A 215,347-nucleotide genomic window follows, 5' to 3' on the forward strand; every position below is an offset into this window, starting at 1 on the left:
AGTGTTAAAGACTGCGATGGAGCTCCTTATGCCACGACAAACTGGCTGACACTGACGGCGGCGGTGCACAAATGCTGCGCAGCTAGCGCCATTCGACGGCCAACACCGCGGTTCCTGGTGTGTCCGCTGTGCCGTGCGTGTGATCATTGCTTGTACAGCCCTCTCGCAGTGTCCGGAGCAAGTATGGTGGGTCTGACACACCGGTGTCAATGTGTTCTTTTTTCCATTTCCAGGAGTGTATATATGGGCACAATCTCTCCAGAGTGCATTAAAATTAATGAAAGTATGAGAGGCATCAACAAGAACCCAGTTAGTAATAAAAACAATGGGGAATTTGTGTGAAGTGGGGTCATTTTCAAATCTCTCCAGCTAGAGAGGCTATCTGGACTATGGATTTTAGCAATGGTGTTTGTACTGAACTTTCCCTTCAGCTATGTAGTTCTTCGATTGTTAGTTACAAAGGATTAGTGGCAAGATGTCTGTCTTAACAGGAACTTGTCTACCTTGAGCTTTCACTGGGATATCAGGATGAAAATAATTCAGATGATGAAGTGCCTGTAGCGTCAGATAACAGCTGAATAAATACGAGCAACGTTATCAGTTCTTCGACTCGTGTGTATGTGCGTGAGTGTGAGTGTGTGTGTGTGTGTGTGTGTGCGTGTGTGTGCGTGTGTGTGTGTTATGAGAAGTACTCCAATACTATTGTGAATATACGACGAGTTCATACGTGGAATGATACCTGGAGAGAGAAACTTTGCCCATTTAATTTAGTACATTGTTCTAAAGTTCTGAATTACTCTCTCGATAATGTCATGACCCACCACAAACTCGTGGCTGAAGGAAGATTAGGGTTTACTGTCCCTTCCACAGTGGGTAATGAGGTCATTAGAGAAGGAAACACAATTGGGTTAGGATGGTGGTCGGGATGGGAAGGGAATTGACAATGTGCGTGCGCAGAAGAGAAATGTTTCTTCCTTCTGCGCATTACGCGACAGCCGAAAAGTTCCGCTCAGTTCGCACGCGCTCTTAACGTGTTGTAACGTAGTGTTCCTAAACGAAACATGTGATTTAGTAGGTTGAACTCTGTTGACGCAGCGATGGCATCAACATTAGAAATGATACTGTCTGTAGCATAACTGTAAAACAGACGGATGTTTACGAGATCTCCAGGCCGAATTATTGGAACTTCCACGAATGAATAAAGTAGACTACAGAGCCTACATAGCACTTTATTAAAGCCACTTCTGCAATTGTTCCATCGTCTGGCCGACAGGTATGACAAAGAAATTATAGAAGAGAAGCTCTTGAAAATGGTAAACGTGTACTTAAAACTCTAGCATCACTGTCAATGATGAAGAAAAAATGGAGCAAAGCACAGAAACAGAACAAGGCCGTATCGAAGATGAAATTAAAAGACTTGAGAAAGAACGAACACTGCTGAAAGAAAAATATTGGTGTTCAATTGTATAAAAATTACACTGAGAACAAGAAACAAATGACTGACTCATGTCTTCGCGGACAGACGAAGGAATGCCATAGCCTTCAGTTTCGATTCCATGCTAAAGTAATTACTAAAGTAGATCTGTTCTTACCATAATTAAGTATTCTTCAAATGCAAGCAGCACCGAGCGAGGTGGCGCAGTTGCTAGCACACTGGACTCGCATTCGGGAGGACGACGGTCCAATCCCGCGTCCGGCCATCCTGATTTAGGTTTTCCGTGATTTCCCTAAATCGCTCCAGGCAAATGCCGGGATGGTTCCACTTCCTTCCCTAATCCGATGAGACCGATGACCTCGCTGTTTGGTCTCCTCCCCCAAAAACAACAACAACAAATGCAAGCAGGGAACTCATTAGAGTGGACATAAGCAAAGCCTTGGTTTCATGCTCTTTGTCCAGGAATACTTTTATTTATGTAAGTAGCATGACGGATATACCAACACCAGGATTTACAACTTTAAAATAACTAATATCTAATTTTTTTTCGTGTCACGCTGGCATTTTGATTAACTCGTGTAGTTTACCTCCAAGCTTCCGTATAACTGTACGTATGTCACGTAACTGGAATTACGGCGATTTTTTGTTACTTCATATCTGCCTGCAAAAGATGCTAAACGCTATTGCCGATTGTGAGCGCAAAAGCTTTGTGATTGTAGCGCAAGCAGTTCAATTCAAAATGAAGGGCAGCAAATTAGAAGTTGTCTAATGGAAAACATTGAGTTCTAGCATATATATGCCATGAGCAGTCGTAATCTTCATTTCACTCTCGTCATTGCATGGAATGCAACGCATAAACTTCGCGGCCGTAGGAAGTTAGCAACATTCGGTCCTTGTGTACGTACTTTTCTATCGTGCCATTAATTCATGACATAGTCCTTCAGTTTTTCGCAAATGAATGTTAGTTTAAGCGGAAGAGTTTTACAACAGAATGTGAGAAGATGTCTGGCGCTGCTACCCCTTCTTGACAGTAATGTCACGCGGAAACGCCTGATCGTTGCCGAACGAATTGGCCAAGCCTTTTATTTTGTAATCTTGGGAACAAAAGACGAATAAGGACAACGGAAATTGGCCGTGATCTTTCAAAGGATCAGTCGCGGCATTCGCCTTAAACCATTTAGGGAAACCGTGGAAAACCTAATTCAAGAAAGGCCAGACAGAGATTTGAAGTACCATCCTTATCAGTGCAGCAGCCTGCTAGAGTGTTGTGGTCATGTACGTTCGCTTAATGCGACAAACAAAACACACATTAAAGAGGAATATGCGAATGATATTTCGCTGAAAATGGAACATGTGTGGCTCCCACAGTACTAGAAATGTGCATTGAAACACAACTTGTACAAGAAAGGTGATAAGGTAGACCAGAACAGTTGCAAAAGCTTACCTCTTTTTCCTGTCACATTCTAAATTATTTCTAAAGTTCTCATAAAGCGTTTGGAAGAACACACTAAGCATGAATTGGCGAATACCAAGCGCGATTCACGATTTTGAGCAGAACACTCACCTTTGTTGACTTCAAGAATATGTATGACTGTCGACAGACAGTTTTTCGTCCCTTTACAAGAGCTCAGAGTGGATAGGAAGACGCGAGGACACATTTGCCAGACTCTTAGAAACACAACATTAAAAAAAAATTCTTGGCGAAATGTCTGAGACTTCTGAGATACGTACATAAGTGTCAAGGAGCTGAGCCATAGTTATGAGATCTCCAAAGGTATAGACTATGTCAAAAACAAAATACACGATACAAATTTGTAAGGAAAAAGACATTTTATAATGTAACTAACTTCCACATATTCCAATTGAAATGGTCCTCTCGGATGTAGAATAAGTCAAAAAACCTTAAACATATTTTTATTTTAAAAGTAATCACAAACTTGTCACAATGCATGTACGTAAACGTACAACACACAGGTTTATATGATAATTCTTAGCTTATTGTAGCCACGTATCATCAGAGACAAAAATCGGTCTGTAACACGTATTTACGTGATCACATTATTGCACTGATGGTGTACGAAATCAGATTTTACGTAATACACTGTTTGATATTATTAGTTACATATGCTGATCGATTGGTTCTACTTAGAAATTCTTCAGTGGTGTAGAAGTTGGTCACCAATAAATCGTTTAGACTCCTCACAAACTGAACTTCGTTAGTTAAACTTCCCTGGCTGCTGGCAAATTATTGAAAATGTGTACTCCTGAATAATGGACACCTTTCTGGATCAAAGTAAGTAGCTTTAAAACTTTGGGTATTTTTTTCTAGCTATATATGGTGTCTAAAACTGCATAAGAGCTTTTTAACCAATTCTGACAAAACATCTGGATCGCTAGGCAGAAACCTAATTCTGTAGACGTCTTAAGGATACATTAAAAAAAGTTCCTTTGATGGCAAATCTCAACTACTTGCCCCATAATAGAGAATTTTTGGCGTTCATAGAGGTAAACAGCGGCAGATACCTTCAGGGAATATCTGCTGACTGTTTCAAAACAACACCACCTGTTGCGTTTTCTGGAATGGCTACCCATCCTTTCTACATCCCCTCTGCCCCTAACAGAGACGCCAAAGATGAACCATTTCGAAAATCTACATAAATCACGAACAAACTGTGACCAGCAGAAGAACCGAATCCTGGATCCACACCTATATTTATTTATTTATCTAGTCTTTAATTGCTGTTTAGAGCGATACCGGGGATGTCAATGTATAGTAAATTACTATTTCAGCACTTACAATATTTTACATTACACATACTCATATATGTAGAAACAATAAATAAAAACATAGAGAAAACACCATTTTGTTATTAACTGAATTTGCTAGATACAGGCACCTAAATTAACTTTGTGCTGCAATGCTTGTTTATCAGTCATAAAAAATGCCATGTGCGCTTCTCACCGCCAGAGTACGTGTAGCACATTTCTCAGGATACTGCCATAAAACTGCAATCTTTCTTGAAAGTTTTTAGACTAGTTTCAAAATATTCCTTAGCTCTGTAAAAACATGCTGTGTTGAAGTACTGTATTAGATTTTTTTTATATAGTGCTTTTGCACTTATGGATGCCTCAGGTATTAATATTTAAGACAGTCTGCCTTACTTTTAACTGTTTACACCTCCTTCCACACTGTCGTTGAGCATGATGTGGTATTCTGAATACTTATACGTGTTTCTACTTAGAAGTAGACTTTTCAGTAAGATATATCAGTGATCATGTTCTTGCCATCCTAAGATGTGCGCAAATGAAACCAATTAAGACATTCTTTTTCTACTTTCTGGATTCTTCAAAGAACCGCAATGCGTAACTTGAAAACGGCGTTTTCCCGCGCTTATATTCAGTGACGGAGGAGATAAGAGGTATCTTGACGAGCAGACAACACACGTGAGTGAGAAATGGGTAATGGGCAAAGGCAGTGCTTCCCTCTGACGGGAAATCGACGACCTACTTGAAATATATCGCTCTCCTGCTTATCAGCGTTGTACGATGTCCCGTGATCTGTTTGCTCGTGGCCTACACGAGTCTGGGAGATTGCATAACTCCAAGGTGCGCTTGTGAAGGCACCAACAAACCATAGATCCGAAGCGCTTAACATTATAGAAACCTCAGAGCGTTGAAAATTCAGATGGTGATATTCAATATCAAGCTTTCTAATCGATATCTAAATCAATAGAGGCGGAGTGCTGGCTGAGAGGGAAAAGTATTAACAAAAGGACCAGGCCGTTTTTAAGTAATGGTCTTGCCATTCTGCTGATGTAGTTTGGAGAAACCACGAAAAACCCATTAGGAAGATTAACGGGGATTTGAATCTTCTTCTCTCACATGTGGAGGAACACTCGAAAAGAAAGTTGCTGCACATAAGGAATGCTTTCGTTTATCACACTTATCCCGTGAGATACAATTTATTTGCTATTAAGTTTCTTTCTAGCGATTAGAAACAGTTTGTCTGTGTATCTTTCAAGCATCCCGTGAGCTATTGTCTTCCAAGCCATGTAATACTAAACTTTTCAGTGTGGAACTATAAATTTGAACTGGGAGACGAATAAAGAGACGAAATCCGTCTCTAATGACCTCGTTGGCAACGGTACGTTAAACTCTACTCTTCCCCCCCTTTTTAAAAAAAGACAAAAGAAAGCACTGTGTACCCTCCGGTACCTGAGTTTTCGTTACTGTTGTTAACGTATTAACCTTTCACTGTGTATGATTTAGTGACGTCGTTAATAACAAAATTTCAATTAATGTAGTTGTACAAAATTTGTTCGTCAATGTACCAGTGTAGCAGCATGATCCTAAACATCCCCAAACCTCAAATTACTGCACTGCCTATTTCTAATCTATTTGTTCACTCTAAATTACACGCCATGTACTTCCACTCCATTCCTATATTTAAAAACACTCTACGCACTTGGGACCATGTACTATACGTATTTTAGTGTTATGTTTTGGTTCTGGAAAGAACTAAATTCTGCCTATGGAGTGGCTGATGTTTTGTACACTTCTCATTTATCTTGCGAACGATAAAAGAATGTGATTACAAGCGTTACTGTTTTCAGCCACACATTGGTCGTCTTCAAAATCCACAAATCATCGACAGCATATAAGGAGCAAAGCGTTAAGACATGGATTTGACATAACATATTTTGGACACTGTTTTCGCTATGGTCCGCACTTGACTTATGGACTCTGAAGATGGCCAATCATTGCTGAAACAAGTTTTGTTTTGTAACAGTTTCTATGCCATACAAAATACTAACGCAATTTAGTACCCTCCAACAACAGCTATAAACGTTCATAATGACCCAGTGTAGGGTCTACGACTTTACATAGCATTTTATGGTCAAAAATGCTAACAAATCAAAGAGACGTTATTTTATGAACCGCTATAAAGGTTCAGTAAAGCAAGTAAGCCAATTACTTGGCAAATGGTAGCCTATTCTTCTAGGGTCCACTAGTTAAATACTTCTGCTCTGACATGGAGATTGTATTCTATGATAACCATCCAGTCTGGATAAAAAGGGGATTCTGTGCAAATCAGACCATTGACGACACACATTTTCTTTTTATTTTCGTCAAAATACCACCTTCACATCCACTTTCATATGCAGGAAGACATGCAGAATATCGACGCTTGGTTAATGAATTGGCAGTTGACCCTTAATGTAAACAAATGTAAAGTACTGCGCATTAAGTAGGCGAAAATACCCGTTATTGCGTGATTACACAAACACTGGACGTATTTACTGCCATTAAATATCTGAGAGTAGTCGTACAATGCTATTTAAAGTGGAGTAACCACATAAAAATAATCGCAGGCAACACAGATGCCAATCTAAGATTCATTAAAAGAATCGTCAGTAATTGTTGTCCATGATCGAAGGAAGTACGTACACTACTTCTCAAACGCCGCTTTCGACCGATACTTAAATATTGCTTGTCATTCTGGGACTGTACCAGATAGAAATGATAGGGGAAATAGAGATGATCCAAAGAAGAGCAACGTTTCTCGTCACATGTTAGCCCAGGAAGCACAAAACCCTCACTAATATCCTATTCCGAATCCAGTGGGGTACACTGTAAGTGGAAGGTTCGAAAGCGCATGTTTCGAGAAGAGTGAACCGATTTATCACTTGCTCCTATGCGTATCTCGCGAAAGAACCACTAAAATTACTTTTCGAGGTTACTCAGAGCTTACCAACAAGCGTTCTTTCCGAGCACCAATCGCGACTGTAACAGGGAAGAGGGGAAGTGATATTAGAGAGAAATTACCCTCCGCCACACACCATAATATGACTTGCTGATTAAAGATATAAATACAGACACACTGACGCACTCTAGTGCTGTGGCACTGGATTCGGATGTATTTTTTGCAGATCCTTGTGATGGAAGCAATTTTTGGTCTTTAAGTGTTTAACCAGCGAAGGGAAGAGATACGGTGGCATATTAAGTCAACTGCCTCTTACGACCTTACCGACGTATTAGCTTTAAGTCGTGCACAACTAGTGAAGACTATTTCTGTATATAAGTGTAATGCGAGTATGTCACACTCCCCTGACTGCGACCTAAATCCGTTTAACCTGGTGCTTTAATGAAACGTTTTCATTGTTCTATTTCTTGTCTGGTGTCTTTCACCATATATCAGACACCCGCCTACGTGAGGACGGAGGTTCAAATCCCCGGCAAGCCACGCAGCTTTGGGTTTGCGTGTCTTTCCTGAACCGCTTAAGGCAAATACTTTGATGGCTTCTTTGAAGAAGGCATAATTTATTTTCGCTCCCGTTCCGTCCTTCTTTTGTGTGTCTAATGACTTCGTCTTCATCGAGATGTTATATCTAATCAACTTTTCTTCTTTACGTTTGTACACTAACGTTTCTTTCTATATTGTGTAATGGCAGATGACAAGTAAATGGTCTGAACGTCCTTATACTTCCCCCTCCCGAAGCAGTACTCAGAGTACTGCAACATCCTCAAGTTTCCAACAGAAGGAAATCACCTTCCTCTCCCCATATATCAAACATTATGCACAAAACTTCTATCCGGGCATGTCTTGGCATAGCGCTCATATTTCAGTTCAAGTACCAGCTATCAAGGTCATACGCAGCGAGCAACAGCACAACTGACCCCCACCTTCCTCCCCCTCCCCACCCCCCTTAATCCCATACCCAACGGCAAATCTTCGACAACAGACGTATCACTTCAGTACCACCTAGAAGAAATCCCGCACCTTATAACGGATACTGATGACGAGAAGGTGTACGCATTGTCATTTCTCGTGAACTCTGAAAACTATTTCGTAATTTGCAGTGAAGCTAACATGAGCTGCCTCCAGTTTAGACCACGCGTACGCTCTTAGCTTCTGGCATCCCTCTGGAGATGAAGTTAATGAATGACGGGACGATCATTTTTTAAGTTGTAAACGCAGCCGCGTAAGTCGAAGTCAGCGTACTTTAAAAAAAATTTCAGGTAGTTAACAAGTTTGTTGGTATGCCAAAATGCAAGAGAAATGCAGGAATGCTGCCCCCCCCTCCCCTTTCTCGTGGAAAGCATGAGCAGCCTGCTGGAATCTGTCCCACAACAGTGGGATGCCCTTGTCTTCGTGCAGGAGACGAGGTGAATACAGCCTTGGAAGGTGTAGAGATAGGTTCAGTGACCGAGTCTGCATCTTTTGCAGCGCTACGGTGTGCGTGTCGCCGGCTTTTCCCCACATCACGCCAGCATACTCCAACATTGATTTGACAAGGATTAGGTAGGGCGAAATACCGTGGCGCGGAGGGAACGACGACTGAGGATTTAGCAAAGTTTACAAGGTACAGATGCGCCACACTGATCTGCTTTTTGTCATCACGAATATATGCCGCGCAGGTGAGCCGCTAATCAAGGGTCACCCTGAGGTATTTTGCGGTCTTCGTCCGTGGCGGCAGCGTCCTTTGAGAGAAGAACTGCCTGGCTGTTGGCGACGTTGAATTTGAGGCGCCACTTCTTAGACCACGAAGCCAGTTAGTCGTTTCCGAACTGGAGGTGGCGTCTTATCGTCTGGACATTCCTGCTGAGGGTGAGACCATTGTATCGTCGGCGTAGAGTGTTAACTCTAGCGCGTCACACGTGACGCACAGGCAGTGTAAGCGGAGTACATACAGGGACCGAGCACCGATCCCTGCGGCGCCACTCCTGCACGTATCTGGCACCCTGTGGATGACCCATCGTCTGTTCTCACAGGGAAGATCCTAGCAGCAAGATAGGACAAAAAAGGGCATCGTGTGACGTTGGTATCCCGACACAAAGAGTTTGTGCGTGAGGTCGTCACGCCACATGGCGTCAGAGGCCCTGGGCACATTGAGAGGCATCGTCCCAAGACTTTCCCCAGTTCCTAGATCCCTCATCGGCTGCTCCACCAGCTACAACAGCTAGTGAAAGGTGAGGTGGCCTCTACAAAATTCAAACTGTGCGTTTGGTACGACACTCTCTTGTTGCATTAGCCTTTTCACTTATATCCTTCGAGAGGGATGGTAAGAAGCTGATGGGCTGGTCACTAGTTGCCTGATGTGGGTCCTTTTCGGTTTTCGGGATAGCCACAACTTCCACATGTTCCCAAGCTCCTCCAAACGAAGTAACTGGTTGAAGATATTGGGTAATAGCCGATGGACACCCGGTGGAAGGTTCCTCAGGTGGTTGTTGACTCCTTCGCCGCCTCCAGCCTTCCTAGTGTTCAGAGAAAGGAGTTGCGCTGCGACATCTTCCTTTTGAGTGGTGAAATGACTTCTTCTGTCCTGCCAGTAAGGAATGCGAACAGCCAACAGGTTGCGCTATTCTCGAGATACTCGTTTACGAGTGCCAGGTCACAACACTCTGTCCTTTGTCAAAGCCGCTTGTCAGTGCATTTCCGAATTTGTGGCCCGAATCGTCTCTACAAGGATTCCCCATTCGCCTCTGCTCTTACAGGGAGAGTCACAATTCATGTTACACACTTCTAGAGGTTGTAGGGGGGACTTAGTAGATCAAGCTTTACACTTTTTTTCTTAATCCATGTCCTGAAACGTCATCCAACGGCGCTACAGAGCGCCAAAGTTAAAGACATGTACCTACACTGCTCGCCATTAAAACTGCTACAGCAAGAAGAAAGCAGATGATAAACGGGTATTCATTGCACAAATATATTATACTAGAACTGACATGTGATTATATTTTCACTCAATTTGGGTGCATAGATCCTGAGATATCAGTACCCAGAACAACCACCTCTGGCCGAAATAACGGCCTTGATACGCTCGGGCATTGAGTCAAACAGAGCTTGGATGGCGTGTACAGGTACAGTTGCCCATGCAGCTTCAACACGATACCACAGTTCATCAAGAGTAGTGACTGACGTATTGTGACGAGCCAGTTGCTCTGCCACCATTGACCAGACGTTTTCAATTGGTCAGAGATCTGCGGAATGTGCTGGCCAGGGCAGCAGTCGAACATTTCCTGTATCCAGAAAGGCCCGTACAGGACCTGCAACATGCGGTTGTGCATTATTCTGCTGAAATGTAGGGTTTCGCAGGGATCGAATGAAGGGTAGAGCCACGGGTCCTAACACATCTGAAATGTAACGTCCACTGTTCAAAGTGCCGTTAATGCCAACAAGAGTGGACCGAGTGTGTAACCAATGGTACCCCATACCATCACGCCGGGTGACACGCTTCCAATGTGCGTTCACCGCGATGTCGCCAAACACGGAAGCGACCATCATGATGCTGTAAACAGAAGCTGGGTTCAGCCGAAAAAATGACGTTTCGCCATTCGTGCACCCAGGTTCGTCGTTGAGTACACCATCGCAGGCACTCCTGTCTGTGATGCTGCGTCAAGGGTAACCGCAGCCGTGGTCTCCGAGCTGATAGTCCATGCTGCTGCAAACGTCGTCGAACTGTTCGTGCAGATTGTTGTTGTCTTGCAAACGTCCCGATCTGTTGACTCAGGGATCGAGACGTGGCTGCACGATCCATTACAGCCATGCGGATAAGATGCCTGCCATCTCGACTGCTAGTGATACGAGGCCGTTGGGATCCAGCACAGCGTTCCGTATTACCCTCCTGAACCCAACGATTCCATATTCTGCTAACAGTCATTGGATCTCTACCAACGCGAGCAGCAATGTCGCGATACAATAATCCGCATTTCTCCTCCTTACACGAGGCATCACAACAACGTTCCACCAGGCAACGCCGGTCAACTGCTGTTTGTGTATGTGAAATCGGTTGGAAACTTTCCTCATGTCAGCACGTTGTAGGTGTCGCCACCGGCGCCAACCTTGTGTGAATGCTATGAAAAGCTAATCATTTGCATATCACAGCATCTTCTTCCTGTCGGTTAAATTTCGCGTCTGTAGCACGTCATCTTCGTGGTGTTGCAATTTTAATGGCCAGTAAGCGTGATGATGTTGCAAACTTGCTAGAATGATGGAGAAGGGTAAATGTATCAATTTGAAGTAAGGGTGCCTGTACCGGAAACGAACGAGTCGAAAGTTATAAGCGAAAATCCTTCTGATAACTCCGACAGTAGAATACATGCACCAGTGCTGTTGCTGCTAAGATTGTAGGGTAGACAACTTTCGGAGGTGGTAGTATGGACCAAAACAAGGAAAAAATGTCCAGTAGAGATGGGATCTAAAATGCACACCTGAAGAACTATGAGCACTTGTTCATCTTCACTACTGTGAAACACATCTCCTCTATTCAACAACAGCTCGTAGCTCTTAAGGTATGCACTTTAGAGTCCATGTTTACTGGATACTTTTTCTTGTTGTGGTCCATACTACCACCTCTGATAGTTGTCTGCCCTACATTCTTAGCAACAACAGTACTAACAGATGTACTCCACGGTCAGAGGTATCAGAACGGTTTTTGTTTATAATTTCCGACTCGTTCGTTTCTGGTACTGGAAACCTTACTCAAATTGATACATTTGTCCTTCTCCATCATCCTAAAAAGTTTGTAACATCATCACGGAATCATATTGTATATGAAGTTTCAAAAAGGACTTTACAACTTAAAAATTAATATAAATTTATTGAAAGAATATATATAGTTTGGTTTAGTGTTACTTTGTAGGGAAACACATAAAGTTTTCTTTACCTTAAACTAAAGATGCTGTACGTGGCTTCCGTTGGTTATACTGCATACATCCCATCGGAAGTCAATTTCTTCCCAAACTTGATGCGGTATTGCAGGTGTAACTTGCTCAGTGGCGGCATAAATTCTAGTTCTAAGTTCAGGTAGAAAAACCGCCACAGGAGGCACAAATACGATATCCTTGATGTATCCCCATTAAAAAAAATTGAGTGGTGTCAGTGTGCCAAATAGGAGGAACAAAGTTAGAACAGGTGGACGGTTTCAAGTACTTAGGATGCATATTCTCACAGGATGGCAACACAGTGAAAGAACTGGAAGCGAGGTGTAGCAAAGCTAATGCAGTGAGCGCTCAGCTACGATCTATTCTCTTCTGCAAGAAGTAACTCAGTTCCAAGACTAAGTTATCTGTGCACCGTTCAATCTTTCGACCAACTTTGTTGCATGGGAGCGAAAGCTGGGTGGATTCAGGTTACCTTATCAATAAGGTTGAGCTTACGGATATGAAAGTAGCTAGGATTATTGCAGGTGCTAGTAGATGGGAACAATGGCAGGAGGGTGTCCACAATGAGGAAATCAAAGAAAAACTGCGAATGAATTCCATAGATGTAGCGGTCAGGGCAAACAGGCTTAGATGGTGGTGGCATGTTACACGCATGGGAGAAGCAAGGTTACCCAAGACTCATGGGTAGGAGGAGTCGGGGTCGACCAAGGAGAAGGTACCTGGATTCGGTTAAGAATGATTTTGAAGTAATAGGCTTAACATCAGAAGAGGCAGCAATGTTAGCACTGAATAGGGGATCATGGAGGAATTTTATAAGGGGGACTATGCTCCAGACTGAACGCTGAAAGGCATAATCAGTCTTAAATCATGATGATGATGATGATCATGATGATGTCAGGTATGGGGAACTTGGGGCCCATGCAATTGGCGCATCATGGCTAACGGCCAATCCATTGACCTGCAAAGCGGTCACTGAGAAAATCCTGGACGTCAGCAAGGTAGTGGGCTGGTGCACTATTCTGCATGAAGTAAACATTTCGTTCTTGGTCATCCTCATCGATCTGGGGTATCAAAAATTGTTGTAACATATCCAGGTGCACTATCCCGCTGATGGTTCTCTCTCAGAAAAAAAAGGGGCCTGTTCTTGCTCAACGCACAAAAAGCGTTCAGTTTAGGGCCATCACGAACATGTTGCCGTGTTTGATGTGGATTTACACTGCCCCAAATCCTGCAGTTATGTGTGTTAACCTTGCTACTTAAGTGAAAAGTCGACTCGTCAGAAAAGATGATTTTGTCCAATAAATGTTCATCCTCATATAATCGATGTAACATATCCGCACAGAAGTTCCTGGGAGCAATTTAATGTGTATTTTATTGCATGTACGATCGTCAACCTGTACGCTTTCAAATGCAAACGATTTCCCAACACACGCCAAACAGTGTATGTGGGATTTTCAGTTCGCGAAATGCAAGCCGGGTCGATTTTATAGGGCCATTGACAAAACGTCGTCTCACTCGCTCAACGACGTCGTCAGATATGCTTGAACGACCTGATGATTTCCCATGTCTTAACGAGCACCCTGTTTCTACAAAACATTTATGCCACTTATAAATTGTAGACGTACTAGGACGATCTTTAGCGTAATTGGTGTCGCCGTCTTCGATTCTTCAAACCAAAACACACAGCTAACACTTTCGGGTTCAATGGAGGCATCCATCTTTAACGGAACTGCCGCTAGAACTCCTTACGGTGCGATTCGGTACTAGCGAACTACGCGAGACAAAACGTGATGTATTTCCGTACAAATTAACACTACAATCAGCTCTGTAGGTACTACGAATTAAATTATATGGGTTTTCAAACTTGCAAAGTCCTTTTTGAAACCTTTTTGTTTATATACAAACATTCAAAAGCGCTGGTGCCTACGACATTGTCGTTCTGTAGCGTCATTGGATGACGTTTTCGCACGTAGGTTCCTACCTACAACTTGATCTACTAAGTGCCCTCTACAACTCTAGAAGTGTGTAACATGCATTGTGAAACACCCTGTATACTTTCATTACCGTGTCACGCGTCCGCAACGCCACAAGGCGAGCGACTTTCTACCCCGCGGAGGACAGTGGTCGTATTGCTTTGTTTCATCAGCGTATGTCACACTTAGAAAACACGTCTTATCTCAGGTTTTCTCAACTCAAATTATATATAAGAGGATAACGTATAAAAATACCTTGAACATCCATGTGTAAACGGTGAGCACGATGGATAATATGGGTCGCAGAATATCCACACTGAGAAATACTTTGCTACAAGCCGTTCAGAATATAATTGTTGTTTCCAACGATTACCATGGAATATCGAAAGTCCGTTTGCTATTGTACGTTCTCGACCGAACAGTGTAGTTTTTGATCATTCGCCAAGCAGGACTAATGCAGTGCCTTGCCATTGTGTACGAGTTGAGTTCAATGAACTTGGCCTATACCGATGTAACACTGGCAACGAAGACTTTTGGACTTGCGACGTGCCTATAGAGGCAGAACTACTTCACCGTTTGCAAGGGAAATTGCAGCAAGTACGGAAGATGATGCAACCCCAGCAGCATCAGTATCAACAGCAATTACAAGAGAAGGAAAGGGAGCACCAGCAGATCCGACTGCTTCTTACACTTGCTACTCAACCTGCCGCATACCACCAGCATTCACAGACGATGACGAAAGTTTATCAGCATAGTCTTTAACACTATATTTCGGCCTTTCAGGTAACCTCACCTGAGCAGACACTCTAGTCATTTTTGTCCTGGTACTCTCCCAATATTTTGTGTTTTTTTACGTAAGCTGAAGTGGTCAGCTGATCACTGTGCATTGTCTTTTACTGAAATTTGTCATTTGTTGACCACCTATTTTGCTAGGAAAATACTTGTATTGTATGATCTATTAGAATTTCTTCAGTGTGGTTAGCTTCAGAATTTGTCGTAGAGGGTGTGAATAACAGATTTTGAGCCGTGCGCCCTTCCTTATCGATAGCGGTCACTAAGCAACCACCATCCTGACGTTTCGGGAGAGGGCGCATGTGCTACCGGCCGCAATGACTAAACACCGAGTTGCTTCAGCCCTTGGGTAGTTCCGCCTTGTCGCCAACTGGAGAAGCAAATTCCAGAGCAGCGACAAGTGCTCTTTTCAAAAATTTCATATTTCAAATTTGAGGTAAGTTCCAATGGGACCAAACTGTTGAGATCATCGGTCCCTAGGCTTACACACTACTTAATTTAACTTACATTAACTTATTGTGCGAGTTTGTGTTCAGTCACTAGGCGTCCCCGCTTCCAAAGGAGGTGTACCGGTAGCGGCGTAATTGGGTTTTTTTGCCAACGTGCAGCTACAGCACTTGCTTTTTGGCGTGTAACTGTTTAACAGGTGTTTGCCGCATGTGTAGTGCACAGGCAAATTCAAGTTTCCTAGTGCTTTTTTTAAAAAAAATTTCAAGCATATTGAACTGGTCTGCGTTGACGAATTTACGTGTACTGTGCGAGGCGAATTGGTTTCGTTAAGCACGAACCGGTTGAATTTTTCGATCCCTCAGTCATTGAGACCTTTCTAAAACTCTGTTGTCCATTTATTTAACTATTGTTCAAATTGAAAAATCACTTTTTGAGCGCAATTTAAATTTGTCCAATAATTGCTATTTATATATTTTGTTGGTGTAATGTGGGCATTTGCTTGAAGTTTATGACTATTGAAGTGATTTTCTTGAATGTGTAGTGGGGCTTTGTTTGAAGATCAGTATTTTGAGCACAGCCGTTCGTGCAGTAGCTGGGGTCCCCGTTTCTTAATCGTACTTTTAAACTGTACTGCACCAAGAATTCTTTGAACTGTAAGAACCATTCATTCTGCTGCCATAAGCAAGTAAAGTGGAATATCTGAATTTTATGGTACTTAATTTAGCTGATGCTTTTGAATAAATGCCTTTTCGGGTGCACGTGTTAAGTTTCAGTTTTCAGCATCATACTGCTATCAGCTCCTCGCTAGTGCCTCATTTCAGATTTTAAAGGCATATCACATAGGCTGAAATAGAACGACTTGTTTGAGTTTACTTTGTTGATCAGCTGCCCATTAGATATGAAAAGATTTTTTTGAGAGCCCACTGCCAATTTCGAATTTTGTTAACGTACTTAAATTATTTAATAAAGCAACATGTTTCGAGGTATAAACCTCATTTTCAGAAAAAAAATGGCAGTACAGAAACATTTAACAGAAGTACACACGGGTACTAACTGAAGAGCCAAAGAAACTGGTACACCTGCCTAATATCGTGTAGGGTCCTCGGGAGCACGCAGAAGTGCCACAACACAACGTGGCATGGATTCGACTAATGTCTTAAGTAGTGCTGGAGGGAACTGACACCATGAATTCTGCAGGGCTGCCCATAAATTCGTAATAGTACGACGGCTTGGAGACCTCTTCTGAACAGCACGTTGCAAGGCCTCCAAAATATGCTCAATAATGTTCATTTCTAGGGAGTCTGGTGGCCAGCGGAAGTGTTTAAACTCAGAAGAGTGTTCCTAGAGGTATTCTACAGCAATTCTGGATGTGTGGGGTGTCGCATTGTCCTCCTGGAATTGCCCAAGCCCGTTGGAATGCACAATGGACATGAATGTATGTAGGCGATCAGACAGGATGCTTACGTACGTGTCGCCTGTCAGAGTCGAATCTAGACGTACCGGGGGTCCCACATCACGCCAATTGCACACGCCCCACACCATTACAGAGCCCCCACCAGCTTGAACAGTCCCATGCTGACATGTTGGGTCCACGGATTGATGAGGTTGTCTGCATACCCGTACAGGTCCCTCTGCTCGACACAATTTGAAACGAGACTCTTCCGACCAGGCAACATGTTTCCAGTCATCAACAATCCAACGTCGGTATTGACAGTCCCAGGCGAGTCGTAAAGCTTTGTGTCGTGCAATTATGAACAGTGCACGAGTGGGCCTTCGGCTCCGAAAGCCCGCATCGATGATGCGTCGTTGAATGGTTCGCACACTGACACTTGTTGATGGCCCAGCACTGAAATCTGCAGAAATTTGCGGAATCGTTGCACTTGTGTAACGTTGAATGGTTCAAATGGCGCTGAGCACTATGGGACTTAACATCTGAGGTCATCAGTCCCCTAGAACTTAGAACTACTCAACCCTAACTAACCTAAGGACATCACACACATCCATGCCCGAGGCAGGATTCGAACCTGCGACCGTAGCGGTCACGCGGTTCCAGACTGAAGCGCCTAGAACCGCTCGGCCACACCGGCCGGCAACGTTGAATGAATCTCTTGAGTCGTCGTTGGTCCCGTTCTTGCAGTATCTTTTTCCGGCCACAGCGACGTCGGAGATATGATTTTTTACCGGATTCATGATATTGACGGTACGCCCGTGAAATCGTCGTATGGGAAAATACCCACTTCATCGCTACACCGGAGATGCTGTGTCCCATCGCTTATCCGCCGAGTACAGCACCACGTTCAAACTCACTTAAACCTTGATAACCTGCCACTGTAGCAGCAGTAACCGATCTAGCAACTGCGCCTGACACTTGCTGTTTTACATATTCGTTGCCGACCGTAGCGCCGTATTCTGCCTGTTTACATATCTCTGTGTTTGAAAATACATACCTATACCAGCTTCTTTGGCGCTTCAATGTATAATGTCTAGGGGACAATCATTAATCGCAATGACTTGAGTGTAATTATTGGCTCTCAATAAAAGTGTCACGTCTGTCTCATTGCGTACTCTGCTCTGTTCTGTACTGTAGCAGTTCTTTCTGGGTATGGTACAAGTTTCACTGAGCTTATTACTTGGCTGTGTCACATCGTGAGAAAGTTATTTTCATCCTTGAGCGTTGCACAGCAGTATATATAATCGGACCGAGCCCATGGTTTGGCAGCTGATATGATACTGTCCGCCACATGGAGCACTTCGGAGCAGTTGACGTGTGTAACAGCGGTCGATCAGATAAAATACCCCAACAAACGTGGACGCAGACTGGCACACACCGACTGTATCAATAGACCCCCATTGCATCATCCGTACTACACGCAGGATCATTAGCAGAAGCGGCTGATCTGGTCCACGAGCTCATTTTGGGAAGGGAGACTGACATTAACGTCCCGACAATGAATAGGTTATTCGAAAAGAAGTACAAGGTCTGAAGACCCACAGGAAATCGGCTGCATCCTTTTCCGATGGAAGCATCCCAGCTTTCACATTATGTGATTCAAAGAAACCGTGGAAAACTTAAATGTCGGTGAATGAACTCCGACCCTCTCTAATGCAAATGCAGTGCCTTACGAACCTAAGAAACATCATTCCTAATCTATTAAAATTTCTGTTGGGCTGATAATTTATTTATTTAACTGGCGGGTTTTTTGACATCGGCCAAAACTAATTTTCTGAACGCAAACAGATCATATTGTGTTCGTAGCCGTACACATTCGAATAAACATGTCAGACAACAAATTAGTCATACCTCTAGAGAAATCACCCTGCTACCATGAAACATCGCCTCTAGCGTTGAAAATGGCTTAACTCGACCATTCTGGCCCCTGAGGTGGCAAAAAATAACTTAACACAAGAAATAACCGGTTACTGAGAAGCAGCAGTTACTTTAATAACCGCTCATCTGCTACTAGCTCTTATTCTAATAACTGCCAGTAGTCCGTGGCACCATCTGTTAACCAAAATGTATAGTACGCTTTCGCACTGGCACCGTCAATATGTTATTGTTGTCGTGAGACTGGTTTGATGCAGCTCTCCATGCTACTCTATACTGTGCAAGCTTCTTCATTTCCCAGTACATACTGCAACCTACATCCTTCTGAAACTGCTTAGTGTGTTCATCTCTTGGTCCCCCTCTACGATTTTACCCTCCACGCTGCCGTCCAGTACTAAATTGGTGATCCCTTGATGCCTCAGAACATGTCCTACCAACCGATCCCTTCTTCTAGTCAAGTTGTGCCACAAACTCCTCTTCTCCCCAATTCTACTCAATACATGCTCATTAGTTATGTGATCTACCCATCTAATCTTCAGCATTCTTCTGTAGCACCACATTTCAAAAGCTTTTATTCTCTTTTAGTCCAAACTATTTATCGTCCACGTTTCACTTCCATACATGGCTACACTCCCTACAAATACTTTCAGAAACAACTTCCTGTCATTTAAATCTATAGTCGATGTTAACAAATTTCTCTTCTTCAGAAACGCTTTCCTTGCCATTGCCAGTCTACATTTTATATCCTCTCTACTTCGACCATCATCAGTTATTTTGCTCCCCAAATAGCAAAACTCCTTTACTACTTTACGTCTCTCATTTCCTAATCTAATTCCCTCAGCATCACCCGACTTAATTCGACTACATTCCATTATCCTCGTTTTGCTTTTCTTGATGTTCATTTCATACCCTCCTTTCAAGACACTGTCCATTCCGTTCAACTGCTCTTCCAAGTCCTTTGCTGTCTCTGACAGAATTACAATGTCATCGGCGAACCTCACAGTTTTTATTACTTCTCCATGGATTTTAATACCAACTCCGAATTTTTCTTTTGTTTCCTTCACTGCTTGCTCAATATACAGATTGAATAACATCGGGCAGAGGCTACAACCCTGTCTCACTCCCTTCCCAACCACTGCTTCCCTTTGATGTCCCTCGACTCTTATAACTGCCATCTGGTTTCTGTACAAATTGTAAATAGCTTTTCGCTCCCTGTATTTTACCCCTGCCACCTTCAGAATTTGAAAGAGAGTATTCCAGTCAACATTGTCAAAAGCTTTCTCTAAGTCTACAAATGCTAGAATCGTAGGTTTGCCTTTCCTTAATCTTTCTTCTAAGATAAGTCATAGGGTCAGTATTGCCTCACGTGTTCCAACATTTCTACGGAATCCAAACTGATCTTCCCCGAGCTCGGCTTCTATCAGTTTTTCCATTCGTCTGTAAAGAATCAGCGTTAGTATTTTGTAGCCGTGATTTATTAAACTGATAGTTCGGTAATTTTCACATTTGTCAACACCTGCTTTCTTTGGGGTTGGAATTATTATATTCTTCTTGAAGTCTGAGGGTATTTCGCCTGTTTCATACATCTTGCTCACCAGATGGTAGAATTTTGTCAGGACTGGCTCTCCCAAGGCTGTCAGTAGTTCTAATGGAATGCTGTCTACTCCCGGGACCTTGTTTCGACTCAGCTCCCGCAGCGCTCTGTCAAACTCTTTACGCAGTATCATATCTCCCATTTCATCTTCATCTACATCCTCTTCCATTTCCATAATATTGTCCTCAAGTACATCGCCCTTGTATAGACCCTCTATATACTCCTTCCACCTAACTGCTTTCCCTTCTTTGCTTAGAACTGGGTTTCCATCAAAGCTCTTGTTATTCATGCAAGTGGTTCTCCTTTCTCCAAAGGTCTCTTTAATTTTCCTGTAGGCAGTATCTATCTTACCCCTAGTGAGATAAGCCTCTACATCCTTACATTTGTCCTCTAGCCATCCCTGTTTAGCCATTTTGCACTTCCTGTCGATCTCATTTTTGAGACGTTTGTATTCCTTTTTGCCTGCTTCATTTACTGCTTTTTTATATTTTCTCCTTTCATCAATTAAATTCAGTATTTCTTCTGTTACCCAAGGGTTTCTGCTAACTTCCGTCTTTTTACCTATTTGATCCTCTGCTGCCTTCACTATTTCATCCCTTAAAGCTACCCATTCTTCTTCTACTGTATATCTTCCCCCAATTCCTGTCAACTTTTCCCTTATGCTCTCCCTGAAACTCTGTACAACCTCTGGTTCTTTCAGTTTATCCAGGTCCCATCTCCTTAAATTGCCACCTTTTTGCAGTTTCTTCTGTTTTAATCTACAGTTCATAACCAATAGATTGTGGTCAGGGTCCACATCTGCCCCTGGAAATGTCTTACAATTTAAAACCTGATTCCTAATCTCTGTCTTACCATTATGTAATCTATCTGATACCTTTTAGTATCTCCAGGATTCCTCCATGTATACAACCTTCTTTTATGATTCTTGAACCTTTTCCTACTCTATCATTCCAGTCACCCATGACTATTAAATTTTCGTCTCCCTTCACTACCTGAATAATTTCTTTTATCTCATCATACATTTCATCAGTTTCTTCGTCATCTGCAGAGCTAGTTGGCATATAAACTTGTACTACTGTAGTAGGCGTGGACTTCGTGTCTATCTTGGCCACAATAATGCGTTCACTATGCTGTTTGTAGTAGCTTACCCGTACTCCTATTTTTATTCATTATTAAACCTACTCCTGCATTACCCCTATTTGATTTTGTATTTATAGCCCTGTATTCCCCCCCCCCCCCCCCCCCCCCCCCCATGAACCATGGACCTTGCCGTTGGTGGGGATGCTTGCGTGCCTCAGCGATACAGATAGTCGTACCGTAGGTGCAACCGCAACAGAGGGGTATCTGTTGAGAGGTCAGACAAACGTGTGGTTCCTGAAGAGGGGCAGCAGCCTTTTCAGTAGTTGCAAGGGTATCAGTCTGGATGATTGACTGATCTGGCCTTGTAACACTAACCAAAACGGCCTTGCTGTGCTGGTACTGCGAACGGCTGAAAGCAAGGGGAAACTACGGCCGTAATTTTTTCCCGAGGGCATGCAGCTTTACTGTATAGTTAAATGATGATGGCGTCCTCTTGGGTAAAATATTCCGGAAATAAAATAGTCCCCCATTCCGATCTCCGGGCGGGGACTACTCAAGAGGATGTCGTTATCAGGAGAAAGAAAACTGGCGTTCCACGGATCGGAGCGTGGAATGTCAGATCCCTTAACCGGGCAGGTAGGTTAGAAAATTTAAAAAGGATAATGGATAGGTTAAAGTTAGATATAGTGGGAATTAGTGAAGTTCGGTGGAAGGAGGAACAAGGCTTCTGGTCAGGTGACTACAGGGTTATAAACACAAAATCAAATAGGGGTAATGCAGGAGTGGGTTTAGTAAAGAATAGGAAATTCGGAATGCGGGTAAGCTACTACGAAAGGCATAGTGAACGTATTATTGTGGCCAAGATAGATACGAAGCCCACGCCTACTACAGTAGTACATGTTTATATGCCAACTAGCTCTGTAGATGACGAAGTAATTGAAGTAATGTATGACGAAATAAAAGAAATTATTCAGATTGTGAAGGGAGATGAAAATTTAATAGTCATGAGTGACTGGAATTCGGCAGTAGGAACAGGGAGAGAAGTAAACGTAGTAGGTGAATATGGATTGGGAGTAAGAAATGAAAGAGGAAGCCGCCTGGTAGAATTTTGCACAGAGCACAACTTAATCATAGCTAACACTTGGTTCAAGAATCATGAAAGAAGGTTGTATACATGGAAGAAGCCTGGAGATACTGACAAGTTTCAGATAGATTACATAATGGTAAGACAGAGATTTAGGAACCAGGTTTTAAATTGTAAGACATTTCCAGGGGCAGATGTGGATTCTGACCACAATCTATTGGTTATGACCTGTAGATTAAAACTGAAGAAACCGCAAAAAGGTGGGAATTTAAGGAGATGGGACCTGGATAAACTGAAAGAACGAGAAGTTGTACAGAGTTTCAGGGAGAGCATAAGGGAAAAATTGACAGGAATGGGGGAAAGAAATACAGTAGAAGAAGAATGGGTAGCTTTGAGGGATGAAATAGTGAAGGCAGCAGAGGATCAAATAGGTAAAAAGACGAGGGCTAGTAGAAATCCTTGGGTGACAGAAGAAATACTAAATTTAATTGATGAAAGGAGAAAATCTAAAAATGCAGTAAATGAAGCAGGCAAAAAGGAATACAAACGTCTCAAAAATGAGATCGACAGGAAGTGCAAAATGGCTAAGCAGGCATGGCTAGAGGACAAAGGTAAGGATGTAGAGGCTTATCTCACTAGGGGTAAGATAGACACTGCCTACAGGAAAATTAAAGAGACCTTCAGGGAAAAGAGAACCACTTGTATGAATATCAAAAGCTCAGATGGAAACCCAGTTCTAAGCAAAGACGTGAAAGCAACAACAACAACAACCCTGTATTCACCTGACCAAAAGTCTTGTTCCTTCTGCCTCTGAACTTCGCTAATTCCCACTATATCTAACTTTAACCTATTCATTTCCCTTTTTAAATTTTCTAACCTACCTGCCCGATTAAGGGATCTGACATTCCACGCTCCGATCCGTAGAACGCCAGTTTTCTTTCTCCTGATAACGGCGTCCTCTTGAGTAGTCCCTGCCCGGAGATCGGAGTGGGGGACTATTTTACCCCGGAATATTTTACCCAAGAGGACGCCATCATCATTCAATCATACAGTAAAGCTGCATGCCCTTGGGAAAAATTACGGCTGTAGTTTCCCCTTGCTTTCAGCCGTTCGCTGTACCAGCACAGCAAGGCCGCTTTGGTTAATGTTGCAAGGCCAGGTCAGTCAATCATCCAGACCGTTGCCCCTGCAACTACTGAAAAGGCTGCTGCCCCTCTTCAGGAACCACACGTTTGTCTGGTCTCTCTACAGATACCCCTCTGTTGTGTTTGCACCTACGGTACGGCTATCTGTATCGTTGAGGCACGCAAGCCTCCCCACCAATGGCAAGGTCCATGGTTCATGGGGGGTCAATATGCCTGAAGTTATTTTTCTCTGGCAGTTACTCTTCGCTCACACTTCTTTTTCTATGGGAGCTAGGAGCTACCACAACAGATAACCTGGAAATTGATAACTGTGTCCCGGATTCTAGAAGGCCGTAACAGACCATGATATTTTCTGAGACGATACGTACTGGAGTGAAAGAAGTATTTTCGGATTTCTACGGAAATAACCGCTGGTCCTCAGGTACTTAAATGGTTCAAATGGCTCTGAGCACTATGGGACTTAACATCTGAGGTTATCAGTCCCCTAGAACTTAGAACTACTTAAACCTAACTAACCTAAGGACATCACACACACCCATGCCCGAGGCAGGATTCGAACCTGCGTTCGTAGCGGTCGCGCGGTTCCAGACTGAAGGGCCTAGAACGGCTCGGCCACACCGGCCGGCTCAGGTACTTACATTGACTTTATTAATAACTGGTTGATTGCTCTTAACGTAATGCACATGCTACCACACACGCAGTTACCTAACGTCAGTAGCTGTCAGCCCGTTAGTGCACGCTGCAATCAACTTGTATGACTACCAAACCAAATAAAAAAAGTTAAATACCTCAGCATACGTTCCGCAGATTTAACTATAAGGCCACAATAAAACAAAAAAATTGAGAAATGTTCATTAACAAAAAAAGTTTCAAAATGGGCTCTGATGTCAGACAACTGGGCCGGCCCGATGACGCACTGCCTGTTGGCAACCATAAGAGACCAAACAGCCTAAAGATTGAGCGACGAAAGTTAAAGTCCAGTCCATAATAAATATTAGGTTTAAATTTTTAGACAACATAGTTGTATGGAGATAAACAGCGATTAATTTTCTTATGATCAATTATTCGAAATGACAGTTACAATCGCATTATTTATTTTGCCGCCAACCGATTTCAACCGGCGATGGGGTCATCTTCAGGGCAATTTACACCATTTGGTCGCTCGCTGGAGTCGTCACCTTGCCTGTACCAACCGTACACGGGCAGGGTGACGACTCCAGCGAGCGACCAAATGGTGTAAATTGCCCTGTAGATTACCCCATCGCGGGTTGAAACCGGTTGGCGTCAAAATAAATAATGCGATTGTGACTGTCATTTTGAATAATTAAATATTAGGCTTGTTCATAAGGTCGTAGAATTTTTCTATACGTTTAATAAACACAATAGATACATATAACAGAGACTTTAGTCATCAATGACGTATTCTCCTTCAATATTTACAATAGTCTACCAACGATGAGGCAACTTTTTGATCCCGCGACTGGAGGAATCGCTTGGTTTTGAGGCGAAAAATTCCTCGAGCCATGTTCGGAGCGCACTTTCATCCGGAAAGAAAGCCGCTTGAAAGTTGTTCGATAGAGGGCGGAAAAGGTTCAAATCTGAGGGCACACCATCAGGTGAATAAGACGGTTGTGGAATGAGTTCCCAACCAAACTCCAATATAGTATTTTTTGTCGGTCTGGAAGAATGCGGGCGGGCGTTATCGCGAAGTAGCATCACTTCAGGCACTCTTCCTGGTCGTTGTTCATGGACTGCGTCTGTAAGACATCTGAGTTGTTGACAATAAACGTCAGCAGTGATGGTTACACTTCGGGGAAGCATTTCTTAATACACCACACCGCCTTTTGTGGATGTGGGCAGGTCTTTGAATGGGGAAATTCTGTTTTGTTTGGGCTCAATCATTCCTTTTTTTCCTTATGTTAGCATAAAGACAGCACTTCTGGTCACCAGTAACGGTACAAGACAGGAAAGGTAGGGGTTGTTCACGATCCAATTAACGACGAGCAGCCAGAGATGCACATATGTGATTTTGGCGTAGAGCATGCGGTTCCCACACACCCCACTGCCTGCAAATGTTGCGCGATTGTGAAATGACCAAAGTTCAAGACATTTGCCAGCTCTCAAGTATACTGACGTGGATCATTGTGGATTAATGCGTTAAAACGATTTTCATCAAACCCTGAAGGTCTGCCTCAAGGTGGAGAGTCATGAATGTCAAAACGATCCTCCTTAAAACGAGAAAACCATTTTCTTGCCATGCTGTGTTCAATGGCATTTTCCCCCTCGCACCACGCAAATGTTTCCGGTTGCCACCGCTACTGTCACCCGTCTTCTGAACTCAAACAGAAAAATACAGGGTGATTCAAAAAGAATACCACAACTTTAGGAATTTAAAACTCTGCAACGACAAAAGGCAGAGCTAAGCACTATCTGTCGACGAATTAAGGGAGCTATAAAGTTTCATTTAGTTGTACATTTGTTCGCTTGAGGCGATGTTGACTAGGCGTCAGCGTCAGTTGATGCTAAGATGGCGACCGCTCAACAGAAAGCTTTTTGTGTTATTGAGTACGGCAGAAGTGAATCGACGACAGTTGTTCAGCGTGCATTTCGAACGAAGTATGGTGTTAAACCTCCTGATAGGTGGTGTATTAAACGTTGGTATAAACAGTTTACAGAGAATGGGTGTTTGTGCAAAGGGAAAAGTTCTGGACGGCCGAGAACGAGTGATGAAAATGTAGCACGCATCCAGCAAGCATTTGTTCGCAGCCCAGGAAAATCGACTCGCATAGCTAGCAGAGAGCTGCAAATTCCACAATCAACTGTATGGAGAGTCCTACGATAAAGGTTAGTTATGAAACCTGAACGTCAACTACCCGAGGCGATGGATCGGCCGCCAGGCAGCCCGTGACAGAGCACTTCATCACTGGCCTCCAAGAAGCCGTGATCTTACCCCCTGCGATTTTTTCTTATGGGGGTATGTTAAGGATATGGTGTTTCGGCCACCTCTCCCAGCCACCATTGATGATTTGAAGCGAGAAATAACAGCAGCTATCCAAACTGTTACGCCTGATATGCTACAGAGAGTGTGGAACGAGTTGGAGTATCGGGTTGATATTGCTCGAGTGTCTGGAGGGGGCCATATTGAACATCTCTGAACTTGTTTTTGAGTGAAAAAAAACCTTTTTAAATACTCTTTGTAATGATGTATAACAGAAGGTTATATTATGTTTCTTTCATTAAATACACATTTGTAAAGTTGTGGTATTCTTTTTGAATCACCCTGTATGTTGGAAATATTCCGATTTCTCTACATGCCACTCCAATGTCTGGCTTCCCCAAATGACAAAATGACAATATGTAAACTCAAATAGCAACAGAAAATTACAAATAAAAAATAACAATCGAGAAATAAACTCATAGCAACCGGAATACCGACATGCAAAACAAAAACGCTACGAACTTATGGACCGTCCACAATTCATGGTCTAGTGGCTAGTGTTGCTGCCTCTGGTTTACGGGGTCCCGGTTTCGATTACCGGCCGGGTTAGTGATGTTCTCTGCCCGGGCCTGTTTGTGTCGTCCTCATCATTTCATCATCATCATCATCATCATCATTCGTGACATCATCATCATCATCATTATCATTCGTGACAGTAGCTAGATCGGATTGTGTATAAATTGGGACTTTGTACGGTCGCTGATGACCGCGCAGTTGAGCCCCCCACAAACCAAACATCAACTTGTGGACCAACCTAAGATATTGGAGGGAAATTATTCTTAGTAGGAGTTAGCGTGAACGTGTGCTGAGGGAAATATAGCTGTTAGTGTTTCGTGGGCGCTGCAGAATTTCGCAGTAAAAATAACAAACAGTTATAAATAGCTGTTAAAAGTAACTGGTACAAAAATAACCGTAACCGCGATAACTAATACTCCAAAGTAATCGTTTGGCCCGCATCTAGTTCCACAGGTCCCTTCAGGCATGCCACATCTACCTGAATCCATTCAGTGATGACTGTATCCCACAGAATTACCAAGTTGCTACGTTTCATCCGCCGTTCCAGATAGTCTCAGATATTTTCTGTGGGATTAAGACCGGGTGATCTAGCTGGCCAGACGAGGTGCGATAAGGTGCCTGAGCGTTCCGCATACCAGCAACATACGCAATTATTATAATTTACTCCAATTATTATAATTTCACTTATGAAGAAGAAGGGGACTTTGGCTCTCCAACCGATTCAAATATTTTCAAAAAATCTGCTTTTTCAAAATTACGGAAAGAAATGAATTAAATGTTCATGGACCCACACATCTTCCCAGTGATGAAAATTGAAGACCAACGCCATTTGTACTTATGGGGGATGAGGTCTTTGCGATCTCAGAAGATATATTAAGACCTTATCCTAAAAAAATCTGTCAGTAAAACAACGAATCTTTAACTACAGACTAACAAGAGCACGGAGAGGAGTAGAAAGCTCATTTGATATTTTAGCAAAAAATAGCGCATCTTTTGTAGGCCCCTTAACACAGTAATGTCGCTACTATTATCTATTCTATTTTAGTTAATTTATTATTGCTTGAATCTCTGGCTGTTATATGTGTGACACCCTGAATAATCTTCATTTTGTCGACATACTCTTGCACAACCGAGTTCAGGGCAATACATATGCGCAGTGGCGTTGAGCTATTACGATCATATTTGATAGCGGGAAAGATTTAAGTGTTGGTGGATAGCCACGTGAAACTTCATAATATAGCTTTTGTTTACAAACTATTTTAGGTGTGGCACACCAGTAACTCACTTCATTTCATGCTCGCGAATTGTGTTACTTAACAACACCTGGACAATGACTGCACCGACGAATATGTGCTAACATACGACAGTTTTACTGCTGTTACTACATAATACAGACAATTTACGCAGCAATAAATACGTTGACGAAGTCCGAACCGCGGCGGCGATATGGTGCCTCTTAATCCGTTACTGTCAGCATCGGGAAACAATAATAAGTCACGCCAATACGTCAAGATATTGAAAATCCCACTCCTAGCGGAGTGAAATTCTGCTTTGTGCAATGTCATTCAACGGACAAGTTAAAATCGTGATAATATTCATATCAATGTGTATTCTACATTAAGTGATCCAGGAGCATTGTAATTCTCTGGAGGACAATCTATTGGTGAAATGTTATGCGATCTGCAAGTAGCACAATGGATAAGAAGAGAAGAGCTTGCTTTTGCTCAAAGTTAAGGACTGTAGACAAACACTGACACATGTGAATCTCCCATTTAAAACGTCGCACACACTAGCTATACACTGCTCGCAATTTCCACAGTAATATAGCCTGCAGTCGATCGCTCGGTTTGAGTCCGCAACACTTAAGCTGTCTACCAAGCACCTTAAACGAATATTTCGAACGCCACTACGTTCTACTATGAAAAATGAACTGCGACGTTAAGCAGCCGTCGCAGTTTATATGCGTATGTCGAGTATTAATCGTAAGGGGGTAAAAATCTTGAAATTTATTAAATTTGTTTTAGGACGACTTTCTTGGAAATTGTAGGCTATTCACTAAGGAAGTGTTCCGACCTTACTTATCTGCTACTTACATTAAAAAATTATTAAAAGCGTCTGCATTTTAGAGCCTTATTGATCAGTTCGTTATTTACCATTAAAGAAATTTCCTGACTATCCCGATTTCATTTTCCTGTATCCTTTTAATAGCTTTCCAAGCATTACTGATCTTGTTGTGGAATGACTTACTTTTTCTTGAAAATGAATGCATTTTCATTTCCTGATGATTTAGCTTAGATTTTTTATATATTCGCTAACAACCTTCGTGATGTCACTGAAAGAAAACGAGGTACTAACCAGACAGTTATATCATGCAACAGAAGATATACAGGATTAACTTGAACTCCACATACAAAATTTCGGATGTTGTTCACGGATATTTTCTCAGTATTTTGACTGATGAGACCCGTGGTCATAGATGCTTTTTAGAGAGAAATAATGTACTTAAGATTAATTATGTTTGTTACCCTAATTATCTTCGTTTGCGTCAAAACAGCATTTAACAGTGAAAAGTCTGTAATGTACAAAGGGCGTTCAATAAGGTTTGCACAGTCGTCTCTAATGTTTTTATTTTTTGCAGGAGGAGAACGAAATTTTTTGTGAATATACTTGGAACATTTAGCTATGAGTTGGTGTAAAAAAGTATTTTCTTTTATTTACAGGTAAGCCATAATAGACCGTGAAGTAAATGTCAGGTTACGACAACGGTCGTTGATGGAGTTCCTCTTCAATACCGGCGACGCCTCTGCAACATCAATTCACAGTAAGTTGCTCCCCGTTTATAGGGAGGACACAGCGGATCAGCAGTGTCCAGCGGTGATTGCAGAGGTTTAAAGAAGGTGATTTCTCTGTACTTGACAATCCACGATGCGGTAGACCATCGGCGACAGTGAGTGATGTGAATAAGGAGACCAGTGATCAAATCATCCAAAATGACAGATGTGTGACGACACGACAGCTTGCTGAAATGACTCGTTTGTCATTGGGTAGTGTGGTATCACTGGTACAGTCACTAGGGTACAGAAAAGTCTGTGCACGTTGGGTGCCTAGATTATTGAAAAGAGAAGAAAAGAGGAAGAATGCGTGCGAGGGTCTCATGAAGACCTTTACTGAAGTGTGGAAACAAGTGTTTTGATGGCGTCATTACCCAGGATGAAACATGGCTGTTTTTGTCCGAACATGAGAGCAAAACCCAATCCATGGAGTGGTGTCATCCTGGTTCCCCTCGGAAGAAGAAACCAAGACTTTCACAAACAGCAGGTCGAAAGCTCTCCTTCTTCTGGGATCAGTGTGGTGTCATTTTCATTGACTTTTTGGAACCTGGCTCCACAATTAACCGGGACCGTTACTGTTTGTCATTAGGCAAGCTGCGACGTGCCATCAAGACCCACAGACCACAGCTTCAAGGTCAGCTCATCAGACTACACCGCTCATCAGACTAGACCGTGACAATACCAAACTGAATACAGCCGTTATGACGCAGGAGAAAATCAGGGAAAAGGGTTGGAAAATTGTTCATCCTCCCTACAGTCCAGACTTGACTCCGTCTGATTTTTACCTCTTAGGTCGTCTGAAGGCCCACCTGCGCGGTAAAACATTTGATAGTGAGAAAGGCCTTATTTCCTGTGTCAACCGATGGTGTAAAAGTCAATCTCCAGGATTTTACCAAAGTGCATTTACATCATGGAAAGAACGTTGGCCGAGTTGCGTCTCAGCTGATGGAGGCTACAATGAGTAGGCTCAATGTATAGCTAAATGTTCTAAGTATGTTCACAAAAGATTTCATTCTCCTCCTGCAAAAAATAAAAAAATTAGATTCGACTGTGCTAAACTTTTTGAACGCCCTTTGTACAGTTATCAAAAAGCACAACCCAAACGACAGATAATATAACAACCATTAAGTGTGAAAGTACTGTGCTATGATTGCCGTCACTGGGGGAACAGCCTTGCATAGCGTCGTAATGCCGTTCTTCCACGGCATTCAATGAACTCATGCACGAGGCGCACACTAAGGTGACAAAAGTGGTAGGATAACTCCTAATACCGCGCAGAAACTCGAAGTGGATGGGCTCAACAAATCGTTGGAAGTCCCCTGCAGAAATATTGAGCCAAGCTACATATAAAGCCATCCATAATTGCGAAAGTGTTGTCGGTGCAGGATTTTGTACTCGAACTGACCTCTTGATTATGTCCCGTAAATCTTCGATGGGGTTCATGTTGGGCTATCTGGGTGGCTAAATCGTTCGCTCGAATTATCTAGAATGTTTTTCAAAACAATCGCGAACAATGTTGTGGCCTGGTGACATGGTTCATTGCCAGACACAACAATTCCATCGTTGTATGGGAACATGAAGCCATGAATAACCATTTCCACTCAGTTATAGGTTATTTGGACCAAAGGACCCAGTCCATTCCATGTAAACACAGCCCACACCACTATGGAGCCACCACCAGATTGGAAAAAAATTGGAAATTTGTGTTAAGTTCCTACGGGACCAAACTGCTGAGGTCATCGGACCTTAAGCTTACACACTATTTAATCTAACTTAAACTAACTTACGCTAAGAACAACACACACGCCCATGCTGGAGGGAGGACTCAAACCTCGGAAGGAGGGAGCCGCACGAACCGTGTCAGGGCGCCTAAGACCGCACGGCTATCCCGCGTGGCCCATCAGTTTGCACAGTGCCTTGTTGACAACCTGTGTCCATGACGTAGAGAGGTCTGCCATTCTAATCCTACTATCAGTTCAGCATTCATCTGACCAGGTCACGATTTTCCAATCGTCTAGGGTCATGAGCGCTGCAGGCGATGTCGTGCGTCTGCTGCTATAGCCCTTTTGCTGCACTGTCCTAACAGATACGGTCGTCGTACGCCCACATTGGCCGCGCGGAGTGGCCGCCGCGCGGTTTGAAGCGCCATGACACGGATTGCGCGGCCCCTCCCGCCGGAGGTTCGAGTCCTCCCTCGGGCATGGGCATGGGTGTGTGTGCTTGTCCTTAGGATAATTTAGGTTAAGTAGTGTGTAAGCTTAGGGACTGATGACCTTAGCAGTTAAGTCCTGTAAGATTTCACACACATTTGAACATTTTTTTGTCCCATGCGTCTAGCTCCGTGAACCATTCCACGTTCAAAGTCTGTTAATTTCAGTGGTACGGCCATAATCACGTCGGAAATCTTTTCATATGAAACACCTGCGTACAGCTCAGCAGCTCATCTGACGATGACAGCTCCGCCAACGCACTGCCCTTTTTCTACCTTTATGCGGTAATACCGCCATCTGTACGTTTGTGCATAACGCTACCCCTTGGCTTTTGTCACCTAAGTGTTACAAGACACACAACGCATACTGTCGATATTTGTGTCGTGCAAATCTTTCCAGCACAATAGAGATACAAAGATAACCTGTAACAAGACACTGGAGACCACGGGTCCGCTAACCGCCGCAATACAAACGGGTATGGGTGAGGTGTTACGTGTTGCCTATCCTTTGAATATATTGTAGCCTAATCAGTTTTTCGTACGGTATTTTAAAATTTTTGAAAGAAAAATTATAGTTTGTAATGAATTCTTTTAGCAGATTTCAGAAATGGTTTAAATTTTTCAGTTTAACTTAACTCAAATATTTAAGTCATAGTAGCACATTTCACTTTTCCCAAAAATTTCTTATTCCGTAATTTCAGGTTCAGGACCTGTCGTACACATCAATATCTCTTTAAAATGTATGTTGTGAGTAAAAGTCATCAGTAGTTGGTGGTACACGTTACTGAAAACGCCTCGATATTGCAAGGAGTGTGCTATGTGATTTTTTTATGTTCTGGACCCTACTTACACATGCGTACCCCTTTAAAAAGTATGTTGTTAATAACAACAATGAAAAAATTTTGCTTTTTTTAGATTTTTTTAGGTTGGGCATAAAGTACACCCCCCACCCTTGGTAAAGAGCGTTATGGAAAATGAGTTGGTATTGCCAGGGGTAAACCAAAATGACTAAATATCTCTGATCAGACTCCACATTGTCGGTGGAGTTCAGATTCATCATGTATACAAATAATTAAATAAACAAAGTTTGCTAGATGGTATTGATATATTATCACTTAACACAGAGTGACCAGAATAAACTAAACCGTACTTAATGGTAAGTAGCCAAGCACAAATATAAACAGTTGTAACGCTGTGACACAAGAAAGTAACGCATCTTGAATCATAGTGAAATACACTGGAGAGTCAAGCATTAGTTTTCACCGAGTGAAGATATTACCGAAAAATATTGTTGATTGTGCTCGATCGATCACGTAAGACCCAATTCACACATTTCTCAAATGACATCCTGAAAGTCATGTAGACGTTTTATTATTTGACCTCTGAAAAGCATTGGACGCAGTACCACACCTACGCTTATTATTCAGAATACGATCGCATGGGGTATCAAGCGGAGCTTGTTATTGGCTTGAGGATTTCTTGGTGGGGAGGACGTAGCATATTACCTTGGATGGAGAGTCATAAATAAATACAGAAGTAACTTCAAGTCTGTGCTAGGGTAGTGTGATGGGATCCTTCCTGATCGTGTTGTATATTAAAGCCCTTACAGACAACGTTAATAATAACTTTAGATGATGCAGGTATCCATAATGAAGTACTGTCTGAAAGAAGGTGCATAAATATTCACTCAGATTTAGATACGATTTCAAAATGGTGCAAAGATTGTCAGCTTGCTGTGCGTGTTCGGAAATGTAAAATCTTAAACTTCAAGTTCATTGGTAGAATACTAGTGAAATGCAGTTAGTCTACAAACGAAATCAATACATCCACATAAATTGAAAAAAAGCATGTACTTATATATGTATGTATGTGTGTATATACGTATGTATATACTTATGTACGAGTATGTTCCACATCTCCTCCTAAATCACTAGACCGATTTCAACCAGACTTGGTACGCACGTCACTTACTGTCTGGAAATGTAAGAACCACCTACCTATCAAAAGGATGGGGTCGGGTTGAAAAAGCAGTCTAGCAGACGACACACAAATACTCATGCTTCAGCCATTCAGTATCTGAGAATGACAGCACTTAGCGATTTGCAACAAACTTTGCACATAATTTGAAAGCTTTAGGAATTTTTTTATCGCGGACGACCCCCACACAATGATGAAAGGAAGAAAGCTTAGAGTTTACTACATTATCGCATCCTCGGTCGCGGCATAGTGTCTTTAGTAATCAAAACGTCCTCGGTCCCGTGTTCGAGCCCCGCCACTGCTGCAATCTTGAATAAAAATCATTTGCAATGACGATCGGAGCTTCCGGCACAAGAAGTCACCCTCATTCCTCCAACGACCTTCTCAAAGAGGGTGGAGGAGAGGACAGAGGTTCGGGACATTCTCTTGCCCTTGGGGTGGGAAACTGCCCTAAAAGACGGAAGAATCAGCATCGATCAACTACATGAGGATTCAGAAGGCAACAGAAACCACTGCGTTAAAGACACATGCCCTGTATCCACAGGGCATTTGGCCTGTCCTTCAAAAAGTATCATAATGCTCTTTCCATTGGCGAAAGATTCAGGGCTAGTTTCTCTTTTGGATATCCGGGAGGGGACTACTAAAGGGGAGATGACCGTGGGGAAAAGACTGAATAACCAACAAAGGATAACCTTCTACGAGTCGAGCCGTTGAATATCGGAAGTCTGAACGTGGTAGAGAAGCTAGAAAATCCGAAAAGGGAAATGCAGAGATTCGGCGCCAGTGTAATGAAGTGGCGAGAAGATAAGGATTTCTGGTGAGAAGAGTATAAATAATATGAATAGCAGCAGGAAATGGTATAAAGGGATCAGAATTTGTTGTGAATAGGAAGGTACAACAGAGGATGAATTACTGCGAAGAGGTCATTGATAGCATTGTTGTCATCGGAATCGACAGCAAGCAAACACCGACAACAATGATTCAAGTATACATGCCGAGAGATACAGGATGATTTCAGGTAGATTATATCATGGTCAGGCAAAGATTCCGCCATCAGATATTGGATTGTAAGGCATATTCAGATTACAATTTGGTATTGATTAACTATAGTCTAAAGTTCAAGAGACTAGTCAGGAAGAATCAATACGCAAGGAAGTGGGAGGCGAAAGTACCAAGGAATGAAGAGATACGCTTGAAGTTCTCTGAGACTCTAGATATTGCGATAAAGAATATCTCAGCAGGCAATTCCGTTCAAGAGGAGTGGATTGCGCAAAAAGGTCAATCACAGAAGCTGGAGAGAAAAAGGTAGGTACAAGGAAGATAACTGAGAGGAAACATTGGGTAACAGAAGAAATACTTAAGTTGATTGGCGACAAAAGAAAGTAAAGAAATATTCAGAAAAACTCAAGAATACAGTAGTACAAGGCATTTAGGAAAGACATAAATAGGAAGTCAAGAAGAATTACAGGACCTGTAGGAACTGAAGAAGAATTATAGGATGGCTCTAAGCACTATGGGACTTAACAGCTGTGGTCATCAGTCCCCTAGAACTTAGAACTACTTAAACCTAACTAACCTAAGGACATCACACACATCCATGCCCGAGGCAGGATTCGAACCTGCGACCGTAGCAGTCGCGCGGTTCCGGACTGCGCGCCTAGAACCGCGAGACCACCGCGGCCGGCAATTATAGGATCTGTAGGAAGTGAAGAAGAATTATTATAGGACCTGTTGAATGGAATGATCCGTCTAATGAGTACAGAATATGGATTGAGAATAAATCGAAGAAAGACGAAAGTAATGAGAAGTAACAGAAATGAGAACAGCCTAAAACTTAACATCGTAATTGGTGATCATCATGTAAATAACCCATAACAGATGGAGCAAAGAGAACGTAAAAAGCAGACTACCAATGACAAAAAGCGCATTACTAGCCAAGAGAAGACTGCTAGTATCAAACATAGTTCTTAATTTGAGGAATAAATGTCTGAGAATGTACGTTTGGAGCACATCATTGTATGGCAATGAGACATGGGACTGCGGGAAACCCGGAACAGAAGAGAATCGAAGCATGTGTGTGGTGGAGCTACAGAAGAATGTTGGAAATTAGGTGGACTGATAAGGTAAAGAATGAGGAGGTTCTCCACCGAATCGGCGAGAAAAGGACTGTATGGAAAACACTGCCAAAACGAAGGGACAGGACGATAGGACATCCGTTAAGGTATCAGGGAATGACTTCCACGTTACGAGAGGAACCTGTAGAGGGTACAAACTGTAGAGGAAGACTGAGATTGGTGCACATCCAGCAGGTAACTGAGGACATAGGTTGCAGGTGCTAGTCTGAGATGAAAAGGTCGGCACAGGAGAGGAGTTCGTAGCGGACCGCATCAAAACCAGTCTGATGCCTAAAGAAGAACAAGAAAAAAAGACATTTTCGCTGTTCATGCAGTAAAACTGCCACATGAACACATGAGACCTTACGTTTTAATTTATTATTTCCTTGTTATTTCCTATAGTCATGGGACATTTTGGAGAAAAATTACACATCACTGTACGGCACTTAGTTCAGGAGATACACTATGTGATCAAAAGTATCCGGACACCTGGCTGAAAATGACTTACAAGTTCGTGGCGCCCTCCATCGGTAATGCTGGAATTCAGTATGGTGTTGGCCCACCCTCAGCCTTGATGACAGCTTCCACTCTCGCAGGCATTAAGTTGAATTGCACTGAGGAGTGGTGTCGATGTCGGTCGGTGAGGCCTGGCACGAAGTCGGCATTCCAAAACATCCCAAAGGTGTTCTGTAGGATTCAGATCAGGACTCTGTGGAGGCCAGTCCATTACAGGGATGTTGTTGTCGTGTAACCATTCCGCCAAAGGCCGTGCATTATGAACAGGTGCTCGATCGTGTTGAAAGGTGCAGTCGCCATCCCCGATTTGCTCTTCAACTGTGGGGAGCAAGACCTGTGCTGTGACAGTGCCACGCAAAACAACAAGCGGTGCAAGCCCCCTCCATGAAAAACACGACCGCACCATAACACCACCGCCTCCGAATTTTACTATTGGCACTACACACGCTGGCAGATGACGTTCACCGGGCATTCGCCATACCCACACCCTGGCATCGGATCGCCACATTGTGTACTGTGATTCGTCATTCCACACAACCTTTTTCCACTGTTGAAACGCTCCTTACACCAAGTGAGGCGTCGTTTGGCATTTATCGGCGTGATGTGTGACTTATGAGCAGCCGCTCGACCATTAAATCCAAGTTTTCTCACCTCCCGCCTAACTGTCGTAGTACTTGCAGTGGTTGCTGATGCAGTTTGGAATTCCTGTGTGATGGTCTGGATAGATGTCTGCGTATTACACATTACGACCCTCTTCAACTGGCGGCGGTCTCTGTCAGTCAGCAGACGAGGTCGTTCAAATGGTTCAAATGGCTCTGAGCACTATGGGACTTAACTTCTGAGGTCATCAGTCCCCTAGAACTTAGAACTACTTAAACCTAACTAACCTAAGGACATCATACACATCCATGACCGAGGCAGGATTCGAACCTGCGACCGTAGCGGTCGCGCGGTTCCAGACTGTAGCGCCTAGAACCGCTCGGCCACTCTGGCCGGCAGACGAGGTCGGCATGTACGCTTTTGTGCTGCACGTGTCCCTTCACATTTCCACTTTACTATCACATCGGAAACAGTGGACCTAGGAATGTTTAGCAGTGTGGAAAACTCGCGCACAGACGTATGACACGAGTGACATCCAATCACCTGACCACGTTCGAAGTCCATGAGTTCCGCAGAGCGCCCCATTCTGATCTCTAACGATGTCTAATGACTACTGAGATCGCTGATAGTGGTTACCTTGCAGTAGGTGGTAGCACAGTGCACCTAACATGAAAAACTTCCCGCCCATGCAAGGATGTTTCTTCAACGAGACCACCTGTGATTTCCCCTTCCATTCTTGGCCAACTGAGCTTAGTTCTGTCTTCATTGAATCCAAAGTCGAATGGCATTTAATCCAGTCTACATTCTTGCTGTTACACAGGGTGTGTCCGTAACAGCGTGCAAAAATTTAACATAGAGGATGCGCCACTGAACAATTTGAGGTAGGGATCCCGGAGTCGTAGAGGCTAGCTTAAGGAAATAATAGGAACAAAACCACATTAGTGTGTACCTTCTTCGGTACATTAGTTAACTGCAATTACCATCACTGATACAATGAACGTACCATCTGTACTATATCTTACAAAATCTGCTAATACTGACGGCCATCAACTTTAATGCAAGCATGACATCGGCGAACAAGATTCTGACGCATCCTGACAAACATCCCTGGTGTGTCTCGAATCACATCTCAGGCAGCTACAATTCTGGCAACTAATTCCATCTCCGTATCCATTGGGGTATCATACAGAGATGAATTTAGATATCGTCATAGGAAATAATCGAGGGGATCCATGTCAGGTGACCTCGCAGGCCATGGAATAGGAGCTTCCCTTCCAATGCAGCGACCAGGAAATACGGTACCGGTACTGCTCCATCGTACTGTGCTGTACGTCACTTAACTGCACTGAGTAATGAATGGGTCTGTCGTTGATTCATAGCACATTCTGCCATGGGACAATGTAAATAAGATACAACAGAGCCTCCTTATGTACAAGTAAAGTAAACAAAAGCTACATCATGGCTTCCTGGTAATCAGGCTCGCCCTCCTTGTTGCCTTGTAGGAAATAAAGAATGTACATGTAAATAAAGAGCACAGTACGTATAAACTTGTAAGCATGTTAGTTGTAAATAAGCTGTGAAAACAGTACTGCTACACAAATCGGTAGACAATGTCCTTCAGGTGGCTTCTCCGACCCAAGGTTCCCTGCCTCAAACTGTTCATTTTTCAGTGGAACTTCCTCTATGTCCTGTTACATTTTTGCACTCTCTTACGGAAACACCATGTATAATGCCACGATGGTTCCCTTGGAACGAATCGCTTCTCAGCTTTGTCCAGTCTGAGCTTTCATTCATAAATATAATTCTTTGGGAAGTAGATGGATGCTAGACAAGTCTATGAGCCAGCGCAACGGAGTTTGTCCGATTGTGCCACGTAACTCTTGTGACTTATTCAATTAGAACGCCGGCTTTATTGGTACATACAGGAAGACCTTGGCAATCATTCACGCTTGGTGATCTGTCAATGCCGAATCATCAAACAAGCTGGACAATCAGGGTCATTTCAAAAAACTTGGTTTTAAGAAAAGGGATATAAGCAAAACCTGTAGTTTTAATGTACAAAACAAACAAGTAACTGAAATTTATTAAACATAACAGGAGAGATTACACTACAAAAATATTAAAAATATGTATCACTTCTCTGTCAAAGTAAAACTGAATTAAAAGTCGAATACTGTACTGCTCTATTACATCAGCTTGTTTTTGAAAATATCAGCATACATAAATAATTTTTGAACGAAATAAAACAAGCACCGTTGATTTGAAAAAATCAAGCACAAGCTAATTAATAAAAATTGTTATCAAGAATATGGTGCAGTTTAATTGGAATCACTGTGTTTGGGAATACCACAGATATCTGACGTTGTCAAGGGCGTAGCATATGTCGGATTGGTATCTACCACTGACAGTTTAGTTGAAATTTTCTTCTGATCCCTCTAGAACATTGCAGAAATACTGACTTGTTTCTTCGATTGAGCTCTTTCATGACAAAAATTGTTTTGTATTATGTGCAGATTCATAACTTCAGAAGCGTTGTGTTGTTGGCTATTCTCAGCTAAATTTCACAAAAATATTTAAGGCTTTGTAGCCTCAGCCCAAGAGATGTGATATGTAGCTGTTTCTTCTTCGCCACACCTAGCTTCAGTGGTTCGTGTTGATCGAAAACCGCCGGCCGCGGTGGCCTCGCGGTTCTAGGCGCGCAGTCCGGAACCGTGCGACTGCTACGGTCGCAGGTTCGAATCCTGCCTCGGGCATGGATGTGTGTGATGTCCTTACGTTAGTTAGGTTTAAGTAGTTCTAAGTTCTAGGGGACTGATAACCACAGCAGTTGAGTCCCATAGTGCTCAGAGCCATTTGAACCATTTTTTGATTGAAAACCCTTCCTAGTATCAGGTCATTAGTCAACTTTTCTTCGACAGCTAAATTTCTGTCAATGTTGATCCATTCGTCAACGTCTTCAGCTGGAAATGCACACAGCTCGTTAGTGGATGCAGAATTTATCACTCGTACAATCTCAGAGCAATAAGTTGTTGACTCATCATCGTTTACGCCCTCTGCACAGGGAGCGACTCAAAAGCAATTCGTTGCCGACATGAGTTAGTAACAGGTAGGCAATGAGTCACTTCCTGTGTCTATAAATAGGGCTTCGCAGACTTTGCAGAGTGATACCCCAGTTAATCATATGCAAAGAGTTTCCGCTCGACCTGGGCCGCGTCGTGCCTTCGGCCACAGCTCAGTATTGGTTTAATATTAAGATCAATAAGTAACTTGTAAACATTAGTTTTGTAAGGGAATTCGAAGTCTCCAAGGTAATTCGAAGTCTCCTTTTTATTCAAGCTGTCAGGCTACTGCCGGAGAGATTTTGCAGAGAAAGGGGGCGTGGACCTGTGAAGTGGGAGAAGAATTTCGTATTACGTGTGTAGTGTGCTGTACATCTACTGTTTAAAATAAAATTACCGGTACGCCAATGGAAACAAACGTACAAAAATTGTAAATGACACCGGTAGTATTCTTTTGTGTGAATAGCAGCCCTTCTCATTCTGTAAAATTACATGGTCAAGTGGAAACGAACAGTCGAGGATCACAAACCTCCGGTACGTCTAAGTACAGTAGTCTTCACATACAAATGATTTAACGAACACAGACCACCATCACCACATTCCCCTGCATATAAATCTCAAGATATTTGAGTTTCCAAAATAGAAATGAACTGTACCAAATCAATAACACTGTTTGGTCATTCTATACAAAACCAATCAGAATGACAATGGCAGAATCAAGAGGAAAACTATAGGTCCGTCGCAGAACAAGTGAAAGCTCTGACTTTAATGAAGACGTGAAGCAAGATAATAGTCTCTACACTGTTCTATTCTACATAGCCCCGCATAGTGCAGTAAATAAAATTAACAAAAGAGGCCCTTGTTTATGAAAACCAGTCAGTCAGATGTGTGCATACGCAGACGACATTGCTATAGTAGGAAGAAATACCAATACACTCCAAGAAACATACCGGACAATGGAAACAGAAGCATTAAAAATTGGCCTCATAGTAAATGAGAAGAAAAAACATATGGTAATATCACAAACTGAGGCCAGAAGAACCCACAGAGAACTAAACATCAATGGGAAATGCTTCAAAGGAGTATCCTCATTTAACAACTTGGGAGCCGTAATAACAAATGATAACAGTATTGGAAAGGCTATAAGGGAAGGAACAGAAACAGGAAACAGAACTTACTTTACAAATATGCAACTTTTCGGAAATAGCCTTGTCACAAGTCTACTGATATATAACTCCCTAGCCCGTACAGATAACACATACAGATCACAGATATGGGCGTTGACAGATTTCAATTGTTCAAATGTGTGTGAAATCTTATGGGACTTAACTGCTAAGGTCATCAGTCCCTAAGCTTACACACTACTTAACCTAAATTATCCTAAGGACAAACACACACACACCCATGTCCAAGGGAGAACTCGAGCCTCCGCCGGGACCAGCCGCAGCGTCCATAACTGAAGCGCCTGAGACCGCTCGGCTAATCCCGCGCGGCCGGCGTAGACAGAACGTGACAAAAATGACTAAGAAACTTTGAGCGGAAAATACTGTGCAAAAGGAAGAAGGCTGGAGAACACGCTGCAACGCCGAATTACAAATATTAATGCAAGGTAGGGACATAGTAAAATTTGTGAAATCACCGCGAATGCGATAGCTAGGACACACGGAGAGAATGGTAGAGGATAGAATTCCAAAGACAATGGTGACAGGTGTGATCCATTCAGCTAGGCGTAATGGGAGACCTAATAGAAGATGGATTGACCATATAATACTGGATCTCACCAGTATGAGAGTGTGGGGGAGGAAAAGAGCAGCAAACAAACGGGAAATACACTCCTGGAAATGGAAAAAAGAACACATTGACATAGGTGTGTCAGACCCACCATACTTGCTCCGGACACTGCGAGAGGGCTGTACAAGCAATGATCACACGCACGGCACAGCGGACACACCAGGAACCGCGGTGTTGGCCGTCGAATGGCGCTAGCTGCGCAGCATTTGTGCACCGCCGCCGTCAGTGTCAGCCAGTTTGCCGTGGCATACGGAGCTCCATCGCAGTCTTTAACACTGGTAGCATGCCGCGACAGCGTGGACGTGAACCGTATGTGCAGTTGACGGACTTTGAGCGAGGGCGTATAGTGGGCATGCGGGAGGCCGGGTGGACGTACCGCCGAATTGCTCAACACGTGGGGCGTGAGGTCTCCACAGTACATCGATGTTGTCGCCAGTGGTCGGCGGAAGGTGCACGTGCCCGTCGACCTGGGACCGGACCGCAGCGATGCACGGATGCACGCCAAGACCGTAGGATCCTACGCAGTGCCGTAGGGGACCGCACCGCCACTTCCCAGCAAATTAGGGACACTGTTGCTCCTGGGGTATCGGGGAGGACCATTCGCAACCGTCTCCATCAAGCTGGGCTACGGTCCCGCATACCGTTAGGCCGTCTTCCGCTCACGCCCCAACATCGTGCAGCCCGCCTCCAGTGGTGTCGCGACAGGCGTGAATGGAGGGACGAATGGAGACGTGTCGTCTTCAGCGATGAGAGTCGCTTCTGCCTTGGTGCCAATGATGGTCGTATGCGTGTTTGGCGCCGTGCAGGTGAGCGCCACAATCAGGACTGCATACGACCGAGGCGCACAGGGCCAACACCCGGCATCATGGTGTGGGGAGCGATCTCCTACACTGGCCGTACACCACTGGTGATCGTCGAGGGGACACTGAATAGTGCATGGTACATCCAAACCGTCATCGAACCCATCGTTCTACCATTCCTAGACCGGCAAGGGAACTTGATGTTCCAACAGGACAATGCACGTCCGCATGTGTCCCGTGCCACCCAACGTGCCCTAGAAGGTGTAAGTCAACTACCCTGGCCAGCAAGATCTCCAGATCTGTCCCCCATTGAGCATGTTTGGGACTGGATGAAGCGTCGTCTCACGCGGTCTGCACGTCCAGCACGAACGCTGGTCCAACTGAGGCGCCAGGTGGAAATGGCATGGCAAGCCGTTCCACAGGACTACATCCAGCATCTCTACGATCGTCTCCATGGGAGAATAGCAGCCTGCATTGCTGCGAAAGGTGTATATACACTGTACTAGTGCCGACATTGTGCATGCTCTGTTGCCTGTGTCTATGTGCCTGTGGTTCTGTCAGTGTGATCATGTGATGTATCTGACCCCAGGAATGTGTCAATAAAGTTTCCCCTTCCTGGGACAATGAATTCACGGTGTTCTTATTTCAGTTTTCCAGGAGTGTATGAAGAAGCCAACTCTCACCATGGGCTGTAGTGCTACCAAAGGAGAAGAAGATACAAAGCTATGAATTTCGAGTCTCACTCTCACAGTTCCCTTGCTGCCCCGTACAGCCTGCAGTTTATATTTCTTTGTGTAGGATCTTGCCCACTTGTCTCTTTAGGGTCCTAGGAAGCTGTTTCCTCGGATAGCTAGACAACAGACAAGCAAATCATATCCATGCAAAGATTAAAACTGTGTGCTGGAACGAGACTCGAACTCGGGACCTTTGCCTTTCGCAGGCAAGTGCTCTACCAACTGAGCGACCCAAGCACGACTCACGCCCTGTCCTCACAGCTTTACTTCTGCCAGTACCTCGTCTCCTACCTTCCAAACTTTACGGAAACTCTCCTACGAACGTTGCAGGACTAACACTCCTGAAACAAAGGATATTGCAGAGACAAGGCTTAGCCACAGCCTGGGGGATGTTTCCAGAATGAGATCTTCACTCTGAAGCGGAGTGTGCGCTGATATGAAATTTCCTTTCTTTCAGGAGTGCTAGTCCTGCAAGGTTCGCAGGAGAGCTTCTGTGAAGTTTGGAAGGTAGGAGACGAGGTAGTGACAGAAGTAAAGCTGTGAGGACGGGGCGTGAATCCTGCTTGGGTAGCTCAGTTGGTAGAGCACTTGCCCGCGAAAGGCAAAGGTCCCGAGTTCGAGTCTCGTCCCGGCACACAGTTTTAATCTGCCAGGAAGTTTCATATCAGCGCACACTCCGCTGCAGAGTGAAAATCTCATTCTCGCATGTTTATGTAGTTTATTACAGTAAAGTAGACTGACACTACTTGGCGTCTTTACAAAGACTGGTCGCAAGCAATTGGTGACATGCAAATAATCAGTTTCCTTAAATGTACTCATCTTCCATGCAAGCTAATCACACAAGTCACTACTATCGTTAACACCACTGCAGCTCGTCTAGAGCGTCCGAGGCTAGGCGGCGCGTCGCTTATATTTTTTTCGTGTAGAGGCCGCTCGTGTCGTGGTGACGTCATAGTCAGCGTGATATTGGCTGACGTCGTCTCACAGCCCTCTCTGCTGTACCGTTCCTGACGTTCGTGCCGGCGCTTGTCGTTACTCTGGAACACTTTGGACATACGGATGAATCCAGAATTTTCCTCGTTTTCTTATTTGTGCGTGATGATAACTGAGAACTACATTTTCCTCTGAGCACGAATCTGTGCTCAACATGGCGAGAGTAACCAAAATATGCTCTGCTGCGACAAACAACATTCCCTCTCTTCGCACGCGGCAACTGCAATTTCTCATTTCTCAGTTAGTGCGTGTGCTGAGCTGCGTCGCGGCTAGTAGGCAATCAGTTGCCCGATGTTGTTGTTGTTGTTGTTCCTGTCTTCAGTCCAGAGACTGGTTTGATGCAGCCCTCCATGATATATCCTGTGCAAGGCTCTTCATCTCCCAGTACCTACTGCAACCTATATCCTTCTGAATCTGCTTGGTGTATTCATCTCTTGGTCTCTCTCTACGATTTTTACCCTCCACACTGCCCTCCAATACTAAATTGGTGATCCCTTGATGACTCAGAACATGTCCTACCAAGCGATCCCTTCTTCTAGTCAACGTGTGACATAAATTTCTCTTCTCCCTAATTCTGTTCAATACCTCCTCATTAGTTATGTGATCTACCCATCTAATCTTAAGCATTCTTCTGTAGCGCCACATTTAAAAAGCTTCTATTCTCTTCTTGTCCAAACTATTTATCGTCCACGTTTCACTTCCATACTTGGCCACATTCCATACAAATACTTTCAGAAACGACTTCCTGACACTTAAATCTATACTCGATGTTAACAAATTTCTCTTCTTCAGAAACGCTTTCCTTGCCATTGCCAGTCTACATTTTATATCCTCTCTACTTCGACCATCATCAATTGTTTTGCTCCCCAAATAGCAAAAATCATCAACTACTTTAAGCGTCTCATTTCCTAATCTAATAGCCTCAGCATCACCCGATTTAATTCGACTACATTCCATTATCCTCGTTTTGCTTTTGTTGATGTTCATCTTATATCCTCCTTTGAAGACATTGTCCATTCCGTTCAGCTGCTCTTCCAGGTCCTTTGCTGTCTCTGACAGAATTACAATTTCATCGGCGAACCTCAAAGTTTTTATTTCTTCTCCATGGATTTTAATTCCCACTCCGAATTTTTCTTTTTTTTCCTTTACTGCTTATGTGCAGGGTGACAATTATTGAACTATAACAGATAAGAGCGTCATAATTTCTGAACGTTTTGCATTAAGACGTTCAAACTGCAAGGTTGGCCGCAGGAAATAGTGTGCGCATGTGCACACACCTCGTTGTTGTGGGCTATTACACGTGAAAATGTCACTGTACAGTGTGCCTGAGCATAAAGCGCTAGTGAAGGCTTACTATGCGAGCAATAACAGCCCAACTGCTGCTCGAAGGATGTTTGCGGCCGAGTTCAAATGTGCTAAAAACCAAGAATTTGATTTGTAAGTTTGAGAGAACGAGCAGTTTTCATGATGAATGTCGGTCGTCCAAAAACGGTTAAAGCGTCTGAAAATATCGAGAACAAACGCGCTGTGTTTCATACCAGCGCCAGGACATCGATCAGACGAGCTGCACGACAGTTGGGAATCAACCGGGAGACACTGCGACAGGTTGTTGTTGAAGACTCTCTGCCCATATAAAGTTCAAACCCATCAGCCATTAAGCCCCAGGGCTATGGAACAGCGGTTGTGTTTCGCCAACGCTATTGTCCACAGAATTGACGAACAGGGCTTTGACGCGAATGTGGTTTGGTTTAGCGATGAAGCCCACTTTCATTTGGATGGATTCGTCAATAAGCAAAATTGGCGCATTTTGGGGATTGAGAAACCGCATTTTGCGATAGAGAAGTCTCTTCACGCTCTATGGGTCACTGTGTGATGTGCAATGTCCAGTCACGGAATAATCGGTGCGCCGGCCGCTGTGACCGAGCGGTTCTAGGCGCTTCAGTCCGGAACCGTGCTGTTGCTACGGTCGCAAGTTCGAATCCTGCCTTGGGCACGGATGTGTGTGATCTCCTTAGGTTAGTTAGGTTTAAGATTTCAAAGTCTAAGGCACTGATGACCTCAGATGTTAAGTCCGATAGGGATTAGAGCAATTTGTACCATTTTTTGAATATTCGGTGCGATATTCCTTTATGGCACGGTGGCTACTGAATGGTACTTGAAGATTTTGGAAGATGTTTTTATCCCCATTATCCAAAGCGACCCTGATTTCGACAAAATGTGGCTCAAGCAAGACGGAGCTCGACCCCCACCGAACCAGAGTGTTTGATGTCCTGGAGGAGCACTTCGGGGACTGCATTCCGGCTCTGGCCAGAGACCACTGCCATACACCTCGATTGGCCGCCATATTCTCAGGATCTGAACACATGTGGCTCCTTTTAGTGGGGCTATATTAAACACAAGGTGACCAGCAGTAACCCCAAAACCATTGCTGAGATGAAAACAGCCACTGAGGAGGCCATCGGCAGCATCGATGTTCCGACACTTCAGTGGGTCGTGAAGAATTTCACTATTCGTCTGCACCACATCATCGCCAATGATGGCAGGCATATCGAACATGCCTTAGCCTAAATCTGAATCTCTGTAACGACGTTTACATGGCAAATAAAATGTGCGCACGCCATAGTTTGTAACTAATTTGCGTTTTTTTCATATAGTTCAATAATTTTCACCCTGTAGATCGCCTGGCGGTTGCTTTCTCTTTTAGTCGCACCACGAGCAGGCGGCTTTGATCGTTATCCATCTTCGACGAGTTTAGGGTGTAGTTTTCTCCATGTTGTATTTTTCGCAGGTGTCCAATGTACTATAACTTCACTAAATAACTATTAAAAAACGCACAGCCATTTACGTACTGTAAATTTAGATCTAATCGGAGAATCGTCGATGTTGTCACAGAGCTAACAATGCAACTGGCTTACCTTGGCGAGGATTTAATCGCTCAGTGAAGCAGGCAATTGTTATTGACGAGGCGCCGCGCCGAACGGTTCCGAAATTTTTCGACAGCATCCATTTGTACTGCCAACCGCGCCGAGTTAAAAATACAGGAAAATTTCTGATGCGTAGCGGACTATCAGGTCTGCCAAATTATCGAATGGCAGATTATTGCGGTCTTTCTGTATCATAGTTGCGCCATGACTTGACCGCAATCAGGGGAGAGGAGAAAAGTAAGAGAAAACTTCCCTGTGCGCATGCACTATACGAGTGACGTAGTCCTAATGACAAACGCCAGTGTTTCTTTGTTAGGGTGGTATGTGGCCTAACGTTTTTATTTTAGGCTGTACCGTCGCCGCCAGCTGATGTGCCTACGAGGTGCTGTGGCTTTCGGTGGGAATACATACGTAACCCATAGTCGTCCGCAAGGGATGGCAAGAGAGGGCCTCCCCCCCTCCTCCCTCTCTCTCTTCCCGTCTCCATGAATCTGGAGCACAGAGAGTGTAGCATTTTTATGCAGATATTGAGTGGATAGGTACTAATTGTCTAGAGTGCAGTAAGTTTTTAGTGTCGCCTATAAAGTTTAGTTCTAATGGCATGACATGTCTCGAAAGAGACCAGCTCATTTATATCAAAAATGACAATTTTAGTGTCTTACTCCACCCCCTCCCGCCGAAAAATTTCTGCAGAACCCATGAATTATCGTCCCCTATCTACAATGGCCCAAAAAGCTGCGCTTTTCTAATGGAGTGCTGCTTACTGCTGTGTCTACGAAAATAAGGACTGTCACTGGAAATGCTTCGTCGCACATCGGGAGAAATATTAATTTTCGACACAACTCAACAAGCATTGCAATCAGGGGCTACTTTAAGCACAGGTACTAATTTTTTTCTCCGATCCTGAACCAGGGAGCCCTGCATGAGAATGTCATGAATAAATGCTAGTTCCCGCCGAACGAGGGGACTGAAGCGAAGACTAGAAATTATTACCCGTCTGGTGCCAAATTGGTCCTGCACAATAACAGCTTATAATTCTATATTCCTCATAAGTTGTTTAAACTTGATCCAAAATGAAACCTGAAATTGATAGCAGTGAGACTTTTGGGAAGAATTGAAGTGTATATGGAGAGGATAGGCAAATGGAAAATGGAGGTGGTGTATTTGTCGCAATAGGCCAGAAACTCAGATCCACCGAGAAAGAAATTGAAGCTGCATGTGAGATTGTTTGGGCAAGAGTCAGTATCAGGGGTGGGCATAAAATAATAGCTGGATCTTTCTATCGCCTAAGAGGCTGACCTCCTCATGTAACCAAAAACTTCAGAGACAACCCCAGTTCAGTTTTATGTGAGTTCCCCAGTCATACTGTAATCATTGGTACAGGCTTTAATCATCCAACAATTAATCGGGAAAATTACAGTTTAGTTACTGGTGGGCGTGATAAGACATCCTGTGAAACAGTACTAAATACCTTCACTGAAAACTATCTAGAACAGATAGTTAGAAACCCCACTCGTGATGGAAACATATTGGATCCAATAGCAACAAACAGACCAGATCTCTTTGAGGGAGTCCACATCGAATCTGGTGTTAGTGACTAAGACGCGGTTGTGGCACCAATGATTACCGAAGTACAAAGGGCAACTAAACGAAGCAGAAGGATATTTATGTTCAGTAAACTAGATAAAAAACCAACAGTAGAAGAATATTGTCAAATGATCTTTCACAGAACCCAAAGAAATTCTGGTCGTATAGACAGGCTGTTAGTGGCACCAAAACATTGTTCAAATGGCTCTAAGCACTACACACGTCCATTCCCGAGGCAGGATTCGAACATGCGACAGAAGGAGCAGCGCGGTTACGGATTGAAGCGCCTCGAACCGCTCGGCCACAGCGGCCGGCAATGGCACCAAAGTTAGTGTCCACTACCTAATGAATCAGACAGGAACTGAACTTGAGGGCAGCAAAGCAAAAGCTGAAAGATGAATGAAGTAAGTATTAGTGTCAGTGGTATTGAGAAACAGCTCAAATCTTTAAAACTCAACAAAGCTCCAGGGCTCGACGGAATCACTGGCAGATTCTATCACGTGAATTTCAAATCGTACTTTTCTCGCATGACATACTGAAAGCTCTGGATCAAGTCAGTGAGATAGATGCTGTATTTCTTGATTTCCGAGAAGCATTTGACTCAATATCACATCATCGCTTATTATCAAAAGTTCGATCATATGCGATGTCAAGTGAAATTTGTGTCTGGACTGAGGACCTTTTGACAGGGAGGACACAGTGTGTTATCTTGGATGGAGAATCATCGTCAGATGTAGAAGTAACTTCGGGTGTATCCCAGGGAAGTGTGTTGGGAACCTCGCTGTTCATGTTGTATATTAGTGACTTTGCAAACAATATTAATAGTAAGATTGGGCTTTTTGCTGATGGTGCAGCTATCTATAATAAAGTACTATCTGAAATACGCAGCATAACTACTGAGTCAGATATTGATAATATTTCGAAATGGTGCAAAGATTGGTAACTGGCTTTAAATATTCAGAAATATAAAATTGTGCACTTCACAAAACGAAAAAAACATAGTATCCTCTGACTGTAATATCAATGAGTCACTGCTGGAATCGGCCAACTCATACAAACACCTGTGTGTAACAGTTTGTACGGATATGAAAGGGAATGATCACATAGGTTCTGTCGTGGGTAAAGCAAGTGGTAGACTCCGGTTTGCTGGTAGAATACTGGGAAGTGCAGTCAGTCTACAAAGGAGATGGAGTACAAATCACTCGTGCGACCCATTGTAGAACATTGTTCAAGTGTGTGAGACCCGTACCAAAACGGACTAACAGGGGACATTGGACGTATACAGAGAAGGGCAGCACAGATGGTCACAGGCTTGTTTGATCAATGGAAGAGTGTCACAGAGATACTGAAGGAACTGAACTGAAAGAATCTTGAAGGTAGACGTAAACTATCCCGAGAAAGGAATGAGATTTTCACTCTACAGCGGAGTGTGCGCTGATACGAAACTTTCTGACAGATTAAAACTGTGTGTCGGACCGAGACTCTGTCAGATAGTTTTTTATCCCGAGAAAGTCTATTAACAAAGTTCCAAGAATCGCTTTAAATGTTGACTCTAGGAATATACTACAATCCCGTACGTATCACACACATAGTGATCGTGAGAATTAGATCAAAATAATTACAGCAACAACAGAGGCATTCAAACCATCATTCTTCCCCCTCTCCATACGTGAATGGAACAGGAAGAAACCCTAATAACTGGTACAATGGGACATATCCTCTGCCATGCACCTCACGGTGGTTTGCAGCGTATAGATGTAGATTTAGGTGTATATGTGGAATGAATCTTAGTTACAATTACATCTCACTGCAGTTTGAATTTCTGTGGATGCTAAGTCTTGACGTTTTTGGGCAGAGAGCGTTAGGCATGGTCCTTAATACGTAAAAGAGTAGTAGTTATTATTTGTGAGATGTGTTTTATATCGCTGCGTAAAAGTATTTATTATAGTTTACCACTGGAGTGTCATTTACATAATGACTATTACTCAGAACTCGGATGTCAGCATGCTAACGAACTGATTTGGAAGTTCGTAATGTTGAGCGCCCATAAGCCCCAACACACCACCACACCACGGTGCGACTGGTAACCGTTGATACGAACCTGCGGCTCTGTGGCTATGAACGGGGTTTCGTATGCTCGTGTTAAGAGATAAGGCAACCTCGCACGTGAGCTATAAACAACTAGTTCAATACGTTGCGACATGGGGTACGCATCTGACGCAGTGAAACCTACACTCCCGTCTGGGACGGTGCTACAGAGAGCTTGGGATTACTTTGAGAGCAGACACGAAGATTTCCAGCATGGAGGGGTCAGTAATTCTACATAGCAATTTCTTTACTTTATGTATCCCATGCGTTGTAAAATTTTTGTACTTTACCTCAAGGATAAATAATAGTAAACGTCAGTTCTCTTATTGCTTTAACTTGCCCGTTGCGAGACTTGCGTCTCTTGCTTCTTGAAGTGTGGAGACGATTGTCCTAATTTTATAACCTAAACTTAGAGAACCTCTACTACTTCTACACCTAGATGTTGACTGCTAAGTCCCCATTCAAATTAACAGAAGCAAATGTTTAAGAGTAACGTCTGATAAGCATTTTCGGTATGTCTCTCTCTTTCTCTTTCTCTCTCTCTCTCCCTCCCTCCCTCCCTCTCTCTCTCTCTCTCTCTCTCTCTCTCTCTCTCTCTCTCTCTCTCTTCTCCCTCTCTCTCACACACACACACACACACACACACACACACACACACACACACACACACACACACACAAGCAGCCCGATTCCAACTTTTGATTCCTCTCTAATGACCTGTTCTTCGACGGGAAGTTTAACCCTAATCTTCCTCTCCCCTTTTTTTAAAAATATATGCCCCGCTCATGAAAATGGAATGACACAAATACTGTCGCTCAAATCTAAGCTACACTAAATGCCTTATGCAAAAGCAAAATTTATGTTCTATCAAATCAGTACACTAAAGATTTAAATTATTGCATCAACTGTTATGTCAAGACCAATTGCAGATAAGTACTCTTACTGCTGAAACAAGGTGACTGTTAGTCTAATCGCGTCACTGAAATAGTTTTATGTACTTAGCTGAGAGCAGCAGCTTTTGTTAATGCTACCTATAGGGTGTTCGGAAATTTCCGTTACAAACTTCTAGGACTTGTAGATGGGAGTGAGTACATAATATTTTGAATAGGAACCCATGCGCGGAAACGTACCGTTTCCATTCTACGACAGTTTCATTTCAGATGTTTAACTCTTCCAATTTTGCTTGAGGAAATGAATTAGACCTGACGCAGTACAGTTGCTGGGTATCAATTCCAAAGGAAGCATAACGAAGCATCCATTTATCACAGTTTAATTTACGAGACTCCTGTAGAGACGAAGATTTACTAGCACGAGTTCTAGCCGCTGCACTTGGAATTGAAGATACACCACGTGGGATGGAGAGTGGGTACCAGAACATGTTTCGTAGGTACAATGCCTGTAAGAACACTGGTGGTCGCCACATAGTGCCCCTTTTGTAATGCATCAGTAGTGTACTGGGTTCTTTTTTGTTTAGGAATACTGAAAACACGTAATGTTTAAGAATTGATACTAACAGTGCTTAAGTGATAAATGGATGTTTAGTTATGTTTCCTTTCGAATTGTTGCGCCAGGGCTAATTTAGTTCCTCAAGCAGAAGTGGATGAGGTAAACATCAGAACTGAAACCGTCGTAGAACGGAAACGTTACGTTTGCGGATACGGGTTCCTATTCAAAATATTACGCATTCACTTCCTTCTAAAATTTCTACTAGTTTGTAACGGGAATTCTCGAACACCCTGTATAATGTAATAATATAATAATAATCTGCGACGCTAAATATTTCAAACGCATATATCTTTATTAAACTCAACACAATTGCAGGAAATCTTTTCACAGATTCTTTTTGTTGGGCTATATGTAACACAGATTATGGAATTTTGTCAAATATAGACTTGAATGAATGTCGTGGCTCCTATGTGATACAGACTGTTGGTGATGCACAGCAGCTACCAGCCACAAACTGATTTTACGTCATTTTATTCACAAAATTCCACTACCGGTTCCGAATTAATACAACTCAGCGTCCGACGGCTTTCATGCTTTCGTCAAAACACGTTATGTTGGTTTATTGGTGGGCTGCCGTGAAAGGACTGCTTAGAAGATTTGTTTTTGCTGTTTTTCGCCAACGAAATATATTCCTATAGTTTTTGGTATTTTCACACCCACACGCATTGCTTTTCATTATTAAGCACCTTTGTTGTGCCTTAGAACGAAAGACCAATCCACAACGCTTATTTTGATTCAGTAAGTGAGTGAAAGCCGTCTAATGATAAACTGTATTAATTCGAAGCGTGTATTGGTACTTTTTGAATAAATTAACCTAAAAAGAGTTTGTGGCTGGTTGATGCTGTATAACATCAACAATCTATAAAACGCAATATTCTGACGATTGGACGATTGCTGTTCCCACAAAGGTGATGTAATCTGATGTCTATAGCTAAGCCCCTCCTTACCTGGTACAAGGAAAATGTATGATTCGTCATGTTGTCTATACTAGCAGTGATTTTGCAACAACTCGACGCTGTCCTCAAGTGGTAACTGCCCTTAACTAAACCAAGGTGCCTAGAGCTGCGACTTATCTGTAACATCCACTATGTCAATGAGCATACACGTAAAGTTTTCGGAGCTACGGTTATGTTTCAGAGATCCTACCATCTATTAGGTCTTGATACACGTGCAGGTTTCGCCAGCTACTTGCCGGTATGTACAGCCTTGAATTTGGAACTCTGTAGCCAAGGATACAGTGGAAACGCGAGTGGAGGAGAGTCTGATTAATCAGAATGATGATCTCCATTCAGACAATTCATGAAGTTCTCTCGTTTCAAGTCGTTCTGCGTTTTAGCTTCCTAGCGTTCTGATACATGCCACCAATTCGAACGATGAATCACTAATTAAATGCCGGCCGCGGTGGTCTAGCGGTTCTAGGCGCTCAGTCAGGAACCGCGCGACTGCTACGGTCGCAGGTTCGAATCCTGCCTCGGGCATGAATGTGTGTGATGTCCTTGGGTTAGTAAGGTTTAAGTAGTTCTAAGTTCTAGGGGACTTATGACCACAGATGTTGAGTCCCATAGTGCTCAGAGCCATTTGAACCAACTAATTAAATATTGTAGACTTGCGCAATTCGAACGATGAATCACTAATCAAATATTGTAGACTTGCGGCTTCCCGAGGGGGTTTCAAAGAGACTAGCTCACTGCGCATCTCGTCAACTTCAAACTGGCATTGTTAAACTATTCTTAAAACTGGCATTGTTAAGCTGTTTCCTTAAAACGCTACTTGTTTACATTTTAGTTGTTTATTAGTAGCGACAGTGATAAATAATTTCTGGTGTTGCGGATATAAATAGAAATACGTCCAGAAGATACAGTCACTGTTCATAGGTTAAATAGGCCTACCATAAAAGTCTCATTATTGTTGTCGTACTGGTAACAAGTCTAATGTGTTGAAAAATGTCGAGACACAGTGTAAGAAAAAGTTAATACCGCAGGGCGAATTTATGTGACTGCATGACCAAACGTTTACGAGATAAGTGCTAGATAAAATCGGTAGTGTGAGAGCGTGTTACCACTCAATTCGTTGAATGTACTAGTGTACACTTGCCGATAAGATTTATGTACCGTCTAAGGAATTTGCTCCGGATTATACGGATATCCATCTCATTATTTTTATTTTAAAGAAGTCATCTACGACTTGGAAAATGATTATGTGCGTTTAATACACTCCTGGAAATTGAAATAAGAACACCGTGAGTTCATTGTCCCAGGAAGGGGAAACTTTATTGACACATTCCTGGGGTCAGATACATCACATGATCACACTGACAGAACCACAGGCACATAGACACAGCAACAGAGCATGCACAATGTCGGCACTAGTACAGTGTATATCCACCTTTCGCAGCAATGCAGGCTGCTATTCTCCCATGGAGACGATCGTAGAGATGCTGGATGTTGTCCTGTGGAACGGCTTGCCATGCCATTTCCACCTGGCGCCTCAGTTGGACCAGCGTTCGTGCAGGACGTGCAGACCGCGTGAGACGACGCTTCATCCAGTCCCAAACATGCTCAATGGGGGACAGATCCGGAGATCTTGCTGGCCAGGGTAGTTGACTTACACCTTCTAGAACACGTTGGGTGGCACGGGATACATGCGGACGTGCATTGTCGTGTTGGAACAGCAAGTTCCCTTGCCGGTCTAGGAATGGTAGAACGATGGGTTCGATGACGGTTTGGATGTACCGTACACTATTCAGTGTCCCCTCGACGATCACCAGTGGTGTACGGCCAGTGTAGGAGATCGCTCCCCACACCATGATGCCGGGTGTTGGCCCTGTGTGCCTCGGTCGTATGCAGTCCTGATTGTGGCGCTCACCTGCACGGCGCCAAACACGCATACGACCATCATTGGCACCAAGGCAGAAGCGACTCTCATCGCTGAAGACGACACGTCTCCATTCGTCCCTCCATTCACGCCTGTCGCGACACTACTGGAGGCGGGCTGCACGATGTTGGGGCGTGAGCGGAAGACGGCCTAACGGTGTGCGGGACCGTAGCCCAGCTTCATGGAGACGGTTGCGAATGGTCCTTGCCGATACCCCAGGAGCAACAGTGTCCCTAATTTGCTGGGAAGTGGCGGTGCGGTCCCCTACGGCACTGCGTAGGATCCTACGGTCTTGGCGTGCATCCGTGCGTCGCTGCGGTCCGGTCCCAGGTCGACGGGCACGTGCACCTTCCGCCGACCACTGGCGACAACATCGATGTACTGTGGAGACCTCACGCCCCACGTGTTGAGCAATTCGGCGGTACGTCCACCCGGCCTCCCGCATGCCCACTATACGCCCTCGCTCAAAGTCCGTCAACTGCACATACAGTTCACGTCCACGCTGTCGCGGCATGCTACCAGTGTTAAAGACTGCGATGGAGCTCCGTATGCCACGGCAAACTGGCTGACACTGACGGCGGCGGTGCACAAATGCTGCGCAGCTAGCGCCATTCGACGGCCAACATCGCGGTTCCTGGTGTGTCCGCTGTGCCGTGCGTGTGATCATTGCTTGTACAGCCCTCTCGCAGTGTCCGGAACAAGTATGGTGGGTCTGACACACCGGTGTCAATGTGTTCTTTTTTCCATTTCCAGGAGTGTATTTAAGGTTCCCTAGGGACGAACGAAATTAAAATAGTTGTACCAGAAAGTGAGAACGGAAGAATATTTATCTAAAAGTATTTACAAGTGTGATAATTCGCTATTTTTCTGCATGTCAGAGCTCTAACTTCGAAGTTTTTCGCGACATTTTCAGTTTGGTGAAGTAAGAGCGACATCTGAGTTTTGGCACTGGCACACAAGCGAAATGCCCTTGCGTTTGTCCCTTAAAAGCTATAAGCTAAGTTCATTCCAGATTCTGTGATGGATTGAACAGTGTAGCCTGAATAAAACCCGCAGGCGCTGTCTGTACGAACGATGTAACGGCATTCGAAATACTGTGTGCAAAGCCCTTGCGGGCAAACCTTACTCCGTAGCGTAGTCACGTGGCTTTAGAGCAATGTGTATTGGCGACAAAAGTTTGTTCTGCGAAGTCTGGATCCGCACTTCATAGATACTGCTACTCTATGACTATCACTGTTGTCCCAGCAGTGGAAGCTGTACGCATTTCAATGAACTCTGCAACATAGCTCTGCGCCACTGCGTTTTGACAGCTGATTGAATACATAAGCACGCTTTCGCACTCGGAAGTTAAGTCACCGACTCGCTTTGACAACGGGTATTGGCCGAAATATATCAAGAGAAAATAATGATATCCCGAAGGCATGCCATAAAAGTTATGGAATACGTATGACAATTGGAAATGTCAAACGTTCTAAGTACCAAATCTCACATTTGTGAGCAGAATCAAAAAACAGTGTATCTCTCTTTGTACATAATTTATTTGTATCAAGAAAGTTGAGAAGGTATTCCTGTAGCAGACAGTTATGCTGCTCAGAACGTCACTGCAAGGAATACTGAGACAAATTAGAAAATAAATGATTTATTACGAACGTTCCAAGTGCCATATCAGGGAAGTGACTCGTTCTAAACGCCAATAAGGAAGTTTTTGTTTCAAACGCCATTAATATCGGTTCACTACATTTTATTTGTGATACCACAAGTACAGAATTACAAACAGCATAATGTTGTAACTAGTAAAACTGTAGTCATTAAACCCACTTTTCATATCTTTTAACTCTTTTCCAAGAGAATAACAAAATTAGATTCGAGAAAAAATCTTTCAGTGTTAACTTCTATTCCTTACACACCTTTGTTCTCGGGATCATATGTTACAAAGCTTACTTCAGAACTCCCTGTGCTATCGAGAAAGAAATGACTTTTCATAATATTTTCCAGCCACACGTTTTGTATGTTCACTTCTCCAACCATTTTTTTTTTTTACTTATAAAGGCATTTTATGTATATCATACCAGGAAGGTGCTATTTCTGAAGCATTATTCAAGAGTTGTGTAGTTAGGCGGTAAGCTTATTTTGGCTGCAATGCCATTTTCAAGCGCTCTGCAGAGCGCTTGAAAATGGAAGTAAGTACTCTACAAATTGTTACAAAATCAGTCCGCTTATTTTGGCTGCATATGTCCTAGTAGCTCTACGTAATTGCAGAGCGCTTGAGAATGGCATTGCAGCCAAAATAAGCTGACTGATTTTATAACAGTTTGTAGAGTACTTACTTCCATATCTCATCGTTGACTTGTAGCTACCAAATATTTCTGCGTTTTGTATTTGTAGCACAGATTAATTTGTTTTTGTTTATATATATTTTTTCTCACCCTTAGATGTTGTTGAGTACGTTTTGTTGAAATTTTCATGTTCTATAAATCTGAGTGCTTTGCTTGACAGAAGTCGACGTTGTTGTATGGTTACATATTTGACATATTTATCTATGGAATTGTGTGGTGGTCATATATTCTTTATAGAGGTCTGTGGGAGTGGTCTTTGCTTTTCAAATTATCATTACCATTTTCTAAAATTTTCAATAAAATTGTTATACTTAAGTTCAGTCTGTTCGTATAGGATTCTGTCTTGGTATTTTCGTAAGTGTAAATATATTTCGATTTCTTCTAAAGGATCATTATTGGGCCATTAGGAATTAGATGTGGGCTTTTCATTGCGTAATCGAACTGGTTTACATTATGGTTTTCTGTCTTGAATTGGCAGAAAATGAGGATGGATATGTGTCGCTCTTTCTTGATCAAATATCGAGAGAGAGAGCGACATGCATTACTGAGAATACTTGACTTACTTGACTTAATTCCTTTGGCCCCTATGGGGGCATAGGGCATCCAGGAGAACTCGCCATCCGTCTCTGTCTTTGGCCATCTGCCTCAATTCTGCCCAGGTCTTGCCAACTATTTTTGCTTCCCCTTCCACTGTCCTCTTCCATGTGCCCCTTGGTCTTCCTCTCTTCCTTGTTCCCTGGGGATTCCATTCCAATGCGTTTTTCTCGATGGTTCCATCTGATTTTCTCAAGGTGTGCCCCAACCAGCCCCACTTTCTCTCTCGTATCTGGTCTTCTATAGGTATCTGGTTTGTTATTCGCCAGAGCTACTCATTACATACTTTTTCTGGCCACCAGATATTCATGATGTGTCGAAGACATCTATTTATGAAGCTTTGTAACTGGGATGTTATCTTTTTATCCATTTTCAGCTTTCATTGGCGTACAGAAGGAATGGCCTTCACATTTGTATTAAAAATACGGATTTTTGTTTTGTACGTGATATTTCTATTTTTCAATATTTGATGCAATTGTATGAAGGCAGCATTTGCCTTTTTAATGCGGTTTTTCACGTCATCTCCAGCTCCACCGTCTTCCGCCACTATACTACCCAGATACAGGAATGAGTTGACAGTCTCCACCCGCTGCTCACCTATTAGCAATGGCACCTCCATGTTCCCTGAATTTACTCTCATTTCCTTTGTTTTGCCTATATTTATCTTGAGGCCAGCAGTCTTTGCTTCTTCTTTCAGCAAGTTAAATTTAGCTTGCATATCACTCACCCCAACTTGACTAGAAGAAGGGATCGGTTGGTAGGACATCTTTTGAGGCATCAAGGGATCACAAATTTAGCATTGGAGGGCAGCGTGGAGGGTAAAAATCGTAGAGGGACATCAAGAGATGAATACACTAAGCAGATTCAGAAGGATGTAGGTTGCAGTAGGTACTGGGAGATGAAGAAGCTTGCACAGGATAGAGTAGCATGGAGAGCTGCATCAAACCAGTCTCAGGACTGAAGACCACAACAACAACATCAGTCATAGGCCTTGCCGTTGGTGGGGAGGCTTGCGTGCCTCAACGATACAGATAGCCGTACCGTAGGTGCAACCACAACGGAGGGGTATCTGTTGAGAGGCCATACAAACGTGTGGTTCCTGAAGAGGGGCAGCAGCCTTTTCAGTAGTTGCAGGGGCCACAGTCTGGATGATTGACTGATGTGGCCTTGTAACATTAAACAAAACGGCCTTGCTGTGCTGGTACTGCGAACGGCTGAAAGCAAGGGGAAACTACGGCCGTAATTTTTCCCGAGGGCATGCAGCTTTACTGTACGGTTAAATGATGATGGCGTCTTCTTGGGTAAAATATTCCGGAGGTAAAATAGTCCCCCATTCGGATCTCCGGGCAGGGACTACTCAAGAGGACGTCGTTATCAGGAGAAAGTAAACTGGTACTATACGGATCGGAGTGTGGAATGTCAGATCCCTTAATCGGGCAGGTAGGTTAGAAAATTTAAAAAGGGAAATGGATAGGTTAAAGTTAGATATAGTGGGAATTAGTGAAGTTCAGTGGCAGGAGGAGCAAGACTTCTGGTCAGGTGAATACAGGGTTATAAATACAAAATCAAATAGGGGTAATGCAGGAGTAGGTTTAATAATGAATAAAAAATAGGAGTGCAGGTAAGCTACTACAAACAGCATAGTGAACGTATTATAGTGGCCAAGATAGACACTAAGCCCACGCCTACCACACTAGTACAAGTTTATATGCCAACTAGCTCTGCAGATGTCGAAGAAATTGAAGAAATGTATGATGAAATAAAAGAAACTATTCAGGTAGTGAAGGGAGACGAAAATTTAATAGTCATGGGTGACTGGAATTCGACAGTAGGAATAGGCAGAGAAGGAAACATAGTAGGTGAATATGGATTGGGGCTAAGAAATGAAAGAGGAAGCCGTCTGTTAGAATTTTGCACAGAGCATAACTTAATCATAGCTAACACTTGGTTCAAGAATCATAAAAGAAGGTTGTATACATGGAAGAATCCTGGAGATACTAAAAGGTATCAGATAGATCATATAATGGTAAGACAGAGATTTAGGAACCAGGTTTTAAATTGTAGGACATTTCCATGGGCAGATGTGGACTCTGACCACAATCTATTGGTTATGAACTGTAGATTAAAACTGAAGAAACTGCAAAAAGGTGGGAATTTAAGGAGATGGGACCTGGATAAACTGAAAGAACCAGAGGTTGTACAGAGTTTCAGGGAGAGCATAAGGGAACAATTGACAGGAATGGGGGGAAGAAATACATTAGAAGAAGAATGGGTAGCTCTGAGGGATGTAGTAGTGAAGGCAGCAAAGGATCGAGTAGGTAAAAAGACGAGGGCTAGTAGAAATCCTTGGGTAACAGAAGAAATATTGAATTTAATTGATGAAAGGAGAAAACATAAAAATGCAGTAAATGAAGCAGGCAAAAAGGAATACAAACGTCTCAAAAATGAGATCGACTGGAAGTGCAAAATGGCTAAGCAGGGATGGCTAGAGGACAAATGTAAGGATGTAGAGGCTTATCTCACTAGGGGTAAGATAGATACTGCTTACAGGAAAATTAAAGAGACGTTTGGAGAAAAGAGAACCACTTGCATGAATATCAAGAGCTCAGATGGAAACCCAGTTCTAAGCAAAGAAGGGAAAGCAGAAAGGTGGAAGGAGTATATAGAGGGTCTATACAAGGGCAATGTACTTGAGGACAATATTTTGGAAATGGAAGAGGATGTAGATGAAGATGAAATGGGAGATATGATACTACGTGAAGAGTTTGACAGAGCACTGAAAGACCTAAGTTGAAGAAAGGCCCTGGGAGTAGACAACATTCCATTAGAACTACCGACAGCTTAGAGAGAGCCAGGCCTAACAAAACTCTACCATCTGGTGAGCAAGATGTATGAGACAGGTGAAATACCTTCAGACTTCAAGAAGAATATAATAATTCCAAGCCCAAAGAAAGCAGGTGTTGATAGATCTGAAAATTACCAAACTATCAGTTTAATAAACCATGGCTGCAAAATACTAACACGAATTCTTCACAGACGAATGGAAAAACTGATAGAAGCCAACCTCGGGGAAGATCAATTTGGATTCCGTAGAAATGTTGGAACATGCCAGTCAATACTGACCCTACGACGTATCTTAGAAAATAGATTAAGAAAAGGCAAACCTACATTTCTAGCATTTGTAAGAGAAAGCTGACTGGAATACTGTCTTTCAAATTCTGAAGGTGGTGGGAGTAAAATACAGGGAGCGAAAGGCTATTTACAACTTGTACAGAAACCAGATAGCAGTTATAAGAGTCGAGCGACATGAAAGGGCAGTGGTTGGGAAGGGAATGAGACAGGGTTGTAGCCTATCCCCAATGTTATTCAATCTGTATATTGAGCAAGCACTAAAGGAAACAAAAGAAAAATTCGGAGTAGGAATTAAAATGTATGGAGAAGAAATAAAAACTTTGAGGTTCGCTGATGACATTGTAATTCTGTCAGAGACATCAAAGGAGCTGGAAGAGCAGCAGAACGGAATGGACAGTGTCTTGAAAGGAGGGTATAAGATGAACATCAACAAAAGCAAAACAAGGATAATGGAATGTAGTCGAATTAAGTCGGGTGATGCTGAGGGAATTAGATTAGGAAATGAGACACTTAAAGTAGTAAAGAAGTTTTGCTATTTGGGGAGCAGAATAACTGATGATGGTCGAAGTAGAGAGGATATAAAATGTAGACTGGCAATGGCAAGGAAAGCGTTTCTGAAGAAGAGAAATTTGTTAACATCGAGTATAGATTTAAGTGTCAGGAAGTCGTTTCTGAAAGTATTTGTATGGAGTGTAGCTATGTATGGAAGTGAAACATGGACAATAAATAGTTTGGACATGAAGCGAATAGAAGCTTTCGAAATGTGGTGCAACAGAAGAATGTCGAAGATTAGGTGGGTAGATCACGTAAGTAATGAGGAGGTATTCAATAGGATTGGAGAGAAGAGAAGTTTGTGGCACAATTTGACTAAAAGATGGGATCGGTTGGCAGGACATGTCCTGAGGCATCAAGAGATCACAAATTTAGCATTGGAGGCCAGCGTGGAGGGTAAAAATCATAGAGGGAGACCAAGAGATGAATACACTAAGCAGATTCAGAAGGATGTAGGTTGCAGTAGGTACTGGGTGATGAAGGAGCTTGCACAGGATAGATTAGCATGGAGAGCTGCATCAAACCAGTCTCAGGACTGAAGACCACAACAATAACAACATCATTCAGCCTTGGAGCTAATAAAACTATGTCGTCTGCAAAATCCAAATCCTCCAGACGTTCGTGGATTCCCCAATGGATTCCTCGTCTCCTGCCTGCTGTGACTATTCTCATAACTCTAGAACGAGTAGAAAAAGTGTTGGTGACAAAATGCAACCCTGATGGACTCCAGTTGTTACTTTTATGGGCTCTGTCATATTTCCCTTGTGGCGTACGCAGCATTTGTAGCCATCATATAGATCTTTTATGATGTTTAAGATCTTCTGTGGAATGCCATACTTCCGCGACACCTGCCAGAGCACTTGATGCTTCACGGAATCGAAGGCCTTTTGAAAATCAATGAATGCCAGGTACATGGTTGCTTGGAATTCTTTGCTTTGCTCTAAAATGATCCTAAGAGTGTTAATATCAACACAACTGCGTTGTGCCCTAAAACTGGCCTGTTTTTTACGTAGTCGCTTTTCAAGGGATTCTTTAATTCTGTTTAAAATAATTCTGGTGAGGACCTTACTGAGCACTGACAACAATGTAATACCACACCAGTTTTTACAGTCTGACAAATTTCCCTATTTTGGGAGCTTTACCACCAAACCATTTTTCCACTCCATTGGAGATTTCTCTTCAAGCCAAATATGCTTCAGCAAAGTATGGAGCATTTTAACAGTACTTTCAATATCAGCTTTTAAGAGCTCCGGTGCTATGTTGTCTAGGCCTGGAGCCTTTGTATTTTTTAGTGTTTTCAAGGCAATCCTAATTTCGTCCATTGTGGGGTACTTGATCTTCTTCGACTTCCTCTGGAGCATCTCTTCCTTGTTCCTCTTGGTTGTCTTCACAATTTAACAGCTCCTTGAAATGCTCCTCCCATATCTGTAGCTGTGTCTGTTGAGTTGTAAGCATCACCCTATCCTTGTTCTTAACTGGTCCTTCATGTCTGAAGTTCTTCATTGACAACCGTTTGGTAATACTGTAGAGCTCTTTCATATTTCCTGAGAATACAATAGGGCTGAAAACGAGTTCTGTGGAAAAACGGCACTTGGAACGTTTGACAATTCCACTCTACAATTAATATCTATTTCTGATGTTACTGACGGAATAGAGCGGGTAACTAGACAGTACCGTAGGTGCAACCACAACTGAGGGGTATCTGTTGAGAGACCAGACAAACGTGTAGTTCCTGGAGAAGGGCAGCAGCCTTTTAAGTAGCTGCAGAGACACAGTCTGGATGATTGATTAAACTGGCACTGTAACATCAAACAAAACAGCATTGCCGTGCTGGTACTGTACTACAGCCATAATTTTTCCCGAGGGCATAAAGCTTTGCTGTATGGTTAAATGATGATGGCGTCCTCTTGGGTAAAATATTCCGAAGGTAAAATAATCTCCCATTCGAATCTCCTGTCGGGGACTACTCAGGAAGACGTCGTTATCAGGAGAAAAAAAACTGGCGTTCTGAGGATCGGGGCGTGGAATGTCAGATCCCTTAAACGGGCAGGAGATGAGAAAATTTAAAAAGGAAAATGGGTAGGTTTAATTTAGATATAGTGGGAATTAGTGAAGTTTGGTGACAGGTGGAACAGGACTTCTGGTCAGGGGAATACAAAGTTACAAATACAAAATCAAATAGGGGTAATGCAGGAGTAGGTATAATAATGAATAATAAAATAGGAACGCGAATAAGCTACTACGAACAGCATTATGAACGCGTTATTGTAGCCAAGATAGACACGAGGCCCACGCCTACCATAGCAATACAAGTTTATATGCCAGCTAGCTCCGCAGATGATGAAAAGATTGAAGAAATGTATGATGGTATAAAAGAAATTATTCACATAGTCAAGGGAGATGAAAATTTAATAGTCTTCGATATTAGGAAAGGGAAGTGATGGAATTTAGCACAGAGCTTACCTTCATCTTAGCTAACACTTGGTTTAAGCATCGTGAAAGAAGGTTGTATACGTGGAAGAGACCTGGAGACACCGGAAGGTTCAGATTGGTTATATAGTGGTAAAGCAGAGATTCAGGACACAGGTTTTAAATTGCAAGCCATTTCCAAAGGCAGATGTGGACTCCGATCACAATACATTGGTTATGAACTGTAAATTAAAATGAGGAAACTGCAAGAAGGTAGGAATTTAAGGAGATGGTAACTGGATAAACTGAAAGAACCAGAGATCGTAAAGAGTTTCAGAGGGAGTGTTAGGGAACATTTGAGAAGGAAAGGGGAAAGAAAAACAGTAGAAGAATGGGTATCTTTGAGAGATGAAATAGTGAAGGCAGCAGGTTAAAAAGACGAGGGCTAGTAGAAGAGATATTGAATTTAATTGATGAAAGGAGAAAATATAAAAATACAGTAAATAAAGCACGCGAATAGTAATACAAACGTGTCAAAAATAAGATCGCCAGGAAGTGCAAAATGGCTAAGCAATAATTGCTAGAGGACAAATTTAAGGACGTAGAAGCATATATCACTAGGGTAAGATAGATGTCGACCTTTGGAGAAAAGAGAATCACCTGTATGAATATCAAGAGCTTAGAAGGAAAACATAAGCAAAGAAAAAGCAGAAAGGTGGAAGGAGTATAAGCGCGATGTACTTGAGGGCAAGATTATGGAAATGGAAGAGGACGGAAATGCAGATAAGATGGGAGACATGACACTGCGTGAAGCATTTGACAGGCCACTGGAATACCTAAGTCGAAACAAGGACCCGGGAGTAGACAACATTCTGTTAGAACTACTGACAACCTTCGGAGAGTCAGCCATGACAAAACACTTCCACCTGGGGAGCAAGATGTATGAGACAGACGAAATAACCCCAGACTTCAATAATATGTAACATATAATAATTCCAATCCCAAAGAAAGCATATGCTGACAAATGTGAGAATTACCGAATCATCAGTTTAATAAATCGCGGCTGCAAAATACTATCACGAATTCGACAAAGACGATTGGAAAAGGCGATAGAAGCCGACCTCTGGGAAGATCAGTTTGGATTCCGGACAAATCTAGGAACACGCGAGGCAGTTCTGACCATACGACTTACCTTAGAAGAGAGATTAAGGAAAGACAAACCTACGTTTATAGCCTTTGGAGACCTAGAGAAAGCTTTTGACAATGTTGACTGGAATACTGTCTCTCAAAACTCTGAAGGTGGCAGGGGTCAAATACAGAGAGCGAAAGGCTATTTACCAACGGCCTTGTCGCAGTGGTAACACAAGTTCCCGTCAGATCACCGAAGTTAAGCGTTGTCGGGCTGGGCTAGCACTTGCATGGGTGACCATCCGGTCTGCCGAGCGCTGTTGGCAAGCGGGATGCACTGAGCCCTTGTGAGGCACACTGAGGAGCTGCTTGATTGAGAAGTAGTGGTGCGGTATCGGAAACTGACATACGGCCGGTAGAGCGGTGTGCTGACCACATGCCCCTCCATATCCGCATCCAGTGACGCTTGTGGGCTGAGGATGACACGGCGGCCGGTCGGTCCCATTGGACCTTCATGGCCTGTTCGGGAGGAGTTTAGTTTCTGTAAAGGCTATTTACAATTTTTACAGAAACCAGATGGGAGTTATAAGAATCGAGGAGCACAAAAGGGAACCAGTGGTTGAGACGGGAGTGAGAGGGGGTTGTAGCCATCCCCGATGTTAATGAATCTGTAAACTGAGCAAGCAATAAAGTAAACAAAAGAAAAATTTGGGGTATAATTAAAATTCAGGGAGAAGGAATAGAAACACTGAGGTTTGCCGATAACATTGTAAACCTGTCAGAGACAGCGAAGGACTTGGAAGAGCAGCAGAACTGAATGGACATTATCTTGAAAGGAGGATATAAGACGAACATCAACAAAAGCAAAACAAGGATAATGGAATGTAGTCGAATTAAGTCGGGTGATGCTGAGGGAATTAGATTAGGAAATGAGACACTTAACGTAGCAGATGAGTTTTGCTATCAGCAAAATAACTGATGATAGTCTAAGTAGAAAGGATATAAAATGCAGACTGGTGATGACATGGAAAGCGTTTCTGAAGAAGAGAAATTTGTTAACATCGAGTATAGATTTACGTGTCAGGAAGCATTTTCTGAAAGTGTTTGTCTGGAGTGTAGCCATGTATTGAAAGGAAACACGGACGATGAACAGTTTAGACAACAAGAGAATAGAAACTATTGAAATATGGTGCTATAGAAGAATGCTGAAAATTAGATGGGTAGATCACGTAACTAATGTGAAGGCACTGAGTAGAATTGGGAAGACAAAGAATTTGTGGCACGACTTGACTACAAGAAGGAATCGGTTGGTAAGACTCGTTCTGAAGCATCAAGGGATAACCAATTTAGTATCAGAGGAAAGCGTAGAAAGTAAAAATTATAGAGGAAGACCAAGAGATGAATACACTAAGCAAATTCAGGAGGATGTAGACTGCGGTAGTTACTCGGAGATGAAGATGCTTGGACAGGATAGAGTAGCAAGGAGAGCTGCATCAAACGAGTCTTTCGACTGAATACCACATTAGCAACAATTTGACAGGAGGGATCTTTATCAACTTCTTTACTCCACTGGAGACGCACTGAAGCTACTTTCCGCAGGAGTAGGTTTCAGATTCCCGTACATCCATCCAAAGCTAGATTTTCAGCTCTTACCTACATAAGTCAAGGAGGATGTAGGTAGACCTCATTTGAAAAGGACATGACCAGTTTTCATCCCTTATTCTTGCCCTCTCGGAAACAGCACTTTACCTCCAGCGAGCTCTTCGCGGACTGTACATTCATTAACTCCCAGTCTCCCTTCCTTTTACTTCATTCCGTGTAGAGCATGCAGAGAAGTTCAACAGAACCAAAATCAGTTAACAGATGCAGATGAAAATGTCTGCAAGTGATGAATCCCAGTCCGAATTCAGCACTGATGACCAGTATCTGGAGACGTTCCAGAGGGCGGTGGTATACCAACTTGTCTCGCTCCGTACTGCCCGACAACCAGCAGTGATGGTTGGGGGATGCCACTTCTGTTCACACCAGCACCCCATTGGTTGTCATCCACGGCACCCTTACAGCACAGCGGTACGTCGACGATATTCTATGCCCCGTTTTGTTGCCCTTCGTGGGAAGCCATCTTTGGCCTACATTTCAGCAAGATAATGCCCGTCTGCACAGGGAGAGTTCCTACTGCTTGTGGTCGTGTTTGCAAACCCAGTCTTGGCCTGCAAGATCGCCGGATCTCTCCCTGATTGAGAACTTTTGGAGCATAATGAGCGAGGCCCTTCAACACGCTCGAGATTTTGGCGACCTGACGCGCCACGTGGGCAGAATTTGGCACGACACCCGAGAGGAGGACATCCGACAACTCTATCAATCAAAGCCAAGCCGAACAACTGCTTGCATAGGAGCCAGAGGTGGACCAGCGCGTTACTGAATTGCTCAATTGTGAAGCTCTTTCTCTTGAATATATCAAGCAATTAAATTGTAATCATTTGCTTGCCTGCACATTTACATTTACAAATTTCTGTCCCATTTGGCTAATATCTTCGTGGTGCGTCGTCCTTTTTTTTCTTAGAGTGTAAATCACTGCAGGAAAAAAGCTCAAACTGTTCCTTAAAATAGGCCATTCCCTCTCCCCTCCCCTTCCCGGCCCCCTTATTCTCACCTCGGTCCCAAACTAACCTAATGTTCTCTCTCTATCGATCTCGACAACAATAAGACTTTCAACTCTAAGCTCTCATTCTCTCACCGAGCGGGGTAGTGCAGTGGTAAACACAGTGGACTCGCTTTTGGGAGGACGACAGTTCAAACCACCGTCCGGCCATCCTGATTTGGGTTTGTCTTGATTTTCCTAAATCGCTTCCTTCAAAAGGGCACGGTCGCTTGTTTTCTCCACCCTTCCGTAATCGGAACTTATGCTGAGCCTCTGATGACCTCGTTGTCGACGAGACGTTAAACGCTAATCTCGTAGTCGTCCTTTCTCTTTTTCCCATATATTCAATTTTTTTTTCACAGACGACGCAGCACAGTAGGCCTGAATTTAGAATCCTTGAAAAAAGAAGCGTTCTTTCTCTAAGCTTAGAAGTATATAATACTAGCGTCTGACCGTCCGTTGTGTCGTAAAACTTTTCCATGGGCAGTGAGTATCAAACGGCGATGACCTCAGAGGAACGACTAAGTTTGTTTGTACGCACAGGTGATCTTATCGCCGCTGGCGCTGTCACACAAACACATTGAAGGAAGGTTTTCCGTTACTCACTCAGATCCTCCAAACCGTCCTGAATTATCATAACGTAAAATAAAGCTGACCGTCGTGTTCCTGACATCTATCGTTCAAAAACGTTCTCTACTGTCGTGTTCGCTTTTGTTATCATGAACTTGAAGTATCTCGCAATAAACTGGAGCGATAGAAAACCGTGTCTCTTTTCGTGAAACGCATTCCGTTGCCCTTGCGCAAATCTTCGTCGACATCTCAGTTGTTGCAACGTTATGTGGAAACAGCGTGTTAATGAAAGTCTGCTATTGCGCACATTAGTCAAAACATTTTGTGTAATCTGTACATAAGCCTATACTACTATATAAAGACAAGTTTTCTTTTAAAGCTGTTACATCTCGAAAAATTCATGATATCGATTTATTTGAATTTTTTGCACTTTACTCTTGTGAACGGTCGGAGAGACACATGCTACATATCTTTTAATGGTTCAAATGGCTCTGAGCACTATGGGACTTAACATCTGAGGTCATCAGTCCCCTAGAACTTAGAACTACTTAAACCTAACTAACCTAAGGACATCACACACATCCATGCCCGAAGCAGGATTCGAACCTGCGACCGTAGCGGTCGCGCGGTTCCAGACTGTAGCGCCTAGAACCGCTCGCCCACACTGGCCGGCTATCTTTTAATATATATATATATATATATATATATATATATATATATATATATATATATATTATTCGCTATCGTCTGATAGATGCTGACACCCTTGTTCTACAGCGTTCAAAAGCGGCCAGTTTGCTGCTTTATAGAGCATGGGGTTACTATTTTGTCCAGTGAGCATATTTTTGTATTTGCGCACAGTACATAAACGGGAAACGTTTTTAGCAAAATTCTCGAAACGTCCTTGAGCGATTTAGTTTAAATTTTTACCCCATATTCTAATAAATATTTGGACGAATATAAGCTATATATGTCTAAAAATTTCGAAACGTTTTTGACTGACTTCCTTCCAATTCTTACACAATACTCTACAGATTCAGACGGACACAGGTTTTCCTGTTAAAACAAACTATGAGAAGTAAAATAAAGAAATAAAATGCTGTGCAGTGAAAATGTGCTTTTCTTTTTCTCAGTCAACATAATTTGTGTAATGGTTTAGATACCCTGCTATCGTAGTTAATTGACTGCACAGCATTTTATTTCTCGCAATTTGTTTTAACAGAAAACCTGCACAGTGTGCTTTAGAAAAAATTGCCTGTGTCCGTCTGAATCTTTATTAGAGTAGTGTGTGAAAATTTGAAGAAAGTCGGTCAAGAACATGTCGAAATTTTTAGAAATATATAGCTCATATTCGTCCAAAGAAAACAAAGCAGCACATAGTTATGTATGTATACAGTTTCATATATATAATAAACTATGTGATACATAACTATGTGCAGCTTTTTCTTCCACGCAGTCGATTTTAACGGAAAACAGGGAAGTTATATTAAAACTATACGCAATACTTGAACCTACTATCCTCATAGATCCAGGAGTGGACATAGAGAGGGAGAAGGTGGTTGTCTAACCAGAAAGAGGAGGGAGGAGGAGATGGAGAAAGGTATGGGGAGGAGGTGGTGAACAGAGAGAGGGAGGAACTGATGGACAGAGGGAGGGAGAAGAGGAGGAGGTGGCCAAAGGGAGGGGGAGGTAGAGATGGGCAGACAGAGGGGGTAGAAGGATATTTGGACGTATGTCCAATTCCAATACATATTTAGCAATTGCGATGCATTGCCAGGTTCGCTAGTCACTGTATGAAACAGAACGTTGTTAAGTGTTGTTACCAAACATCTCGAAAAGTTCTTGACCGATTTACTTCAAATTTTTACATGATACTCTAATAGACGGTGTTTTAATAAACATTCTGACTGTTTTCTGTTAAAACCAAGTGAGAGAAAGAAAATGCTGTGCTCCCTTGCAGTCATTTTCAACCATGGTAGCATGGCATTTAAGACATTCAGACAAATTGTTTCTCCAACAAACACTCATTTTCCTTATATATAGTTTTAAACAAAAATTGTATACACAACAACGTTCTGTTTTGTTTTCTTCTCCGCACTCGGCTTTATTAGAGAGTAAAGGAAAGTTGTATTTGTGGCTTATCGGCTTGTGATTTCAATACTACAATGGAATCAGAATCGTCCGAATGTAATCCTAGCCATTTGCAAATTACAACAATGGATCGAAGCTACTACTTCCACAGATGCAGCAGATGAAGACGCCTGTCTCATAGCCCATATCCCACTAATCCAAACCGACTCACCTATTCATTTTAAGTGACTTCCATTCCGAATCGGGGTTTCGATGGCAGTAACAGTAAACGAGGCTCAAGGTCAGAGGAGGGAGGAGGGGAGGGGGAAGAGATGAACAGTGGCAAAGGGGAGGAGGAGAAAAGGGGGAGGAGAAGGACAGAGACAGGGGAGTTGGAGGAGATGGGACAAAGAGGGGGGAGGAGGGAGAGGGGGGGAGGAAGAAGGACATTAGGAGGTATATCCAACTTCGATACATATTTAGTAATTGTGAAGCATTAACAGATGCGCTAGTGAATGCGCAAATACAAAAATATGCTCACTGGACAAAATAGTAACCCCATGCTCTATAAAGCAGCAAACTGGCCGCTTTTGAACGCTGTAGAACCCATGTTCCCCATGTGTGTGAAATCTTATGGGACTTAACTGCTAAGGTCATCAGTCCCTAAACTTACACACTACCTAACCGAAGTTATCCTAAGGACAAACACACACACCCATGCCCGAGTGAGGACTCGAACCTCCGCCGGGACTAGCCGCACAGTCCATGACTGTAGCGCCCTAGACCGCTCGGCTAATCCCTCGCGGCTGAACGCTGTAGAACTAGAGTGTCAGCATCTATCAGACGATAGCGAATAAAATCCATAAAATTTAGTTTATGTAAAGTGCTACACATGAACCCGCAGAGTGTCGTTTTTATAACCGGCCAATTCCGCCAGACACTTCAGTTTCAGCTGAGAAATTAGAGACTAGAGACGTATAAGGAAATTATGAATGGCAATACAAGAAAATTCTGTTTTATTTCTGATAATTGTAATGAAGAACCTTTTTCAACGCAATTCTAATCACTACATGTCGGCAGAAGTTACAGATCTGCGTGTAGATTGCAATTACTGCCAATGTTTGCTACCTAACGGTACCGTAACTCTGTAAGCACCGTAAATCAAATGTCACAATAATTCTATGATTTGTAATTACTTATATTTGAAATTATTAATTAAATCTCATACGTAAAATATCAAATTAATTCCATCTTGATTTTTAGAGTAAATAAACATAAATAAATAAATTCTAAATACTTAAATGTGTTAACTGTATATCTCCGACCATCGTTTATTTCCTTTTCTCAGCGGTTATTGTTAGTGTTAAGTATACTACGTGTGGCCCAAAAATACTCGTTATCTTCCAGAGTGGTCCAGGTGTAGAACGTAGGTGGTGAAGAACTGGTATCAGGTGGTAATGTGACCCTTCACTGACGACGTAGGTAACGGCAGTGACTTTGGTGTGTACACTGATGAGCCAAAACATTATAACTGCCTGCTTAATAGCTTGTTTTTCCGCCTTTGGACGAAATACATCACTGATTCTGCCCATCAGGGATCCGACAGTTTCTTGGTAGGTTTGTGGAGGTGTGTGGCATAAGATGTGTACGCATCGATCACGTAATTCGCATAAATAACGGACCGTTGATTTGCGTACATGTTGATAGCGACCGAGATGGGTTCCATAGGATTTAGGCGAATTTGGTTGACGAGCCATCAACGTGAGTTCAATATAAGGCTCCTCAAACCTCTGTAGCATGGCTCTAGCTCAGAGAAATGGACAACTATACTGCTGAAAAATGATAAGCTGTTCGGGAAGACATCAAACATGAAGGGATGCAGGCGGTTCGCAGTTCTCAGCGTGTCTTCGATTACTACCACAGGTCCCATGCAAGCGCAGGAGAAAGTCTCCCAAGCGTAATACTGCTCCACCAGCCTGCGTCCTTCGCACGCTGCACGTTTCGAGCCGACATCCACCTCGATGACGGCGTTTGTGGAGACCCCCAGCGACATAGTGTAACAAAAATGTAATTCGCACGAAGAGCCGACACGTTTCCATAGATCGACGGTCGGATCTCATTGGTCCCGTGCCCATTGGAATCACAATTGACGATGGCGTTGGGTCAACATGTGAAGACGTAGGGGTGGTCTGCTGCAAAACTCCATGTACGACGAACTGTGTGCTCCGAAACACTTGTGCGTGCACCAGCATTGTGCTCTTTCGGCAGAGATGCCGCACAGATCACCATCTATCCTACTTTACACAGCAGACAAGCCTCCGAATCCCATATTCTGTGAATAGTTGTGGACGTCCAAACATTTAGCGCCTAAGGGTAGTTGCACTGTCCTTCTACCTCTTTCCGTACATGCTCACGACAGTAGCACGTGAAAATTCGACTAGCTTCGCTGTTTTCGAGATATTCGTTCACAGGCTCAGAGTAATAATAATATGCCCTTTGTCAACGTCGCTTATCTGAATGGATTTTTCCGATTTGCAGTCGATATCTTCGCTAGGGTCACCCCCCGACTGCGTCTGCTCCGCTTACATACTTTTGTTACCGTGTCACGTGCTCGCAACGCCACCAGGTGGCGTCAAATGTTGCGGTGGGCTGTGGTAATAATGATTCGGCCTATCAGTGTGTGTGTGTGTGTGTGTGTGTGTGTGTGTGTGTGTGTTAGTAGGATGTATGGAATCAGCACAGTAAGCAGGATCGACGTGGGGACTTGAAAGAATGACAAAAAGAAACTGTCGTGTTTGTACGTGTTCAGCACCACACCTTGGATGTACGAGGTGCATTCAAGTTCTAAGGCCTCCGATTTTTTTTCTCTGGACTGGAAAGAGATAGAAACATGCGCATTGTTTTAAAATGAGTCTGCGTTCATTGTCAATACGTCCCAAAGATGGCAGCACCGTACGGCAGATGGAATTTTACAGCCAGCGGCGAGAATGAGAACTGTTTTAAATACTTAAAATGGCGCCGTTTTCCTTACTTGAACAGCGTGCAATCATTCGTTTTCTGAATTTGCGTGGTGTGAAACCAATTGAAATTCATCAACAGTTCAAGGAGACATGTGGTGATGGAGTTATGGATGTGTCGAAAGTGCGTTCGTAGGTGCGACAGTTTAATGAAGGCAGAACATCGTGTGACAACAAACCGAAACAACCTCGGGCTCGCACAAGCCGGTCTGACGACATGATCGAGAAAGTGGAGAGAATTGTTTTGGGGGATCGCCGAATGACTGTTGAACAGATCGCCTCCAGAGTTGGCATTTCTGTGGGTTCTGTGCACACAATCCTGCATGACGACCTGAAAATGCGAAAAGTGTCATCCAGGTGGGTGCTACGAATGCTGACGGACGACCACATGGCTGCCCGTGTGGCATGTTGCCAAGCAATGTTGACGCGCAACGACAGCATGACTAGGACTTTCTTTTCGTCGGTTGTGACAATGGATGAGACGTGGATGCCATTTTTCAATCCAGAAACAAAGCGCCAGTCAGCTCAATGGAAGCACACAGATTGACCGCCACCAAAAAAATTTCGGGTAACCGCCAGTGCTGAGAAAATGATGGTGTCCATGTTCTGGGACAGCGAGGTCGTAATCCTTACCCATTGCGTTCCAAAGGGCTCTACGGTAACAGGTGCATCCTACGAAAATGTTTTGAAGAACAAATTCCTTCCTGCACTGCAACAAAAACGTCCGGGAAGGGCTGCGCGTGTGCTGTTTCACCAAGACAACGCACCCGCACATCGAGCTAACGTTATGCAACAGTTTCTTCGTGATAACAACTTTGAAGTGATTCCTCATGCTCCCTACTCACCTGACCTGGCTCCTAGTGACTTTTGGCTTTTTCCAACAATGAAAGACACTCTCCGTGGCCGCACATTCACCAGCCATGCTGCTATTGCCTCAGCGATTTTCCAGTGGTCAAAACAGACTCCTAAAGAAGCCTTCGCCGCTGCCATGGAATCATGGCGTCAGCGTTGTGAAAAATGTGTACGTCTGCAGGGCGATTACGTCGAGAAGTAACGACAGTTTCATCGATTTCGGGTGAGTAGTTAATTAGAAAAAAAATCGGAGGCCTTAGAACTTGAATGCACCTCGTAGTTGCCTGATTCGTTAGTGTACAAACGGACTGCCCAGAGTGTCTAGAAGGAATGCACTCGCAGCCTTGTGACACTGGGTGATAACAGTCGACGTGAAAACGTCAAAATCGAGGGGGACCAGAGACGAATGTCACACCTTGTCAATGATAGTCGGTTTCCAAGCTGACCCGAATTGCTGTTGTCAGTGACATTTCAACCAGTTTCCGAACCAACGTTACAGTGGGAACTGCATGCAGTGGACATTTGGACTGAGGTAGCTCGCAAGAGGCTAATGCTAACACTGGTATAGGAAGCAGCACGCCCTCAGGGTCCATACAATACTGAAAGTGTATGGAAACTGATTAGACGTATGTAGCGTGGTCCGAGAAATTGCCATTTTGCCTCGTTTGAAATGACACAAGGAGCAGAGTGCATCAACAGTAGTGTGGCGTTTGTCCCATTGTGTGGTGCATGTATTCCACGAAGTACTATGACGTTTTTGGAGGGGGGGGGGGTTGTGTTGGGGGTCGTCAAATGACGTGGGCAGAATCCGCAACGGACATGATGGCTGATGCGCAGTTAACAATTTTCGTCCATAACCCGGGGCGAGTTCATTCGTTTCTTCGGGAGGGGAGGCTGACAAGTGTTTGCCACTTTTCAGTCGGTCGGGGTGACAGAATCGAGGCGCGCCCCCTGCAATATTTCTCAAACGATATTACACAAACTATTTGGTGAAAAGAATCATTTTTTCTTTACTTATGTTTTTATATGTCACATTCATGATGATGTGCCCATCGTTTCGTTAGTAGTCGTAGTTATTGTCATATTTACGTGGAAGTAAATTCGGAAAAGTTTGCAATGAAAAACAGAGGTTGCTACGATTTTGCTTTTGGTGCATATTACATAGTACACTCCTGGAAATTGAAATAAGAACACCGTGAATTCATTGTCCCAGGAAGGGGAAACTTTATTGACACATTCCTGGGGTCAGATACATCACATGATCACACTGACAGAACCACAGGCACATAGACACAGGCAACAGAGCATGCACAATGTCGGCACTAGTACAGTGTATATCCACCTTTCGCAGCAATGCAGGCTGGTATTCTCCCATGGAGACGATCGTAGAGATGCTGGATGTAGTCCTGTGGAACGGCTTGCCATGCCATTTCCACCTGGCGCCTCAGTTGGACCAGCGTTCGTGCTGGACGTGCAGACCGCGTGAGTCGACGCTTCATCCAGTCCCAAACATGCTCAATGGGGGACAGATCCGGAGATCTTGCTGGCCAGGGTAGTTGACTTACACCTTCTAGAGCACGTTGGGTGGCACGGGATACATGCGGACGTGCATTGTCCTGTTGGAACAGCAAGTTCCCTTGCCGGTCTAGGAATGGTAGAACGATGGGTTCGATGACGGTTTGGATGTACCGTACACTATTCAGTGTCCCCTCGACGATCACCAGTGGTGTACGGCCAGTGTAGGAGATCGCTCCCCACACCATGATGCCGGGTGTTGGCCCTGTGTGCCTCGGTCGTATGCAGTCCTGATTGTGGCGCTCACCTGCACGGCGCCAAACACGCATACGACCATCATTGGCACCAAGGCAGAAGCGACTCTCATCGCTGAAGACGACACGTCTCCATTCGTCCCTCCATTCACGCCTGTCGCGACACCACTGGAGGCGGGCTGCACGATGTTGGGGCGTGAGCGGAAGACGGCCTAACGGTGTGCGGGACCGTAGCCCAGCTTCATGGAGACGGTTGCGAATGGTCCTCGCCGATACCCCAGGAGCAACAGTGTCCCTAATTTGCTGGGAAGTGGCGGTGCGGTCCCCTACGGCACTGCGTAGGATCCTACGGTCTTGGCGTGCATCCGTGCGTCGCTGCGGTCCGGTCCCAGGTCGACGGGCACGTGCACCTTCCGCCGACCACTGGCGACAACATCGATGTACTGTGGAGACCTCACGCCCCACGTGTTGAGCAATTCGGCGGTACGTCCACCCGGCCTCCCGCATGCCCACTATACGCCCTCGCTCAAAGTCCGTCAACTGCACATACGGTTCACGTCCACGCTGTCGCGGCATGCTACCAGTGTTAAAGACTGCGATGGAGCTCCGTATGCCACGGCAAACTGGCTGACACTGACGGCGGCGGTGCACAAATGCTGCGCAGCTAGCGCCATTCGACGGCCAACACCGCGGTTCCTGGTGTGTCCGCTGTGCCGTGCGTGTGACCATTGCTTGTACAGCCCTCTCGCAGTGTCCGGAGCAAGTATGGTGGGTCTGACACACCGGTCTCAATGTGTTCTTTTTTCCATATCCAGGAGTGTCTATTGCTATGTATGAGATTTAGCTAACATATTGAATTTTTCTGTAGGCTTGGGTAGAGGTGTCTGTTTGTCACCAATCTCGAGAAAGTTGACCTGACAGCACACTCATTTGCCATCGCGCCACGCCAGTGATAAAGCCAGGGTGTAATATCCACAAAATTCCTCATATTTCATAAACGATTTCAGGTATAGAAATGAGATTCTGCCAAATGACAGCATGCAAAGAGGAGAGTATTTTGCCACACTGTTATTATGCAAAACTTATCTAATGCATTATTCCACTAACTAGAGACTTTTTTGATGAAATAATCTCATTTTTAAGGGCCATCGATAGCTGGTGAAGCGAGAAATGCTATGGTTTTTGGAACAACATAAGTGAAGACTTTACACATTTATTTTGTACGAAGAATATGCTTTTTCATAAGATACTGACTTTACTTTTCCTCAGTTCTTTACTGAACAAAATTAATAAACCACTGTTTCAGGATTCTCTCACAATTGTCTCTGCACATGATGTTAGTGAGGTGAGACTGTGTAAACTCCGCTGTGTTTTGACAAAAGAGGTAAATGTTAACATGCCAACCAGAGATATGTGTAAGTTTTACCCAAAATTCGCCACTTATGACACGTCTCTGAAAGTTACAAATGGTTAACAAGCCTGTCGAAAATAGATAGCTGTATTTTCAGCAGAAATATTTTTAGATACTACCCAAAACAGAGACGATAGGTCTTTTTGCATGGTCATCGTGCAAGTGTGGGTGTGGAGGGGCAAACTTAATATTTACAAAAAAAGTGAGCTTAGGTTTCAGGCTACAAAACATGTGAGCATAGGTTTCAGTTTAGAAACGCACTTCCCCTACAGTACTCAGCATTTCCCCTACAACACATGCCCATAACCCCCACCACTATTGCTCTTCCCATGGGTGCCCTGTTGTTTGGGCATCTATTGGCCACAGTATTCTGTGTGGACACTGAATATGAACCAAGATGTTTATTGCAAACATTTTTGGTGACACGTATTGACCTCTATTCAATATCTCCATGATGAGTATCCTGGGGACAGTCATATCTTTTTTTTATTTATTTGCTTTCGAAACATGCCCATACATAGACTTCACAAAGGACATATTCTGACATAAAACAAATTTTAGATCCACAGTACATTTCAACAAGTGAATAAGATGACACTGTAACACAAAGTACTCAGAGGTAGCATCCTACTGGTAACACAATATAAAATGACAGATCACCATTGGTACATATTTGGGATATTCCCAGTTCAATGCCCATTGATGAGTATGTATCTATATTAGCAATAAAACGTTCTTTGTGTGTCCTGGAAGAATTGTTTCAAATGCTGCAGGTAGAGAATTGACTATCTGTACACGTCTATAAGTACCATCTAGATACAACATGAAAAAAGTTGTAACCGCGACCGGAATGGTCGCGGGGTGGCCCAGAAAGTGTGGTGGGACCAAACGGAGAGTGGCCCGTGAACAAACAAACAAACAGAAAGGACAGACATGATACAACAAGATGATCGAGAGAGACCTTACGACAACAACACGCAAGAAGCAATGGGGTGACAAGAGACAACCAAACGAATCCAAGACGTCCACTAGTAATGAAAACAAGGAACGGTAAACACACTGTCTGTTGTCGAGGCGATATGTCAATACACACGCAATGATAAGACTCACTGGCTGAGCTTTTTTTTTCCTTTACTGTGATTTCATTCCCCTGCCCTATATGGGCAGGGGAAGGCTGTCAGCGGCACAATCTGCCGCTCTTCAGCTGAGTGACATGACAACTAATAAAAAAATAAAATGTTACATATAAGGCGATTAAAAAGGGTGACATAAAACAGAGTAAGGGGAGATAATGGAGGTAAAAACACACTGACCTGGTGACGTTCATGGGGGGGGGGGGGGACAAAAAAGTCGACATAAAGTTAAAAAACACAGTTGGCAATTCGTAGAACACAAGACAGACACTGAAGTCACACGCACAGGTTAAAAGTTGGCCACAGTATTAAAAACACTCCCGAACAACACTTTTAAACCCACTTGGAGCACACACGATGAATAATAAAACTGCCAGGTGGGACCTGCCGAGGGAGAGACCTGAGAGGATGGAAAAGGAGGAGAGAGCAAGGGGCAGCAGGGGAGGGGGCTGGCTGAGCGAGAGGTAGGCGCTTAAATACACTAATTACTTTTGAATACATTATGGGAGCAAACAGAGATCAATGTGTTACAAATATTTACTATCAAAAACAGTCTTGATCACAATTTATTTATTACAGTGACCGGTTTCGACCACTTTTGGCTACAAAACCTTATTTTTAACCCCAGAGGCAAACAGAAGGGCGTTATAAGTTTAACGAGTATCTGTCTTGGACATCGTAACCCCCAAAGAAAAGGCCCAATTTTAAAGCATTTTTTTAATTTGAAATCTGGTTTAATCTGAATTGTTCTTAGCTATGTTCCATGAAAGTCGGTTGAGCCATTTAAATTTCACCAGCTAAATTAAGTAAAAACGTTTTCCACCGGCACATTGTCATGATATACGCTACACAAAACATAAGAGGTACATCAAATTACCAAGTACCCTTATTGAAGAGCTCAAAAAGAAATAAAAGTCTGTGAGAATATATGTTCATCTTCTACAGTTGAAAAAGAATGATGATTTCTGTGATTGTTATCGCCCGTTTCAACACCTACGAAGCAGTAAAAGGGTTGGCCGGCCGCAGTGGTCTAGCGGTTCTAGACGCTCAGTCCGGAACCGCGCGACTGCTACGGTCGCAGGTTCGAATCCTGCCTCGGGCATGGATGTGTGTGATGTCCTTAGGTTAGTTAGGTTTAAGTAGTTCTAAGTTCTAGGGGACTGATGACCACAGATGTTAAGTCCCATAGTGCTCAGAGCCATTTGAACCAGTAAAAGGGTTGTTGTGATTCGACTGTAAAAGATAAACATATGCTCTCGCTAACTTGTTTGTAGTTCTTTATGTGGTCTACAATTCAGTACTACAAAAAATGACTTTGCCCTAATAGTTTAGGCAACCTACTGCAAGAGAGCGCAGTGACAGTCCACTTTCTTCCGACTTGATTTAGAATTACTATCGTTGCTTATTGCTTATTTTTCCTTAATAAGCTAAATACACGCAACAAAACATAGTCAATGAATATAAGTGTGAATCAAGAAAATAAACACATAAATCGTATAGTAGCTTCGAGTGATAATTGCGAAGTATTCTAAATGTAAAAACATTTTTAAGTAATAAAGTACATTTAGTACAAAATTAAAGTATCGAAGCACTGATCCTCACTATTCGGTATTTTGCTAGAGCCGATCTGTGGCGAGGATTATTAAACAGGTTTTTTTGACTGAGTTCACAAATGGCAACATTGTGCAGGCTTTTTTACCACGACTTAAAGGTACATAAGCTTGGCCTTTTGCAAAAGTACTTTCGCCTAAATAAATGACAGGTATTTCTACAGTGGTCCCTTGCAGCTTATGTGCAGCAACAGCCCAACTTAAAATTATAGGAAACATTGTTCTTTCGATGTTGCCATATGCTCTAAGACCTTTAACTGTCAGACTTTGTGGATGTGTTGGAATCCATCCGTTTTCGACTTTAGAACTCCCTGCAATCGATTTGTCGTCGAATTCTATAAATATCTTTTTCAGGAGTTCCCCTTATCCCAGTTGATCTCTGCAAAGTCCATTCCATTCCAGTAAAATATGAAGTTTAAAAAGCACGAAATAAAACTTAAATCAAAAATTTAAAGAAACACCTGACACGTAAAAAGTTGTAAAAATAATATGTATTGCCCCTTTAAGTTTAATGTAAGTCACGTATGGGGACCGCTGAGTAAATAAAATAAGAATTTTTAACATCGTGCAGCCCCGTCAGCAACTGTGATCATTAAATATATAACACGTCAGCGTCAGAAACCAATCTTTACCTAGGTTTCAGCCGAAATAATTTGGCCTTTTCCAGAAGCTAATGACACTAACCTATTGCATGCCAAAGTTTGGCCATCTCAAGTATAAAAGTATAGCACCGTAGTACCCAGTCATAAATATACATTACTTAGCTGAAGACAAGAGCAGGCCCCACTGCGCGGACGAGGTCGTTATGCCGCGAGAGCTGCGCCGTAACTAATTGCAGCGAACAGCTATGTACCGAGTAGCGCTGATGGACATGCGCATCCGCGCGTGGAAATATATTGCAACTGAGGCGGGCGTGCTATATGTTTAAATAAAATAAGAACATATTTGATGCAGCTCTCCATGCTACTCTATCCTGTGCAAGCTTATTCATCTCTCAGTACGTACTGCAGCCTATATCCTTCTGAATTTGCTTGGTGTATTCATCTCTTGGCCTCCCTCTACGATTTTTACCCTCCACGCTGCCCTTCAATACTAAATTGGTGATCCCTTGATGCCTCAGAACATGTCCTACAAACCGATCCCTTCTTCTAGTCAAGGTGTGCCACAAACTCCTCTTCTCCCCAATTCTCTTCAATACCTCCTCATTAGTTATGTGATCTACCCTTCTAATCTTCAGCATTCTTCTGTAGCACCACATTTCAAAAGCTTCTATTCTCTTCTTGTCCAAACTATTTATCGTCCATGTTTCACTTCCATACATGGCTGCACTCCATACAAATACTTTCACAAACGACTTCTATTCTCGATGTTAACAAATTTCTCTTCTTCAGAACCGCTTTCCTTACCATTGCCAGTCTACATTTTATATCCTCTCTACTTCGACCATCATCAGTTATTTTGCTCCCCAAATAGCAAAACTCCTTTACTACTTTAAGTATCTCATTTCCTAATCTAATTCCCTCAGCATCACCCGACTTAATTCGACCACATTCCATTATCCTCGTTTTGCTTTTGTTGATGTTCATCTTATATCCTCCTTTCCAGACACTATCCATTCGGTTCAACTGCTCTTCTAAGTCCGTTGCAGTCTCTGACAGAATTACAATGTCATCGGTAAACTTTAAAGTTTTTATTTCTTCTCCATGGATTTTAATACCCACTCCGAATTTTTCTTTGGTTCCCTTTAGTGCTTGCTCAATATACAGATTGAATAACATCGGGGAGAGACTACAACCCTGTCTCACTCCATTCCCAACCACTGCTTCTCTTTCATGTCCCTCGACTCTTATAACTGCCATCTGGTTTCTGTACAAATTGTAAATAGCATTTCGCTCCCTGTATTTTACACCTGCCACCTTCAGAATTTGAAAGAGAGTATTCATGTCAACATTATCAAAAGCTTTCTCTAAGTCTACAAGTGCTAGAAATGTAAGTTTGCCTTTTCTTAATATAGCTTCTAAGATAAGCCGTAGGGTCAGTATTGACTCACGTGTTCCAACATTTCTACGGAATCCAAACTGATCTTCCCCGAGGTCGGCTTCTACCAGTTTTTCCTTCATCTGTAAAGAATTCGCGTTAGTATTTTGCAACCGTGACTTATTAAACTGGTACTTCGGTAATTCTCTCATCTGTCAACACCTGCTTTCTTTGGGATTGGATTTATTATATTCTTCTTGAAGTCTGAGGGTATTTCGCCTGTCTCATATATTTTGCTCACCAGATGGTAGAGTTTTGTCAGGACGGGCTCTCCCAAGGCTGTCAGTAGTTCTAATGGAATGCTGTCTACTCCCGGGGCTTTGTTTCGACTTAGGTCTTTCAGTGATGTAGGGATATGCTAAACAATGTGTTTAAGTTCCTCCCTTAGCTCGTGACATTGACGAACTAAAAACGAGAATATCAGCTGCTGTAGCTTCAGTGACACAAAACATCTTACGCTCAGTTTGGTATGATTTCGGCTATCGGCTAGATGTCGTCCGTGCAGCCAATGGAGGACCTATTGAACATTTATGATGGATTTTTATAAACTTCTGTCTTTTCTGAGGAATTAAGTATGCAATTTGTTGGTGTTAAACCCTTCTTCCTAATAAATAATTCTGTTTAAAATCAGGTCATTCTTTTTGGGACACCAAAATGGAAAAACCGGTAGAAGCCGACCTCGGGGAAGATCAGTTTGGATTCCGTAGAAATTTTGGAACACGTGAAGCAATACTGACCTTATGACTTATATTAGAAGAAAGATTAAGGAAAGGCAAACCTACGTTTCTAGCATTTGTAGATTTAGAGAAAGCCTTTGACAATGTTGACTGGAATACTCTATTTCAAATTCTAAACGTGGCAGGGGTAAAATACAGGGAGCGAAAGGCTATTTACAATTTGTACGGAAACCAGATGGCAGTTATTAGAGTGGGGGGGGGGGGGGGGGGGCATGAAAGGGAACCAGTGGTTGGTTGGGAAGGGAGTGAGACAGGATTGTAGCCTCTACCCGATGTTATTCAATTTGTATACTGAGCAAGCAGTAAAGGAAACAAAAGAAAAATTCGGAGTAGGTATTAAAATCGATGGAGAAGAAATAAAAACTTTGAGATTCGCCGATGACATTGTAATTCTGTCAGAGACAGCAAAGGACCTGCAATAGCAGTTGAACGGAATGGACAATGTCTTGAAAGGAGGATATAAGATGAACATCAACAAAAGCAAAACGAGGATAATGGAATGTAGTCAAAGTAAATCGGGTGATGCTGTCGGAATTAGATTAGGAAATGAGACATTTAAAGTAGTAAATGACTTTTGCTACTTGGGGGGCAAAATAACTAATGATGGTCGAAGTAGAGAGGATATAATATGTAGACTGGCAATGGCAAGGAAATCGTTTCTGAAGAAGAGAAATATGTTAAAATCGAGTATAGGTTTAAGTGTCAGGAAGTCGTTTCTGAAAGTATTTGTATGGAGTGTAGCCATGTATGGAAGTGAAACATGGACGATAAATGATTTGGACAAGAAGAGAATAGAAGCTTTCGAAATGTGGTGCTGCAGAAGAATGCTGAAGATTAGATGGGTAGATCACATAACTAATGAGGAGGTACTGAATAGAATTAGGTAGAAGAGGTTCAAATGGCTCTGAGCACTATGGGACTTAACATCTGTGGTCATCAGTCCCCTAGAACTTAGAACTACTTAAACCTAACTAAGGACATCACACACATCCATGCCCGAGGCAGGATTCGAACCTACGACCATAGCAGTCTCGTGGTTCCGGATTGAGCGCGTAGAACCGCGAGACCACCGCGGCCGTCCGGGAGAAGAGGAGTTTGTAGCAAAACTTGACGAGAAGAAGGGACCAGTTGGTAGGACTTGTTCTGAGGCATCAAGGGATCACAAATTTAGTATTGGAGGGCAGCGTGGAGGGTAAAAATCGTAGAGGGAGACCAAGAGATGAATACACTAAGCAAATTCAGAAGGCTGTAGGTTGCAGTAGGTACTGGGAGATGAAGAAGCTTGCACAGGATAGAGTAGCATGGAGGGCTGCATCAAATCAGTCTCAGCACTGAAGACCGCAACAACAACAACAACATTATTACTACATACATTAAACTTAAAGGGGCTATACATACTTTTTTTTACTTTGTAGATGTTTTTTGTGCCGGGCGTTTCTTCAAAGTTTTGATTCAAGTTTTACTCGAGACAATCTCCGTTCAATCCGGCGGCCTTACGCCACCTTACTGGTAAGGCCTCAGTGCCCGCACGGTACCGCTCTCCTGGTCGATCTTGGACCCAACGTTTCCCTGCTTCAGTAGCTACACGATCATTCACGTACTGATTCCCGTGAGGTGGGCCAAACAGGTGGAAGTCGGAAGGTGGGAGATTCGGGGCTGTAGGGTGGATGAGGAAGAACAGTCCAGTGAAGCAGTTTGAGCTCCTCTCGGGTGCGCTGACTTGTGAGAGGCCTTGCATTGTCATAGATAGAAGAAGTTTGTTTGCATCTTTGTGGCGACGAACACGCTGAAGTCGAAGTCGTTTCTTCAGAGTTGATCGGTGAACCATGCGAGGGCAAATCGAACAGAATAACCCCTCCAGAGTGTCAGACGACCGTCGCCATGACTTTAGCGGCTGAGGGTGCAACTTTGAACTTCTTCTCCGGAGGAGAAGTGGGTGAGGCGCCACTTCATGGATTGCCGTTTTGTTTGCGGTTCGAAGTGGTGAACCAGTGTTTCATCGCCTGTGACGATGTTCGACAAAGAAAGTGTCACCATCAACCTTGTAACGCGCAAGCATTCGCGCAAAGGTGATCCTTCGCTGCTCTTCATAGTCTTCTGTTAGGCGATGAGGAACTCAGCAGGCACGCAGCTTTGAATATTCCAAGTAATGGACGGGTGTGTCAGCACAACCAACCGAGACATCCACCGTCGATCACCGCGAGTAAGAGTGTCCCTACGTTCCGCCATTGCAAGATTCACAGCTGAGTGCGACCGGCCGGTACACGGGGAATCGGACAGATTTGCGTGACCTTGTGTGCGATGACGACGACGCCTCGCCCAACGACTCACCGTGCTTTTATTCACTGCCAGGTATCCGTAGACATTCCGCAAGCGTCGCTGAATGTCTGCGATGCTCTGTTTTTCCGCCAAAAGAAATGTTGGTGACAGCCTTCGACCATAGATGCTAGTAGACTGGCCTTTCTGTGCAGAAGCTATAGGGCTGGTGTGGCTCCAACATAAACCACGTGACTGTTGGCAAAACGTGGCGGGATTTCAAATCAGCGGTCTGCCATCCTATGTTTGTATCGTATTTTAGCCACATTTCTCAGTTGACTGCCAAACGCTTCCAACCAAAATTACTTTTTTATTTGCGAAAAATTATGTCAGAACTACATTTGACCTGGATTTGTTCACAGTACCATTTATAAAATCTAACAAATACATCGAACGCCCCTCTGGTGGGCAGCGCGACGAAATTACTATATGGTTCAAATGGCTCTGAGCACTATGGGACTTAGCCGGCCGAAGTGGCCGTGCGGTTAAAGGCGCTGCAGTCTGGAACCGCAAGACCGCTACGGTCGCAGGTTCGAATCCTGCCTCGGGCATGGATGTTTGTGATGTCCTTAGGTTAGTTAGGTTTAACTAGTTCTAAGTTCTCGGGGACTAATGACCTCAGCAGTTGAGTCCCATAGTGCTCAGAGCCATTTGAACCACTATGGGACTTAACTTCCAAAGGTCATCAGTCCCCTAGAACTTAGAACTACTTAAACCTAACTAACCTAAGGACATCACACACATCCATGCCCGAGGCAGGATTCGAACCTGCGACCGTAGCGGTCACGCGGTTCCAGACTGTAGCGCCTTTAACCGCTTGGCCACCCCGGCCGGCGAAATTACTATAAACCATCAATTAAAGTAAAATGTCGTTAAAATTCTTTTAAACAGTAAGGGTGAGCTCGTGTCAAAACTTTAAACATTGGATTCGCCGCGTTTTGAGCTCTAGTCACTTATAAAAGAAAATGGGATATGGCAATTATGTCAACTATAGGTGCCAAAATTGTCGACTTCAGGAGCAGGTCCATTTTAGAGTATCAATTTTAGGTGCACTTCAAAGGTTCAGTTCCTACTATTTTTACAAAACTTTAAACTATCAGTTTAAAAAAAATGATATTTTAGACGAAAGGTGAGACTCTGGAAGTTTCAGAAAACAATTTTCGAGCCCACATTTATTTAATAGTATTAGAAGGTAGAAAAAAATTCTCTTCATGTGTCGACTATAGGTGCTCTTACCTTATTATAGTTTCACTTGTATATACAAAAAGGTGCGTATGTGCAGGTGGCTTAAAGTTTTTCCGTTTCAGGGCCTGTATCCAAAGCTGCCTTCGGTTTTCATCCTTAGGGAACCTATGAGTAGGGGCGAGAAACAGTTATACTTACTTCTGTAACCGAATTATCACAGATACTTTCCAAAATGTAATATGAGTCTGACTTTACAGGCATCACTTTCAACACTTTAATTTACGTGATACTCTATTTCAAGTGTAAAAAACATATAAAAGTCACGTCAGCAGATTTCAATAAACGCATCTGCACTATCATAGAAACACTTCCACGTGAAATGTAGTGCCATTTCCCCCTACAAAACGTTGAGTACAGCCATAAGTGCAACACGAAACAACCATGTTTTGCCAACATTCACGTGACTTTAGCCCAGAGATGTTGGAGCCACGAAAATGACGTCAGGGCCAGTCTATTACATTTATGGTCGAAGGTGACAGCACTCTGCTTGGAACACACTTCCTTTACAGACTCCATTTAAAGGCTAGGCGTAGCGCCGCCATCTATCGGAACTCCACGAAACTGTAGGGGCTGAAGCAGGAATATTACACCAAGTTATACAATAAATCCCCCATTTTTTCAACGGAAATCGGCAGAGAGAGCCGTATCATTACTTACTGAACGCCCCTCGTACAAGCAAGATACCATCGCTCTTCAGTGTCCTGCCCAAAATGGTCGTTCCAAGCTTGAGCAACTCATGGGTGTGTCTGTGAGAATCAAGATCCTCCCCGTTCACTCCCTCTGCTTCCACTCTGCCTCCGCTGCCACGCTGTGGGACAGATGGCGAAACAGTGCAAACGATTGTGTAAAATATGCTTGCCAGCATCCCAGGCCCACTTGGCAAGAAACGAAAGATGAGACTGTAAAATGCGCCAGCTGCAGCGGAACGCAATTGGCGTCAATTCAGTTCATTCGCAAGCCAGGCAGCCCCAACACCAAAATCAGGAGCTCCTCTTATTCGCAGTGACGTAATTGAGCTGTGTGGGGAATGGATTCCATTAACTAATCCTGCAGCTGCTCATCTTAATTTTATCACTTTTTAAAGAGGACCTTACGAAGCTATTGGTGTAGTAAAATCAAAAAGAAAAGTCAAAATAATTAGAGTCTGTCAATTATTTTTATTTCAAATATGTGTTAATACGTATTAATTAAATATAACTTTCGTCATACTTCGCCTATATAAAATCCAGTTTCCTCTAATCAAACGGAATCGACTGACTTACATCACAATAACATCTGGTTTTTGATTTTTCATTTTTCCAGTGACTTTTGTTTTTGTGTATTTTTTGCCCTTTCACACAACCCCTTTCAACCTGGTTCAACCAATATGTTATAAACACGTTTTTCATGTGGATTACAATCGGCAGTTTGTAGATTCCTCATGTCATGTGGATGCACTAAATTATCTGTAATTGGCCATCTGACCTAGAGTTTCTTTAATGGCATATTGACGAGCGTAGCTGGCAGACGCTTTGACAACTACAGATATGCATGTTTTCAAGGCAGTACTTTTTTTGCCTAGGGTGAAGTTAGCAACACTAAAACAACGAAATATTTCAGTTTTCTCGTATTATTGTTTTGCTAACCTTTCTCATATTATTGTTTTTGTACGTACAACAATAAACAAACATTAGATGAAGTATTTGTTATTTATAAACCCAAGATCACGTCAACAATACAGCGCGATTACCTCCATACTAACTAAAGCAATTTCACACTACTGTAATTACATGCAGGGCAAGCATCTTAATTCAGTAATGTTCATTTTTGCTGTCTAGTTAGTGCAGTACGAAAAGTTTTGCGTTACAATACTCAAGTTCGAGTGTTCGATACTGGGTCCAGTGTAATATGGCTTCTGATTTCTTAATTGTTATGCTGCAATTACACCAGGTCTTGCACAAAACACGTGCAGTTATTTAATACTAACATAGAAATGAGAGTACAATCGTTCTTCTTATTCCAGTTTTTTATTTTAAGTGCTTGTGCTCTTCCACAAACTACAGCTCTCCACGCCATCCGGTACATTAACAGTATTGCTTCCCTTTCTTTAGTTATGCCCCTTCCGCTAAGGGAAAGAACGGTACCACTCTTCTCCTTCATGGTCCATCCTTGCATCTTTGATCCTTACAGATTCCTTTGCAACTACGAAAATCACATAGCCACATCGGCTAAGTGTATTGTTTCACACTACTTGGTCAAAAACATTCAAACTCAGTTTACGGCATACCCTCGTGACATTGGCCCTGTCATTTAATACTAACATGCATATCACTTTCATGTCCATTACATTCATTCAGTACACAATGTCACCAGTAGGTCTAGCAACACGTTTCACCAGTAATGACGGAATTTTGTTACGTTTATTGCACTTGATCGATTTTGGCGACCTTTCATCGTTCACTCGTTCTGTATAAGATACTTGACGATGTAAGATTTTTTTCATTTGAGCTGTAAAAGCTAAATGTCTGCCCTAAGCCTTCATTTCTCATCCTTTCCACGCATCGAAGCGATCTTATTTTAGAATCTGGGACTCAGTATTGTTTTGTTCCTTACTTTGTTTCTTAGCATTCTACTTATTGCATCAGGACTTGCGATGGTCCACAAAATGCCTTGGAGTATGTTCCACGCAGTGAAATTTCAGAATTTCACCGCAGCATTATTTTATTCAGTTCAAACAGAGTCCTCTGCGACATATCTTCAGAATATGAAACTATTGCCCGATAGTAAGAGAAAAATAAAGTCAAGATAGAGCTATCCATATTTACGTCATTGTTTCCTTTTCCATTCAAAAATGGCGTCGTCAACTTATAAATTAAATAATATCAACTACAAAGAGCCGCTTTGTCGTACGCCCATACGAATGTATTCTCAGTCAGTTCTTCCGGTCTCTTGTTAAGATGTCTCTGAATCTCTTATTAAAGAGTATACACGTACTTTCTTTCTAGAATTGTTGCCTTGCGGTTTCCTTCATTTCTCGTAACTGGAATTACAGATAAACTAATATATCTTTCACTGAATAAGTGTAATACTGTTACGAACGATTTGTTGAGCGTTCGGTTGTTAGAAGATTCTTATCAGAATGAATCGACGCTGAATCATTTAAAGTACGTTTATTTTACTATGACCTACACACGTAACTGTGCTGTTGCAAAAGTAACTAGAAACTTGAACGCACCACACGCGGGAATTTACTGCCTGTATACAGGGTGAATAACCAAAAACTTGCACCGCTATTGAGTGCGGTTTTCGCGTAATGGGCTGGCAGTCAAGGGCTCCTATTGTTAACCAGTAAACAGATTCTAATAATACTTAGAAAGTATATTTTATGTGTAAACATACACTTTTTTAAATTCTAGTGCGAGTCGTTCACGAGATATCTTATTTTGAGAAGTTTCTACAACGACACTTGTTTGTGTCATTCAACCTGCATTGTTCGTAGGTACCATGTTGTTATGTTTGCTTACAGAGTGCTCGTGTTTCCCTTGATTGCTCGTCAGTTAGTGTATCACAGTCGTGAGTGGACGGTGGAAGTTACAAATGGTTACAAATGCAGAAAAAGCGGACATGCTCATGGTGTATGGAGAGTGTGGTAAGAATTCAGTTCATTCTTTTACGCTCTATGCGGCAAGATATCCCAATAGACGTCGACCATCTCGGCAATTATTTGTGAACCTCCTCAAGCAGTTCCGTGAAAGTAGTAGTGCAACGCCTAGATGACGTAATAGAAGGAAATAAGTGTCGACAGAAAAAGGGGGAATTAATGTTTTTGCCGCTGTTGCAGTTGATCCGCACGTTTGAACACACCCTGTGATGGTTAGTTGTCTCACTACTGGTCAGGATCCACATAACTTGTCTACATCTACATCTATTCTCTACAAACCATCATGAGGTGAATAGCAGACGGTATGTCCCATTGTACCAGTTATTAGAGTTTCTTCCTGTTCCATTCACGAACGGAGAGCGAAAAGAATGATTGATTGAATTCCTCTGTGCCTGCAGTAATGATTCTAATCTTGTCCTCACGATCCCTATGTGAGCGATACTTAGGGGGTTGTGTATCTTCCTAGAATAGTCGTTTAAAACCGGTTCTTGAAACTTTGTTAACAAACTTTCTCGAGATAGTCTACGTCTATCTTCAAGAGTCTTCTAATTCAATTCCCTCAGTATCTCTATGACACTCTCCCATCGATTAAACAAACCTGTGACCATTCGTGCTGTCCTCCTCTGTACAGGTTCAACATGCCCTGTTAGTCCTACCTGGTATGGGTTCCACACACTTGAGTGATATTATAGGATGGGCCGCGCATCTCCTTCGTAGACTGATTGCACTTCGGCACATCCTTCGTAGACTGATTGCACTTCGCCATATTCGCACCAGTGATTTGTAAGCAATTTCGTATGTAGGTTGATTGCACTTCCCAAATATTCCAGCAACAAGGCGAAGTCTATCATATCCTTTACCCACGACTGAGGCTATGTGATCATTCCATTTCATGACCCTGCAAAGTGTACACCTAGGCATTTGTATGAGATGGCCCATTCCAACAATGACTCATTGATATTATATTCATAGGATACTACGTTTTTTCGTTTGGTGAAGTGCAAAATTCTCCGTTTCTGAACGTTGCCAATCTCTGCACCACTTTGAAATCTTATCAAGATCTGAATGAATATTTATGAAGCTTCTTCCAGATAGTACTTCATTATAGATAACTGCATCATCTGCAAAAAAAACTGATTTTCTATTAATATTGTCTGTAATGACATATTTATACCAAATGAACAGCAAGATTTACAACACACTTGCCTGAGGCACAAACGAAGTTATTTTTACATCTGACGACGACTCTCGATGTAAGATATGTTGAGTGCTCCCTACCAAAAAATCCTCAATTCAGTCACTTGTTGCTCCATAGGATCGTACATTTGACAATAAGCGTAGGTGTAGTACTAAGGCAAATACTTTTCAGAAATCAAGAAATACAGCATCTACCTGATTGCCTTGTTCCAAGCTTTCAGTATGTCTTCTAAGAAAAGTGCAAAAAACGGTTCAAGTGGCTCTGAGCACTAAGGGACTTCTGTGGTCATCAGTCCCCTAGAACTTAGAACTACTTAAACCTAACTAACCTAAGGACAACACACACATCCATGCCCGAAGCAGGATTCGAACCTGCGACCGCAGCGGTCACGCGGTTCCAGACTGAAGCGCCTTTAACCGCACGGCCACACCGGCCGGCAAGAAAAGTGCAGATTGGATTTCAAATGACTGATGTTTCCGAATCCATGCTCGTTATGCCGCATTATGTTTCAGCACAAACTATGTTCTAATATTCTACAACAAATCGATGTCGAGGATATTGGAAGGTAGTTTTGTGGATCACTTCAACTACCCTTATTGTAGAGGAGCGTGACTTGTGCCTTTTTCCAAAAACCGGGCACAATTTTTTGTTCGAGGGTTCTACGACTGATTATACGAGTTAGTAGTTAGAAGAGGGGCTATATCAGCCGAAAATTCAGTTTAGAATCTGACAGGGATTCCATCGAGCCCTGGAGCTTTGTTCAATTTTAATGATTTTTGTTGTTTCTCAACACCTGTGACACTAATATTTATTTCGTTCGTCTTTTCAGTGGTACAAGGATTAAATTGGGGCAGTTCTCCTGAGGTTTCCTTTGTAAAGGAATATTTGAAAACGGAGTTAAGCATTTCAGCTTTTGCTTTGCTACCTCAGTTTGGTTCCTGTCTCATTCCATAGGAACTGAACACTAACTTTGGCCCCACCAACAGTCTTTATATACGACCAGAATTTCTTGGGTTACGGTAAAGATTTGACAGTATTCTGTTACGGTAGTTATTGAAGGCATCACGCATTGCTCTCTTTATAGCCAAACGCATTTCATTCAGCATCTTTCTATCTATACCCCTACACTTTGTTTTACACCTATTATGCAGTAATCTCTGTTTCTTTTGAAGTTTCGTTACAGTGACTGTATACCATGGTGGTTCCCTCCCATTACGAACTGTTCTACTCGTACGTATCTACACAGTACAAGGTCTATTATTGTATTAAACTTGAGCCAGAGTTGCTCTGCATGCTCCTGTCCTGTCCTGAAAGTTTCAGGCTCCTCATTGAGACATGACACTACCGACTTCTTATCTAGTTTAGGGAACATTACATCTTTCTGCTTGTTTTAGTTTCCTTTGTACTCTTGTAATCATCGTTGGCACAACTGTGTCATGATCTCTGGCACCAGTTTCGTTGAAGTTGCAGAGGATATCTTATGACACCCGCCACTAACAAAACTGTAATTTTTCCAATTAATTGCTGGATGATTAAAGTGTCCACCGATGGTTACAGTATGATTGGGGAACATACATAAGAGTGAACTGAGGTTTTCTCTGAAGTTACATCAGGGGATGAGTTGGTGGGCGATAGAAGGATTCAGTTATCATTTTATGCGCATCCCTGATACTGAGTCTTACCCAAACAATCTCACATGCAGCTTCAATTTTCCATTCTGTGAAAACTGCACATCAATAGTACTTTCCATTTCCGAAATATCTGCGGTGCAAGTTTTAGATAATTCACCCTGTACACTCAGGGCTATCAAGGTAATTCCAGTTAACTCTAATTGAAGAATCAAAGGTTTTATCAACCGGTAAGTGTTTCACTAGGCAAGAACCTATTACATACCCTTGCTTTTCTCTAGCCTTTAACAGACGTACCTAAAAAACTAAAAAGAGCCGAACAATTTAAGGTGAACTCCGAACGACAGTGTAACAAGCGGTGAAAGAAACTACAACAAAAGCTCCTAGCAACGACTGGACATTAAAATGCAGATCTTACGATTTGCTGAACGATCGAGCCGCGTGTCACTCGAATACACTGAATTTGACTGTTTTTTTGGTAACGTTGTTAATTGACATGTAATGTATTGCGAATACATAGAAAGAAGGATCCTCTATTGTATGATTATATGATAGCGGAACAAACACTGGTAGCAGTTACTTCTGTAAAATATCTGGGAGTATGCGTGCGGAACGATTTGAAGTGGAATGCTCATATAAAATTTAATTGTTGGTAAGGCGGGTGCACAGCTTGAGATTCATTGGGAGAGTCCTCAGAAAATGTAGTCCATCAACAAAGGAGGTGGCTTACAAAACACTCGTTCGACCTATACTTGAGTATTGCTCATCAGTGTGGGATCCCTGCCAGGTCGGGTTGACAGAGGAGATAGAGAAGATCCAAAGAAGAGCGGCGCGTTTCAACACAGTGTTATTTGGTAAGCGTGATAGCGTTACGGAGATGTTCAGCAAACTCAAGTGGCAGACTCTGCAAGAGAGGCGCTCTGCATCGCGGTGTAGCTTGCTGTCCAGGTTTCGAGAGGGTGCGTTTCTGGATGAGGTATCGAATATATTGCTTCCCCCTACTTATACCTCCCGAGGAGATCACGAATGTAAAATTAGAGAAATTCGAGCGCGCACGGAGGCTTTCCGGCAGTCGTCCTTCCCGCGAACCATACGCGACAGGAACAGGAAAGGGAGGTAATGACAGTGGCATGGAAAGTGCCCTCCGCCACACACCGTTGGGTGGCTTGCGGAGTATAAATGTAGATGTAGACGTAGACATTAGCCAAGGGTAAATGTGGCGAAAAACCTGAGAGTGTTCGTTCCCTGTAGCAAAGTACCTGTTTTTTTTTATATAAAAACGTTCATTTGTCACAACATAAGCAGGAATTAACGTCCGTTCTATGAAAAAGTTCTGTTTCGAGTATTGCAATATTTTTTTAGACTCGTGGTACGAACTCAGAAAAACTGCTGATCTGAATATATGAATACTTTCCTGCCTCTCGCCAGCCGCTTCATTAATAGTTTGAGAACTTGCGATGTAGATGGCAGCATGCGCTGCAGGCTCGACCCACTGTATCTGGAGGCTGACGTCGCAGCATTGCTCGCTCCAGTCGTGTCGTGACCGAAGGTCGTTCAGCGCTAGACTACAAATGGCCGTCGCGTCAAGGTCGAGGTTGAGCCTAATAGGACGTCGTCGTTACGTCACATTGCAGGGACAAGTACTGAGGTTACAAGGGATCGTGCGTCTAGTAGAATGTTTGAATGTAGTCTAAGCGTGGATGAGGTAGCGACGGTAGTATTTCTATTTGGAAGCATCAAACGATATACAGTAAAACTTGCTCAACACGGAATCGCTTGGGACCAAAATAATCTTCCAAATTGGACAAGTTTCCTGATTACATCATACCCTCTAGGCTACATAAAATTTATTGCGTACCACGCAAAAAGGTAAAATTTTGTAGTTATGCACCAGTTTGCGGACCTGTACAGTAGTTACCTTACTGTACACTACACAACTGAACACTGAACTATTACGGTAATTGATACATAATATGGCATGTCCGTAATTTTACCGCAATTTTAAATTCTTATATTGTACACACGTATTATTCCTGTGTTTATTTGCTTTACATGTCACTTTTTCGCCATAAATCAAGCAGGGAAATTCAAATTCAAAATTGTTTCACAACACCTTTGCATAATTTGAGTGCGCTGCAAATTCGTAGCTTTGTTTGTGCACGCAACAGCTTCTTCGGGTATATTAACTTTTCTATGGTTCATCAGTTTGCTCCTTTTCTTCTTCCTTTGTGTCTTCCTCATCATCTTCTGTCCTGTGGATTTCTTTTAGATTTGTTGCTGAAGTAAAAGTGATGTGAGGTGACAAGAAGTCATTACATCGAATGTAGTCATCTGGACTACATGAAATGTTTTGCATTTCAATTAATTCAGCAATTGCTGCTGCATTTTCTTCAGCTTCGATGAGTACAGAAGCGTCTTGTAAATCGCCTCCGAACTCCACTTAGCTGCAGCACTCAGTGATAGTTTACAGCTTTATTTCCCTTATTGCCACGAAAATACAGTTTGCCACATATTGGCCGAAACTGGCTGTGCAAGCGCAAATGCGCTTTCAGCTATGAATAAGAGGCCGCATCAATAATTGCCTAGATGGGACCTGAACGTGTAAAATAACCCTCTGATCCATGGGTTGTGTGAGGCTGGTTGAACCTGGCAGGAACCAAAGGCATTTCACGTTTGATATCTTGACTTTCGGATGGTAGGTTGCATTGTCTAGGAAAAGCAGAACTTGGCGAATTGCTTTTTTTATACTGACATTGACACTGACAGAGCCCAGACAATAATGTTGTCCATGTTTAGGACAGGTAATTGTAGGTACATGGTGTGCTGTATGTTTGACGTAATCAAAATGGAAATAAAACACATTCAGCTTCGGTTCCCAGCGTGATCTTCCGCCCTAGCATGAAAAAACCTGAGACAATACAGGCAGATAGAAGACACTCTGCAGAGATTGATAAACACACAAAACTATAAAACTGTAAAATTATATGAAAGAAGGATTGACTGTCCCGAGTACGACAGTTGCAACAGCCACTGAAGGACTGAATGTCGACTCGCGAACCCTGTCACCACCGAAACAACATGAAGGGACCACCAGGGGCAGGGAATCCAGAGCGAGGTGGAATTCCAAAACCACTCATCAGTCATGCAAATGCCCGTAACAGGAAAACGTGGTGAAGAAGCCATAACACGTGGACTATGGAGCAATGGAAAAATGTCAGTGGGGGGTATGAGTCTCGTTTACTTCCAACTTCTAGCTCAGCGAATGCTGAAAATTAAGTGGACTAATTAGGCGAGGAATGAGGAGGTTCTCCGCGGAATCAGAGAGAAAAGGAATATGTGGAAAACACTGACAAGGAGAAGGGACAGGATGATAGGACATCTGCTAAGACGTGAGGGAATGACTTCCATGGTACTAGAGGGAGCTGTAGAGGGCAAAAACTGTAGAGGAAGACAGAATTGGAATACATCCAGTAAACAATTGAGGACGTAGGTTGCAAGTGCTGCTCTGAGATAAAGAGGTTGGCACAGGAGAGCAATTTGTAGCAGGCCGCATCAAACCAGTCAGAAGACTGATGGCTCAAAAAACAAATGAGTTTACGCCCCAAGAATTTAACATGGCGGGGGGTTTCGTGATAATATTTTGAGACGCCTTATCGTGGTATTCTATGGACTCCATGGTTACACTGCAAAGTAGCAATACTGCCAAGAATTATGTAACCATTTTGGGTAATCATATCTATTCTATGGTACAGCGTCTGTTCCCCAAGGGCGATGCTGTGTTCCAGGACGGTAGGGCCCTTTTTCATACGGCTCAAATCGTCTAAGACTGGTTTTGTGAACACGACGATAAAATGTCGCATTTCCCCTGTCCACCACAGCAACCGGTGCTCGATATTATTAAGCCTCTATTGTCTGCTTTGGTGAGAAGGATGGATATCGCTATCATCCAGCATCGTTTCCTGAACTAATCGTTATTTTGCAGGAAAAATGGTACAAGATTCCCTTGGAAACCATACAGGCGTTTTAGGAATTGTAAAATGTTGTGTTTTTAGTGTTTCCATGTTTTTGTCCTCCACCCCCCTATATAGGGCATATGGTCAGTCAAAATGGCGAGAAAACTATCGTTTTTAATTGTTGATTATGTACGTTAAAATATGATTATTAATGTCAAAATACTTTGATGACTTACGCCAAAATGTGTTGAGGATTTTGTATTAATAGCTTAATGTTGGTACTTTACTTTTGAGAACAGACGTACCAGTGTACAAACTGAAAATTGTGACAGCAACTAAGACCGCGTATTTTGCAAGGAGTGGTGAGAAAGGCAGGAAAATATGATTGCTTAGCAAGAGTGACAGCATCCAAATTGCAGAGTATCTGAGGAGTCAGCATGAAGTACTCAGTGCTGAGGACGAAGATATGGAGCACAAAAGGGAAAAAAATCAAAAGCATCGTTCAATCGTTCAATACACCTTAGGCAAATATGTTCCGAGGAAGCTCTTAAGGGATGAGAAAGACCCACCGTGTCTAGTAGCTGTGTTAGAAAACTGCTACATTAATAAAGAGAGCTCCATCATAGATTCAACAGAAGTCAAAATCTACCTGACAATCGAAAGCTGAAGCGAAAATGAGCGTAAGAATTTCAAGGAGAGAAGCGTTCAACGACTTTGAAAGTAAAATTTTGTCAGTTGATCTGAGTAAAAACTCTTAAGAGATTTTGGTCATACGCAAAATCAAGAAGTTGTTCAAAAATATCTGTTCATTCACTCAATGACCATACTGGCATCGAAACTGCCGAAAATGCGGAAACTGTATTCGGTCTTCGGAAATTGTTTCACAGCGGAAGATCGTAACACGGTTCCTCCTTTCAGTCAGCGTGCGAAGGTCTAAATGGCAGATACTGAGATAACGGATCGCGGAACAGAAGAACAACTACAATCGCTTAGTAGTGGAAAGACATGAGATACCTATAAGATTCTAGAAAGATTATTCAACAGAACTTGCTCCCCTCAAGGCAGCAGTTTAACGTAGATCTCTGGAGCAACGGCGGGTGCCTAGCGACAGGAAAAAAGCGCAAGTCATTCCCTTTTTCAACGAGGAAACATGCACATAATTATAGGCCTATACTGTTGACGGCAATCTGTTGTAGAATCTCCTCTATAAAAATCAACATGGATTCCACAAACAGAGATCTTTAGAAACTCAGCTCGCTCTGTTCCTCCATAGGATTCACAGCGCTGTAGACAACGGCACTCAGGTTCATGCCGTATTCCTTGACTTTAGGAAGGCATTTGACACCTTCCCACACTGCCGTTTAGTGAAAAAAATAACGAGTTTACAGAATATCGGACCAGACTTGCGACTGAATTCAAGACCTCCTTACAGAGATAACACGTCGCTCTTAACGGAACAGAATCGACATGGTAAACACAATTTCCGGAATATCTCAGGAAGTGTGATAGGGCCGTAACTTTTTGCAATGTGTACACATTGAAGAGCCAAAGAAACAGGTACACCTGCCTAATATCATGCAGGGCCCCCGCGAGCACACAGAAGTTCCACAACATGATGAGGCGTGGACTCGACTAATGTCTGACTAGTGCTAGAGGGAATTGACAAAATTAATCCTGCAGGGCTGTCGATAATTCCGTAAGTGTACAAGGGGGTAGAGATCTCTTCCGAACAGCACGTTCCAAGGCATCCCAGATATGCTCAATAATGTTAATGTCTGGGGAGTTTCGTGGCCAGCGGAAGTGTTTAAACTCAGAAGACTCTTCCTGGAGCCACTCTTTGGCAATTCTGCACGTGTGAGGTGTCGCATTGTCCTGTTGGAATTGCCCAAGGCCGTCGGGATGCACAATGGGCATGAATAAATGCAGGTGATCAGATAGGACGCTTACGTACGTGTCACCTGTCAGAGTCGTGTCTAGACGTATCACGGGTCCCATGTCACTCCAATTGCACACGACGCATACCATGGCAGACCCTCCACCAGCTTGAACATTCACCTGCTGACAAGCAGGGTCCATGTAGTCATGAGGTTGTCTCCATATCCTTACACGTCCGTCTGCTGGATACAATTTGAAACGAGACTCGTCCAACCAGGCAAAATGTTCCCAGTAATCGACTGTAGAATGTCGGTGTTGACGAGCCCAGGCGAGGCGTAACGCTTCGAGTCGTGTAGTCATCAAGGGCACACGAGTGGACCTTCAGCACCGAAAACCCATATCGATGACGTTTCGTTGAATGCTTCGCACGCTAACACTTATTGATGGCCCAGCACTGAAATCTGTAGCAATATGCGGAAAGGTTGCACTTCTGTGACGTTGAACGATTCAGTCGCCATTGGTCCCGTTCTTGCAGGATTTTTTTCCCACTGTAGCGTTGTCGGAGATGTGTTGTTTTACCGCATTCTTGATATTCTCGGTACACTCGTGAAATGGTAGTACGGGAAAATCCCTTCATCATTACTTCGCAGCCGGCCGCTGTGGCCGAGCGGTTCTAGACGGTTCAGTTTGCAACCGTGCTGCTGCTACGGTTGCAGGTTCGAATCCTGCCTCGGGCATGGATGTATGTGCTGTCCTTAGGTTAGTTAGGTGTAAGTAGTTCTAAGTCTAGGGGACTGGTGACCTCAGATGTTAAGTCCCATAGTGCTTAGAGCCATTTGAACCATTTGAACTACTTGGGAGGTGCTGTGCACCATCGCTCGTGCGCCGACTATAACGCCACTTTTAAACTCACTTAAATATTGATAACGTACCATTGTAGCAGCAGTAACCGATCTAAAAACTGGGCTAGACACTTGTTGCCTTATGTAGGCGTTGCCGACCGGAGCGCCGTATTCTGCCTGTCTACATATCTCTGTATTGGAATACGCATACCAGTTTCTTTGGCGCTTCAATGTAAATGATCTAATAGAAAGTGTCGGAAACTCTTTAAGAGTGTTCGCCGATTTTGCGGTTGTCTAGGAAAGTAGCAACTTCAGAAGACACTATCTGGTTGGTTGGTTGCTTTGGGGAAGGAGACCAGACAGCGAGGTCATCGGTCTCATCGGATTAGGGAAGGACGGGGAAGGAAGTCGGCCGTGCCCTTTTAAAGGAACCATCCCGGCATTTGCCTGGAGCGATTTAGGGAAATCACGGAAAACCTAAATCAGGATGGCCGGACGCGGGATTGAACCGTCGTCCTTCCGAATGCGAATTCAGTGTCTAACCACTGCGCCACCTCGCTCGGTGAGAAGACAGTATCTATTTGCAAAATGACCTTTAGAAGACTGATGAATGATGGCAGTTGAGTCTGAACGTAAATGAATGCAATATATTGCGCATACATATGAAAAGATATCCACTCCTGTACAACTACACTATTGATGACAAATCGCTGAAAACAGTTTCTACCGTAAAACATCAAGTGGAATGACCACATAAAACAACTAGTAGTAGAAACAGATGCCACATTGAGATCCATAGGAAGAATCTTAAGGAAATGTAACTTATCGCCGGCCGCTGTGGCCGAGCGGCTCTAGGCGCTTCAGTCCGGAACTGCGCTGCTGCTATGGTCGCAGGTTCGAATCCGGTCTCGGGCATGGATGTGTGTGATGTCCTTAGGTTAGTTAGGTTTAAGCTAAGTCTACAGGGCTGATGGCCTCAGATGTTAGGTCCCATAGTGCTTAGAGCTATTTAAACCATTTTTTATAACTTATCCACGAATGAAGTGGATCACAAGGCGCTCGTTTAATCGAGTCTTGAGTACTGTTCGTCAGTCTGGGACTCTTGCCAGGTAGAACTGATAGAAGAGACAGAGAAGATCCAAGGAAGAGCGGCGAGTTCAGTCACTGGATTGTTTAGTTGGCGCGAGAGCGTCACAGAGGTGCTGAACAAACTCCCCTGCCAGACGCGCAAGAGAGGCGTTGTGCATCACAGAAGTTTACTTCAAAATTTCGAGAAAGCACTTTGCAGGAGAACCAGGTAACACATTATTTCCTCTTTATGTCTTGCGAAATGACCACGACGAGAAAATTCGAGAAATTAGAGCTCATACAGAGGCTTATCAACAATCATTTTTTCCACTCGACAGACTCTAGGTGGCTTGCGGAGTATGATATACCTGATGCAGATGTAGATGCAGAAAACAAAAGGAATTCTACGCAACTAAACGATCACTCGGTCACTTGGTTCCAGATGCAGATTACCTGTCGAACGCTTCCAGGGGTTACAAAAATTGGATTTTCAGTACTTCAAATTATTATTGACCGAATTTAAATACTTTAAATGCTTCCACAATCTACTCATTAACAGGCATCACCTCATGGTAAAGGTTTGGCCGAATAAGGCATGTGTTAAAAGTTAGCAACTGTGTGTTTGTCTTAAGGCAGCGAAACTCACTGCGCGCAAATTACCCAGACTATATTCCTCAATTGATTGAGAATGAGAGCACTTCCAATAAGAATTACATACAATTTCAACAAAACTTTTCCGTTCTTTTCGCTAACACCCTCCCCCCCCCCTCCCGTAAAAATCGCACTGTTCTTGCAGTAAAGCGGCAGCATCAGGCATTTTAATTTATTTCTTCTCTACTACTAACTCTGTTCGTAACCGATATAGCAGACAGTATCCACATGTACTATTGAATGTACCTGCAAAATTGTAACGCTGTACGACACATAGTTCGGGAGATATGACATCGTAAACATCGAGATGCGTGAAAAGCCAGCTTTTCTTAAAATGTAGTTCGATTCTAAAAATCGGGGGTGGAGAAGGGATTGCTGTCACTTATCTAATGATTAAAAATGTACGTCTTTTTTATGACCCGACTTTTAGGTCCTTGTATCGCCGATTCTTAAACCACCCAATTTTCCGTAAATTGCTTCTGGCAACACTGCTCGCAACGCTGACAGGCTACAAATTGAAAGGTGCGTCTCACTCCGGCAGCTGTTCAGTTGTCTCTTAACGTCGCCATTGGCAGTATATCGTCTGGTCACGCCCTTCGCGTACACGTATAGATTTGACCGAGTTACTTCAAGGTCGCTACTTGCGGAACCGCTCCTAGGCCAAATACGAGCGACGCGCTTGTACTCAACATTAGCTTCAGTGTGTTTCAGGTCTGCGGTAACCGGATTTTCGCTGGTGATGACTTAGTGGCAGCTGTCTTACTGTCTTCTTCCCTGGGTTACCTGAACTGCGTTTACAAGCAGGGACGGACTTACAGACGTCGCCCCCCTAACAAGGGGAGGCCGCCAATTGTGAAATTCAGATTCGATTCATACTGTGCATAATAAAAGCTCATGGCCAGAGATGTAATGTGGCAAAGCACCAAGACGCACTTCTCAGCCGTTGTCGAGAAAATCGACAGTTAAAAGAAACCGTTGCGGTGAAATACTCTCTGCGATTAGTAGTTTTCCACAGCGTCGTGGCGCAGCGGTAAGCGCTCGGGTTCGTAATCCGAAGATCGCCGGATCGAATCTCGCGCCATGTAACTTTTTTTTTACTATTTGTTTTTTTGTAATTCAAATGTATATATACACACACACACACACACACACATATATATATATATATATATATATATATATATATATATATATATATATATATATATCCAATCCATCGTCCACCACCAATTGTCTTCTCCGATTTTTGCCGATATGATACGATACGCGTGGTATGCATCAAACCTGACGAACGATAGAACAATTTTTCAGAATGTCAGTCGGGTGTGTTTCCCAACGGATAATTTAAAAAACAATTGTTCTTGTAAAAACGCATCGTTTATCAGATATGCTCGATGTCGTGCTGTATTCTGCTTCCCATGTTTCTATGATAACTATCACTCTGGTTCGTGCGATACTACAGCTACTTCTGGTCACTAATTGTTAATTATGTGCAAGTGTATACCGAACGTATCAATAAATTGTATCCACTTGAATATTATTGATATATATATATATATATATATATATATATATATATATATATATATATATTTGAATTACAAAAAAACAAATAATAAAAAAATGTTGCATGGCGCGAGATTCGATCCGGCGATCTTCGGATTAAGAACCCGAGCGCTTACCGCTGCGCCACGACGCTGTGGGAAATTACTAAGCGCAGAGAGTATTTCACCGCAACGGTTTCTTTTAACTGTCGATTTTCTCGACAACGGCTGAGAAGTGCATCTTGGTGCTTTGCCACATTACACCTCTGGCCATGAGCTTTTATTATGCGCAGTATGAATCGAATCTGAATTTCACAATTGGCGGCCTCCCCTTGTAAGACAGAGAGTTTTCGGCCCCCTACACCACCACCCCTCGCCCCCTCTCTACCTCCAAACCTTCCAAGATCGCTCTTTCGTTTTCGAATTGCGTCATTTTAATTTTTCATACATCTTTCTGTTGCCCAACAAAATTCAGGTAACATATTACAAAAATGTGATCAAATACGAAATTAATAATGCATACGATTAGGGACTCTGCACTTAACCCTGTATTCGTCATATCTTTCAGTTTGAAAGGGACGTTCATCTCTTCGTTAATAGTTGGTTTCCTATTTCGTGAACGACTTGGCTTTCTCACGCCGCTCGCCGTGCTGGATGCACTACTTATTAAAAAAGAATAATAACTAACAATCGCAGTGATTACAGGTGACGACCATGGACTTCCGCAGAAATTTTGCTAAGAGGGGACAAGATTTCATTTTTGATATAACTGATTCGGTATATCTCGAACGATTTATCATTTTTGACGTCGAATACTTTGACACCTAAGCAACACCCTTTTTTTTTTTTTTTTGAGTCGTAGTCTTCTGATTGGTTCGATGCGATCCTTCATATCCTTTGCCAACTCCTTCCTCCGAGAGTAGCCCTTGCAACCTACGTCCTGAATTCTTTGCTGGATGTATTCCTGGACTCAACAGCATATGCTCGTACAGAGTACATCGTTGTATGTTAATATGAATATGTATGCCACCTTTTTGGTTAAACCATCTGAAATTACATCTTCGTATGGTTAAAACCATTCCATCCATCTCACCGACGACCCCTTGTGTCCGCACTGTGCCGTCGCCGATTCGGATGCGCACCGCCTGACATGTGCCGTGACAGGCAGATGCTGGGATCTTGTACAACGTATGCTGGCGCTCCTGTTGCGGCGACAGCCGGAGTCTGTCACGCCAGACGAACTCCTACACCCAGATACCACTTACTTTCCCACTACAAGAACGAACGCCGTCAACTGGCTGAAGGGCATGGTGTTGTATTACATTTTGCAAGCCGCTCCAGAAAACGCTCTGGACTTGTGAGTCCACCTGACAATGACTCGTGAGGCGTTCCGCCACCATGCGTTGTACCGCACACGACTATCAAACTATTTAGACGCATTATTCGAGGATCCTCCTACCGATTGGGGAGCTCCGAGTACTAGAAGGCACACTTAAAAATGATTCGCGGCACACGATTGATCCTCAGAGCAAACGGTTTAGAGGGAGTAAATGCTAATGCGTTAATCAAGGCTGGTGAAGATGTAGGTCTAAGGATAAGTGAAGACAAAACTAAATACCTGGCTGCTACTAGAATGCCAACAGCAGTAGATCAGGAAATGTTAGGAGTTGGAGACATGCAGTTTGAAAAAGTTAACACATTTAAGTATCTTGGCGTGGACATCACTTCGAGAAATGAGATTGAAAAGGAACTGAAGAAGAGATTACGGGCGGGAAATGCGTGCTACTTCTCACTGAATAGATTACTTTCATCACGGATATTGTCCAGGAATTTAAAGACTAGAATATACAAAACTATTATTCTACCAGTTATGCTGTATGGGTGTGAGACTTGGTCTCTCACTGTGCAAAATGAAAAGCCGTTTCGTGTATTTGAAAACAAAATTTTGAGGAAAATATTCGGAGCAAACAGGGATGACATTAGCGGAGAGTGGCGAAGACTGCATAACGAAGAGGTTCACGAACTCTATTCAAGCCCTGACATAATCAGTGTTATTAAATCACGTAGGCTGCGATGGGCGGGTCACGTAGCTCGAATGGATGAGGGCAGGGCAGCGCGCAGAGTACTGGTAGGGCGCCTAGAAGGAAAACGTCCTGTGGGGAGACCGAGGCGTAGATGGGAGGACAATGTGAAGGTTGATTTGAGGAGCTTAGGTATTGAAGGTGAATGGAAGGAAATAGCCCAAGACAGGGACAGGTAGCGAAAATACGTTGCTGCGGTAATGGACTCTCGAGTCCGGTATGACCAGAGAGTCATATATATATATATATATATATATATATATATATATATATATATATATATATATATAGAAGTATACTTATAAATAAGTGAAATTGATCCAATAAAGTTCTCTAGATCCTATCGGAACCGTTTCATTTCCTTGGCGCTGGGAGGGTGGGAACGGGACATTGACGCCAGGCCTCGGAAGACGACCCCTGCCCTCTTTGCCCACAACCCTTGTCTCAGGCCCTTTTTCTTTAACAAACAAACAAACAAAACCGATATCCAACGAGTTATTAAATACAGCTACAAAATATGCACAAAAATATTTGTTCATGTTCCCACGACATAAGATTGAAACTGAACAATAAAAAATCAAAACGATTGAGAGAAATCCTGTTAGATATAAACAAAAATAAACAACGAAAGATACTTCTAGAAGTGCAAAAACATGGATTAAATTTTGAAAAAGACTGTTTTGACTAGTGCCATCCACCACACTTGGATTACTTACAAACTTTCGAATTCGATGACTATACTGGTTTTAGGGCATTACTTGTCCACCTCCTTACCTGAATTCGATTCCCGGCTGGGTCAGAAATTTTCTTCGGTCAGGGGCGTCAGTAAGCATTTGAAGGTGACAAGCTACTGTCTCGTTGAAATATTGTGCAGCTTCCACAACATTATCCGACGCGACGCCCGTGAACCAGTGAAACAAATGCAATGAAGCCACGTGTTCGATATATCGGATGTTGTCCGTATCATCGTTCTATCATCATAGACATGCAAGTGGCCCAATGTGGCGTCAACTAAAAAGACTCGCAACTTGGCGGCCTAACTTTCCCATGTGGGGAGTCCCGGCTATCAGTGTCATACGATCATTTCACTGCATTATTTTCATGCTTTCTTTTTTTTTTGCATGTTTATGTTGTACTGGGAATCCACGCATCAGACTGGATCGGTACCTTTTTTGTAGCTCGATAAGAGCGTATGAGGTAGTGCCAGAGAAAATATTCAGGGATCTGTCCTGTAAAGGTTCGCATCGATCTTGATTGCAGAACAGCGCCAAAACCGACGCTGGACTAAAGACACGATATAATTTCCTGTGAACAGGGTGACAATAAAATAATTCCAAGAGATACAGTGACTCCTGAAGTCACAGTATTTCACATCGCGGCTGGCAGTGTCAAACGTGCAGTTTAGTACAGCCGTATACAATCGTTGCTGAAATTAGCGAGAATTCTGTAATGAATAAAAATGGAGGGTTATCACTAGGTAAAAGACTTTTACAATTAATAAACGAATGGTGGACGAATTGCGAGATCCCAGACTCTTGGTATACATAAGAAGTAATCTCTCTTTTCAATAAAGGGAAACGTAATGACTGTTAAAACTATTGTGGCATCAGTCTTCTAAACATTGGCTGCAAACTATACTCAAAGATAATCAATAACTGCGTGAAGAAGAGCTCAGAACCTACTGTTTCTGAAGAATAAAATGGATTTAGATCAGGTAGTACATGCGCAGAAAAACATTATAGAAAAACACAGATAACGTAAAATGAAACCTACATGGGATTTATCGACGTTAAGAAGGCTTTTGATCGTGTGAGCCGTGGTAGCCTATCGAAGATTATGTCTGATTGTCGATATTCTTATCATCTAATGGAGATAGTAAAAGAAATCTTTACAAAAATACAGGTATTGTAATAAACACAAAAAAACGGTTCAAATGGCTCTGAGCACTATGGGACTTAACATCTGAGGTCATCAGTCCCCTAGAACTTAGAACTAACCTAAACACATCACATACCGTAGCAGTCACGCGGTTCCGGACTGACGCGCCTACAACCGCACGGCCACCACGGCCGGCTAATAAACACAGATAGCAATCGAATAGAAGAAATAATTATTAACCGTGGTGTAAGACAAGGATGTGGACTGTCACCTACCGTTTTTAGTATTTGCATTGACTTCATTCGTCTTAAAAGGAAATACAAAGTAAACAAAGGAATTAAAATAACGATGAGGAATACCTGAATGTACTTTTTTCATATGATATCGTTAGTATCGTTATTATTCAAAAGAATGAAGATGACCTCCAAAGATCAGTATACCACCTGAACGAAATATGCAAGAAATACAACTTTAAAATTTCTAGTAATAAAATGAAAACACTGGCATTACGAGAAAATAAGAAAATATCCAGTCAGATCAAGAATTGTTTTGGATAAATCAGTTTTAGAATAAGTCGCTCAAATCTCTGACTCAGTCTCTGCTATAGGACTTGATTTTGACTGATACTCAAAATAAAATATACGAATTCCAAGCTGTCTGTGGTTCCGTTACCTGAATATTGGGCCATGATGTACATAAAGAGACCATCACGAAATTCTATAAAGTGATGGCGCTTCCTGTGCTATCCTATGAAAGCGAAAGCTGTGTTAGAACAAAATAGAAAAATACAAAAATTCAAACAGCAGAGATAAGGTTCCTAATGGAGACGAAGGGCTGCACAAGGAGACACAAGATTAGAAATGAAAGTGTTGGAATATTTTCAAGATAATGAGAAAAGTTCAAAAAATCGTGAAGATTGGAGACAAGGCCTCATGAGAATACCACGTCAAAGAATTCTCTTGAAGATCCTGAGGTACGAGGCGAACGCAAAAAGAGATATTGGAAGATCTCGAAAAAGATGAGAATGATCTTGTTTGTGTGATCGGAACAGGCTACAGCCTAGTCTCTGAAAGGGAGGTGATGATGATGATGATGATGATGATGATGATACTAAAAATCATGCATCCAGATTCCAGGAGAGGCAAGTGCCCCATCTTGTCCCCCCCCCCCCCCCATGCGTACGCCTATGGTGACAATCAAAGCAACGTCATCTAAAGTAACCTATCGATGCACATTACTATACAGCAGATGCAATTCAGGCTGAGTTTGTGACAGAGCTACAGAATTTAAAATACCCTTCTAAAAAAGTCAAGAATTTTTTCCACGAGATAAACTACATCTTGTCTTGGAAGGAGAGACAGCATTGGTCGTATTTTTTTGTTTTATTAACCGCAAAATCGATTTTCGGTCACTTAGTGACCATCCTCAGTGCTGTAATATGTAATTTAAATTGGTAGGCACTGGTGTCAACAAGCTTAGAGAGATCACAAAGGGCTGCACAAGGAGACACAAGATTAGAAATGAAAGTGTTAGAATATTTTCAAGATGATGAGAAAGGTTCAAAAAATCGTGAAGATTGGAGACAAGGCCTCATGAGAATACCACGTCAAAGAATTCTCTTCAAGATCCTGAGGTACGAGGCGATGAGAATGTGATCGCTCTAAGCTTGTTGACACCAGTGCCTACCAATTTAAATTGTATATTACAGCACTGAGGATGGTCACTAAGTGACCGAAAATCGATTTTGCGGTTAATAAAACAAAAAAATACGACTAATGCTGTCTCTCCTTCCAAGTATATCCATTATCTGGTCGTGGTGCACAGGACACTCCATGGAGTCGCCAATCAATACATCTTGTCTGTTTATATTTGGCGATATCCCGATTCGCGCCTTTGTTCACGCTTAGTGTGACCAGTTATCTCGATTTTCGTGGGGCGTTCGAACCTTTAGGGGTACCACGAACCATTCCGCGTAAGCCTTATCCGGGATGCCAAATTTCCCCGTTTGGGTACCGCTAACAATTCGAATAATGTGTATTCACTCTAAAACTGGTGGAGTACCAAGTTCAGAATGAGTTTCCAAATGCGTCGACCGCGGAAGCCAAGAAAGTTAAAGAGTGCGATGTACCAAGAGGTCTCGATCAGCTGATGAACTAAAGGATCTCCTCAGCGCATATGCACACTTCGAAAACAATGAGTCACGTGGTCTCCATTGTTCTATTATTACAGCCACGTCGCTGTTTTCTGAACAGTGTTTCAACTTCTCCCCCCATGTCGCCCATAGACTGGCCTTGATTCTCTTGGCGCGACCATCAGTACTTGCATTCCATAACGTTGACCGCCCTCGCGTCCGCCCACGTAGCGAGGGACAAAACGTGGGAGGCGGCTGTGTGTACAATGCCCGTCGATTTCAGTCAATAAAAATACAACTGCTGAGTAATTTATGCAGTATGTTTCTATTTAGAAACATAGTAAATACAAACAAATTGAATGAAGGTGCAGTTAGATATGTAGAGTGTAACTTAATCCCTTTACAGTCTTTGACGACGGGTTCGTTACACCAAAACAAGAAAACAAAGTCTAACAAACATTGGGTCTAAAATGAACCATGATCCCTTGTTCATATTCAATATTGTGCAACACGTCTTTTCTACTGCAGGCTCTTTGCTTTCCATTTTTTGGGAGGAGGTGTGTGTGTGTGTGTGTGTGTGTGTGTGTGTGTGTGTGTGTGTGTGTGTGTGTGTGAATTCCTAAGGGAACAAACTGCTTAGTTCATCGGTCCCTAGACTAACACATTACTTAAACTAACTTATGCTATGGACAACACACAAACCTATGCCCGAGGGAGGACTAGAACCAGCGGCGGGAGGGGCCGCGCAATCCGTGACATTGCGCCTCAAACAGTGCGGCTGCACGACGCAAAGCCCAGCCGTCAACACCAACATGGACCAAAGCAACAAAAAAATAATCCAGTAAACGTAGGCTCTAAAATGCATACCGCAAGAGCAATGAGCATTAGTTCAATAGAAGAGATATTTCACAATATCGAAGGTGAACAAATACTTCCACACTGAAGCGCCAAAGAAACTGGTATAGACATACGTATTCAATATAGGCAGAATACGCCGCTGCGGTCGGCAACGCCTATATACACGACTGGGCATTAAAATTGCTACACCACGAAGATGACGTGCTACAGACGCGAAATTTAACCGACAGGAAGAAAATGCTGTGATATGCAAATGATTAGCTTTTCAGAGCATTCACACAAGGTTGGCGCCGGTGGCGACATCTACAACGTGCTGACATGAGGAAAGTTTCCAACCGATTTCTCATACACAAACAGCAGTTGACCGGCGTTGCCTGGTGAAACGTTGTTGTGATGCCTCGTGTAAGGAGGAGAAATGCGTACCATCACGTTTCCGACTTTGATAAAGGTCGGATTGTAGCCTATCGCGATTGCGGTTTATCGTGTCGCAACATTGCTGCTCGCGTTGCTCGAGATCCAATGACAGTTAGCAGAATATGAAATCGGTGGGTTCAGGAGGGTAATACGGAACGCCGTGCTGGATCCCAACGGCCTCGTATCACTAGCAGTCGCGACGACAGGCATCTTATCCGCATGGCTGTGCAGCCACGTCTCGATCCCTGAGTCAACAGATGGGGACATTTGCAAGACAACTATCTGCACAAACAGTTCGACGACGTATGCAGCAGCATGGACTATCAGCTCGGAGACCGTGGCTGCGGTTACCCTTGACCCTGCATCACAGACAGGAGCGCCTGCGATGGTGTACTCAACGACGAACCTGAGTGCACGAATGGCAAAACGTCATTTTTTCTGATGAATCCAGCTTCTGTTTACAGCATCATGAACGCACATGAGAAGCGTGTGTTCGTCATCGCCATACTGGCGTATCACCCGGCGTGATGGTATGGGGTGCCATTGGTTACACGTCTCGATTACCTCTTGTTCACATTGACGGCACTTTGAACAGTGGACGTTACATTTCGGATGTTCTACGACCTGTGGCTCTACCCTTCTTTCGATCCCTGCGAAACCCTACATTTCAGCAGAATAACGCACGACCGCCTGTTTTGGGTCCTGTACGGGCCTTTCTCGATGCAGAAAATGTTCGACTGCTGCCCTGGCCAGCACAGTCTCCAGATCTCCCACCAACTGACAACGTCTGGTCAATGGTGGCCGAGCAACTGGCTCGTCACAATACGCCAGTCACTACTCTTGATGAACTGTGGTATCGTGTTGAAGCATGGGCAGCTGTACCTGTACACGCCATCCAAGCTCTGTTTGACTCAATACCAAGGCGTATCAAGGCCGTTATTACGGCCAGAGGTGGTTGTTCTGGGTACTGATTTCTCAGGATCTATACACCCAAATTGCATGAAAATATAATCACATGTCAGTTCTAGTATAATATATTTGTCCAATGAATACCCGTTTATCATCTGCATTTCTTCTTGGAGTAGCAATTTTAATGGCCGTTAGTGTAAGACAATAAGTGGCTGGCGCAGTTGTTACATCGGTTACTGCTGCTACAGTGGCAGGTTATCAAGATTTAAGTGTGTTTGAACGTGGTGTCGGCGCACGAGCGACGGGACACAGCATCTCCGAGGTAGCAGTGAAGTGGAGATTTTCTCGTACGCCCATTTCTCGTACGCCCATTTCACGTGTGTACCATTAATATCAGGAATCCGGTAAAACATAAAATCTCCGACATCGCCGCGGCCGGAAAAAGATCCTGCTAGAACGGGACGAACGATGACTCAAGAGAATCGTTCAACGTGACAGGACCCTTCCGCAAATTGCTGCAGATTTCAATACTGGGCCATCAATAAGTGTCAGCGTGCGAGCCATTCAACGAAACATTGTCGATATGAGCTTCCGGAGACGAAGGCCTACTCATGTACCCTTGAAGACTGCACGACACAAAGCCCAGCCGTCAACACCGACATTGTACAGTTGACGACTGGAAACATATTGCCTGGTCGGACAAGTCTCGTTTCAGATTGTATCGAGCGGATAGACGTGTACGGGTATGGTGACAACCTCATGAATCCGTGGACCCTGCATGTCAGCAGGGGACTGTTCAAGCTGGTGATGAATCCGTGGACCCTGCATGTCAGCAGGGGACTGTTCAAGCTGGTGGAGGCTCTGTAGGGGTGTGTGCAGTTGGAGTGATATGGGACCCCTGATATATCTAAATACGACTCTGACAGGTGATACGTACGTAAGCATCCTGTCTGATCACCTGCATCCATTCAAGTCCATTGTGCATTCCGACGGACTTGGGCAATCCCAGAAGGACACTACGACAACCCCCACGTGCCGAATTGGTAGAGAATGGCTCTAGAAACACTTTTCTGAGTTTAAACACCTCCGCTGACCACCAAACTCCCAAGACATGAACATTATTGAGCATATCTAGGATGCCTTGCAACGTGCTGCTCAGAAGCGATCTCCACCCTTTGACGGATTTATGGAGAGCCCTGCAGGATTAATTTTGTCAATTCCCTCCAGCACTACTTCAGACATTAGTCGACTCCCTGCCACTTCGTGTTGCGGCACCTCTGCATGCTCCCGGGACCCTACACGATATTAGGCAAGTGTGCCAGTTTCTGAGGCTCGTCAGTGTAGCTCTTAAGGTATGCACTACAGACGTCATGTTTAATGGATATTTTTGTTGTTTCGTTGTAAAAAACGTGTCCCCAATGTCTCTAAAGGAAATTTAGTTAGCATAAACATAGGCAAATCTTACGTTTTGAAGTTTCATTTGTGTACTCAACAAACGCAAAACTTACAAAACTTTACTGTACGCGTGTTTCTTCATATTTAACTCTTCAAAGCGCGCTTTTTTTGTAAAATTATATTTTTTGCAAAATACTGTAGTCATTCTTTGTAGTGCACTGTAGTTTCATGAGATAAGTTTGAGTTATGATAATAACTTCTCACATTAGAAACTGTTAAGGAAAGCCTATATTTTGCTTGTACATGTAGTTGCATCAGTGCATCAACTTTGTTCATAAGGAAATAATAATCTAACTATTGAAAATTTACGCTACTTCTCTCTCTTCTTCTTCTTCTCTTTCTCATGTCCCAATTTTTAGGCCCTTCTCCCTCCGATTTTTTAAACCACCAGTCCTTATTTACTACAAAGTGGATTTTGCAACACTATCCACGCCCATAAATTTTCAATTGTCAGATGACCAAGCAGGTCTTTCTATTCAGGAAGTTTTACTTCTGATGAAGGTATATTTATATGTACCGAAACCTTGGTCAAGAATTTTAATAAAAAAATTCTATCCTGCAACTGTTTTTGGCTGCCATCCTTTATTGTGAAGTAATCTGATCTATTACGGCCATCACACCCTCTCTTACATCGGACCACGGTTTCACTTGCAAAGTACCATTTTTTACGCCATAATTAGGCAACCTAAGAAACAACAATTTTAATACGACCTATAGTATTAAAATGATTTGTATGTCTATAATGAAAATGTAAGTAAATAATACTGACTTTGAGCTTATAAAGTTAATACTGATAGTGCTTGTACTACGCTGCTGCCACTAATAGTGAGATTAGTAATAATAATATAATAATAATAACAATAATAATAATGAAATCAAAGAATGGAAAGTCCAGAATGGAAGAACGACAATATTATGAAAAGGATAGATTGCTACTCACCAAATAATGGGGATATTGAGTCGCAGACGGGCACAACAAAAAGACTGCTAAACATGTAAGCTTTCGGCCAAAATAACTTCATCGAAAGTAAACAAAACACACACATTTACGCAAGCACAACTCACACATACATGACTACTGTTTCTGGCCAACAAGGCCAGATTGCGATCTCGTAATCTGACCTCAGTGGCTAGAGACAGTAGTCATGTATGTGTTTATGGGGAGTAGCAATATATCCTTTTCTTAATAACAATGATTACAATAACAATGACAATAATAGCGATAGCGATAGTGGCAGACATAAAAAGAATTTATAGGTGTACAAAATAGATATTTTCCTATATAGCGAGTCCTGGGGAAAGAAAATTTGAGGAGACTGCAGCAGCTAAGAATACAGGAAAATGGGGAAGTTTTGGTTGGGAGGATGGACGTACAAGGGTAACGAGAGCGTACAGGGACAATGGTAATCATTATTGTTGCTTTAGAGGATACCGGTATGCCATTAACTGCCTTCTGAAGCTGAAGATGTCACTCAGTTCTCTGATATAAAGCGGGAGGTTATTCTACAGTCGGGTTCCTGCTAATGAGAATTTACATTAATTTTAAGCTAATTATAAACAAATCACTTTGAATAAAATATTATCAACGGTATTTCGGTTTGCTCTCAAGTAGAGCTATAATTTTAGATGATCATAATGAATATATATCGTTGCTTTTCAGAGAGAGGGGAGAGGTAAATTTTCAAGAATATGTGGTGCAACATGACAGCATAGTTTATATCAAGAAATTTCAAAATTGCATTATCTACAAACGGCTTATTCCCCTTGGTTGCTAATATAAAATTGGTAGCATGTTAATGTGAAATTTAATCTGAGATAATAAATTCATTTGTACTAATTTTTTAAAGGCACTTTATTACTGGAACTGGATATACACATAAGAGTATAAAATCCAGAAAGTCATCATCATCATTTAAGACTGAGTATGCCTTTCAGCTTTCAGTCTGGAGCATAGTCCCCCTTATAAAATTCCTCCATGATCCTCTATTCAGTGCTAACATTGGTGCCTCTTCTGATGTTAAACCTATTACTTCAAAATCATTCTTAACCGAATCCAGGTACCTTCTCCTTGGTCTGCTCCGACTCCTCCTACCCCCTACAGCTGAACCCATGAGTCTCTTGGGTAACCTTGCTTCTCTCATGCGTGTAACATGACCCCACCATCTAAGCCTGTTCGCCCTGACTGCTACATCTATAGAGTTCATTCCAAGCTTTTCTTTGATTTCCTCATTGTGGACACCCTCCTGCCATTGTTCCCATCTACTAGTACCTGCAATCATCTTAGCTACTTTCATATCCGTAACCTCAACCTTCGCTTCCATACAACAAAGTTGCTCGAAAGATTGAACGGTGCACAGATAACTTAGTCTTGGTACTGACTTCCTTCTTGCAGAAGAGCGTAGACCGTAGCTGAGTGCTCACTACATTAGCTTTGCTACACCTCGCTTCCAGTTCCTGTGAGAATATGCATCCTAAGTACTTGAAACCGTCCACCTGTTCTAACTTTGCGCCTCCTATTTGGCACTCAATCCGTTTATATCTCTTTCCCACTGACATTACTTTCGTTTTGGAGATGCTAATCTTCATACCATAGTCCTTACATTTCTGATCTAGCTCTGAAATATTACTTTGCAAACTTTCACTCGAATCTGTCATCACAGCTAAGTCATCCGCATATGTGAGACTGCTTATTTTGTGTTCACATATCTTAATCCAGAAAGTTAAAAAAAATTCGTGCTAAAATGACCTCTTCAGAGGATGTTGACATGAGGTTGGAATTTCAGATAGGGATGGGAAGGTAGTCCCATTTCATATTTGTCTAGTAGATTGTTTGTGGTTAGGCAATCCATTAGCTGGTCGTGGACTACATATTCGAAGGCCTTGCGCAGAGCAGGCAGAATTCAAATAGGTCAGTAATCAGAAGATGCTGTGGCAACATCATTTTTAGATAGTAACTCAACTAGTTCCTGTTTCCAGGACTCAGGGAAAACATTTGTGGTTAAGGAGTGGTTGAAGATATCTTTTATAGTGAGCAGTATAGGATCAATAATAAACTTATCATTTGGACGAGGATATCATCGTTTCCTGTAGATGCTGATCTGATGCGTATGACGGCTTTTTTTACAGTATTGCTAGTAACATGCTTTAGATACAATTTTTCGTGGCCATAGTCTTGGCTGCAGGCTTGGAAGGGAAAGCGCAACACGGTATCTGGGTGGAACGTCATGCTCAGAAGCAGAAGTAAATCCGGATGTGCTTAGGGAAGTGTGACGCTATAATTGCTCATTAGTAAACGGTATTAATTCCTGTCTCAGAGCCTGCTCGGTTGGTATGGTAAGTATTAACCCATAAAATTGCAACAATATCCAGCCAGATCTTAACGTAATGTCAGCCACACTGGCAGCTATCTCTTAATATAGAAAGCTGTAAAGTTATACATTGGATAAACGTGAATATATGGTACACGACACAATTATTGACTCGCATCTGAAGTTAGTCACATCATACGTCGTTAGTGTGTGGTGATATGAACTGGAATGGTATTAATGCTGAGCTATGTGATGATGCATTCCAGGATGGGCTGACATCCAGTGTATACAAAAATTGAAAAGGGCATTACACGTGATCATAGGCTTCTCTGACTAGCAGATAAGACTAACATAAATGCCGAAAAATGCCAAGTAGCCGACCCTAGAAGAAAGGTACCTAATGTTACTGTGTGGAATTTTCGAAAAACTAGTTTTCATGACGATATCTCCGAAAATTCTTCAGCCTCCTATTTATCGTTTCCGTATAGTCTGTAGACACAACATTAGACAAATAATAACTCGTGCAGATGTCTGTGTATAATTATTCTTCGGCGCTCCATTCGTTAATGAAACGGTATCCAACATTACAGAGTAATATATGGTACTTTAACAGTTTTCTCTTCCATGCACGATATATTGATTCAAGGAGTGTAGACGTAAATGTTCATAAAGAACATGGTGGTATATCTCCATGATAAAAAAGCAACAGGATACTTCATATACATAGACCATATATAACACAGACCGCTCATGTACCTCTCTCTGCCGTGTTAACGCTTGAAACCAACATCTAAGTCACGTGACTCGTGGCAGAAAGCCGAGTTCCTGTCATTGAGCGCAGTGTGAAGTGGAGCTGACAGTCACAGTTTCTCTCATTTATAGTTGAAATCGAGCCCTGAGTTTGATAATTCAACGAACTGTAATACTACTCTTACACATGCAGTATCGCTGTTAAACTACTTTCTACGAAATTCCTGATAATAAAGCAGTGGTTATCGTTTTTACATGTGGTCAAGTTGAAACGTATTGACAGTTCTAACAAGCGGTAGAATGGCTGTTCTTTAGTGAATACTTTTTTTTGCACTGTGAATTCTTGCAGTTCGCCGCTTCCACAGAAGTGGAAGACAAAATAACAGTTTCGAACGCAGCATTAGTTTCCTAACGATTCCACTAGAATTGTATGAAATGCTTTAATAAGGTTCTTTAGGAAAGGAAATTAGTTTATGTGCATAATGTCACGTATTTATATAAAATAAGACGTATGTTTTCTGACTTTTGCCTAATCCAGTACAGGTACCGAAGCGATATCAAGATAGGAAGCGTAATATATTACAAAACGTTGATTATGCTGGTGTAGTGAGCTAGATGTTAACTACATCTTGTCTCAAAATCTTAGTCATCCACGAAGTTTTACATCCAAGGACCAAGATCCAGATTAACTTTCAACTTATGGAAATATCTCTGCAAGTATTTTAAAGCAATTCACTTATACAACTGTGATTTTCGTCACTTTACCTCGTTTGTAGGATACAGAAGTACTGTCTAATCTGAGAATATGTGAAGGTCTTTAGTTCTGCATCTACTAAAAGCGCAAAATTTTGTTTGTAACAAAATGTCATAAATTGTGCGCTGTAAAAGCGTAATGATATGCCCCGAGTCATGTGACTTAGATGTTGGTTTCAGTAAAATTACATCATGCACAGTCTATGTTATCTATGGTCTATGTTAGTATGTATATCATCCTTTTTTCAGCTGTTCATGGAGTTTATTGCAATTTATCTTTGGACTGTCTTAGAAACAAGCGAAATATATGTTGCCAGACAAGTTGTTTATCGATACTTATAAACTGATGCGAGGATCAGTTTTACCAACGCCAAATCCTCAGAGTTAATTTTAAAGCAGTAGGTGAAAAGATCGCTACAGATGGACAAAGACAAGATGGGGAAAGACAAGAAGGAGAAAGACAAGCCACACCAGGAATCTCTTGTGAAGATATTAAGACGCAGGTCCACGAGAATACGCTGGAAAGATGAGCATTCGTCAAGCAGCGATGACTCGGATGATGAAATGGAAGAGAACTTTCCAAGAGATTCTCCAGAAAGGTGATGAGAAATACTGTTCTACATCACGTTGATCCCTATAGTCGCTGATATTTCGTGAAGAAGTCCTTTACGATAAATTATTAATCTTTACAGTCACAGTACTCTTACGATAGCAGTGTGCAATTGTTTCAGTCGCGCGCTTGATACACTATGTGATCAAAAGTTTCCGGAGGTGCATTGTGCTGCCAGGTACTCCACATCAGCGGCCTCAGTAGTCATTACATATCGTGAGAGAACAGAATGGGGCGCTCCGCGGAACTCACGGACTTCGAACGTAGTCAGGTGATTGGGTGTCACATGTGTCATACGTCTGTACGCAAGATTTCACACTCCTAAACATCCCTATGTCCACTGTTTCCGATGTGATAGTGAAGCGGAAAGGTGAAGGGACACGTACAGCATAAAAGCGTACAGGCCGACCTCGTCTGTTGACTGACAGAGACCGCCGACAGTTGAAGAGGATCGTAACGTGTAATAGGCAGACATCTATCCAGACCATCACACAGGAATTCTTGCATCAGGATCCTCTGCAAGTACTATGACAGTTAGGCGGGAGGCGACAAAACTTGGATTTCGTGGTTGAGCGGCTGCTCATAAGCCACACATCATGCGGGAATGCCAAACGACGCCTCGTTTGGTATAAGGAGCGTAAACATTGGACGATTGAACGGTGGAAGAACGTTGTGTGGAATGACGCATTACGGTACACAATGTGGCGATCCGATGGCAGGGCGTGGGTATGGAGAATGAACGTCATCTGCCAGCGTGTGTAGTGCCAACAGTAAAATTCGGAGGGGGTGGTGTTATGGTGTGTCCGTGTTTTTCACCCCTTGTTTTTTTACGTGGCACAACACGGCGCATGTTTTAAGTACCTTCTTGCTTCCCACTGTTGAAGAGCAATTCGGGGATGGCGATTGCATCTTTCAACACGATCGAGCACCTGTTCATAATGCACGGCCTGTGGCGCAGTGGTTGCACAATAGCATCCCTGTAATGGACTGGCCTGCACAGTCCTGACGTGAATCCTATAGCAAACCTTCGGGATGTTTTGGAACGCCGACTTCGTGCCAGGCCTCACCGACCGACAGCTGTATCCCTCCTCAGTGCAGCACTCCGTGAAGAATGGGCTGCCATTCTCCAAGAAACCTTCGAGCACCTGACTGAACGTACGCCTGCGAGAGTGGAAGCTGGGTATTTTCCAAGAATGATTGCCTATCAAAGTCGATGGGTCCAAACGATACATATCGAACGTGCGATCGTTAATCGATCATGCGACCTCGGTGGCGGGCGTTGTGATCAATTACTTGTGATAGTAATCTTCATCTGTTTTCCGTCGTTCCCTTATTTGCTCTAAATTACACACCTCCGCGAATTATTTGTGAGTTGCTAGGGAATCCCAGACGATTTATGTCGTTACTGAGTGGGATGTCTGGTGTTCTTGACGTTTCTTCGGCTGATTCTCTCACATGGAAGAATCTAATTCCATGTTTATGCAGCGTAGAAAATTGTTCGACTTTTTGTAGCGAATATGGAGTACTACCAGACGAGGAAAGAAGGGACTGTGTAGACTGTGGTGGTGCGAAATGTGTAATACTTCGTAAGAACAGTTTCTATGCTGAAATACCGTTACAATTTTACTGCGGACAGTGCGGAAAACGAAAGAGTATCAGGAAGAATACATGGTTCGACTCTTCCAAATTATCCTTCCTGACAACAGTAATGGACTTTCACATGACGACAACACCGACGTCAAGTAAGGTAAGTCGTCTCCTTTGCAATTAAAAATATTTTTGTAACGCTCTTCTTTTGTCGTTTCTGTAGTGGCCAACGTAAACATACTCATAACGCCCGCCAGAGTCGCATGATCGATTAACAATCGCACGTTCGATATGTATCGTTTAGACCCAGCGACTTCGATAGGCAATCATTCTTGGAAATTACCGGAAGCTGTCATCAAGGCTAAGGGTGGGCCAACACCACATTGAATTCCAGCATTACCGATGGAGGGCGCCACGAACTTGTAAGTCATTTTCAACCAGGTGTCCGGATACCTTTGATCACATAGTGTATATAGGGCGTTCGGAAAATCCCGTTAGAGACTTGTGGAGGGGAGTGAGTACTTAATATTTGGAGCCGGATAAATTCTAGTGTCCGATACCACCTATCGGCTTTGACCAATGACGTCATACGTAAGGCAATGATGCTGCAATGGACAATCTATGAATGGGAAGGATTATACTTGTGAACAAACGAATGTAGCATGCCATAAAATAACACATTTAACGCGACTATTATTTACGCGCGAATTTTTTTTAAACGATTTGAAGATGACTGAAATAAATAAGAACACGAGAGCAGTTACGAGTGGATATATTACATAATACAATAAAATGGTTCAAATGGCTCTGAGCACTATGGGACTCAACTGCTGAGGTCATTAGTCCCCTAGAACTTAGAACTAGTTAAACCTAACTAACCTAAGGACGTCACAAACATCCATGCCCGAGGCAGGATTCGACCGTAGCGGTCTTGCGGTTCCAGACTGCAGCGCCTTTAACCGCACGACCACTTCGGCCGGCCATAATACAATAGAACAGCGTTGTGTAGAACCCGTTGCCAAGGATGTGGAAGGCATAGTATACCGTTAACAGAGCATGTTCTATTATATGTTTCACGCGTACTGCAAAAACGATCTAAATAATGAACCGTCGAATAGTTGGAATCGGTAACTAGAAGCAACCTATGTAGGAGGTCATTTCTAGTTACCGATTCCAATATTAATGTTTGTTGCGCAAAAATCTTATATAAGAAACGTGCTTAATAAATGATCTTGTTAGTGAACTACGGAATACGACTAGACTTTGAAAAAATGAAAATCTTTACACACATTATTGCACACGCAAAGAAATAAAAGGCAAAAAAGACCAAACCTTTCAACCGATAACTATACTACACGAAAGGTACACCAGCTGCAGTAGCTCTAAATATCAGTAAAATCGATACACCACGAACGACAATAAAAACAAGACAAGTGTAGCAAAAACATAAAAGTGGCTACATAAAAAGAAACTTACCGCATATGAACTTCCAAAGGAGTCAAAGATCTGGGCTGATAAGAACGAAATACGGACATAACAAGAAATAATAATGTTAGAAGGTCAAACTGTAACGAAAGAAGCAAAATCCAGAATAACTAATGAAAAAATAATAAACACAAAATGCCAGGCACGAATGAGGTACCACTCCAAGTCAGTTCTTCCCTGCCACCCACCCTCAATCCGACGCAAAATTTTAAAATAATAAAAAAAATGAAACCACGAGTCAGTCACATAAACCCTCCGGCAAAGACACAGCAATACCCATCGGTCCACCATTGTAACCAGAAAATATTAAAACGACAGGAAAGCCTCTCTCCAGCGAAGCCAAAAAAGTAGTACTCGCACAGTACAGTAACATAAAAAAACGCAACGTAAAAAAAGAAAAAGGTATCAGGCCAACCAACACCTAACAAACAAAACGAGGTCTGTACATTTTGATGACTACTTTCATAAATGCAAGAAATAAACAATGACCTTTAGGAATATTCTTCCTCCAACAGTATTCATCTAAATGGCCTTATAACAATGAAATCCTTCTCTTTCCCCGCAATGGCGCCCAAAGATTGCAAAAATTTTATGGTTGATTTACGGTCACTAATTTCTGAAGCAGAATTTTCGCAGTAAAAACAACTAACTCATTCATAACGAACAGCGAGAGAAATCAACACCTTATAAATCACGACTACTTATAAATCACTACTACTTCCATTAACAAAAGATGCCGAAAACAAATTACGAGATGAAAACAAAACAATCTACATCGAATTTTTAATATACGCGCGTAAAGAGGAAATCCAGAGAAATCGTTTAACGTTCATCGACAGCAATCTGCGGCACAAACAAAATAACATCACACATTACGTCATTGGTCAAAGCCGACGGGTGGTATCGGTCACTAGAATTGACCCTTGGAGCCTATGCAGAGCGTCAAAGTTACAGGCGCCGGCACTCTAACGGATCTCTATACAGGGTGATTCCGTGATGACTTTCTAGTTTGATGGAAAAGGATAAATGTATCAATTTGAGATAAGGATTCCTGTACCGGAAACGAATGACTCGAAAGTTGTAAGCGAAAATCGTTCTGACACTTCTGACAGTGGAATACATGTACACGTACGGTTGTTGCTAAGATGATAGGGCAGGCAACTTTTGAAAAAATAGAGTTTGTAAATTTTATGTGTAGTTATCTATTTTATATGGTCCCTCATATTTAAGAAGTCTGCAGCCGAGCTTATTAAGCGGTTAGTTTCAGAAGCGCGGGGTCCTCGAACAGCCGTTTTTACTTGGCCACTGTGAAACACATCTCCTGTACTGAACAAGTGCTCATAGCTGTTGAGGTGTGCAGTTTAGAACTCAAGTTTACTGCACGTTTTTTTCTTGTTTTGGTCCATACTACCACTTCTGAAAGTTGCCTATCCTAATGTCTCAGCAACAACAGTACCAGTTCATGTATTCCACTATCAGAGGTATCAGAACGGTTTCCGCTTATAACTTTCGACTCGTTCGTTTCCTCTACAGGGACCTTGACCTAAAATGGATATATTTATCCTTCTGCATCATCCTAGAAAGTTTGTAACATCGTCACAAAAAAATGGTTCAAATGGCTCTGAGCACTATGCGACTTAACTTCTGAGGTCATCAGTCGCCTAGAACTTAGAACTAATTAAACCTAACTTACCTAAGGATAGCACACACATCCATGCCCGAGGCAGGATTCGAACCTGCGACCGTAGCGGTCGCTCGGCTCCAGACTGTAGCGCCTAGAACCGCACGGCCACTCCGGCCGGCTAACATCGTCACAGACTCACCCTGTATATGCATACATTTACAGGCGCTGGAGTCAATAACTTTGACGGTCTGTATTGTCGTTGGATGAGCACCCTGTATATAGCTTGCTAGCGATCTTGGAAACTTCGTTCTGCAGAAGTGTAGAAACGGGCAACGCAACTCTGACACTGCGACTTATCTTAGAGGGCAGACTGAATAGAGGCCAATTTACAATTATAGCATTTGTAAATTTAGAAAAATCTTTAGACAATGTTGACCAGAATAAACTCTTTCTAATTCAGAAGTTATCAGGGGAATTTGTACAGATATTGCACTGCACTTATGAGAGACGAATGACTTGAAAAGGAGGGAATAGCGAGAGGGCACAGGGACCGTTCTAGCCTATACCTCGTACCATTCAGTCGGTATACAGAGTTAGTGCTAAAAAAAAAAATAAAAAAAAATAAAAAAAATTAGGAAGGGAATTCAAGTACAGGGATAAGAAATAAATATTTTAAGGTTTCCCAGTAATTCTGTTAGGGGCGAGAAGTGCTTGGAAGATCAGCTAACTGAATGTGTAGCGTCCTGAAAAGAGGTTGAAAGATGAACATCAACAAAAATAAAACAAGGGTAATGGACTATAATCCAATTAAGTCACCTTGGGGATTAATAAGTGGCTTCAGGTGTGTTTAATCTTTTTACTATCGGCTCACAATCGGTTCGCGACACTGAAAAGCACGTCCTCTGCTGACATCAGCGTAACAACGAATCATGAAAAACTAACAGATCCCAAAATATCCACTAATATGGAAAAAATTTAAGGGACTTCTAAAAGCATGTAAAATAGAGAAAATTGTACTTTCGTAACTAATTCATAAGAGCTTAGTAAAAATGTTTTTTGCATATTAGTGGGTATTTTAGAATCTGTTACACCTTCATAATTCATTGTTATGCAGATGTCACCTGAGAGTGTGGTTTTCAGTGCCAGTGTTTTCTGTTAGTAAAAAGATTAAATACCCGTGAAGCGGCTTCTCCGTCGCCAAGACGATTAATCACCGATGAGGTTGCCCTGTCTAAACTGTTTTCTCCAATTAAGTCAGGTGATGCCGATGGTAATAGATTACGAAATGAGACGCTGAAACTACTAGGTGTTTTTTTGTTAGTCATGCAGAATAATAACTGACGACAATAGAAGTAAAGCAGATGTAAAACATAGACTATCAACAGCAAAAAAAACTTTCTTGGGAAAGAGATGTTGTTAACATATAAATAGTACATACAAGAATAGGATAGAATAATTTGCAATATGGTGCTACAGAAGAATGCTGATGATCAATAGGATAGAAGAGATAATTGATGATGAGGCACTGAATCGAACTGGGTGGGGGGGGGGGGGGGGGGGGAAATCGGTTGATAGGACACCTCCAGAGGCATGAAGGAATCGTTGATTAACGGAGGAAGTGTGGGGGATAAAAAGGAGGAAGCCGAGTCTTCCATATAGCGTGCAGGTTCAAGTGGATAAATACCGAGCGGGATAGCGCAGTGGTTAGCACACTGGACTCGCATTCGGGAAGACGATGGTTGAAACCCACGTCCGGCCATCCTGATTTAGGTTTTCTGTGAGTTCCCTAAATCGCTTAAGACAACTTCCGGTATGGTTCCTTCGAAAGGGCACGGGCGTTTGCCTCCTCTATCTTTCTCTAATCCGAGGTTTTGCTCCGTCTCTAATGACCTCGTTGTCGACGGGACGTTAAATACTAATCTCCTCCTCTTGCCTCAAATGGGTATGGTCGCAGGAGTTACACAGAGATGAAGAAGTTTTCGCAGCGTAGACTATTAATAGTGGGTAGAGCTGCAGCAGTCTTGGGGCTGAACACCACAGTAAAAGTTAACCAAACTTATAAAAAGTGTTCAAAATGGTTCAAATGGCTCTGAGCACTATGGGACTTAACATCTTAGGTCATCAGTGCCCTAGAACTTAGAACTACTTAAACCTAACTAACCTAAGGACATCACACACATCCATGCCCGAGGCAGGATTCGAACCTGCGACCGTAGCAGTCCCGCGGTTCCGGACTGAAGCGCCTAGAGCCGCACGGCTACCGCGGCCGGCTATAAAAAGTGTTGTTTTGATCGGTATATGTCAACTTGGTTTGCACATACTCTCTTAGTTTTTTCTTAGAACATGAAATGCCGTGACACTTAAGTTTCCACTTTCTGTTTGATGAATGTGAGAAACACCGTGTAGTACCGTTGTAAAAGTATAACCAAATCGACAGAGATTTGATAGTGTAGTGGAAATAAGAATTGACTTTTATATGCAAGATTATGGTTCGATTCCATTGTAAGTTAATCTTTTTAATATTTATCGAAATGTCATTTGAGAGGAAATGGAGTGTGTGGCAAAGCCCCTGCAATACACTCTTAAAATCACACATTGCTGTCACAAATAAATTGTATTGTATTTACGCAGGTATTTATTGATGCTCTTTTTCTAAGCTCGTCCTTTAAAAAGCCTATTACATGAGAATTACTGTATATTAATTTATCCTTTTTAAACTTTAAATGGCATTTCAAGTTCTTCGTCCGCTGTTTGGCGATTATATTAATTATATGCAGGTGTAATTTTGGACTAATCTGCTCCCTAATGTTTGATGTTAATACTTTCAACACGAATGTTATAGTGTTCCAGCATTTTCAAATACCTATCTAGGGGAAGTTTTAAAATGAAGTAACTGGAAACAGATTAAACGAAACATTATTAACATCCAGTTGTGGAATGTTGAACAGAAACAAATAAGCTTCCACACGATTAGCTGCAGTTGTTCACGTCACTGCGGGCTTGATAGACCGACTTCCATCTACATCTACATCTAAATTTATACTCCGCAAGCCACCCAACGGTGTGTGGCGGAGGGCACTTTACGTGCTACTGTCATTGCCTCCCTTTCCTGTTCCAGTCGCGTATGGTTCGCGGGAAGAACGACTGCCGGAAAGCCTCCGTGCGCGCTCGAATCTCTCTAATCTTACATTCGTGATCTCCTCGGGAGGTATAAGTAGGGGAAAGCAATATAGCCCATACCTCATCCAGAAACGCACCCTCTCGAAACCTGGACAGCAATGCAGAGCGCCTCTCTTGCAGAGTCTGCCATTTGAGTTTGCTAAACATCTCCGTAACGCTATCACGCTTACCAAATAACTCTGTGACGAAACGCGCCGCTCTTCTTTGGACCTTCTCTATCTCCTCTGTCAACCCGATCTGGTACGGATCCCACACTGATGAGCAATACTCAAGTATAGGTCGAACGAGTGTTTTGTAAGCCACCTCCTTTGTTGATGGACTACATTTTCTAAGGACTCTCCCAAAGAATCTCAACCTGGCACCCGCCTTACCAACAATTAATTTTATATGATCATTCCACTTCAAATCGTTCCGTACGCATACTCCTAGATATTTTACAGAAGTAACTGCTACCAGTGTTCGTTCCGCTATCATATAATCATACAATAAAGAATCCTTCTTTCTATGTATTCGCAATCCATGTTTAAATGCGCTTTTATAGTAAAGCATTGTGCACTGCGTTATCTTCCCTGAGTGGTGCTGGCGAGCTAAGCTGCCGCTTAAAGCGTAAGGTTATTATTGAACCCAAAGAGACAGAACTATCTCTCTGATTGTACCCGACTATATATATACAGCTGAAGCTCCACCAGAATAAAACCAATGAGCTACTGGCAAACGCAGAAGAATACGCAGCATAATGTATATATCAGTGTTGTTACGAAGAATAGATTGTGACTTGCGGGAGTTAACAAAAATATCGCTGAAAATCCGGAAAGCCTGTTTTTCAATCCATAGCGACGTTACAAAAAACTTAATAATGCTTCTCTATCAAAATGAAAACCATTAAAGACGATTATTTACAGATTACTTGATTAACGTACATCGCAACCATGGAGAAATGGCTTCAATAAGGTCAACGTGTTGATTGATTACACAGCATGGTGCAGTTTTACATCAGATATAAGCGTGACACATGAACAAATTCGTTAAGGTCGTGTCTATTCCCTCTTATTCCACATTTTCTAAAAATGCATGAAATCAGAGCAGTTATCTCTTAGGAGACTGCTCCAGTTTCGCAGAGATTGTACCGTACCGCTTTTGTGGGCACACTGTCATAGTTTCCCGTTATGTGAGGGTTGTCCAGAAAGTAAAGCACCGCATTTTTTTTTTCTCAGCCGAAAACGATGATAAGAATGCAAAACGTTACGTATGTATTATTGAAGTCTCCTGAGTGAGCGCGCCAAGTTTCCGTCACTTCCGACAGATAGTGTAGCTGCAGGATAGTTTCAAAATGGCTTCTGTAGGTGATGTACGTTACAAGCAACGTGCCGTCATTGAATTTCTCACTGCAGAAAAAGAAACTGTGAGGAATATTTATAAACGCTTATGCAAAGTCTGTGGAGCATCTCCTGTCGACGGAAATACAGTTAGTTGCTGGCCACGAAGGGTAAGGTCATCAGAAGGCGGTTCGGCGGAGCTCCACGATTTGCAGCTGTCAGCTGTCGCACCTGACCTAGCCCCATCGGACTTCCACTTGGCCGGTCGGGGTGGCCGAGAGGCTCTAGGCGCTACAGTCTGGAACCGCGCGACCGCTACGGTCGCAGGTTCGAATCCTGCCTCGAGCATGGATGTGTGTGATGTCTTTAGGTTAGTTAGGTTTAAGTAGTTCTAAGTTCTAGGGCACTGATGACCTTAGAAGTTAAGTCCCATAGTGCTCAGAGCCATTTTGAACTTCCACTTGTTTGGGCCTTTAAAGGATGCCATTCGTCGAAGTAATTTTGAGGACGATGAGGAGGTGATTCACGCAGTGAAGCACTGGCTCCGCCGCCAGGACAAGGATTGGTACCGACAGGGCACACACGCCTTTGTTTCGCACTGGAGGAAGGCAATAGAACAGGATGGAGATAACGTTGAAAAATAGGATGTGTAGACAAAAAACCATTCTTTCGTGTGCGTAATTCTCATTATGTTCAATAAAGAATTATAGAAGAAAAAAATGCGGTGCATTACTTTCTGCGCAATCCTCGTATATCCAGTGGGAGAGCTTTCTCATTAAAAAAAAAAAATAGACAGTTGACTGTCGACAACAGTCAAACAAGATTTTTCAAGATTTACGCGCTGCTTCTCTCGCATAAACTGTATTGTCTGCACAGATTTTTTTGTTGTTTCTTTTTTAATCTGACTGCTATATTGCACCCCCATAGCTGATATGCACTATGCAAACGGTGTATATCTTTTCTACGCAAACTAAGCTGCAGACAGGGTATTAAAATTTAATAAAGCAATTATTCCTATAACATTTCCACATATTTTAAAAAATAAATTGAATTTATATGTTCTTACGCGATTGTTTGTGCACAAATCAACAATCTAGAAAGAGTGTACCTGGTCTACACGAACAAGGCTGCAGAGAGGATCACTCCTTTGGAGTGGTGCCTATTAAATAGCTTTCTCTGATTTACTTTGACTGTTGCAACATCTTATAAACGTCTCACGCTAGCTAAGGCCATATAAGTATGGTCTATTCCGAATGTACTACTGACCACTTCGCTGATAACCTTGATGTTGAGTGGCTGTAAGCTTCTTCTCCTCCTGACCAAAAAGCGATTCTGGTAGATGGAGTCACAGGTTTTTGTTGATCCTGCTTTTTTGAGTTCTTACGGTGATGTTGTTGTTGTGATCTTCAGTCCTGAGACTGGTTTGATGCAGCTCTCCATGCTACTCTATCCTGTGCAAGCTTCTTCATCTCCCAGTACCTACTGTAACCTACATCCTTCTGTATCTGTTTAGTGTATTCATCTCTTGGTCTCCCTCTACGATTTTTACCCTCCACGCTGCCCTCCAATACTAAATTGGTGATCCCTTGATGCCTCAGAACATGTCCTACCAACCGATCCCTTCTTCTAGTCAAGTTGTGCCACAAACTTCTCTTCTCCCCAATTCTATTCAACACCTCCTCATTAGTTATGTGATCTACCCATCTAATCTTCAGCGTTCTTCTGTAGCACCACATTTCGAAAGCTTCTATTCTCTTCTCGTCTAAACTATTTATCGTCCATGTTTCACTTCCATACATGGCTACAGTCCATACAAATACTTTCAGAAACGACTTCCTGACACTTAAATATATACTCGATGTTAACAAATTTCTCTTCTTCAGAAATGCTTTCCTTCCCATTGCCAGTCTACATTTTATATCCTCTCTACTTCGACCATCATCAGTCCTTAGGTTAGTTAGGTTTAAGTAGTTCTAAGTTCTAGGGGACTCATGACCTCAGATGTTAAGTCCCATAGTGCTCAGAGCCATTTGAACCATTTTGAACATCTTGCCCTTTACAAAACAATGCATGCATATTTGCATGCTTGCATTCAACATTCTGCCAATTAAACTGGTTATTAATATACCAGCTTTTCACATTTGAAATGGCTTATCTCGCACTTGCGTTAAACTGTGATCTAGCAATGTTAATCACTTACGTATATTAGCTAGACAAATATATTCCCGGAATTTCCTTTTTGTACATTAATTACTTTTTGGTGTTGCAATTTTTTTCCGTCAGTGAATTTTCATATATAATTTTCATTCCCTATTTCACGTCCTTAAGTGTTGAATTTCCAAAAACATTGAAACTTCTTTTTATCTCCAACAGTCAAGTACCAGTTTTCATAGTATTTGGTTTTTCCGTCATAAATAAGAAAAATAAGTGTTTCAACGTTTTTGGAAATTCAGAGCCAAAGGGCGTGAAAGAAGCAGAGGATGAAAGTTTTTAAAAATAAATCATTGTTAACGAATTACTAATGCAGTTTTAAAGCTACATCTATGAAAATTTTAGTAATTCTAGCTTCAAAATTACCTTGATAGTGACATTTTTTTTTAAAAAAAAACTTTCATCCCTTGTTTCACCTTCATAGAGGTGGAATTTCGAAAAATCCCTTCTTAAACTATAAGTAAGGTTAACACCCTCTCGAAATTTAAAGTTCCTGTCGCTAGCTGGGCGATGATGAGTCAGTAAATCACTCAGGACAATTCCTGTTGTACGTACATAGATATATGACTAACACTGATGCTGAACATATACGAAGAAGAGCAACATGAATTGCCACAGCTTTTTTGACCCACAGAACATCATCAAGGAAACGCTGAAATACTTGAAGTAGCAGACACTTAAAGTGAGACTTAAACTATAGCCGGAAGGCCTACTTCCGTTTTCGAGAACCAGTAGTAAGCAAGGAATCTAGGAATAAAATACAGCCTCCCTTGTGCTTCTCCCACAGGGACTAGAAAGATAGGATTGGTGTAATTACAACACCCACAGGCGCATTTGAACAGTCATTTCTTCCTCGATATGTGCCTTGAACGGGAAGAAACCCTAATATGAATAACGATAGGAAGTATCGTCTATCAAGCACTTAACACAGATTTGTAGATTATATACACAGACAAAAGAAATTGTTGCAGCAAAAAAATAATTAGTTTAGAGTAATGAAATTTCACGAAAACATTTGTGATTAACACTGCAAAATCACAGGTTAATGAAAGTGCGAGGTAAGCCATTGCAAATGTGAAATGGTGGTGCTTTGATAACGAGTGTAACTGACAGAATGTTGAATGTTGCAAGCAAAAGTGCGTGCATTGTGTTGCACAGGTGCTGGATATCAGTTTGTTAGATGGATTGCACTTGGCTGATCAACACAGGGCGTCTAATCCTGTTTGTGGACGGCGCTGTTGTCCTCCGATGAAGTCCCATATTGCTCCATTGCAGACAGATCTGGTGATCGAGTAGGCATAGACAACGTCTCGGCAATCTGTAGAGCATGTTGGGTTACAACAGCGGTATGTGGACGAGCGTTATCCTCTTGGAAAACTTCCCCTGGAATGCTGTTCACGAATGGCAGCACAACTGGTTAAATCACCAAACTGACGTACAAATTTGGGGCCAGGGTGCGTGGGACAAGCATGAGAGTGCTCCTGCTGTCACAGAGTAGCACCCCAGGCCATAACTCTAGGTGCAGGTCCAGTGTGTCTAGCACACAGACAGATTGTCTGCAGGCCCTCAACTGGCCCCCTTCTAACCAAAACACGGCAATCACTGGGACTTGCGCAGAATCAGCTTTGTCAGAAAACGCAACAGACCTCCACCCTGCCCTGCAATGGGCTCTGGCATGCCGCCACGTAAGTCGCAAATGGCTGTGGTTTGAGGCCAGTAGAATGCAAACTACAGGGCGACTGGCTCGCAGCTGTCATTGAAGTAATCGATTTGTAACAGTTCGTTGCATCTGCGCCAGAGACATACACCGAACACGAAGCTCTTCTCTTCCAGTAGTGCCACGTGATCGTCCAGGGCCTGGTCTTCTTGCGACCGTACATTCTCATGACCACCGCTGTCAGCAATCATGTACAGTGGGTACATTCTTGCCAAATATTTCTGCACTATCGCAGAAGGAATATCCTCCTCTCGTAGTCCTTTTACACGGCCTCGTTCAAACTTAGTAGGGTGTTGATAAAGGCGTCTTTGTCGCCCTAAAGGCATTCTTGACTAACATGAACTCACCACGTCCGATTTCAGAAATAGCTCACGCCCACGAGTGTTGCAGCTTGTATTTCAAGCAAACCGATTTGCAGCCTCATAATGGCGCTACTGGCGTTACACTTATGCGACTGGCGCGAAATTTAAACAGACATCACCTTTCAGATGTAGAGGAACGCCTACAAGTTTTTGTGTACGTCGAACAACTCCTTCTTGGTGCTGGGATTTTTTTCCGTCTGTGTATGTAAACGTAGATGCAGCCTCTATTTACTTACTGGGTGCATCTCACTGTATACAATAAACTGTACGAATTAACTGGTATCCGCTACAAGAATTCGAAACGAAAATAAAATTGACTGATGTAACCAGAGACATCATGTGTTGGACACTAGAATGGAGGATAATAGTAATAGAGAATGTTGTACATAGAGATTCAGATGGTTGTTGTCGTTTGTGTGGTCTTCTCTCAGAAGATCTCCACACTAACCAATATTTGTGCAGGCCTCTTCTTATCTGCATAACTGTTGCAACCTACATCCATTTGAACCGACTTGCTATATTCAAGCCTTTGTCTCTGTCCACAGTTTTTGACTTCGAATTTCTCTCCATCGCCAAATTGAGGAATCCTTGATACCTCATTATCTGTCCTATCAACTGGTCCATTATTTTTGTCAGATTGTTCCTTAAATTTCTTCTTTCCCCTGTCTGATTCAGTAGCCTACCCATCTAATCTTCAACATAGTTCTGTAACACCACATTTCAAAAGCTTTTATTGTCTTCTTGCTTGAACCATTTTTCAATCGTGTTTTATTTCCATACAAGGTTACACTCCAGACAAATGCCTTCAGAAGAGACTTCCGAAGACTTAAATTTATATTGCACTAGTTGTTACCCACATCTGTGCTCACATATAAGTAGTTTCCTAATATAATTCCCTCAGCATTGCCTGATTTAATTCGACTACTTGTTTTACTTTTGTTGATATCCGTATTATAACCCGTTTTCAAGACATTGTCCATTCCATTCCACTGTTCTTCCAAGTCTTTTGCTATCTCTGACAGAATTATAATGCCTTTGGAAAACTTCAAAGCTTAATGTCTTCTCCCTGAATTTTAATTCTTTTTACAAATTTCACCCTCGTTTCTTTTACCATTTGTTCAATGCTCAGACTGAATATCACTAGGGATAGGCTACCACGCTGTTGCATTCCCTTGTCTACTACTGCTTCCCTTTCATTGCTGTAACTTTAATAACTGCACTCTAGTTTTTGTAGAGATTGTAAATAACTTGTTATTTATACCTGTTGCCATCAGAATTGCAAAGAGTGTATTCCAGTCAATATTGTCAACCATTTTTCTAAATCTGCATTAAGCTTTATGCATAAGTTCGCCATTCTGAAGAATCTTTCAGGACAACCCTCATGTGATAACCAAACTGGGCTCAGCTTTTGTCAGTTTTTCCATTCTTCTGTAAATAATTGTCAGTTCAATTGGACTGAATCCAAATACATGGAATGGCACAGCTCTTATGTATGGAGATTAATAATTATGTTGTCTGTATAGAAATTAGACACCATATTTTCTGGCATTTGTAAATGCTCCTCAGTGAAACTAATTTTACAGCAGATTGATACTTTTATAATAGTCCAGTACTTTTTCTCGTTTCCCAATATAAATAAGTTATTCAGATTATAGTTAACGGTATATTATTCACTGTTAAGCAATTCTGGTGGAAACCGTTAAATGTACAATACCATTTTGATGTTTAGGATGTCTTTCTGCAGCCCTAAGTAATCCCTAACCATAATTCAGTAGCAAAGACAAACTTGTAGAATTAATTATAAGATGGAACAAAAATCTGACAACATATCCAGTTGTAGAAGCAAAAGATTAAGTTATTGCAAGTGTTACAAGCCAATTGCTTCACCATTTATCATGGCAGGATAAGATCTTCAAAACGCAATGATGTGAAAAAATCTTCAATAGCGCAAATAATGAAGCACATTTATCCTCATGTGTACAGATTCTTATCTTCCCTTCCCAGCTATCATATAATCTTACATTGCATTTTAGTACACAAACCAGTAACCCTAATGGTCTACATTTAAAATCACAGTACTTCTCAAAAGCTACAAATCCACACTTCCTAAAAATAGCTGAGTATGTGCCTATTCCAGATCACATATGTGTTACTTTCTTCAGACAATCTCTGTATAAAATAAAGAAATGAAAATAAAGCCACAATAATAACAACTGCTATACAAAGCAACGTTTTGGCTTAATGTACACATAAACTAATGTAATTCAAAGTTCATTTTCTGCATTGTTCTTCATGAATTTTCCTTATTGATTTCACATGAACACTGTAAAATTCTCACACAATCATGGAACATGCCATAGCAGTGTGTGAATAATAATTAATTTAATACAATGCATGATAATAATATTTTTATTTTTCATTTCTAATAATGATCAGAGGTTTTTCGATGTCCTCCCATATGCATTTCAAAATTATGAATTGTTGCTGAATTTATTAGAATATAACTGCAAAATTTACGTTATTAAAGTTACCCATACCCATAAGTCTGTTTTCGAGATTACTCACATTTTTTTCCCCGATAATATCCATACAGAAGAAACTGGTTCAAATTATATTTACTTTTGTTGGCAGTGACAGAGAAGTACATACAGGTGGAAAACTATTTATTATTTCAAAAGTAATTGACATAACTGTTAATATAGTTATCCCACTGTGAGACAAGACAGTCAATTCCTTCATGAAAAAATTTTTGCAGTTGCCTGAGAAACAATGATTGTACCTAGGCATGCTCCTCTTCATCGGAAGCTAATCAACGACCACGAATGTCTCTCCAGGGCTCCAAACATATGAAAATCGCATGGGGAGAGATCTGGACTGTAGGAAGGATGTGTAAGGGCTTCCCAGTGAAACTTCTGCAGTGTAGTCAAAACAACGTTGGCAACATGTATGTGAACTGGTCAACGTTCCAGGGTATTTGGACATGACGGCGTGCTTCAATTTTGGCGGCGTGTCCTACTGTCCATGTTGGCACATGGCATCATTATATTGCAGGTTAATGCCCGCACACAAGTGGCCAGGGCTGTTTCAACTACGCTGCAGAAGTGTTGCTGGGAAGTCCTTACTCACCCTCCATACGGTCCAGATCTTTCCCCATGCGATTTCTATATTTGTGGAGCCCAGAAAAAAAAAATCGTCGCTGTCAATTTGCTTCAGACGAAGAGATGCACGCCTGGGTACAATCATGGTTCCGAAAGTAACTCAAAGATTTTCCCACGAGGTAGTGACCATCTTGTTTCACAGAGGAATAAATTTGTCAACAGTTACGACAATTACTTTTGAAATAGTAAACTTTTTACTTGCTTTTTTCTCTATACCTTGTTTTAATTTGACCGCCCCTTACATTTTCCCAACAGAACACTAATGTTTCACTGTATCATAAGATCGCTTAAGATTTTAGGTAACTAAACTTAGTTTGCATTGCTGTCAAGTGTCCAGCAGTAAACTCTTTTCTGGACAACGATTTTCAGCTCCGAGATATCATGGATAAAGTGGTTTATCATTAGAATGGCTTCATGGTTGAATCACACCATTCGTAATAGGCTCGTCTTCATGCCGCACGTGATTATGATACGTCATTGAATTCAACTTCAGTTTTGGTTTAGGAAAAGTTATAAATGCCTATGCGTAGATAATTTGAGTGAATTTGTAGAACAATATGGTATTGCCTAATAGAATCCTGTTGTACGGCTAATCCAGAAAAGTGAGGACGTAGATGGCCTTCATTAACAACAAAAGTACATACATCGAAGTTACAGAATAATTCCACAGTGTATTCATAGGCGGTAGAATTTCATAAAATGAGAACTCCAGGTGCAGTACTCTATTGCAATGAACAGCACGTACGTGTAAATAAAAGACAGAAAATGACATTAATCGATTAAGTTCGATGTCCCTTTTCTTTCTCTAACCTGTTCTCAAGAATCTAAAGTTGGCTGCACTGCTACATCAGATCACAAGATTCGTCTGCAAGTAAGTGGATGTGCTATATTGTTCTGAAAGAAGGCGTTGACCTAAAAAGTGTATTGTTTGTTGTAATCAGTAATACAACAATCTGTTACTTTCAGCGAGGACAGCGCCTTGTCATTAACCATGGCAGACTCTACAATAAAATCCATTATTTCGTTACCAGACGAAAAAATTGGTAAGTTTCAAGTCAGTTTGGTGAGTACAGTACCGCTGATTTTTCGTCAGTTTATTCAGCTTTTGGAATTACTGGCAGCAGCTCTTATTGTGATTGATGAATAGAGCGTGTATCTCTAATAATCAAAATACTGTTGATTTCTTTCAAAATCTTAAATGTAAACAGTTTCATGTTTGTCTTTAAATCTTTTGTAGGATAGATTTATTTGCTGTATATGACTGTATTTGCACTGCTAATCCAAAATCATCACTGTATTTTTTATGTGTTGTTTTTGCCTATAAAGTATAGCGAAAAATCCAATACTTCAGAGTTCTTGAGTTGAAGAGAAACTAATCTTTTTGTAGAGTAGTAATATATGTGTGATAAATGACAATTTGCTGGTACTATTTAAGATACCATATAAATAAATCTAAGAAAAAATATTTGAAGGAGGCACGCTACGTCTGAGTAAAGTGAAGTCTGCCTAGGGTATTTATTAATGTGTGCCAAGCTGCCCAAACTTCGGATTTGTTTCTTTTCTATGTGAACTAAATATTTTTCCAAAGTGTGAAATTCTATCAGTAGTGGAAGACAGCCTCTAAAATCATTATTGTAAAATTGGAATACATTAGCTAACATTAGTGAGGATTCATTGACTAACAAGGTAACCCATAAAATAAACAGTGTAAGTGCAACAGCCAGTTTGCGTAGCTGTAATTTCAGGAAGTTGAATTTTTGTTCTACTTTGTTAGATTGCAATGTATTCTACTTAAGCATAGTAATGCTATACGAGCAGCCATTTCCAATGCCTTAAAGTAATCTGTAATATTTGGATTGTGTCATCAGCATGTCAGGTTGACGATACTCAAGTCACTAAATTTGAATTCATCATCCAGAATCTTTCCCCCATACAAACTACACACCAACAAATACGTCTTTATGTGACAAAATTTATATCTATGTACTCATTCCAAGAGTGTTGTTGATCCTTGGTGTTTGTGCATGTTTCAAATGAATTGTGATCAGTGTCCAAGTATAGCATTGTTTCTCATTATCACTTAAATTTTGGCCTCAAGAGGAATGTGTGATGGGAGTTGTCATTTGGCCAGTGGTGTAATGTTAACAGTTGTTGTCACATCACCTTTTGGTGCATATATTCACAGTTTTGCTAGGTAGCGATAAACTAACATCAGTTGGCAAAGCCAACAGGTCTCAAATAAATAATAATATAAATAAATAGATAGAGTTGACCCATTGACTTGTAGCTTAGTCAGAGGCATAGTTTAGGTTGAAAGATAACAATTTGGTTTTGAATTGGTGAAGCTAGTAAATGTGGTATTAAAAAATACCTTACCCTATTTGAAAAAATCGCCAATAACTTCATTTTATAGTTGCCATATTGAAATTTTGAGTTTTTTATGCTCCAAAGTTAATAAATTACAATATCTGCTGTTCTCGGAAAATTGGTGCTCCAATAAGGAATCATCAGAAGTTAATTAAATGTAAGGCCTAGACAATGACCTTCAGTTGTACATAGAAATGGTGAAATGAAAAAGCCTAACAATAATATTATATTGTAAATATTCTGTACGTGGTAGAGTCATCACATTTTGCGTAAGAGCTTACATATGTTGTCGCTCAACTCAAACTGGTTTTGAACGTGTCATTAAGAGACATCATTTCAGTTAATTTATGTTGAAATATAGCACTGTAAGGGGTGTTGAATCAGTATCATGAACAAGGTTAACTGATTAAATTGCAAACATGGTCAGCGGACAATACAATAGCAGAAAAGACTATAAGATGAAGAGAAAATTAATATATACTGTGCAGAGAAATCCTGAAAAATGATGTCACATGTGAAATAGCATTTAATGGGTCCAGAAAAATCATTGTATAGAATCTTGATAAATAAGGAGCAATCGAAATGTTTCTATTTAAATGCCTTACACTCCAGAATCGATATGCCAGTAAAGTAAAAGTGTGCTAAGCATTAAGACAAATTATCCCACACCCATTTGGTGAAACACTTGCCCTGCTGTATGAGGTAGTCACTAATTGCCTACTGCACATTTTCATCCAACAGGAATTGTCAACCCTTGAAGGCCCCTGTAAGGAGCCAAAAGCATGGTATTCACTTGGGGAGAGATCAGGACTATAGGGTGGGTGCTCAAGTGTCCCCTACATGAGTTTAACTGTTGAGGCTGCCCTCCATGATCACTGGCATCTTCTGCCAAATTGTGACCAGTGTGGATCTTGGCACACGTTCTTCATGCCCTGATAAATATCTATCAGTGTTTGTTCTTTGGCAGCCAAAATAAAAATAACAGCACATTGGACCTTTTGGGATGCATTTGATAATAACTTTGCCATGGTTCACATTTTCCATTTGCCACACACACATCACAAAGACATGAATGCCACGCTTGCATGTCAGTGCTTATGTATCCGCTTCAGAGTAATGCTATGTTGCATATGTGCTGCAACAACTTCCTCAGTCATAATCTTTTTGATCACTCCTTATAGTTCATCTTGTATTTAGCCATGTCTATAGTGTAACTCAAAGTAAGGCTCATTTAAGAGACAATTTGTTTGCCAGTTGTCCCATACTGAAAAGCCCTAAGTTTCTTGAGTTCAATTTGGGTTTATGTCAGAACTATTCTGCTGAAAGGAATACTATTTGTGCACACAGTCTGGAACATAACACACTGGTGGGTGTCTGAAACAGACAGTGGAAAACAATTCCTGCCATAGTGCAACTGTCATCTTGTTTCATAGTCTGTCTCTGGGTTTACAAACTCTGTTTCTCATCAGTTCACCTCGAGAGAGAGAGAGAGAGAGAGAGTGTGTGTGTGTGTGTGTGTGTGTGTGTGTGTGTGTGTCGCTATACCCCCCTCTCTCACACACACACACACACACACACACACACACACACACACACACACACATATATATATATATATATATATATATTTTTTTTTGTTGTACAGTGCAATGGTGGGTACAATCATTTCTGTCCGATACGATTTTGACAGCCTACACTTCAGATATCTTATATATAACTTTTTGAGGGTTACTCGAAGCCTACAGTACCACTTCCCTAACCCGCAGCCAAACTGTGACCTTTCAGTTTGACTGAGACATCAGGCTAAGCAACATATCAGTATCTCACCACAACAAAGATTTTGTACTCACATTTACTAGCTTCCCCACAACTTCACAACCATACTGTCACTTTCAGCCTAACTTAGACCTTTGGCTGCGCCACCAGTCTGTCACCACAACCTACAATTAAAAACAAAACAAAATAGTAATGTGGGCACTAAAAAGATATTTTCAGTGTCTTATTCTCTTTCTGTTACTGTGCACATATGACATTACATGTGACATACCATTACATTGTATGTCAGAGCAGATGTCCAGTATTGATAGGCTCAGTTGGGCACTTCTTGGTGTATGTTCGCAATGAATGTTTGTTTAACCAAGTGTCATGTTTGTATTGTTTTTGTTGGTGGTGGCGATAGATATGGGAGCTAGTGAACCTGGTTCTGTCTACTACTCTGGAGGAGAAGCAGTGGTGTCAGTGTGCTTCGTGATCAAGAACTATATGCTGACCATCTCTTACTGTTGCTGGCCAAATAGTGGCAGTGTAAATTTCTTAAGTTATCAGGGTTCAGATTAGCAACTTCTACTACAGAGATGTTATGGCATTAGTTACACTTGCAATTGTTCAGACTTCTTAATTTGGTTGTGTGGTACCTGTTCTCATTGTAGAGGTATGAACCTCTCCTATAAAACATTTACCACTGGCAGTTATGATATACACAGCTCAGTGTTCCCTTTTGCCAGTTTTATGAACCTATTAAGTAAGCTTTTGTGATTTCTCTTCATGTATTGCAGTTTTCACAAACAGTATGATTCCTGAAACTTCCTGGTAGATTAAAACTGTGTGCCGGACTGAGACTCGAACTCTGGACGTTTGCCTAGTATCATAACTTTTGCTGAAACTGTACATTAATGCCATATTTGAAGCTATTGTCGACATTTTCTCTTTTACATTTTTTTTTCTGCCAATTGCAAACATGTCGTTTATACTGTAACAAATATTGTGTATTAACTAGCTATGCCCGATTTGGGTAAAATTTCTTTTTTCCATGAAATCCTCCATCTTCTTCATTAGGAACCACTGACTTTCATGGCTGCTGTTGTGGCAACCATTTATATCCAGTAGGCAGCATGTGATTAGCGGTTGACGAACATTGTCATTATATCATGCTACCAGTGATTTTGGTCATGTGTGTGCTGGTACCTCAACACTCTTGTAGGAATGTAAACAATAAAGCACAGTTGTCTGCCTCTTCTCAGCATATAGAACTTGCTTCCACACACAACAATAATAGCCTCTGACCCAGCTGAATTGTTCTCATGAATTCTGCTTCTACTTCTCCTCTAATAAGAGAATTCCAATAAACAGAAGGGTAATGCAAGACTTTCATGTCATCAAACATAATTCTGTGATCATTTGTGAGCCTATGCTCAACAACTACTGATTACTCAAGTTCTCAATTTTCAATGTGCTTTGGGTGTTGCCCACTGCATTTGAAACTAGTTAGGCTAGGCTGACCACTGTAGTTACATTTACACTCACAGGACTCTTAGGAAGTCCAGGATGCCTTGAGACCATAATTGTCGTTAAGAAGACTCAACATCTCCCAAATCTTCCCTTCATTCACCTCCCCCACCACCTGCTCGCCTCCCCCACCCAGTACCTGCTCATCTCCCCCACCCACCACCTGCTTCCTCCCCCCACCACTCCTGCCTGCCCCCCCTCCCATCTGCCTGCTCTCCCTATTTCCCTCCTCCGTCACATCTGCCCCCCCCCCCCCCCGCCCCGGTCTGCCCACTCCAACCTCTCACGCCTAACTACTCGCTCCCACCACACCTACCCCTCCCACCCCTCCTGTCCACTTGCTTTCAAAACCTCCATCCCCCTCTATTTGCTTTCTAAATGTCCCTCCACTTGCTCCCACCTCAATCTCCTCCACTCGATCCCACTTCATCCCCCAACCCTCGCTCCCACCCCACAGCACCTTCCATTCTCTCCCACCCCATAACCTCGCTCTCACCCCACAAACTGTCTCCATTCATGCCTCCACTCATTCACACCACACCTGTCACTTCCCCACAAACCCCCCCCCCCCCCCCACTCACTCCCACCTCGCCACTCATTTCTCCCCCTCCATTTGCATCACTCTCCCTTCAATAACTTCCCCCATCCACTCACTTTCCAGCTTCTCCCACTCGACTTACCTTCCCTTCCGACTCAGTACTTTCCATATAGCTAAATTACTGACCCTATATTTTGCCAAATTATTGACTTCAAATAGTTCTTACCCAGACTTTACACAACATCAGATTTTATAAGATTAGAGTCTTTTTGTCGTTTAATACCCAACATGTGGAGATGCGCCTTTCACTGACAGGAAATCCAACAGTGCACTAACACAGTGCAAAGGTGCTTCGCCATTTTAGTGGCTATAACAAACAAAGTTTTCTGGTTATATTTAGCAAGATTCGATAGGAAGGAGTTTTTCCCTCTCAATTAACAGAAAGTACAATTTTACCAGTATTCAAACTTGACAGGAAGAGTCTGTATTTTCAGATACAGGCCAGTCACTTTGACAACTGTCTGCAAACTCGTGGACTGCATAGTTAATCACAGGTTCTGCTGGTAACTGGAATCGTGAAATTTGCTTTCTCCATTTCAGTGCTCCTCACCTTTTACAAGGTCTATTCAAAAAATTCCATAACTTTGTCCACAAACAAGGTTTTCAACTTTGTTTAGCATCAATTACTATTTTTCGCACGATGTAAATTTCTTTTGTAACTCATTTTGCAATTTCTTATTTTTATCTTTGATTACTTTTCTAGGAGGAAAATTACAGCATTGTCTGCAAACAATGTAAGAGGGCTGCTCAGGTTTTGTCCTGAGCCATTTATATACATGAAGGACACCAGATGACCTATAACACTTCCATGGGTAACCCCATACATTACTTTGGTTTCACTATATGATGAACTGTGACCTTTGACAGGAAATCATGAATGCAGTCACTCAACAGACATGAAATTCCATAGACACGCAATCAATTTAGAAGCTGCTTGGTGAGGAACGGTGTCAGAAGCCTTCTGGAAATCTAGAAATAGGGAATCAGCTTGGGCTCCCCTGTTTGACAGCATTCATTACTTCTTGTGAATAAAGAGTGGTACGGAAATGGATGACCAATGTCACAGGCAACAGAATGTGAATGATAAAAACCTTCACCAAAAGTGGAAGGGGTCACTTCAGATGTCTTGAAGAGAGGCTGTATTCTTGTGTTGCACCCATATTGGTCACATTTACCTTGCACAGAGCAGGATGGTGTGGCAAGAGAATCCTTTCCACTGCACCTACGAAATGAACCTAACACAGCGTAAGGGAACGTCGAGACTCACTTGACACACAAATTTCAAACTGCCCTTGGCACAGATCCTGATTGAGAGTGCAGTGAAAGCAAACTGTACTTTAACCTTCCTATGGAAAAGTGGATATTGCCACAATTTAAAACCACTTATCAGCTTATGTAATAGGTGCAGGGAGGGAATACCCTCTGCCAAGATTTTGCCCTTGGGGCTCTTTACCCAGCTCCATCCCTGCATCTCTCCATAATGATATCCACTTTTATTGGTCCTTATCGTGTTCCAGAACAACTTTGAGTACACGTTGCCTGCCCACTGCTCTTGTTTTCACCTGCCAGTGCATTGCAGCTTTTTTTGCGCCATTGTCAGTTCACTGTATTCGGCATGTCATTTCATGTGACTGGTCAAGTACATAAATAAAGGGAAAGGCAGCCACTCATCTATAAAGGATGAAAGTGTGGGGGCACAGGGACATGTAACAGGAAACATCATTCACACTATCTTTCAAGCTCTTGCTCTTTTTCTGGTGAAAATACACACACTCGTGCACGCAGCCACACACACTCAAATCTACACTCCCGTGGTCATGGCAAGACTTCATTAGCTATTAAGAGGGTACGGATACTAACTACCACACTGTTGAGTAGCTTAAAAACCCCAGTAGTCACAGCATCAAATTGCTGGGAAGAATTGGAACTTTACCAGCTTATGTTAGGAACACTGTCACTAATGAAGTATTCTCTCTTGGGTAACAAGGAACCTTATTTGCTCTATAACTTATCATTCCATTTACTGCTGTTAGAGCGAGGTGTCAGTTATTGCACATGACAGTCCTGTCTTTTGAAAACTCATAATTCCACTGTGAGTCCATCTTGTTTCATTCTGTAGTATCTCTAGATGCTACAGTGACTCTTGAAGTTGACAATAAAAAGGTATATTTTGTAATAGGTATGAGGTTTGTTCAAAAAATTCCAGAACATTCGTAATATTGCGCCAATGGTGTGTTGGAGCAGAATGCAGTTGGCATTCCTGCACATGCCTTTGTTTAATGTGTAACTGCCGGAAGTTTCATTGGTGTATGTCTGTAGAGTACAATGTGTTGTGTCACACAGTTAGCGAAATTTGAGATGGCAGAGTAAGAGGAGCAATGTGTCTGCATTAAATTTTGTGCAAAACTCAAGGAAACCTCTACATAGACACACCAAATGATGCAGGAGTCCTACAGTGATGAGTGCTTAAGCTGTGCTTGGTGTTATAAATGGTTCACACAGTTCAAAAATTGTGGAACGGAAGTTAAAGATGACCCTTGTTCAGGATGCCCTTCAACGTCTACTGACGACACTCGTGTCTGGAACATCAATGAAATTGTGCATGCTAATCGATGTAGACTGACTATCCAAAAGTTTGCAGAAGAATGTAGAATTTCAGTTGAATGATGTTATGAAATCGTGACAGCATCTTGGAAGAATCTGTTGCCGACAAGTCTGTCCCATGGCTGATGAATCAAGACCAGAAATACCTTTGCCTTGCAATCTGTGAAGAGCTTTTGGGTTACGCAGATGAGTAAGAGAATAACTGGTGATGGCAGGTGTCGCTACGAATATAATATTGAGACCAAGGCTCAATCTTCACAATGGTTCGGGAAAGGTTATCCAAAACCAAAAAAGCTCGTCAGGTCAGGTCGAATGTCAAAGCCTTGCTGTCTGTTTTCTTTGTCTTTGAAAGATTAGTTTATCATGAATTCATACCACAAGGACAAACTATTAGTCAGTGGTACTATCCGGACGTGTTGCAATGCCTGCGAGAAAATGTGAGAAGGAAACAGCCTGAAATGTGGTGACTCAATTCGTGGCTCTTGCATCACGATAACGTACCTGCACATTCATCCCATTTGGTGCATGACTTTTGCACAAAAAGCGAAATAACTCTGCTGCCTCATCCTCCGTACTCTCTAGCCCTGGCCACTGCAGACTTTTTTTTCCCCCAAAAGCTATAAACCCCATTGAAAGGACGAAGATTTGTAAAAATAGAAGAGATATCCAGCAGGAGGCATACCAAGACTGCTTCTGAAAGTGAAAACAGCATTGGCAGCGGTGTATCAATTGTGGAGGAGAGTATTTCGAAGGAGACCATGCACAATAAGTGAAAGGAAAACGTAGAAAAATTTTGTGGAGAAAGTTCTGGGATTTTTTTAGAACAAACCTTGTATTTGCAAGAAAGGGGGAAGGGCTGATGTGAATGCAACTTGAGTAGTATATAATTAGCAACACAGACACTTCTTGAAGAATCACCACTAGTCAGAAAGATATTCTGTAGAAATATTGTACATTCAAGAACATTTTACTTCATTAGTTGCCTGAAAGATGTAATTGCTGAATTAATTGTGTCATTGGTTGTGCTATATGTTTTCTTTCTGTTGGTGATGTCAAAACTGGAACAACGTTTGCTTTGTTTTTAGTCTACCACTTATTAACTTGAAAATGTGTTTTGCATTACTTTGTGCATCATACTTACCATACTATGAAACGGTTAGTTGTTACTCACCATGTAGTGGAGATGTTGACTTGCAGATAGGCACAATAAAAAGACTGTCAGAAAGTGAGCTTTTGGCCAACAAGACCTTTATCGGAAATAGACAAAAAAAAACACACATACGCGCGCGCGCAAATGCAACTCGGACACACGTGACCACGGTCTCTGGCTGCTGAGATCAGACTGCGAACAGCACTGCATGATGAGAGAAGTAACTTGGTTGTGTGGGTACTTGCCATACTGTCAATATTCATATTTTCAAGCTTTCTTTAATGGTGTATTCAGATTAAACCAAACTATTATCCAGAAAGCATTGATAGCACTGTACCAGTTTTACTTTCTGTCCCTGTTATTTCCATCAATCATGTTCTACTATCTTCCCCCAGATCCTTTTTGATTTACTATGAATTGTTTTTGACAATCTTCAAATGTGATAACAGTGAGTGTAAATGACAGTAAGCGGTATATGCGCTGCCCTAAGTTGGCAGTGCATCACCCAGAAGCTAATATTAAGTGTGTTATTAACTAGTTGTTGAATAATACAATCTGTCAGCATATTTATGTTACTTTAATTACAGATATGCTTGCTGCCACAAGTGTACTCCAGCAACAGGCTACAGAAATTAGAAATCAGCGTGTGAATTGGCAGTCATACCTACAGTGAGTTCAAGTAACATAAAATATTGTCAATGCTAGTAATTTAATGGGTATCATGATGATGATGCATTTTTTTAGGATAACTAAGAATTCACAGTTAATATTATTGATATTAGTGAGAATGCCTGTTTCCTACTCTAAAGTACAAATTAATAAATATTCATAATGAAGTTTATTTTGAAAGGCATTGGATGGAAAACTTGAGTTGATCTGGCAAAAATGTAGAAACGTGTACGGATTTTCAAATTTGTTATTCATTTTGAACTATATACACTGTGTTCATTGGTAGTAACTGGCACTCATCTCAGATGGTTATAATTAAAGTGCTGCTATTCACTGTTCGTATTATGATATGACACCCACGCTGTCATATGACAAGCCATATTGTGAGTGAACGGTTTGGTTATCGAGAAGAGAGAGCATGTGCTGTTAGTGAAACTGTTTTATATGAATGGCAGCAATTACAGTGCTGCATTAAGATAGTGTCGCTAACTGAAAGGTCTGACAGGAGAAGCTCAAACTCATTAAATGGCTTGAAGATAATGAAATCCGAAAATATGGTGTGGCACCAGGAAGAGGCGGGCGACCAATCCCAGAGCAAGTTATTGACAAGGTTGCTGTTGCTGTGACTGACTATGTAATATGTGCCCTGGGTGCTCATGCAGTGTCGCAAGAATCGTCCGTCCCATGGTCAACATTATGGGAAGTTTCCCAGTTACATGCTACCAGTACAAGATGCAGACACTGTAGTAACTGAAACTTCAAGGTCTACAGCAATGCCCTGAATTTGCTCTTGAGTTTTTGGGATGGATCAGTGTTGATGACTTGTGACTGGACAATATTGTGTGGTGTGATAGGCACATTTTACACTACAAGGTGCAATGAATACATGGAAATGTTGAATTTGGGGTATTGTTAAACTGTATGTTATGCACGAAGTACCAGTGCACTCAATGTATGTGACTGTGTATGTGGATTCTCAAGTATCTTTATTCTCTGTCTGTTGTTCTTTGAAGAGAATACACCCAGATGGCCTGTCAGGTGTACAGAGGCATCTGCTTGTTCCTGAGACCACATCATACAGCATGTAATTCGTGCTTTGGAAGAGTGCAACTGTGTGGATACCACTGTTTCCATGCGCGTTAGGGCAACATCTCATGTCGCTCGCACAGTGAAAGATATGCTTAATACCACTTTATGTGAATGTGTTATCTCCAAAGGTTTTCCATATGCATGGCCTGCAAGATCACCCGATATTAATCCATGTGACTTTTGGCTCTGGATATATCTAAAACAATGCACTTACCAGGGATACATTAGATCTCTACTAATTCTGAAGGCCAGTATATAGGAATATGTTGCTCAGTTTCCACTGGAACTGCTGTGAACAACTGTAGATCATTGTTTTACAGATGCAGCAACTTGTCGAGGTCTCCTGTGCTCATATTGAACAAATTGTGTGTGCGGTGGTTAATAATAAAATCAACATTATACATTTCTCACTTGTTTGAGGGACCGATGACCTAGCAGTCTGCCCCCCCCCCCCCCCTCCCCCCCCCTTTTCCGTTTTAAACCAACCAATCACTTGGACATTTCCTGTCCATGTCACATTCCTTATCCATTTCCATTACACATGGAAACATTTCTATATGTATTCCTTGGGTTCACTGTTCAATATTTGCAAGTTGTGCCCAAAACTGGAATTAAATAATTTCCAGTGTAAATTGGTTCTGCGTTAATGCATTGAAATATACAGAATGAGTCACTAACTATTGCCACTGAAAATAACTCCGAAAGTATGATACGAGTTGAAAAGTTTGTGGGGCAAAAGTTGCGTGGGGCAACGGGGGCCATAATATGACATTGGTTTTTTGTTGCTAGGTGGGGTCGCTTCAGAGATATGAAGGTCAACTTTGTTTTTTTAAAATGGGATGCTATAGTTCGGTACTTATTTTCTGATAGTGGCTATCAAGACAAATCCAATGATGTGTAACAGTAGGGTCTTTGAAGATCACAAAGGTGGATGAACGTCCGTTTACAGAAGGTGTTTGAAGTGACAACCATTGGTATCAATGCAGTGCTGCAATCTTCTTATCATGGATTGAGTGGTATTCCTTATCACATCGGCACTTATCGAAGCACTTGGTCTGACAATTCCCTCTCGCATATCTTCAGGTGTAGTTGGAACATCTTTATAAACAATGTCTTTTTACGAAGCCCCACAAGAAAAAATCCAGAGGCGTCAATTCTGGTGAACGAACTGTCCACGACACCTCTCCTCAACGTCCAACCCAATGATTTGGGAATTGTCGGACACCCATCGTGTTGATACCACATTCTGTTCCTTGTTTGTAAAGGAATTTCTTCCAATAACAGACCTAATAGTTCTTGCAGGGTGGTGGTGTACTTTCTGCCATTAAGATTTCCTTCGATGAAATGGGGCCCTATAATTCTGTCTCCCAGAATCCCACACCATACATTCACCAACCACGGTTTTTAGTGTGCAACTTGCTGCAGTCAACATGGATTTTCAGTTACCCAATAATGCATGTTATGCAAATCATGAATGTAGTCTCGTAAGTAAATAAAATCAAATTAAGAAATGTGTCATCCCACTGAATCTGAAGTTGAGCCCATCGGCAGAATTCAATGCGACGCGTACAATCCATACCAGTTAATTCTTGGAGGAGGCTGATATGGTGAGAACGATATTTATGGCAATGCAGAGCATGAACAACATTACTCTGGCTCATGCCAGATTCCCTTGCGACTTGACGCGAACTAACACAAGGATCTCGAACCACAGTGGCAAGAGTACCAATTTCCGTTTCCTCGTTAGTAAGTTTCCTTTGCCGGATATGTTTCCGATGCGTTAAAGGTCCAGTTGTTCTCAATTTGTCATACATGTATTTAAATGTAAGACGTGTAGGGTGGAGTACGTTGAGGATATCTTTCAGCATATAAGTCTCTAGCTCTCACTGAATTTCGTTAGGATTCTCTGTAAATGAGAAGCATATCAACTTGTTCTTCGCAGGAATACATCATTCACATTCACTTGATTCAATGATACTAATCTTAGCATACCTATTATTGTTGTATTGCAAAACCGTCGAGTGGTGTTTACATGTCAGTGGCATTTTAGATGGATACTCTGTATTTGGTAAATATATACGATATACGAGAAAGAATTGTCAGAGCATGTGCTTCGATAAGTGCCGAAGTGATAAAGAGTACCACTCAATCCATGATAAGGATATTGCAGCACTGCATTGATACCAATGGTCATCACTTTGAACACCTTCTGCAAATGAATGTTCATGCCGCCTGTTCGGCCTTTGTTGACCTTCAGAGACCTTACTGTTACAAATCATTGGTTACGTCTCGATAGCCGCTATCAGAAAATAAATACCAAACTACAGCATCCCATTTAAAAAACAAAATTGACCTTCGTATCTCTGACACGACCTCACCTAGCAACAAAAAACCAACGTCATATTATGGCCCCTGTTGTCCCATGCAATGTTTGTCCCACAAACTTTTCAACTACTAACATACTTTTGGAGCTATTCTTGGTGTTAATAGTTAGTGACTCCCCCTGTATACCAAGTTTTGCTGCCATATGGTGATCATAATCCACAATGTTGCTGCACCTGTTGTCCCATGCAATGTTTGTCCCACAAACTTTTCAACTGCTGACATACTTTTGGAGCTATTCTTGGTGGTAATAGTTAGTGACTCCCCCTGTATACCAAGTTTTGCTACCATATGGTGATCATAGTCCACAATGTAGCTGCATTTTTAATTATTACCAGCTGATATTTATTTGTCTTTCTGGAATATCCCTCAAAAAGTCTGTCGCTCATTGCAGAATAAAATTCATCTGCCTCTATACTCTGTGAAGTACTGTTAAGTGCAAGGCACAGGGTATTTCCCTTTGTTCCAGTTGTTAGGACTTCTGCCAGTCCCTTTCAAGCATGGAGCACAGAAGGCTTGGTTACTTTAATGCCTCAATGAGTGCTGCACCTAAATCTTGTCTTCATGATCCCTGTGGGAGCAAAATGTAGAATGCTGTAGTATATTCCTAGACTCTTCTTTAGAGCTGCTTGTTGAAACTTTGTAAATAGCCTTTTTGCCTCTGCCCTCAAATGTATGCTAGTTCCGTTTAGTCAGAATATCTGACACTCTCTCTTCTGAGTCAGGTGAATTTGTCACTCTTCATGCTTCCCTTCTTTCTATATGTTTGATCTCCCCAGTTCATCATATTTGATGTGTGTGACACAACTGTTTTGTATGCAGTCTCCTTTGTAAGCAGACTACTTATTCCCTGTATCCTACCAATGAACCAAAGCCTGACACCTGATTTTTTTTCCTACTGAGCCCTTGCGATTGTTCTTTTTCATGCCCTTACAATTTGCTACACCCTGATATTTGTGTGAGTTGAATGATTTTAGATGTAGCTCATTGATATTGTAATTGTAGGCTATGATAATTATCAGTTTATGTGGCGCATAATTTTACATTCCTGCACAGGTAAAGCAAGTTTGTAATCTTTCCACAATACTGAAACCTTATGAAGAGCTGCCTGGTCATCTATGCAGCCGTTTTTTGAGACAGTGCTTCATTTTAGATAACAGAATAGTCTGCAAAAAGTCTACAGTTACTATTCATATTAATAGTGTGTGTCAGGTGATTAGTGTCTCTCTATCAAAGATAACATGCTGTGTCCTCCATGCCAAGAAAGCTGCAACCTAGTCACAAATAATTATTATTATTTATTTATATCTAAAAACAAAGATGATGTGACTTACCAAATGAAAGTGCTGGCAGGTCGACAGACACACAAACAAACACAAACATACACACAAAATTCAAGCTTTCACAATAAACTGTTGCCTCATCAGAAAAGAGGGAAGGAGAGGGAAAGACGAAAGGATGTGGGTTTTAAGGGAGAGGGTAAGGAGTCATTCCAATCCCGGGATCGGAAAGACTTACCTTAGGGGGAAAAAAGGACGGGTATACACTCGCGCGCGCGCACACACACACACACACACACACACACACACACACACACATATATATATATATACAGACACAAGCAGACATATTTCAAGGCAAAGAGTTTGGGCAGAGATGTTAGTCGAGGCCTCTGCACTTCCACCTCGACTGACATCTCTGCCCAAACTCTTTGTCTTTAAATATGTCTGCTTGTGTCTGTATATGTGTGGATGGATATGTGTGTGTGTGCGAGTGTATACCCATCCTTTTTTCCCCCTAAGGTAAGTCTTTCCGCTCCCGGGATTGGAATGACTCCTTACCCTCTCCCTTTAAACCCACATCCTTTCGTCTTTCCCTCTCCTTCCCTCTTTCCTGATGAGGCAACAGTTTGTTGTGAAAGCTTGAATTTTGTGTGTATGTTTGTGTTTGTTTGTGTGTCTGTCGACCTGCCAGCACTTTCATTTGGTAAGTCACATCATCTTTGTGTTTAGATATATTTTTCCTACGTGGAATGTTTCCCTCTATTGTAATCATATCATCTTATTATTTATTTATTTTGAAAACCCACATTTTTGTATTAACTGATTCTTCCGTCAGTTCTTGCTAGAACAACATTATAATAAACAACAAATGACAAGCACACTCTTGCTATTGTGTAGGCTATAGAGTGGTGTGGCAACTGTTGTCATAGGAAAGCAGAAGAGGAGGAGAAACGATTAGGGAAAAAATTGACACAGTGAACAGATTTATGTAACTTGTATTTCTCCAAGCGTATGAAGACTCATTACAAATAATACTGCAAGAAATAAGTCCAGCTATTACAGTAGTAACAAGGATGAGTCCAGTGGTGTCAGAGCTGTGACTAGATGGAATCTGCATAGCATCACATAGCGAAGAAGCTCAAGGTGCGAGTGGATTGTGTGGCTGCCACCGACCGTCCTGTTTGTGGTAGCAGATGATGCTTGTGGTACAGAGCTGCAGGAGGTGTGGCTAAGCGGGCACACACTATTTGTCCACCAGATCCTGCACAACCCCTATCGGTATCTGATGGAAACTTGCACCCCTGTTGTCAACTTTATGATGCCTGTGGGGTGGTATCCTTACATGATACCACATCCCTCCAAACCACCTCACTCTTGTTGTGTAGCTTAAATGAGTGTACGACAATGGGGGGACGGCTGGATGCAGGTGCAATGAGAAGACAAAAGCTGAAGATGAGGCTAGTGCCAAACTCCCGCAGGGGCCCAAGGTGGCATGTGGGACAGCTGCTGGGAAGAGGTGCCCTTCCCCAGACGACAGTGGCTATTGAAACAGCAAAAACCTTGAAAGGGTGTAGACTACCATTGGCCCCAGGCCCATCACTGATGGCATGCAGGTTACAGAAGCCAGATGCAGTGGGGGCTTCTGCATCCAGGCAGTCCGAAAGCACAAAGCCTGTGGCTGGATCACACAATTCACAAGCACAAATTTGATTCTGGTGGCATCTCAGCAATCCTCTTGGTCCCTGCAGTAAAAAGAGAGAATGTCCAAGAAGCTGCACTGTGGTGCCTTGCTTCCAGCACCTCCACTGTCATACAATCTGTAAAAGACCGAATCGTTAGTGTGATACCTTGCCTGTCCGGTCAAAGTGGGTCCTGCTTGCTGGGGTGGGTGCAGCAACTGAAGCAAGATGCAGTGGTGCTGTCAATGTAACAACTCCTCCAGTGATGGTCAATTGCATATCTGGAGGCAATAGGAAGACAAGAATAGCAACAAGAGATTGATCCTGCATGTGGTATGCACAAAGTTTGACCATCTTCAGCTTCTCTATTGGATTTCAGGTGGAACAGTCCACTCCTGATGTGCTTGATGCTAGAGGCAGTGCAAAACTGTCCAAAGTCGTTGGCAGCAAATTGAGGTCTCTTGTTAGTTGCAATCACTTCAGGCAATCCCTCAAAGCAAAAGATCCACAACAGTGCCTGGACAGTGGAACAAACCATAACGGAGTGCATGGGAACCATGAAGGAAAATTTTTTGAAAGCTTCAACTATAATGAGCCAGTGTGTGTTCAAGAAGGGACCTGTGAATTCCTAGTGCAAACGTTGCCAAGGTGCTTGAGGTTTGCCGGCCGAAGTGGCCGTGCGGTTAAAGGCGCTACAGTCTGGAACCGCAAGACCGCTACGGTCGCAGGTTCGAATCCTGCCTCGGGCATGGGTGTTTGTGATGTCCTTAGGTTAGTTAGGTTTAACTAGTTCTAAGTTCTAGGGGACTAATGACCTCAGCAGTTGAGTCCCATAGTGCTCAGAGCCATTTGAACCATTTTGCTTGAGGTTTGGGCCCTTCAAAGAACTGCTAAGGTGGGGTTGACTGATGTTCGGCACAGGCTGGGCACTGAGAAGTCAACTGTTCAGTCTGCATATCCAGACCATGCCAAATGTAATGACATCACCTCAACTGGTTGGTGTGAATGACGCTCCAGCAACCTTGCTGTAGCAAACGAAGCACATCAGGCGGAGAGCATGGGGAATGACAACACCTGACTGGCCATTATCAATGCAAAGCAAAATGACACCTTGGTGAACTGCAAGGGCACGCCGATGTGCAAAATATTGGCAAACCGCAGAGCTACAGATTTGTTTAGCTGAACATGGCCAGTCGGTGCGGATGTACTGCAACAGAATCTGCAAATTGGTCTTGGCTGCTGTAGCCTGGGAAATTTTCTGTTGATTAAGCAGAAAGTTATTCCAAACGCCTGTGTCTAGTGCATCAGTGTAGTAACAACAAGCAGCGGACGCATAGAATGCTGAATCTGGGCCAGCAGGGAGATGAGAAAGAGTATCTGTGTGGCATGCGTAGAAGTAGGCAGATACAGAATCTCGCAGTGGTAATTTGACAGAAGAAGAGCCTACCATTGCTGCTTCTGCACTGCGAGTTGGGACTTACTGGGAAGGGCTAAATGAAGATTGTGGAGGTTTATGACCAGTCAGCAAGTAAAATATTTTACCAAAAAGGTACTGGTGAAACTTAGTGACACCATAGACACATTGAGCTTTGTTCAACACCTTTGAAACTTCAGTCAGCCTGTCAACAGCACCAAATTTGTAGGACAAAATAGCACCAATGCCATAGCAGGAAGCATCCACAGCCAAGGCTCCAGGTTTGACTGGATCAAAATGAATAAGGCATCAATTACTAAGTGAAGCATCTTTCAACCTCTAGAAAGCAGACTAACACTCTTGAAACCAAACAAAAGGAACATTTTTCCTGCACAACCGATGCTACGGAGCAGTTATTTGCATGATGCTTGGAATAAGCCGGATGTAATACATGAGCTTTCCCAACACAGACTGCAATTCCCACACATTGCTTAGGGCTGGTAGGTCACAGATAACAAGCTAATACGATTACAAAGGGTGAACATTCTGGCTTCTTTTGATATGTTCCAAGTACTCAAGTTTAGTCTGAAAAAACGCATTTGTCTTGTTACATTTGAGACCATTTGCAGACAACACTTGTAATGGAGTTTGGAGATTGCTGATGTGTTCATCAGGAGTGCGACCTGAGACACAATCTCATCTAAATAATTACAGCAAAAAGAACTTCTGCAGTCAACTGCTCCAGAAAGCACTGAAATATTGTGGGTGAAGAAGCATTGCCAAATGGCAATCTCAAACACTGGAAGAGACTCAGATGAGTGTTAAGGACAAAGACTCATTGTGACTGCTCATCCAGAGGGATTTGCAAATAGGCATCGCACAAATAAATTTTGGCAAAGTGATGACCAGCACCCAATTTAACCGTTAGTTCTTCCAGGTGCAGTAAGAGAGAAATGCAATGACTATTTGAGGATTCACAGTTTTCTTAAAATCGGTGCTCAACTAGAGTCTGCTGGCATGGTTTCTTTAGAATTACATGAGGGGCACCCACTGACAGGCAGTAATGGTTGCCACGACCCCATTGTCTTGGAAAACAGTAAGTTCCTGAGACACCTGTTCTTGAAGAGCTTGAGGGACGGGACGAGCTCTAACAGGATGTGGCTGTGCATTGTCCTTCATTGGGACATGGACAACAAAATTAGTAGCTTTACCTAAACCCTCAGAAAACAAATCCTGAAATTCTGCATGTAATTTAGGAACACTGTGCCAAGGATCAAAGGAAGAAACAGAAAGTATATTGTCCTGAATGCTTAACCTAGGCAAATGAAAAGTTTCTAGAGCAAAAATTTCAGCACTGTCTCTGGAGGAAAGCACTGTGAATGTCACTGTCTCTGTGAAATTTTGGAAAGTTGCATGAAGGCCACAAGTGCCTAAGACCAGAATGTCTTGGCCGTTATATGCCATCAGCATATGGTGCAATGCGCAAAACTTAGGTTTGCCAAGCAGTTCAGAAGTGCTATGGTTGAGTAAAGTCTCTGAAGCTTCAGTGTCAAGTTGTAAATGCATTGATTGTCCGGCAAGGGTAAGAGACACAAAAGTTCGTTCTTTTCACATAGCACATCAGAAGAGTTGGGAGCCTTTCCAAAACAAGTATTGCACTGGTGTTTTGCACTAATGGCACTGTGGGGCTTGGAAAAACTACACACTATTTGTGACATATTTATATGAAGGAGTAGCAGAAGTGTCTTACACTTCTGTAATCACGTAGACTGTGTACATGCCCATGTTTACCACCAAAAAGGGGAGGGGGGGGGGGGGGGCAAGTTGCTTCATGCGAGGGGTGAGATCAGCGATCATGTGCCGTAGTACAGCAAGAGTAGTACTTTCCACCTTGTATCAGACATGACGTGTTTACGTGTCACTGTGGCTGGTGCTGGATGGGTCGCTGTTTGCAAGATGGATGTGAGGCCTGTTTGTTGGAGCTGTGTACAGAATGAGCAGCCTGCACTTTCACAGAAATCTTGATAGTTGAGAATCTACAGAATCCTTTGCAAGAAAGAATCTGGGTATTTAAGAATCTGTTCCTGAATTCAAGAGCCAGCTGCGTTGTGTGTGATGGCGTTACAAATCATTGCATCGCTGTAATATATGCCACAGTTGCATTTGAATCTACTGTCAGTAGTTTGTTTCTTGAACAATGACGGTTTGCTCATTTCAAGACACTGATGGGGACCTGCATTGTTGCTGGTTCCAAGCGACAGTTGCAGTAAGCACATACATGTGCTGTGTGCTTGAAGAAAGCATGTGTACTGCAAATTGTCTCTCTCACATCCTTGTTCAGAATTTGTTACTTACTACCACCATCAGCCATGACAGGTCACAACAAATGGAATATAAATTCAATAAATAACTTACTACAATCACTTTTAATGCTCACATTGGCTGCGTTGTTCACAGCAGAGAGTTGAAAACACTACTGAATGCACATTGGCTCTTGGAGAATGCATGACTTAGATGTGCAGGACAAGCCTAAAGTCGACTGCCATCATTTGTGATACCAACTATAGTAAGGCCTTGCATTTCAGTCGCCCACTAACAATATATCTGTTCTTGTTGCTTGCAAAGCATAAAGAATTTGTAAAGGGCAGCTGCACTTGTACCCTGTTCTCATAATACTTCATATGCGCCTGCTGTAGGTCCTCGTATTGTACTAATTCTGGGCGCAAAGTGGGAAAAAGTTTCGCTCACAAGCAGTAAATAGTCAATCCCGCTGTGGCCAAGAAATAAAAATGTTTGTCATGATGCTGTGTGGTGTGTGCATTGAATAGTGGGAGGTACTCTGTCCGTCTTCCCTCATCTTGTCAAACTCGTGAAAAGGCGGCACACATGCAGGCAGTGGTGCTGCCATTGTGCCCAGCGCCTTGTGTGAAGTCATCTGCACCATCATGAAGCGAGTAATCGAATCAAGCAGTTGTGCTATCTGTTGATTCTGAAACGGAATAAACTGATTTAGGTCAACTGCAGGCAGTGCAGCAGGCAATAGTGGCTTAGTAGCAGCCATATTAACTAGGCAGTCACAAAGTAACAAGACAAGTAAGCACAGATAAAGAAAAAATGGTGCAAAAGCAGCAATCATGGAATCTAAAACATACAGAACACTAACAAGGCAAACACTGGAGACATAAGACAAACAACTGAAAAAAAAAGATGACAGAACAGGAAGAAGTAAATTAGACTTGATGACAGCCGCATGTAAGTACTAGTACTCATCACCATGTATGTTGTGTGTGATTTCATACATAACAATAAGGAGAGGTGGGCTACATAGCATTGTGGCAATTGTCATAGGAAAGCTGGACAGGAGCAGAAATGATTAGTGGACAAGTTAACACAGTAACCAGAAAGTTTACTTAACTTGTATTCCTCCAGTCTTATGAAGACTCATTACCAATAAAGCACCAAAAAATAAGGCCAATTATTACAATAGCAACAAAGATGAGGCTTTCTGTACTAAAGCACAATCAATGTTGTCAGAGCCGTGACTAGGCGGCGTCTGCATAGTGTCGTGTAGCGAAGAGGCTCCAAGTGCGTGTGGGCTGTGTGGCTGCTGCTGGCAGTCCTATATCATGGCGGCAGAGGGTGCTTGTGCTATGGAGCCGCTGCAGGTGTGTCTCAATTGGCATGCAGCCCCGGTGCCTGACAGCAGTTTGCAATTTTGTTGCCAACTTTATGACACCCTTGGGGTGGCATCATCAATATGTGATACCACACTGCTGTATTAATTTATTGCGTTAACTGGTTTTGGCCTTTCAAAAAAAGATCCAATTACTAGCCAGCAGTGGGGTGTATGAATTACTTGTTCTGATTGTGATAGCTTTTATATTGGTCAATCAGGCAGACACATATTTACTAGGCTGTCAGAACATGAATGCAGCTGGAAATTACAGAATTCTGACTGCACATTTGCTAAGCATGTACTGAGCGAGGGCCACAACTACCAGCCAAAGATCCATGTTCTTCACTTAGCAAACAAGGCCAAAAACTCAATCCGCTGGAAGCTCTGGAAATCAGCAAACATCTAGCCCACAGTGCTGTTCTAATCTGAAATGATCAAACACAACTCAATACGTACCCTCTTCTTACCATTACTTCCCATGCACACGCCGAGTGGGGTGGCGCAGTGGTTAGCACACTGGACTTGCATTCAGGAGGCCGACGGTTCAATCCCGCGTCCTGCCATCCTGATTTAGGTTTTCCGTGATTTCTCTAAATCGCTCCAGGTAAATGCCAGGATGGTTCCTTTGAAAGGACGTGGCCGACTTCCTTCCCCATCCTTCCCTAAACTGATGAGACCGATGACTTCGCTGTCTGGTCTCCTCCTCCACAACAACCCAACCCCAACTTCCCACACAGTTTGTCCCTTCATATTCCTCCATTTTCCTGTCTTTATTGATTTAATATATTGAGACTGCCTATGTACTTCATATATTCTGTAGTTACAATTGTTACTTCTTTCTTTTAATGGTTTCTGCATCATTTCGCATGTTTAATACCTCTTGACTCTGTCTCACCAAGTACTAGTTTTATTTCATTTGATTTTTTTATTTAATGTAAACTGTTACATGGGCACTGTTGTTGAGTATAGTAGTAATTTATTTTCATTTGCTCCCTTTATATTTATCTACTGTTTAACTTTTTACCTTTTAAAATAAATTACACTGCACTGTCAAAGATGTCATTTATTTTGTGTTTGTGGCTCAATCTAGATGTGTAACATTTTTTTTTTCCAATGTTGTTTACTACTTTGGCGTCAATAGTCAGATAAAGTCCAGAGATGGCATTGTAAGCCAGAAACGGGTTGATGCAATAAATTAATCCTGTAGAAGATAAGCAATATAGTGCTTTTCATTTATCATACTTTTTTACTTTTGTTATAAGCATTGCTGTGATATTGAGTCCAATGCTTTTCTTGGAACTTTTCTGTGTATATGGGGTGAAACTGTCTAAGTCTAAATACTAGTCAGGTCTATATTACATGGATTGTTTATCAGTATTTCAAGTGGAGAATGTTGTTTGGTTTTTAAAAATTTAATAGTTTTATTAGGGTTAACGTAACAACATGGATGCTTATCAAGAATTGTATTTTCTGTGAGTGAGCTTGGTAAATTATGTAGCCCTTATTCAGTTAAGTATTAGTGAAGGAGACAGCATCTGGTCACAAATCCTTTATTTCACAGCCTTAATAGGTTTGAGAAATAATGTTTGATTTCAGATGTGGCTATATTTACACTTCTTACATGGTGAATGTTTTTGGTGACAGCTATCTAATGACATATTTTCCCTCCTATTAACCAGCAAAATGCATCACACCAGGGTTGCCGCCATTTTAAACGGACACCTTGAGAAATTACACATGAGTATCAGCATTATTGCTCAACACTTATAAAAACAGCAGAATTTCTTTAAAATGAATCGGACAGTTATAAGGAACAATAACATGTAACTGAGTGCATTCTTTAAATTATCAGATGTCAGTAAATTTGCAGGGAATGGTTGTCAGAGTGCAGGAATTAAAATGGTTTTATGCAGTTTTAACAAGATCACATACAACTTTTTCTCATCTTTTGACAAGTGTCTGAAGAATATGGAATTAGCTATCAGCATAAAGTAAAATATGAATGTTGTAATAAACAGTGCTATAGTCATGTAACAGATGCACAGAATTTTGGGAAGATCTTGTACTTAACATTCAGCTAGGAGTCTTTATGTACTAAAATGGAAAACTGTTGGAAATTTATAAAGCTTCCTGAGTGACATAGAATGAGAAGAGGTTTATACCTCAAATTGTGATGTTTTGCAGTCTATTTGCTTATAATAAATCATATAACACACCTTTGTCTGGAATTCTGCTTTACATACTGACATGCATGGTTTAATGCTAAATTAGGAGCTCATCAGAAATGAGTAGAATGTTAAAACAAGGAAAAGCAGTACTCCTGCCTGATACAGTTAAACCTGTTAGTCTCTCTGCCCATAGTATTGTAAGATCCAGTTGACATATACAAGGCAGCAGAATACATTTTTATATGTATCTTGCAAATAATTTTATTTTATTAGTCATTCATCTTTTTGTCACATATTGAGCTGTTGCACATCGCATTATAGCTTGATCAAATGAAGCTGGAGGTCAAACACACATTATCTTGAAAATACCCAGGGTGTTTTTGTTAATTATTGTCATGTAGTGTTATATTTATGTATATCACTGTTTCTTTTGAATAGCAGTGGATTATTTACAACATAATTCATGAGGGAGTAAATACACTATGAAACAATAGTCAGAATGCCTCCTTAAGCAGATGTCTACAAGGTGATCATGGGTAAGCACCACATATCACTCTTATAGTGTGTTTGAGCAATGAAGACTTTCTTAAAGATGAGTTACTCCGCAACATTATTATTATTCCATGTGGCATTGAGTATGTTATTTCTCTAGAGAGGAGAATAATAGAAATTGGTAAATGTAATTTTCATAAGCACTAGATTGTTAGCAACAGGGATGGAGACTGAAATATCAAAGAATGGTCTTTGTAATATCTGCTAAGACACTCAGAACATATACAGGTAAACCTCAATTCACTCCAAGAAAATACCATGTTCAGTGGAATTGTGTAAAATGGAAGAAATTTTACATATTAAATCCTGGATTAGGTACTCTTCTAAAATTATGTCACACAGTATGTCAACTAAAAACAACCAGTATTTTTTTCCTGCAACTAAATTAAATACAGAAGAAAATAAAAACATCAAATGTAATTGATGAAACAAGAAACAAACACTCGACATGTACAATATAATAACCTTATGAAGTTTTTGTATTTCAAATTTTGAAATTTAAATAGCTTCTAGTCTTCAGAAGATTTTTGTGATGCTGTGTTCAACACAGTTTCTGTGATTATTTTCAGAGTAGACTCAGCAGTTGCAGTTGATGTGGTTCACTCTTAAAGTATAAAATCATTCTCAAACAAATTATTAGATATATGATCTCAAACTTTCCAAGATTATATGCTGCTTCCATGATGCTCAGTTGTACTGCCAAATTCGATTATCGAAACACCACAATATTTTGGCAGACAGCTCTCCTGGCATCATCAGATGATGATGATTGAGCACCACTTGATAATGGCATAATGCTCCTCTGGTGAAATATTGTTGACTTTCAACAATAGGATTTGGCAGTACACCCAAGAACCATGGAAACAAAATAATAGATTATTGATCATTGATTTTTCTTCAATTTCAGCTCATGCAAGTTCTTGTAGTGTTTTAAGAACATGTTCAACCTCAATTTACACTTAATTTCTCTCCTCTTCTGGATCACTGTCTTCAAAAACTGCCATGCAGCACTACCATTTTGAAGACATTTGCCATCGCCTTAGTTGTCATCTTTCATATGGGTTGAACTTCCTTGACCTCAGTTTCTTCCTTAACCTCAGTTTCTTCCTTCTTATTGCTCTCCACAATAGCCATCAAATCTTGATTGTTCAGAACTGCAAAATGAGAGTGTAGAACCTAAATTGTCATCATCATCATCATAATACTCACTGTTGTCATACTCACTGTCTCTTCAGCTGAACTGGCAATGTCTGTTTCCAGTTTTTTTACTCTGATGCAGAATCAGCAAGTTTTCTCCATATGTCTTTCGCACATCATTCCAAGTATTTTTAGTTGTGCACTTCCACGTTAATGTTTAACTTTGGCCACAATTTCTTTATTGGAAGCTCATGATTGTAGTCTTCGACACGCTTTTAAAAAATGTTGACAGATAGTATGCCTTAAATGTATCAACATCCTCTGGCTCATGGTATGCAATATGGAGATCATGGAGGCATAATCAGCATGTATTTTCATTTGAATCAGTGATGGAAGATGGATGATGACACACATTGTCTTCTAGAACTTTTAATACATTGCATATGTGGGACATGTGATATTTATCAACAGTAAATCTACTCATGGATCTCCTGATCTCATAATAATGCTTTTGCAATCACAGAAATTTGGAGCAAGCAAAGTAAGCAGGAAATGAAGCATGCTTGGTATTAGAACATGATAAATGAATCAAAATCCCAAGATAGTTCCTTTGAAAAATATGTGGCATCTTGCTGTGTCCATCCTTGGCCAGTCTGAGCTTGTGTTAGTCTTTAATGACCTCATGGATTGGGCTTGCAACAGGAATACTTCATTTGTGTACTTGTCATTGAGAGAACTCATAACAGCATCTGAATTGGGCTCTGGCATTAAAAACCTTCAGCATACGTGTGCTCTTATGATATCTTGCTCTCATACAGGGCGTACTTTTTATAGATTGTGGATGTGTATAGCTTTCTCCCATGATCTCTTTTAAGTGATGAACATAAAAATATTATGTATCTCCATCTATACTCTGCAGACCACCATGAGGTGCATGGCAGAGGCTATGGCCCATTGTACCTGTTATTAGGGTTTCTTCCTGTTCCATTCACATATGCGGTCACAGTATATTCCTAGAGTCATCATTTAAAGCCAGTTCTTGAAACTTTGTTAACAGACTTTCTCAGGATAGTTTACGGCTATCTTAAAGAGTCTTCCAGTTCAGTTCCTTCAGTATCTTTGTGACACTCTCGCAAGGATTAAATAAACCTGTGACAATTCATGCTGCCCTTCTCTGTATACGTTTAATATCCCATGTTAGGCCTATGTGGTATGGGTCCCACACACTTGAGCAGTATTCTAGAACTGGTTGCACAAGTGATTTGTAAGCAATCTCCTTTGTAGATTGATTACACTTCACTGGTATTGTACCAATAAACTGAAATCTACTACCTGCTTTACCCACGACTGAACCTATGTGATCATTCCGTTTCATACACCTACAAAGTGTTACACTTACGTATTTGTATGAGATGGCCAATTTCAACAGTGACTTATTGACATGATAGTCATAAGATAATACATTTTTTCATTTTATGGGGGTCACAATTTGACATTTCTGAACATTGAGAGCAAGTTGCCAATCTCCGCACCACTTCGAAATCTTATCGAGATCTGACTGAATATTTAAGCAGCTTCTTTCAGATAGTACTTCATTATAGATAACTGCGGGCGCTGATGTGACCTCGCAGTTGAGTGCCCTACAAGCCAAACATCATCATCATCATCATCATCATCATTATTATAGATAAGTGCATCATCTGCAGAAAGCCTGATTTTACTGTTAATAGTTTCCTCAAGGTTATTAATATACAAGATGAACAGCAAGGGTCCCAACACACTTCCCTGGGGCACTCCCAGAGTTACTTCTACATCTGACGATGACTCTCCATCCAAAATAACATGTTGCTTCCTCCCTACCAAAAGGTCCTCAATCCAGTCATAAATTTCCCTTGGTACCCCATATGATCGTTTTTTTGGCAATAAGTACAGGTGTGGTACTGAGTCAAATGTTTCTCTGATATCAAGAAATACATCATCTGCCAGATTGCCGTGTGTCATGTGAGAAAAATGTGAGTTGGGTTTCATATGTTCAGTGTTTTTGAAATCCATGCTGGTTAGCATTGAGGAGGTCGTTCTGTTCAAGATCCCTCATTACGTTTCAGCTCAGGATATGTTCTAAAATTCTACAACAAATTGATGTCAAGGATACTGGACAGTAGTTTCATGAATCAGTTCTACTACCCTTCTTGTTGACGGGTGTGACCTGTGCCTTTTTCCAAGAACTGGACACAGTGTTTTGTTTGAGGGATCTATAGTAGATTATAGTTAGAAGAGGGGCTATATCAACTGCAAATTCAGTATAGAATCTGACAAGGATTCCACCGGGGCCTGGAGCTTGGTTCAATTTTGATGATTTCAGCTGTTTCTCAACACAACTGACACTAATACTTATTTTATTCATCTTTTCAGTGGTATGAGGATTAAATTGGGGCAGTTCTCCTGGGTTTCCCTTCATAAAGGAACATTTGAAAACAGAGTTAAGCATTTCAGCTTTTGCTTTGCTACTCTCAATTTCTGTCTCATTCATTAGAGACTGGGCACTAACTTTGGTGCCCATAACAGCCATTACATAGGACCAGAATGTCTTTTGGTTCTGTGAAATGTCACTTGACAATATTATGCCATGGTAGTCATTGAAGGTATCACACATTGCTTCCTTGACAGCCAAATGTGTTTCGTTCAGAATTTCTCTGTCTATAGCCCTACACCTCGTTTTACATCTATTATTCAGTAATCTCTCTTTAGAAGCTTCCTTACAGTGACTGTATACCATGGACATTCCCTCCCATTATGAACTATTCTAGTGTGTACATATCTATCCGGTGCATGGTCAACTATTCTTTTAAACTTGAATCAGAGCTTTTCAACATACTCCTGCCCTGTTCTGAAAGTTTGAAGTTCCTCATTGAGGTATGACACTACTAAATTTTTTATCTAGTTTACTGAACATATATATCTTTCTGCTTGTTTTAGTTGTCCTTTGTACTTTGATAAGCATTGTTGCCACAATGCTGTAATGGTCACTGATATCAGTTTTGATATGGACATCCTTAAAGAGGTTAGGTCAGTTTGTTGCCATTAGATCCAATATATTTCCATCATGAGTGGGGTTCCTAACTATCTGTTCTATGTGGTTTTCAGAGAAGGCATTTAGTAAAGGTTCTCAGGATGTCATGTCATGCCCACCACTAACAGAACTGTAATTTTCCCAATTAATTGTCTGGTTATTGCAATGTATGATACTGCCTTTCATTTTTGCTGTTAAAAAGAGCACTCTCAACTGGTATAATGCAAATGTGTGGATTTTCCCCAAATCAGTATTGTGAATTGTATTCTGTTAGATGCACAACCAAGTTGAGGAAAAAAAAGCTTAATATTAAGCTGAATGGAATCTACCAACATGCACATTGCCTCAGTGTATGTCTGTTTGCCTTTTCATAGTATGACCAAAATTATAAGACAATATTCGAATCCTACACAAAAAAACACCAGCGCCTTTGCTTTCTGCAAATCCATTAGTGATCTCACATTAAATACTTGTTTGGGTTATTCAGGCACTGTAATGGTCAATTAACACATTTAATGTCATTTAAGTGAGTTATGCTTCCATGGAAATATTATTTTTCCACACATTATTGTTTTATAAGGGTACTATTTTTTGTTGTTTCTAGATCGCAAATGATTTCTCAAGAGGACTATAGTTTTATAGTGGCATTTGATAATGCTGATGCTCAGGCTCGTGAGAAGCTACTGAAAGACAATAGGAATCAGGCTGCCAAGACATTTTTGAACCTCCTGGGGCATGTGTCAAAAGATCAGACAATTCAGTATATTTTAATAATGATTGATGACATGTTGCAGGTATGTGAACAAATTTCAAGTAATCAGCAATTACCACATAAGCCACCAACAAGAATGAGGAAATGCAATTAATGTATTTTGTTTATGCAGGAAGATCGAAAACGTGTTGAAATATTCCATGAGCATTGTGCCAAAAAGAAGGAATCAGTTTGGGGGCCTTTCCTGAATCTTCTCAACAGACCTGATGGTTTCATAGTAAATATGACATCAAGAATTATAGCAAAGATTGCTTGCTGGAGCCAAGACTTAATGGACAAGTCTGACTTGCAGTTCTACCTTGCATGGTTGAAGGACCAGCTAAAACAGAATGTAAGTATTCTTTAGTTTATGGATCTGTACTTCTACTCTCTTCACTGTTAGTGTTTCTTATGTTACTTTTTTATTTCACAACAGTTATAGAAATTTGATTTGATTCCATTTAAGTTTTTTGTAATCAGATTTCACTGTAGGTATATTGTAGTATGGTGTACTGGAAAAGGGGTTGGGGGTTTAGCTTGAGGGGAAAGTGGAGCTCAGATGCAAGCTACAGTTAAAGATAAAAACCAAATGTTGCAAACTGCCAATGTCAAACAAAGTTCATTCCACTACACTCAGCTGTAGCTAAGTTGTCTAAAAACTGCAGAAAAATTGAATAGATATTTTTTTATATACAATGAAAACATACATCTCCCAATATCGTTAAGGTGCAAATCAACAAGTAGATCTGTCAAGAATTTACTAGACCTGCTTGAAATTTCTCCTACACTGATAAAAATAATAAGCTGAAGTTAAATATTGTTCATAAAATTGCATTGAAATATGTAGATTTGAGAGAGAATATTGCTTGGGACATCAAAATCACTATACAGGTGATAGCCGAAGTATTAAACCATATGAAGATTTTGAGATATTTTGGATGAGAACAGTAAATTGTGTTATTGCCCTTAAAAGTTGTGTGAACTTCATCCTCATTTCCATGACTTCAAATTAAGAATCTAATTCAGTATTTAAAATGTGAATGCACTGTTTCAATCATCAAATTTAAGTGACTTTGTAATGCAATGAAATAATAAAACTGTAATATGTTTTTGTGTTCATTTATGTTACTTGTGGCTACATATTAACAACCTAAATTAGTTTTTTTGTCTTGTTTTGATTCTGATTCTGACATTGAAAATTTATTTTTTGTTCAGAATTATTAATCTCAAAATTAAATTATTTTGACAACCTTAATCAAATACTTTCTTATATCAGCCTGTAGTTCAGTGGAAAAGTGTGTGATATTTACTCCTTTTGTATAGTGCTGCTTTTTGTGCATTGTTCAGATGGATACTAACAAATGACATTTAATATGAAACAAATGTTATTACTGTTTTCTTTCCTCATCGCTTTGCACCTGAAAATAGTGCTTTTTAGTCAGTTTGTTTCTACAGTTATAGAGTCTGTGGCTATGGATTAAAGAAATACTATGTTTGATATAGTATTTCTGCAATTCTTTGTTGTTCTACACTCTCTGTATGTGGACTTCAACTAAAACATGATGGTGGTATTTCCTGTCAAGTCTAATTCTGCTTCAGCAGTTTAAAATTATTTTGGTATGATGGCTTGTGCAAACTTACCTGGTCTTTCATCGTTCTTCATTCTCTCTCAACTAACAGCTGGCATTAGCTGGGCTCTTAGTCAACTGTCTGCTTCAGAAAATCCGTACACTAATAACTGGCATGAAGAGTTTGAGCTTGACTGCAGTTATATTTTTGTAGAGTGAAGCGCTAAAGGATGCGACTTTGCATGCGACACCTGCAGCAGAGGAATCTTCATCTGGCACTGCTCCTGTTTCGACAGCTGAGCATCCTGAGGAAATTCGGGTTTGTTTTGTTCATTTCAGCTGCAGGCTTCAGACACACAATCAGTAACAACTTCTGCCTGTTGCACTGATCAAGTCATCTGTATGTAAACTTGAAACAACTCACATTTTTATTTCATACAAAAATGCAGAAATCATATAAAGTAATACATATAAAAACCATATTATTTGCATGATCTTATTAACAGATAGTGAAACATATCAGAATCATTGGTATGGATGTACCATGTATTATTATGTTCAGCAAGTAAATTGGGTAAACTTTAATTATTAAACGATGCAGCTACTAGGTTTTGATTTTCTATACAAGATGAAAATTTACATAAGGTCTAAGATTTTGATACCATTGACAAAGTAGTATTTACAGTAATATGTAATGGCCACTGTCATCATTTAAAGTTAAACAATATATTTTTATCAAAAAATGATCAAATTAGCCATACAGAGACCAGATTCAAGAGAGAACCACACACAAGAAAGAATCTACAAAATGCATATAGTGAGCGACATGATTTTTCTTTTATTGGTTTGGCCTACACATGAAATAACATATGTATTCTTTCTTTTCTCCTCTCTGTCTTTCCAGTTATTTTTCAATCTTTCTATGTTTTTCTCTTCTTTCTTCTGTCCATATTGCACCTGTCTTTTCTTTTGTTTTCTCCTGGAAGCCCTTGAAACCTTTGACTTTTGCTCTGAATCTTTCTCCTATTCCTTCCTCCATTATTTCCATTTCCCTCAGGTATGCTTTCACTTTTTTTTAATCCACGTCATTGATGTTTTGGGGTTTCTGTCAAAGCAGTTAAAAATTCTTGTTTCCTGATTTTTATTTATTTATTTTCATTTTTTACACTGATATTGTTCTTTGTTTTTCTCTCCTCCCTGTGTGTTCTGTTCTTTCTTGAATTTGAGTTTTAAATGGCTAATGTTATCCATTACTGTATCACCTTAGCATATTTTATTGTAAATCTTGAGTCCCAAACCTTCAACATCATTAGTTTCCAATTTTTTCTCCTTATTGCACCAAAATAGTAACTTCATTCGTTATACTTGGCTTTATAAAGTGTTCAGGTTTATGATAATTCAGAAAATGAAATATTTTTATATAAAAACTTTTTTTGTAGAACAATGAGTATATGCAGTCAGTTGCTCGCTGTCTGCAAATGATGTTACGTATTGATGAGTACAGATTTGCATTTGTGTCTGTGGATGGCATTTCTACTCTTATTGATGTGCTCCAAGGAAGAGTAAACTTTCAAGTCCAGTACCAACTCATCTTTTGTCTATGGGTACTTACTTTCAATCCACTACTTGCTGAAAAAATGAATAAGTAAGTTACTCTCTTGACTTTTCTCATTACATGGAAATTTTTCAGAAACATTTTAAATTATGTCTTTCTAATTGTTTTTACAGATTCAATGTAATTCCTATTTTGGCTGATATACTGAGTGACTCAGTAAAGGAAAAAGTCACAAGAATTATACTGGCTGTATTCAGGGTAAGGATGTTATGTATCGTGGCTATGTATTACCATACTCATAACGTTTACAGATTATGAACTCATAAACATTTACAAGTGTACAAACTTGTGACCAACTGTGAAGGCAAGCTATGGCATATGACGTGGGTCATCAAAACCCAAGACCAAAGAAAGCAAATTATTTAATGACAAAACACAGCTGTGTTTCAGCCCAAAATCTGAAGCTGATTCTTGCCTGTTTGGGCAGTGCTCTTAAGTAAGTGAGCCCTTGAGATACGTATTGAAGGCCTGACTTAAAACTTTAGTGTGTTTGCACCTCTCTCCTCCTCCTCCTCCTCTTTTCTGGAAACTATTTGTTTCTCGTACGATGCGCTCATATGGCTCAGTGGCTTAGGTTGCGTTCACAGTGGCACTGGTGTCGGTGGATTCCGAATTTACAGATTGCAGACAACGGTCAGTGAAATTCATATCAGTTTATTTTCTATGCTCTTATGGGCCAGCACAACGTGAAACATGGACTATGAGAAAGGACTTTGTGGCATCACAATCGGGATAGAGTTTGGAATCTGTGGACTGAAACTGCTTGTTTATTGTAAGCCACAAGTAGGCAAAATCTTCATTGAAAATTTTAGGTGGAAATTATAACCTCAAGAAATAATGCGTTCAAATGTGAAGGATGGCGTATCTTAATCTAGATATTACTGTAGTGGATGTTTTTTGGGTTGTGGTATGTTGACATTAGCTGTCTACAAATTATTTTTAGTCCTTATTAGCATTTTTATACCAGTAAGGTGGAGATTCTGTTACATGAAGTACTTTGCAAATGCAGTATATGTATTTCCATTGTCCAGTGCTTCAGATGTCGACAGTACCAGTCGGTACCTTGTTCTAAACTATGTTTGTCCTTCACATGTATGCTGAATGATAGTCATTGAAGGTTAATTTATGTCTGACTGCACAACTTCAAATAAATTTAGCAACACAAGAGTGTATGTAATCTTACTTTTCAAGGTGACCAAAAATCATTTCGAGAATGTAAAGCCAAAGAAGCATATATGGAAAACTTCCAAATAACAAAAACTAATTTTGAGCAAAAGTGTGATTTGAGCACTATTAAAAAAAAAATCCAGTACTCACATTATAAATGCAGTTCTGGCTCAAGTAAAACTAGAAGTGATATTTAGATATTTGACATCTGACAATTACATCTTTTCAATATGTAATTTTGAAAAAGTACAATATCAGAGTTTTGTATGATGTGTTGAATGCTGTTTAAGTTAGTTTAAAGATTAATGTAAGAGATTATATTTCCATTGTTTTACCTCAAATAATACAAAATATTAAATTTATTCTGTACCGAATTTTGGAGCTATGCTTCTTGCAGATGCACTAAAAGACACTGTAATGCAGTTGATTTCCTCTATTATAAGCTTCATCTACATCCATACTCCACAAGCCGCCTGACGGTGTGTGGCGGAGGGTACCCTGAGTACCTCTATTGGTTCTCCCTTCTATTCCAGATCGTATTGTTCATGGAAAAAAGGATTGTCGGTATGCTTCTGTGTGGGCTCTAATCTCTCTGATTTTATCCTCATGGTCTCTTCGCAAGATATACGTAGGAGGGAACAATATACTGCTTGACTCTTCGGTGAATGTATGTTCTCGAAACTTTTAACAAAATCCCATACTGAGCTACTGAGCGTCTCTCCTGCAGAGTCTCCGTAACGCTTTCGCGATTACTAAATGATCCTGTAACAAAGCGCGCTGCTCTCTGTTGGATCTTCTCTATCTCTTCTATCAACCCTATCTGGTACGGATCCCACACTGCTGAGCAGTATTCAAGCAGTGGGCGAACAAGCGTACTGTAACCTACTTCCTTTGTTTTCGGATTTCATTTCCTTAGGATTCTTCCAATGAATCTCAGTCTGGAATCTGCTTTACCGACGATCAACTTTATGTGATCATTCCATTTTAAATCACTCCTAATGCGTACACCCATATAATTTATGGAATTAACTGCTTCCAGCTGCTGACCTGCTATTTTGTAGCTAAATGATAAGGGATCTATCTTTTTAATCTATCTTTTTATGTATTCGCAGCACATTACACTTGTCTACATTGAGATTCAATTGCCATTCCCTGCACCATGTGTCAATTCACTGCAGATCCTCCTGCATTTCAGTACAATTTTCCATTGTTACAATCTCTCAATACACCACAGCATCATCTGCAAAAAGCCTCAGTGAACTTCCGATGTCATCCACAAGGTCATTTATGTATACTGTGAATAGCAACGGTCCTATGACACTCCCCTGCGGGACACCTGAAATCACTCTTACTTCGGAAGACTTCTCTCCATTGAGAATGACATGCTGCATTCTGTTATCTAGGAACTCTTCAATTCAATCACACAATTGGTCTGATAGTCCATATGCTCTTACTTTGTTCATTAAACGACTGTGGGGAACTGTATCGAACGCCTTGCGGAAGTCAAGAAACACGGCATCTACCTGTGAACCCGTGTCTATGGCCCTCTGAGTCTCGTGGACGAATAGCGCGAGCTGGGTTTCACACGACCGTCTTTTTCGAAACCCATGCTGATTCCTACAGAGTAGATTTCTAGTCTCCAGAAAAGTCATTACACTCGAACATAATACGTGTTCCAAAATTCTACAACTGATCGACGTTAGAGATATAGGTCTATAGTTCTGCACATCTGTTCGATGCCCCTTCTTGAAAATGGGGATGACCTGTGCCCTTTTCCAATCCTTAGGAATGCTACGCTCTTCTAGAGACCTACAGTACTCCGCTGCATGAAGGGGGGCAAGTTCCTTCGCGTACTCTGTGTAAAATCGAACTGGTATCCCATCAGGTCCAGCGACCTTTCCTCTTTTGAGCGATTTTAATTGTTTCTCTATCCCTCTGTCGTCTATTTCGATATCTACCATTTTGTCATCTGTGCGACAATCTAGAGAAGGAACTACAGTGCAATCTTCCTCTGTGAAACAACTTTGGAAAAAGACATTTAGGAATTTGGCCTTTAGTCTGTCATCCTCTGTTTCAGTACCATTTTGGTCACAGCGTGTCTGGACATTTTGTTTTGATCCACCTACCGCTTTGACATAAGACCAAAATTTCTTAGGATTTTCTGCCAAGTCAGTACATAGAACTTCACTTTCGAATTCATTGAACACCTCTCGCATAGCCCTCGTCACACTACATTTCGCTTCGCGTAATTTTTGTTTGTCTGCAAGGCTTTGGCTATGTTTATGTTTGCTGTGAAGTTCCCTTTGCTTCCGCAGCAGTTTCCTAACTTGGTTGTTGTACCACGGTGGCTCTTTTCCATCTCTTACAATCTTGCTTGGCACATACTCATCTAACGCATATTGTACAATGGTTTTGAACTTTGTCCACTGATCCTCAACACTATCTGTACTTGAGACAAAACTTTTGTGTTGAGCCGTCAGGTACTCTGTAATCTGTTTTTTGTCACTTTTGCTAAACAGAAAAATCTTCCTACCTTTTTTAATATTGCTATTTATGGCTGAAATCATCAAAGCAGTAACCGCTTTATGATCGCTGATTCCCTGTTCTGCGTTAACTGTTTCAAATAGTTCGGGTCTGTTTGTCACCAGAAGGTCTAATATGTTATCGCCACGAGTCGGTTCTCTGTTTAACTGCTCAAGGTAGTTTTCAGATAAAGCACTTAAAAAAATTTCACTGGATTCTTTGTCCCTGCCACCCGTTATGAATGTTTGAGTCTCCCAGTCTATATCCGGCAAATTAAAATCTCCACCCAGAACTATAACATGGTGGGGAAATCTGCTTGAAATATTTTCCAAATTATCCTTCAGGTGCTCAGCCACAACAGCTGCTGAGCCAGGGGTCCTATAGAGACATCCAATTACCATGTCTGAGCCTGCTTTAACCATGACCTTCACCCAAATTATTTCACATTTCGGATCTCCGTCAATTTCCTTCGATACTATTGCACTTCTTATTGCTATAAACACGCCTCCCCCTTCACTGTCCAGCCTGTCTCTGGGGTATACATTCCAATCTGAGTTTAGGATTGCGTTGTGACCGTTTATTAATGAGAGCAGTTCTGGGACCTTTCTATAGACGCTCCTGCAGTTTACTATTAGCACATTAATATTGTTATTCCCTGTTGCATTTTGCCTACTCCTACCCTGCCGCGTCTCAGGAGGCGTCTTGTCGGGCCTAGGGAGGGAATTCTCTAACCTAAAAAACCCACATGTGCACTCCAGCTTCGCTCAACCTGAAATAATACTGCCACCAGAAACCTTGTTGCTTCCTTTCTCAGATGCACTGGACAAGTGTTTACAGAGCACTGAATTTTCCAGTACTTTTAGGATAAAGTGGACTGCTGTGGAGTCATAAATCACCTTTCATTAAGTAAATTATATGTGCTTACTCGTACACAGATTTAACCAGTGCATCATATAGTAGACACATTTGCTTTCACCACATAAATTAACCATAATGTGCTCATAACCGCATTGGCAAAACCTTTTTACACCAAAGTTGTGTGTTTTGGTGAGATCTCTTATGCGACGTATCATTGAAACTACATATTTGCATAATACACACAAATATAAATATGAAAAGCATCAAATATGACATGCTAGCTTCGAAGGTGGCAGCCACTTTTGACACTAATCAGTGATATATATTTGCAAAAGTTATTTGGTAATTCCAACAACTGAGGACAGAACACAGTGTACTCACCACATTGTTTTCAAGACAGATATAGCTCAGTCACGTGCATTTGGCATATTTTTAATAGCAAACGCTCCTTCGCAGCATTCGTCTCTAAATACAGAAGTGTCATGGTATCCATCCCACCCTCAGAGGTTAAAATCTAACCTACTTCGTGGCTAGAATAGATTTTAACCTACCCCAAACTAACCTCTGTGACCCCATTGAAAACTGACAGAGGTGGTCAGACACGCCATTATCAAACTGTCAGCTGATGTTATCAGGTGATCGCTCGCAACAGCATCTGACGACCATTTCGGTGTCACTGTGAACACAGCACTGTGAACACAGCCCTTGTGGAATCCATGTGAAATTGGAGGTTCCCCTATAAATGGCGGGTAAGCCAGTTTACATGTCGGAGGAAGGCAATGGCATAATGCCTCCAACAGGACCATGCCTAGTAAATCACTGTGTTGTTCAAAACAATCTCTGGATAGACAACAACTATGATGTACTCTCTGCCATTGTTACATAAAATCTTAGCAAAGTGAGGCAGAGTCCACTTACATATTAGTGTGCAAAACTTAAAGGTGGAAGTAACTTTTGTGTGGTGTTTCACTGTCAAGTATCAAAGCTCGTTGAAAATTGGGCCATTCATAGAAAAAAACTTCCACAGTATAGTGTGTGCAGATGTGCTGCAGTATGTCTCATCAGTACATCCCACATGTGTTCGATGGGATTTAAGTTGGATAATGGGCAAGCCAGACCATTTGCCTCTCATTCCAAGATCTCCTCCACCTGCTCAGTTCAATGCAGTTACGCGTTATCATTCATAAAAATTAAGTTGGGGCCAAATACACCCCTGAAAAGATGCGCACAGGAAAGGAGTACTGGTCACAATAGCAATGACCAGTGGGTGTACCATGCTCAAAGATTTGAATGTGGGTATAACTATGCAACTTTATGCCTCCCCACTCCATAACACCTGGACCACCAAAATGGTGAGGTGCGACATTGTTCCTAGGTGCAGTACATGTTCTCACCTCTTGCCATATGAGGCTAGTCCAGAATCATTACCCAGACTGAGTCCCACTCTTTGTTGGTCCAGTCTGTTTGCTCTTGGCACCATCACAAATGATGCCAGCAATATGCGGTTGTTCGTGGTACACAACAGACTGGTCATCATGCAGAGAGACCACTCCTATGCAGTCACCATCCCCCTGTGGAGCCTGAGATTATGTGCCTTGCAGTCCTGTTAAATGTGGTCACAGTTGCACCCCCTGTTGTATGTGGGTCCCTTCTTATCTGTTGCACAATGTGGTGGGCATTTGATGCTGTAGTTATCAGTGGTTGACCACCTCCTCTCCTTCGGGCAGCAGTGCCCTTGGTTTGGAAACTCCCCATGCACATGAAACAATGCTGTGAGCAGTACCAAATTCCTTGTGTACACTCTTCACATTTCAACTTTCTTCCAGTTTCCCAATAAATCTTCACCATGTGAAGTCATCCAGATGTTGTTACTGGGCCATGCTGAATTGGAGACAACCGCCACAGCATTCTGTAACTACTCATGGATTGACATGCCTGTCTTCCCCATTTCTTTAGTTGCCCTGTGTTGCGAGTCTGGCCCCATTTGGCACTATAATCGCATTACCCTTACACCATATAACATCCATGTTTCAGTGCACGACTGGGAGACCTCTATCAACATGCTCCCACAGCTTCATTCATTTCCACCGAATTGTTAATATGTTATATTCCTTTATTTAGCTCATCCTTAACAGCGGTGTACAACAGTTATGTGAACAACAACTGTTACAGTTTTGCTTGTAGTGGTTAATAGGTTTTAACAAAATGTGTAGTTGCCACTTGGTGTGGAAAAATTTGCACAATCAAAATTAGTTTCCTGGAATGGGCTGGAGGAAGTGGGAGGAAAAAAAAAAAAAAGGCTGCAGCTTGCTGCAGAAAAAAAGTGTATGAAGACCTTAGCTGTGACAAGTTCAGGAAGCATAATTAGATACTAATGCTGGATGGAATTCAGATAAGTCCATCAAATTCTGGCTCATCTTTGTGGGTACACAAGATTCACATGCTAGTAGTAATACACCTCAAGTGTGGAAGCTCATTTCTACTCTTCTTCTTTTGTGACTTGTCCTCACAGCAATTTCTTTTGTTTCCATCATTGACCTATTTCTGTTAAATGCATATTATTTTCCAATATTGACAAACTTCAGTAATAAATATGCTGTTTGATGATCAAGAAACAAATTTTATATATAAACTATGAAACTGCGGATAGTGAGCAGAACCAAAAGCTTTTTCAGCTTGGAGTTTTTGCATTCTCTTACTAGAAGCTAAAAGTGAGGGAGGCTAACAGAAAATTCTTATGTGGCAACAGCGTCAGTTTATTGGGTTGGTGCATACGTTCATTGTGTTTTTCCAAAAGTTTAATAAACACAACAGATACACATAACAGAGACTTAAGTCACCAATAATATATCCTCCTTCACTATCTACAGCAGTCTGCCAATGCTGGGGTAACTTCTTCTGTAACTCTAGAAATCACTCGCTTTTGAGACAAAGAACTCGTTGAGCCATGTTTGGAGCACATTTTCATCTGAAAAGGAAGTTCCTCGGAGGTTGTTAGACAGCAAGAAAGTTGAAAATCTGAGGGTACAACATTAGGTGAGTAAGGTGGCTGTGGAATGACTTCCCAGCGCAATACCTTTATACTGTTTCTCGTCAGTCTAGCAGAAAGCAGGCAGACATTATCGTGGAGTAGAGTAGCACTTCACGCAATCTTCCTGCTCGTTGTTTTTGGATTGTGTATGCAAGATGTCTCAGTTGTTGGCAGTAATTGTCAGCAGTAATGGTTACACCTCGGGGAACCAATTCTTAATATACCACACAGTCGCTATTCCACCAGATGCGACATTGTCTTTTGTGGATGTGCACAGGTCTCGATGCAGAGAGCTGCTGCTTTATTTGAACTCAACCATTCCTTTCATTTCCTTATGTTAGCATAAAAGACACCATTTCTCATCACCAGTAATGATACATGACAGGAATGGTTAATGTTGTTCATGAGCCACTTGATGAGCCACCTGCTCATTTTTGTGATTTTGGCTTAGAGCATGCGATACCCATACACCTGATTTTTGAACCTTCCCCATTGCATGCAGATATCGCACGATGGTGGAATTATCACAGTTCACCACATTTGGTAGTTCTCAAGTACACTGAAGTGGATCAATGAGGATTAAGGTATTTCATTGAACCCTGAAGGTCTACCTGAATGTGGAGGGTCACTAATGTCAAAATGATCCTCCTGAAAACGAGAACACCATTTTCTTACTGTGCTCTGTCCAATTGCATTATCCCCAGACAAGGCGCAAATATTTCTGGCTTGTGTCATCCCTCTATTGAACTCTAACAGAAGAATATGTCATAAATGTTCAGATTTCTCCACTTAAAACTCAATTTTCTTGAGTCGATAGCCCCGCTCACTATCCCTGAATTACAAAATTACAATATGTACATTCAATTAGCAACAGTGAACTTCAAATAAATCCGGGACACCAGCATGCAAAACAAAAATGCTACAGATTAATGCACCAAACTAATATCTGTGTATCTGTTTATTGCTCCCAAATGAGGTGAGGTTTCGTGAAGTTCCTGTTGTCAATGCGTCTTATTACCATGAATCAATTTTTATATTTGGTGTAATGTTAACATTCCACTTCCATTAAATGTCCTTTATGGTCTCATTTTGTCATATTTGTATTGTTTTATTTCTGATCGTAGAATCTTATTGAAACGCCAGAAGACAGCCAAGTTTCAAAGGAACATTGTATTGCTATGGTACAGTGTAAAGTGCTTAAGCAGTTGAGTATCCTGGAACAAAGAAAACTTGATGACGAAGATATAGTTTCTGACATTGAATTCCTCAACGAGAAGCTTCAAGCATCTGTGCAAGATCTGAGGTGAGATGGCATACAGTATTTATTTGAATTTTTAGCTACTAATAAAGTGATTTGGCTGTATTTTGCACTAAGCTGTTCAAATCTTGAACTGTTCTTTCTGGCTTACATTTTCTGTACGATTCCAAACATGTTTCATCATTCCTGCAGCAAAGCCGCTGTTACTCCCATCCTCATCAAAATAGAATTGGTGACTTTTTTAGACATTGTGCACTAGTAAACAAGTACCATGCCTTTGACCAAGTGTTTGATCAGGCAAACGTCCGCAACTCAGAAATTTATTCTATAAGTTTGATGAAATGGTATGACAAGTTGCTACTAAATCAAATTACAAGAATAGTAGCAGTGTCAAGTCGCCAACAGGCAAGTAAACAAGACTGAAAACTTTGCTAGCTTTTGAACGAATCCTTTTCTGTTCTAGATACATTCTGCTAGAAGAACTCTATTAGGTTTGCCACAAGCACTCTGGATCGCCTCTCTCTCTGTCTCTCTCTCTCTCTCTCTCTTTCTTTCTCTCTCTCTTCTCAGCGATCACAGGCCCTGTAGACCATGCGCTGCATCAACGATATGCTTCCACCGCCTTCTATCTCTCGCAGCCTCTCTCCACCCTGTGGAAATTCCTAATGCTGCGATGTCCTTCTCTATGCCATCTTTCCACCTTGTACGAGGTCGGCCCAATGGTCTTGTTGCCTGGAGAGTTCCTTCAAATGCTTTCTTGGTGATTCTGTTGTTTTCCATTCTGTCCACATGTCCAGCCCATTACAGTCTCCTACTTTTTAATTTCTGGATGATAGTGGGTTGCTTTATTAACTGATAAATTTCATTGTTCTTTCGAATTCTCCATACACCATTCTCCAACACAGGTCCCCAGATTTTTCTCATTACTTTTCTTTCAAAAACATTCAGTTTTTCTCTATCATTCTTTGTAAGTGTCCAGCTTTCTGAACCGTACAGTACTATGGGGCAGATAATAGTGTTTATTTTTTTTATTTATTTATTTATTTATTTATTGTTCCGTGGGACCACATTTAGGAGAAGTCTCCATGGTCATGGAACGAGTCAATACATGAAATTATAACACGATTGTAGAAACAGATAAAATGAAATATAAGAAACATATTCAGGCGACAAGTCGTTAGTTTAAATAAAGAAAATCAAGAATGTAACACTCGAATTTGCTTAATTTTTTAGCTCTTCCAGGAGCTCCTCGACAGAATAGAAGGAGTGAGCCATGAGGAAATTCTTCAGTTTAGACTTAAAAGTGTTTGGGCTACTGCTAAAATTTTTGAGTTCTTGTGGTAGCTTATTGAAAATGGATGCAGCAGAATACTGCACTCCTTTCTGCACAAGAGTCAAGGAAGTGCATCCCACATGCAGATTTGATTTCTGCCTAGTATTAACTGAGTGAAAGCTGCTAACTCTTGGGAATAAGCTAATATTGCTAACAACAAACGACATTAAAGAAAATACATACTGTGAGGGCAATGTCAAAATTCCCAGACTATTGAATAGGGGTCGACAAGAGGTTTTCGAACTTACACCATACACAGCTCGAACAGCCCGTTTTTGAGCCAAAAATACCCTTTTTGAATCAGAAGAATTACCCCAAAAAATAATACCATATGACATAAGCGTATGAAAATATGCGAAGTATACTACTTTTCGTGTTGAAATGTCACTTATTTCAGATACTGTTCTAATGGTAAATAAAGCGGCATTTAGTTTCTGAACAAGATCCTGAACATGGGCTTTCCACAACAGCTTACTATCTATCCGTACGCCTAGGAACTTGAACTGTTCCGTCTCGCTTATAACATGCCCATTCTGTCTGATTAAAATGTCAGTTCTTGTTGAATTGTGGGTTAGAAACTGTAAAAACTGAGTCTTACTGTGATTTAGCATCAAATTATTTTCCACAAGCCACGAACTTATATCATGAACTACATTATTTGATAATGTTTCAATATTACACACAAGATCCTTCACTACCAAGGTGGTGTCATCAGCAAACAGAAATATTTTTGAATCACCTGTAATACTAGAAGGCATATCATTTACATAAATAAGAAACAGCAGTGGCCCCAGCACCGACCCTTGGGGAACGCCCCATTTAACAGTGCCCCATTGGGACTGAAAATCATTACCACTCTCAATATTGCGAAGGATTACCTTCTGCTTTCTGTTCTTAAGGTAGGAGGCGAACCAATTGTGAGCTACTCCCCTTACTCCATAATGTTCCAACTTCTGCAGTAATATTTTGTGGTCAACACAGTCAAAAGCCTTCGTTAAATCAAAGAAAACACCTAACGTTCGCAACCTTTTATTTAATCCGTCCAAAGCCTCACAGAGAAAAGAGACTATAGCATTTTCAGTTGTTAAGCCATTTCTAAAACCAAACTGTACATTTGACAGCAAATTACGTGAATTTAAATGCTGCAGTAACCTTGTATATACAACCCTCTCGATAACTTTAGCAAACACCGATGGCATAGAAATAGGTCTATAATTGTCAACACCCCCCAGGGGGTCCACAACTCTTTCGTGGATACGTGCGTGGCGAGCACGGGGCCCCGAGCCATTGCAGCCTTCTTTCTCTCCCGGGCTGCATTTCCTTTCCCTTCCCCTCCTTTCCCCTCCATACCCCTTTCCCCTCGCCCTCTCCTCTCCCTCTATTGGTGTCCTTGCTTATGTTGGCCCCCGCTATCCTCCTGGTTCTGTTGGTTTTACACTCTGGCTTTGTTGCGTAATCATCTCCTCCTTTTGGCATTCCTTGGTCCCCCTCTGGGGTTTGACTTCCATTCCAAAATTTCTCTTTCCGTAGTGTGAGCCATTTGGGGAAGAGCACCTTACCTAGTGTCTCCGACGTGTGCCCTCCTAGTATATTCCACCTTTTCTTCTACGTCGTTGTCTGATGCTAGGGTGCATAGCCAGCACGGTAGCCAGCCCGTGTGGTGGGGTCGCTATGTACCCTTTTGGTTGAGCCCCCTGAACACACAGGGATCACACTTCTGATACCTGAGCTGTGACCTCCTCATGCATGCCTTGGAGTGGTTGCTCGTCATCCTGGAGCATCGGAACTCCCGGCAATGGCCGCCGTGCCAGACGGCCCTTGCTGTGGCTGGGTGGCGCCCGTGAGGAGAGCCCCTGATCGGAGTGGGTGGTATCAGGGCGGACGCTATGCAGATGAAACGCATAAGGGTCCAAACCTCTGGCCGCTCTTCTGCGGCCGTCTCTCTGCGTGGTACTGATTCCTCAAGTGCTGCTTCTCTTGCCCCTTCGGCCTTCCCTTCCGTGGCTACCCCCTGGGAGGAGGGTCAGGCCCGTCGTCTAGGGGCAAAACCTTTCCCCCGTTATCTAGTTTGCACCAGGACTGATGGAGATACTTTCACCAGTGTCAAACCTTTATTCTTTGTGGAACACATTGAAGACAAGTTCGGCGAAGTGGACTCCCTGAGCAAGATGCGGTCAGGTTCGTTGCTGATAAAAACTGCTTCGGCTGCCCAATCTGCGGCCCTTCGTGCCTGTACCCATCTTGGCACAATTCCCGTGTCCATTACCCCTCACCAGTCTCTAAATATGGTACAAGGTGTAATTTTTCACAGAGACCTCATCCTTCAAACTGATGAGGAACTTCGGGACAATCTCGGACGGCGGGGTGTTCACTTTGTTCGGCGTGTTCAGAAGGGTCCTAAAGATAATCGTATTGATACTGGTGCCTTTATCCTGGCCTTTGAAGGGGATACCCTTCCTGAGAAAGTTAAGATTATGGTCTATCGCTGTGATGTGAAGCCGTACATCCCACCTCCTATGCGGTGTTTTAAGTGCTTGCGTTTTGGCCACATGTCTTCTCGCTGTACTCAGGACCCTCTCTGTGGTGACTGTGGACGTCCACTCCATGAGGGGAGTCCCTGTGTTCCCCCTCCTGTATGTGTAAATTGTCATGGTAGTCATTCTCCACGTTCAGCAGATTGCCCAGTCTATAAGAAAGAAAAAAAGATACAGGAGTATAAGTCTCTTGATCGTTTAAGCTACACAGAGGCCCGTAAGAAATATGCACGATTGCACCCTGTGTCCATGACATCTAGTTACGCCTTGGTTACATCTTCATCCCTTCCTCCCCCTTCCTTACCCCCGTCCCGGACCCCTCTCCTTCCCCCCTCCCCTGCGGCTCCCACACCTTCTCCTCTGGGCGCCGCTCCCCCTCCCCAGCCGGAGAAGTGTCCCACTCCTTCGGCGTCTGCCGGTCAAGGGCGCCTCTCCCGGGATGCCCCTTCCCGGCACCTTCCAGGTCAAAGGTCTGCTGCAGCGCGGCGACCGCGAGAGCCGCGGTCTATCGGCCCCCAGGTCGCCCGGTCTCTTTCTGTTCCTGATCTTGCTGCAGCTGGCTCCATTATGCCACACAGCCCTCCTCGATCTCAGCCTGAAAAGAAGAAGAAACATAAGTCCCGGGACAAAGAGCCTCTGGTGTCCCCGGAGGTCCCTTCCCCGGCTTCACAACCGGATTCTGACCTGTCGTTTATGGATGTCGCCCCCTCCTTGTCGGTGACAGGTGGGGACCCGGCGGTATGACTGGATTTAGCGTGTTCAGCCCTCATTTAAACCATCGTTCTGTGGTTCTCCAATGGAATTGTAATGGCTACTATCGTCACCTTCCGGAATTGAAATCCCTTCTTTCGTCCTACTCAGCAGCTTGTGTGGTTCTCCAGGAATCTCATTTTACTGATGCTCACTCACCGACCCTCCGTGGGTTCCGTGTTTTCTGTCGAAATCGGGTCGGACCCTTGCGGGCTTCTGGTGGCGTTTGTACATTGGTCCGTACAGACATTGCTAGCACGTGGATTCCTCTCCAAACTACATTGGAAGCAGTTGCTGTTAGGGTCCACTTAGACTCTGCAGTCACAGTATGCAATCTTTTATCTCCCTCCTGACAGGACTCTTACACCTGCTGCCTTAACCACCCTTCTTCAGCAACTTCCTCCTCCCTTCCTCCTCCTTGGGGATTTTAATGCTCATCATCCTTTGTGGGGCAGTGCCTTTCCATCTAGACGAGGTCTTCTTATCGACCAATTTATTGCAGACCACGACCTGTGCCTTCTTAATGATGGCTCCCCTACTCATTTCAGTGCTGGTCATGGTACCTTTTCTGCCATTGATCTTTCTCTTTCTTCTCCCTCTCTCCTCCCTTCATTACACTGGTCGCCACACGACGACCTTTGTGATAGTGACCATTTCCCGTTGATTATCACGCCCCCTTCCCGCTCCCCGATGGAGAGGTTACCTCGTTGGTCTTTCCACCGCGCCGATTGGCCTCTATATACTGCACAGGTCGAGTTTTCTCCCTCTTTGTCGGGTTGTATTGATGACGTCCTACGTGACGTGTCTGACGCGATTGTTCGCGCTGCTAACCTTGCTGTCCCGCGCTCATCTGGACAATTTCGTCGTCGGCAAGTCCCGTGGTGGAGTACGGCCATTGCCATTGCCATCCGTGATCGCCGTCGAGCTTTGCAACACTTTAAGAGGCACCCATCTGTAGCCAGCCTTTCTACCTTTAAGCGCCTTCGCGCTAAAGCCCGTTATTTAATCAAACAGAGCAAGCGGATATGTTGGGAACGATTCGTTTCTTCCCTTGGTTCCACTGTCCCTCTGTCACGGGTATGGGCTACACTTCGCTCTCTCCAAGGTTGCCATCGGCAGTCCACCCTCCCAGGCCTTCACCTCCCAGATGGCATTTGTACGGACCCATTAGTTCTCGCAGAACATCTTGCGACCCATTTTGCAGTGGCATCAGCGTCGGCCTCCTATCCAGCTGCTTTCCTTCATCCAAAACAGCAGGCTGAAGCTGTCACCTTATGTTTCACCACTTGTGAGTCAGAATCTTACAACGAACCTTTCACTGAATGGGAATTTCTTTCTGCTCTATCTGCTTCTCATGATACGGCTCCTGGCCCAGATTCCATTCATAACCAGCTGCTTCAACATCTCAGTGCTCCACAACGGCACCATCTTCTTCGGGTGTTTAACCGTATCTGGCTCCAGGGTGACTTCCCTTCTCAGTGGAGGGATAGCATTGTGGTTCCTGTCCTTAAGCCTGGTCAGAACCCCCTATCTGTTGACAGCTATCGGCCAATTAGTTTGACCAATGTTGGTTGTAAGTTACTTGAACGGCTGGTAGCCCGTCGGCTCACTTGGGTCCTCGAATCTCGGGATCTATTGTCCCCTTACCAGTGTGGCTTTCGAGAGGGACGATCTCCAATCGATCATTTGCTTCGCTTGGAATCCGCAGTTCGGCAGGCTTTTTCCCAGCGCCGCCATTTGGTTGCAGTGTTTTTTGACCTTCGCAAGGCCTATGACACGGCCTGGCGCCATCACATCTTACTAACCCTTCATCAGTGGGGTCTTCGGGGCCCACTCCCGATTTTTATCCGCCAGTTCCTGATCCATCGGTCATTCAGAGTTCGAGTTGGTACTGCTTTTAGTTCTCCACGGACCCAGGAGACGGGCATCCCACAGGGTTCTGTCTTGAGTGTCCTTCTTTTCCTCATTGCTATCGATGGACTTGTGGCCTCTGTCGGTCCCTTGGTCGCCCCTGCCCTGTATGTGGATGATTTCTGCATTTGGGTTAGTTCCTCCTCGATGCCATCTGCAGAACGGCAGCTCCAGGTGGCTATACGGCGTGCCTCTGCATGGACCCTCTCCCACGGGTTTCAATTCTCTCCTTTAAAATCGCGGGTGGTCCACTTCTGTCGCCGTACTACGGTCCACCCTGATCCAGAGCTCTATCTCGCTGCACAAAGATTGCCTGTGGTTCCACAGTTTCGTTTCCTAGGTCTTCTTTTCGACAACAAGCTCACTTGGCTGCCCCATATCAGACTCCTGAAGGTAGGATGTTTCCGTAAACTCAATGTCCTTCGCTTCCTTGCCCACTCCTCCTGGGGTGCGGACCGTTCCCTCCTCCTCCGTCTTTATCGTGCTCTAGTTCTGTCACGTTTGGACTATGGTTGTCAAGTTTATGGTTCAGCTGCTCCTTCCACGCTGCACGTGCTGGATCCAGTCCACCATCGTGGTATCCGTTTGGCCACCGGTGCCTTCCCTACTAGCCCTGTTGATAGTCTCCTGGTTGAAGCTGGGATCCCCCCCCCTTTCTGTTCGGCGGTCCCAGCTTCTGGTGTCTTATGCCCTTACTATCCGTTCTTCTCCCGCTCATCTTTCCTATTCTATCCTATTCCCAGACCATGGGCGTCGCCCGCCTGACTCCCGCCCTCGGGCGGGTTTACCGGTTGGGCTGCGCCTTGCGTCTCTTAACCGTGATTTTCGGCTTCCTTCTTTGTCCTGTCTTCCTCGCTCCCTCCCCTCCACCCCTCCTTGGTTAGTTCCTCGGCCTCGAATTCGGATGGATCTCCGCCGCGGTCCGAAAGATTCCATCCCCCCGGTGGTGTTCCGTTCCTTTTTCCGCCAAATTTTATGGGAGTTTCGGGATGCTGTTGTTTTTTACACTGATGGTTCTAAATCTGCTGATCATGTTGGGTATGCCTTCACGTCCTTTGTTGGAACGGAAAATCATCTACTGCCACCCTCATGTGGGGTGTTTACTGCGGAATTGATGGCAATTTCCCGGGCCCTTACCTTTATTAAACAATCCCAACACAACCGCGTTTTGTTATGTACGGACTCGATGAGTGGCCTTCTTGCTATTGACCGGTGTTTTTCGCGCCATCCCTTGGTCTCTGCCATCCATGACCATCTCGCTGATCTTCACCGTGCTGCTTGTTCCATTGACTTCCTATGGGTCCCGGGCCATGTGGGTATCCCGGGTAATGAGCTCGCTGATCGTTTGGCTGGGGGAGCAGTTACTTACCCCCCGTTTTCTGTAACCCCTCCTGCAGCGGATTTACGGCTTCACATCAAATCCCACTTTGCACAGTCATGGGCCAATTATTGGGAGGCTACTCCACTGTCTAATAAACTTTGTGCCATTAAGGTGAATACAGGCCCATGGCGTTCTTCCTTTAGCCTCTCCCGCAAGGACTCGACCACACTGTGTCGTCTCCGCATTGGCCATACCAGGCTGACCCATGGTTTCCTTTTGCGTGATGAGCCACCCCCGCTATGTGGTTGTGGAGCCTTCCAGTCAGTGGCCCACATTTTGGTTGAATGCCCCCTTCTTTTGGCTCTGCGTGCTAAGTACAGACTCCCCTACACTTTACCTTTGATGTTGGCTGACGATTCCCGGATGGTCTCTCTGGTTCTAGGTTTCCTCCGGGAGAGTGGTTTTTATTCTCAGTTTTAAAGTTTTTAATCTCCCTCTGGTGTTGGGGCAGGGCGGTGAGTGTTTGGGTGTCTCCCACTGTAGGCAGTGTTCAGAGATTCCCGATTCACCTCCCTGACCGGAATCCTCTTTTCTTTCCCTTTTACTCTGTTTTCACCCCTTCTTTTTAAGGCTTGGTTAGTTTTTCTATTCCCATACGTACTTTCTGCATTATAGCAGTTGTACCTTTTAAGTCACAGGTGGTCTTGCCTATGCTGTTTCAGCATAGTGTTGGGTTCGTTCTCTTGCCAACTTCCCTCATTTGTTTTTACTAATGACAACGTGACTGCGCTTTTACGTTTCCCCTTTATCCGTTTTATTTTTCTGACTATACTGAGATGTCCCGTTAGCAGAATGGAGTCTATTTGAAACAAGGGACTGATGACCTTGCTGTTTGGTCCCTTTAACCTCAAACAACCAACCAACCTATAATTGTCAACATTATCCCTGTCTCCCTTTTTATAAAGTGGCTTCACTACTGAGTACTTTAATCGGTCAGGAAACCGACCACTCCTAAAGGAAAAGTTACAGATATGGCTAAGTACTGAGCCAACATACGTGGAACAATACTTCCGTATTCTGCTAGATACCCCGTCTTATCCATGAGAGTTCTTGGTCTTTAGAGATTTAATTATTAACTCAATCTCCCTCTTGTCAGTATCATGGAGGAGCATTTCAGGTAACAGTCTCGGAACACTTTTTTCTAAGAGTGCTATATGATTCCCTGTTGGGACTAGGTTTCTATTTAGTTCACCTGCTATATTCAGAAAGTGATTATTAAGTACTGTACATATATGCGACTTATCAGTAACACGGACATCCCCACTACGCACTGATTCTATATTCTCGACCTGTCTCTGCAGACCAGCCACTTCCTTTACGACTGACCATATGGTTTTAATTTTATCCTGAGACTTAGCTATTCTATCTGCATACCACATACTTTTTGCCTTCCTAATAACTTTTTTAAGCACCTTACAGTACTGTTTGTAATGGGCTGGTGCATTTAGATTTTGACTGTTTCTAACGTTTTGATATAATTGCCACTTTGTTCTACAAGATATTCTTATCCCCTTAGTCAGCCACCCAGGCTGCCTGTTTGTGCTAGTACCCTGTTTTGAACGTTCTAACGGAAAGGAACTTTCAAAGAGCACGAGAAAAGTCTTGAGGAAAGCATTATATTTATCGTCTACTGTATCAGCACTATAAACATCTTGCCACTCTTGTTCCTTGATAAGGTTTACAAAAGTCTGTACAGCAACTGGATCAGCTTTCCTAAAAAGTTGGTAACTATATTTAACATGTGTTGCAGCACAAAAATCTTTTAGACTTAAAATTTGTGCATCATGATCTGAAAGGCCATTCACCTTTTTGCTAACAGAATGCCCTTCTAATAATGACGAATGAACAAAAATATTGTCTATGGTTGTTCTACTGTTCCCTTGCACTCTCGTTGGAAAGAATACGGTTTGCATAAGATTATATGAATTAAGGAGGTCTACCAGCATCCTTTTCCTTGCACAATCACTTATACAATTAATATTGAAGTCACCACATATAACTAACTTTTTGTATTTCCTATAAAGTGAACCAAGAACCTCCTCTAGCTTTAGCAAAAATGTTGTGAAATCGGAGTCTGGGGATCTATAAATAACAACAGTAAGAAGTTTAGCTCCACTAAATTTAACCACACCTGCACAACATTCAAACACCTTTTCAGTGCAGTACTTTGAAACATCAATTGACTCAAATGGGATACCGTTTTTCACATACATGGCTACTCCCCCACACCGCAAAGAGCTCCTAGAAAAGCTGCCAGCCAACCTGTATCCTGGTAAAGGAAGCCTCTGAATTATCTCCTTATTTAAGAAGTGTTCAGATATACCAATAATTTCAGAGTCAACATCTATAAGCAGTTCACTAACTTTATCTCTAATACCTTGTATATTTTGATGAAATATACTAATTCCCTCATTAATTGGATACCCAAGCTTTGTAGAAAGTGGTTTCTTTGTTAGAGAGACTTCCCTTAAGCAGGAATACCTATCAGCTGACTTCAATCTAAAAAAGGTACAGCTCTAACACCCACAACTACCGGAATTTTCCCATGAGTGGTCCCACCACCCCCACCTATGCTGTCACCTATAAGTTTTGCCAACCTCCCCTTCCCATACCTGTTGAGGTGCAGGCCATGTCTAGTGAAACCCGTCCTACTGATAGACTCCACCGACACCACTGAAATGTGACTCATGCCTTCTGTCATCAGCGCACCCCCAAGTCTCATGTTATTACGCCTGACGGCTGTATTAAGATGAGGCCGATCGTGACGCTGAAACAGTTCCACGAAATGCACATTCGTGTTGCCAGTCTGAGTGGCTATCTTTTCCAGGTCACCATCTATGTCATACTTCCCATCCCTATCAATACTATTACCAGCCCCACCCACAATCACTACCTGATCCTCTTTAGTAAAATCCCTACATAACCCCCCTATGTTAAAAGTCACCTGAGCCAATCCTGCATTAGGCTTCACAATGCTGGTGACCTGGTACTCACTCCCCAAAACTTCCTGCAACTGCTGGCCTACACCTCTACCAATGAGAACTACCTAACAGCAGAACCTTCTCCTTTCTCTTAGACTTTGCAACTGTCCTAGCCACCGTAACTGCTGAGGTCTGCTGCATACTTCCTACATCTACAGCTACTAGAGATTCCTCTCCACTAGACTCTGACAGTTGGTCATATCCAGGCGCGGCTCGTAATTAAAGGCTCTGAGGCGGAGCCGCCCCAAAATATATGTTAAAGTAAATTTCGCAAGAACGTATTACATAATTTAAATTATCAGGACGAATTTCGCATATTTCCCATTCCGATTAAAATAACGACGGTCAACATTTTTGGAACTGTTTGTATCGATAGATGTTTTCCGAATGGTTAGTAGTGTTTAGGCTGCGCCTTGAAACGTCCGTAAGCTGCATGTAGTAGCGGTTTGGGGGCGTGGCTTCTACAAAGTACTGCTCTTTATGGGCGACCCGAAGGCTCAGAGCTTGCAGCCTAAGGGTGTCGTACCAACCACCACATATTTTTCAGGTTCCACTATCTATGTAATAAAGGAATGTAGAGTGGCCGAAACTTCGCTATCCAATCTCTGTCTCTGCATATCTCTACTACGCTTCGATGCGTCATTAATCGACATTTAGTATTATTGTTTTGACAATGTTTTACATAGTTGTTTTGTTTCTGCTATTGGCTATTTTATCCACATTTAGAATAAGTTTGCAAATATCCCGCCAGAGTGCACTACACTACAGTAACGTACCAGTACTGCCATCTAGCAAGAGTTTCATAAGTGGTTAGAGGACAAAACGCGCGAAATTTGTCCCGTTACTTTACCTTCCTTGCTTGCTGATGCTGACTGCTTTTGTTGATACCATTTGATATTAGCAAGTTCCTTTTTCGGAGTATATTTTGCAGGATTTTAGTGAGTTTTACTTGCTGGTGAATACCTGCAACATACCGCGAGTGTGAAACAAGCGCAATATGAATTCAGTGTGCAAATTAATAGGTAAAAACTTGGAACACGGCCATAGGATGAAAGTGAAAGAACTTGGTGCTTCCAGACCCGCATTAAAGATCTCTCCGAAACGCGTCTTTTCATATGATTTGCTGCAAAGTGTCAGAAAATGCAATAATGACGTATAAAAACACTAACCAAAGATTTTAACACGAAGTTAGCTTCTAATGCTATTTAATACCTGATTATAGAAGATACAGTACGTAAAATTATGGGTAGAGCGTGATCTGCCCACCCCCTCCCCCTGAATTCTTAGTTGTTTACGTCAGACTAATCTGTAGCGTAACCCGAGGTCTATGTTGGCTCTGATCAATAAATGCCACAGCCTTCCCCCGTATAGAAACCACGAGCCGCGCCTGGTCATATCTATTACAAACACCAATAGTAAAACTATCTGAAAATCTCCTTCTCCTAGCAGATCTCTTGCCAACAGCCAGCTCCCATTCCCCAACCCCCTTCTCCCTCCTCATCCTATCTAGCTCCTCCTGTGCGTTTTTCAACTGCACCTGAAGGGCAGTTGTATATCTTTGTGGTGATTGACAAAGCCTTACTTTTGAGTGGGTTGATTAGTGAGTACAGACATCTTGACCCTGAGGCTATTCTTTCATTTATATCCATTGTTATGATATTTTTACTGTTGAAACGTGATCCAAGGTATTTAAACTGGAGAACTTTTCTGAATTTAGAATGTTGGTCAATTTCAAAGTAAGGATTTGGGTTTATGACTCAACCTATTTCCATATATTCGGTTTTCTCTTGGTTAATCAAAAGCCCAATTTTGCTGGCACTCTGCCTGAGAGATCTGTACATGTCTTTCAGTTCTTCAGTTTCACTCAGCAGCACTATATCATCTGCAGCCAGGGGTTTTACTTCACTGTGTTCGAATTGGAGACCATTGTATAGATGTAAATTACTCTCCTGAACCACTTTCTGTAATGCAAGGTTGAAGAGGACACATGAAAGAGTGTCTCCCTGTCGTAAGCCTGTTTTACTTGGAAAGGTGGGGGATATGGATCCTCTGAACTTCACTGCTGCCTGGGAGCCATCGATGCACAGTTGTATCATCCTAATGGTTTTACTGGGCTCATGTCTACTCCTTTTTTTCTTTTACCATACAACAAGTTGTTTCCTTCTACTGCTTTAAATGTAAACACTCATCCACTGGTTTATTACATCAATGATAATTTATGCTATTTTTCTGTAGATATGTTGTTACATATTGTCACAGAAGAAGCTGAGTAGCACAGTCACCATGGCGTAGTGGTTATGATACTAGACTGTTGCTTGGAAGTTCGTGAGTACAAAACTCACCTGAACTGTAAAATTTTAGTTCTTGACTTGGTTCGAGTACATTCTAGAAGTATCCACAAATGTCAAGAATCATTGTACTGGAATGTTCTGTAACTGTAATATACTGTATGTTTTCTGGCAGGAGGCAGTTTACTCCGCACTCTTGTATGTGCGAGTGCTGAATAAACGTATGTTAAGTGAAGTTAGTGTTCGTCATTTATCTAATTACACCTTCTTCTATGTGACATTATTCTGGTGGAGGCACCAGGTGTTGGAACTTGTGAAAGCCCACATCACCGATGACACAGGGGCTCCCATCAGGCCACGACAGAGCCACTGTTTACATGGCGAGAAACCCGAGTTCGAGCCATATTCAACAGATCGCAATTGATCAGAGACAGAAGAACAAGAGGACATTATGATGACAGCAACTGTGTGCCACCACATGAGACATCCTTCCGGTTTCAATGACGACAATGGCCAAGATCCAAACAAGTGACTGAAGGTATATGAGAGCGTATAGCTAAATTTAACAAATGTGATAACACCATGTGTTTGGCTAACGTATTTTTCAACTTGGAGGTCACTGCCAAGCAATGGTATAAGGACAGCGACGAGAAGTTCTCAAGCTGGGAAGTATTCCAGGCAGAACTGTGCAAGTATTTCGGCGACACACGACGACAGAAGTGCAAGGCTGAAGATAAATTGAAGTGCAGGGCACAGCGTCCAGGAGAAACTACAGCATCCTACATTCAAGACTTCTTGGAGCTGTGTAAAATAGTGGATCCTAGAATGGAGGAGGAAGATAAGGTTGCACATCTAATGAAGGGTGTTGCTGAGGACATGTATCAAGCCCTACTCCTGAAGGAGGTTTCGGCAGCAGACGACTTCATAAAAGGGTGCCAGTATATTAAGACAATGTATCGAAGAAGAATTACACGCAAGAAGTTTGAACAGCTTCCAAACGTGGTATCGATGTCTGTGATGGAGGAAGGAACTGACTTCACAAGTGTTCTTTGTCAGATAATGAGGGAGGAAGTTCAGAAGGCACTTGGATTGCACAGCGAGCGAAAAACCGAGACGCTTCAAGAGGTCATATGGGAGGAAATGGAACAGACATTGAACCCAATGTCTCGTCCTTCATTTCCCTTCAAAACAGTGAAAAAGTCGAGACCCAGGTGAAGTTACGTTCCTACAATACTGCATGAGGAACCTGTTGGGAAGGAAGACTGACGTCTGGAGGACCCAGTATAACCACCAGTATGTAATCGCCTAATAGCTGATCGTCATAGAAACCTCCCATGCCAAGTCTGTGGGTGAAATTGGCGCTATCACTACGAAACGAGATCTTCTAGCTCGACTATCACCAGATCTCACTAAGGAACAACAGAAGAAGCTACTTGCCATTCTTCAAGAGTCCTCTGAATGCTTCAATCCACAGGTGAAGAGCAAATTAGACAAATCAACTGTGAAGCACCAGATTAACACTGGAGACCATCAACCAATAAGCCAGAGAGCATACTGTGTGTCAGCAACAGAACGTCGAATAAATCGCGAGGAGGTAGAGAAAATGATGATGAATGACATCATTTAGCCTTCGCAGAGCCCATGGTCATCACCGGTGGTTCTTGTCAGGAAGAAGGATGGCAGTTGACACTTTTGTGTTGATTACAGGAAGCTTAGTAAGATAACCAAAAAGGACGTTTACCCCCTTCCACGAATTGATGATACACTAGATTGTCTGAAGGGGGCTAAGTTTTTCTCAACCATGGACATGTACTCAGGATACTGCAAATCGAAGTAGATGAGGCTGATCTTGAGAAAACTGCGTTCATCACCCTTGAGGGTCTGTATGAATTTAAGGTAATGCCATTTGGTTTGTGTAATGCACCAGCAACTTTTGTATGGATGATGGATAATCTTCTAAGTCACATGAAGTGGACGATGTGTCCTTTTTATTTAGATGACATTATAGTGTTCTCGGAGACATTTGATGAACATATAAAAAGACTGAGGGCTGTTCTTAAGTGTTTGCAACAAGACGGGCTGAAACTTAATCCAAGAGTGTGTCTCTTTGGAGCAAAAGAAATCAAAATTCTTGGACACCTTGTGTTAAACGAAGATGTGCGGCCAGACCCAGAAAGGTGAAACCTATACTGGAATTTCCTGTTCCTGAAAGTATTAGAGATGTGAGAAGCTTCCTCAGGTTATATTCTTATTACTGTTGTTTATCAAAGACTTTTGTATCAAAGCCAGGCCACTCCAAGAGTTGTTAAAAGCTGATGCTAACTTTATCTTGGGTGCTGCTCAACAAGATTCTTTCGATGTGCTGCGAAAAGCTCTTGACAACTGACCCTGTACTTGGTCTGTGTGATGAGAGAGCATCTACAGAACTACACACACATTCCAGTGGGTATGGGACTGGTGCTGTTCTGGTGCAAATTTCGGATGGAAAAGAGAAGGTTATAAGACACTTACGAAAGCTGAGGCAAACTACTCAACTACAGAAAGAGACTATCTTGCTGTGATCTGGGCCATGTGCAAATTTCGACAGTATCTCTATGTATGCCATTCACAGTTGTTACAGACCATCATTCATTTTGTTGGTTGACAGGTCTTAAGGATCCAACAGGATGACTAGGCAGGTGGGTACTACGTCTTCAGGAGTATGACATTACCATAGTGTACAAAAGTGGAAGAAAACACCAATATGCTGACTGTCTCCCAGGAAACCCCGCGCAAGACCATCAAGACTGATGAAGACAGTGACTGCCTCACTGCACTCAGGATCTTTCTGCTGAGCAGGAGGAGGACGCCAAGATATCTCAAATTATGCGTGCCTTAAATCGGTCAGAGGATTTGAAAGGACTATTTAAGGTAGTTAATGGATTACTTTGGAAGAAAAACTTTGATCTGTTTGGAAAGAGGTGGCTACCAGTGATTCCTAAACACAAGCGTTTAAATGTTCTATAGAAATTCCATGACACATCTGAGCCCGAATATTAAGGATTTATTAAGACATACGATAGGATCCGCAAGAGATTTTTCTGGCCATGTTTATTTAGGAGTGTCCATCACTGTGTGTTGCACTGTCGAGAGTGCCAGAGGAGAAAGGCAGTTCCTTAGAAACCACTAGGCCGACTCATACCAATTCCACCAGTCAAAATGTCTTTCCAGCATATCGGGATTGACTCCTTGGATGATTTCCAACTTCTGCTAGTGGCAATAGATGGATTATTGTTTGCACTGATTATCTTACACACTATGCCATTACAAAAACTGTAAAAACAGCCAAAGCATCCGAGGTAACCAAATTCATCGTGGAAGACATTGTATTAAAACACGGTGCCCCAAGGTCGTTAATTATGGATCGAGGGAAAGTTTTTCAATAGCATCTTGTGACAGAGATAAACCGTTGGTGCAACATTACTAATCACATGACAACTGCCTACCATCCGCAAAATAACGTGCTTACTGACTGCATTAATAAGATCTTGGACGACCTACTGTCAGTACTTGTCAATGTTGAGCAGAGTAACTGGGATGAGGTGCTACCTTTCGTGATGTTTGCCTACAACACCGCCAAACAAGACACCACAGGATTTACGCCATTTTTCCTGGTGCATAGGTGTGAGGCAACTATGACGATGGAAACTGTTTCCGTTACATCCTGATGATGTGGATGACTACATCAGCCAGGTGTTAACCAGAGCTGAGGAAGTTCGGCAGTTAGCTCGACTCTGAACGCTGCAGGCTCAAGAAAACGATCGGCGAAGTTATTACGCGAGCCACCGCCCTGTTGTCTACCAGCCTGGTGACCTCATCTGGATCGTCGCTCCTGTTCAGAAGGTTGATCTTTCCGAGAAACTCCTCAGGCGCTACTTTGGACCTAATAAGGTTGTAAAACAGTTGTCTGATGTTACTTATGAAGTTGAAGATTTCGACCTCAACACAAGACGACGAAAGATCAGAGATATGGTCCACGTCCTTCAAACGAAGCACTCTAAGGATCCTGCAACCCAGGGTAAATTCGAAGCTCCAGCGACAGGCAACAAGCAGAAAGGTGGCGAAGAACGTAGTGCCAAAGGAAGTTCTAAGATCACCACCAGGGCGAACATCAGTCATCGGGGGTCAGAGCATGCAGGACCAATAACTCGTTCCCGGACTAGGAGAATGTAACACCGAGACGCTGTTCTCTTAAGGAAGGAGCAATGCCGCAGAGGAAGTTGAGTATCACAGTCACCGTGGTGTAGTGGTTATGATACTAGATCGTTGCATGGAGGGTCGTGAGTTCGAAACTCACCTGAACTGTAAAATTTTAGTTTCTGTATTCAGTTCGAGTACATTCTAGAGGTAACCATGAATGTTCTGTAACTGTATACAGGGTGGTCCATTGGTTGTGACCGGGCCAAATATCTCACGAAATAAGCATCAAACAAAAAAACTACAAAGAATGAAACTTGTCTAGCTTGAAGGGGAAACCAGATGGCGCTATGGTTGGCCCTCTAGTTGGCGCTGTCATTGGTCAAACGGATATCAACTGTGTTTTTTTAAAAATAGGAACCACCATTTTTTATTACTTATTCATATAGTATGTAAAGAAATATGAATGTTTCAGTTGGACCACTTTTTTCACTTTGTGATAGATGGCGCTGTAATAGTCACAAAGATATGGCTCACAATTCTAGATGAACAGTTGTAAACAGGTAGGTTTTTAAAATTAAAATACAGAATGTAGGTACGTTTTACCATTTTATTTTGGTTGTTCCAATGTGATACATGTACCTTTGTGAACTTATCATTTCTGAGAACGCATGGTGTTACAGCGTGATTACCTGTAAATACCACATTAATGCAATAAATGCTCAAAATGATGTCTGTCAACCTCAATGCATTTGGCTATACGTGTAACGACATTTCTCTCAACAGTGAGTAGTTCGCCTTCCGTAATGTTCGCACATGCATTGACAGTACGCTGATGCATGTTGTCAGGCGTTGTCGGTGGATCACGATAGCAAATATCTTTCAACTTTCCCCACAGAAAGAAATCCAGGGACGTCAGATCAGGTGAATGTGCGGGCCATGATATGGTGCTTCGACGACCAATCCACCTGTCATGAAATACGCTACTCAGTACCGCTTCAACCGCACACGAGCTATGTGCCGGACACCCATCATGTTGGAAGTACATCGCCATTCTGTCATGCAGTGAAACATCTTGTAGTAACATCGGTAGAACATTACGTAGGAAATCAGCATACATTGCACCATTTAGATTGCCATCGATAAAATGGGAGCCAATTATCCTTCCTCCCATAATGCCGCACCATACATTACCCTGCCAAGATCGCTGATGTTCCACTTGTTGCAATCATTGTAGATTTTCTGTTGCCCAATAGTGCATACTATGCTGGTTTACATTACCATTGTTGGTGAATGACGCTTCGTCGCTAAATAGAACGCATGCAAAAAATCTGTCATCATCCCGTAATTTCTCTTGTGGCCAGTGGCACAACTGTACACGACATTCAAAGTTGTCACCATGCAATTCCTGGTGCATAGAAATATGGTACGGGTGCAATCGATGTTGATGTAGCATTCTCAACACCGACGTTTTTGAGATTCCCGATTCTCGCACAATTTGTCTGCCACTGATGTGCAGATTAGCTGCGACAGCAGCTAAAACACCTACTTGGGCATCATCATTTGTTGCAGGTTGTGGTTGACATTTCATTATGTGGCTGAACACTTCCTGTTTCCTTAAATAACGTAACTATCAGGCGAACAGTCCGGACACTAGGATGATGTCGTCGTCCAGGATACCAAGCAGCATACACAGCATACGCCCGTTGGGCATTTTGATCACAATAGCCATACATCAACACAATATCGACCTTGTCTGCAATTGGTAAACGGTCCATTTTAGCACGTGTAATGTATCATGAAGCAAGTACTGTCCGCACTGGCTGAATGTTATGTGATACCACATAGTTATACGTTTGTGACTATTACAGCGCCATCTATCACAAAGCGAAAAAAGTAGTCCAACTAAAACATTCATATTTCTTTACGTACTACACGAATATGTAATAAAAAATGGGGGTTCCTATTTTAAAAAATGCAGTTGATATCTGTTTGACCTATGTCAGTGCCATCTGGTTTCCCCCTACAAGCTAGATGAGATTTGTTCTTTGTAGTTTTTTGTTTTATGCTTATTTCGTGAGATATTTGGCCCGGTCACTATCAATGGACCACCCTGTATATACCGTATGTGTTCTGGCCGGAGGCAGTTCGCTCCGCACTCCTGTATGTGCAAGTGCTGAATAAACCTTTAAGTGAAGTTAGTGTTCGTCATTCATCTAATTACACCTTCTTCTACATGACAATATTATTTTAGTCTCATTGTAAATGATTGTTTTATTAAGTTCTTATATTCATTGTTGAAGTTTATGTACACTGGAAGCAAACAGTGCTGTGTCATCAGCAGACTGAAGGTGTGTCGTCAGCAGACTGAAGATGGTTCAGATAAATTCCATTGAGGTGTATTCCTTCGTCATTTTGACATTTGAGGGGCCTGAAAATTATTTTCTAGGACTGCTGAGAATAGTTTTGTGTACATTTACAAAGTATCAGCCTGTATATATAATGAATATATAAGGTGCATTCAGAAAGAAATGAGCCGGAGTCTGGAATGTGCAAACCGGTGACAGGAAGGTAATATCATGGCACGTGTAATGAGGTGTGGTTCCGACCAGTGCGTGGAAGTTCACGGCCCATCGCTAGAGGGCATGCGTGCACGTCATGTGACTATAAAGAGCCAGCAGCAGCATGCATCAATTGTCCATCGCTGCCAGTCGCATTGCAAACAGTGATGTGGAGGCTGAGAGGTGTTTGTTTTCTGTCAGCGGAAGGAGTAGGAGGTATGGACATTCATCGACGAATGTCACAAGTGTACGGCGAACACTGCATGTCCCTTGCAAGGGTCATGGCATGGCACAAGTGCTTCAGGGCGGGACGGATATCGTTAGCCGATGATGCACAGTCTGGAGCACTACACTGCATTACTGATGACATCATCCAGCTGGTGGATGCACTCATTACCCAGGACCTCCGAGTGACAGTGAAAGCCATAGCCGCCGTGGTCAGATTGAGCATTGGAAGTGTTCACACAGTCATGAAGGAATGACTGCACATGCACAAAGTGTGTGCCCAATCGGTGCCCCACAGTCTTCAACCAGACCAGGAATCATGTTGAATGACCCGCTGTCTTGCTCATCTGCAGTGCTATGCTCGTTAAGGGAATGCGTTCCTGGCATGAGTGATGGCTGGAGATGAGTCATGGTATCATCACTTCCAACCAGAATCAAAATAACAAAGTCTCCAGTGGAAGCATCAAGGTCACCACCACAATAAAATAAAAAGCTAAGGCCATCTACACGAGTGCAGAAAAGGTTATGCTGACATTCTCCATTGACCAAGATGGCCCCCTTCCGATTCCCTTCCTGCAGCGTGGGACAACAGTGAAAGCCCAGTGTTACTCGCAAACCTGGACCACCCTTTGCCAAGCGATCAAATCAAAATGACCAGGCAATCTCACCTGTGGGGTCATACTGCTCCACGACAATGCAAAGCCTCATACAGCCAACACAGTGACGGCACTCCTGCAGAAATTCAAGTGGGAGGTTCTCGGCCACCCTCCACACAGTCCAGACATCTCTCCCTATGATTATGCTATTTTTGGTCCCCTTAAAAAGCTCTGAGGGGCAAACGATTCACCTTGGATGACGACGTCCAGCTGTACGTGCAGAACTGGTTAACATCACAGCCCCAGGAATTTTATGAGAGAGCCATTCACCTTGTGTCACAGTGGAACAAGTGTCTCAACAGCCAGGGTCAATACTTCTAACATACAGGTACTGGTTTCTGTAATTATGCCTCTGGCTCGTTTCTTTTTGAACGCCCCTTGTATAAAAGTTACAGTTAGCATTTTATGTAAACATTAACCACATATATGAACAGTTACTGTAGTACGTAAAAGTAGAACTATCAGTAGTACATCTTAGAAATCTTTGAGTGAGTATGGACATCTTTCAGTTAACAGTTGTTTCAGTTTGCCTCTAAAAAGATTGCCATGGAGTTGCTTTATATTATTTGGCAAGCGATTATAGAAATACCTTCCAGCTTCACATTGACTGTAATTTGTAGCTCTTTATTATTCAACAAAAACAGTCAATTTTTGACAAAATAATGTAATTGAATCGATAAATCTGCTTACCAAGTGGCAGCAGAACACACACATAAATGAAGGTTGCCGATGTAAACCACACACGCGATCTTGATACATTCTCTAGACAGTAGTACCTCAGAACTCCACCTGTGGGAACTAGAGCTAAAACATGCGCTTGGTTCTCGCCACTCACCTGGCTTTAATTTACATTAATTTTTTACGTCTCAGCTTTCCTTCGCAGTAAAATACTTTTTTCTTTACTCCGTTATAGTTTTCTACATCTTTCATTGTCTCACCCATCTATTTTTCACCGCCTCCCTCCCACCTCTGTTACATACATTGCACTTAGCTTTCCACTCTTATTAACTCATGTGTGATGTTTAAGCAGTAATTTCTGTCTTGCATATTACCCTGTCTTCCACCTTTAAGCTCTCAGGTTTTCAAATCTCGTCCGATGCAGTCCCCAACAATCGGTCTTTCCTTCTCATCCCATGCGGTAAGTCTCCCCCGATCCGTGGTTCTGGGTGACTTTCCCAAAATCTACCCTTTTTCCTAGATCCCTTCAGTTCTTTTCCTTCACCTTTCTTCCTTCCCCTTCAACCCTTCTGCCTGAAGAAGGACCCACTGACTCCGAAAGCTTGCCTAATTATAAACTTTTATGTGTGTGTTCTGCCGCTGCTTGGTTAGTAGATTTCGTATTTATCCAATTAAATTATTCAGTATCTTATAATAATGACATCTCGTTCCTGCATTGTAACTGTGGCTCTCTCTGTTGTTCATCACACTTTATAAATATTCTCTTTTACAAACATTATAGTCTTAAGGACATTCGATGAATATGCAGTCAATTAATTATAATTTTTAAAGTAGTCCCTACAGAACTGATGTTTGCTCATGTTAGCAATTATCCTAACCGCTCTATTTTGAAGCCCAAATATCCTATCCATGTAGACAATGGGTGCCTCACCCCAAATTTCAACCACATATTATAAATGTGAGTGGTTTATTATTTAGTATATTCCTATAAGGACAGGAAGAGTTATAATTTGAGAGATGTTTTAGTAATCTTTTAACAGATGTAGCTGATATGTTGTTCCCATTTAAGATGTTCATCAATCACAGTGCTTAAAAACTTCCATTTATTGCACATTTCAACTGTAGACAGTGATTCAGTTTGAGACTGGTTATACTTTAACAAGAACTTCATTACAGCAGCCTTACCCTTCTTCAGTGTACAGTAAAACCCCTTTCTAACGAATCTCAGGGGATGAAAAAATTTGTTCCTTAAAAGAGGGTTTTCCTTAAATAAGGGTTTAGGTCAAAATGCACTAAATAAGTGTTCCAGAATCAAAATTGGAATCTAGGCTATTTAGGCCATATAAATACTCCATAATCACAAACTCACCTCATACTGAATACAAAAATACAGTGAACATGAAAATGTTTCATGGCAAATTTAAAACTACTCAATATATTTATAATACTTTTTTTTTTTAATTTCAAGATATTTTGGTTGTTAGGTCACATCGAAAGTCATCAACTGGTATCTTGATCTAAGAGGAGAAAATTTTATTTTGCTAATGGCACTCAATGAATTACCGTACTTACTCGAATCCAAGCCGCACTCGAATCTAAGCCGCACCTGAAAAATGAGACTCTAAATCAAGGGAAAAATTTTTTCCGAATCTAGGCCGCCCCTGAAATTTGAGACTCGAAATTCAAGGGGAGAGAAAAGTTTTAGACCGCCCCTCCAAATAGAAACAAAGTTGGTCCATTGTAACATGAGAGACAATTGAGGTCGAATGGATGAAAATACAGCTACAGTAGTTTGGTTCGAGTCGTAAGCTTAACAGTTAGGCTTTACCAAGTAGCCATTGCTATGTGTTAGGCACTCCGTCCGTATTTATACGAGTACCCTTCCTTTTTCACGTGCTTCGTCTGCTTTGAATCAATTGCTTATTTTGCTTTGATCTCATAAGTGCCGTTCTCTTTGTTATAGGGGTTTATGTCACTCTAAGCTGAAAATGCATTATTGTACTGTGTCATGCATTGTTTGTCGCATTCTGATAATGAGTGTTTACGACCTGTCGTCGCTCGCGGCATGGCTTGCTTTTGTGTGCACTACCGCGGCTTACAATAAAAAAAAAAGAGGAATTGTCTCATAACTGAAACAACGGCAAGAGAGTGCTATTTGTTGTTACTTAAACTGCTGCTTTCTTTGATAATGATCAACAAGAACCAAATAGTAGACTGTGTATGATAGAATTTGTTCCGAACGAGAGTTTAGCGAAAAATTTTCTCCGTTTGAAAATCTTTGCAGACACCTCTTTAGTATATTACATTCTGCACAGAAATTAGTCATCTTAGATTCGTGCTTCATTTCTGACTGTATCACTATTCAGCATAAGAATAATACGAATATAAACATGACATTATGTGTATAATCTTCCGCGTTTGCTGTTGTCTCACTCTAGTTTCGTAGTTTATTAGGCAGATAGGATTTAAATGAGATAGCAGCAAACACAAAAGAACACATGGCATAATGTTTACATTCTTCTACCTTTACTTTTAGTTTATTTACTGATGCGTAGGTTTTGGCGCCAGTATTTATCTTTGTGCCTGCAAAGCATGCCTGTGTAGCGCTACATACAGGGTGATTCAAAAAGAATACCACAATTTTAGGAATTTAAAACTCTGCAACGACAAAAGGCAGAGCTAAGCACTATCTGTAGGCGAATTAAGGGAGCTATAAAGTTTCATTTAGTTGTACATTTGTTCGCTTGAGGTGCTGTTGACTAGGCGTCAGAGTCAGTTGATGCTAAGATGGCGACCGCTCAACAGAAAGCTTTTTGTGTTATTGAGTACGGCAGAAGTGAGTCGACGACAGTTGTTCAGCGTGCATTTCGAACGAAGTATGGTGTTAAACCTCCTGATAGGTGGTGTATTAAATGTTGGTATAAACAGTTTACAGAGAATGGGTGTTTGTGCAAAGGGAAAAGTTCTGGACGGCCGAGAACGAGTGATGAAAATGTAGCACGCATCCAGCAATCATTTGTTCGCAGCCCAGGAAAATCGACTCGCAGAGCTAGCAGAGAGCTGCAAATCCCACAATCAACTGTATGGAGAGTCCTACGAAAAAGGTTAGTTATGAAACCTGAACGTCAACTACCCGAGGCGATGGATCGGCCGCCAGGCAGCCCGTGACAGAGCACTTCATCACTGGCCTCCAAGAAGCCCTGATCTTACCCCCTGCGATTTTTTCTTATGGGGGTATGTTAAGGATATGGTGTTTCGGCCACCTCTCTCAGCCACCATTGATGATTTGAAACGAGAAATAATAGCAGCTATCCAAACTGTTACGCCTGATGTGCTACAGAGAGTGTGGAACGAGTTGGAGTATCGGGTTGATATTGCTCGAGTGTCTGGAGGGGGCCATATTGAAAGTCTCTGAACTTGTTTTTGAGTGAAAAAAAATCTTTTTAAATACTCTTTGTAATGATGTATAACAGAAGGTTATATTATGTTTCTTTCATTAAATACCCATTTTTAAAGTTGTGGTATTCTTTTTGAATCACCCTGTATATTAGATGGCAGAAGTTAGTTGTGGAGGCACCTACCAACATTTTTCAGAACTTTCACTTACAAAAACCGGAAAAAAAAGTGCGGCTTAGATTCAAGTAAATACAGTAGATATGTCGGAGAAAGGCAATGGCAAACCACCTCCACTGGGACCTCGCTTAGTACAGCGGTGCGGGTCGCCTGCATTGTCCCCTACACTCCTCGGAGTATCATCATCACAGTAGATATCACAATAATGAATAAAACTGCTATACTGTCTTTATTTCTGAAAAAATCTAGAAGAGTAGTCTGCTGCTTCCTTCCCGCACAGTGTACTCCAAGAAGTCGTCATTCCAGCTGGTTAATACTGCTAAGAACTGACTCATTCACAACGAAGGATGAGAAATACCTTCTAACAGTCTCAAGTCCTTCCACAGCCGCAGAAAAACTTTGTGTTGTTGAGTCCACATCATCATCATCATCATCATCATCATCCTCGTCACCACCACTGTCACCACCAATTTCAGTTTTTTCACCAATATCAGCAGCAAACAGCTCACTCATTTCCATAGTGGGTGTAGAAGTAAGTACATTATCATCATTTCTTCGTTTGCTGGCCATATTACATGTACACTATTGTAAGTAGACTACACAACTACAGTAGACACTTAATGCTTTTACATTATAGCGTCAGACACGACAGCTGGAGCGCGGTAGTGCCGGAGAATTGTGTTTTCAAATGATCAGTTTAACATTCACCAATCTTGATAACTTCACAACTATCGATACGAGACCAATATCCGAACGCTAACGTGGACATCGATTTTAAGAATACAAATGATCAAAGCCTAACGTTACGATTTAATGTCCGAAAACAAGAAGTGCAGCTGCAGACCGTATTTTAATTTGCAAATTGTAACACACTTATTTCTTAAAAGCGGGATTTAAAAGAAAGCACGATTCGTTAAAACCGAATTTCAGGAACACTGTTTTTATGGCATTATCGCCGGGACCAACGAAAGTATTCTTTAAAGGCGGGTTCCTTAATATGGGGTTTTACTGTAAGTGTATTCATTGTTAGATATTCTGTGATTAGTTCAATGTTCTCTTTATTGCTTTGGATCTCTGGCTGTTCAGTATGGCCCCCAGCTAATAAATGATACATCAGCAGCATTGTTCATGAACTTCAAGTTTTGTGGATATGTAATGTCATTAATTTATAAAAAGAAACAGAAAAGGCCCAAGAATATTTCCCTGACGGACTCCACAGTTTTGTATGCTGATCTTCCTGTTAAGATCTTACTTTTGTTCTTATAACGTTGTTTACTACACTGTCTTCTATCTTGGAACTTACGAAATTTAGAACTTCTCCTTTTACAAGAATAAGTTTCTAATTTACATAATTGTACGCCATGATTCACAGAATTAAAGGCCTCAGGTAAGTATGGAAAAATCCCAATGGCTTTGTTTCCTTTATCCAGTTGAGATGTTCATGGTAAAAAGTTGCTGCTGCTGCTGCTGCTGCTGCTGTTAATGTGAATCATTCTTTTCGGAATCCATGCTGCAAGTTGTTTAATAGAGGGGGGGGGGGGGGGGGGGGAAGTGTTATTGCGTCACAAGCTTGAAGCTTGTGTTTGCCATCTTATATAGCCCAAAATATTATGTTCACCACATTTATGGCTACATAGTTCACCATGGGGATACTTCCCTGTGATGTCACTCTGATGTGCATGTGCCCAGTTTTGACTATTGGGGATATCTGTCGACTTTGTGGGTTTATCCCAAATAGCATGTGCTGCTTTGACTGTGTGGAGATATAGTTGTTTCATCAAAAATAACAGCTTGCATTGTTTACAGGTGTACTGATCTGTCCTATCGTAATCTGATGTTTAAAGAAATTACATTTCATTCATAAGTGGAACCGTTCAAGCAATATTTTCTTTTGTATACCTGAATTATGGGTGCAATGTTTAATTCGATTCTTTCATGTGTTTTTCGGTGCCTATCTAACTGCAAATGCTCTGAAGCCACATTGTACCGATGGCCTTGTCCTCGCGCAATACACGGTTATGTGATTGCTATGGTTGTTGGTCAGCATCTCATGCCCGAAATTCCTCCTGCTGATAATTATTCATTGTTCACATTTACACCCTCTTTAAAAAAGACCGTGGCTTTGCACAGCCAGAGACAGAGGTCGTGTGTGTGTGTGTGTGTGTGTGTGTGTGTGTGTGTGTGTGTGTTGAAGTTTTTGTGTGTGTGTGGGGAGGGGGGGGTGCGTGTTCTTTTTTTCCTTTCTGGAGAAGACTTTGCCCAAAATCTATGTGAACATTCTTTGTACTGTGCCTCCCTGCTGCTAGGTGTGAGGGTAGCAGTAAATAATCCATTACACATCAACAGGAACAATGATTTACATAATTACAGTACTAGAAGAAAAAGAAATGACATTCATTACACCACATTAAGGTTGTCTGAAGCACAAACAGTGGTTTATAATTCTGCATCCAAAAGTTTTGATCACTTACCCAGTGATATAAAATGCTTGACTGACAGCAAATTAAAGTTTGAAACTAAACTGAAAACATTTCTCTTCAACAAGTCGTATTGCGCAGACTACTATCTGTTATTGTAATGTGTAAATGTTGATAACCAGGAATTACTAATATCTGTCTGTCTGTGACTAAGAAATAAAAAATAAATAATAAATATTAAGCACAAAAGGCATATCTAGAATGAAAAAAGATATTAATTTAAAATGACTTGTTCCACATCATTAAGACTTATGGTGCAAATGATATGTGGAACACAAACTAGTCACTAACCGTTGGTGTATCACAAAAGTATGTGATATGGACTTCCATATCTAGAAAACCTCAAAATGAAATTCAGAAGTAAAGTTGAACAGATGATCAAAGTAGACATACATTCCCGTTGTAATATGTGTGGTTATTTCTGAAAAACTGACAGAGTTAGTGACAAGAAATATTCCGGGAAGAGAAGCAAACAGGCTACTGTTGGAAAGATAGGAATATATGTCACGCAGGTTATACTGTCATTACTAAAAAAACGGACTTGTTAAAATGAAATGTGTATTTTATGGGGCTTAAGCATTTGAGACCATTCTCTTATTCACATTTATAGTATGGCATAATGCTGGAACATGCTTAAAATTATATCATTATTTTACACTGTAAATTGCTATTATTGGTCACATGCTGAGTGATGCATCATGGGTAAGATTTCAAAGTGAGATGATGTGTAAACTACAGTGAAAATAATGCACTGACAATCTAATAAAACAAGAATTCTGTTCTGCTTGGAGGTATACCTCTATGCAGTTCTGTTCCGTTGATATTTCAATAATCGTTGGCGTTGTTGACAAGTGCAAGATACAATAGCATGCCTTGCTTCTTTCCTCATTGCAGATGTTTATGGGCTAGCAAAGAACATATAGGTAAGTATTTTTTACAAACGTGAACATTAAAAATGTTGTGCAAATGTATTGAAAGCTGAAACTGTAACGAACAAGAAGCAGTACCAATAAGCAAACAAGCATTGGTTTCGGAGTTCCAGCTTCATTTGCTATCAATACAAATTTGGCAAAAGTGGATTTAATGGATTATGAAAGCTTTTCACATAACTTCCTTCTTTTCTTGTTTATTTGAAATTTATCAACTACAAGAAAAGTTACATTAATAAGGCCAAATGAGCCGTATTACTAGAACAAATACACATTTAAGAACAGAAAAACATTCGAAATTGCCTTCCTGACACGACGCTTTTCATGGAAGCACTGTTTTTTTTAGTATTTGAAACAGCTGTTGCATGTACATGACAGAAATAATGAACAAAAAGCAATCTTAAACCGTAATCTGATAATGTTTTGGGCCGCTTAAGATGGCAGCAGGCCCCACCCACTCTGGCTTCAAAACAACATACAATGTTAAGTCTATTGTGCCATCTTCCTTCTTTTTCTACCTCCATGGGAAAGTGTAATTTTTTTACCAGATAATGACAGCAGTTACCAGATTATGTACAGTGACAAAATGTTTTGAAATGCAGGAATACTCAGCTACGTCATTAGTGATTGTTCATTAGTTTGTGCAACAATCTAGTATTTACCATACAATCTGAAGTCAAATGGAACTACCACATAAGCGTAGCTGTTAGAAAAGCAAATATATAAAAAAACAGAGTTAAATGAAAGAATTTTCCAAAATACAACTCCTAGGAAAAACACTGTAATTGGAAAGTAAATGTATTTATAGTAACAGTTATGATATTGTGCATCCCTGCATTGTAATCATTGCCTTTCTAACAAATTGTAATACATCTAAATGATTGGTGTGGTTTCCTATGGTCATCATACTTTTTTCCAATCTACAATGTTTTTTTGGTAGCAATATGTATCAAACAAACAAGTGGCCTATTGAATTTTGCCTTTGTCATATTTGCTTTAGGTACGTCTTTAAAGATTTGTGTCTTTTATTTTTGCAGTTCATTTGATGAGTATGCCACAGAGGTGAAATCAGGTCGGTTGGAGTGGAGTCCTGTCCATAAATCAGCAAAATTTTGGCGTGAAAATGCAGGCAGGCTCAATGAAAAAAATTATGAATTGCTTCGTATATTAATTCATCTGCTGGAAACCAGCAAAGATCCATTAGTGCTGAGTGTTGCTAGCTTTGACATTGGTGAATACGTGAGACACTACCCAAGAGGAAAACAGTGAGTATTTATCCATTCATAGTTGATGTGAGAAAAACATGAGACATAAACACTGTTATGAGTTAATTGTTGTAATAATACATTCTGTTACTTTTCAAAACTTTTGTTGTATACTTAATATTACTTTAAAATGAAATGTTGACTACTTTATTGTTGACTAAAGGGGCAGATTCTTTTTGGTTAAATTGCCATCATTTCTATCAAAAGTGTATCATACATAATTTGTGTTCATTGTAGGGAAGAAAGTGTGTTAAGATTATTATTCTCCCAAGAGATAATTGTGGAAAAGTGTTTAGACTAATTACATTGTTGTTATGCATCAGAAATTAGCAGCATAGATGTTGCATCTTTCAAAAGTTTTCTTTCTTCGTAGTGTAATTGAACAGTTGGGTGGTAAACAGTTGGTGATGCAGTTACTTGGCCATGAGGACCCAAATGTTCGTTATGAAGCTCTGCTCGCAGTACAGAAATTGATGGTTCATAATTGGTAAGTGTTAACTGAATTTATAGAGAGCTTGTTAATTTTTAAACTATAAATGCTGTAAATGATATAATATGACTTGGTAATGCAGCAGGTATTGGACTACAAATCCATAGGTCTAGGATTCAATCTTCATTTGGTCTTAGGATCTATTTCCGTCACTTATTGCTTCTTTCACCTCTGGCAGTTATCTGTGTATGTGAAAAATGCTGAGTTCCACCACAGATTAGGATCCACTTTAAACCATAGGTCTCCATATTACTAACTGGGACAATCAATCAGAGGGTTTTAGGAAGGCACAGACAGGGAAGTGGTGGGGGAGGGGGGGGGAGGAGAGAGAGAGAGAGAGAGAGAGAGAGAGAGAGAGAGAGAGACAGAGCAAGCTCTTGATCGACTTCTTGAATCTGTTTTTGGAGCGTGTGTCCGTCAATCAAATGCATGCTAATACTTCTGTTTGACATCAATAGGCATATTAGCTTTCGTAGTAAAAATTATTTATCAGTAAACAGGAGTGATATTTAAGATCTGGTCTGAGTTTTGTTGAAGTAACAAGAAAATTGCTTTTTGTAAGTGCTGGGTGAAGAGAGCTCCAAATAACTGCATGCATATGAAACTTACTGCAACAAATCTCCAAATTGTTTCCATTCTATCGAGCTTGTCAAATGTGCCCCGGTAAACAATCCCTGCAAATGATGATAATCAAATAGAAGGTTAATATACTATTAGTAAAAAGATGTGAAAAATAATACATGATCCTGTACTATTAAATCTTCATATTCTGAGATCATCAGTTGTTCAGTTTAAAGCTCTGGTTATTTGTCTATTGGTTATTGTCAAATTTGTGTTATAAATAAAATGTAATACACACATTTGTGTTATGCAGAGAAATGGCCATTTATTCAGCGAATTGATAGAAACTAAGAACAGGGGAATATTTTCTGTTAGGAAAGCAGTGCATTTTGAAATAAACAGTACTGTGATCCAACCTTTATAGAAGATGTCGGTTGCACGATACAGGTATGTAAGTGCACCAGTAACAGGTAATCGAAAAGCTTTGGAAATGGTTAGTTCTATCTTGTATAACAGACTTGGTTACAGGCTTCCACTAAATGAAGGATATCAGTTGTTTGTGAATCCAGGCCACTAAGTTGTAGGAATTTAATTAATGTTGTATGTTCCACATACTTCTACCAACCACATTTGCAGCCAGCATAATACAAGATGGTCTGAAGAAAGATGGGCAATATTCACAACATTCAAATCTATTAGCAGGGCTAACTATACTGAAAGTTCAAAATGTAACCCGGGCAGAAAATTAAAAGAAAATACTCCATGGTAAAAGCAGAAAACACATTGATGATACTAAAAGTATTGCAAAAGCACTCATTACTTATTAGCTGATGTTGAGTTTTCAAACTGCATGTATTTGGAGTGACTCTTCATCTATAGAATGTTGCTTCTCAAAATTGCCTCAATTTGTTCCACTGCATAGAAAGTGCAAGACCACTCTGTGCCTGCAAATTAGCCATCCAATCACTGTTGATTTGGATCAGTAGTCACATTTTATGGTGTGCCCACTGCACTCTTGAATAATAGTTTCAACTACTTGTAATATTGCTCTTGCCAATGGTGTCATCTACAAATAAGTACTATGAATGTTGGTTTGCTTGCACCCTTCCTTTGCCAAGAGCCTTATGATAGCACATTTCTTCTGTTTGGAAAACGTTGTTTACCAACATGGGGGGAAAGACAGTATTTGGAAAAACTAGTATAGAGGAAGAGGCACTCTAACTACATTTAAAATTTGAACAATCTAATGGTTGAAGTTTCTGATTCCAATACTTCTGAAACAAAAGAAAATACTGCTATGATACTTTCACTGCAGGAATGAACATCTTAGTTTTGGAGCCTTACAGTGCACTTCTAGGTAGTCAGGAAGGGTAGTTTAGCTCGTATGATTGCTTTACTCTCCTGTCAGCTGTGATATGAATAGTGCAATGGATAGTTCAGTGTGTTCTTTGGCTTGGAAAAACTGGATACTGTTGCACATATTCTGTAAATATTCTCATATGTCCTGTCAAGATATTCCACAACCCCATCTCTTGACACAAACAGTTTAGAGAGGTCTTCAGCTTATTGCCAGCTTTTTTAAGTTTTGCAGGAGAGTTACTTATAGGGTCTTCAGAAATGTATGTGTGTGTCTTTAAGAGTTGATGTTTAAAAAGCCCACAGTTCACAAAGAGTTGATAAAGTGCCTATATATAAGGTATACATATTTAAGTCGCTGTTTATAATTAAAAATAATCAAAAAAGACAACAGTTTGTTGTCGAAATGCTCCATAATACTGCCATAGTTAGGAGATGAACTGATGAGAACATGTGCAAGCATGTGAACTCATCAGCCCTTCTCTCTCTCTCTCTCTCTCTCTCTCTCTCTCTCTCCCCCTCTACCTCCCTTCCTCCCTCCCTCTCCCTCTCCCTCCACCTCCCCTCCCCTCCCCAGATGATACTTATTTTTTGTGTGTGTGTGTGTGTGTGTGTGTGTGTGTGTGTGTGTGTGTGTGTGTGTGCGTGCGTACGCACAGAAAGTTGCTTATAGACCATATTGGGCGTGTGCGTACGCACAGAAAGTTGCTTATAGACCATATTGGCCATATGTGTATTACTCTGAACGTGCCAGTAAACATGAGAAATAGATTGGATAATTTTGCATGTATGTAAATCGTTTGTTGTTGGGGCAGGATAATTACTTGTGACAGAAAGACACAATACTGAATCTCCACCATGATTTAAGAAACATACTGTACAACCTTGAGTAACAGAAGAGAGAGAGAATTTAACTGATGAGAACATGTGCATACTATAAAATAATTTTTAAGCATGTTCCAGCATTATGCCATACTATAAATGTGAATAAGAGAATGGTCTCAAATGCTTAGGCCCCATAAAATACACATTGGGTTGACGGAGGAGCTAGAGAAGATCCAAAGAAGAGCGGCGCGTTTCGTCACAGGGTTATTTGGTAACCGTGATAGCGTTACGGAGATGTTTAACAAACTCAAGTGGCAGACTCTGCAAGAGAGGCGCTCTGCATCGCGGTGTAGCTTGCTCGCCAGGTTTCGAGAGGGTGCGTTTCTGGATGAGGTATTGAATATATTGCTTCCCCCTACTTATACCTCCCGAGGAGATCACGAATGTAAAATTAGAGAGATTAGAGCGCGCACGGAGGCTTCTTCCCGCGAACCATACGCGACTGGAACAGGAAAGGGAGGTAATGACAGTGGCACGTAAAGTGCCCTCTGCCACACACCGTTGGGTGGCTTGCGGAGTATAAATGTAGATGTAGATATGTGCAAGCATGTGAACTCATCAGCCCCTCTCTCTCTCTCTCTCTCTCTCTCTCTCTCTCTCTCTCTCTCCCCCTCCACCCCCCTCCCCCTCTCCCTCCCTCCCCTCCCCTCCCGCATTCTATAAATGTGAATAAGAGAATGGTCTCAAATGCATAGAAAATATAAAAATTCAGTAAATGAAGCAGGTGGAATGTCTCAAAAATGAGATTGACAGGAAGTGCAAAATGGCTAAGCAGAAGACAAATAAAAGAGACCTTTGGAGAAAACAGAACCAAGAGAGCTCAGATGGAAAACCAGTCCTAAGCAAAGAAGAGAAAGCAGAAATAATGATATAGAGGGTCTGTACAAGGGTGATGTACTTGAGGGCAATATTATGGAAATTGAAGAGGACATAGATTAAGATGAAATGGGGATATGATACTGCTTGAAGAATTTGACAGAGTACTGAAAGACCTAAGTCAAAACAAGGCACTGGGAGCAGACAACATTCTATTAGAACTACTGACAGCCTCGGGAGAGCCAGCCATGACAAAACTCTACCATCTGGTGAACAAGATGTATGAGACAGGTGAAATACCCTCAGACTTCAAGAAGAATATAATTATTCCACTCCCAAAGAAAGCAGGTGTTGACAGTTGCGAAAATTACTGCACTATCAGTTTAATAAGTCACAGCTGCAAAATACTAACATGAATTCTTTACAGACGAATGGACAAATTGGTAGAAGCTGACCTCGGGGGAAGATCAATTTGGATTCTGTAGAAGAGTTGGAACATGTAAGGCAATACTGACCCTATGACTTATCTTAGAAGATAGATTAGGGAAAGGCAAACCTACGTTTCTAGCATCTGTAGACTTCAAGAAAGCTTTTGCCAATGTTGACTTGAATACTCTCTTTCAAATTTTGAAGGTGGCAGGGGTAAAACACAGAGAGCAAACTGCTATTTACAATCTGTACAGAAACCAGGTGGCAGTTACGAGAGTTGAAGGACATGAAAGGAAAGCAGTGGTTGGGGAGGGAGTGAGACAGGGTTGTAGCTTATCCCTGATGTTATTCAGTCTGTATATTGAGCAAGCAATAAAGAAACAAAACAAAAATTTGGAGTAGGAATTAAAATCCATGGAGAAGAAATAAAAACTTTGAGGTGTGCCGATGACATTGTAATTCTGTCAGAGACAGCAAAGGACTTGGAAGAGCAGTTGAACGGAATGGACAGTGTCTTGAAAGGAGAGTATAGGATGAACATGAACAAGAGTAAAATAAGGATAATGGAATGTAGTCGAATTAAGTAGGGTGATGCTGAGGGAATTAGATTAGGAAATGAGACACTTAAAGTAGTAGAGGAGTTTTGCTATTTGCGGAGCAAGATAACTGATGATGGCCGAACTAGAGAGGGTATTAAATGTAGACTGGCTGTAGCAAGGAAAGTGTTTCTGAAGAAGAGAAATTTGTTTACATCGAATATAGATTTAAGTATCAGGAAGTCCTTTCTGAAAATATGTGTTTGGATTGTAGCCATGTATGGAGGTGAGACATGGACAATAAATAGCGTAGACAAGAAGAGAATAGAAGCTTTAGAAATGTGGTGCTACAGAAGAATGCTGTAAGCATCATAGGGGGAGACAAAGAGATGAATACGCTAAGCAGATTCAGAAGGATGTAGGTTGCAGTACTTAGTCAGGGATGAAGAAGCTTGCACAGCATAGAGTAGCATGGAGAGCTGCATCAAACCAGTCTATGGACTGAAGACCACAACAAATGTACAACAGTAAGAAAAAAATTTCATCATTTTCATGTTACTTTTGCTACAGGTGCTACTAGTGCTGCTTTGGAGGAGGAAAAAAAGCACATAATTTTCATGAATGCTATCCACAACCATTTATTACATACTGAAAGTAAATGTGGATACTTTTTGTGTGCAAGGAACTTTGTTAGATCGGCATGATTTTTGTGATCCAATTTTAAGATGATTCAGAACACTGCTAAGAGATCTTTATAGACCTGCGTGACCCTCGAACTCTGCATCTGAAGAAAGATGCATTTAGGGCATTATGTGACCTTTGCAAAAGTGGACATCACACTGTTTGCTCCCGCCACTTGCCCCCAAGTAGATCCTCAAACGTAATAAATACTCAGAATTTAATTTTGGTATACTGGCAAGTCATAACTCACACATTCATATTATTCTCAATCCTTTTCATGCATTCATTATGCATTCATAGTATTCTCAATCCTTTACATGATTTCATCATGTGAATGAAATTATTAAAGTGCAGACTATGTAACTGAACATTGCAGATCTGTTTTGACATCCTATTCCCCACCATACAGTTGGCAGGATAGTGGCAGTGCCACAAACAGTTACAATCTTGTATTTGTTTTTTTGTTAAGTGCACAATAATTCTTCTTCTCTTTTACAGAGATTTTAAGATCTGTACCCTGAGTTGTTATTGTACTTTCGAAGGTAGTTAGCAGGACTTCATAGTTCAGACATTAATATTCACAATAATCTATTAATTACAAGTATTAATACTATTTTTTTGTTCTACTGTTACGTATACACTATCCACTTCATTTGACAGTAGAAGTGAAACAAATGTCTTATCTTTCTTATGGTTACAGCAGCATGTTTGATTATTTCAATCATGAAAATTGTGAAATTAAAATATTGTTATTTGTGTTCTGGTAGCATTTTTAAGAAGTTTAATTGTCATCATACATACCAAAGAATTCAACTGTTTGACTAATTTGTAGGGAATAAGTTAATATATGTGGACTTGACATTGTCTAAGGACGCCAATGCTTTCTTACAGGGAATACCTTGGAAGACAACTTGAGAAAGAACAAACACAAGGCACAAAGCCAACTACAAGCACTGCATCATTGTCAGTAAAATCGTAGACCTAGTACATTTTTATACCTTTAAATGCCTTGGATATGCTGATTACTATTCAGGTGATTGGGATTTAAGGAAAGAAATTTGAATGTGGTGTTTAGATTATGGTGTATTCAGTATTAATGCTCAGAAATCTAGGCTAAAGAGCATATTGCAGTGTCTGAATTTGTGTTGAACCTTATTTACATTCCATTGGAAATGTAAAGTATTGTATTAGAACAGCTATTACACAGATTTTTTAAATTATATATTGTATAATTTTAACTAAAGTTACAAATAAATATGTAAATAAAGTGTGTAGATATTGAAATATAAAAATAAATGTTGACATAAATAAATCTCACTTGCCACAGGAAACAAAATATTTTGTAATGAGTGGTTCTATGTAGAGAAATGTTTTTGTTATGGTGTAATAGTTAAGTTTGTCATCATTTGTGTATAAAACATTGCTGCACAAAGGAAAAATAAAACAAAATTGTTTCATCAACATTATTTTGAAGGAATTAGGCATAATCTTGATAATTTTAGTTTTTTGTGTGACTCGTGTGGTAATTTAGAGTAGCGAATTGGTTTATGTAAACAACAATGAATTTATCATAGAACATGTGCAGTTCTAGAAAAAAGGCCAACATTGCTTTTATTTTCAAAATTCCAAACATGAACACATTATCAGTATCTATAAAACAAGCATAGGCATCCATGATTTCTTAATGAAAATATGAACATGTGCATAAATTCACAATATACTTCTTTGATGTTAATTGAGGTGTCTAAGAATATCAACATTTAGCTTTTTATTCCCACTTTCTGCGCTGTTGATGAGTGTATGTAAATTTGACATAAGATGAGTGTTGGGTATCCAATATGTGCTGTACTTCTAATGTGCTGTGCATTTTAAACTGTGTCTGAGTTTTATTTTTGTATTACATCACTGGTTACGTAGGATAAATGTAATTTCAACTTTCCCTGGAGATTTATGTATATAACCTTTGCTTTTTAAATTATTCTTGATCCAGAGTTTATATGTCCACAATAGTTCCACTGTAACAATATTATGAAAAGGATAGTTGCTACTCACCATATAGTGGGGACACACACACACACACACACACACACACACACACACACACACACACACAGGTAACTGTCGTCAAGTGCGCGCGAGTTGTATTTGTGTGTGTGTGTGTGTGTGTGTGTGTGTGTGTGTGTGTGTGTGTGTGTTAACCAAAAGCTCTCTTTCTCTTTATTGTGCCTATCTGCAACTCAGCATCTCCGCTATATGGTGAGTAGCAACTGTTGTTTTCATAATATTGTTACATTTCATCCTGTATTTTCCATTGTTTGATGGTTCCACTGTATGTAAATAAATTATTGTGTGATTTGTTTTCTGTATAAAAATATTATATACTGGACTCGCACACATTAAATTTTTTTAATTTTTTTTTAAATAATGGGAGGTTGGTATTAACTCAGTTGTGCGTATTTGGGACTGGATGATTGTGGCAGTGTTAAACTTATTTAATTTGCCTACCTATGGCAGATGATACACTGGACTTTGGACTGAGTTTGACATCATCACTAGTTTTTATGTTTAATTTAATA

The 215,347-nt window shown here is 41.8% G+C and overlaps 1 protein-coding gene across 3 annotated transcripts; it reads left to right on the forward strand.

Annotated features, from left to right (window-relative positions):
- Positions 1 to 51,478: 51,478 nt before the first annotated feature.
- LOC124596368 (V-type proton ATPase subunit H) lies at positions 51,479 to 214,237 on the forward strand. Of its 3 annotated transcripts, none has more exons than XM_047135476.1 (12): positions 51,479 to 51,501; positions 136,372 to 136,448; positions 145,997 to 146,078; positions 165,133 to 165,322; positions 165,413 to 165,631; positions 167,062 to 167,166; positions 168,287 to 168,492; positions 168,576 to 168,660; positions 177,166 to 177,344; positions 206,790 to 207,017; positions 207,391 to 207,504; positions 213,663 to 214,237. In XM_047135476.1, the coding sequence occupies exons 1-12, from the start codon at positions 51,494 to 51,496 to the stop codon at positions 213,748 to 213,750; spliced, it is 1,581 nt and encodes a 526-aa protein (XP_046991432.1). In that variant the 5' UTR covers positions 51,479 to 51,493; the 3' UTR covers positions 213,751 to 214,237. The 3 variants fall into 3 exon arrangements, with proteins under 3 accessions (XP_046991432.1, XP_046991434.1, XP_046991433.1); XM_047135477.1 differs by lacking the exon at positions 51,479 to 51,501 and adding an exon at positions 136,214 to 136,276; XM_047135478.1 differs by lacking the exon at positions 167,062 to 167,166.
- The last annotated feature ends 1,110 nt before the right edge of the window (positions 214,238 to 215,347 follow it).

This window comes from Schistocerca americana, chromosome 2, assembly GCF_021461395.2.
Source record: "Schistocerca americana isolate TAMUIC-IGC-003095 chromosome 2, iqSchAmer2.1, whole genome shotgun sequence".
NCBI lineage: Eukaryota > Metazoa > Arthropoda > Insecta > Orthoptera > Acrididae > Schistocerca > Schistocerca americana.

What these genes read in the sequence shown, in the direction of transcription:
- LOC124596368 (XM_047135476.1), top strand. An exon ending in GTTACCAGACGAAAAAATTG is followed by an intron (nt 136,449 to 145,996) that starts GTAAGTTTCAAG and finishes CTTTAATTACAG; the next exon opens with ATATGCTTGCTGCCACAAGT. An exon ending in AGGACCAGCTAAAACAGAAT is followed by an intron (nt 165,632 to 167,061) that starts GTAAGTATTCTT and finishes ATATTTTTGTAG; the next exon opens with AGTGAAGCGCTAAAGGATGC.